Below are 288,358 nucleotides of genomic sequence, written 5' to 3' on the forward strand. Positions count from 1 at the left end.
ATTCCTCTGGGTCCCCTCTCTGCCATTTTATTTGTCCAATTTTTGATTAATAATTCTTTATATTAAATTCTGTCTGTTAAAATAATTGATGTGGCCTTTGTCCTCTGACTAGCCCCTGACTGATGAACCAGGGTTGAAAAAATATCCACTAAAGAAGATAATAACCATTCCAGGTAACCAAGGCAAATCACTACCAGAAATTTCCTTTGGGTGTGAGACCCAGAGCTGCAGACATTGAGTGGCTTCTTTCCCCCCCACCTAAGAAAACTATATCCCTTCCAGTAATTTTGGTGGTTGCTTCTCAGCATTCTTGAGTTTATAGGTGGAGCATACTTGATTCTTGTGTGAGTCCCCAAGAGACACTGGGTCCTATTTGTGGTTGCTTAGTCAATGACTTCATAGCTTAAAAGAAGTGACCTCGGAGCCCTTGTTCCTGTATCGTACAACTGCCTAGTTCTTCAGTTACCTTCAGCAGTATTCATTTCTCACTAAGTCACTCATTAGATTGGCTTTTCATTTCCTTGGTGATTCTAGCCTAGGTCTAATGACTTTTGAGAGAAATCCTAAGCCATGTAAATACCTTGAACCAAATAGACTTCTGAATTCTTTTATATTCTCAGGACTGCATAACTCTTAACTCTTAACAAGTGCTCAAATTTCAGTCTGATATCAGTCAAATATCTCAGATAGCTTTGTTTGTGGTCCAACTAATGAGGTCATTTCATTCTCTGTAGGCTGAAGTAAGGATTAAGTCATTTGCCTGCCAACAGAAACTTTTGCTGCCTAGTCTAGAGCCGTTTTGAGAAGGGTTCAATAAGTGGAAATCGCATTAGGCTTCTGGTTCTGGCCATATGGGAATGGCTTGTATCAGATTAATTGTCCTTATAAAATAATTAGGAAAGCAGGGCAAAATATATAAAGGAACTGTTCAAAGGAACTGGAGAACATCCAGTGCAGGCAGGACCTGAGAGACTGTGATCCCCAAGAGAAAGGAAACATGAGGAAAGCTCCACATTCTTCCTGGCTTTTCCCCTGAGAGGATTTCCCTGAGTCCCTGCAGTGGGTGAGGGTACAAGGGAGTAAACAGCAGAAAGCAGCAGTCTAACTAGGCTAAGAGGAGAGTTTAAAGCTTGCAGAGCTGCTGGAGTTTGAAGGTAAAATGATAGGAAGGGCTGAATGAGAAATATGCACACAAGTTCCCCTCAAGTTGTTGGCTGACTCCTAAGATGCGCAGGTACAGTGAGAACTAGAGGAAATCAGCAGAAAGGAAAACAACTGGGATGCTAAATACGTGAACCAAGTTCAGCTGCCACACGATGCTGAGGAGCTAGAGGTTCAAGTCCCACTGAGGTGGAAGGGCTTTGGCAAACATCCTGGGCTTTGGTTGAGACCCCCAAAGGGCCACAGTCTAGGAGTAAGGGTCATGCCCCAAAGCAAGCTAGCAGACTTAAACACAACTATATCAGTAATTATGTACGGAGTAAACACTCTGATGAAAAGACAAAGTTAGTAAAACAAGATAAAAAATAATATGTCGTTTATAAGAGACACACGTTGAATATAAGGACACAGAAAGATTGAAAATAAAAGAATGGAAAATGATATACCATGTAAACACTAGCAAAAGAAACAGTGTTACCAATTTAGAATCATGGAAATTTCATAATGATAAAAGGTCAATTCAAAGAGAAGATATGAATTGTAATACAGGTTGAGTATCCCTTACCCAAAATGCTTGGAACCAGAAGTGCTTCAGATTTCAGGGTTTTTTCAGATTTTAGAATGTTTGCATTATACCTACCTACTAATTGAGCATCGCAAATCAGAAAATCCAAAATCCAAAATGCTTCAATGAGAACTTCCTTTGAGCATTATGTTGATGCTCAAAAAGTTTTGGATTTGGGGGCATTTCAGATTTTCAATTTTTGGATTTGGGATGCTTAACCTGTACATAAATTATCATTTACTGGTCATTGACTATATACCAAGCACCATCCTAAGTGTTTCATATTCTTTTGTTTTGTGTAGTCCTCTGAGCAATTTTATGAAGTAAATATTATCATCCCCATTTTACTAGATGAGGAAATTAAAGCTCAGAGAGGTTGAGCAACTTGAACAACTTGCCTAAGGTCACACAACCAGAAAATGGTAGAGAGAGCATTCAAACCTAGTTTTGTCTGATCTCTTGCCAGAGAGCTTTTAATCGCTGCTCTGCTCTAAGCACCATACTGCCTGTGGTATGCTTGCCTGAACTAGCTGGAGAGGTCCTGTGCACACAGGAGTATTATTTAACCCAAGGGGAGGACATTCTGCAGGGACTCTTGGAACTCTGGACTGAAAAAGATACTCTGAAAAAGGTAGTCTGCCTGTCTCTCTCTCTCTCTCTCTCTCTCTCTCTCTCTCACACACACACACACACACACACACACACACACACACTTCTTTGTAAATACTCTGTCCTTGGGCACACATGATCCCCAAAAGGCTATCCCAATCTGAGTCTAAGGAACCTTCCAATTCATGGACCACAGCCTAACTTCTTTGAATTTCTTGTGCCAAATTCTCAAGAATCTGATTGGTCTGATTCAAGAATCATGAATCCATCCCTGATCCAATCAGCTGCTTCTAAGGAGCACCATCTCACATGGTTTTAGACTTCACCTCTGTTAAGTCTTTCCTTTGGAGTTGAAGGGGAAGGGTTCAGCAGTACTTGGGGATAAAGAGAGACTTGTCTGACCCGGGCTGAATCCACGCATGCATATGTGGGTGGCCACAGCAGAAAAATTCAGATAATCTTTCCCAAGCAACCTCTAACCATGGTCTTTCCCCCAAATGTAAATATGGCTGAAAGAGGGGACAGGCAGCAGGCTTATGTAGAAGGGGCCTGGGAGCCCTGAGAGTGAGAAACAAATGGGCCCATCTTCAGGGTGGGAGGCAGAACATGGAGGAAACCATGAAATAAAGCACTTCCTAAAGTGGGTAGTCTGGGGATGGAGCCTTATATCTACCCTTGAGCTACCAGAGGGGCACTTTCTCTCAGAATATTGCCATCAACTGCCGCTCCTCTTACTATCTGGGCAGGTGCAACTGGAAAAGCCTCCAGAGAAAATGGGCTAAGGTTGTGGCATCTGCTGTGGTGATGGACAACTAGAAGTATGCAGGGGGAGTCCAAAAAACCTATGTGTTTTCCAAGCTTCTGAGATCTCCAAAGATATTTCTGTGGCAAATAATTGTAATAATAACATTTAATACTTATTTAGGGTTTACTGAAGCCGGTTGCTAGCATAATCCTTGCTTTCTCTATATTATCTCCTTTAACCCTCGTATCAACCCAGTGAGGTAGATGCTATTATTATTAAATATTTTACACATGAAGAAACTGAGGCACAGAGATGGTAAGTTAACTTGTCCAAGGCCATGGAGTAATTAATAAGTGGCAGCCCCAGAATGTGGACCAAGACATAGTTCAGCTCCAGAGACTTTGCTTTTAACTCCAATGTAAACTCCTCCACTCTTTGGAAAATGTAGTTATCCACTGCCAAGCAGAATTACAGTCACTGAGAAAGGCAAGAGCTGGCTGGGCAGCCCCTCAGAGCCCCTAGTTTCCCACAGGGAAGTTGCTCCACTCAAGAGAAATCCCTTCTGTGGGTTCCCCCAACACAATGTGTGAGAGCCATGAGGCTCAGCCCCGAAACCTGCCACCAGAAAGCCAGTGGGAATAAGGTAGGGAACCAACTCACAGAGAAATCAGGGGTCACTAGGGTTTAAACCCCACCTTCTTTTTTCTCTGTTGCTCTGCTGCCACTGCCGTCAGTCAGATTCTTTCTCATGCCCAGCTAAACTAGCTGTGTGGCCTTTGGCAAGTCCTTTTCTCTTCTGCAAGCTATAGTTAATCATGTCTGCCTACCTTGCAGGATTAGAAGGTATACACACACACACGTATTCATACACATATACATACATATGGCAGAGAAAAGGTTTAGGCTGTCTCTGAGTAGGTAAGATCATGAGTGTTGAGTGTTATATTGCTCTTTTTAGTTGTCTATATGTTCCTAATTTCTGTAATTGGCATGTGATGTCTTTACTATGAATAGAGTTAAAAAACAAACTTCAAAATTCCAACACGATACATGATAAAAAACAAAACAATTTAACAAACTTGGAATAGAGGGAATTTCCTCAACCTGATGAACGACATCTGCAAAAACCTACAGCAAACATCATATGTGATGGTGAGGGACTGAATACTTTCTCCCAAAGATCAGGAGCAAGGAAAGGATGCCCGTTCTTGCCTCTTCCATTCAACATAGTCCTGCAGATCTTTAGCCAGGGCAGTCAGGCAAAAAGGAAAAACAAAGGCATCTAGTTTGAAAAGGAAAAAGCAAAGCTGTCTTTATTTCAGATGACATGATCCTTTATGCGGAAAATCTTGAGGCATACACACATCTACAAGCCCCTCTTAGAAGGAAAAGACAACTATAATAAAACAAGGTCAAAGGATACAAGATTGATGTATTTCTATATGTGAACAATAAATAGTCCAAAAATGAAATTAAGAATAACCTTCCACTTACAATAGCATCAAAAGGAATAAAATATTCCAGAATAAATTCGATGAAAGAAGTGTAAATCTTTGTTGAGGGAAATTAAGGAAGATGTAAATAGTGGGAGAGACATTTCATGTTTATGAATTGGAAGACTCAGTGTTGCAAAGATGGCAATTGTACCCAAGCTGATCTACAAATTCAATGCAATTCTGATCACAATTTCAGCAGGCTTTTTGGGTAGAAATTGAGAAGCAGATCCTAAAATTTAGGTTGAAATACAAAATATTTATAATAGCTAAAACAATTTTGAAGGGGAAGAGCAAACTTGGTGGACTTTCACTTCTAAATTTCAAAACTTATCATAGCTACAGTAATAAAGACAAAATGCTACTACCACAAAGATAGACAGATCAATGGAACAAAACTGAGAGTCCAGAAATAAATCCTTACATTTACAGTCAATTTTTTTTTTTACAAAGATGCAAGGCAATTGATTGGAGAACTGTTCTATGTTGTTCAACAACTAGTGGTGGGACAATTAGATACTCACCTCACGCCATACAGAAAAATCAATAATAGATTGCAGGCTTAATGTAAGAGCTAAAACAATAAAAATTTTAGAAGAAAACAGAGAAGACAATTGTTGAGATACTGAGTTAGTGAAATATTTCTTAGATATGCTATCAGAAGCATGGTCCATAAAAGAAAACCATTAATTAGACTTCATCAAAATTCAACTTTTGCAGTTTTAAAACCACCACTGAAAACCGGAAAAGATAAGCAACAGTTTGGGAGAAAGTATTTGTAAAACACGTATCTGTTCAAGGATTGCACTCAGAATTAACAAAGATCTCTTAGAAATCATTAAAAAGATGACAAACATCCCAATCAAAAACAGGCAAAAGAACCGAACAGACATTTTATCAAATAAAATATACAAATGGCTGAAAAGCACATGAAATGATGCTCAACATCATTAGTCATCAGCAAAATGCAAATCCAAGTGTGAGATACCATTTCACATTTACTAGAATGGACATGATAGGACAGACAATAACAAATGTTGGCAAGGATATGGAGAAATGAGAACCCTTGTATATTGTTGGTTGGAATGTAAAATAGTGGAGCCACTTGGAAAAACAGTTTGGCACTTTCTCAAAACCTAAACCTAAAACTGCCATATGAGTTGGCAATTCCATTCCTAGGTATCTATCTAAGAGAAATGAAAACATGTCTACACAAAAACTTGCATGACAGTATTCATAGTAGCATTATGTATGATAGCCAAAACTGTAAACAATCTAAATGCCCATCAGTTGAGACATGCATGGATAGACAAAACAAAGCATATCTATACAGTGGAATTCTAATCAGCAATCAAAAGGAAACAAACTGCTGACACATGCTACATCATGAACAGACCTCAAAAACGTGCTAAATGAAAGAAGTGATACACAAGAGACCACCTATTGCATGACTCCATTTATATGAAATGTCCAGGGGAGCTGAATATAATTTATAGAGACAGAAGTAGATTACTAATTGTTTGGGGCTGTGGATGGCAATGGGGATTAAATGTAAATGGGCATGAGGGATCTTACTGCAGGGATGAAAATGTTCTAAAACTAATTGATGTTGATGGTTGCACCATTTGGTAAAGTTACTAAAAATTATTGTACACCTGATATTGCGTATTTTTTAAATTGCAGTAGAATATGCATAGCATAACTTTGCCATTTTAACAGTTTTGGGTGTACAGTTCAGTAGCATGAAGTACATTTACATTACTACATGATCCACCTCCAGAACTTTCTCCATCTTTCCAAACAGAATCTCTACCCATTACACAGTAACTCTACATACCCTCCTTCCCCCAGCTCCTGCCAACCACTATTCTGCTTTCTCTGAATGACTGCCCTAGGTACTTCATTTAAGTGAAATCACGCACCATATGTTCTTTTGTGCCTGGCTTATTTCACTTAGCGTAATGTCTTCAAGATTCATCCAAGTTGTAGCATGTATCAGAATTTCATTCTGTATGTGTGTTTTATTGTGGTAAAATATTCACATAAGCTAAAATTTAACATTTTAACCGTATTTTAGTGTAGTTTTGTGGCATTAAGTACATTCATGTTGTTGTACAACCATCAACACCACCCATCTCCATAATGTTTTCATCTTCCCCAACAGAAATTCTGTACCTATTAAACACTAACTCCCCGATCCCCTCTTCCCCTAGCCCTTGGCAGCCACCATTCTATTTTCTGTCTCTTATGAATTTTGCTACTCTTAGTGCCTCATATAAATGGAATCGTGCAAAATATGTCCTTTCGTATCTGGCTTATTTCACTTGGCTTAATATCCTCAAGGTTCATCCATGTTGTACCATTTGTCAAAATTTCCTTCCTTTTTAAGGCTGAAATATTTCATTGCATATATATAACACATTTTGTTTACCCATTCATCCACTGATGGATATTTGAGTTGTTTCCATGTTTTAGCTATTGTGAATAATGCTGCTATGAATATTGGTGTACAAATATCTTGATATTGGTGAATTCTACGATATGTAAAATGTACCTCAATATAGTTATTTTAAAATAAAACATCAATTTTATAATAAGTGATAGATGTTGATATTATCAATAACTTTAAGAATGGTAAATCTGATCAATGAAGGTTTTAAAAAATCAAGTTAATTTATTAACTTAAGCTAATTAAATTAAGTTAGCTAAAAAATTAAGTTAGTTTTTGGGTTAAAAAATACAGGAAAGTAAAGAAAAATACAGAGAAGTACAAAGAAGTAATCCTACTTAGAGATAACCATCAAGATTACTTTACAAAAAATTACTGTATTTTAATTTTACTTGAAATTAATAGAAGGAATTAAAATGAAATGAAGTTGGTGAACTTTAGATGTTTATTTACAACAGAGATACTCATTCCTAATCTCTCTCTCTAAAGGCAAAAGAAGTTATAAGAAAACATTGAGGTTGGCTTGGAACACATGGTTTTTCTATTTAGATTCATGTTTCTTGATGGTCACAGTTTAATCCCCCAGGTTGGTAACTGTTTCATAAAAATCAGAGGACATTTCTGATGTTTAAACAAACACAGCACCCAAATTTTTAGATTAAAAACAAAGGAACAAAGTTCAAAAATTTAGTGAACTTTTAGGAGAAACTTCTAAGAGAAATCATTAGGGAATGGCTAGCTTATAAACAAAACACTACGAAGAGGACAAATCACTTGTTAAAAAAGGAGGAGGAAATGATTGTAGTTAAGTGTCTAAAATAAATCCAAGAGGTTATCTATCAACTCTCTATATTAGTCAGTTTTCTTCTCCCTCTGAATTGGTTCTTGCTTTTGAATATATCTGCTCCAGCCTGAACTGCCTAAATTGTCTTACCCAGAGTTGTAGAGTCCACCCATTTATGTTCTGCTGTATTCATTCACTGTATAGAAGAGTTATTTAAAACCTGAACGTAAGGCAAAAAGTTGAGTGGCATGCTCTTTCAATGTCACACTGGAGAAGTATTTAACAAGTCCACCCAAGGATCATTTAATTTTCTAGAAAAATGTATCTGTGTTTGACTTTGCTATTTAGATACTGTGAAGTTACATGTTAATTGTATTTTCATTTCTGGTAAGAGAGATAACTCCAAAGGTTATGATTTTATTAGCCTGCAGGACATTAACCAGTTTCATCCGTAACCTAGCAATCTAATTTTAACTTTTTCATTTTGAAAATATTTTTTCCTGGTGGATTATACAAAGCCCTTTTCCTCGAGTGCTCTTGCAAGAATCAGCTTTCCCAGCTAATGGCTCCATCATAAGCTAACGAGCTGAATAAAACCTTTGACATGTGTCTATATTTGAATGAGTCATGATTTTAATGTTTTATCAATTATACTTTGATATAGCTGATATACCTCAACTCATACTTTCTCCTCCTATCTACTGTGCTTACTCTTTAGGTGCAGAAGAGCTACCTGAGAGCCTGTTTGAATGTAGATTCTTCCCCCTTCCAGCTCCCACCATCAGAGTCTAATTCAGGGAGGTTGACGTAGACCTTGGTGGTTGCATTTTAATAAGCTCCTCAGGAGATTCTGAAGCTGATGGTACTCAGACTAGACACCTTGAGAACATCGCCTGGTAAACTAGGTGCTGGTGATGATCTAAGGCCATATGGATTCACACTGTTCAGAGTAGATGGAGTTAGCTGAAGTTTAACATTGAGGCCTGGGATGGGCTGGAATCCAACAATCCATTTTTGTAAACTTCAATTTGGATGTGGTAGGTGATCTCAGGTGTTCATCCATTTATTGGCTGTATCAGAAAGCAGGTGGGGCTGGGAACCACCAGGAATCTGTATAAATAGGTTGAATCACATGACATGGCTGATATTTGACTTTTTAATTGACCTTAAAAAATATCATTTTCATATGCCTTGACGTAATAACTCCTCAGCTGTTTCTAACTCGAAGCTGATTTGGCGGCTAACTCATTAATATGACAGTTGGGACAGAAGATTTCCAATATTTGCTGAAAGTGCTTTGTAATTTTCACCAGACTTAGAGCAAAAATTTAATAATCCTTTCCTAGAAAAATGCACCAAGTGTAACCTTTTGCATACAATCTCAGGGGGATTTATGGACTCCTTAAAGGTCCAAGGACTCGAGGTTAATCCTATTTTATAATTTTTTTTTTGAAGGCTGCATTTCCTGAAGGCTGCATTCTTTAGAAAGAGTTTTGCTGCCACCTACTGCCACATGGTTCTTGAGCTGGGTTTGCTCTATTCTTGCCTTGTCAATGTCCTCCAGTTCGGAGTTTTGTAGGAGCTATAAGCAGCTATCATCTCACATCAACTGACAAGAGAAGTCCAATTCTAGGCTGAAATGGGCACCAAAAACCTATTTATTTATAATTCAGACACTGAATTATTGCAAATGTGGTGAAAAATTTGTGCACACTATGCATTGTCTAGTCTATGCACACTCCAGCTTATAGCTGATTCTAAGAAGGATTAAAATAAGAGTTGGAATAGAATAACAGGGCTATCTGGTTTTGAGTCTAAAGGAGCTTATTTTACAACTCTGTCCTGTACATAACTGATAATAATGCAAAATAATTGTTCTAGAAATGCAAATTATGTCTTATCCAGGAGGTTCTCTTGACTTTCTCCCTGCAGTGTGGAAGAAGCAAGTTTTGGCTCCATTTGCATATTTATTTCAATATTCCTGGTCCATAAGAGTATCTTTTCTTTGGATTCTCCTTTGGGTCAGTTATAACATGTGCCTTATTTCCTCAGAGGGAAATAAAACTTTCACATGAGCTCATTTGGTATCCGTTTTGAGAGTCATTATACTTTTTTGAAAATTATTCTTTAACAAGGGCCAAAAATAGGTATCTTTGATTCCCATCTACGAGAGGTCTAGCCCTTTCTTGAAAGTGCACATTCTAATTAAGGAGATGTTCAATGTTGAAAGTAATTTTTTTGAGATGTCCCAACCCTCTTTTCCCTTTTGCTCTCATTCAAACAGTTAAGACCCTATCTCATTGCCTCAGGGGAGGCAGGGGCAAAACTAACAAAATACAACAAAGGAGTTTGTAAATCTTTCTGGACTTTGTTTTCCTAAAGCTCAAGTTCTTCTAAGAGTTTAGAGAAGTGGAGTGGGAGAGGACCCGAATATTGGGGGAAAAGAGAGGAGATGGGGTTTTCCTTCCAGAAAACGAGATTACCTCAGACTGGGGGAAGGAGGGAGAGGCAGACGCAACAGGACCAGGCCCTGAGAGGCGAGGCTGCAGGGGCTGGATGGACTGGAGCCCAGACCACATGGAATTAGAGCAAGGCTGTGCTGGGAGGGCCCTGAAAATAGGGTCCTGGGAGGTCAGGCTGACCCCTGTGGACTAAAGATCCTTGACAGTGTTCGTGTATGTGTGTGTGTGAACAAATTTGGCCTCTAACCTTCCGGGCAGTCTTGACTCAAGAGGCAAGCTGCAGTCTTATAAACTCATTTGTGTCCTGGACTACATTTTAAAAGTGAAAAAAAGGGCAGAAAATACCAGAAAGCATAGAACGTGGTAAAAAGGAGGTGTTTCATAAACCTTTTGTTTCAGCTGAGTCAGTATGCATATTAATTTTCTTTCTATGATCAATCTATATAATTTTACTGTGGGTTCTGAGCCAAAGGAAAAAAACATTGCAAAAAACTGACGCTAAAGACATTTTAAAAAGTCAAATTTAACTCTATTAGCCCAGCTGTATTCAGAAAACCTGAGCTTTCCTTTTCTTCTTTCACAATGGCTCCAAAGGAATACCACATTAGGGCTGAAATAAATTTTACTTTCAGGTTCCTACCTATTACAAAGGCAATGACTAGCTACTTAATTTTTTTTGTTTTTTCCTGTAGAGGTGGGGTCTCACTATATTGGGGTCTCAAACTCCTGGCCTCAAGTGATCCTCATGCCTGGGCCTCCCAAAGTACTGAGCCACCACTATTACTTTAAACACTTTTGCTGGGGCTTTGTCTTACTTTACCTATTTAGCTTCAGGTTAAGTGACCTGGGGGGAAATGAAGCTAGGATCAAGACAGGCCAGACCTCCCTGGACAAGTGTCCCCCACCCCCAATACTCACATTAAAAACAAAATTCAGTCTCTGCCAATCATATTAGAACAAGTGGGAAAGTGGGAAGGACAGGAACAATTATTTTTCAGAATTTGGGAATCTATTTTTCAGTGTGGTTTTATAATTTACCTTTCAGGAATATAAGTTCTGTGACAGTCAGACTTGCTTTTCTATGGAAATATGCAAAACCCTACCCAGGTGAAGCAAAAATTATTGTGATTATGCATCATTCCCTGACAAGGTTACAAGTGTCATGGTAAAGTATTCTTGCCACTGCTGGCCCTGGTAGAATAGTTAATTTTAAAAATGTGACAACAGAGTAACAGACATGTACAGAATAGACTAGATGATAGAAGGGTTGAGAAGTTAGCCAAAAATAAGAAGTGGAATATTTTTAAAAAATTTATTGCTTACTCTGGGATTAACAACATTGGAATTTTAATTTAAAAATTAAGGTGGCATTTATAAAGTAATTACATATCTTACCAGCTTTTGTACTCCACTTAGGGAAGTTGAGTCTACTTTAGAAGAGAAAGGGGTTGACCCATAGAGTTTCCTAAAAATGCTGTTAATAGCTCCACAACAGAGGCAGCTTTGCTTAAAAACCCAATCAGGGAGTTTGGTAACTAGGGAGAAGGCAGAGACAGCCACAGCCCTTTCTGCCTCTATTTGTTGGGAATAAATTCATGGTATCTGGCTTCACACTTTCAATTTATCTGTTTTTCTCACTGGACCTAAAGTAGTTACGGAAGTTCCTCTCTCTTTAGGCCTAATTTTGTTTCGTAAAATGCAGTCTTTTTTTTTTTTAATTATACTTTAAGTTTTAGGGTACATGTGCACATTGTGCAGGTTAGTTACACATGTATACATGTGCCATGCTGGTGTGCTGCACCCACTAACTTGTCATCTAGCATTAGGTATATCTCCCCCTGCTATCTCTCCCCCCTCCCCCGACCCCACAACAGTCCCCAGAGTGTGATATTCCCCTTCCTGTGTCCATGTGATCTCATTGTTCAATTCCCACCTATGAGTGAGAATATGTGGTGTTTGGTTTTTTGTTCTTGTGATAGTTTACTGAGAATGATGATTTCCAATTTCATCCATGTCCCTACAAAGGACATGAACTCATCATTTTTTATGGCTGCATAGTATTCCATGCTGTATATGTGCCACATTTTCTTAATCCAGTCTATCATTGTTGGACATTTGGGTTGGTTCCAAGTCTTTGCTATTGTGAATAATGCCGCAAGAAACATACATGTGCATGTGTCTTTATAGCAGCATGATTTATAGTCCTTTGGGTATATACCCAGTAATGGGATGGCTGGGTCAAATGGTATTTCTAGTTCTAGATCCCTGAGGAATCGCCACACTGACTTCCACAATGGTTGAACTAGTTTACAGTCCCACCAACAGTGTAAAAGTGTTCCTATTTCTCCACATCCTCTCCAGCACCTGCTGTTTCCTGACTTTTTAATGATTGCCATTCTAACTGGTGTGAGATGGTATCTCGTTGTGGTTTTGATTTGCATTTCTCTGATGGCCAGTGATGATGAGCATTTTTTCATGTGTTTTTTTGCTCATGGGTAGGAAGGATCAATATCATGAAAATGGCCATACAGCCCAAGGTAATTTACAGATTCAATGCCATCCCCATCAAGCTACCAATGCCTTTCTTCACAGAATTGGAAAAAACTACTTTAAAGTTCATATGGAACCAAAAAAGAGCCCGCATTGCCAAGTCAATCCTAAGCCAAAAGAACAAAGCTGGAGGCATCACACTACCTGACTTCAAACTATACTACAAGGCTACAGTAACCAAAACAGCATGGTACTGGTACCAAAACAGAGATATAGATCAATGGAACAGAACAGAGCCCTCAGAAATAACGCCGCATATCTACAACGATCTGATCTTTGACAAACCTGAGAAAAACAAGCAATGGGGAAAGGATTCCTTATTTAATAAATGGTGCTGGGGAAACTGGCTAGCCATATGTAGAAAGCTGAAACTGGATCCCTTCCTTACACCTTATACAAAAATCAGTTCAAGATGGATTAAAGACTTAAACGTTAGACCTAAAACCATAAAAACCCTAGAAGAAAACCTAGGCATTACCATTCAGGACACAGGCATGGGCAAGGACTTCATGTCTAAAACACCAAAAGCAATGGCAACAAAAGACAAAATTGACAAATGGGATCTAATTAAACTAAACAGCTTCTGCACAGCAAAAGAAACTACCATCAGAGTGAACAGGCAACCTACAAAATGGGAGAAAATTTTCACAACCTACTCATCTGACAAAGGGCTAATATCCAGAATCTACAATGAACTCAAACAAATTTACAAGAAAAAAACAAACAACCCCATCAAGAAGTGGGCGAAGGACATGAACCGACACTTCTCAAAAGAAGACATTTATGCAGCCAAAATGCAGTCTTAAAGGCCCCCGGGCAGAAACCACAGCCCACACCAAGGAGTAAAATGAAACCTCACTTACCATTTCCTGAAGGAGCAAGTATTAGTTATTTCAAGTGAAAACTAGTGCCTGAAACTGTTCTCTTCCAATATAGTTAGTTACATAGTCCCCCAAATAGAACAACTATGAAGCAAAAATCAAAGTAGTTATTACATTAAAAACCACCTGGGCCAGAAGCGGTGGCTCACGCCTGTAATCCATGCACTTTGGGAGGCTGAGGCAGGTGGATCACGAGGTCAGGAGATCGAGACCATCCTGGCTAACACGGTGAAACCCTGTCTCTACTAAAAATACAAAATTAAAAAAAAATAAACTAGCCAGGCGTGGTCACGGGCGCCTGTAGTTTCAGCTACTTGGGAGGCTGAGGCAGGAGAGTGACGTGAACCCGGGAGGTGAAGCTTGCAGTGAGCTGAGATCCCACCACTGCACTCCAGCCTGGGTGACAGAGCGAGACTCCGTCTCAAACAAAAACAAAAACAAACTAACAAAAACCACTTGGACTATCATATTTTAATATATATATTTCATTTTAATGAAGAGTGCTTTCTTGTAGACATCGATGCAGTACATAGGGCTGGTAAGGAAGTAGTAACAGTGCGGAGGGGGTAAGTATGTCAGTCTGGCATGTTTTCTTCTAAATTAATATTCAAAAAGGTGCCATTCAAGGAACACTTTTGGTCATACCTCGCAACCAGTACTGAGACATGACATAAAGTTAAAACTCCAGGTGCCTTTTTGAGATAAGTGTGAATCCACATTCACAACCTGGGTTGAGAAAGGTCACACTTCTCTACTTACTAAAATGGAGTCCTTCAATCTTAAGTCAGCCCGGCAATTCAGTTGTATTGACCTGATGGAGGCCATCCGAGGTTTCACTGCCATTAGGAGCAGGGCTTGTTTTATGCGCTCCGTGCATGCTGATGGTGCGGGCAGTGGTGGAAGATGTGCCACCTCAAATCTGGATAATTCCTTTAATCCCTTCCTTCAATACAACCTGCTCTTAAAACTGAACACTGATTTTCATTCTTTTCATGATTAGTGTTTCCCCACCCTTATCTTTGCATTCACTCCCTCTCATAAAGGATGTATTTTCAGAGTCCAGATGGATTAGGATAACTGCTTACAAATTCCATGGCAATAGTTAAGTTCTGAGGAAGAGCAGGCTTTGTGATAAGACCACTGGATGTGTTTCCATTTTCAAAAGTCAGATTTCATTCCACAGCTTGTCATACAGTTTATAGAATTATGAGAATCCTCCCTGGATTCAGTGTCTTTCTTAATAGAGTCATACATTAATGAATGTTACCCATTATTTAATATTTAAATTTCAAATTCTAGTTTCTACTTTACAGGGAAAAGGACATGAAGACAAAACTGATTGACCCATGGTCAGTCAGGAGAAAATCTGTCTTAGCTCCTAATTTAGTGACCTATATGCTAAATTACACCTTTTCATCCCTCTGAGAACATAATTCTGGAAGCTTGTATAAACAAAATAGGCCCCAAATTACATTCTCACCTCAGAAATTAGATAATTTATCAAGTGCAAAAAGAACACGAGAATATTCTGCACAATTTATCAAGGACCTTCAAATAAATCCATTATAAAAAATACCCCTTCAGGCAAAATAAATAAGACTGAAATTCAGCATAACAAATTTACAAAGTTTAAAATTAGCTTAATGTGAGGGCTGCAATTCCAGTGACGAAGCAAATGTCCCAAGTTCCCCCAAAGAACTTAAGACAAATTGATTAAAGTTGTTCAGTTATTTTAGAATATTTTGTTTAGAGAAACCAAACTTGAAGTCTCATTAAAAGTAACATCTATCAAGTGATAAAGCAAATGTAACATAATATTACTGCAGATTCTAGGTCGTAGATGTTCACTATACAAGTCTTTCAACATTTCTGCATGTTTGGGAAATTTCATCAAGTGCTGAAGAAAAAAAGCAAAAAAAGTAACATCTGCGCCTTACCATCTAAAATTTACATGACAATTAAGGTACCAGAAATTGGTCAGCTTCAACTGCTGCTTTCAATAAATGTTTATTATTACGTATTTGAGTGTGTGCAATGTGCCAGGCACTGTGGTAAGAAGAGGGGATTCAGCAGCAACCAGAACACATCCCCATTCCACACAGTTTACCTTCTCCTGGGGACTTGCATAGAAGAGAACTATGGTCACTGCTGCTTGGGCGATTGTCCGAGTGGGACAGCACCTACCTTCAGAGCTGCAGACAGTAAGAGCAGAGGCACATGCCCCAACTTCCCCATCTTAAAGGCAGGGCTAGTGTCCTGCTGAGAAAGCACTCTGAGAGAGGAAAAGCAGCACCACATCTCTCATTTCCTAAAATGCTTTTCCCACCTTGAATTAATTTTGGGATTTTATGACCTGAATTTCCTGTGGGGAAAAAGCTTTAAAATATTACAGACACAAGTGACATTTAGTGAAACAACCAGGCACCTCCTTGCAAGTGTCCGTTTTTGACTGAAAGTGAAGGCTGTAATTGAGTGTCACAGTCTGCCAAGATCCATCCAATTTGATTTCATCAGATCATCTTTCTGGATACTGGGAATTTGTAAGTGCCAAGTACACTCTACAGGCACAAGGACAGAAACAGAGAAACTAACTTACAGTCCATCATGTCAATCTGGGAGTTTAGAAAAAGCACACTTCAAAATAAAAATATAAATGACTACTTATGGCTCCTTTTCATTTCCTTAAGGCATTGCACTGTTTAGGTTGTAAGCAACTAGGCATCACAAACAGAATCTGATGTTTTTGTTTTGTTTTGTGAGACAGTGTTGCACTCTGTCACCCAGGCTGGGGTGCAGTGGCATGATCTCAGCTCACTGCAACCTGTGCTTCCCGGGTTCAAGCGATTCCCGTGCCTCAGCCTCCCAAGAAGCTGGGATTACAGGCATGTATCATGACACCTGGCTAATTTTTGTATTTTTATAGAGATGGGGTTTCACCATTTTGGCCAGGCTGGTCTCGAACTCCTGGCTTCAAGTGATCCGCCAGCCTCCACCTCCCAAAGTGCTGGGATTATAGGCGTGAGCCACCGTGCCCAGCCTAATAGTATTTTATATAAAATAATGAGTAGAACTTGAGGCAAGCCAAGAGAACAGTGTTAGTACATACAAGCAATTGTTCCTCTGTAAAAATAATGCATTCTAACTGTATACATAATTCATAAGCATGCTTAGTTTATCTAAGACTTACTGGTGTAAAAACGGTAATAGAGAATTATACTGTGACCTGTATAATTTTATATGGGTCACAAAATTAACTGCTAGAGATCGTCCAGTATCTCTGTATTATTCCATCATTAGGATAAAAAACACCTGCCTTCATTCTGTTTCACTTTTTTCTACTATTTATCCCCAAAATAAAAGTTAAATCATATTGTAGTATACCAATAAACAGTCTTTGCTGCCAATAGATAGTAATAAACTACCAAACTTCAAATCAACATTCAGACTTGTTTGCCAACAGCAAAATGTATGACATGCAGCAAGTTTCATCCAACACTGGGTTGGACGCTGGGCGTGGTGGCTCATGCCTGTAATCCCAGCACTTTGGGAGGCTGAGGCGGGCGGATCATCTGAGGTCAGGAGTTCCAGACGAGACTGGCCAATATGGTGAAACCCGGTCTCTACTCAAAATACAAAAAAATTAGCTGGGCGTGGTGGCGGGTGCCTGTAATCCCAGCTGCTTGGGAGGCTGAGGCAGGAGAATGGCTTGAGCCCAGGAGGTGGAGGTTGCAGTGAGCCGAGGTTGCACCACTGCACTCCAGCCTGAGCGTCAGGGCGAGACTGTCTCAAAACAAAAAACAAAACAAAACAAAAACCTTTGGTTGAACATCTCCGGAAAAAAGTGGAAACAATTTCTTTTTTAATTTAGCAATGTCCCAGAATGATGCCAAAAGATAAATATGGTAAAAGGTGGTTAGTAACACAACATAAAGCCCAAAGGCTTGTATACCCAACTGAGTGAAACTAGCATGTTTAAGAATAGAGTAGGAGATTGGGAAAATGTAAGGAAGAAACCAACTTTCCAGGTTAAGGCTTAATTCTGATTGAAGTCAAAAGTTTTCTATTTGGAATGACAGCTTGACTATTCTACTCTGTAGTCACGATGAATGAACAGCATAAAATAACTGGCTGGTTTATGACAAAATGCCAAATGTTGGGGGTTAAAATTGCTCATTTTACTTAAGATGTGACCCAGCTGATAGACACTAAATTAGAGGAAAGTATCAGTGTCAGCAAAGAGTAAGTTAAAGACATTTTATACTGGCAAAATACTTTCGTAAGTATTGTCAGTGTTCTGCTGGTTGGAACTTAATTTGAGACAGAATGTTATGGCTGGAGGGGACTGTAGAAATATCTGGTCCAAATCATTTTACACATGGGAAGCTTGCTAAAAGCTGAAATTAGGCAAAACAACTTTTTTTTTTTTTATAAAGACTCTTGAGTTAGTAGAAAAAAATAGTATCACCAAGGCAGGAAATGACTCCTCTTTGTACCTAATGCACAGCCAATGCTTTTAATAGAAATCTGACCAGGAAGCTTTTAAATATCATTTCCTTTTTTGAGCTGGGGGCGTGGAGATTGAATGTTTTGTGGCAACATTTAATTTTTTTCTCCGATAAAAGTACATATTTATTGTAGAAAATGTAAAAAATATAAGCAAGCGCAAAGGAAAATAAGCCAACAAAAAGTTTAGTATATTTCCTTCAGGCTTTTTCTACGCAAATACAAAAATACTACTGTTCAGTTTTTAAATGGAACTTGACAATTATTTATTCATTGTAAAACAATCACAGGAACAGCAGCAGTGTAGGTTTCCCTACCTAGAGGGTGGTATGCAGAGATTCTCAGGCGCTGGTTGGAAGGCACAGCTGAGGGACACAAACTGCCAGGAAATAATGTGGTAACTAGCCATGAGCTTGTGGTACTAATGGTGGCACGGGAAACAAGGTCTCTGCTTGACTTTTATTTTCACTCCATAACAAACTCACCAGATCAGGAGCCTAAGGGTGGGTGGGGAGGGAGAAGAGAGAAAAAAGCAAAGGGAAAGTTCAAAGTGACACTCGCTGGGGCTGAAAATCACACTCCCCGGCAGATGAGGTCCTTGGCTTTCTCTTGAAATTAAGGCTGATCTAGAACCCTGGCTGGCGACTCTGATTTGGCCTCTCTGGGGGATACAATGTCATCTCTCATTACCAGACAACTTTAAATGGTGGATGGATCTTTAGATCCTTTTATAAGCTTATACTAGTTGCGGGTCTCCCTGAGAACTAGATTCCACGATATTTTATATCTATATATAGGCCTTTAACAAATACATGATGGCACACAAAAAAATCATCTCTCCCTATTAGGAAAATCTGGTTACTTCCAGGATTCCACAGGATCCTTCTCAGAACCTGCAGTTGTTAGGCTACAGCAACATACTCAAGCTAAGTTGTGATACAACCACTGTGACTTCTAATCCTAGTTTGGTGACCTCCTAGGTATCTCCAATCATCTCCCCAGTTTTAAAAAATTCTGATTTTAGGAAATCAATTTTGTTCTTTTTAATCGAACTAAACCAGAGGGTATTCAAAAGAGCTGAAAACTTCTGGCTCACATAGCTTTTGTCACCACCAATGAGATGCCACATGCGCTGACTACTTGGGTCACTTTTAATTTTTATGTTGCTGATTGTATGTGTGCATCTCCTGTCCTGTAAGCATTAAACAAATGAAGACATATGCAGAGCTGTGAAATTCACTCTGCACTGAATAGACAAAAAGGGTTACATAGCATAACAATGAGCAGTTGGTATCCACATGGTTCTCAGCATTATAAACTCTGGGGAAGATGCTACTTCGTAACCTCAAGGAAATAAGTAAGCAAGGCAGAAGGAACACTTAAACAAGTATTATTCAACAGACATGTTTACACTAAATAATTAAGGTTATATTTAGGGTTTAAACTCATCCCTGAATATCCTTAGTAACAACCTGGAGGAAAAACTGGGGTGAATGAGAACTTAAGTTTTCCAAGGATTACGGTTCAAATCCTCTGAAATCTATAACAGGTTAAAAAAATGAGAACTCAACTTTCTAGAGCAATAACTCTTCTCGAGGGCACTAGCACAAGGCGGTAGTGACTTTCACTTTTAATATATTACATATAATACTACAAAAAGACTGAAGTTTTAAGGAAAATCCATTATTATTAAAAGTTTAGTACTCTTGAGTCTGGACTTTCTGACAATAAAATACACCAGAGCAAAAGCCCAAGAAAGTACAACAAAGAGGTATACTAACTGGCAAAATAGCTGCTGCAACATGCCACAGGCACTTCAGGCCTAACATTTCTGAAAAAGCATGGAACGTGTGGATTCCCAGGAAAAAACTGCCTCAGATCATTTGTAACAGGAAGAAATAGTAAGTGACCTCTCTAACAACACTCACTAGTAGATATTACATATTTCCCGCGGCTTGTTTGTTTGCATGTTATTGAGAACAGGGCAAGGAAAGGCACTGTTTTCTCCAGGTAGTTGTTTTTGAGCAAGTGAGGGCAAGCTATACCCCTGCATCAGTACTTCGTGGCTGAAAACCCTCCCTCCGAAGGCTACCCATGTCAAAGCGGGTGGAGACCTCACAACGCACTAATAATGTGTCATCCTTAATGAAAGTTCTTTGTCTTAGGGCTTCCAGATGCATAAAAGTTACATAGCCAAAACCTTTTGGGTTCCGTGGGATTGTGGGTCGCTGGAAAGCAAGCAGCTCTGGTTTGGCATCCATTATCTCTTCGTGGTTTTGCCTTACAGGTGCTTCAGACTGATCAAGAATTGTAAGGCGTATTGTACCCTGGAAGGGCCAAGGGAGGTGGCTGTCATATTCTCCTTGCATTGTGTGGACAAAAAGGGATATATAGTTTGCACAGCGCTGAGCAGTCGGTAACTGAAGGTGCAAGCGCATGCACAGTTTGTACCCGGGTTTGCCAGTGTAGAATCCAGGGCTATGAATCACAACAGGTTTCTCCTCTTCTTGACATTTCAAATGCATTCCAAAGTTGCCAATCTTCCAAATATAAATTCCATTGCACTGCTGTGCTTCAATTTCAGCAACTTTGTCCTCAAGGGTTCGAATGGTTCGTTTGAGCTCACTTACATACATACTCTGAGTTTCCATTTTAGCAGTCAGCTCCCGGATTTGATGGTCTTGTCTTACAAGGCGACCCTCTAACTGGTGAATAGTTTCCTGGAAATTCCGGACCTCTGAGATATACCCAGAGTCGGGTATAAGGCTCAAACTATGAACAGCCTGGGCCAACATTCTCATGTGTGACTGGGTGTTCTCTTGTAGGTGGCGTGCCAAGTGATTCCTCTGCATCTAAAAATCAAGCACAAGCCTTATGCTGGGAATAGATACCGTGAGGAGTAGGAAAAGGACCTGGCCAGGTCAAATAAGAAGTTTTCAAGTAGTCACACCACTTCCCTCAATTCTCTACAATTTTCCTTTGCCTTCAACAGATTCTTGATCCAACAAGGCGACTCTGCCTCTTAGTTCACTGAAAAACAGACTATCTGATGACTACTCTCCCAGCTTTCACTCATATAAATCTCCCTCCCACCTACAAAAAATGTATTTACACACATCCTTCTTTTCTGAGATGCCTGTCCTCTCCAAGATTAACATTCTACCTGTGCTCTAAATGTTACCTGACCTGTTGCAACACCCCAGAGATTTTACTCAGTGATTTTTCTTCATCTTCAAACATCTCTTCCTCTAACACTTTCCTTTAGAATACAATTATTAAAGTCTTTCCCATCAAAAAAGGACAAACTTCTCTGAAGAGCTTTTGTCTCTCTCTAGTTAATATTAATACCATTTTTTTTAAGTCAAGAATATAGTCTACCTGTATTGTCTGCAATTCCCAGTATACAAATCTATTGCAAATTGGAATTTTTCCTGGCACCATGCCATTCTAAGGTCATTAAGAACACCCTATTATACAAAAAACATTCATAATACAACAATTTTTATTATAAAAGGTCATATAGTCTTTAAAAAACCTAGAAAATATAGATGACCAAAAAGGATGTTACCTAATATCTCACCTAACTTCCATTAACATTTTATTTCTTTCTTTTTCTCTAAGCACAATACAGAATTTTTCCACAAAATACAACCATACCATTTTGCTCATTTTATTTTTTAAATTATTAAATGTATGTTTGTTATACATAAGTCAGGAAAAAAAAGTATAATGGAAAACCAAAAGTGTAACTGCACTCTCCAAAAAGAAAGACATATCATAAACAATGATCAATCTCAGACATTTGCCACTACTGATCATGAATCTTGAAACTAATTTTGGAGACCATAATACTACTTTCTCTTTGCCTGGTTCATCTGTTTCTTATACTGTTTGTTCATGGCTCTTTTCCTTGGCGTACTTCTCTTTCCTGTACATACGCCATATGATCTCAATCACAACTTCCATTATTACCACAAATCACTTTCCCAAAGCAATACTCTGAGTCCTAATTTCTCTTTGGGGCTTAAGACAGCACATAATGCATGTCAGTCATCCCACCTGTTCCCTAGCTGAGTGAAGTCATTATCTGCAACTCAATACATTAAAACAGATTTTTTTTTAAACTCTACCTCCAATCAGTTCTTCCCGTGTTCACTCTTTTTTGCCGAATGGCCCTTCCATCTACCCAGTGACAAAGGCCAGAAACCAAGAGTCATTCTAGATGCCTCCCTCTCCTTCACTCATCACATTTATTTAGTCACACAGGCAGTAGATCTTCTCTCCTAAATATGTACTGGCTCCTAGGTCTATCTTCACGGTCATCGCCATAATTCAAGCTGTCTTCACTTAGGTATTCCAACAGCTCAGGTACTAGTACCCCCACCTCCACCTCAAATCATATACATTGCTATTGGGTTGAACTAGCATAACACAAACTACTTGTAGTTCCTCAAATCACCATGCTCACTCTTTCTCACTGGTCTTCTCTCCTTTGTCTTCTTGGAAAACTATTTCACCTGTCAAGATTCAGCCCAAAGCATCATGTTTTGTCAAGTCTGTCTGAATGCTTTAGGCATTGCTAAGTATGCCTTTGCTTCTGCTCACAGCATCCATGAATAACTCTATTATATCACTTATTACACTGCTTTACAACTACATCTACATTCTTGTTGTTATTCTCCACTACATGATGTAACTGAGTATTTTTTTTTACTTATATTCAAGAATTAAAAGAAAAAAAAACCTTACCTTTTCATGGCAACCAAAAGTACTGAATGTGCATGGAATTGGGGCTGTAGGGCAGTCTAGATCATAATGATTAGGCATCTGAAATCCAAAACAAAGGCTGAAAAATCTCTTCCTTGCATATCATTTTCTAGTTTGATGCGATCACATTTAAACTGTATTGTCAATGGCTGCTTTGTACCACATTGGCAGTTGAATAGGTGCAGCATAAACCATCACCCACAAAAATTAAAAGAACATCTACTTTCAAAAGTTATAGAGACAGGAAATATCAACATCTCATAATATCCCCTCCAATTATTCAAAATTCATTTCAAGAAAATGAATTTGTTCCTCTTGCTGGGAACTGGCACCCTCTAGTGGCACTTTACAGAAAAAACACCTAACAACAGCTGCAAGTGCAAACTGGATTAAGACTCCCACTATGGTCTGGGCCATTTAATAGGAACCAGTCAACTGCATGCACTGAAGCCACTGACTACACCCATACTTGCCTCATGACCACCTTTCAAAAATCATCTTTGACCACCTTTCAACAATCTTCTTAACTTTTGTTAAGCTGGGCATATTTTAGCTACAATGGGGAGACTCAGATGTTAGAAGGTACTTTAAACACATTAATAGAAGCTCTAAAAAAAGTCTCAGTCCTGGATTTTGGGACTCTAAGACACATTCTCTAAGGTAAGATCCTTTATACTCAATCATATTTTTTCAAAGAGGTGCCAAATTCCCTTTAGAAATTTAATGTAGCTATAGTTGTAGATATTTCAAACAGGAAGTACCTGAGAGACCATTTATTATAACTCAATCCTTCATTTCTCAAGAGGGAACAGTGTAGAACAGGGGCCAATAAAATTTTTTGTAAAGGATCAGATAGTAAATATGGGCTGTACTGCCTCTGTCCCAAGTATTAAACTCTACTATTGTCATACAAAAGTAGCCATACACAAGACGTACACACATGGGTATGACTGTCTTTCAATAAAACTTTATTTACAAAAACAGGTAGTGAGACAGATCTAGCTGGCAGGCCAGTTTGCTGATCCCAGATCTATTTAGAATGTCAACTTGTTAAAGACGAGAGGGCACAGTTAAAATCACAGTTAATACAGTTTAAACCTAGGACTAAAACCCAGGTTTTCTGACTCTTAGCCTAGGGTTTTTTCTTGTATTTTCTTTTGCTGGGTTTTAATTTGTTGCATGGTTTCCTTTAAATGTTAAAAGACAGCAAAAAGGAAAACGAGTTAGGACTTCATAAGCAAAAGAAGTTTAACACCTTCAAATTAAGGCTTTGTTGGAAAAATTAAGAGACTGTTAACAAACCAATGAAAAAGTTTTAAGGTTAACAAACTTGTCCAGTGACAGGTTTTGCTTGCTGCTTCTCAGTAAGGTATATCAATAATGATCTCTGGGTTTACAGATTTCATGGGTATATAAATATTTAATGGTTAATATTCACATTTTGTGGGTAAACTCCCCAAATGTCAGAAGATAGCAATCAGATGGAATTTTCCTTTCTCTACTAATAGTCAAAACAATCTTTGGGCTGGGCTTGGTGGCTCACACCTATAATTGTAGCACTGTGGGAGGCTAAAGTGGGTAGATTGCTTGAGCTCAGGAGTTCGAGACCAGTCTAGGCAATATAACAAGACCCCGTTTCTACAAAAAATCTAAAAAAATACAAAATTAGCCGGGCATGGTGGTGCACGCCCGTAGTCCCAGCTCTTTGGGAGGCTGAGGTAGGAGGATCGCCTGAGCCAGGAATTTGAGGCTGCAGTGAGCCATGATTGTGTCAATGCACTCCAGCTTAGGCAACAGAGTGAGACTCTTATCTCAAGAAACAAAAAAACCCCACCATATAATTTTCTATTACAATTACTACTTCTAATGATGCCCGGTCAGTGGCCTACAGGACAACTGAACAGAAGGGCTACAGGTCCTGAAAATCTGAAAACTTCCCTGTACGCCTCAGGGATTACAGCTACAAATAATATTCTCCTACTGAACAGAACTGCTTTCCTTTATTTCGCTGTTCCCTCTTATTCTTTCAGCCAATCTCTGGACACTTGAGATCCTCATTTCACAGTGTGTAAATATATATATATCTTAGTTTTTTCTTTCTTTAAATGGGGACCCTTACTTTTGATTATTTTTATCTTAAAATTGGTTTTGTTGGGAATTTTTATGAATATACAAAAGCACAGGTATTATGTTAATGACTTAGGAATTTTAAGTACTTAAAAAGGGCTGGATGTTTTGTTCTCCCTGAAAGTATTTATTACTTATATTAATTTATATAAAAAATTTTCACACAGCTCTAATACTTCTTCAATCTGTATTTCTTTGCCTTATTGATTTAAATTTTCAATTAAAAAACCTAACTCACTTCTTTAAGCTGTTTATGAAAATAATAATTTATGAAAATGAATAATACCTGTTCTCTGATGAGTATAGTATTGCAGTATTCACAGATGACATTTGCCAAAGGACAGTTCTGGTCATGGATCTGCATTTTATTAGAGAAATATAATTAAAGCATGAGAATATCTGAAAAAGTGAAAACAACTAATTTTGATAAAAAGCAATTTTTCACTATAAACAAATAAGGACATCAATTTGTACAAAGCAAAAGTGAGTGAAAGTGAGAGTAATATATAAAGGCTATTTTCTTTCTCTTTCCCAGTGTAATAATGAGATTCATTCAACTTTCCAGCTCTTTAAAAGAGCAGGGTAGTATATAAAAAATAATTTTTCAAATCCCTTCCTTTTATCCTGAGGTGGTACACCTGTATCTACTTTGGACATCATCTGCCGAGGCTGTAATTCTCCAAAGGTAATCTTACAAAAATTTTCAGCAGCAGCATGACGATTTAATTAAAATTTCTTGTCAGTAGAGTTAAAGAACAAATCTTTTATTAGGACATGAGGATTTGGTGCTCAGTTTCTCATATGCCCCAGAAGGGTAAGCCTTATTTTCTAGAATATAATGACTTTAGTTGATGTGCTGAGAAATAATTAGCCTTCCAGGTTAAGTCAATCTAATTTACTAAAGTTTAGAAAGGAGTTGTCGGGCCGGGCGTGGTGGCTCATGTCTGTAATCCCAGCATTTTGGGAGGCAAAGAGGGCAGATCACCTGAGGTCAGGAGTTCGAGACCAGCCTGACCAATATGGAGAAACCCCGTCTCTACTAAAAATACAAAATTAGCCGGGCATGGTGGTGCATGCCTGTAATCCCAGCTACTTGGGAGGCTGAGGCAGGAGAATCGCTTGAACCCAGGAGGCAGAGGTTGTGGTGAGCCGAGATTGCGCCATTGCATTCCAGCCTGGGCAACAGGAGTGAAACTCCATCTCCAAAAAAATAAAGAAAAAAAGGAGTTGTCATTTTACTCTAATTATGACTGAGACTTCTCTACATTTATACCAAGTTAGCTAACTTTTTTTGAATATTTTATCAATGTAATGGATATAATATGCTTGATCTCAAAGTGGGGAAAAACTGCCAACGTGAATTTATAAAAACTATAGTTTAAGGAAGTATCTAAGTAACAGAATAAAAACATAAATTATATGTAGGTTATTTTATAAAAGTATACATAGGATAGGGATCAAGGGCTTAGATTTCAGGGTTAGCTTTTTTTATTGGCAATATTAATACAAGTCTACTTAATCTATCTCAGTTTCTGAATATAAAAACTGTCCTATAATCATGATGCTGTTAGGCACTACCAAGTTTCTTTTTAAAAGATAAACTTTTGGCCTGGCATGATGGCTCGTGCCTGTAATCCCAGCACTTTGGGAGGCCAAGGCGGGCGGATCACCTGAGGTCGGGAGTTCGAGACCAGCCTGACCAACATGGAGAAACCTCGTCTCTACTAAAAATACAAAAATATTAGCCGGGCATGGTGGCACGTGCCTGTAATCCCAGCTACTCAGGAGGCTGAGGCAGGAGAATCGCTTGAACCCAGGAGGCTGAGGTTGTGGTGAGCTGAGATCATGCCATTGCACTCCAGCCTGGGCAACAAGAGTGAAACTCCGTCTCAAAAAAAGAAAAAAAAAAGGATAAACTTTTAAATTTAACATACAAAATGAGAAGTAAATACATTGTATACACCGCACGATAAAGTATCATCAAGGAAACATACTTTGTGGGTTTGATTTATTCTTCATAATAGTTATAACAACCTATTCTGTTTCTCAGAATAATTTTGTGTAGATCTTATCTTAATCTACTTGTTTGTCTCCAATCCAAAATTGGTTATTAAAATATCACACAGGAAAGCCGATCGGCATATGCCTTTCTTAGAAGTTCTGTTACTTGCATATCTACAATAGTGATAACTAGTATAAATTTTTTTTAAGAAAGACATGCAAATACAAATTCTACACTTATGTACTAAGATGGCTTATTGAACCTTCTTTTTCTTAAAAATCATTTTTCCCAAAATTGATAATGTAGACTCAGAGTTGGAGTCACATCCTTATCTACTGCTAACCCCCTCAAGTACACATTTAAGAACAATGTTTTAAGAAGTAGTGAATTTAACAAATCCAAGTTAGTACATGCCTCTTTATCTTCAAATGCCATTGATGCAGCACAGTTGTCACAAGAAACCTGTCTCCTTGGACAATCCTTCAGAATGTGAATATTAATATGGAATTTTTGGAAGGGACGCTGGCATTGGGGACAATCCATAAGAGCAAACTCACAATGTGCTTGATGATCCTATAATTAAAAAAATAATGGATTAGCATTAGCCAACTCTGAAGTCTTCTACATATAAGCTCTCCTAATCATATACTGTTCTCTTCCAGCAGGCTACTGAACCTACTTTGTCTAGTGCACACCACAGAACCATTCACAATATGAACGTCTTTAGCGAATTTTTTAAAATGGTCATGGATTGCAAATTTATACAAAGGATGTGAATTCTCAAGTTCATGCATCCAATTAGCAAAGAGTGTTGGAAGGAAGTCAGATTTCCTATTTATCAATTTATTACTGTGTCAAAAAGGCCACTCTCTTTTAAGAGCTAATAAGTAAAAGGAGCAAGTAGTATATCTGTCTTAAACATTTAATTTCAAATATAACACTAAATTTAATTTCTGGTAAAAAATCACCAAGCTAATAATTGATCTATTTACTATAAAAGCAAATTATTTTATAATCTGATTGTTTCCGTTAATCTGAACTATAGGCGTATTCCATTTAGTTCATAATAAAATGCACAATTTAGAAAAACAGAGAGAAAAAAGTATAATGAGGATACTGAGATGATTACTTGGGAATTACTGCTTATTTCAAAATGACAAAAATGAAATTGCAAGATTAAAATGTGACACTTGCATTTTTTTTTTTTTTTTTTTTTTTTTTTGAGGCAGAGTCTCGCTCTGTCGCCCAGGCTGGAGTGCAGTGGCGTGATCTCGGCTCACTGCAACCTCTACCTCCTGGTTTCCAGTGATTCTCCTGCTTTGGCCTCCTGAGTAGCTGGGATTACAGGTGCACGCCACCATGCCTGGCTAATTTTTGTATTTTTAGTAAGAGACGGGGTTTCACTATATTGGTCAGGCTGGTCTTCAACTCCTGACCTCGTGATCCGCCCGCCTCAGCCTCCCAAAGTGCTGGGATTACAGGCGTGAGCCACTGTGCCTGGCCGACACCTGTATTTAAAATGCTCCTCAGGTTTACTGCAGATAAAGCTCACCAAAAGCTTATGAAACAATACTGATTTTTTAAAAAAATTACTGCTGGGCAAAACCAGAGTAAATAAAACAGTATATTTCTGGTTTCTACTTACATTTATATTCAATAATTAAAGGGCTGGCATTAATTCAGCAAGAATTTATTAACCAATCATCATATGCTAGGTACTGGCAATACACAGATGGACACAGCAAAGTCCCTATTCTGTAGGAACTTCCTTTTATACATGTGCTAACAGCTAGAAAAGAACTTTAATACCTCAAGATGTCTCAGTTCCATCTTGTGCAAACAACCTTCATTTGGACATTTCACCATCAGAGAAAGAATCTCACGTTTTGCAAAATTGTCTGGAAATAGTTGATTTTCCAGCAGTATTTCATTGTCAACTGGACATTTGTGACCTGCATCCCTAACAGAAACAAAATACACACAATTAGATTTAAATACTCACATTAGAAAATCCAAACAACTTTAATTCACCATATATAAATTCTCCATTTACTGTTTCATAAGGAAAAACAATTTAACATATTATATTGCAGGTCACCAAAACAAACTGTCCTTTTATGGAGAGCTTACAAACTGTTCTTTTATGAAATGAGTACAACTAGCATACTGATAACCTATCAAAAGCTAAGGGATTTTTATATGGTGGGATAGATTCCAGCTTTTTGAGAAAAATTAGCTGAATAAGGTATTTTGATTGGTACAAAATGAAGTGAAAGAATGGGAATTTTGGCAGTCTGGCCTCTGTGTTGTCACACCTATACAATACACTAGAAAGATGGAATATGCTGCTCACAGTACTAATAACATGTCTATAATGCAATTGCTCAGTCATAAGTAAAAATTTAAGCACTTAGCAGTACCTCCGTGAGGTCACATTTTAAAGTTTACTCTGAAATAGTCACTATAACACTCCAGCTAACAGGCAACAAAAGTTTCCTTTATTTGTATGTCTAGGGTCCAATGTTACAGAAAGTTAAAGGACCTCTATGTCCTGCTTCTCAGTGGTTTATTCTTTCTTATGATGGAAAAAACTATCCTCAGAAAAAGAAAATGGGATTGTATTGAGATGCACTTTGATTCCTTGAGTGAACATACTCAATGAGAAATTTCAGAGCAGTTCCTTTAAGAACACTGGGGCTAAGTCTTCATTTTTAAAAAGCTTATAGGGAGATAGAAAAAAAAAGCCTCAGACTTCTTTTTGTGGGTTGTATTTCCTTTTCAGACCACTGTCCCACTACTTTCATGAACATCTTGCTATTAAAAAGCTGCTGAAGATTAGCTACCTTCCTGGGCATGGCAGTGAGCCGAGATCGCGCCACTGCACTTCAGCCTGGGAGACAGAGCAAGACTCCATCTCAAAAATAAAATAATGTAGAGGTTGAGAAAAATCTACCCAAAATAGATCTTGTTAAGTCAGCACTGTCTAATACATCTTTCCCCAAAATTGAAACAGCAGACATTATCTTTTGTGATTTAAATTAAGCCAAGTCCCGAGTATGGATGTAGTTACTCTTAAATTCAAGTTTTATAGAAAAGTTAATGTAAAAGTTGGCAGATAAAAACTTTGGAGACTAACAAATTGCCAGGACAGAACTTATAATGAATTCACTAATATAACTAGATGGCTATTTATTGAAGAACATAAAATCTGCCCCCCTTCATCCAATTTTTTGTCCTGTATAGGACTCCTTAGTTACCTACAAAATTCCCATGTACTTTTGAATTATAGTAAAATGTATCTATTTCCATGGAAATTGCAAGTACTTTCATTCAGTTAAAGCAACCATGATTTACTGATCATCTACTATGGGTCAGGCACTATTTCCAGAACTTGGGAAAAATCAAGAAATAAAACAGATCTAATACTTTGCTCTCAATGAGCTTATCATCCAGTGGGGCAGACAATAAACACATAAATTATTTGGTGCTTTAGAAGGCAGAAAGTGCTAAGGGAAAAAAGAAAAGTAGGGCCAGGTGGAGAGATTGGGATTGTTCGGCAAGAAAGGTGGAACCACACTGTGGTATAAATACGGTGGTGAGGGGACCTATGAGAAGGTGAGATGTGAGCCAAAGTGGAAGAGTTAAGGGGTTAGCTGTGGCAAGAGTGTTATCAACAGAAGAGCTAAAGCCACTCACCAAGGCAGGAGCATGCCTGACATGTTCAAGGGATAGCAAAGAGGGAATGAATGGGTAGAAGGACAAAGAGTGCAGCAGAAAAGAGGTCAGGAAATGAACCATGGGCCTATCACACAGGGTCTTATAAGGATTTTAGCTTTTACTCCCAGATACCCTGCAACAATGGTCTGAGCAGAGATGACATCATCTTACTTATTTTACTAGGTTCACTCCTGCTGCTGTATTGAGAACAGCCTGGAAGAAGACAAGAATAGAAAGCAGGAGGCCTGTGAGAGAGCTGGTGGTGAGTCACAACAGGGTGGTAGCAGAGGGAGGAAGTGAGAAGGGACTGGATTTTGGATATATTATGAAGGTAGAGCCTTCAGTTAATACTTTCTTTAAAAATACTGGTAATTTTACAGTTGACCATACACTTTAGGTAATAAACAAGATTTAACATGCCTAAAATCACAATAACTGATCACTTACAGAGTCAGTATTCTTTGTGTGGTTGAGATTATCTTTATCTAGTAGCATCATAATTTAAGGTACATTTAAAAAATACTATTTTCTTTAAAGCATAGAGTCACTCCCCAGTCTGCATTAGAATTGCTTTAAGTAAAAGTAGCAAATTATTTACTCATTTATCCAAGGGTCAAGAGAGGAGGAGATTCAAGTCACTTTTCACACAACAGTGGAAACTGGGATAAGAATCTAACTTTCTCAATTTTCTGTCCATTGTTCTTTTTTCCTAAGTAGCTTTTTATGTGTAAGACTACTTTTGGGATGTTCCATGTTCTATGTAACAATGTTCTCTGCATCTGGTTCTGTTATAGGACACCATTTTTTCTTATGCTCACGTACCTTATTGATTTTATGATGCAGGCTTTGCAGAACCTATGGCCGCATGGCGTTTGCACTGCTTCTCGTAATGCCATCAAGCAGATGGGGCATTCATACTTGCTTTCCAGGGGTGGGTCAAACTCTACATCATATCCCTGGATCTCCTCCATAAATGAGCTGGACAGGTTCCCCGTGCTGGCAGTTCCACCCACACTATCATCTTTTGTTGCAGCGCTACAGGAGCTGGCCATGGCCACACAGCAGTCACTTTCAGACTGGCTGGATCCACAGCTGTTTTCACAGTTTAGCAGACTCATAGTAACTTGATTATCACTTGCTCTGTGGAAATAGCAAGAAAAAAATGCCTTTATAAGTCACACACACACTCACACCCCACACATATATATCATAGCTTATCTATACAAGTCACTTTTTAATTCATGTACATCAGCTGTATTGTTATTTACAGAAAACTTTTAAAAGTGTTTTGAGCTTTTTCATAACTATTATAAGTTACCTGATTCTCTCCTTCAATAAATATATATATTATTATTTGTGCAAATCACTTGGAGCACACAAAGAAAGCTGGGTCCCTTCAGAAGTTCATGATCTAGTAGAATGACAGCATATAAAGTTAAAAAAGGAGAAGCACCTCAGTTGTAGTACTCTCCTATATCACAATTATCTGTTTACATGTTTGTTTCCTGTGATTGAGCTAAATATTTTAATTTCCATTTCCTCAGTACTTAGCACACGATTTTTCATACAGTAAGTGTTCACTAAGCATCGCTAAAGAACTTATCCATGTTGTTGAAGTTCCTTCAAGTATCCTGAGCTGAAGGGAATAGTATGGCTAGCAGCTCAGTGCCAGGAAAAGCAGTACACAAGGAATCAGGTGATCATGTGCCACTATTAGATGTGTGATTTAGTGCAAGTTACTTAACCATTTAGATCTTGGTTTTTTCTTCTAGGTCTAAAATTCTATAAGGACTTCCAAATGCTCAGTGTGGAGATTTCTATTAGGTATTAAAAATAGAATTGAAAAAGTGTATTTTTATGTCCTTCTGCCTTCAGTCAGGTCAAGTGACTATGTTTCATTATTAATGACTGGAAAAACAAGTGATGTTTTGTTTGCCTATGGAAAACTATTGGTTTCATGAGCAGATGAGATACCCTCAAATTCTAAACCATTATGGTATTTACAAGCGAGAAGCTAATATTTAAAAGCAATTCACACCCCATGTAACCACAACTGTATTTTAAATAATTACTTTTGAAAAAAATTTCTAGTATGTGTCAGATATCATTCAAGAAACAGAATGTAGGCCTCCAGTCATATTCTCCTGCTTGTCTCACTTTTATATAAAATTCCTGGCTGCCACTTCACCAAATCGAGGATTAAGACAGTAGTACTCAATCCTTTTACCACTACAAATACCTTTTCATTCTTTTCAAAGATTCTGAGTAGCACTTGATGACCGCCTACAATGAGGCACTATTCTGGCTGGAAAGGCAGTGCTAATAAGTGGTGATGAGCTCAGGTGCTGGAATTGAATGATACGAATTTAACTCTTTTCTTCCATTTATGAGCTGGATAAATTATATAACCTTTCTGTGCTTCAATTTTCTCATCTGTAAAATGGTTCTAACAATAAAATCCACTTGAGTTACTGAGAAGATTAAATGTGTTAATATGTGCAAAGCACTTAGAACAGTGCCAGGCAGTAAGAATGAATTATTACAACAACTTTATGTAGTATTTAAGTTTTGTCGTCACCACTTATCAAAGTGGTAACTATGGAGCTTAAAAGGTTAAGTAACTTACCTAAGATTACCCAACTAATAAGTAACAGAGTTGGGATCAGAACCCAAGTCTACCTGACCTTGGAGCTTTGCACTTTGTACTACACTACTTTTATCCATGTTTTGACCAATTTGTCCATGAAGCTGCATTTAAAATTTATTTGCCTTTATTTTATTACACTAAAGTGCTGGCCACAGCTACTATTAAACATGGTCTGTCCAGCACTACTACACTACATTGACAGAATTCCAAAGAATCTGCAAAGAAACTTGGCGTGTGGTTTACTTGTTTAAGTTTTTTTTTTTTTTTTTTTGAGACAGAGTCTCACTCTGTCGCTCAGGCTGGAGTGCAATGGCACGATCTCGACTCACTGCAACCCCCGCCTCTGGGTTCTCCCGCCTCAGCCTCCCCAATAGCTGGGATTACAGGCGCCCGCCACCACGCCCAACTAATTTTTGTGTTTAGTAGAGACGGGGTTTTGCCATGTTGGCCAGGCTGGTCTGGAACTCCTCACCTCAAACGATCCACCTGCCCTGGCCTCCCAAAGTGTTGAGATTAAGGCATGAACCCCCGAGCCCGGCTGTGGTTTATTTAGTTTTGATACAGTATTCCCGAAGTTAAAAATAGCTCCCATGGCCTTCCTATATCTGATGTGGACTCCTAGGGAAGGTTCATACAGATTGAAAGGAAGCAAACAATGGCAAGACAGCAGAAAATAGCAGAACTAGTCACTACAGCTGGGTCATAAAATACGGTATAGGGCCCCCTTTATACCTTCCAAATCTGAGGACAAATGATGCTGTTATGCTACACTAGGGTATATACCCTTTGTTATTTTTATTCCCATATACAGGCATACTCAGACATTTTGGATTCAGTTCCAAACCACCGCAATAATCCAAATACCATAATAAAGCAAGTAATACAATTTTTTTGTTTCCCATACAAAGTTATGTTTACACTATACAGTAGTCTATTAAGTGTGCAATAGCATTATGTCTAAAAAGACAATGTATATATCTTAATTTAAAAACACCTTATTGCTAAAAAATGCTAGCGATCATCTGAGCCTTCAGCGAGCTGTAATATTTTTTGCTGGTAGACGGTCCTGCCTCAATGTTGATGGCTGTTGACTGATGAGGTTGGTGGTTGCTGATGGTTGAGGTGGCTGTGAAAATTTCTTAAAATAATACAACAATGAAGTTTGCTACCATGAAGTATTTCTCTGTAGCATGTGATGCTGTTTGATAGCATTTTACCCCACGAGAACTTCTTTCAAAAGTAGCATTAATCCTCTCAAATTCTGCCACTACTTTATCAACTAAGTTTGTAGAATATTCTAAATCCTTTGTTGTTATTTCAACAATGTTCACAGCATCTTCACCAGGAGTTGATTCCATCTCAAAAAACCACTGTTTGCTCATCCATAAGAAGCAACTCCTCATCTGTTCAAGTTTTTTACCATGAGACTGCAGAAATTCAGTCATATCTTCAGATTCCACTTCTAATTCTAGTTCTCTTACTATTTCTACCATCTTCAGTGACTTCTAATGAAGTCCTGAACTCCTCAAAATCATCCATGAGGGCTTCTTTCAAGTTCAACTTCTTTCAAACTCCTGTTAAAGCTGATATTTTGACTTCCCATGAGCCACAAATGTTCTTAATGGCATCTAGAAAGGTGAATCCTTTCCAGAAAGTTTTCAATTTACTTTGCCCAGATCCATCAGGGGGCTCATTCTCTATGGCAGCTATAGCCTTATGAAATGCATGTTTTAAATAATAAGACTTGGAAGTCTAAATGACTCCTTGATCCATGGGCTACAAAATGAATGTTATATTAGCAGGCATGAAAACAACATTAATCTTCTTGAACATCTCCATCAGAGCTCTTGGGTGATTAGGTGCATTGTTAATGAGCAGTAGTATTTTGAAAGGCATCTCTCTTTCCTGAACAGTTCTTGACAGTGGGCTTAAAATATTCAGTAAACTACGCTGTAAACAGATATGCTGTCATCCAGCCTTTGTTGTTACCTTTATAAAGCACAGGCAGAGTAGATTTAGTATAATTATTAAGGGCTCTAGGATTTTCAAAAGTGTAAATGAGCACTGGTGTCAACTCAACATTCACCAGCTGCATTAGCCCCTAACAAAAAAGTCATCAGCCTGTCCTTTAAAATTTTGAAGCCAGGAATAGACTTGTCTGTAGCTATGAACATCCTAGGTGGCATCTTTTTCCAATAAAAGGCTGTTAAGTATACACTGAAAATTTGTTGTCTGGTGTAGCCACCTTCATCAACGATCATAGCTAGATCTTCTAGATAATGTACTGTAGTTTTACATCAACACTTGCTCTTTCATCTTGCACTTTTATGTTACGGAGATGCGTTTCTTTCCTTAAACCTCATAAACCAATCTCTGTTAGCTTCCAACTTTTCTTTTGCAGCTTCCTCACCTCTCTCAAACTTTACAGAATTGAAGAGAATTAGGACCTTGCTCTGGATTAGGTTCTGGATTAAGGAAATGTTGTGGTTAGTTTGATCTTCCATCCAGACCATTACAACTTTCTCCATATCAGCAATAAGGCTGTTTCACTTTCTTATTAGTGAGTTCACTGGAGTACCACTTTTAATTTCCTTCAAAAACTTTTCCTTTGTATTCACAATTTGGCTAAATGGCCCATTTTGACTTCTGATGTGCCTTCTTCAGTAAGCATAATTATTTCTAGCTTTTGATTTAAAGTGACAGACATGTGGCTCTTTGGTTTACTTGAACACTTAGAGGACATTGTAGGATTACTAATTGGTCTAATTTCAATATTGCTGTGTCTCAGGGGAGTAGGGAGGCCCGAGGAGAGGGACAGTAAGGGTACCAGCTGGTCAGTGGAGCAGTCAGAGCTCTCACATTTATTAAAGTTCATCATCTCATACGGGTGTGGTGCATGTACTCCAAAACAACAATTACAATAGTAACATCAAAGATCGCTGATCACAGATCACTATAACAGACATAATAAAGTTTTAAATATTCCAAGAATTACAAAAATGTGACAGACAAATACAAAGTGAGCACATGCTGTTGGAAAAATGGCGTGGAAAGACTTGCACAACACAGGGTTGACGTAAATCTTCAATATGTTAAAAAAAAACAAAAAAGTATCCGTGAAGTGCAAAAAACCAGTGCTATAAAATGAGGTATATCTGTACATTTCTGTGTCCAATTACTTCCTTAGGTAAATTTCCTAGAGGTAGAATTGTTGGATCAGAGGGTATGTAACTTTTTAAGCTTTCTGATAGATAATGCTGGTTATCCAATATGTATCAAAGACATTCTAATTTCCACTCACACAAGCACAGTATATATGCAAGAGTCCATTTTCTCTACGCTTGACAACATCAGGTATATTTCAGTCTTGAACCATTTTTTTTTTAAGTAAAATCACTTTTGAGAAATTAGTATTTGTTATTTGGTGTATGACATATATCCAAGTGCTGGCCAGAAGACAAAGGCAGAAATTATGAAGCTAGGTGTATCTTTTCTTTTCTGCCCAAATGTCCAGTTTAAAATGTAGTTTATTGGATAGTCTATACACTGCCTGCTTCCAGTCCAGTTCAAAAGGCTTGAAGGTCTTTAGGTCTGAAGAGACCTTTTATAGCTAATGTGTTCCTAAGAAAATCTGTCTAATCAGTTATAATTCCTTAAAAGGAACTCCACTGTGGGAATGCAGTGTGACACATAAAAGTGAGCATGTTCAAAATCTATTTGCCTTCAAGTTTCACATTACTTCCCATGCTTTAAGATGCAATCCAGAAGCTTTCTATTTTCCAAATAAACTTTTTCATATAGTCATCCTTTAAGTCCATAGTATTTAGTTCCATGTAACTAGACATAAAGGGAAAATTAAGTTAAAAACAATTCTTGACTGCCACTTCGCATTTTTGTTTCCTCTTTCTTTGGTAAAACATTTTGTCCCTTTAGTTTTAAGAACTGCAATGACTTAAGGAAAAATCACCTTTCTAACTTAATTATAACGATAACTAACACTAAGAGAAGAACAAAAAGTGCTTTGTATATATACGTATATACACATATATAAATGTATATATGTATATATGTATATATACATGTATTATACATACATATATAAATGTATATATACACATATACATGTATTATACATATAAACATATATAAAATATATGTATATATTATATATGTGTATATATACATATATATACATGTATTTTATATATGTGTGTATATATACATATATACATACACACTTTTTTTTTTTTTTTGTCAGGGTCCTGCTCTATTCCCCAGGCTGGAGTGCAGTGGCACGATCATGGCTCATTGCAGCCTCCACCTCTTGGGCTCAAGTGATCCTCCCACCTCAGTCTCCCAAGTAGCTGGGACTACAGGTGTGTGCCACCAAGCCTGGTTAATTTTTGTATTTTTTTGTAGAGACAGGGTTTTGCCATATTGCCCAGGCTGGTCTCAAGCTATCCTCCCACCTCAGCCTCCCGAAGTGCTGGGATTACAGGCATGAGCCATTATGCCAGGCCTAAAATAAAAATTTCTTACAGCCTCTATTCTAGTATACTTACCTGGCTTTCTACAGGAATTAATGAAGGGATGGAACAAAGTATAAATTGTTCCTTAACTTGTATGTTAAGAGTGTCCTGATTGTAATTCCCTTTTGCAGTTGCAAAATCTAGTATGATAAGCACTACCTTAAAGATTGTGGAATGTAACTACTGCTAACTTATTTCAGCCGTAAAATGAGTAGTATTGAAAACAGCCTTGTCATAAATCAAGATTTAAATTCACAAATTAGTAACTGGGTGTACATTATAATCAAAAGAGAATACTGTAACATGTCTTGGGGGAGGGGGAAGTAGGATAATCTACAAAAAGTTTGTCCTCCAAGGCAGATGCTAAGGAGGTATGTGCCAAGTTAAAAGAAGTCAACAAGTTATGTCTTAAATGAGTCAATTTTAAGTCAACTGAAATTCATACATGAGTAAACATGTAACTTATTAAAGTAAAACCATGTAAAGAAAATATGAGAAATTATCTTTAATGTGCTACTAGCTTTAGAAACAGAAACTGTTTACCAGCTTCTTAAATTTCTAAAGTGTGAAGACCTACAAATGTACTCCAATGGCCAAGAGATGCTGCAAAATACTCAACTGTTGTGCCTTAACTTTGAATCCAAATTCAAGGGGCATTCCCCTTCCTGGGCACTATTTACTCTGCTCCAGGAGGCAAGGATTTGAACTTCTCTCCAAATCTAAGTGACCAAAAGTTTATCGGCATCACATGCGCAAATTTACCACAGAGAAGAGCTCATGTTACAATTCTGAAATATTGTGGTGCATGCAGGCTGAAACTCTGATGTGATCCTGTACCCACCACATGCCGGACTCCTTCCTAGAGTCACAAAAGAGGCCACATTGTTCCTGCCTATACACTCAACTCAACCTCAAAATTTGAAAAGCCCCTCTCCCTTCCCTAGTAATCAAAGGAGAATGAATGAAATGATAGCGGCCAAGTTCACAAGGCCAACACAGAATTTCTTTACCAGTTTTTCTCGTTTCTACATGGAACCTATGTAACAAGACATTCAGTAATAGTAATCTGCTCTCAGAGAAAGAAACAATTAAATACCATACAGCGAAGCTGCTAATACTTTATTTAGGTGCTTTCTGTTCACATTCAAGACAGTCCTAACTCAGCTGGAGTTCCCCTTAAGCCAAATACTAGGAACAGCTTTATCAACCCGGCGTCTGGAACAATCGCTCGAACTACCGAGTGTAGGGGCGGGGGAGAAAATATTCGTGTCATCTGAGCCTTTTTTTTTTTTTTTTAAACTCGCTGCCTGAGACTTCTATCGAGTTCAACAGGGAATCCAAAAATAGCTTTCCCATGACAGTGACAGACGGAGTCGCCAGGAACGTAAAGGATTTTTTAAAAATTTAAGCAGGTGTTTGCTCCAAGGAGCGGACAACTGCAGGAGGCAATTTCCTTATCTGGGAAGGGGAAAAAGCGGAGTTGAGAGGAGCGAGGTTGAGGAAGGCGACGCGGGGTTTTTTAGGGGGTGGAGTGAGCGAGGAAGAGGAGGCCTGGGGAGCAGAGGTCAGGGGACAGGGAACGGTGTCCCCGACCTGTGGGAAGCGTGGGGACAGAGGCTGCGTCCCGACCTCGGGGAAGCGAGGGGCAGGGAACGGTGTCCTCGACCAGCGGGAAGCGAGAGGACAGGGGCGGCGTCCCCGACCTGTGGGAAGCAAGGGGGTAGGGGGCGGCGTCCCTGACCTGTGAAAAGCGAAGGGAAAGGGGAGGCGTCCCCGACTGGTGGGAAGCGAGGGGACAGGGACTGCGTCCCCGACCTGCCGAGAGCGAAGGGGCGGGGGGCGGCGTCCCTGACCGCTGGGAAGCGAGGCCGCGGCCGCCAGGAGGAGGCGCCTGAAGGAGACTCACCGCTCTAGTGCGCTGGGAGGCCGAACCAGGAGGGCAGGGCTCCCCGCCCAACCGCACGACTCCTCTCAGCCAAGGCGCTGGTAGAGGACGGACACAGACACTGCGCGCCGAGACGAGGCTGCTTGGACGGCAAACTCTGGATCCGGTGGGAGCCTTCGCCACCTTCGCTGGCAGCCCGCAGGCCAAGCCCCAGCTGCGGACGCCACTGCTTCCGCCTTCTCTGCTGGCTGCGGGGAGCGAAGGGCAGGGAGCGCGCCGGGGAGGAGACAGAGCGGCCGAGTTCGGAGAGAGTGCCCCCTGGCGGTGATCCTCCAGGCGGACTGCGGCGCGGGCCGGGCGGCGACCCCAGCCCCGCCGCCTGGCTTTCTTCCTGCTCGGGTGTCCCACCTGGGAATTCGTTGCACCGCACAGCCGAACCCGAGTGTGTCAATGGGTGTGTGTTGGAATGAGGATGGCGACGAGAAGATCCCTCCCGGAATAACTTAATTTGGTGAGCAGTGGCGACAGTAGTAATCCCAAAATGCGCTTTTATAGCACCCCTCTCCAAGCAGGAGAAAACCCCAGCTGGGCTAGATCGCTTGACCTTCAGGAATTCTTAAACCCCTCCCCAGCTCCACCCTCCTTGCCCAGGAAGTTTCCGCGATCCATAGAACCCTCTATTATTACCTGCTCTTCCCCTTCATCCGGTCCAAGGGAGTCAGCCCTTGCCTTAAATATTTCTTTGAATTTCCTGCCAAGAACACCAGCGCTTTGTCTTTCTCTGTCATGGGAAAACTATTTTAAATTCCCTGTTTAACTGGTCATAAACGTCTAGAGAATGTACCACGCGTTTTGCTGGAGAAGCACAAAAGAGTTTCATCCACCTCTGCATATTTGGTACATCGTCCACCTGTTAGGGGAGGTTTTCCAGGATAGTAGTCATGCGTATGTATCCTGAAGCCAGAATGCTTGGTTCCAATCCAGTTTTTCCTATAATAAATGTGTGATTTAGGTAAAATACTTAATCTGTACTTGTTTCAGTTTTCTCATCTCGTATTAACATGGGGATAATAATAGTATCTACCTCACAGGGTTGTTGGAAGGATGAGATAAAATATGTAAAGAAATTATTTAAAACTATCTGGCCAGGCACAAATAGGCTCATGCCTATAATCCCAGTACTTTGGGAGGCTAAGGCAGGAGGATCACTTGAGGCCAGGAATTTGAGACCAGCCTGGGCAACATAGTGAGACCCCATCTTTACACAAAATTTAAAAATTACCTGGGTGTGGTGGTGCACATCTGTAGTCTCGGCTACTCTGGAGGCTGAGGTGGGAGGATGGCTTGAGCCCTGGCAGTCAAGGCTACAGTAAGCCATGATTGCACCACTGCATTCCAGCCTGGGTGACAGAGTGAGACCCTGTCTCAAGGAACAAACGAACAAACAAACAAACCCAAAACTAGGACATAGTATGGGCTCAATAAATGTTACCAATACTGTATGTCCTACTTTCTGGCTGCCAATATTCATTAAAATGCTTCTCTTTTTAAGAAGAATTTATCACTGGTTCTCAGGTTCTGTCAACCCCCTTTTAAAAGATTGTATTTTGAAATACTTAAGACATAAAAAGAACACAAACATCTGTGTGCTCACCACCCAGCTTTAAAAAATAAAACATTGCCAGCCTTTGTGTATCCCTCCCTAGAAGCTCCTCTTAAAAATTAAATCTCTTATGGGATGGAAGAAAAGATCATTATATGAAATTGAGAGCTGGAGAAAAGGAAGAGCAAGAGAATCAGAGTTCCCTCCACTTCTTAGTGTGAGCTCTGGGGCAGGTTACATAACCTCCATGAACTACAATGACCAAAAAGTATAAAAAAGGGGATAATGTCTACCTTACCAGGCTTTTGTCAGGATAAAATAATAAAAATCTATTGTGAGAGACTCCAGCACCAGGCTTTCAAAAAGATTAGGTGTTCTGTGTATGTTTCTTTACATTGTTTTCATAAGTGCCCTCAAGGGGCCTTTTCCTACTTCTTCAAATCCAATTTATTCAATATAGGAGAGAGTTTTAGTGCTCATCCATGCCTTGGGCACACAGGAAACTTACAAATACCATTTCCCTTTGCAATCAGGCAGGGCCACGTGACTAGTTCTGGCCTGTGAGCTATGACGAGAAGGATGCATATCATTCCTAGGTCAAAGCATTTTATTTTCATTGCAAGACTCTTTCCCCTGTGTGCAATCAAGGAGCAAAGGGCAACTACAAGAGGGAAGAGATGTATCACTCGGTTGATGTATGAAGGGCAGTTGCCTTGGAAAGTCAATCCACCTGCATTGGACTTACGAGAGCAGGAAACAAACACCTGTTATTTTAAGCCATTGAGATATTGGGATTGTCTTTTCTGCTGCATAGCTAAGCCTGCTTTATTCACAGTTCTTTCTTGAATTATTTCCTGATACTCGAAATAAGAAAGCCAAAGTTCTACTCCTGCTTCTGACTCTCATTGAAATTGGGACCTGGTCAGATGTCCTTATCTATAGAGTTGTAATGAAATCTATCCTGTCTTCTTTTCAGAGCTGTTATGAGTTCAAATGAGGTCATATGGAAAGATACCTTGCAAACTAGGAAGTCCTACGCAGATGGAAATAATTGAATATTCCTATTAGTAAAGTTACCTATATGTAGCAACCACAATGATCAGGTTTCCTGAAAAGCTGCTATTAGATTGGTGCAAAAATAATTGTGGTCTTTGCCTTTACTTTTAATGGAAAAAATGCCAGTTACTTTTGTACCAACCTAATAATTTAAAATATTTTGTCCAGTTGTCCTTATAAGTAAATCAAACGTGAATAAAGATATAGTCTCCATATCTTCTATAGTTTCAATGCGTCCCCTAAATTTCATGCGTTGGAAACTTGATCCCCAATGTGATGGTTTTGGGAGGTGGGACCTAATGAGAGGTATTTGGGTCGTGGGAGGACGCTCTTCATGAATGGATCAATGCCATTATCATGCGAGTGAATTCGTTATTCTGGGAGTAGGTTCCTTATAAAGGGACAAGTTTGGTCCGGCCCCGTCTTTCTCTCCATCTCTTTCTTTCTCTCTTGCCTTCACTTTGCCCTCCAACATAGGATGACACAGCAAGAAGGCTCTTGCAAGATACCAGCCCCTTGAGTTTGGACTTCCCAGCCTCCAGAACTAAGCCAGTAAATTTCTGTTCATTATAAATTACCCAGTCAGTGTTATGCTGTTATAGCAGCACAGATTGAACTAAGACAATATCATTCCTGGGTTGCTGTTTCTCACATCCTATTTGAAAAATGAAATAGGATATAGTTTTACACAGCTGAAGGTAGAGTTGGGAAGGTAAAACTTCCCCAAACATTTGGAAATAAGATGGCTCTCTACAAGTTGAATTATAAAATTATGACACAATTCATTAGCTCAAAATACACTTATTGAACAACCATTATAAGTGTGTGTGGCAGCCTGCCTTGAAGATGGTATTTATGCCCATGTGTAGTTTGCTTCCACAATACATAGGGCTGCCTCATGTAACAGTATATTAGTCTGTTCTTACACAGCTGATAAAGACATACCTGAGACTGGGTAGTTTATAAAGTAAAAGAGGTTTAATGGACTCACAGTTCCACATGACTGGAGAAGCCTCACAATCATGGTGGAAGGCAAAAGGCATGTCTTACATGGCAGCAGACAAGAGAGAGAATGAGATCTAAGTGAAGGGGGTTTCCCTTTATAAAACCATCAGATCTTGTGAGACTTATTCACTACTACAAGAACAGTATGGGGGAAACTGCCCCCGTGATTCAGTTATCTCCCACTGGGTCCCTCCCACAACACGTGGAAATTAGGGGAGCTACAATTCAAGATGAGATTTGGGTGGGGACACAGCCAAAACATATCAAACAGGATATTGTGGAAATGACGGAATGTGCCTTCCTAGACTGGGCTGTAGAAGACATTGTAGCTTCTGTCTTGCTCTCTCTTATTTGCTATGAGGGAAAACCCCTGCCCTGTCCTGAGGACACCCAAGTAGCCCTTTAGAAAGGCTGCTGAGCAACTGAGCCCTCTTGCCAATAGCCAGACGATTGCTGAGGCTTTCTGCCAAAGCCTTGTGAGTGAGTCATCCTGGAAGTGGATCTTCCAGCCCCAGTCAAGCCATCAGATGACATCTTGACTGCAATCTCACGAGAGACCCTAAGCTGGAACCTACAAAAACTGTGATATAATAAATGTTGTCTTAAGCTCTAAAGTTTGGGTAATTTGGTACACAGCAATAGATAATTAATAGAATGTGTTAGGCACTGTTCTTAGCCCAGGAGATATGGCAGTGCAGCAGTCCCCAAACATTTTGGAACCAGGGAGTGGATTTATGGAAGACAGTTTTTCTACAGAGCAGAGTGGGGCAGAGGGATGGTTTTGGGTTGATTCAAGTGCATTACATTTATTGCGCACTTTATTTCTATTATCATTACATTGCACTATATAATGAAATAATTATACAACTCACCATAATGTAGAATCAGTGGGATTTCTGAGCTTGTTTTGCTGCAACTAGACAGTCCCATCTGGGGGTGATGAGAGACAGTGACAGATCGTCAGGCATTAAATTCTCATAAGGAGTGTGCAACCTAGATCCCTCACATGTGCAGTTCACAAAAGGGTTTGTGCTCTTGTGAGAATCTAATGCCACAGCTGATCTGGCAGGAGGTGGAGCTCAGGCAGTAATGTGAGGATGGGGAATGGCTGTAAATACAGATGCAGCTTCGTTCCCTCACTCACCACTCATCTGTGAAGGAGAGATTTAAACTAAATACCTGAGTGATGGTTTCTGCATGCGAAGATCTTTAAGCAGAGTGGTCCGTGCAAGAGGGAACACCTATTGCAAAGGCCCTAAAGCTGAAATAAGCTACATTTATAATCCAGAGCCTTAAAGTCAGTGTGGTTGAGGCAGGGAGAAGGAACTAAAGCAGCGGGCTTCAGATCAGAGTGGGCATACTCCTGAGGGGACACAAAACTTTCCAGAAGGTGTCTGTGCCCAGCTGTTTTAAGGAGGTGACACAACCTGGGGAGACTGTGTGTTCAGAGAAGAAACGCAACCTGGTACATGCAATCTGGACAAAAACACCTGAGAGTCAGAATCTTTCTTGTGCCAGAAGCAAGAATAAGAATGTAGATACGCTAACTTTTTATGAAAGTATAGACCAAGAAAGAATGAGGTATTTAAAAGGGGAAAGAGGAATTCGATATGATGGGACCTAGGCAAGGTCAGAGATCTAGTGTGGTAGCTGTTTGGAGGAGGAGGTGCCTTGGATCAAAATCTCCGCCTGGTTGCCCATTTTCAAAGGCAGGCATTTTGGAGATGGCCTGATGTCATAATCTTTGAGTTGTTAAATGTTACAATTGCTACCAGCAGTTAATGAAGCCAAAGAAGCACATGAAAGGATATTTCTGAATACAGGATTCTGGCCTTAAAATACACTGCAAGTGTCCTAAGTTTCTCGGCAGCCCCCACCATTCCACCCTCTTCTCCATCCTCCCCACTACCGTACTCCATCAACATGAGGGAAAGTGCTCAGAGCAGCGGAGGGGCAGGGCAGTGGGAGGGGGTGACAAAGAGGGAAGGAAAGGTGTGTGGACATGTGGATTTGTGCAGGGAGGCTCCCGGGGAGACTGTACACAGTAATGGCAGGCTTTGGAGATGCACCTTTGGTTGTCGACTGTCCAGGCTAGAAGCAGAGTCTGAGCCACCAGGAGGCAGAAGTTTAGTTTTAGAAATCACATTGAAATCTACAAAAGTTCTCCAAAATTTCCAAGACAACGAGTTTTCCTTGGTAAAGCCCATCTACTAGCAAGGAATACAAATATGTGCCCTCCTTCTCCGTTGTCTTCCCCAAATCCAATAAAAAACCTAGGCTTTTTTTGTGGTCACGCTCATTTTTCCTGCTCTTGGATAAAGGAATGAGTCTATTTTTTTCTTAACTTTGAAGAAAGGGGAAGGTGGGCACATATCCACTGCATTGGAGCCAGTTTTGTTCTTAATTTTGCCACTGTTCATCAAGCAATGTTGAGATGATAAATTCACCCAATTAACTGCTTTCCTTGAGGGAAAAAATGTACCAGCCAGAGGATGTAAGTTATCTGATCTACTTGTGAATTATAGTTTTAATGCAAATGAATTGCTTTTGTCTGATTTGCCTATATGTTTCTTGTGAGCCGAGTTAGTGCCCAGACACATGGTGTGGTAAAAATCAGTGTTGTGTTTTTTGTTTGTTGGTTTGTTTGCTTTTTTTGAGACGGAGTCTCGCTCTGTCGCCCAGGCTGGAGTGCAGTGGCGCGATCTCCGCTCGCTGCAAGCTCCGCCTCCCGGGCTCACGCCATTCTCCTGCCTCAGCCTCCCGAGTAGCTGGGATTACAGGCGACCGCCACCACGCCCGGAGAATTTTTTGTATTTTTAGTAGAGACGGAGTTTCACCGTGTTAGCCAGGATGGTCTCGATCTCCTGACCTCGTGATCCACCTGCCTCGGCCTCCCAAAGTGCTGGGATTACTGGCGTGAGCCACCGCGCCCGGCCGCAGAATCAGTTTTTGAACTGAGCTAAAAGTCAGATTAATTCACCGAAGTAAGTACTACCTTATGAATTCTCTTTGTACCTTCCCTTCTGGACACATTTTTAAAAATTACTAAAATCACCCCAAACCTGAAATAAAGCAAAAGGATGCCTACATGTCATTTCAGTATTATTGCTTAACATGTTCACCTAATAAATATTTATCTACGTTGGAGCATGTGCCTTTGTTTGACTTTGCTACTTACTGCTGGAATTACAGGTGTGAACCACTGAACCCGGCCCAAAAACATATATTTAAGCTTTTGGTTTATCTGTATTTTGAAACAATTGGAGGTTTATCGTTAAGGAAGTGTCTGAATTTAAAAGCCTGGTTTGTGTATATTGCTGATGGTTGCTAGGTGTGGAGGCTCTCGCAGCAGCAGCGAAAGGAGAGAATCTGAGGCAGGACAGAAGGAAGTGTCCCAAACTGAGGTTTGAACTTGGTGGGAAAAACAGGATACTTGTTTCCAGTGTTCCTGATTCGAATTTGTGATATGATTTCCCAAAAAGGACACTAAATCACGATTAGTTTTCTTGAATTGCCCACAATGTAGTTGAAATAATGTCTTTTCTGCAACAGCATTATTTTCAATAATTGCATATTTTCATTGCAAACATATTTTAGTTACAGTATGAACCAAATTGTCTCTTGTGAGGCTGACTGGAAAACTAATCCCAATTTATAACATTGTTTCTATAGAAGAATGTGTATTTTGTTCCAAACAACTAAATGCAAATGTTTTGGGGTGGGGGGAATATACAATTTTTTTAGAGCAGAGTCAGCCTACAATGAGGTTTATTAGAATAACAAAATTAGGTAAATTACAAATGGCTTTACTATCAAAGGAAATGGAAGGTTTGTGTAAGTGTGTGTGTGTGTTTCAGTGTGTTTTGTTAACGCTATCGTACCTTTTCGTTTTCTGTCACATATAGTAGGACACATATTCCAGACTCCTGCAGTCTTTACCCACATTTGCCTCTCTCATATGGTGTGGTCGTTAATACCTTGTGATTATTAAGAACAAAATAACTTTCGATTTCAAATTGAACTTGCAGAATGCATCCACCAAAAAGTCACTTTCATCCCAATTCCTGCCAGAACACAACAGATTTCTTTGTGGATTTACTAAGTAGAACATTGCTTTAACAAACAACATGAGAGTGTTCACTTTTTTTTTTAATTTTATTATTATTATACTTTAAGTTTTAGGGTACATGTGCACAACGTGCAGGTTTGTTACATATGTATACATGTGCCATGTTGGTGTGCTGCACCCATTAACTCGTCATTTAGCATTAGGTATATCTCCTAATGCTATCCCTCCCACCTCCCCCCACCCCACAACAGTCCCCAGTGTGTGATGTTCCCCTTCCTGTGTTCATATGTTCTCATTGTTCAGTTCCCACCTATGAGTGAGAACATGCAGTGTTTGGTTTTTTTGTCCTTGCGATAGTTTGCTGAGAATGATGGTTTCCAGCTTCATCCATTTCCCTACAAAGGATATGAAACTCATCATTTTTTATGGCTGCATAGTATTCCATGCTGTATATGTGCCACATTTTCTTAATCTAGTCTATCATTGTTGGACATTTGGGTTGGTTCCAAGTCTTTGCTATTGTGAATAGTGCCACAATAAACATACGTGTGCATGTGTCTTTATAGCAGCATGATTTATAATCCTTTGGGTATATACCCAGTAATGGGATGGATGGGTCAAATGATATTTCTAGTTCTAGTCCCTGAGGAATCGCCACACTGACTTCCACTATAGTTGAACTAGTTTACAGTCCCACCAACAGTGTAAAAGTGTTCCTATTTCTCCACATCCTCTCCAGCACCTGTTGTTTCCTGAGTTTTTAATGATTGCCATTCTAACTGGTGTGAGATCGTATCTCATTGTGGTTTTGATTTGCATTTCTCTGATGACCAGTGATGATGAGCATTTTTTCATGTGTCTTTTGGCTGCATAAATGTCTTCTTTTGAGAAGTGTCTGTTCATATCCTTAGCCCACTTTTTGATGGGGTTATTTGTTTTTTTCTTGTAAATTTGTTGGAGTTCATTGTAGATTCTGGATATTAGCCCTTTGTCAGATGAGTAGATTGCAAAAATTTTCTCCCATTCTGTAGGTTGCCTGTTCACTCTGATGGTAGTTTCTTTTGCTCTGCAGAAGCTCTTTAGTTTAATTAGATCCCACTTGTCAATTTTGGCTTTTGTTGCCATTGCTTTTGGTGTTTTAGACATGAAGTCCTTGCCCATGCCTATGTCCTAAATGATATGAGTGTTTGCTTTCTTATAACCAAGTAATGTTCATGTTCTGAATGAGCTAATGATATTACTTTCCTGAAGAAGATTCTGTAGGGGATATAAATTATGTTAAATAAATAATGTCCTTTGAAGATTTGATATATGCCCATTGGAAGATTTCTAAAATGGTTATTTGAGGGTGGTAATGGTGGTAATTTTTTCTTAAGGCATTTATTAAGGACCATTTACATTTTTTTTGTTGTTTTCTGCATCAGTAAGGTAGGGATATAAAGGGTCAATATTACAAATCAATGGGCAACAAAGAATTTTAGCCATGACCAGACAGGTGTGTTTTCTAATGGGAAATCCCTCAAAACTAAGGTAGGGAAGTGCCAAAAATCATATTCCAGACAGGAAATAAAATATTAGACATTGGAACACAGTTGGAAACTGAAATTCAACAGCTTTAGTTGCATTGCTCTTAAAGTCACTTATATTTACTTCAAACACATCAAGCATTTTTATTTGTGATCAAATGTTTCAGGATAATATTAAAGAATGTACGGTTTCCTATCTATACAACTGCACTTATAATAAATTAACTATTCCTCTAAGGTTGAACATTAGGTTATTTCTTCTACCTTTGCATTTATAATGTGCCAATGAACTTTTTTTGCGTGAATCTTTGTCAGCATTTTAAATTATGACTTTAAGAAGGATTCCTTCAAGGGAAATTGGTAGGCCAAAGGCTGTGAATATTTATGACTCCTGTTACAAATGACTTCCCAGAAAGGTATCAGTTTGTGTTCCATCTGGCTCTTGGTATCATCCTATTTGTTCTTTCCAGGATTCTAAGATTGAGTATTGTCTTAAAAACCAAATGAACATAACCCCTCCACGCCCTCCCACCAACCCACACCCACAACTTTAAAAAGAAATTCAAATTCACAGACAAGAGAAAATAGTCATGTTACAGAAGATTATAAAATAAAAAGTAAAAATGTCCTCCTTAACATTTTGAAACTCAGCTCTACTTTCTGAAATAGCCACCGTGATTGGAATTTAAATTTAAATTGACTACCAGTTTAAAAATTTAAAACATAGTCTTGCTGTTTATGTAAGAACTACATTGGGAAAGGAAGGAAGAGCTTACCCACCAGGGCTTGAGGACCACTATCCCACAGTTCCTAAATTCATCAACATCACAAGCTTTCTTTTGACAGGAGTGCAATCTGAAGCCACTTCAAAGAATCACCTTGTTGTCTTGCTGACATTGCAGTGGGGAAGATGAGACCCAAGGACATTCAGCCAAGAGGGAAATGTGAGTCATATGTTCACAAACTGGATAAAGGCTATTTATTTTTTAATTTTTTTTTTTTTTTTAGACAAAGTCTTGCTCTGTTGCCCAGGCTGGAGTGCAGTGGTGTGATCTTGGCTCACTGCAACCTCCATCTCCTAGGTTCAAGTGATTCTCCCGTCTCAGCCTCCCGAGTAGCTGGGACTACAGGCGCGTGTCACCACGCCCAGCTAATTTTTTGTATTTTTGTATTTTTGTATTTTTGGAAGAGACGGGGTTTCCCCATGTTGGCCAGCTGGTTGCAAACTCCTGACCTCAGGTGTTCCACCCGCCTCGACCTCCTGAAGTGCTGGGATTACAGGCATGAGCCATGCCGCCTGGCTGAAAAAGTCTATTCAAATGTAGTGATAACATATATTTGAAAAAGGTTACAGTATCTATCCAGTAAAACATATCAGATATATAAAAGGGTTACAAACTTTATCTAAGAAAGTGAAACGTTAGTGTTGTGAAAAGGAATTGCTGTGTTTGTCCAGGCCAGTGAGACATTAACGATTACTTTGTTAGTTGAGATCTTAACTCTTAAAATATGGGACAAAGTTTATAGCTATTGGTTATGGAGGCTGCTTTCCTTTCCTTCTTTCATCCCACTTCCCTTTCTCCAGTTTATAATTTCTCAATGGTTTGAGAGTAAGGGGCATTGTTACATGTTATCCTTAAATATTTCATTACACTAATTATATGGTTTGGCCTGTGTCCCCACCCAAATCTCATCTTTTTTTTTTTCTTTGAGTTGGAGTTTTGCTCTTTTTGCCCAGGCTAGAGTGCCATGGCATGATCTTGGCTCACTGCAACCTCCGCCTCCTGGGTTCAAGTGATTCCCCTGCCTCAGCCTCCTGAGTAGCTGGGACTACAGGCACGCACCACCACACTCGGCTAATTTTGCATTTTTGGTAGAGACGGGGTTTCTCCATGTTGGTCAGGCTGGTCTCGAACTCCTGACCTCACATGATCCGTCCTCCTCAGCCTCCCAAAGTGCTGGGATTACAGGGTTGAGCCACTGCGCCTGGCCCAAATCTCATCTTTCAGCTCCCACAATTTCCATGTGTTGTGGGAGGGACCCGGTGAAAGATGATTGAGTCATGGGGGCAAGTCTTTCCTGTGCTGTTCTCATGATAGTGAATGAGTCTCACTAAATCTGATGATTTTAAAAATGGGAGTCTCCCTGCCCAAACTCTCTTCTCTTGTCTGCTACCATGTGAGATGTGCCTTTCATCTACCATGATTGTGAGGCCTCCCCAGCTAAGTGGAACTGTGAGTCCAATAAACCTCCTTCTTTTGTAAATTGCTCAGTCTTGGGTATGCCTTTATCAGCATACCCAATTAGTGAAAATGGACTAATACAGTAAATTGGTACCAGCAGAGTGGGTGCTGCTGAAAAGATATCTGAAAATGGGGAAGCAACTTTGGCACTAGATAACAGGGAGAGGTTGGAACAGCTTGGAGGGCTCAGAAGAAGACAGGAAAATGTGGGAAAGTTTGGAACTTCCTAGACGCTTATTCAATGGCTTTGACCAAAATGCTGATAATGATATGGATAATGTAATCTAGGCTGAGGTGGTATCAGATGGAGATGAGGAACTTGTTGGGAACTGGAGAAAAGGTGCCTCTTGTTATGTTTTAGCAAAGAAACTGGATGCATTTTGCCCCTGCCCTAGAGATTTGTAGAACTTTGAACTTAAGAGAGATGATTTAGGGTATCTGGTGGAAGAAATTTCTAAGCAGGAAAGCATTCAAGAGGTGACTTGGGTGCTGTTAAAGACATTCAGTTTTATAAGGGAAGCAGAGCATAAAAGTTTGGAAAATTTGCTGCCTGACAATGAAATAGAAAAAAAATCCCATTTTCTGAGGAGAAATTTAAGCCAGCTGCAGAAATTTGCATAAGTAATGAAGAGCCGAATGTTAATCCCCAAGACAATGGAAAAAATATCTCCAGGGTATGTCAGAGGCCTTCACAGCAGCCCCTCCCATCACAGGCCCAGAGGCCTAGGAGGAAAAAGTGGTTTTGTGGGCCCGGCCCAGGGCTCCTGTGCTGTGTGCTGTCTTGGGACTTGGTGCCCTGTGTCCCAACTGCTCCAGCCATGACTAAAAGGTCCAAGGTATGGCTCGGGCTGTGGCTTCAGAGGGTGCAAGCCACAAGCCTTGGCAACTTCCATGTGGTGTAGAGCCTGCGAGTGCCCAGAAGTCAAGAATTGAGGTTGGGGAACCTCTGCCTAGATTTCACAAAGATGTATGGAAACGCCTGGATGCCCAGGCAGAAGTCTGCTGCAGGAGTGGGGCCCTCATGGAGAACTTCTGCTAGGGAAGTGTGGAAAGGCAATGTAGGGTCAGAGCCCCCACATAGAGTTCCTACTGGGGCTCTGCCTAGTGGAGCTGTGAGAAGAGGGCCACCATCCTCCCGACCCCAGAATGGTAGATCTACTGACAGCTTGCACTGTTTGCCTGGAAAAGCTACAGACATTCAACACCAGCCTGTGAAAGCAGCTGGGAGGGGCTGTACCCTGCAAAGCCACAGGGGCAGAGCTGCCTAAGACCATAAGTACCCACCTCTTGCATCAGCGTGACCTGAATTTGAGACATGGAGACAAAGGAGATCATTTTGAAGCTTTAAGATTTAACTGCCCTGCTGGATTTTGGATTTGCTTGAGCCCTTTAGCTCTTTTGTTTTGGCCAATTTCTCCCATTTGGAACAGGTGTACCCAATGACTGTACCCCCATTGTACCTAGGAAGTAACTAACTTGCTTTTGATTTTATAGGCTCATAGGTGAAGGGACTTGCCTTGTCTCAGATGAGACTTTGGACTGTGGACTTTTGAGTTAATGCTGAAATGAGCTGAGACTTAGGGGGACTATTGGGAAGGCATGATTCATTTTGAAATATGAAGATATTTGGGAGAGGCCAGGGGTAGAATGATATGATTTGGCTCTGTGTCCTCACCCAAACCTCATCTTGTAGCTCCCATAATTCCCACGTGTTATGGGAAGGACCTGGTGGGAGATGATTGAATCATGGGGGCGGGTCGTTCTTGTGCTTTTCTCATAATAGTGAATAGGTCTCATAAGATCTGACGGTTTTAAAAATGGGAGTTTCCCTGCACAAGCTCTCTCTTTGCCTGCTGCCATCCATGTAAGATGTGACTTGCTCCTCCTTGCTTTCCACCATGATCGTGAGGCATCCCCAGCCATGTGGAACTGTAAGTCCAATAAACCTCTTTCTTTCATAAATTGCCCAGTCTTGGGTATGTCTTTATTAGCAGTGTGAAATGGGCTAATACAACTAAGAACAAGGAGAGTTTTCTACATAAATATAATTATCACACTTGAAAACTTAACTTACATAATAAACATTATCCAATACACACCCATATTTAAATTTCTCCAAATGTACTTCAAATATTTGTTAGAGATGGATGTTTAGCTTGGGCTTCCATCCAGGATCCAGTCCAAGTTCACAATTGCATTTGCTGGCCATTGCATAATTTTTTTTAAAAAATTACACTTTCAAATCTGAGATCATTGTAAATTTACATGCAATTATAAGATATAAGAAATTCCATTTATGCTTTACTAGGTTTCTACCAATGGTAACACCGTGCAAAACTGTAGGCTAATATGACAATATCTTGACATTCATACAGTCAAGATATAGAATATTTCTGCTATCACCAGGATCCATCCGTCATGTTGCCCTTTTATACCACACCCACTCTCTTCTCCTCTATCCACCTTTAAACTCCCCAAACAACTAATCTGTTCTCTATTTCTATACTTTTATCATTTCAAGAATTTTATATGAATGGAATAATATAGTGTGTAGATTTTTGGACTGGGGTTGGCTATGAACATTCCTGTGGCAGGTTTCTGTCTGAACATAAATTTTCATTTTTCTGGGTTAAATCCAGGAGTGTAATTACTGAGTCATGGTAATTGCATTTTAGCTTTGGAGGAGGGGGTAGGGATAGCATTAGGAAATATACCTAATGTAAATGATGAGTTAATGGGTGCAGCACACCAACATGGCACATGTATATATATGTAACAAACCTGCATGTTGTGCACATGTACCCTAGAACTTAAAGTATAATTTAAAAAAAAACGAAAAGAAAAGAAATGGCAAAGTAGTTATTTAGAGTGTCTCTACCAAGGCACATTCCCACCAGCAAAGTGTAAGTGATTTAGCTTTATTTTAGGCATCTGATAAATATGTAGTTATATCTCAATGTGGTGTGTGCTATTTTTTTTTTTTTTTTCAGACAAGGTCTCACTCTCTTACCCAGGCTGGGATGCAGTGATGCAATCAGTGCACACTGCAGGCTCCACCTTCCCTCGCTCAGGTGATCCTTCCACCTAAGCCTCCCAAGCAGCTGGGAATACACGCACACACCACCACATCTGGCTATTTTTTGTAATTTTTGTAGAGACACGGGGTCTCACTATGTTGCCAGAGTTGGCCTCAAACTCCTGGATTCAAGCGATCCACCCACCTCGGCCTTCCAAAGTGCTGAGGATTACAGGCATGACCCACCACACCTGGCCTCAATGTAGTTTTAATTTGGATTTTCCTAATGGCTAAAAATGTATAACATCTTTTCATGTACTTATTTGCCATCCATATATTCTATTTGGCAAAAATGTCTTTTCATATCATTTGCCCATTTTCTAATTGGATTGTTAGTCTTTTTTACTGTGATTCATTTTGAGTTTTTGTATTAAGAGATGAGACTTACGTCAAGTCTTTTTCTTCCTTCCTTCTTTCTTTTCTTCCTTCCTTCCCTCTCTTTCCTTCCTTGTTCTTTTTTCCCTTTCTTTCCTTTCTCCCTACATCCCTTCCCCTCTTTCTGTCTCTTTTTCCTTCTTTTCTATGTGATATCCAATTGCTCTAGTACCGTTTGTTTAAAAGGCTATTTTTTCTCTATTGAATTGTTTTTGCACCATTGTCAAAAAAAATTGGCTGTACTTATGTGGGTCTATTTCTGGTTTCTCAATTTTTTTCATTGATTTTTATGTCTATCCCTCCACCAATGCTACAAAGTTGTGATTACTGTAGCTATATAATAAGTCTTGAAGTCAAGTAGATAAATTCTTCATACTTTAGATTTTTAAAATTCCCTAAGCTCTTTTAGTTCGTTTACCTTCCATATAAATTTTAGAATAATATTGTCAATCTTAAACAATTCTTGCCGGTATTTTGATAAGAATTGTGTTAGATTTGTGTATTAATTTGTTGGAGAATTCATACTTTTACTATATATGAATATTTCAGTCAATGAACATGGTATGTCTCAATTTATTTAGATCTTCTATGACTTCTTTCATCATCATTTTGTTTTCAGAATGCAAATCCTTTACATGTTTCATACGTGTTTTGTCAGATTTATAGCTAAGCTTTTTTTGAGCAATTTAAATCATATTACAAAAATAAATAAATCATTTTCCAGTGTGCACATTTTCATTGCTAGTATATTGAAATACAATTTATATTTTTAGTGGTTATCTTATGTTGCTTTGCTAAACTCACTTTTTAAATTCTAGGAGGGTTTTTTTTTGTGAATTCTATGAGATTGTCTATATAGACAATCATGTCATCTGCAAATAGAAACGGTTTCATTTCTTTGTGTTTTGTATACTTTTCATTTCCTTTTCTCACCTATTGAACTGGCTAGAACTTCTAACACTATGTTATATAAGAACACTGTAATTGTGACTTTTCTTGTCAGAGTTGTTAGAATGGTCGATTACATTAACTGGGTTTTGAATATTGAACTAGTCTTGCATCCTTGAGATAAATATTGCGAAATTCTTTTCATATATTGTTGAATTCTGTTTGCAAGTATTTTGTTAAGAATTTTTTTAAGTTCTGGGGTACATGTGCACAACGTGCAGGTTTGTTACATAGGTATACATGTGCCATGTTTGTTTGCTGCACCCATCAACTCATCAATTACACTAGGTATTTCTCCTAATGCTATCCTTCCCCCCTCCCCCCACCCCCGATAAGCCCCAGTGTGTGATATTCCCCTCCGTGTGTCCATGTGTTCTCATTATCCAACTGCCAATTATGAGTGAGAACATGTGGTGTTTGGTTTTCTGTCCTTGTGATAGTTTGCTGAGAATGATGGTTTCCAGCTTCATCCATGTCCCTGCAAAGGACATGAACTCATCCTTTTTTATGGCTGCATAGTATTCCATGGTATATGTGCCACATTTTCTTTATCCAGTCTATCATTGATGGACATTTGGGTTGGTTACAAGTCCTTGCTATTGTGAATAGTGCCACAATAAACATATGTGTGCATGTGTCTTCATAGTAGCATGATTTATAATCCTTTGGGTATATATCCAGTAATGGGATTGCTAGGTCAAATGGTATTTCTAGTTCTAGATCCTCGAGGAATTGCCACACTGTCTTCCACAATGGTTGAACTAATTTACACTCCCACCAACAGTGTAAAAGCATTCCTATTTCTCCAAATCCTCTCCAGCATCTGTTGTTTCCTGACTTTTTAATGATTGCCATTCTAACTGGTGTGAGATGGTATCTCATTGTGGTTTTGATTTGCATTTCTCTAATGACCAGTGATGATGAGCATTTTTTCATATGTCTGTTGACTGCATAGATATCTTCTTTTGAGAACTGTCTGTTCATATCCTTTGCTCACTTTTTGATGGGGTTGTTTCTCTTTTTTCTTGTAAATTTGTTTGAGTTCTTTGTGGATTCTGGATATTAGCCCTTTGTCAGATGGATAGATTGCAAACATTTTCTCCTATTCTGTAGGTTGCCTGTTCACTCCAATGATAGTTTCTTTTGGTGTGCAGAATCTCTTTAGTTTAATTAGATCCCATTTGTTAATTTTGGCTTTTGTTACCATTGCTTTTGGTGTTTTAGTCATGAAGTCTTTGCCCATGCCTATGTCCTGAATGATATTGCCTAGGTTTCCTTCTAGGGTTTTTAACGTTTTAGGCCTTATATTTAAGTCTTTAATCCATCTTGAGTTAATTTTTGTATAAGGTGTAAGGAAGTGATCCAGTTTCAGCTTTCTGCATATGGCTAGCCAGTTTTCCCAGCACTATTTATTAAATAGGGAATCCCTTCTCCATTGCTTGTTTTTGTCAGGTCTGTCAAAGATCAGATTGTTGTAGATATGTGGTGTTATTTCTGAGGCCTCTGTTCTGTTCCATTGGTCTATATCTCTGTTTTGGTACTAGTACCATGCTGTTTTGGTTACTGTAGCCTTGTAGTATAGTTTGAAGTCAGGTAGCGTGATGCCTCCAGCTTTGTTCTTTTTGCTGAGGATTCTATTGGCTATGCGGGCTCTTTTTTGGTTCCATATGAACTTTAAAGTAGTTTTTTCCAACTCTTCGAAGAAAATCAGTGGTAGGTTGGTGGGGATAGCATTGAATCTATAAGTTTCTTTGGGCAGTATGGCCATTTTCACGATATTGATTCTTCCTATCCATGAGCATGGAATGTTTTTCCATTTGTTTGCATCCTCTTTTATTTCCTTCAAGTTCTCCTTAAAGAGGTCCTTCACATCCTTTGTAAGCTGGATTCCTAGCTATTTTATTCTCTTTGTGGCAATTGTGAATGGGAGTTCACTCATGATTTGTCTCTCTGTTTGTCCGTTATTGGTGTATAGGGATGCTCGTAATTTTTGCACATTGATTTTGTATGCTGAGACTTTGCTGAAGTTGCTTATCAGCTTAAGGAGATTTTGGACTGAGACAATGGGGTTTTCTAAATATACAATCATGTCATTTACAAAGAGACTTAGACTCCCACACAATAATAGTGGGAGATTTTAACACCCCACTGTCAATATTAGACAGATCAATGAGACAAAAAATTAATGATATTCAGGACTTGAACTCAGCTCTGCACCAAGTGGACCTCATAGACATCTACAGAACTCTCCACCCCAAATCAACGGAATATACATTCTTCTCAGAACCACATCACACTTATTCTAAAATTGACCACATGGTTGGAAGTAAAACACTCCTCAGCAAATGTAAAAGAAAAGAAATCATAACAAACTGTCTCTCAGACCACAATGCAATCAAATTAGAACTCAGAATTAAGAAACTCACTCAAAACCACTCAACTACATGGAAACTGAACCACCTGCTCCTGAATGACTACTGGGTACATAACGAAATGAAGGCAGAGATAAAGATGTTCTTTGAAACCAATGAGAACAAAGACACAACGTACCAGAATCTCTGGGATTCGTTTAAAGAAGTGTGTAGAGGGAAATTTATAGCATTAAGTGGCCACTGGAGAAAGCAGGAATGATCTAAAATCAACACCCTAACATAATCACAGTTAAAAGAACTAGAGAAGCAAGAGCAAACCAACTCAAAACCTAGCAGAAGACAAGAAATAACTAAGATCAGAACAGAACTCAAGGAAATAGAGACACAAAAAACCGTTCAAAAAAATCAATGAATTCAGGAGATGTTTTTTTTGAAAAGATCAACAAAATAGACCACTAGCAAGACTAATAAAGAAGAAAAGAGAGAAGAATCAAATAGACACAATAAAAAATGATAAAGGGGATATGGGATATCACCACCGATCCCACAGAAATACAAACTGCCATCAGAGAATACTATAACCACCTCTGTGCAAGTAAACTAGAAAATCTAGAAGAAATGGATAAATTCCCAGACACATATACCCTCCCAAGACTGAACCAAGAGACGTCGAATCTCTGTATAGACCAATAACAGGTTCTGAAATCGGGGCAATAATTAATACCTATCAACCAAAAAAGTCCAGGACCGGATGGATTCACAGCCAAATTCTACCAGAGGTACATAGAGGAGCTGGTACCATTCCTTGTGAAACTATTCCAATCAATAGAAAAAGAGAGAATCCTCCCTGACTCGTTTTATGAGGTCAGCATCATCCTGATACCAAAACCTGGCAGAGAGACAATAAAAAAAGAAAATTTTAGGCCAATATTCCTGAAGAACATCGACGCGAAAATCCTCAATAAAATACTGGCAAACCACATCCAGCAGCGTATCAAAAAGCTTTATCCACCATGATCAAGTCAGCTTCATCCCTGGGATGCAAGGCTGGTTCAACATGCGCAAATCAATAAACGTAATCCCTCACATAAACAGAACCAATGACAAAAACCACATGATTATCTCAATAGGTACAGAAAAGGTCTTCGACAAAATTCAACAGCACTTCATGCTAAAAATTCTCAATAAACTAGGTATTGATGGAACGTATCTCAAAATAGTAAGAGCTACTTATGACAAACCCACAGCCAATATCATACTGAATGGGCAAAAACTGGAAGCATTCCCTTTGAAAACCGGCACAAGACAAGGATGCCCTCTCTCGTCACTTCTATTCAACATAGTATTGGAAGTTCTGGCCATGGCAATCAGGCAAGAGAAAGAAATAAAGGGCATTCAATTAGGAAAAGAGGAAGTCAAATTGTCTTTGTTTGCAGATGACATGATTGTATATTTAAGAATTTTTTATCTGTATTCAGGAAGGATATTGATTTAGAATTTTCTTTACGTAATATCTTCATTTAATTTTGGTATAAGGTTAATATTGGCTTTACAGAATGAATTGGGAATGGTTTTTTTTTCTCTTATTTTCCGGAAAGATTGTGTACAATTGATGTCGATTCCTTATGAACTATTTGGTTGAATTCTTCAGTGAAACCATTAGTTCTGGAGATTACCTTTCTTAAAGTTCTTTAAAATTGCAAATTCAGTTTCCTTAATAACTATGCAACTACTTAAATTATTTCATTTTGGGTTAACGGTGGCTGTTTATGTTTTTTGAGGAATTAGTCCATTTTCGTCTTAATTGTTAAATTTATATGTGCAGAGTTGTTTGTTTTTATTCCCTTATTTTGCTTTTTAAATCTGCAGGGTCTATATTGATATCCCTGTTTCATTCCTGACATTGGTAACTTATTACTTCTGTTTTTCCTTTGTTCATCTTGCAAGAAGTTTTGCAAATTGTGTCCATTTTATTGACATTTTCAAATAATGAGTCTTTGTTTTATTGATTTTCTATATAGGTATGCCTTTTCAATTTCATTGATTTCTGCTCCTCCTTTTATTACTTCTTTCCTTCTGCTTGCTTTGACTTTATTTTTCTCTTCTAGCTGTAGGTTCTTGAAGTAAGAGCTTACATTTTTGATTTGAGACTTTTTCTCTCTTCTAATATATGCATTTAGAGCTACAGATTTCCCTCTCATCACTGCTTTAGTTGTGTCCTATGAGTTATAAGTTGTATTCTCATTTTCATTCAGTCTAATGTATTTTTAAAATTTCTTTGAAATTTTTTCTTTGACCCACTGGTTACTTAGGAGTATGTTGTTTACTTTCAAAGTGTTTGGATATTTTTTTTCTAACTTTTTATTATTGATTTCTAGTTTAACTTCATTTTAGTCAGAGAACGCACTTGATATGCTCTGATTCTTTGAAATTTGTTGAGTTTCTTTATGGTTTTTCTTGATATATTTTCCTTAGGGCCTTCAAAACAATGTGTATTCTGCTGTTGTTGGATGGAGTGCTCTGTAAATGTTGTTTAGCTCCTACTTGTTGATGGTGTTGTTGAGTTCTTATATCCTTGCCAATTTTCTGTCTAGGTATTACATCAACTGCTCAGAGAAGGATGTTAAAGTCTTCAACCATAACCGTGGATTTGTCTATTTCTCCTTTCAGTTTTTTCAGTTTTTGTTTCACTTATTTTTCAACACATTGTTTGATGCATACACATTTGTTTGGTGCATACACATTTAGAATTGTTACATCTTCTTGATAGATTAAGGGTTTTTTTTGCATTATATAAGCTCCCTCTTTGTGTTTGGTAATTTTCTTTACTTTGCATCTATTTTATCTGCTATTAATATAGCTACTTACTCTTGCTTTCTTTTGGTTAATGTTTACATGAAAAATTTCCCATTATTTTACTTTCAACCTGTCCTTATTATTATATTTGAAATGGGTTTCATATGGACAACATATAGTTGAATGTTTTTTAATCCACTTTGTCAATCTCTATCTTGTAATTGGTATATTAAGGCCATTTGCTTAATGTAATTATTGGTATGTTATGGCTTAAGTCTGCTATTTTATTAGTTGTTTTATCTCTGTGTTTCATTTCTCTGTTTTCTTTTTTCTGTGAATTGCTTAAACATTCGTTAAAATTCCATTTTGATTTTTTATATAGTGGTATGTCTTTTTGTATAGATTTTTAACGTTTTTGCTCTAGGCATTACATTATATATATGTATACATATGATTTATATAAACAGTCTATACAGTCTACTGGTATCATTTTACTAATTTGAGCGTAATGTAGAAAACGTAACTCCTTTACATATCACCATCAAACATAATTTTGGTGATGCTTTCGCCATCAAACATAATTTAGAAAACGCAAGAGGAGAAGGGAAGTCTATTGTATTTACTGATATTTTAGTTACCATGTGTTTTTTTCTGATGGTACAAGATACTTTGCCATTTCCTTTCTGTTTAAAGAACTTCCTGTGGCCATTCAATAACCTTTTTTCTTATCAAATGATGTGAGCTAGAAACTTTCAAAATATTTTATACTTTATTGCAATGCAAATGGAAGTCTTCCTTCTTCCTTCTGATTTTAATGGAATGCTTCTAATTTTTTTTTCCCATTTAGCATGATGTTGCGTTTTAGATTGAGGAATGCTTATATATTTTTATCCACAAAATACCTTTTCATTTCTTAATTCTCCATTTATCTCTCAGGAAAGTAATGTGATTTCTAGGGCAGTTATATATATATTTCTTTTTAAGATTATTTCTAGATATTTCATGTTTTTATTGCATCTATTACTGAGATATACTCCCCAAATATATCTCCTTTTGAATTTCCTTTCAATATATTATTTTGAATAGAAAATCACTAGAAATATTGGAAAAAAGAAAGATATGGAGAAAAAACTGAAAGTTATTTTTAATATTCTAAACTAGAGATACTGTGTGTTAATATTTTATGTCTGTCATTCCAGTCTGTCTGGAATATTTTTATGTGTTTTGTGGGAAGTATTATATGTGTTAATTTTATGTTGATCATTTTTAAATATCTATATTTATATTTTACAAAAATGGTACCACATTAGTATATGATATACTCTTTCCATCTAGCAATATATTATGAACACTTTTCTATTTCATTCAATAGCATAATTTTAATAACTTCATCTATGACAGTGCTTTCCAGAAATTTGTCTCTAGTACAGAAATCCACCTTATCTGTGGTTTTGCTTTCTGTGGTTTCAGTTATCCATGATTAACCGTGGCCCAAAAATATTAAATAGAAAATTCCAGAAATAAACAATTTATAAATTTTAAATTGCACACTGTTCTGAGAAGTGTGATGAAATCTTACCTGGTCCCTTTGCTCAGCTTATTTGCTGCTGTATATGCTGCCTGCCCTTTAGTCACTTAGCCAGCCACCTGTGTTATGAGTTTAAAAGATCTCAAGAAGAAAATTAGATACAGTACAATAAGATATTTTGAGAGAGAGAGAGAAAGAGAGACAGACAGCACATTTACATTAACTTTTATTACAGTACATTGTTATAGTTCTATTTTATTATTAGTTTATTGTTAATATCTTACTATGCCTAATGTATAAACTTTATCATAGGTATAAATGTACAGGGTAAAACTGCTGTATATATTCTGTTGCATATGCAAGAAGCTATTATAGTTGCAGAACAGTTTTCTGGGAGGTTGGACCAGCCCAATTGTTCCCTTTTTTTCACTTGTAGTTCTCAAGAATAGCTGCAGAATGTGCTAGGAATGCAACATCCTGAGATAAGAGGGAACTAGCCAGAACAACCTCGGTTCTGTTCTGGTTCCCCATAGAAACAGGATGTCCTTCAACACGTAGGCCCAGCATGTGATGTGACCCCATGGTATAAAACCCGAGGAGGGGGTGCTACTTTCTGGGGTCCCTCAGCTGCTGTGCTAGTTGAGTACTCGTAAATAAGATTCCATTTGCCCTGGGCAACTTTCCTGAGCCCTGCGAGATCAGCTTACAATGAATCCTCAGCTTATGTTGCCCTTGTTGCCCATCTGTAAGTAATAAACCCAATTCATGTAACGGGTGTGTGCCTGTGTTCTGTCGAATTGAACTGAGGCATATTGGTAAGCAGTGCACAGTGCACCTACTTAACATTCAGGGGCATTAATTTTATATGCCCTTTACTAAACTTTTATGAACTCAAAGACTTTTCAGTTTATTCATAAAATGTCTTAAATAGGCAACCAAATGGAAGAATAATGATAATTTTGTCTCTTCCTTTTCATGGATTATTTTTTAGTTCTGTTTCATGTCATCATCTCAGCTAAAATGTTTAGACAATGTTGAATAATGGTGAATGTGTTTTGTTTCCCTTATCTCCCTCTGTTTTTTAAATGGGGATGCCTCTATTCTTTCCTTGTTAAGTAGTATTCTGGCTGATGTTTGATTTGCGATAGTAATCATTATTATTGATATTGAGATAAGCATCCTTCACTTTTGATTAAGGTGATCATATGTATGATATTAATTATATTTAATTATTTATTAGTTACTAACCGATGTCCTAATATCCATCCAAGCATCCAGATAAAATTTCCACTTTTGAAAGTAATATTACTTTTTTCAGGTTTTGGTAAAGGCTTACACTTGATTCCTGAAGGTATTTTTAGCTCTTTAAATAACCTAAATCAAATGAATGTAGCATTATAATTAGCTTTTCCTAAGAATTTTGAAAAACTCATTGGTTAAAAAAAATATTGATCCCTGAAGACTTTTTGGAGGTAATTTTTAAATATTTATATCTATTTCATATTTATAATTATTCCATAATTGCTCTCTTCAGATAGGCTACTTCTTAAGCAATTTAAATTATAAGCAATTCAAATTATAGTCTTAGAAATTTTTCTACATTAATAAAATTTTCAGATTCATTACCAAATAATTTTGTATGATACAGCGGGAACAAGCAAGATCCTTGCTTTCATGAAAAGTACGCTCTAGTGGAGAAAGAGAAAAAGAAAGCAACAAGAAACAAACAAAGATTATTCATACAATAATAAACACTGTTTTGCTCACCCAATATTTCTAGTTTTCCTTCTGGCCATGGGAAGGCTGTACTGTCCTGCCCCCTTGGAGTTAGGTGTGGTCGCATGACTTGTTTTCCCAGTGAAACGTGAGCAGAAGTCACATGTGTCACTTTAGGATGTACAATTTGCCATACTGGATATTTTCCACTGCCATGGGAATCCTCACTTCTGCCACATTTTATTGACCAAAGCATGTCAGAAGGCCAATCTAGAATCAAGGAGTGGGGAAATAGATTCTACTTCTTGTTGAGAGGACGTGCAAAGTTACATTGCGAAAGATGTAGGGAAGGGTGAAGAATTGTGACTGTTTTGCAATCAATGTGTCTACCACAATTATTTTCTCCTTTCATTTTTCTTTCCTTTTTAAAATTTATTTAATTTTTAAGCCTTTAAAAATTTTCAGTTGTATGCCTATTTCATTTATATTTTAAAAACTTATACATTTAGGTCTATCAATGTACATTTTAGTAAGGCTTTTGGGGTATCCTACCAGTTCTAATGTGGTAGTGTTGCCCTGTAAATGGACTAAAATTGTAATTTTACTTCTTTCTTTGATCTAATAGCCATTTAGGGTTATGTTTTAAAACATTTAGGTCATCACAATTTTCTCTTTACTTTTGACTACATTATATTACATTTTGACTGGAGGATTGTTCCATAAAGTTGTGTCATTTTGGAATGTATCAAGGTCTATCATGTGATCAATTTTTGTAAATATTCCATGGATTCTTGAAAGAAGTTGTTGGCATTTTTTAAAAATAGGGTGTAAAGTCTGAAATATATCTATTTCAAGTTCAACAATTCCATGGATTCTGTGTCATTTTGGAACGCATCAAGGTCTATCATGTGATCAATTTTTGTAAATATTCCATGGATTCCTGAAAGAAGTTGTTGGCATTTTTTAAAAATAGGATGTAAAGTCTGAAATATATCTATTTCAAGTTCAACAATTCCATGGATTCCTGAAAGAAGTTGTCAGCATTTTTTAAAAATAGGATGTAAAGTCTGAGATATATCTATTTCAAGTTCAACATGTTAATTATAATATATGCATTGTTTAAATATATACTCACATATAGGCCAGATGTGATAATCCCAGCATTTTGGGTGGCCAAGGTGGGCAAATCACCTGAGCTCAGGAGTTCGAGACCAGCCTGGCCAACATGGTGAAACCTTGTCTTTACTAAAAATTCAAAAATTAGCCAGGCATGGTGGCGTGTGCCTGTAATCCCAGCTACTCAGGAGGCTGAGGCAGAAGAATTCACTTGAACCTGGGAGGCGGATGTTGCAGTGAGCCAAGATAGAGCCACTGTACTCCAGCCTGGGCAACAGAGCAAGACTCCCTCTCAAATAAATAAATAAATAAATAAATAAATAAATAAATAAATAAATAAAATTAATAGATACACAGATATAATTTATTACATAGTAGTGTGTTTTCTTATTACAAGTGAATTTCTGTCCATTTATAGTCTTTTTTTGTTTTAAATATTTCAATGCTATATCATTAACCCATGAAAAATAATTATTGTTAGCTCATCATTGTGGATTATGTATAATTTAATTTCTGGTCTCTATCAGGCATTCATCTCTTTCAGATCTGCTAGACCAGGTGGATATCTATCAAGTTCTCTTTCTTTCCTACAGAGTTAACTAGGTGAGTCTTTCACTTCTTAGGGAAGCTAAAGTAATAAAAAATAGAAACAAGTGAATCATTTGTCGTAAGAAATATAAATGGGTGGAAGTCACCTATTACAAGGGAAGGATAGGATTAAAACATCAAATCCAATTGTAAACAACTTTAAAAAATCTAATGAAATGAAGTACTATTAGTTAAAACTGGAAACAATTCAAATGGCTACCCACTGTAAAATGCTTAAGTAAATTTTGATATATTATACAATACAATATGGCAATGAAACCAACTAAAATAGACCTATACACAACAAATGGGCTGGATCTTAACCATCATGTTGAATGAAAGAAGCCAGAAAAAAAATTTATTGCTCTTTTATTTATACAAACTTCAAAAATCTTGCTCTTAGGGAGGTATTTATAGGTATTAAAAGTCTAAAATAAAACCAAGAAGCATTCACTCTTAAGATGTGAGTAAAAAGGAGCATCTAAGATGCTGGTAAGATACTATTTCTTCATTTGTGTGGTAGTTCTATGGGTATTTGCTTTATAAACATTAATCGTACTGTGCATAAAAACATTTTGTATGTGTAATATATTTCAAAGTTTTTTAAAAGACAAATAAATTAAGAAGAAAAATAGCATAGGTAGGTGAAAGGATGAGGATATATAAAGTAAATAAAATATTTACATTTTATAAAGTAAATAAAAATTTTATATTTATACTACATATATAAAGTAAATTTACTTATGTATTTTTTTATTTTTTGAGACGGAGTCTTGCTCAGTTGCCCAGGCTGGAGTGCAGTGGCACGATCTCAGCTCACTGCAAGCTCTGCCTCCCGGGTTCAGCCCATTCTCCTGCCTCAGCCTCCCGAGTAGCTGGGACTACAGGCGCCCGCCACCACGCCCGGCTAATTTTTTGGATTTTTAGTACAGACGGGGTTTCACCGTGTTAGCCAGGATGGTCTCGATCTCCTGACCTTGTGATCCACCTGCCTCGGCCTCCCAAAGTGCTGGGATTACAGGAGTGAGCCACCGTGCCCAGCCAATATATTTACTTTAAATACAAAACAAACAACAACAATAAAACAATTCAGAGGCAGAAATCATTTTCCTAACTTTAGTAGAAATAAAAAGTCTTTATACCTATTGAACCTCAGTTATGTAAGATGAGTAAGTTCTAGAGATCTGTTGTACAACTTAGTATCTATAGTTAACAATATGGTATTGTGCACTTTAAAATATGTTTAAATAAATATGTTTCAGCCTCGTGTTAAGTGTTCTTCACACAAAAGCAAAACAAAACAAAATGTAATAGAACATAAGAAAATTTTCGGAGGTGATAAACATATTTAGGGTCTTGATTGTGGTGATGGTATCATGGGTGTATATACATGTCAAAACTCATCAAATGTGTACATTTTTGTGCATCAATTTATATATTTTTAATCTATCAGTTATACCTCAGTAAAGCTTAAACAGAAGAAATCAAATAAAATATCAAATAGCATAGAAAAGTCATTTTATATTATCATACTTCCTTATCTTTGTGCTTCAAAGGTAAGTATTTTTCTTTGAAAAAGATTTTTTCAAGATCCTTTGTTATTCTTTAAATTTTAAAATTTTAATAACTTATGCCTTGAGGAGATTTCTGTTCATTATCTTTATGAGAGTTTGGTGATAAGCCCTAAAAAGCTAAAGCTTTGTTTTAGCTCTGGAAAACTGACTTTAATTACATCTTGAATAATGATTGCATTCCATTTCATTTGATTTGATTCAGTTATCTTTGGGGGAACACCCACCATTTCTTGGATGTCTTTTCACCATTTCACTTATCCTATAGTATCTATCTCCATTTTTTTCCCTGATTATTTTCATCTCTTTATTCATTTCTTATGCGATCCTAGATCGTTCCTCCAGTTTGTCTTCTGCATTATGCTGTAAAATTGTCTTTTAAAGCATAAATTTATTTTATCCCTTCTGCTTGGGTGTTAGTTTCATTGTACTTTCTTCTTGGCTGATCTTCTTACCAAGGCCCTTACTTGTTCAATGGAGGCAAGTCCTTATAGGAACAAAAGTAAAAATGTTGCAATTTTTCTTCTGTCTTAGAAAAAGCCTTTTCTACTAAAGTATTTGGTCATTAAAAATGTTTTTCCTTGTACTGTAGAATTTCTTCATAGATATCACATTGATTTTGTTCTATTATTGATCCTTGAAAGAGGAGAATTCTATGTAGAGCTAGTAGTGTTAAAGAACAGTATGCTGCCTATTTCTCCTATCACCATTCAGGTTGCCGTCCAGGGGCCAGCTGCAGTCCCAAATGCTAGCTGCAGCTCCTGCTTGGGTGTAAAGCCCGAATCTACCACATATAGAAAAGGCAATGCTAGCTTTCTTTCCAAATGCAAAAGCAAACAAACTCACATTGAAATTGTTCTTGCTCTATTCAATAGGTTATTATTTGGAAGAATAAGAGCAAATGGGGTAGGTTTTTGGTTTGTTGTACATTTTGCAGGTTCCTTTTAGTTTCATGCATTTTCTTTTAGATGGTAAAACAAATACATGTTCATTGAACTCAGCATAAATCTTACATGCGTCTAAAGCTGCAGTTGCGAAAAGGCACAGTGAAGTTTTAGAGCGGTTTTTTGAGGAGTCTTTAACCTTTTTTCCTCTGGCTGATTTCTTGGTTAGTGCAGTGATGCGTGGCTGAAATAAATTTTTATTCTTGCCTTTGAAGTCTGCTTCTCAAATACTTGTGACAGCTTCTTATCTGAGGCGGATTTTCAATTCAGCTTCATGCTCCAAAGCCTTTTTGCTCTGGGCTGCCCAGTTCATCAGGGTCACCTCCCTTCCCACCCATCTCCAAGCTGGAACCTGTCCATGGGGCTGTCCTGTCGCTCAGGAAGAGGCCTCAATTCAATCATTAATGCACTTTCTCTTTTCTCCCTCCCCATACTTCTCAGTCTTTTTCTTCTGTTTTTCTTCCAGGCAATTTTCTCTGCAAAAATTGATGAATGGATTGAGACTCTTGTGGATTGAATTGTGTACCCCTCACATTTGTAGGTTGAAGCCCAACCCCAGTGTTATTGTATTTAGAGATCAGGCTTTTAGAAGGTAATTAAGATTAAAGGTGGTCATAAGGGTGGGGTCTTAACCCAATAAGACTGGTATCCTTATAAGGAAAGAGAAACACCACCAGGGATGCATGCACAGAGGAAGGGCTATGGAAGAATGCAGTGGGAAGGCAGTCATCTGCAACCCAAAGGGAGAGGCCTCAAGAGAAACCAGGCCTGCTGACACTTTGGTCTTTGTCTTCCAGCCTCTGGAAGTGTCAGAAATAAATGCTTGTTTAAGCCAACCAGTCTGTGGTGTTTTGTTATGGCAGCCGTAGGTGACTAATATAGACTCTGTCTACCCATCATCTGCTAATCTTTAGAGACTTCTTCTGGGGATCTTGCATATGTCCAGTTTTTTTTGTTTTTATTTTTTTCGAGACAGAGTCTTGCTCTGTTGCCCAGGCTGGAATACAGTGGCACCATCTCAGCTCACTGAAACCTCTGTCTCCCAGGTTCAAGCGATTCTCCTGCCTCAGCCTCCAGAGTGGCTGGGACTACAGGTACCTGCCACCACGCCTGGCGATATTTTTAGTAGAGACAGGGTTTCACTACATTGGCCAGGCTGGCCTTGAACTCCTAACCTCAGGTGATCTGCCCACCTTGGCCTCCCAAAATATTGAGGTTACAGGCATAAGCCATTGCACCCAGCCCCAGTTTTTATTACTAATATCAAGTACTGCTGAAATTTTCTCTCCTTTTGAATGTAAATCACAGGTATTTTAAAGGGACATTTGGGAAAGAAGAATTCATTTGGTCTTCTATGAATTTCCTCTGAAACATTTCTTTTAGTTTCTGTCATGTCACTTAGCAGTTATGTTCTATTTTGTTCCATCCATTAATAGCAATAGCTTTAATATCATCTGCCCAATTAACCTGTAGCTTGCAAGCAGCAGGTTATTGTGTTCTATAATTCCTGTCTAGCACAATGTTTATGCTTAAAAGTGCTGGAGGGCTGGTCGTGTGAACATTGATCCTACAAACTGAGTCATTCTTGTTATACCTAACTAAAACAGAGTCGAGAAGCCAGGGGGAAAAGTAGTCAGAACACATAACATTGCTCCAAGAATGTAATTCTCTGCAAACCTGCCTACTGAAATTGCCTGCTGTAATCTTCAACCAGTTTTGTCTAATGGTTTCTGAGACAACCTGCTACAGCTCTTAAGATTAATTTTACTCACCGATGTCACTTGCCAATTGAAGCTTGCCAGACCCCCAGAGCCTTACTAGTGCCAGTGAACTTTTCAAAGAGCAATACTTAACATTTCTTTTCTTTATTTTATTTATTTATTTATTTTTGCGACGGAGCCTCGCTCTGTCGTCCAGGCTGGAGTGCAGTGGCGTGATCTCGGCTCACTGCAAGCTCCGCCTCCCGGGTTCACGCCATTCTCCTGCCTCAGCCTCCCGAGTAGCTGGGACTACAGGCGCCCACCACCACGCATGGCTAATTTTTTTTGGATTTTTAGTAGAGACGGGGTTTCACCGTGTTAGCCAGGATGGTCTCGATCTCCTGACCTCGTGATCTGCCCTCCTTGGTCTCCCAAAGTGCTGGGATTACAGGCGTGAGCCAACGCGTATGGCCTCTTTTCTTCATTTTTTAAAATGAAACCTCCGATCTTCTCTTTGTTCTTTGGACATACCAAAGACTGCCCAGTCTCCGTGTATGGTCCGAACTGCGGTTCTTTCTTCCCAAATAAAATCTTACATTTCAGAGATTCGTCTCTCCATTTTTTATTTTGACTTCAACAGTTCATTGGTTTAAATCCTCAGATTGGACTCGGGCACAGTGATCTTGATCCTTTCTGTTTCCTACCTAGGTTTAAACGTGAATTCAGATTCCACAAGGTGTGAGGGAAGAGGGGTTGGGGCCCTCTCCCAACAAACATGAGTATTTAGGAGTCCCCAGTTCCGGTTTCCACATGACATGATATGCTGGTCTGTTGTTTTCCTCAGGGACCTAGAGGCAGATGTAGACAAATAGCAGGTGAAGAGGAAGGGTGGTGCTGAGCTGTAAACAACAGCTGCGGGCTGTAAACAATGGAGCTATATTAAGAAAGTCCTGCATCTGCAGCATTCGGTTCAATCCTGCCACCCACTGGGCGTACTCCTGAATTGACTTTCCATTGTCAGCTGATCAGTGACAGATGTGAAATGACTCGTTATACACACAGGTCACATTGGGAGGATTCTTAGACGTCATATTCTTTGGTGCTTCACAAAGTCTTATTGTGGCACATGAAATGATTTCAGATGGTGCACAAGATGATTTTACATGGACACATATTAATGTTGAACACACATTAACACTGAATTGCATTTCCAATATTCTTTCCATCTTTTTGGTTTTGGGATGGAGAAAGTATCTGTTTAGTGCTGGTAGGCCTTTTGACACTTCTGTTTATATTCACTAAAGGAAATAATGTATACAGTGGTCCATATCCAAGACAAAGTGCCTTGAATTGGCTTAGGTCAGCAAACGACATAAGAAACAGGAAATACTAGGCCCTTGCTTGGATAGCCGATGCCTGCTTGTTGGTCTCTCCCTTCTCCCTGTTGCTCCCCACTCTTAGTTGCCCTCACCTGAACCAAAAGTTTAGTCTAATATAAAAGCATACTAGCCTGCAAAGGAGCTCATTCCGTCTGTTCTTAATCAGCCTTCCCAGCTACTTAGGTTATAAGTCAAATACTTGAAGAGCTTCTGAGCTAACTAGGATTGCAATACATTGTCGGCTGCAACAAAATGCAGCAAGACAACCCTAAAAAAAACCACCTGCCACCCCTACCCAACAATCAATAGGCAACATCTGGGAAGATTGTGACCCCATAGTACTCAGCCTACGAGGAGCAGTGGGAGGGACCTGCGCACTAGGGGATAAATTGCTTGTTGAAACTGTGCTGGGTGTGCCTGCCTATCAGACACCCGATCTTGCAAGACTGTCATTAAAAGTCTCACTTTCACTGTTCTTGAGGCCTCTGAGTTCATTGTTTGGGTTTGGACGGATGAGTTTGTTTCTCACATTCACTATCTTCCCTCTCTTTATTAGAGAGCATTCTCTCTCCTACATTGTATTTCTTCTACTACCACTTGATATCATATAAAAGTCCTTCTTTATATAAATTAATTTAGCTGAACAAAGTGAGTCTCTTTAAAGACAAATATTAAACACATAACGCTGCAGGTGATGTCTGGATAAGGGAATGATTGTGAAGGTGGTACACAGGGTAACATAGAGATGCTTGCATAGTTTATTATCGACCTCTATCTCCTCCCCTTTCCTTCTACACATAAAGAAACTGAGGCCTCTTTTGGAATGTTTTGCTGAGAGGCTGAGTTGGGAAAGTTGGGATAGACAGTGAACTAGTGGCATCTGTTATGAACAAGATGCCCAAGAGGAAGAGGGGCTGCCCCAGAAGTAACCAGAGCTTGGCACCTCTATGGATCTGGATCATGCCTGCTGTACAGAAAAGGTCTCTGACCAGCCACTCCTTTGCTTGTTCCCAGAAGACAGGGAGAAGAACAGTGAGAGGAGAATTGGGAGTGTGGCCTCTGTGGCATTGAATGGTACAGAAAACAGGGGACTTTCAGTCATATGAACTAGCCGTGCCACATGCAGGCAATAAAGCTTGGTGTCAATGGTTGTTGAGCTTGGGGCCATAAACCATGTTTTGAATTTTTTCATTTTAATCAATCACATAATTATTGCTCTATATGTTATATACCTCCAGTGTAAAAAAAAATAGAGAAAAACCTTATGTATAAAATTCACATGCAAAATATTTACAGATCTCAGTTGTGCAAATAAGTCCATTTCTTTATTTTCCTAAGCCAGCTGAATCTCCATTAGGAATCCCCAACAACTCAAAGGCAGGAAAAATTAATCTAATCAATGCCTCGTTTTCTCTGTCACTTCAGATTTGAACTAGTCACTACTGGATCTTTCTTCTTCCCCCATCTCCTTCTTCCTTGGTGACTCCTACATTTCTGACATTATGGCTCAGGGATGGCAGATAGGGAACTGGCTAACATCCTCTCAGGGTCTCAGACGCTGGCTGACCCTCTCAGGGTCTTAGGTATAGCCTTGATTAGACCCCAGTCTCTGTGGACATCACCCTGGTCATCTGACTGTACCTCTGCCTCCTCCTTCTCTTTGGAAGTGTGAGGTTGCCTCTCAACTACTCTGTGTCCTTGTCACCAGTCCAGCATCAGAGAACCCACGGTATGCTTGCCTCATCCCTCTGATGCCCTGTACCCCACACGGCTTTACTGCCTCTGCTGCTGCCAGGCCACATGCCGGCATGCCATAGCAGAACTGTGGGGTTTGCTCACTTTTCCAGGCTCTACCCAAAAAATCAGACCCTCCCCGCCCTCAGATCCCAAAGCTTATTGGGAGGTGGTTCTGTTGTGGCACTTATGCTGCTCTTGACTGAGTTAGAAGTGCAGCTTGGGCACAGGGACCCTTCTTGGAGGCGCTTACCAGCCTCTCTCTTGTTTGGCCTCTCTCTTCCATCTCTCCTTCTAACCTCCTTCTCTAGCTCAAGAAATATTGATAACATGCGGGAATAAAACGACTTACCTCTTAGTCCAGATTTATTATTTATGGAATACACTAAATTCAGAAGGCCTAGGTTAAGGCAAATCAACCTTTTTGGGGGGAACTTCTTTTCTGTGTAATGAGTGTCAACAGACTAATTAGAAGATGCTATAAAGATTTGTGGACAAGTTTTTATGTGGACATAGTATTCATTTCTCTGGGATAAATGGCCAGAAGTGCAATTCCTTGGTTTTATGGTAGTTGCATGTTTGATGTTTTCCAATTTAATAGACATTAAAAAAGAGTTTCAAAGATACAGAGAAATTGAGAAGATAGTACAGAGAATTCTCTCATAGCCCTACCTGGTTTCCTTTATTAACAAATTATATTCATATGGAACATTTTCCACAATTCATGAACCAGTAAACTTCCTTTAGCCACTTTTTTAGGGTAGGTACAATTGGCTGAATAATGGCCCTCAGAGATATCAGGGCTTAATCCCTGGGACCTATAAACGTGGCAGAGACTGCAGATGTGATCAAGTTAAAGATTTTAAGTTAAGGAGGTTGTCCTGCATCATCCAGATGGACCCCAAATACAATCCTAAGTTCTTATCAGAGAAGAAGGGGGATTATTAACATAGAAGGGTCGACAAGGAGACCACTGAGGCAGAGATTGGAGTGATGTAGCCACTCTGATAGAACACAAAGAAAGCAGCTCTAGGGGCTGGAGATAAGGAACGAATTCCACCCTAGAACCTTTCAAAATTGAAATGGTACCAGAGGAATCTAAGAATTTCTCTCTAGTCTAGTTCCCCTTTCTGAAGACCGCCAGTGTTAACAGGTCCTTGTGCATCTTTCCAGAGATATCTGATGCATATATAAGCAAAATATATGTTTCTATGTTTTCCCTCTCTTTTCACCCAAATGATGCCATGTACATTGTTCTGTATCCTGCTTTTTCCCACTGACAATAACTCTTGAAGACCGTTGCATTTAAGTAGTTTTCTTTTTCTTTTTAATGGTTTATGTGGTCTGGCTACATGTCCTCACCCAAATCTCATCTAGAATTGTAATCCTCATGTGTCAAGGGAGGGACCCTGTGGGAGGTGATTGGATCATGGCGGGGCTTCCTCCATTCTGTTCTCATGATTGTGAATGAGTTCTCACGAGATCTGATGGTTTAAAAGTGTGTGGCGGATCCCCCCTCATTCTCTTTTCTGCAACCATGCTTCCTCTTTCCCTTCTGCCATGATTGTAAGTTTCCTGAGGCCTCTTCAGCCATGTGGAACTGTGAGTCAATTAAACCTCTTCTCTTTGTAAATTACCCAGTCTCAGGTAGTTCTTTATAGCAGTGTGAGAATGGACTAATACAATGGTTGCATTACCTTCCGTTGAAAAGATAGGTTAGAATTTATTTATCCAGTGACAACTTTAGCTGTTCTCAGTATTTTATTATTACAAACAGAACTTCAATAAATAATTTTTTACACATATCTTTTTTTGCGTTAAAGTATATCTGAATATTCTTGGAATAAATTAAATAGATGTGGAATTTGTAGATCAAACAGCGAGTGCATGGGCTGAATTGTGTCCCCCCAAAATTCACATGTTAAAGCTCTAACCTCCAATGTGCCTGTGTTTCAAGATAGGATCTATGAAGAGGGAGTTAAGATTAAGGGAGGTTATAAGGGTGGGCTTGAATTCAATGTGACTGGTGTCACATTGTAAGAAGAGAAAGAGACACCAAGAAAGTGGGTCATAGAGAAAAGACCATATGAGGGCACAGCAAGATGGTCATCAGCAAGCCAAGGAGAGAGGTCTCACCAGAAACCAATTCTCCTGACACCGCGACCTCCAGAACTGTGAGAAAATAAATTTCTGTTATTTAGGCCACCCAGACTTGATATTTTGTCACAAAAGCCCTAGAAGACAAACAGTGAATATGTAATTTTGACAATTATTGCCAAATTGCTGTCCATACAAGTTGGATCACTTTGTACTTTTTCCAGCTTCTGTTCTTCTATTGGCAGACATTTAGGCCATTTTCAACAGATTATAACAAACCATGCTGCAATTAACATTATAAACTTAAAAAAATAAAGTTTAAGCTGTGTCTTAGAGATGCTGGTACGTTGTATCTTTGTTCTCACTGGTTTCAAAGAACTTATGTCTTAATTTCATTATTTATCCAGCAGTCATTCAGATGCAGGTTGTTCAGTTTCCGTGTAGTTGTGCAGTTTTGAATGAGTTTCTTAATCCTGAGTTCTAATTTGATTGCACTGTGGTCTCAGAGACTGTTTGTTGTGATTTCCATTCTTTTGCATTTGCTGAGGACTGTTTTACTACCAATTATGTGGTCAATTTTAGAATAGGTGCTAAGAAGAATGTATATTCTGTTGATTTGGGGTGGAGAGTTCTGTAGATGTCTATTAGGTCCACTTGGTCCAGAGCTGAGTTCAAATCGGGAATATCCTTGTTAATTTTCTGTCTTGTTGATATAATATTGACAGTGGGGTGTTAAAGTCTCCCACTATTATTGTGTGGGATTCTAAGCCTCTTTGTAGGTATCTAAGAACTTGCTTATGAATCTGGGTGCTCCTGTATTGGCTGCATATATATTTAGGATAGTTAGCTCTTCTTGTTGCATTGATCCCCTTACCATAATGTAATGCTCTTCTTTGTATTTTTTGATCTTTGTCGGTTTAAAGTCTGTTTTATTAGAGACTAGGATTGCAACCCCTGCTTTCTTTTTGCTTTCCATTTGCTTGGTAAATCTTCCTCCATCCCTTTATTTTGAGTCTATGTGTGTCTTTGCACATGAGATGGGTCTCCTGAATATGGCACATCGATGGGTGTTTACTCTTTATCCAATTTGCCAGTCTGTGTCTTTTAATTGGGGGCATTTAGCCTGTTTATATTTAAGGTTAATATTGTTATGTGTGAATTTGATCCTGTCATTTTGATGCTAGCTGGTTAGTTTGCCCATTTGTTGATGCAGTTTCTTCATAGTGTCAATGGACTTTACAATTTGGTATGTTTTTGCAGTGGCTGGTACCGGTTTTTCCTTTCCATATTTAGTGCTTCCTTCAGGAGTTCTTGTAAGGCAGGCCTGGTGGTGACAAAATCTCTCAGCATTTGCTTGACTGTAAAGGATTTTATTTCTCTTTCACCTATGAAGCTTAGTTTGGCCAATTTGAAAATTCTTTTCTTTAAGAATGTTGAATATTGGCCCCCACTCTCTTCGGGCTTGCAGGGTTTCTGTAGAGACATCCACTCTTAGTCTGATGGCCTTCCCTTTTGTGGGTAATCCGACCTTTGTCTCTGGCTGCCCTTAACATTTTTTCCTTCATTTCAACCTTGGTGAATCTGACAATTATGTGTCTTGGGGTTGCTCTTCTCAAGGGGTATCTTTGTGGTGTTCTCCGTAGTCCCTGAATTTGAGTGTTGGCCTGTCATGCTAGGTTGGAGCTAAAGCAGTGTTTAGAGAGAAATTTATAACACTAAATGCCCACAGGAGAAAGCGGGGAAGATCTAAAGTCGACACCCTAGCATCACAATAAAAAGAACTAGAGAAGCAAGAACAAACAAATTCAAAAGTTAGCAGAAGACAAGAAATAACTAAGATCAGAGCAGAACTGATGGAGATAGAAACACACAAACTATTTAAAAACATCAATGAATCCAGAAGCTGGGTTTTTGAAAAGATCAACAAAATAGATAGACTGCTAGCCAGACTAATAAAGAAGAAAAGAGAGAAGAATCAAATAGACACATCAAAAAATGATAAAGTGGATATCACCCCTGATCCCACAGAAATACAACTACCATCAGAGAATACTATAAACACCTCTATGCAAATAAACTAGAAAATCTAGAAGAAATGGATAAATTCATGGACACATATACCCTCCCAAGACTAAACCAGGAAGAAGCCAAATCCCTGAGTAGACCAATAACAAATTCTGAAATTGAGGCAGTAATTTATAGCCTACCAACCAAAAAAAGTCCAGGACCAGATGGATTCACAGCCAAATTCTACCAGAGGTACAAAGAGGAGCTGGTGTCATTCCTTCTGAAACTATTCCAAACAATAGAAAAAGAGGGAATCCCCCTAACTCATTTTATGAGGCTAGCATCATTCTGATACCAAAACCTGACAGAGACTCAACAAAAAAAGAAAATTTCAGGCCAATACCCCTGATGAACATCGATGTGAAAATCCTCAATAAAATACTGGCAAACCTAATACAGCAGCACATCAAAAAGCTTATTCACCATGATCAAGTCAGCTTCATCCCTGGGATGCAATGCTGGTTCAACATACGCAAATCAATAAACGTAATCCATCACATAAACAGAACCAATGACAAAAACTACGTGATTACATCAATAGATGCAGAAAAGGCCTTTCATAAAATTCAACACCCCTTCATGCTAAAAACTCTCAATAAACTAGGTATTGATGGAATGTATCTCAAAATAATAAGAGCTATTTATGTCAAACTCACAGCCAATATCATACTGAGTGGACAAAAGCTAGAAGCATTTCCTTTGAAAACTGGCACAAGACAAGGATGCCCTCCCTCACCACTCCTATTCAACATAGTATTGGAAGTTCTGGCCAAGGCAATCAGGCAAGAGAAAGAAATAAAGCATATTCAGATGGGAAGAGAGGAAGTCAAATTGTCTCTGTTTGCAGATGACATGATTGTACATTTAGAAAACTCCGTCTCAGCCCAAATCTCCTTAAGCTGATAAGCAACTTCAGCAAAGTCTCAGGATACAAAATCAATGTGCAAAAACCACAAGCATTCCTATACAGCAATAATAGACAAACAGAGAGCCAAATCATGAGTGAACTCCCATTCACAATTGCTACAAAAAAAATAAAATACCTAGGAATCCAACTTACAAGAGACGTGAAGGACCTCTTCAAGGAGAACTACCAACCACTGCTCAAGGAAATAAAAGAGGACACAAACAAACGGCAAAACATTCCATGCTCATGGATAGGAAGAATCAATATTGTGAAAATGGCCATACAGCCCAAAATAATTTATAGATTCAATGCTATCCCCATCAAGCTACCAATGACTTTCTTCACAGAATTGGAAAAAACTACTTTAAATTTCATATGGAACCAAAAAAGAGCCCATATGGTCAAGACAATTCTAAGCAAAAAGAACAAAGCTGGAGGCATCACCCTACCTGACTTCAAACTATACTACAAGGCTACAGGAACCAAAACAGCATGGTACTGGTACCAAAACAGGTATATAGACCCATGGAACCAAACAGAAGCATTAGAAATAATGCCACAGATCTGCAGCCATCTGATCTTTGACAAACCTGACAAAAACAAGCAATGGGGAAAGGATTCCCTATTTAATAAATGATGTCAGAAAAACTGGCTAGCCATATCAGAAAACTGAAACTGGACCCCTTCCTTACACCTTATACAAAAATTAACTCAAGATGGATTAAAGGCTTAAATGTAAGATATAAAACCATAAAAACCCTAGAAGAAAACCTAGGCAATACCATTCAGGATATAGGCATGGGCAAAGACTTCATGACTAAAACACCAAAAGCAATGGCAACAAAAGCCAAAATTGACAAATGGGATCTAATTAAACTAGAGAGCTTCTGCACAGCAAAAGAAACTGTCATCAGAGTAAACAGGCAACCTACGGAATGGGAGAAAATGTTTGCAATCTATCTATCTGACAAAGGGCAAATATCCAGAAGCTACAAAGAACTTAAACAACTTTAAAAGAAAAATACAAACAACCCTATCAAAAAGTGGGCGAAGGATATGAACAGACATTTCTCAAAAGAAGACATTTATGCGGCCAACAAACAAAAGCCCATCATCACCGTCATTAGAGAAATGCAAATGAAAATCACAATAAGATACCATCTCACACCAGTTAGAATGGCGATCATTAAAACGTCAGGAAACAACAGATGCTGGAGAGGATGTGGAGAATAGGAACTCTTTTACACGGTTGGTGGGAGTGTAAATTAGTTCAACCATTGTGGAAGACAGTGTGGTGATTCCTCAAGGATCTAGAACCAGAAATACCATTTGACCCAGCAATCTCATTACTGAGTATATGCCCAAAGGATTTATAAATCATGCTACTGTAAAGACACATGCACATGTATGTTTATTGCAGCACTGTACACAATAGCAAAGACTTGGAACCAACCCAAAAGCCCATCAATGATAGACTGGATAAAGAAAATGTGGCACATATACACCATGGAATACTATGCAGCCACAGAAAAGGATGAGTTCATGTCATTTGCAGAGATATAGATAAAGCTGGAAACCATCATTCTCAGCAAACTAACACAGGAATGCAAACCAAACACTACATGTTCTCATTCATAAGTGGGAGTTGAACAATGAGAACACATGGACACAGGGAGGGGAACATCACATAATGGAGCTTGCTGGGGACTGGGGAGCTGGGGAGGGATAGCATTAGGAGAAATACCTAATGCAGATGATGGCTTGATGGGTGCAGCAAACCACCATGACAAGTGTATACCTATGTAACAAACTTGGATGTCCTGCACATGTATCCCAGAACTTAAAAGTATAATAATAATAAAAAAAGGTTTTTGGTTTTCCAGTTAAGAATTGTATACCAAATCAAAAGATGGTCAGGTAATTGCTTTAATCAGGAATCCAAATTTGACTTACCCTAAGAGAAAAAAAGAGACTTATTTAGAACATCAAAGAGGCTCTAAAATTCCAAACATACCATGGATTGACCTGAACTTTTCCTTATGAGGTGACCCCACATTTTTAGAAAGGCATAGCTTCTAAGGAGTATTCACAATGGCAGAAGAAAAGATCTTCACATATATTAGTTAGGACTTATGGGTTTGAGGGTTAGATGACCCAAATTCAACTTGGGTTAAACAGGAAATGGAATTGCTTGACTCTTATTACAGAGAAGCCTGTGAAGTTGGAGTTTATTTCAGGCATAGCTGCATCCAAGAGTTTAAATGATGTCATCAGTCTTTTCTCAGTGCCTTTTTCCTTCTCTTGCCTAGTTGGACTTAATTCTCATGTAGGTTTTTCTCATAAGATAGCATGATGGACTTTGGCAGCTCCAAGCATGAGATCCTTTGGTATCACAGACTAAGAGAGAAAAAAGTATCCTTTCTCTCTATTGTTCATATCAATCCCACAGAAGTACTCTGCCTACTTGGGTCATGTGACTAACCCTGGATCCATCACTTTATCTAAGGAATTGGGAACTTTTGATTGGCTGGCCTTGGTTCAGTGAAGGAGGCAGGGCCAGATGACTGATAGCAACGTCAGATTTACTATGAAAGAAGAGGTTGTTCTCAGTTGGCAAAAGTATTGGACAGATAGGAAAGTAACTGATAGCAACTCTCCTACAGAATATCAAATTGTAGTCACAATGTTGCTTAGTGAGAATGCAGTCAAAGCAAAAGGATTTAGTTGGATGATTAAAAAGTGCAGTAAATTCAGACAATGATAATTTTAGGTATTCTTCTAGCTGTATGTGCCTCAATGATAAGAAAGTGGCAGTTTTTGGGTTTATGACTCCCTTCCTTTGGCATGTGTATGTGTGTATCATAGGTCTTTCTGATTATAATTTTCTAAGTTTCCACTAATGGCTATATTAGTTTTCTAGGGCTACCATAACAAAGTATCATAGAGTAGGTAGCTTAAACAACCAACGTTTATTTTCTCACAATTTTGGAGGCTAGAAGTTTGAGATTAAGGTGTTAGTGGAATTGGTTTCTCTGAGGTCTCTCCTTGGCTTGTAGATGGTCATATTTTCTCTTTGTTTTCACATTGTCTTCTCTCTGTGTGTGTCTGTGTTCTAATCTCTTTTTCTAAGATCACCAGTCATATTGAATTAGGGCTCACCTAATGACCTCATTTTAACTTAATTACTTCTTTAAAGAGTTCAAATGCAGTCACATTCTGAGGTACTGGTGGTTAGAAATTCAACATATGAATTTACATGAAGGGGATACAATTCAACCCATAACAATAATGAACCCTCTCACTTTGGTTAATATCTTTGTTTCATATTTTAATATGTATCCTCAAGTTTTGTTCAAGTTGGAAACCACTGCATTTTGTCTTTTTAATATGACCTTTCACGTGTCTGTTCTGATCTGTTATGGATCAAACTTTATAGTATATTGATCTTATAGTGTAAGTCTCAGGAGGTGAACTTAATTCCAATATTTTTAGGGGAAGGGTACCTTTTCATTACTCCCATGTAACACTTAATGTTTATTAAATACCTACAAAGCCCAGAGGCTTTGGTATATTGTGTTTCTATTTTCATTTCTTTCAATAACATTTTAAATTTTTAGTTTCCAAATTTCTCTTATTACTAATTTCCAGTTTTATTCCATTGTGGTCAGAAAAGATACTTGATATGATTTCAGTTTTAAAAAATTTGTTGAGACTTGTTTTGTGGCATAACATATAATCTATCCTGGAGAATGTTTCATGTGCTGATGAGAAGGTTGTGTATTCTGGAGGTATTGGATAAAACATTCTGTAAGTGTCTGTTAGGTCCATTTGGTCTATATTACGGTTTAAATCCATTTTTGGTTGATTTTCTATTTTGATAATCTGTTAAATGCTAATACAGTAGGCTGCTGGTGTTTCCAACTATTACTGTATTGGAGTCTGTCTCTCCCTTTAGATCTAATACTTGCTTTACATATCTGAGTTCTCTGGTGTTGGGTGCATGTAAATTCACAATTGTTGTATCCTCTTACTGAATTGATTCATTTGTCATTATATAATGGTGCCATCTCTTTTTACAGTTTTGGATTTAAAAGTCTATTTTATCTAATATAAGCGTAGTTACTCCTGCTTACTTTTGGTTTCCATTTGCATGGAGTATCTTTTTCCATCCCTTCACTTTTCATCTATGTGTGTCTTTGTAGTTGAAATGAGTTTCTTGTAGATAGCATATGGTTATGTCCTGTTTGTTTTTGTCCATTCAACAGTCTATATCTCTTAATTGAGGAACTTAATTCATTCACTTTCAATGTTATTATTGATAGGTGAGGACTTACTTCTGTCATTTTATTGTTTTCTGGTTGTTTTGCGTTTCTCTTCCTCGTTTCTTTATCTCTTACTGTTTATCTTTGTGTGGTTTGCTTGGTGACAAATTTTAGTTACTTTCTCTTTCTCTTCTGTGTATCTGCTCTACTAGTGGGTTCTATACTTTTGTTTGTTCTCCTGATGGTAGTTATTGCTCTTTGGCTTTCAGATATAGGGCTCCCTTAATCATTTCTTGTAAGACCAGTCTAGTGGTGATAAATTTCCTCAGTTTTTGCTTCTCTGGGAAACACTTTGTTTCTCCTTCATTTCTGAGGGATAGTTTTGTTGGGTGTAGTATTCTTCATTGACAGTCTTTTTTATTTTCTTTTAGCACTTTGACTATATTATCACATTGTTTCCTTGCCCACAAGATTTCTGCTGATAAATATGCTGTTAGTATAATGAAGATTCCCTTATATTTGAGTTGACACTCTTCTCTTGCTGTTTTTACACTTCTCTCTTGCTGTTTTTACACTTCTCTCTTGCTGTTTTTACACTTCTCTTTGTCCTTGAATTTTGACAGTTTGACTATAAAGTGCTTCAGAGAGAATCTTTTGAAGTTGAATCTATTTACGGGCATTTGAGATTCTTGAATTCATGTGTGTACATATTTCCTAAGACTTGAAAAGTTTCCAGCTAATATTTTATTAGAGTTTCTCTGCCTTTTCCCTCTCTTCTTCTCGAACTCCCATAATTAAACATTAGTTCACATAATGGTATTTTATAAAGTCCATAGGTTTTCTTCATTCTTTTTTATTTTTCTAATTCTCTCTCTCTCTCTTTGTCTGATTGGGTTATTTCAAGACTTGTTTTCAAGTTCAGAAGTTCTTTCTTTTGCTTGATCTAGTCTGTTGTTGAAGCTGTTGATTATATTTTTTATTCAATTTATATAATTCTTCACCTCCAAGATTTCTGTTTTTTAATGGTATCTATCTCTTTGTTGAATTTCTCACTAAGATCATGAATTGTTTTTCTGATTTTGTTAAATTGTCTATCTGTATTTGCTTGTATCTTGCTGAGTTTTCTTATACTCATTGTTTTGAATTCCTTTTCAGGCATTTCATAGAGTTTCTTCTTTAGGGTCTGTTACAGGAGAATTCCTTTGGAGGTGTTATGTTTCCCTGCTTTTTCATGTTTCTTGTGTTCCTTTATTAGCATCTGTGCATCTGCTGGAGCAGTTGCCTCTTCCAATTTTACAGACTAGCTTTTGTAGAGAAAGACTTTTTCCTGTGAGTCTGTCCTATAGTGTCGATTGGGTAAAGTGGTTTGGATTTGGTTACCGGTGGCTGCAGTAGTGTAGTATCAATGTGATTTCTTTGGCTGTAATCAATATCAATGGTGTTTGTAGAGACAGTGATGTGGCTTTGCTGGGGTTGGGGAATGATAGGTGGACTGGTTCTCAGGCCCTGGTAGGGTATGTGTTGGGCATGGTAGCTCTGCTGGTCATCAGTACAGTATTGCCAGTTGTGGCAAGCATTGGGTGATCAGTCCTTGGGCAATGGGGGCATGCATGGCAGTGCCCCTGGTCTTGGGGAAGGTTTATTTCCTATTCTAAACTCCTGTTTCTTGGGGTGCAGGGCACTGTGTGGGCTTAGGTTCAGGGTTTGCAGCTGAACCACTGAATCTAGATGGAGTCTTGGATTCCTGGCTTCGTAGTCTTTTGTCTGGTGGAATGATGGCAGGGCTCCAGGTATGTGGATATGCCAGGGCACTGGCTTCCAGAACAGAATTCACTTTATTGGTGGCTCTGCTGTCAGCATGATGCAGTTCCATAGTAGCTTGGGTCCTGGGGAGGGAAGAACCCAGCATGATTTCCTACTCTGGAGCAATGGAGCTGTGTGGACTCCAGGCAGCTTTTGTATACTGGGCTTAGGGACTGTGAGGACTGTGGGGACTGTGGGGGTCTTTTGTACCTAGGATTTCAGGCATCTGCAGTGGTAATGAGGACTGCTAGGGATCTCCTGACTACCTTTCCCCCTTTTCCCCACTATAGGGAATCCCTCTTGGCTCTGAGCTGATCTTGACTGGGTGCTTCATTTCCTTCTCTATACTGCCATCTTGAATCTCCATGATTCAGAGGGTTTCATCACTTCCTTGCTGAATTCTAGTGTTCTGCGTTAGATGCTGTACTCAAAGTGTAGTTATCTGTTTGTTGTTTTGTCCTTCTTTGTGGCAGAGGTGAGCTTTGACACTTCTAGGCAGCCATCTTGTTGACAACATCTTCCATGTACCTTCCTTAGGCACAATTATACTGTCTCCCTCCTGCCATACTCAGGTACTTATGGTGTTGCCCAATGTCTGGATTAAACTGGAAGCTGGAGGTTGAGGGCACTCTGGTGATGCAGTCCAAATGGCTCATTCACTTGGAGCACAATGTGGGGCTGAGGAAGGAAAAGATGGATTTTCTTGGGGCTTCTTTACACCTTCCTTTCCACACTGTACAAGGTGCCTGGTTCTCCAGGCCTTGTAGGCAGATGGGTGAGCACGGTCTCCTATAGCTTCCTTTTCCCTGGAATTCCACAGAGGGAACTGAGGATGAGGTGAGGTCTTTGGATGACCTACTCCTCAGCCTTTGATGCAAATTTCATCACTCTTGATTCACAATCTCGTTAGCTCTTTCTGCCCTACCAATTACTCCAGATTTGTTTATTCATTTTTTTGTGTCAATATGGCTGGATCACAGAGTGCTGAGATATTTGGCTAAACATTATTCCTCGGTGTGTCTGTTAGTGTTTTTCTGAATGATATTAACATTTAAACTATTCGACTGAGTAAAGCCCTCCCCTATGAGGTGGGCATCATGCAATTCATGGAAGAACCAAATAGAACAAAAAGGAGGAGGGATGGTAAATTTTTTTCTCTTTCTACCTGATTGCTGAAGCTGGAGCTGGGAAATTATTATTTTCCTAGCCTTGGACTAAGACTTGTTCCTGCTCTTCAGACTTTTGGATTGGTACTGAAACTATAACACTGACTTTCCTTAGTCTCTAGCTTGTGGATGGCAGAGTGTGATAGCCTCCATAATTGTGTGAGCCAATTCCTCATCTCTCTCTATTTTATTGGCTCCGTTTTTCTGAAGACCCCGACTATACAGCAGTGTCTAATGTGTCTAAGGTAATATTTTAAGCAGAGAGAATGGCCAATGTCAGCATATCCGGACATTTTGAGGACCAGCAAGGAGGCTACTGTGGCTGCGGGTAAGTGGGAGAAAAGATGGAAAAGGCAGGGAAAGTCATGTTCCCTGTTGGCCCTTGAGAGGCCTTTGGCTTTTATTCTAACCATGATGGGGAACCATAGGAACCATAGGAGGGTTTTGATTAGAGAAGTAAAGTGATTTGACTTATAGTTTTAACAAGATTAGAATTTGTTGACTGATTGGGCATGAGGATTTAGAAGAAGAGATAAATGAAAGATAATTCTAAGAGTTTGCCTTGAAGTGTAGAGTTGCCATTAAGCAAGCTGAGAAAGACTGTAAGAGGAGTGGGTTTTGGAGGAGGATTGTGAGTTCTTGACATAACATTGTATTTAATGGTGTGCGAAGCATCTCAAATGTTTTAACTCACTTAATTCTGCCAAGAACATTACCAGCTTCATATTATTATTCTCATCTTCAAATGAGAAAGTGGAGTCAGAGAAGTTATGAAATGTGCCCCAAATCACACAGGTTGCAAGAGGTGGGGCTAGAATTTAAAGCAATGTTACGGCACTCCAACACCTGGGTTTTTAACCAGTACCCCACACCACAGCTCAACATTAGATGGATAATAATGGCCATGATAATCATACTCGCTCATTAAGAATGAAGCCCAATGAGTATCTTCCAATTTGACCTCTTCTTCTTCCTCCTTGGGTGGGTGGATGAAGGAAATGCCCAAGATAAGGGACCTGATCTCCACTGTGCTAGTTGGCTTGAGCTACCATAACAAAATGCCGTGGACTGGGTAGCTTAAACATCAGAAAATATATATTTTCATGGTATGGAGGCTTGAAGTAGAAGATCAAAGTTTGATTTATTGATTTATACCAGTGGTTTTCCTGGTTCTCCAACCTGAAGCCAGCAGATTGTGGGACTTCTCAATCTCCATAATTGTGTGATCCAATTCCCATAAGGCAGGTGTGATTTCTCGGGAGGCTTCTGTCCTTGGCTTCCAGACAACTGCCTTCTTACTGTGTCTTCACCTGGTCATTCCTTTGTACACACACACTTCTGGTGTCTCTGTGTGTATGTCCAAATCTCCTTTTCTTGTAAGGATACCAGTAAGATTGGATTAGAACCCACTCTAATGACCCCATCTTAACTTAATCAACCCATTTAAGGCTTGTGATGGTTAATCTTATGTGTCAGTTTGACTGGGCGATGGGATACCCATATAGCTACTAAAACGATTCTGGGTATGTCTGTGTTCATACTTCTGGAAGAGATTAGCATTTAAGTCAGTAGACTGAGTAAAGAAGATCCACCCTCACCAATGTGGATGGGCATCACCTAATGTGTTTAAGGCCCAGATAGAACAAAAAAGTGGAGGAAGGGCTAATTTGCTCTCTCTAAGCTGGGATGTCCATCTTCTCCTGCCCTCAGACATCCGTGCTCCTGGATCTCAGGACTTCGGGCTTGGACTGAATTACACTACTGATTTTCCTGGTTCTCCAGCTTGAAGACAGCAGACTGTGGGACTTCTTGACCTCCACAATTGTGTGAGCCAATTCCTGTAATAATCTCTCTCTCTCATAGCAGATTTTTGTACAAAAATAATCAGAAAATGATGCTCCTTTTCCATCTCTCTCCAGAAGCACTAACTGTTCATAAGTTGAAAGTGAATATAGTTTTTAATTAAAATTTATGAAAAATTTAGCAATTGTTCTCATTATATATAAAACAAAGCCACATAGTTATTATAGTTTAAACATAATTAAATTAAATTAAAGCTAAAGCTCCTTTGTCTTAAAAACTAACCCTTTCTTATCCTTAAAAAAATATTGTGAAATTTGAGAGCCCTCACTGAGGCAAACTGGGCAGTTGCCTAGTTTGGCTTTTTGTAAAGACATTTATTGGTATCCTGCAATTAGGCATTCAGGCCATTATGTTTACTGTAGAGTTGAGAAAGCTTATTCCCCAAACCTGTATACTAGCTCTGAGAAATTTAGGTCATGTTCCTCCTATGTCAATGTTTGAACTCAATCTGCGATCTTATGGAGGTAAGTAGGATGAGGAGGCAAAACAATGCCTCACTATTTTGTAAGGTTTGGAAATGGAACAGATGTCTCCTGATTAGAAAACATATTTAGCAATCTTATACACCGGCCTTTACTCTCAGCTCTTCAAATTTTCTCATGAAGACATGGTCCTCATGTCTTCTCTTGTTTGAGGAATAAGGAGAAGGCATTTATTACACATTTTCTGGGACTGGTCAGGATTAGCAAGACAATGAGAATGGAGTTCTGTGTTGTCTCTTGACCTTTGGGAAGACTGGAGTTAAGGAAGTGTGGGGTCTTGTGCAAATTACTTTGACCTTTTAAGCTTTTGGCTCTGTTTCCTAGTCTATAGGAATTATGGGGGATTTCTACAAAGGTAAGTGATGGTGGAAGAGGGGGTAGGGAGAATAGAGATTGGGATAAGGGGAAGAGGGAAGGGAAGAGAAGAAAAGCAAATACATGATTTCTTCTTAACCAGTTCATGGATTCAACAACTTCTGAGACTTTTTCTCATGGCTTTTTCTGATAGTCAAGAATATAGACTTTTCTTTGCCCACACGATGGCACTAGCTGCTTAGAAAACAGTGTAGCTAAAATCAGAAAGCCCGCAGCAGATCTCCTGAAAGCATGGAGAGTGAGCTGCAGCCGACGTTTAGAGCAATTAATAACACATTAGAAATTTTACTAACAGGGGTAATTCACATTGAGTTAATTAGAAAACAATTTTAAGACAGAGAAAGTGGGGGAGAAATGAGCGTGTGCAGACGCTGTCTCTCCGCCGCCAGTGCAGGGTGGCGAGTTTGCATGCTCACCCAGGGCTCCAATCTAGCGACGACCTGTTAAGGTTCTGCTCCATTGCCAGCTTGAGTTTCTTTACCGTCTAAGATGCATCTTGGATGGGTTAGGGAGGGATGTTCCCTTTTCAGTGTAGTGGAAAGAACGTTGTCCTGGGAGCTGGGAGATCGGATTTGTAATGCTATTTCTGCTACTAATTCTCTTCTGTGACATTGAACAGGAACACTTTGCCCTTCAGGAATAAATAAAACACATGCGTTGGGACAAGTAACCTCTAAGTTCCCTTCTAGTTCTGGCTTTCAAATTGGTGATATTAGAAGACAAGAGTTTTGCTAGTTAGAGATGTATAGATACATGCTTATGTATGTAATCTCAATGTCCGTAAACAGCATCTGCTGAATTATGATAAGAGCTGAAAATGCAGCGTTCACACACTCAGACCATGGCTGCAGGAGTAGATTTTGATTGTTATCAGCAATTGGAACTCATTGCTGTCTGGGAAGAGATTGAATTTGAAAAGGTCTCTTAAAAGGGCCTTTGGGAGCCAAGGGGAATAAGTGTAGGCAACCTGCTAAGGGGGGTTGGGGCTTGGATGGAGAGGCAGGTGAAAGCAGGGATGCAGGGAGCACATTGCCTGGAGGAGCAGGGCCAGTGAAGGGCTTGTCGGCACTTCCAGGACTAACCACAGCTAATCACTAGTCTGGGAGGTCTGCGCTCAAGGCTGGAGCTTGGCATCAAATTGTCCAGGCTCTAGTTCACCCTTTTCATTCTTTGTCTCTTGCAACAATTGGCCAATACATGTCGGCAGTGTTTTATTTTTAATTTGCTTGAAACAACATGGATCCTAGGCAGCTCTGTCTTTGCTATTTTAGGATGCAAGTTAAGGTTTGCTTGTCATGTGGAAAAGATTTGAAATAAAGACAGTGGATAAAATGTTAGTGTCCAGAGGGACAATGGGCCATTATTTAACTTCTTTTTTCCAGGTGATCCAAGGGAGGTCTTACTTCTCAATAGGAGACCAGTGACTTGATTTCAACACGGATGGGAGAAATTGGGAGGTGAAATTGAGAGAAACATGGAAATACTGGTGATGTATACAAATCCAGAACTTTTGTCAAACAGAGCAATTAGAAAACTGTATCTTCATATGCACCCAATATTTTGTTATGTCTCGTTTAAAATTCGTTGAGTACTTTATTTGTAAATATTGTGATTTTTCCTAATTATAAAAGTATACATGACTGATGGAAAATTGAGCAATACAGAAATCTATGTTAAATATGATTTGAAAAGAGAGAGAGAGAGAGAGAGAGAGAAAGCTCCTCCATTATCTGGTCTGAACCTCACACCCCCACCATTCTTTGATGAGTCCATTTGACCAGCTTACTTTTCCAAGAAAAATTGAAAAGGATTCCATTTATAAATTTTTGAGCTCAGAGAAATTTTCTAACTCTGCTTTGGAGGTTATGGGCAACCAACCAACTCTGTTCACCTTAGACTGTCGGTGCTAAACCAAGGAAAGTCCAAAACAAACCAGTGCATTTTGTCACTTTAGTTTCACGTAGCTTCCAAGTGAACCTACAGAACTGAAGCCTGATCCTTGAACTTGCTGCTTTGTTCTAATACTGTGGGATATTATTATTTTGCTCTTTCCTTCAAGGGGAAGCATGAACATCTGGCCTTTTCTTTTTCTTTCTGTAAGTCCATTGGAGATGCGAGATTTTAAGGAGCAGGAGGATGGGGGGGAAGGACACCTTCTTGCATGTAAGTCATGCTATGACTCCTCTCTACTTGACCTCATTGTGTAAGGAGGGCCCAGGGCCACAAAGCTTGCTTCCTGAGGGTCCTGTTGAACATGAACACTGTCTTCAGGAAATTATTAGCTCTCACCTGCCTTTCTCACCATGTTGCCTCAAATATGACCCTCAGGTAAAGGCTGCATCTCCTTGGGGAAAAACACACTGAAGCTCCTAGAAGCCACAGACCAGTTTCTCCTCTCCCCTAGTGTTACTGCAGTGGCTTCTGCCTTGTCTTTAGTGAGCAGCTGTGGCCCCAGGGCTGTTGTGTGGTTAAATAGGTCCAAATGTGAAAGAGTGGGAAATGTAAGAGGAGCGTCAAATGAGGGCAGCACAAAACAGTGAAATCCTTGCACCTGCCTCCTTGACAGTTTTTGCTGAGAATCAGACAAGCAAGGAATCTCTCACTTGTTAGCTGAACACAGAAAGACTTTGGGGATAAAGCTGGTCTGAGAATTATAAAGGGGTTTTGAAACAGAGACAGAGGTGTGTATACACCTATTCATTCTTGAATTATCTTTAGACTATTACTACAAAGTGGCTTTCATTATTCTCCTTTCATGGTATAATGGAGTGATTAAGAACATGAGCTTTGGAATTCCACCCCACCTTCACCAAGTAGTGGCTGTGTGACCATGGGCAAGTCACTCCATTGCTCTGAACTTCTGTCGCTTCTTTTTAGACATAATACTATCAAATGCGTATGATTGTTGTGAAAATTAAATGACACATAAAACACTTACAAGCCTAGCCCATTGCTCTCAGTAATGGGGACTAATATTATTAATCTTAGGTTGCAGGTGATGAGATTGAAGTTCATAAAGTTTAAGCAATGAATCAAAGGCCTGAGTCAAGATTTAAATCCAGGTCTGTTGACGTCCATACTCGAGTAATGTTTAAACTTACAGTAGCTACAAGGAGCATCAACCTTCCTCAGCAAGATTTGACCAGGTTGAAAGGTTCTGAGATTGTTTGGATAACATTTCAAGATAATAATAAAAAAATTCCATAGTGTTGTTAATATCTGATGAACATCTACAAAGAGGCAGACATCGTTTCAAGTATTTTCCTATAATAACTCTCATTGTATAACATTATTGACTCTTTGAGGTATATACTACTAGCCTTTCCTTTTTACAGATGTGGAACTGAGGCACAGAGATATAGAACCCTGGCAAAAGCTGGGGCTTATACTGACTGACAAGACCATTTCCAACCCAAACATTCTCAGGGAGGGAACTGGTAGCCAGTGCCCCAGCAAACTCTCACACATGGTTCTACACTCAGGCCCCCCTGAGCTAAGCTTCCTAAAGAGCCAGGTGGCAGCTGGAGCTGGGGTCTCCTGGCCCATGATTGGCTGCCATCATTTGTGGTTAGCCCTCCATGGTGGGGGAGGCTGGGAAGGACAGTGGAAGCTGATAAACAGCTCAGCAGCATGTTCTGAGAAACAAGAGAGCAAGGAGAGAGCAGAGAACACACTTTGCCTTCTCTTTGGTATTGAGTAATATCAACCAAATTGCAGACATCTCAACACTTTGGCCAGGCAGCCTGCTGAGCAAGGTAACACTCATACTTTTCATGCCTTGAGCCAAAATATTTATTACATTTTTATGTTTCTAACTAGAAGTGCTTGAGCTTTTTTTCCTTCCAGGTGATGAGGGGATGGAATGAGCAAAGCTACATCAATTTTTTTTTAATGTATGAAAATAAAAAAGGTACAAGAGGCCAAGTTTAGGGCCACTGAAGGTTCATAGAAAGATGCAAAACATCTGAATTACTATAAATGAATGCTATTGTCAGAGGAAAGGTTTAAGGAGTGCTTCTTGAATGAATGTGTACAAATCAGCAGAAGATAAGGTGTGAGACTCTTGGAAATAAATACTGGTAGTTCAGGCGAGAAAAATAATCAGGAACATAAATTCTAGGGTGGGAGGAAATGTATGGTTTCCCAGGTATTAACAAGTATTGCCAGGCATTTCCTGAACTAGATTGGCCTAAGTAGGAGACCAGTGTTTCTCAAAATATTCACTCATTTTAGAATCACTGAATGTTTAAAAATGCAATTTCTGGATTCGTTCCCAAACAGCCAGACTCTTTGGGACCTGATGATCTGCATTTCTTTTTAAAAAAAAATTCGCTCATGATTCTGATTTGTATTAATTTTGAGAATTGCCATGGTAGAGACCCTGCTTTGAGGTCATGTTCTTGAGTCAGGATTCCTGGCCAGGGATTGTGATGATATATTTCTCTTTCTGAAGTGGTTCATGCAAGAGGTTGTCTGAAGGAAGAGCAAGAATTGTAGTGTTATTTTGTGGATACTTGAGACTTATAAAAAGGCTTTTTATTTTTGTCACATTTTTGATACATGATGTTTGGCAAAAAACAGACAATAGTATTTGCAGAGTGAATGAATAAGTGGAACAGGTGTGATAATGAGAGGTCACACTTGAGCACACAGTTATTACTTGGAAATTGTGTACAGACTAAGTTGAAGATGTTAGGAGGGAAGATTGTGGGCCAAGTAACGGGGTGTATGTGTGTGTGTGTAGGGTGGGCAGCTGGGATGGAAATGGGGGGCTGCTGCTGCTGCTGTGCCCTGGCCTCCTGAACTAATGATATCACTCACCAGAAACTACTGTTCCTGCACTGTCCAAGCCACCCCAAACTAGTTTGTCAAAATGAATCTGTGCTGTGTGGAGGGAGGCACCCCTGTAGCTCTGATGTCAGATGGCAATGTCGAGATGGCAGTGGCCGTTGGGGACAGGGCTGAGCCAGCACCAACCACTCAGCCTTTGAGATCCCGAGGCTGGTCTACTGCTGAGATCTTTTGTTAGAAAAGAGGAGATCAAGCATTTGCAAGGTTTCTGAGTGTCAAAATATGAATCCAAGATAACTCTTTCACAATCCTAACTTCATGCTGTCTACAGGTCCATATTTTAGCCTGCTTTCTCCATGTTCATCCGAAAAGAAAGAAAAGCTAAGCGTGGTGGTCATATTTGAAATTAGCCAGATCTTAAGTTTTTCTGGGGGAAATTTAGAAGAAAATATGGAAAAGTGACTATGAGCACATATACATCTAGTCTTTAAAACAGTTTTATCCAAAATAAATGTATCACAAAATTAATAAAAATAGCTACTTGCTTGTTTTGAATAATTCAAATGATACAAAAATCAATAAAATAAAAAGTGCAAAAGGCCCTCTTATCAATGCCAATTCTATTTTTTTCAGAAATTAAACGCTGTTAAGATTTTAGTGTATATCCTTTCAGAATTCCTGTGATTTCATATATGTACAAATACAAACATATCTACATAAAGAGAATCCTACTATACTTGCTATTGTCATTCTATTCTCTGCTTTTTCATGTGAGCATCTTTCCATGTCACTGATGCATACAGAAATTGCACATATGCATCAGTGCATACAGAAAATTAAATTTTCTGCATGGTTTTCCACTGTATGTCTGGACCATAGTTTATTTAATAATAATGCCCTTTGGGTAATTATTTATATTGTTTCCTGCTTTTTCAAAGTAACAGTTTTGGAAACAAATCTCTCTCTCTCTGTCTTTATATAAATATTGTTGCATTCCTGTGGAAATGTTTCTATTGGATAACTTCCCAAAAGGAGATTTATTGCATCAAAGATAATATATTCAAAAATTTTAAAGACATTGCTAAATTGTCTAGTAGGCATTTTATACCAATTTATACTCCTCCCAAGAATGTATGGAGATATCTTAATTTCTCCATGCCTTCATTAATGCTGAACCATATAAGTAGTTTTAATCTTTGCTAATTGAATAGATAAAAATATCTAATCTAAGTCTAGTTCTTAAAAGTTCTATCTTCTACCAAAAGTAATACACGTCTATTTTAGGGAGTAAAAATCACAAGTAAGGATAAAAAATAGTGCAGCAATAAACACAGGAGTGTAGATGTCTCTGAACATACTGATTTGACTTCCTTTGGATAAATACCCAGTAGTAGGACTGCTGGATCATATAATAATTCTATCTTTAGTTTTTTTGAGGACCTCCACACTATTCTTCATAGTGGCTGTACTAATTTACATTCCTACCAACTGTGTATGAAGGTTCCCTTTTCTCTACATCCTTGCCAGCATTCATTACTGGTTGTCATTTGGATACAATCTATTTTAACTGGGGTGAGATGACATCTCATTGTAGTTTTGATTTGCATTTCTCTGATGATCAGTGGTGTTGAGCACCTTTTCATATACCTGTTTGCCATTTGTATGTCTTCCTTTGAGAAATGTCTATTCAGATATTTTGCCTATTTTAAAATTGGATTATGAGATTGTTTCCTGTAGAGTTGTTTGAGCTCCTTGTATATTCTGGTTATTAATCTCTTGTCAGATGCATAGCTTACAAGTATTTTCTCCCATCATGTGGATTGTGTCTTCACTTTGTGGATTGTTTACTTTGCTGTGCAGAAGCTTTTAACTTGATGCAATCCCATTTGTCCACTTTTGCTTTGGTTGCCTTCCACAGGAGTATTTAAATAAATGTAGTTTGGTAGATTTTGGTATAGTAATGCAGGCCAGTAGGAGGCAGGGGAGAAATGTGTAGGGAAGTGAGATAGTTTTAAGGACCATACAAACATGCCTTATGATTGACTTACTCAATGTGAAAGTCAATATTAAACTTGATGAGCTCTAGAGATGGTCATGCATTTTAAAAAGAATTACTCAAAATATTGTCTTGGAATACCAGAGAGCAAGTGCTTTAAGTATAGGCTGGGAAGTAAAATGCTAAAAGAATGAGAAGGCATTTGGGGTTGAGTTCAACCTAAGAGGCAGGGGAGCCACAGGGAAAGACCTAGCACCTGCCACAGAAGAGAATTAGGAAGCAGAATTGAACTATAAGCAATTTTGAGGTGTTCGTTGGGCTGCAGTTGAAATATTTTTTGAGGTTAATGAGACATTCGAAATGGCCGTGTATTGTTTAACTCTTGCATAGTCCTGCATAGGGAACAATCTAATAGGATTTCTCTGTGAATCAAGTCTTAGAAATTTGCTTTTAATTTTTATGAAAAACACCCATTTCTTTGTTTTTGAGACAGAGTCCTGCTCTGTCATCCAGGCTGGGTTGCAGTGGCGTGATCTTGGCCCACTGCAATCTCTGCCTCCTGGGTTCAGGCAATTTTCCTGTCTCAGCCTCCCGAGTAGCTGGGATTTCAAGTGCCTGCCACCATGCCCGGCTAAATTTTTTTGTATTTTTGGTACAGATGGAGTTTCACCATGTTGGCCAGGCTGGTCTCGAACTCCTGACCTCAAGTGATTCACCCGCCTTGGCCTCCCAAAGTGTTGGGATTACAGGCATGAGCCACTGTACCTGTGCCCCAAAACACCAATTTCTGATGTGTAATGCATATAAGATGGAACAAACTTCAGTAAAGCAGGGACTTGAAAAGAGGCTTTGGTAGCAACTGTCAGCATTAACCCTTGCCCCTCCATACCTCCTAATCCCACCCCTGCTCAAAGTATGTTCATCTAAGAATTTGTCTCCATAACTATGTGACCATAAAAATTCTCATCGATTTTGTTAGTTGATCAATTGAGGGAAAAACATATGTTACTTGATATAACTGGTGGGTCAAAAGAATTAACCCAGGCAAATTTGAGATAGGTGGATGGGATGATGGACTGAAAATACAGTTGCTCTTTTTCCAATTATGTATTAAGTAATTTGGGAAAGATTGATCTAATTGGGTCTAGAGAGTACACTTCACATGGCATTGTTAGACTTTTTTTCTGCATCGCTAGCGATCTGTGCATTACAACTCAAATCAGTCGGGTTTCCTGGCATATGTAATTGCCAATGTTTTTTACCAGAAGAGAAACATTACTCCCACCTCTTCTTATTATGTTACAAACTATAGTGCTAATGACCATCGACCAACAATGACTTTCAGGATGACCTGTGTGAGTTTTATCTGAAACCATGTGAATTTTTCATCTTAAAAGTCCCTTAGAATCTCAGTCTATGTACACTCAGGTTTGTTGCAGGTTTAGAGTTCCGTGTTTTTTGTTTCTCATGTAGACGCAGCCTTATAATTTACAACAGCATTCACTAATTAAAATTGTAAGCATAATTACTTTCCATGATACTTATTATTAGTTTGCATTCATAAAGCTCAAAATTCACTTCATCCTTTCAAGTAGTGAATAATTAGTTTCTTTGGGTTTGCAGCTTTATCATCCTTTTATGACCCATTTGGAAGAAATAAACAACCAACCTCCTGGAAGACTGCTTTAAAAAGCTGGAAATACATTGTCCAGCTAGTACAATGAGGCTAATACAATGTGGAAAATATTACTTTTCTTTGATTTTAGTAGCCTGTTTATCTTTCCATTTACTGAACAAATAACTATTGAGCACCTAATGTATACTGGGACCCTTGGGGAGGCAAAGATGAATCAAAGATTCTGTCCTTAAAGACCTTAAGGTTTTTGTGGAAGGAAATAAAACTTTACATGTATATATTTAAACACTTATATGTGTGTAACAGGTATAAGTAACCATAAACACTGTCAGAAGAGGAAATAACTCTATGATCAGCACCTAACATGATATATTAAGGTAGAAGATTTAATACATATCTTTTGGAATACATGAATAAATAATTGAATGTATTTATTTTTATTATTTATAAGATGCATCAGTGGGATATTGATATTGGTCTTAATATGACTTGTTTTCATTGTTCTCAGGTACCTCAGCCAGCATGGCAGCCTCTTTCCCACCCATCTTGGGACTCAGTTCTACCCCAGGTGAAATTCAGCACCCACATATTAAATTTTCAGAATGGAAATTTAAGCTGTTCCGGGTGAGATCCTTTGAAAAGACACCTGAAGAAGCTCAAAAGGAAAAGAAGGATTCCTTTGAGGGGAAACCCTCTCTGGAGCAATCTCCAGCAGTCCTGGACAAGGCTGATGGTCAGAAGCCAGTCCCAACTCAGCCATTGTTAAAAGCCCACCCTAAGTTTTCAAAGAAATTTCACGACAACGGGAAAGCAAGAGGCAAAGCGATCCATCAAGCCAACCTTCGACATCTCTGCCGCATCTGTGGGAATTCTTTTAGAACTGATGAGCACAACAGGAGATATCCAGTCCATGGTCCTGTGGATGGTAAAACCCTAGGCCTTTTACGAAAGAAGGAAAAGAGAGCTACTTCCTGGCCGGACCTCATTGCCAAGGTTTTCCGGATCGATGTGAAGGCAGATGTTGACTCGATCCACCCCACTGAGTTCTGCCATAACTGCTGGAGCATCATGCACAGGAAGTTTAGCAGTGCCCCATGTGAGGTTTACTTCCCGAGGAACGTGACCATGGAGTGGCACCCCCACACACCATCCTGTGACATCTGCAACACTGCCTGTCGGGGACTCAAGAGGAAGAGTCTTCAGCCAAACTTGCAGCTCAGCAAAAAACTCAAAACTGTGCTTGACCAAGCAAGACGAGCCCGTCAGCGCAAGAGAAGAGCTCAGGCAAGGATCAGCAGCAAGGATGTCATGAAGAAGATCGCCAACTGCAGTAAGATACATCTTAGTACCAAGCTCCTTGCAGTGGACTTCCCGGAGCACTTTGTGAAATCCATCTCCTGCCAGATCTGTGAACACATTCTGGCAGACCCTGTGGAGACCAACTGTAAGCATGTCTTTTGCCGGGTCTGCATTCTCAGATGCCTCAAAGTCATGGGCAGCTATTGTCCCTCTTGCCGATATCCATGCTTCCCTACTGACCTGGAGAGTCCAGTGAAGTCCTTTCTGAGCATCTTGAATTCCCTGATGGTGAAATGTCCAGCAAAAGAGTGCAATGAGGAGGTCAGTTTGGAAAAATATAATCACCACATCTCAAGTCACAAGGAATCAAAAGAGACTTTTGTGCACATTAATAAAGGGGGCCGGCCCCGCCAACATCTTCTGTCGCTGACTCGGAGAGCTCAGAAGCACCGGCTGAGGGAGCTCAAGCTGCAAGTCAAAGCCTTTGCTGACAAAGAAGAAGGTGGAGATGTGAAGTCCGTGTGCATGACCTTGTTCCTGCTGGCTCTGAGGGCGAGGAATGAGCACAGGCAAGCTGATGAGCTGGAGGCCATCATGCAGGGAAAGGGCTCTGGCCTGCAGCCAGCTGTTTGCTTGGCCATCCGTGTCAACACCTTCCTCAGCTGCAGTCAGTACCACAAGATGTACAGGACTGTGAAAGCCATCACAGGGAGACAGATTTTTCAGCCTTTGCATGCCCTTCGGAATGCTGAGAAGGTACTTCTGCCAGGCTACCACCACTTTGAGTGGCAGCCACCTCTGAAGAATGTGTCTTCCAGCACTGATGTTGGCATTATTGATGGGCTGTCTGGACTATCATCCTCTGTGGATGATTACCCAGTGGACACCATTGCAAAGAGGTTCCGCTATGATTCAGCTTTGGTGTCTGCTTTGATGGACATGGAAGAAGACATCTTGGAAGGCATGAGATCCCAAGACCTTGATGATTACCTGAATGGCCCCTTCACTGTGGTGGTGAAGGAGTCTTGTGATGGAATGGGAGACGTGAGTGAGAAGCATGGGAGTGGGCCTGTAGTTCCAGAAAAGGCAGTCCGTTTTTCATTCACAATCATGAAAATTACTATTGCCCACAGCTCTCAGAATGTGAAAGTATTTGAAGAAGCCAAACCTAACTCTGAACTGTGTTGCAAGCCATTGTGCCTTATGCTGGCAGATGAGTCTGACCACGAGACGCTGACTGCCATCCTGAGTCCTCTCATTGCTGAGAGGGAGGCCATGAAGAGCAGTGAATTAATGCTTGAGCTGGGAGGCATTCTCCGGACTTTCAGGTTCATCTTCAGGGGCACCGGCTATGATGAAAAACTTGTGCGGGAAGTGGAAGGCCTTGAGGCTTCTGGCTCAGTCTACATTTGTACTCTTTGTGATGCCACCCGTCTGGAAGCCTCTCAAAATCTTGTCTTCCACTCTATAACCAGAAGCCACGCTGAGAACCTGGAACGTTATGAGGTCTGGCGTTCCAACCCTTACCATGAGTCTGTGGAAGAACTGCGGGATCGGGTGAAAGGGGTCTCAGCTAAACCTTTCATTGAGACAGTCCCTTCCATAGATGCACTCCACTGTGACATTGGCAATGCAGCTGAGTTCTACAAGATCTTCCAGCTAGAGATAGGGGAAGTGTATAAGAATCCCAATGCTTCCAAAGAGGAAAGGAAAAGGTGGCAGGCCACACTGGACAAGCATCTCCGGAAGAAGATGAACCTCAAACCAATCATGAGGATGAATGGCAACTTTGCCAGGAAGCTCATGACCAAAGAGACTGTGGATGCAGTTTGTGAGTTGATTCCTTCTGAGGAGAGGCACGAGGCTCTGAGGGAGCTGATGGATCTTTACCTGAAGATGAAACCAGTATGGCGGTCATCATGCCCTGCTAAAGAGTGCCCAGAATCCCTCTGCCAGTACAGTTTCAATTCACAGCGTTTTGCTGAGCTCCTTTCTACGAAGTTCAAGTATAGGTATGAGGGAAAAATCACCAATTATTTTCACAAAACCCTGGCACATGTTCCTGAAATTATTGAGAGGGATGGCTCCATTGGGGCATGGGCAAGTGAGGGAAATGAGTCTGGTAACAAACTGTTTAGGCGCTTCCGGAAAATGAATGCCAGGCAGTCCAAATGCTATGAGATGGAAGATGTCCTGAAACACCACTGGTTGTACACCTCCAAATACCTCCAGAAGTTTATGAATGCTCATAATGCATTAAAAACCTCTGGGTTTACCATGAACCCTCAGGCAAGCTTAGGGGACCCATTAGGCATAGAGGACTCTCTGGAAAGCCAAGATTCAATGGAATTTTAAGTAGGGCAACCACTTATGAGTTGGTTTTTGCAATTGAGTTTCCCTCTGGGTTGCATTGAGGGCTTCTCCTAGCACCCTTTACTGCTGTGTATGGGGCTTCACCATCCAAGAGGTGGTAGGTTGGAGTAAGATGCTACAGATGCTCTCAAGTCAGGAATGGAAACTGATGAGCTGATTGCTTGAGCCTTTTAGTGAGTTCTGAAAAGCAACAGGAAAAATCAGTTATCCAAAAGCTCAATAACTCAGAACAGGAGTAACTGCAGGGGACCAGAGATGAGCAAAGATCTGTGTGTGTTGGGGAGCTGTCATGAAAATCAAAGCCAAGGTTGTCAAAGAACAGCCAGTGAGGCCAGGAAAGAAATTGGTCTTGTGGTTTTCATTTTTTTCCCCCTTGATTTATTATATTTTGTATTGAGATATGATAAGTGCCTTCTATTTCATTTTTGAATAATTCTTCATTTTTATAATTTTACATACCTTGGCTTGCTATATAAGATTCAAAAGAGCTTTTTAAATTTTTCTAATAATATCTTACATTTGTACAGCATGATGACCTTTACAAAGTGCTCTCAATGCATTTACCCTTTCGTTATATAAATATCTTACATCAGGACAACTTTGAGAAAATCAGTCCTTTTTTATGTTTAAATTATGTATCTATTGTAACCTTCAGAGTTTAGGAGGTCATCTGCTGTCATGGATTTTTCAACAATGAATTTAGAATACACCTGTTAGCTACAGTTAGTTATTAAATCTTCTGATAATATATGTTTACTTAGCTATCAGAAGCCAAGTATGATTCTTTATTTTTACTTTTTCATTTCAAGTAATTTAGAGTTTCCAAATTTAGAGCTTCTGCATACAATCTTAAAGCCACAGAGGCTTGTAAAAATATAGGTTAGCTTGATGTCTAAAAATATATTTCATGTCTTACTAAAACATTTTGCCAGACTTTCTCCAAATGAAACCTGAATCAATTTTTCTAAATCTAGGTTTCATAGAGTCCTCTCCTCTGCAATGTGTTATTCTTTCTATAATGATCAGTTTACTTTCAGTGGATTCAGAATTGTGTAGCAGGATAACCTTGTATTTTTCCATCCGCTAAGTTTAAATGGAGTCCAAACGCAGTACAGCAGAAGAGTTAACATTTACACAGTGCTTTTTACCACTGTGGAATGTTTTCACACTCATTTTTCCTTACAACAATTCTGAGGAGTAGGTGTTGTTATTATCTCCATTTGATGGGGGTTTAAATGATTTGCTCAAAGTCATTTAGGGGTAATAAATACTTGGCTTGGAAATTTAACACAGTCCTTTTGTCTCCAAAGCCCCTCTTCTTTCCACCACAAATTAATCACTATGTTTATAAGGTAGTATCAGAATTTGTTTAGGATTCACAACTAATCACTATAGCACATGACCTTGGGATTACATTTTTATGGGGCAGGGGTAAGCAAGTTTTTTAATCATTTGTGTGCTCTGGCTCTTTTGATAGAAGAAAGCAACACAAAAGCTCCAAAGGGCCCCCTAACCCTCTTGTGGCTCCAGTTATTTGGAAACTATTATCTGCATCCTTAGGAATTTGGGATTTGCCAGTTGCTGGCAATGTAGAGCAGGCATGGAATTTTATATGCTAGTGAGTCATAATGATATGTTAGTGTTAATTAGTTTTTTCTTCCTTTGATTTTATTGGCCATAATTGCTACTCTTCATACACAGTATATCAAAGAGCTTGATAATTTAGTTGTCAGAAGTGCATCAGTGACATTATCTTTAATTGTATGTATTTGGTGCTTCTTCAGGGATTGAACTCAGTATCTTTCATTAAAAAATACAGCAGTTTTCCTTGCTTTTTATATGCAGAATATCAAAGTCATTTCTAATTTAGTTGTCAAAAACATATACATATTTTAACATTAGTTTTTTTGAAAACTCTTGGTTTTGTTGTTTTGGAAATGAATGGGCCACTAAGCCACCCTTTCCCTTCATCCTGCTTAATCCTTCCAGCATGTCTCTGCACTAATAAACAGCTAAATTCACATAATCATCCTATTTACTGAAGCATGGTCATGCTGGTTTATAGATTTTTTTACCCATTTCTACTCTTTTACTCTATTGGTGGCACTGTAAATACTTTCCAGTATGAAATTATCCTTTTCTAACACTGTAGGAACTATTTTGAATGCATGTGACTAAGAGCATGATTTATAGCGCAACCTTTCCAATAATCCCTTAATCAGATCACATTTTGATAAACCCTGGGAACATCCGGCTGCAGGAATTTCAATATGTAGAAACGGTGCCTATGGTTTTTTGCCCTTACTGTTGAGATTGCAATATCCTAGACCCTAGTTTTATACTAGAGTTTTATTTTTAGAAATGCCTATTGCAAGTGCAATTACATACTCCAGGGAAATTCACCACACTGAATCGAGCATTTGTGTGTGTATGTGTGAAGTATATACTGGGACTTCAGAAGTGCAATGTATTTTTCTCCTGTGAAACCTGATTCTACAAGTTTTCCTGCCAAGCCACTCAGGTGCATTGCAGGGACCAGTGATAATGGCTGATGAAAATTGCTGATTGGTGGGTGAGGTCAAAAGGAACCTTGGGATTAATAAACATGAACTGAGAAGCAAGAGGAGGAGAAAAAGATGTCTTTTTCTCCCAGGTGAAATGGAATTTAGTTTTGCCTCAGATTTTTTTCCCACAAGATATAGAAGAAGATAAAGATTTTTTTGGTTGAGAGTGTGGGTCTTGCATTACATCAAACGGAGTTCAAATTCCACACAGATAAGGGGCAGGATATATAAGCGCCAGTGGTAGTTGGGAGGAATAAACCATTATTTGGATGCAGGTGGTTTTTGATTGCAGATATGTGTGTGTCTTCAGTGATTGTATGACAGATGATGTATTCTTTTGATGTTAAAAGATTTTAAGTAAGAGTAGATACATTGTACCCATTTTACATTTTCTTATTTTAACTACAGTAATCTACATAAATATACCTCAGAAATCATTTTTGGTGATTATTTTTTGTTTTGTAGAATTGCACTTCAGTTTATTTTCTTACAAATAACCTTACATTTTGTTTAATGGCTTCCAAGAGTCTTTTATTTTCTATTTCAGAGAAAATTCAGGTACCAGGATGCAATGGATTTATTTGATGCAGGGGACCTGTATTTCCATGTCAAATGTTTTCAAATAAAATGAAATATGAGTTTCAATACTTTTTATATTTTAATATTTCCATTCATTAATATTATGGTTATTGTCAGCAATTTTATGTTTGAATATTTGAAATAAAAGTTTAAGATTTGAAAATGGTATGTATTATAATTTCTATTCAAATATTAATAATAATATTGAGTGCAGCATTTAAAAATTAACGTCTTTTACTTTGAGAGAAATACAGAATAAATTTGGTGGTCTTTGGATTAAAGGACAATAGAATAATGATTATGTGTAAAATTTATCCTAATGTAGGATGAAACAATTTTTTCCCCCAGATACATAGGATAAATAGTAAATCTTTTTGTTTGTTTATTAACTTTTTTGAGACTGGTGAAAATACAGACTTATTCTCCAGAAAATTCACATACTTATTGTATTAGGCCATTCTTTTTTCTTTGTTTTTTTTTTTTTTTCTTTTTTGAGACAGAGTCTCACTTTGTCGCCCAGGCTGGAGTGCAGTGGTGGGATCTCGGCTCATTGCAAACTCCACCTCCTGGGTTCAGGCCATTCTCCTGCCTCAGCCTCCTGAGTAGCTGGGACTACAGGTGCCCACCACCATGCCTGGCTAATTTTTTGTAATTTTTAGTAGAGACGGGGTTTCACCATGTTAGCCAGGATGGTCTCAATCTCCTGACCTCGTGATCCAACCGCCTCAGCCTTCCAAAGTGCTGGGATTACAGGCATGAGCCACCACACCTGGCTTATGTTAGGCCATTCTTGCATTACTATAAATAAATACATCAGACTGGGTAATTTATAAAGAAAAGAGGTTTAATTGGTTTACAGTTCTGCAGTAAGTATGGCGCTAGCATCTAATTCACCTTCTGGTGAGGCCTCAGAAAGCTACAATCATGGCATAAAGGGAAAGGAAAGCAGGAGCATCACACGGCGAGAATGGGAACATGGGTGAGGAGGTGCCACACAATTTTACACAACCACATCTCATGTAAAACTTGCTGAGCAAGAACTTGCTCATTATCATGAGAATAGTACCAAGCCATCCATAAGGGATCTGCCCCCACAATCCAATCACCTCCCATCAGTCCTGACCTCCAACATTGGGGTTACATTTCAACATGGGTATTGGAGAGGACAAATATCCAAAGCATAGCATTCTGCCCCTGGCCTTCCAAATCTCATGTTCTCCTCATATTGCAAAATACAATCATCCCTTCCCAACAGTCCCCCAAAGTCTTTACTCATTCCAAGTATCAACTTAAAAGTCCTGAAGTCCTAAGTCTAGATTCTCATCATTGGAGACTCAAGGCAAATTTCTTCCTGACCCTGTAAAATAAAAAACAATTATTGACTTCCAAGATACAATGGTGGTACAGGCACTGGATTGATATTCTCATTCCAAAAGGTAGAATTGGCCAAAAGAAAGGAGTAATAGGCCCCACACAAAACCCAGAAGGGCATACATTAAACCTTAAAGCTCCAAAATAGTGTCTGTTGACACCATGTCCCACATCCAAGGCATGTTTCTGCAAGCGGTGGACTTCCAATGCCTTGGGCAGCTCCACCCCTATGGCTGCGCAAGGTGCAGCCCCCACAGCTGCTCTCAAGGGTTGGAGTTGAGTGACTGCAGCTTTTCCCTGTGGAGGTTGCAAGTTGCAGGTAGCCATACCACTCTTGGGGCTAGAGGATGGTGGTCCCATCCCACAGCTCCACTAGGCAATAACCTGGTAGGGACTTTGTATAGGGCCTCCAACCCCACATTTCCCCTCTGCATTTTCCTAGCAGAGGCTCTCTGCAAGTGCTCACCCATAGAGTAGGCTTTTGCTTTAGCACCCAGGTTTTCTTGTACATCCTCTGAAATCTAGGGTGAAGCTGCCAAGCCTTCTTCTCTTCTGCATTCTGAGCACCTGCAGGCTTAAAACCATGTGGAAGCTGCCAAGGCTTATGGCTGTGCCCTCTGGAGCTGCAGCCTGAACTGTATCTGGGGCCCTTTGAGCCAAAGCTGGAGCTGAATGGCCTGAATGCAGAGAGCAGTGTCCAAAGGCTGTGCAAGTTAGCAGGGCCCTGGGGCTGGCCCCTGAAACCATTCTTTCCTCCTAGGCCTCTGGGCCTGTGATGGGAGGGGTTGCCTCAAAGATCTCTGAAATGCCTTCAAGACCTTCCCATTGTCTTGGATAGTAGCACTTCGCTCCCTTTTAGTCATGCTAATCTCTTTAGCCACTGGTTGCTCTGTAGCTGCTTGAATTCCTCCTCTATCACAAAGCCAAGCTGCAAATTTTTCAAACTTTTACATTCTGCTATCATTTTAAATATAAATTCCAAATTTAAGTCATTCCTTTGCTCCTGTATTTGATCTTAGGCTGTTATAAGCAGTCAGGCTACATCTTAAATACTTTGCTGCATAGAAATTTCTTCTACTAGATACCCTAAGTCATCACTCTTAAGTTCAACCTTCACAGATCCCTAGGATGTGGACACAATGCAGCCAAGCTCTTTGCTAAGGAATAACACAGGTGACCTTTACTCCAGTTCCTAGTAACTTCCTCATTTCCATCTGAGACCTCATTAGCCCTGGCCTTCACTGTCCATATCTCTATCAGCATTTTGATCATAACCATTTAACCAGTCTCTAATAAGTTACAAACTTTTCCTCATCTTACTATCTTCTTCTGAGCCCTCCAGGCTCTTCCAATTTTAACCTTTGCCTGTTACCCAGTTCCAAAGCCACTTCCACATTTTTCAGGTATCTTTATAGCAATGTCCCACTGCTTGGTACCAATTTTCTGTATGTGGCCATTCTTGCATTGCTATAAAGAAATATCTGAGACTTGATAATTTATACAGAAAAGAGGTTTATTTGGCTCACAGTTCTACAGGTTGTAAAGAAAGCATGACACTGGTGTCACATACTGAAAGTGGGAGCAAGGGGTGAGAGTAAGGTGCTCCACACTTTAAACAACCAGATCTTGCATGAACTTTTAGAGCAAGAACTTGCTCATTATCATGAGGACAGCACCAAGCCATTCGTGAGGGATCTGTCCCTGTGATCTAATCACCTTTCACCAGGTTCCACTTCCAACACTGGAGATTACATTTCAAGGTGAGATTTGGAGGAACAAACATCCTAACAATATCACTTATACACTCAAAATTTTGGTCAGAGTTGTTGACTTTTCAGGGTCACTCAGAAAATGGCAGAACTGGCTACAGTCCAAGTGCTTTTAGTCAGTGCTTTTAATAATAGTAATAATAGCTACCATTTTCCAAACTTTTTTTTGCTAACCACTTTGCATACATTTTCTTATTTGATCCTTTTGAAGTGGATACTCCTATTATCTCCATGTTACACTTGAAATAACTGAAGCTTATCTCAGCTAGAAAATGGCAGAGCCACATCCACACATTTTTAAGTGCCATAGACCCACCTTAACTGGAGGCTTCCCAGCTCCCTTCCAGTCAAGGCTGAGATTCAGTCTGGCTGTCTCTCTACAGCTATACCATTTTTAAAAAAATATTGAAACATGTTTGTATTTGTAGGTAAATAGCCCTGTGGCCCAAGACCCAAGTGCCCTTATGCTACTCTCACAGCCCTTCTCCATCTTTCAGGAACTGTGGATCACTCCACAATCCAGCAAGTAACTTGCAGCACTGCTGGAGGCCTCTGGACCTGGGTTTTTAAATATTTGAATATTTGAGTGCTATCTCTACCTTTCAGAATGTAGCACCTTTTTACCTTTTAAGACCCAGGTAAGGTCTGCATCCTTCTCACCCTTTCTAGTTACTTCAGCCTATATATTAAATACATATTTGTAAGATGCCTTCTATGGGCAATGTGGGCTTGGCACAGGAGATACAGTGGTGAAGAGCATAGACAGTTTCTGCTCACGAACAGCTAGGGAGAGATAGACTTCAAATCAACAATAGGACTCTAAATGCATAGCCACACACTAGTAGGTGTTATGAAGGAAAAACACTAAACGTGATCAGAGCACAATAGGTGCATTATGAAGTATGATAGGACAATAGAATTTAACCTGCGGTATCAGAGAAAGCATCTAGGAAGAAGGAACTTTTCAGTGGAGACTGGGAGAATGAGTGGGTGAGGTCAGGTAGGTTACCTGGAGTGAGAGACCTGGAGTAAACTTAGTCTGTGGGAAGACTCTGTGAGGAGAGAGCAATTGTCAGTGTTTAGGACCTGAAGGAAGGTAAGTGCACAGGAGCAGCCTGAGGGAGGCGCTGCTCTGGAGAATCAGGCAGAGGTTTTATCATGCAGGACCCAATGGACTTGAGTCCCACCAGAAGTGCAAATGGAAAAACTACTGAAGAGTTTGAGGCAGGCCATGAGTCGATCCACACCACACCAGCAGTGGGGCACAAGTGAAATGCTTTCGGAAACTATAAAGTGTGAGGGAATTGATCCAAGTTTAAGAAGTGTTATGCATATAAATCTAAATGACGGAGTAGCAATTTCAAGCATTTTTTTTCTCTTCAATGATACACTGCCTCCTAATTCACATGTCTCACTTTAGATGACTGTGCCTAACTCGAGGCAGGAGGAGATGAAGGAAGGTTCTGCAGTCCTTGATAGCCTCATTTTTAAAAATGAAGTCAGTGTTTCTTTCTCTGGCTTTTTTCCTTGTTTCTTTGGAAATTTTCTTTTTTCCCCCTTTTGGCCTTTATATAATCTTTTTCTTCTTTTTGATGATGACAACATATTTGTGCCATTGCAAAATACATACCAACTTACTTGGAGGCCAAGACCTGCAAATTATTTTTATACTAAGGTCTGATCAATGTCTAAATAAATACCTAATCTCACATAGATTTTTTCATCTTTTTCCTCAAGAAACTAATACATTTTCATAATAGAAAATTGATGATTATCCATCTTTTGCACACACACAAACCCTACCTCTTTTGCGTTATCACTATACATTTTGCATAGCATTTCAAATAGTCTTTTCTACATTTCCAGTTATCTTGGTCACAACATCTCTTCAGCAGGGCAAAAGAAAACAAAGGTAACTTAGAAATATTTTAGCCCAATTTCTTAATTTTCCCAGTATATCCCAAGTTAAAGGAAAAATGAACTGTTATTGCATGGACAGCCTGGACTACACAGTTTCAAATTTGTCACCCATTGCTATGAGTTTATTATTTTATTGTCCACAACTCTCTTGTCCTGCCCCTTTTCCCCATTCTATAGTGAGAGTATTGATTCACTAAAGGTGAGTCTGATGTTTTATATTTCTTTGGCAGTTCTCATAATATTTAATGTGAATCTTGGATTTTCAATAAATGCTTACTGATGGATACCCTGAATGAGCCTACTGGTAGAGGAATTGAGCCGTGGATTCAGGGGATTTTTATTCTTAACCAGCCTCTTAAAAGGACTGGTATTGATAACTTTTCTATTCTCACAAATTGTGATTTAAGTGAATACACACATTTTTTTGGATTGATATCTGGAGACAGGATGAAGAATTGCTTTTCTTAGAAGTAAGTGTGCAATGTTAGATGTTTCTTGACAGAATTAGGTTTGAAAAATGTGCTATCATCTATGGTAACGTCCAAGTCAAAAAGCAGTATTCTATGCTAGAGTGGAGTTTTGTGGCATGTAAGTAATTTGGAATTCTTGTCACTGTGTATTACAATGGCTGTCTATTCTATTAAAATTTACCATGATATCTATTTTAATCCTGTGTGATCTCTTTTCACCAGAAAGGAGAATAAATATAACCTAAGAGCTCATCTCCTTCTGTGAATTTTGCTGTACTTTTGATTTCCAAGTTCTGTGAGATATTTTAATTGATCAAGATATTTGGAACATATAGTTTATTTCCACAGCTCCCCCTTCATGTATTAAAGAATCAGAAAGATAGTAAGACAATAGCTGCAGAAGTGAATAAATTTCAGTCCCTATAGAGTGAACTTAATTTAATTCAATGAACATTCATTGAGCAACTATAATGTATGAGAAGCTATGCCTTCTGTTAAGAACATGCAACTGAGAAAGAAACTTTTCTTTCTTTTAAGGAGCCCATTATCAAATAGCTTCTCTATTTGAAGATCAGGCATATACATAAATGTTTATAAGTTGACAGGTGCTATAAAAAGAGATGGTTTGGATAGAGAGGTGAGTATTCCACACTTTTTAAACAAAAGGCTTTACAGAGAAGAACTAAATCTTGAAAGATGATAGTTATTAACCAAGGAGAAGGACTTTTCAGGTGGAGGATTTCCAGCATTGATAGAGAATGAGTACTAGCAGTGTGTGTGTAGAGGGAAGGATGGGCCTACAGAATCATATTTTGCCTTAGTGAGACATTTGGATTTTTTTTCCTCATGGAAGATGGGAAAGCACTGAAGAGTTTTCATCAGTGAAACAACAGATTTTTATTTTTGAATGTTCATTGTGGTCTCAGTACAGTTAGAGGATTGGAAGGAGACAAGGTGAAGGCAGGGAGACCAGTTAGGAGATTGTTTAAATCGTAAAGGCAAAAGGTAATAAAAGGTAATAAAAGCAGTGGCAATGAATATACACAGTGTGTATATTAGTCCATTTTGACACTGCTGATAAAGACATACCTGAGACTGGATAATTTATACAGGAAAAAGAATTTAATGGACTTACAGTTCCATGAGACTGGGGAGGCCTCACAATCGAGGCGAAAGGCAAGCAGGAGCAATTCTTGTCTTACATGGAAGGCAGCAGCAAAAAGAGAGCTTGTACAGGGAAACTCCACCTTATAGAGCCATCAGATCTCATGAGACTTATTCACTATCATGAGAAAAGCAAGGGAAAGACCTGCTCCTGTGATTCAGTTACTTCCCACCAGTTCCTCCTATAACACATGGGGATTCAAGATGAGATTTGGGTGCAGACACAGCCAAACCATATCACACAGCATGTACTTTTGTTTTAGCTTACAAGAGCTATTCTGGTACCTTTCATTACTATTTCAGGGTAAATGGGGCTATTGCAGTTGGGATGTTTAAAATATATACTGTGTCAGATGCTGGCTAAATGCTTGTCACTTACAGTTCCCTTTTATAGACACATAGTTAAACTACATTTCCCAGCCTCCTTGCATCTAGGTGGGGCCATGTGACTAGCTTTTGCCAATGAAAGTCAGAGAAAATGATTTTATCATTTGCAGGCTGAAACATTTACAAGTGAGTGTGCCTTCCCCACATTTTCTCTTTCTCTTTCTTTCTTTTTTTCTTTTTGTATCTGAAGTCTTGGGGGACACATGATGGAGATAAAGATGGTAGAGTTGCCAAACAGAAAAAGCCTGGATCCCTGAGACAAATCTTGGAGGAGAGTCACTCAGGTGAATAACCTGATAAGAACACCTGCATTGGATTTTCCATGAGCAAGAAATAAACTTTAAACGACTTCCTGAAGGGTTTCAGAGTTTTTGTTACAGCAGCTAGTGTTAATTATCCTAATACATATTTTCCTGTTCTTACCTTTGCCGTCAGCCAGAAGTTTGTTGGTTTCATTTAAGCTCATATCCCTTGCTTCTTTAGTTGCTTTAAGCTTTTACTCTCTCTCTCTCTCTCTGTGTATATATATATATATATATATGTGTGTGTGTGTGTGTGTGTGTGTGTATACATATCTATGCAATATCTATATAAACACATGTATATTTAGCACTAGGCACTCTGCTGGATACTGGAGATTGAATAATAATAAACAATTAAGATATCTGTCATGATGGAATTAAGAGATAAGAGGAGGAAAAGAGAAGTTATAAGTAATTATAACAAATGTAACAAAGTATAATTAGTGTTCTGCTAGATAAAGGATACGTCACTTTGGTTACTCACAATAAAAGGCAGATGCAACTCAGTAATGTATTTAATTCAATTCAGCTTAACAACACTTTGCCTAAGGTATACCAGGCATTATATTAAGTACTTGACATAAAAATTATAAAAAACATTGTTCTAGTCCTCATGAAATGCATAGTTGGTTAGAAGAGTCAGACACTTAGAATACTTACCAAGTAGTACTTTTTTACTCATTTAGGTGTAACAACAGAAATAATTACAAGGTGTTGAAGCAGTACCAGGGAGGATGTGATGGACCCTGTGTTGTATAATACTGTGAGATAGTACTTGACTAGTTTTCCTCCTAGATCTTTCTTTTATTCAAGATTTGAGTGTGAAAAGTCTATGCTTTGGGAGCTGGTGCATTGGCTTATTCCCATAACCCTAGTACTTTGGGAGTCTGAGACAGGAGGATTGCTTGAGGCCACAAGTTCAAGATTAGCCTAGGGAAGATATGGAGACCCCATCTCTGCAAAAAATAAAACTATTAGCTGGGTATGGTGGTATGCACCTGAAGCTCTAGCTACTCGGGAGCTGAGGTAGGAGGATTTCTTGAGCCCAGGAGTTAGAGGTTGCAGAAAGCCATGATGGTGCCACTGAACTCTAGCCTTGTGTGACAGAGTGATACTCCCTCTCTAAAAAAAAAAGAAATCTAAAAAGAAGAAAGCAAAAGAAAAAAAAGAAAAAGAAAAAATAGTCTATGCTTCATGGGGAAATGGAAAATATTAGCATTATGTTTTGAAGAGTATCTGATGAGTAATAGCTATTCTGTCATGCCCTCAGTCATTCAGTATTCATTCTTTCATGCAATAAATATGCATTTGGTAAGCATGATGACAAGAAACTGTTTCCATACCTAGATAAAGATTTTTGAGAAGTGAATTTGGGACAAAGATGGAGTGAGTAGACAATGTGGGTCCCAGGGAAAAGAACTCTTTGTACAATATACCTTGGGCTGAGCTGTGGAGTTGGGGAGAGCAATAGGAATCCCAGATTAGTTTCTGGGAGTCAGGAGCAGTGAGGATGTGCATCTTACTTCCGTGATAGGGCCCGGGAAAGCAGTAACATCCAGAGGTGAAATGGTAGTGATGTGTGTTTAGCCAGTGATAGTTCGGACGAGAATCTGTGGTCCAGAAAGCTGCAAGAGTAGTAAGATGAGCCCAAGAAAGGTACAGAAATAGACAATTTCCTAGATGGTCCCAAAGAGACCATTTGGCCATGCTGGGAAAGGAAGAGGCTAAATGATCTCCTTGTCATCATGTGAGCCCACCAGAGACCCAGAAAGCAGCATAGAGAGGGCTAGACATAAGGGCGACTTGCAGTGAAGACTGGGCTGCAATTCAGGATCATCCTCCAAGTCTGATAATGGCAATGGATGTTGTAGCTGAAGTTAATGAGGAGGAATGATGACCCTAAGGACCAGATACTTCACCCTTCCTCACCGCTTTCCTGACAACTCAGCATTATATTTCTCCCTGGAACTTGGATGAAAGGTTGGGTGAAAATAGGTAGAACTCTAAAATTGTTGAAATTGTATTTCCAGCATACAGTCAAAGAGATGCATAATACAATGTAAGCTGAGTTAGAGAAAAATACAGCCAGGTTTATTTCTTGCACCCTGAGTATGTAAGCTGTAAAAGATAGTGGGTTCAGAGAAGGCTTCTAGAGGGAGGAGGTATCTAAACTAGGATGTAAAGAGTGAATAGAACTGGGCCAGATGGACCAGGGCATTAGCAGGAGCTGCAAAGTGCAAGACGGAAAGTATTCTCTGTAGAAGGAACAGCTTGCTCAAAGGCCCTGGGGTTTAAAACAACCAGGGGTACTCACTAGGAGTGTTATCATTTTGGCATTTTGGAAATTGAGCATAAAGTGTGAAGTGAGTAGTGGGGCTAAGAAATAAGCCAGGAGGGAACAGGTCAATGGACCATTCATACTATGCTAAATGAGTGATTTATCTCTTTACCAAACTTCATGTTCTTCGTTTTATCAATTTATGGTCTACCAAAAAGAGTATTATTTCTGACAAATCTGATCTTATAATTCGACTTTCAATGCAAGATGAGATCACATACCATCAATTATATCTTCTAATCTAGATTGTTTTATTAATCCTCTTATTAACCATAATTCAAGACCATTAGTCTTCTTCCCTTCAGGCTACCTAAAATATTTTTGTGTAGTCCTTGATGATGTGTCGTCTAGATTTTGTATTTGTCAGTTGGAATGTGTATTATGTATGTTTATTATGGTAAAATCTCTGGCAAATACCCTCTTAAATAATTTTTACTCAGAGTGTCTGGATTTATTTCACAATGATAGAGAATAATGAAACTATGTTTTTGAACACAAATATAACAAGAGTATACATTATTTTTCAGTTTATAATAATGTGCTTGGCCCTTATAACTGCTTACTATATGGGCAGAGCAGAATATGATTTTATTTTGCTGATGAAAAATTGGATCCCTGGCCCCTGCCTGCCTCTCTGGGCTCATGCCATTCCACCCCTACTTGTTTACTGTGTTTTAACAAGGCTGACCTTTCAGTTCTTCAAATGTAACAAGCTTCATCTCTCCCCAGAGCCTTTGGAATAACAATTTCTTTTTCTTTACACTTTCCCTTTCCCCTAACACATTGAACTCACCTGTACTTACAGATGTGTATAGTCCCCTAAAATGATTACCCTTGGAAGCCATATACTTATTTCTTGATACTACTCCTGTAGTCTTGTGCAAACAATTTTGAGACTTTCCTTTAAAACCCATTCATAAGCCATATCAGAAAATCCATTTTGTTAGCTTGTATTCACACTTTGTTTTTGACCTAAAGTGGTAGTGTAATACTGAAAATCTCACTCTGCTAGATTTCAAATGACACTTGTCTGTTTCCAGAAATTAAATCCATCTTTAATGAAGAAAGAGGTACAGCTGTTGAACATCTTCAAGGGAATGAATCATGGATTCTGAAGGTGATTGATCGAAATGTGAGTCCCTGAAACATTTTAGGCAAAGGCAATATTGTTGAAATAGGTGTCTGCTCTTCTAACATGGCTCATTTGAATGTTTGCATTAGCTTATTAGAAAAGCAGTGACCATTATCTTAAAGTCACATCAAATAAACTGATTGCTGAGATGACATAAAAAAGACTTAATTGTACTCAAATATATAATCTGTATAACCAATCTGCATGCTCTTGAAACACACACACACACACACACACACACACACACACACACACACCCTCCCCCAAAAGCAGCTATACTGGTGAGATCTGAGTTTGACTATGAAACTCAGTGAGTTCACAACTGAATCACTTAGATTACCATATCTGGATCTCATTGGCTACAAAATAAATATGTGGTAATAATTCTTTAGCCACCAAATCACTGCAGACAAATCAAGAAGAGAGAATATACCTACTCCTTGGGGAAATTTCACTTTTGGACTCAAGGATATTTTCGCTCCAACTTGTGCCATTTTCTACTAACAAATAGAAAAAAAAATCAAAGTGGAGTGATCCTGAAAAAATTAGTTTAATTTTGCCGTTATTTAGGTAACATATCTTAATAATTAGAGTAAATCAATATAAACAGAAGATTTTTATATTTTATTATTTTTATATAGGTGATGGAAACAACAAAAGATCAAATCAATGTGCAACAATTGTTCAACAGGAATATTCAGTGAGCAACATTATTGAAACAGAGTGAATATGATTCAGTTTATCAAAGTTAATTTCAGTATCTGGGGACATGGAACTTTCAGCAGAAGAACATGTGCTCCAGCGTTTCATCTCTTGCATAATTCATGTTTCCCGTAAATTTGTTAGTTTTACCTTACACACTGTAGACTTTCAGTGAAGAGTAAGAGTCTTCACTGTAACTGTGGCTGAAGCTCTTAAGATAAGGTTTTTCCAGAAAATTTTTTTTTTCCGGAAAATATTTCAGGAGGAAAGACATTTGTTTCTAAGGTCATCTAGTTATCAACTGATGTCTTGAACCCTTAAAATTAACAGTCATTTTAACTAGTTTCATCCTAGCGAGTGTCTAATTAAACCTTGGCAAGATCACTGATTTTATAATATTCACTGGCAGCAATCTCCACATGTTAACTACACACACACACACACACACACGCACGCACTCACACAAATACATTTCTTTTCCTCCATTTAAATCTTCTGCCTGTAAATGTCATGAAATTCTTTAAACTTACATTATTTTGGGAAATAATATTATTCTTCTCCATGAGATTTACTTGGTGGCCCTTTCTTATTGTATTCTTACTCACTTCCTTTTTCCAGAGTACTAAGTAGCAATGGGCTCCAGTTTTCCATGAAAATTCTCACAAATAATTAGTTCAAATGACTGACTTTGGCACATCATTCATGCATCATATAATGGGGAGGGGAAATCCTTAAAGAAAATGCGTACAAATAATTCAGGAAAACATGTCAAACTTGATGTAGATTATTTATTTCTTCTTTCGTGTCAGTGGAGAACATTATCTATCTATATGTATACATATATTTATATTTATATCTACATCTGTAAAGCTATGAGAAACTAACTTGTTCATGGGCATAATCCAAGGGGTTGCTTGAAGGTATATAAAGAACACTAATGTGGGATGTAGTAGATCTTGCTTTTAAGTTTTGGCCAACTGCCAAATTGTTATGTTGCACAAAATAATCAATTTAATTCTTTTGGGTGTTAATTTCTTTATTGGCTAAATTTGTCATAACCACTCTATAGGTTATTTGTTACCAAGACTCATATAATAAATATAAACATACCTCGATGATTATTATTGCTTCTGAGTGTTTAAGGTTTGTTGAATAAAAAATCAGATCAGAAATCCTCAGTGAAGAATAAATTAGTAAATTGAGTATTTGGGTAAAATATTTTCAAAATGTATAGGTTCTAGAATGACTTTATTTATTATTGCATTATAAACACGTTTTTCTGGCCCTTAATTCATGTAACTAAAAGAAAACATAGACATTTTAAATAAACAAAAATGTATTTTTAAAATCAATGTTATGATTTTAAAAATAGATTCAAAAATTCCATACACCTGAATCTGAAAGGCTTTTGCAAAACTAATCAAACAACCTTCTAAGAAAGGATTTCTTGGCAGGAGTCAAGATTTTTCCAGAACCTTTTTTACGGAGGGATTTCATTGGAGGCTTTTTTAAGGGTAGGACTCTTTGGGGAGTGTGTAGAGCTCTTGCTATCTCCACATGCTCATTGCAGTAATACTTGTTGCTTCCTGCTGACAGATGGATGAGTGTGCGTTCTGCCAGATCCATGCACTGAGCATGGACCCAGTGCCCATCCCCATGAGAGCAGTAGATCATGGCAGGTTTGTTGAGCTCAGTTGAATAGAATGGTACCCAAGTGTTGATATCCACATCACAAGTAGGGCAGCATGTAATCCAGTAGCCTGTCTCAGACTCATCTTCTTCATCGTCTTCATTATAGGTGTCAAATTCGTCATCACCATCAAAACTATTTGCTTCTGCACTGAAACAAAATTCTTCGGAGTCTTCAAAGGGAGTGGAATCCCCTGGATCTTCCGTTGATGTTTGACTGTTTGTGAATGTTGTCTGCTCTTCATTAGTATCATCTTCAGCACATTTCAACATATAGAAATAGAATCCTTCTGAAACAACTTGTTTATTGTCTCCTGGTATGCCAAGAAAAACAGTTCCATTTCCCATGTTGCTTCCAAACCATATCTTGCTGTGCTTAATGTCTGGGGTCCAATCTGGGGTCTCCATCTCACGAATTTCTATCTTGTTGTCCTCTAAAGAGATGAAGTTGCAGATCATTCTTTTTTGATTTTCAAGCTGATAGCCACCAACAATAACAAATTCATCATTGTTAGTTTGAGTCAGGATTGCACTGGAGACAGAGATTCCTCCTGGCAAGACTGTGCAATTCACAGCTGGGCTACCCAGGGGAAGATCAACCCTTATTCTGTACAGGTTGGCAGGCCGGATATTATTGGCAAGTGAATGTCCTCCTAAAATATAGATAGTGTCATTTTTGGCAATAGAGACATGAAAAGATAGCCCATCCTGAAGTTCTGGAAGAATGTATGATGTAGCACACCCAAATTCAAAATCCACCAGGAAAACACGGGGCAGGCAGTCAGCTACACTATTCCATTTTTCTGTGGTTCTGTGGGTAGAAGGCATGTATGAGCGTCCTCCAAAGAGAACACCCATACTTTTCCCTCGGCTGTACACCACATTAATGGAATGACCATATCTGGCTTCAGGAACATCTCCTACCAAGTCTTTCTCTGTGCAGCGAAAAGTAACCTTTTTGTTGTTCTTGCAAACAATAGACATGACATAAATCTTATCTGAAACCTCATTGTTTGGTGTTTTCCCTCCATGGATGATGTATTGATGTTTTTCAGATTCCAAGCTGCTTTTGAATGTGCAAGTGGCTGGGTAGCGAAGAGGAGGGAGGTAGCAGGAATCCTTAGAGAAAATTGTAGGTTTCAGTTTGACATGGTTATGCTTTACATCCAGATGGAAAACTCCAGTGGGGCAGGATCTTTTGGGCCAGCCTTTTTGTCCAAAGAAGAAAACTTGTCCATCAAAATTCATCAGCGAGAAGCCTGGCTGAATTAGGGCTATGTTATTACTGACTGTTACCATCTGCAGAGACATAGTTTCTGATGGCACGTAGATATTTGTCTGAAAGAATTATAAAATAAAATGACTTAGAAATCGCTTCATATAATCATCGTATTTAGATTCCTTCACATGTGAATAGCATTTTTTTAAGTCCTCCCACACGCTTGCAGTGGGACTGAATGAGGAAAATCCAAGGAGTTAGGTCAGTAAAGAGTCACAGAACCTTTATTGCCATTCCATCCAAGGAGCTGGGACATGTTTTAGCCACGGACTATGCTCCCTAGGATTTCTGGGAATTGTAGTCCTTTTCCGTAAAGAGTCACCATGCGTCAGCTGAAAGAACCACATTTCCCAAGAATCCGTTCTCTCTGGGATGTGTAGCTTTGGAAATCTGTCTTTGTTGCTCTGGGAGAGGGGACTCCTGGAGTGTGTCTGTGAATAAAGACTAGCCGAAGGTGCGAAGTGACTAGATGGGAGCAAAGGAGGAAAACTAGGGAATGGGAGGTGAGAGTGGCTGACACCGACCCAACGTCCGGGTTGCCGGAAGGCTGCAGCGCCCGGAGCGGTGTCGGGCAAACCGCTACCCTGGTATTGCTGGAGCCTCTCCTGGGGACTTTTGAACAGGTGACCCGATAGGAAGCACAACTGCTTCTGTTGGAGTGCGGTTACCTGGAGACCGCAGTCTGAAGGGACTCCCGGCAGAGATGTCGTTACGGTGTCCTGCCTGTCTGGATGCTTAGGAGCGCGACTCAAAACTACACCCCTGACGACCCTGGAGGTGCTTGGGGCGGGAGGTTGAAGGGGGCACCGAGGTTACAAAAGCCGTGACTGTCTTACAGAACCGAAAGATGGATCTTTGAATCCCTAGAGTGCAGGGGAGACATTGCCTGTTAAAGATTTTTACCACTTCTACATTTAGTAATAGAAATACAGTTATTAGGTTTTAACGAGTGCACGTTAAAGGTCCTTTGTTTTCTTCACTGTTTTTACTACTGTTTTTAGGGTTCTTTTAGGGAAGCAGAGAAGGTTCCTAAACACATCTCCTTTTCATGTTCATTCTAGGAAAATAGAGTTAGTGGCTTTTTCACATCTTTCCAGTCCAAGAACTTTTGGGTAATTCTTTAATAATTCTGTAGTAAGTAAGCAGGGACTAAGCATAGAAGTGTTTGAATTATTCAGGATTTCATACTTGTGTTACAACAAAAAGAATATTTACTAGATGAAGGAAGCTTGATAAATTTCTATTTTATTATTGTTTACCTTAGAGAGTTGTGGAATACACTCTGTGTTTGCAGTGTGAAGTCCTGTGCACCAAATGTTAAAGGAAACAAAACATAGCACAGATTTCTTGACTTTTAAGAGTTAATTCTTAATATGCTTCAAAAGCAGTGTAAACAATGGCTGAGTGTGGACTCTGAATGCTTACTGGCTGGATTCAAATCCTGGCTCTGCCACTAACTACATGACTTTGGACAAGTTATGTAACCTCTGTGTGCCTCAGTTTCCTCATCCGAAAACTGAGATAATAATTTTACCAACCTCATATATTGATGTCAGTTATGATTAATAGTTGAATATACGTAAAGTACTTAGAACAGGGATTTGCATATAGTAGACGATAGTTATGATTATTTTAAAATTTACCAGAAATAAGGTCTAGTGCATACGCACCTGCCAGTAATGGCAGTTGATAAGGTTGGAGAGGATGAGAAGGGGCTTTAGGATATGGGAATCAGGTCAGTGGGTATAGACAGATAAACATTTGAACTAAAAGAATTGGATAAACATATATGATGAGGGTGCTGGTAGTAGTTAATTTATTAACAGATGATAGTTAATATTTTATTCTTCTTGTCACCCTTTGTCTAACTGGGGATAATCTTGGTATCTATTCACTGGGCTGTTTTGAGAAATAAATGGGATAGCACGTGTAAATCACATAGAACAGTGCCTGGCACATAAACACTCAATAAATGTTAATTGATACTATAATTTATCTAATTTATCTTTATTCCTCCTGCAAAGATTCCTTGGACTGTTTAGAATCTCTGGTCACTCTAATGAGATGGTAGTTTTTTTTGTTTTGTTTTCTTTTGCTTTAAAGAACTTCTGTAGATCAGCTGTAATTTACTGCTAAATAATCTCTTGTAGTTATTATTTTCAGTCTACTTGGGAGACTCGTAAGGGGGTGATCTTTCAACAATTATCTGGTGGGTTATTAAAGCAGGTAAGGAAATGGTGTCTCAGAAGGATTATTATCAAAGTTATGAAAACAAGCCTGTCTCCCTCAGTTGTACATTCAGCAAACTGCCCTGCTTATAAAATAATCTGGGCAGTGTTTTATTTATATCATGGCCTACCCAAGCCTACATGAGAGAAGGCATCTGAGCAACTATGAAAAATGCTATTCATAGAAACTAAAAGGAGACATTATTGACCCTCACTTCAGAAAACTGTAGGTGATTACACTCAGCCTGAGTGATTATGATCAGAGAGTTGTCCCATTTTGGGTGGGGGGAACACCAAAGCCAAGGCCTGCTTGTTTCAAACACCTGTGATGACTGTTATTGAGATACAAGGCAAGCCATACAGTGGTAATGGATTCCAGATCCAAAGGGATTTTTCAAGAACACTTGTTTTAAAGCAATGTTTTCATTGTCGCCCCTTGGTTTCATTTTAAGGTTGCTGTAGGAATTTTGGCTTCTCGTAAGTGAAAACATGATTATTGTAGATTACACAGAAACATTTTCTTGGGCAAGACGTAAGGAGGATTGTCCATTTTTGTAGCTTAGTCTAGGCCCCTAAAGATTTTTGAAACAGGGCTTTTGACCTGTTTTCCCTTTGATGCTCTGCTTTTGGCTCATTTCATAATTTCAAGGCCCTAAAAACAGTGGTAAAGTTTCTTATTGCTAAGATGAATTACCTCCTCTTGTAACATGGTTCAAGTGTGAGTAATTAATTTTTAGATTACTCACTTTAAGCAGATGATGTATGCATTGAAAGAATAAACAGGAACATTGAAAGTGTTTTCACATTATTTTGCCACATTTAGTTTTCTAAATTTTGCTTTATCAATTTGAATATATTTTTCACAGGAGTAGACTGTTGTATCTCTTCCATAGTTTCAATATGACTGTATTAGTCACACCTCGGTTTTTAAAAAGAGTTTTTAAATGATTATACTATATCTAAAATAACCTACTGAAGTCTTTTCCTTTTAATAGGCTACATAAAAACAGGCAGATTTAAAAGAATAAGATCCTGTTCTTCAGCTGAGGGAGGCTTCAAGGTCAACACATTAAAGATTCTTTGTAAAGGACAGAAATATAGGACCAATAAATATATACAATTTTCCCAACCCCATGCTAACATTCTTCAGCAGGGAGATTTTCATTTATTCTCTCTGATGCTAGGGCATAGTTGAGTATAATGAAAGGACTCATAGTATGAGGTCTGGGTTTATAGTTCCCAATACCTGAACTGACTTTTTCTTTTCCAAAGAAAGATACTGTACTGTGAAACATTAAATCTTGCTGATCCATGCTGGCCATGTTTTCTTGATTGCTCCAGAGTAGCAAGTAACCTCATGTAAGTAACTTCAGGCATTTAATGTGTGAATAACAGTATCTTGCACTGTTAATCAGGTTTGAGGCATATATTATTTTATTTCTGCTGGCCGTAAAACCAGGATTAGGTCTTCCTTCCTATCTTAGGCCAGAGAACGATTTATGTACGAAGATTAATAATAGTGCTCTAAAGGCCTAATAATTAAATCCCTGAAGCAGCCAGAGAACAGAAAGCCCCACATTTTCCAAATTCTACTCATCCCTTCCCTATCTAGACACCAAATCCACTTGTGACTAACACACTGCCAAAGTGTGGCATCTTCATTCCCTTAAAGTTTACTAACATAGGCTCCCATTTTTTAGCTTTGGTAGAAATGAAGGTATCAGACCTACCTGAAGGCCAGAGGGGCTGCTCACGCCTCTCTGAATCTTTGCCGCTAAACCAGGTATTAATTGTCAGCACTTGGGGAAGATTCACTGACTGCCCACTATGACTGTGGCAAGCAGAAGGCTGACTATAAAGAGAGTGTGTATGTGTGCCTACAGATGTTCTTATGAACACTGATCTAATGGGAGTAACTGACTGTGACCTTTTTTTTTCTTTCTTTCTTTAGATGGTTGAGGGAGATACCCGACAGGGTGTACCCTCAGGATTTAACTCTTTCACTACTAGCAACAATGGCAACACAATTCACTATTTGTACAGATAAAAAGAAATCTGGTCAAAACTTGATTTTTAAAAATTAAGAACATTTTAGAAAAACACAGAAGAAATACATATAGTTTCTATGGTTTAAATAAACACTATTTTGAATCAAATGAGAAAGTATTTGTCCTAAAGCAGAGCCCACTAATACCAGTGCTATTCATTTTAACTTTGAGGTACTCTTTTGTGGTCTCATTTTCTTTAATGCAAGACTCAGAAGGAAGGAGTTGTAATTATTCGAGGCCCTCTACCAACTTTATATCAGGCAGCTACTGAGTAATAATACAGTGTAATGATTAAGAAAATGGGCTTTTGGGGTCAAGCTCACCTGATTTTCTTTGCCAGCTCTGATATTTTTCAGGTAGTAGAGTCATCTTAATCCTTAAGCCTCTGTTTTTCAGGTAGAGTCATCTTAATCCTTAAGCCTCTGTTTCTCTGTCTCTGAAATGAGGATAATAGAAATATTTACTTCAAAAAGTTGTCGGGAAAAGATTAAATGAGATAATGTATGCAAAGTGTTCAGCCAAGGAAGAGTTTAATATTCCATAGTGATCTTGATAGCAAAAACTACCTTTATAATTTCTTTTATTTTCTTTTGTTTGAGATGGAGTCCCGCTCTGTCTCCCAGGCTGGAGTGCAGTGGTACGATCTTGGCTCACTGCAACCTCTGCTACCCAGGTTCAAGCGATTCTCCTACCTCAGCCTCCCGAATAGCTGGGATTACAGGCACACGCCACCACACCCAGCTAATTTTTGTATTTTTAGTTGAGATGGGGTTTTGCCATGTTGGCCAGGCTGGTCTCAAACTCCTGACCTTGGGTGACCCACCTGCCTTGGCCTCCCAAAGTGCTGGGATTACAGGAGTGAGCCACCTCGCCCAGCCTATAATTTCTAATAGTAGCATAATTTCTAAATGCAACCTAATTTACCTAACCTTCCACTATTGTTGGTCATTTGATCAGTTTCCATATGGCTTAGATGATAAAATGTAATGATCAGAGCTAGGCAAATCTGGGTTTGAGTTTCAGTTCTGTGACCTTTTTGAGTGTCAGTTTTCTTATCTCTAAAATGGCAATAATAACTACCTTATTGTAAGGATTAATGGATTAAAATGTCTATAGAATGTACATAGTAAATCTTACCTAATGATGAAGATGCAAATATATTACCTAAATATATTTGCATAAGTGACTAATTTTTTGCAAAATTTTAGTGTATATTTTCAGGGTCGATTTTTTTTTAAACAGATGTATGTAGCTCAGTTGATTGGTTGATTCTCATCATTTGAAATGTCGATCCATCCTTAAAAAAGCATCGTCATCTCTTCTAGTTCCTTCTGTGATGATTTTTTTAATCTGCAAAAGGATTTTGGGTTATTTCCCTAACCTATTTATGTGTTATATAAAGTGTTGTATAATGATTAAGATACTTGAAATTACAGCAACCATAAGGACAACTGTCATAAAATTGATATATTGGATGTCTTCACTGTAAATACAAAATAAGAAATGCAAAAATAGAAACCATGGATAGATTTAGATGTGTTTTAGCCTTTGGATTTTACTAACATCAAAAAACAGGCAATTTTTAGCATAACAATTAGTTGCTGAATGGGTTAGTTGTCTCTTGACAAGACTAGAAATTAGTAGCACATTTGAAAATGGGTTTTAAGACTCCAAGTCCTTGCTATACCATTAGGAGAGCATTAGACTTACAGTGATCTCATACAAGGTTCCTGATCTCCAAAAGTCCTCAGCATTTAAACTAAATATAAAATAGTAAACTATATTTATTGAGCATCTACTATGTACAAAGCCATGTGGAGAATTAGAAAAAAAATCAGACACAGGTCTTGCCCTTAAAGCAGGGGTTGCCAATCCCTGGGCCACGGACAGGTACGGTCAGCAGTCTGTTAGGAACAGGGCTTCACAGCAGGAGGTGAGCCGCAGGCCGGCAAGCCTTACTGCCTGAGCTCTGCCTCCTGTCAGATCTGCTATGTGGCATTAGATTCTCATTGGAGTGTGAACCCTGTTGTAAGCTGTGCATGTGAGGGAGCTAGGTTGTGCGTTCCTTATGATAATCGAATGCCTGATGATCTGAGGTGGAATAGTTTCATCCTGAAACTGTCCCCCTCACTCTGGTCCATGGAAAAATTGTCCTCCATGAAACTAGTCTCTGGTGCGTAAAAGGTTGGGGAACTACTGCCTTAAAGAACATATATGATAGTAGAATGAAGCAACTTTTGGTTGCAGATGAACATGCCTTACATTCTTCCCACATTCAGCTTTTCTTAAAAGTTCTTAGAAGTTCATTAAGAAATCACAATTATAAGTTGCTCAGCCCATTTTTAAGCCTTGAGGCAGAGTAAAACAGAGTAAACAACCTTTATCTTATGGGAAAAATAAAAACTTAGTAATGGGATATCCTGGCCTAGTAATTGGACAAAAAAGGAAACATAATTGGAAAAAAAAGATGGAAGCCAACCTCAAGCCCCATCCCTTTATTTTTACATTCAAACTACTCAGGATCAGAAAAGTTTACATAAATTGACAAGGGTAACACAGCTGCAGTGGTCTGTGGATATGATGGGTTGGAGGGAGGCAGAGGAGAAAGACTGTTCTGTGAACTCATGACAGTGCATTTCAAGAAATGTAGTGCATCTCTCAAGTGTTTCCATCCCCATTTTATAAATGGAGAAACAGCTTAAACTTCATTGTCTCTCAGTGAGTTAACAAGTGTTTGCAATAAGGTCAGTGGCAACTTTTCATAGCATTAGGATAAGCATAGACAATGATTAGTGTTTTACTAAGTGGCAGATTTTTGAGGAAATAAGATAAATTGTATTGGAAAGGTAGATGTTTGGCTCGTTGAATGAATTCCACAATAGGAGCCACAACTGAAACTGACAAAGAAAAGAGGAAGGAAGAGGAAATGTATAGAAGGAAGCAATTTACAGTTAGTATGATGTATTGTCAAGAGAAGAACATGACAAGTGACTTGACATTTTTTATTTAAAGCAATTAGTTAGATATGGCCACCTGACCAGAATGACTGGTATCATCCTAAAAAATTTCATGATCTCTGATTTAAGGTGGATTCTTTTCTTGAAAACAAAATAGAGAAAACATTTCAGAGGAGTTTTGCTAGAAAAATGTTCTTGCTAGAAAAAATTTACTGAAATACTTTATTTTTAGAGAAGGAAAGGAGTTAGGAGTTTGTGATTCTTTTTATTTTTTATTTTATTTATTTATTGATTTTTTTGGAGACAGGGTCTTGCTCTGTTGCCCAGGCTGGAGTGCAGTGGCATAATCTTGGCTCAACTCAGCCACCACCTTCTGGGCTCAAGTGATCCTCCCACCTCAGTCTCTCAAGTAGCTGGGACCACAGGTGGACACCATCATGCTCAGCTAATGATTTAATTTTTTTGTAGAGATGAGGTCTCACTATACTGGCCAGGTGGTCCTGAACTACTGGGCTAAAGTGATCCCCCATGTTGTCCTTCCCAAGTGCTGGGGTTACAGGCACGTACTGTGCACCTGGCCTGATTCTTAATTTCTATCTTTGAGTATAGAAACCATATTGGCAAAAAGAAATTATATATATATGTGCATGTGTGTGTTATGTTTTGTACATTGAGGCAGAATTGCAAATAAAGTATTGAGTGAAATTGGAAACTGGGGAAGCATTGTATTACCTCTTATAGCCCATTTATTATTCCACAGTCTTAGGAATTTATAATTCTAAATAGCTGGGAAACAAATCTAAAATCTTACTTCTTTTAAGAGAATGCCAAGTGAAATAGAGGTTGATTTTATTTGCAAGATCTGGTATTTTGAAACACTTAGAAATGAACTCCTAGGTGATTTAGTTCAGTTGGTCTACACCTGCTCCTAACCAGCTGTGTTGGTTTTGCTTTAGGGTAGGCTTCTTGGTATTGTTTAAAGTCCTGTGCATTGTGCAGGTGGCTAACAGGCTCAGGAAGTTGGAGAGAAGGGGACAACTTTAATTAAGAGTGGATGCCTTTGTGTCATAGTATGCAATATAAAGTAACCGTTAGTGGGACATTGTATCTTATGTGAGGGTGGGATTAGGTTTGAGCTAATAAATGTTTTATGATTGAAATATTGTGTGATTATAGAGCTATAAAGTTGACTCAGAAACCTTACTGCTTTATGGATTCACAGTTTTATCAGGAGTCTTGAAAAAAGTGTTCATTGAATTACTCGCCGTTACTACCCATAACTCATTGATACAGTTGATAGCATTTCTGAGGCTAGGAGATCAGTTTTGGACATGGTTGAAATATGGGTATGGCAAATTTTTCTTGATAAATGTCTAGAGGTCAGTTAGTGTGCTTGTTTTGTTAGGGGGTGAAGATAAGGTGTTTACTTGTAATTCCACACAACTCTAAATGATTTTAAAAAAACAAGCAAAAATGGTAGTGAAAAGGCATTCTTTTTGATTTCAAAAACAATGGATTTCCTGAGATTTGTCTTATGAGTATATCCTACAGATTCCATGTACACAGTTAATCTGTTTTTAAAAAATGATAGGGAGTGAGTGGGGAGAGTTCAAATGCTTAATTGGTTTGCGTTTTTCTTTGTTTAATAGAATTAATAACTGCGTAATTGAAAACAATCTAATACTTAGGTGACCTGCCTCAATGAGTCAATGCAGACATTTCTGGATTGACTTAAACAGCTAGGAGGAAGAGTATACTTGGGGAAATAAAATGGGTATTATACAATCTGCTGGTGAACAGAAGGGCTTAATGAATGATAGCCTCAAGAAACCTCATTAAAGTAGCTTGGGTGAATGAACAGGAAAGGGAAGCAAATTTTTCAAGAGGAAAGTTTCTGTTTATGCATGTAATTTTATAGATTAGTATTAGTCTCTCTCCCAGAGCTTTCTGTGGGGGGAAAACAACACACCTGGTTCCAACATTCTTGGTAAACTTTTAGTGATAATTTTCTTTTCCTAAATATCTTTTGTTTTAATTGAGTTATCCTTCTTTTCTGTTTCCATCCCCCATTTTTAAGCTAAAAAAAATTATAGATTCACAAGATGAATTCACAGGAGGTTCCAAAGAGGTATATAGGGTGGGCCCATGCAGCCTTGGTCCAGGCTTCTGCAATGTTAACATCATGCATAAGTTTAGTATAACATAAAAATCTGAGTTATTGCTATTACAGAAACAGAGTATTGTATAGAATATGTAAATTACAGCCAGGCACAGTGGCTTATGCCTGTAATCCCAGCACTTTGGGAGGCCAAGGTGGGCGGATCACTTGAGGTTAGGTGTTTGAGACCAGCCTGGCCAACATGGTGAAACCCTGTCTCTACTCAGAATACAAAAATTAGTCAGGTGAGGTGGTGTGCACCTGTAATCCTGGCTACTCAGGAGTCTGAGGTAGGAGAATCACTTGAACCCAGGAGGTAGAGGCTGCAGTGAGTAGAGATTGCTCCACTGCACTCGAGCCTGGGTGACAAGAGCAAAACTCAGTCTCAAAAAAAAAAAAAAGTCAATATGTAAATTATAAGTCTCTTTAGGGAAGGACCTAGATCTGTTTTTGTTAAGGCATCCTTTGTGCTATCTTTGTTTATAATCTGAACCCACATTTTAAAAATTATATGCAGTTTTTAGGATGGATGTGCTCCCTTTTCCTTTAGGTGAGAATTTGTCAAGGGGAAATGTATAGCTATTAAGACATACTTCTATTACTGCTGCATGGAATGCAATTCATCTCTCTCTTAAAGCTTTGTAGTCAACAGTAATCCCCAAACCTTTCCTACCTCCTTCCAAATACTTCCTTTAATATTCACAGCAAAGGGCTATACCTAGGGCAATTTAATAATATATGGAAGTCTAGATGCTTATACTATCAACTTTTTTGGTGATAGTGAAGAGGTCTATGCCTTTTACATGTTAGAAAAGGCTGTTGATAAAAGCTCATAACTTGAAGTGCAGCGTATACCTTGATGCTAGAATTGTATGTTTTTTTATTTCATCCTGATGAAAAACAATAAAGGAGTGTAGGTTCTTTTCTGTTTTGTAAGAGATGTTTTGTTTTATATTCTGCTTTCCCTTTATTCCTTTTGTTTCTTCTTTTGTTTTCTCATTTGTATTGGTAGGTCTCTAATATATAATGATGTAATATGTGCTCAGCCTGTGGCCTTTTGAATGTTATTGGGGTATGGAACATAAATGGAGGCATGAATATACCTGCCAGGGTAAGATTGCTGCTTTGTGCTTAATTTCCTGATGGCTTCAGATACACTTTAAAGTTCATAATCATGAGCATCTCATGACTATTTATGAGGAGAGAACCACCCATTACTGCTCATCAATAGAGTCATTAGTTGACAGAAACCCCACATGAAGTTTCTTTCCCATACTCATTTATTCTCTATGATTGGACTAGATAACCTTCAGGTTTCTCTCAAGTCACAGAATCTGAATTTCTCACTGGATGTTTTTCTTTCTTCTTGATATTATCTGAAAGACAAAAAAATTAGAGGATGCAAAATTGTTGTAGTTCAGTCAAGGAGGAAGAAATCAGTTCATACTAGATCTGTTCTAATCACATCTGTGCAGCCTTATTAAATCTCTGCAGTTAGAGTGCAGTTTGGTCTTTTGGAGATTTGACCATTTACACAAATATAAAAGGACACACACCTTGTGCAATTGTTGAAGTACAAATGTTGATGGTTTTATTTCCTTAGGCAAAGTGATGATATTTTGATAATATCCCATCTTACCTTTCCGTATAGCAGTAGATGCTTACTGAGCAGAAGAATACCGTTTTGAGTAAGTGGGCTTTGATAGACCTGCACAACTCTCAGAGTTTTTAACCACCTCCCCCCCGCCCCCCCCCCCCCTTTTTTTGCAGACATATAACCCTAGTGCTGTTAAAAAGTACACTGTGCACTTTCAGAGAAGCAAGCTTGTGGTGATTTGCTTTTTTAGGTCTACCACTCTTGTGTCTGAAAGTTGCATTTTGTTTGAGTAAGTTCATTAAGCAGGGATCTGAAGGTAAACACCAAAGGTGTGCTGAATCAGTGGTGACAATTTCATGTATCATATTTCATAATAATGTTCTTTCAGAGAGCACATAACATTAACTAGCTTAGGTGGTTGTTAGCTTCATTATTTGATAGCAGAAAACAAGACTTTAGGGAGGTTATATGATTTTTCTATCTCTCAGTGACTTGGCAAAAAGTGAACCCTGTTCCTAACCAGGCCTGTGGTCTTCAAGTGAAGTGTAGTAGTCCATGGAGCAGTGCGTGCTCCCTGTATTTCCTTCTGGGTGCCATGATTGTGAAAGTGTTGCTTGTGATTTACCAGCAGATATTTATACACATTTACTTATCACAAGACGTTTTGAGTCTTTCATGTGGAGCTCAAAGCCTTAAAACATAAAAACCAAACCAAAACAAAGAATTCTGTTATCTAGGCAAGTGTCTCTCTCTCTCCCCCTCTTTTTCTTTTAGAAAAATACTTCATGATAAAAACACAAAAGTATGTGAATGGTAATTGAAAATGCATTGCTTCCTTTTAGAAACCCACTAGGATTTGCATAAACCACTTGGCTGTCTGATAAGTCATTATCTGTTCTGTCAGTCCCTGGGGACTTTTAATATTAGGTTTATATTTTTATAGAAAAGGCAAGTTCTAAATTTGAAGATGGGTATTGTTAAACTCTTCAATAATGACAGTTTGTGAAACTGCATGTTCCAAAAGTCCTTTAAAAAGTCAATAAGGCCAGGCGCAGTGGCGCACGCCTGTAATCCCAGCACTTTGGGAGGCCAAGGCAGGCGGATCACCTGAGGTCAGGAGTTCGAGACCAGTCTGCCCAACATGGCGAAACCCCGTCTCTACTAAAAATACAAAAAAAAATTAGCCAGCCATAGTGGCAGGCGCATGTAATCCCAGCTACTCGGGAGGCTGAGGCAGGAGAATTGCTTAAACCCGGGAGGCAGAGGTTGCAGTGAGCCGAGATCGCATCAAGAGCGATACTCTGTCTCTAAATAAATAAATAAATAAATAGTCAATAAAAACATGTCATCTCTATATTGGGATAACCACACAAATAAAATTAAAGGCCTAGAAGGATTTTGAATTGTGCTGGCACAATCTGTTAATTGTTTGCTTTCAGTACTACTGAGATGTGTTGGATAATGCTCAAAATATGCCAGTTTAAGAAGTGGAAAAGAAGGTTAAAGGAATTTCTATTAACACTCTTAAAGCATTATGAGAAGACATTTACAGGAATGGAAACCACAACCTGGCTGCATCTGTTTGGTATTTGTTTGCTGAAGTAACTTACAAAGATGATTTTAAAGAAGAGATTGATAAAATAAAATGTTGAAATTTTTCTAGGCTCCAATTCTGGAAAAGCAGATTGACGTTGAAATTCTTGTAATAAAGTATACATCCTACTGTAGTGAAATAATAGCCACCTTTGAGTTTACTTATCATTATTTACTGTCTAGCTACTGCAAACACAGTTTATTCAGCTTTGCATTGCTAAAGCCTGGTGGTGTTACAAGTAAATGTGCATAAGCCATAACCGATGCTTTTTCATGTATCGAATTTTTTCAGGTACAAATAGCTTGAAACAGTTTCTTTTGTTTTAAGTTGGTACCCAGCTACACTTTTAATTTTCACTCAATCCTCTACAACTCTATGCTTTATCTGGGGTTGTAATACATGAGGAATTATCTTGATTTATCTTTAGGTAACATCGCTGCCTTCAAAGTTGAGTGGGCACAGTTATAACAGGTCTTTGTGTAGGCAAAGGACAGAATAGTAAGACTGATCCATCATCATCATCATCATCATGGCTAACATTTTTTGAGATGCCATGCGTACTCGTTTAATTTTCATAGTAATCTTGTGAGGCATGTGTAGTTTCACGATTCTTTATTTAAACCCTCAGGGTCAGATGTGCTTCAGAATTCAGAACTTTTTGGAGTTTAGAAAGGTAATCAGTGTGTGTGCCATATATTATACAAAATCTCTAGGCTGGTTCTGGGAAAGCACCTTATATGCAAGCATATTGGTATTTCTACAGGGAAATATATGAATAGTAACACTGAGTAGAATAAAAGGCATAAGTATTCTCATGTTAATTCAATCAGGTCTTGTCCCCAAATGCATTTGGGCATTATCTTATGAATTTTTTTTTTTCCTGAGCTTTTTGGTATTTTGGAATTGAGGTTAAGGAAATACAGACCTGTACAGTTGTAATCCCCCCCTTTTCTTTTTATTTTTTTTGAGACAGAGTTTCGCTCTTGTTGCCTAGGACGGAGTGCAATGGTGTGATCCGGGCTCATCGCAACCTCTGCCTCCCAGGTTCAAGCGATTCTCCTGTCTCAGCCTCCGGACTAGCTGGGATTACAGGCATGTGCCACCATGCCTGGCTAATTTTGTATTTTTAGTGGAGACAGGGTTTCTCCATGTTGTTCAGGCTGGTCTCAAACTTCCAGCCTCAGGTGATCCACCTGCCTTGGCCTCCCAAAGTTCTGGGATGTAATCCGTTTTTATAGATACGGGGAAACAGAGACCCAGAGAGGTCAAGTAACTTGCCCAGTGCTACACAGTGAGTGGCAGAGCTGGGCTGTGACTATACAGCTATTTGACAGAATAGGCTAGATCTGCATATACTAAAGTGGTGATATGTCTATGATAACTTATTAAATTAAAGCTGTAAAGAATAACATATAATATGGTTCCATTTTTAGAAAAAATCTATTATTCTCTATAAACATTATAGGGAAAGATTTAGAAATACATTCTTTAGACTCTTGACAGCATTTAGCTCTGATGGTTGGGAACTGGCAGAGTCAGGAGATACTTAAAGGTTTTTAGAATTTTATATCATACACGTGCTATTTGTATTTTTAAAATGATAAATGTATGAAGGAAAAGTGGGAGAAAAAGTTAACAGATATTTACTCTTGTTTCAGATAGAAGGAAGCTTGGTGCTCTCCCTTCCTTCCATTATTGGAGAAACCCCTACTTTTTATGGTCCCCCATGTAGTATACTGGCTGCTTAGGCAGTAATTACATGTCTGCTTTCTGTAGATAATTTTCTCAAAGCTATGTAAGAAGCATACTTTATACAGAATGAATGGAGTTTAACAAGGTGAAATATCATAAGTGAAAATGAAGTCCAAACTGTGCTTGGATTGAGGCATTGTGTCTTAGCTGACAGGTGTTCAGTTAGCACTGTGCTAAATGAATGACAATGTGGAATGGCCACTACCAGTGTGAATGGGAGCTCTAGCTGTATAGCATGAGTGGAATATTGAGAATGTGAGTTAGTCTAATCTCATCGTATCTGGAGTCTTGTGTTCAGTTGTGGATGGTATATATAAAGGGATGCAGTCAATGTGAAATTTTTTCCAGATAGATTGATCAAGAAGATTTAAGGACTTGAAACCATGTCATATAGGGCACAGGTGAAATAATTGAACAAGTATAGTTTAGTGTTTTGCCAGCTTCTAGCAATGCTTGACTGTTGTACTTGCTCAAATGAGTAATGTTAGCTTAATATTGATTGACTGCCAGCTCTATGCCACATCCTGAGCTATCAAGCATTTGGGATACAAAGATGAAGAGATGTGGACTCTGCCTTTTATGTCTCTGAGTCTAGTAGAGAACACAGAAATGTACACAACTGTTTCCAATACAGCATGATAAATTTAACAGTAGACCCTAGTACAGGAGCAGCACAGATAAATTAAGATTAACTCTTCCTGCAGTAGTGGGAGATGGGGGATAAAGTCTTCAGAGACAAATGGAATTCTGAGCTGGGTTTTGAAAAATAAATTTGTTTCAGTGAATGAAATGAGAAGATTGACAAAGGATGGTATAACCTTGTTCAAATATTTGAAAAGATGTCATGTATAAGAAAGACTGAAATTTTTCAGTACAACCTCAGGGGCTCAGAAACCAGTTGGGGTAGAGTACAGGGAGAAAGATTTAGGCTTAATTTTAAAAGTTTTTAACAGAGCTGTCCAAAGGCTTTTTTGGAATGCTCAGAGTTACCAGTCCCTGGATGTGTTGATGCAAAGGCAAGTCAACTGTTTGTCAGTGATAGTAGGAAAGGGGGGGAGTGGAGTCACCCGATGAATAGAGTGACAGTGAAGTGCTTAAAGGCATGGTTTCTAGGATCAGACTTCTTGAGCTGGCACTTCTCCATACTGACTCTGTGACCTTATCTAGGACTGTTAAGATAACTAACAAAAAAATTGCTCAGAACAGCACCTGGTACACAGTAACTGCTAAATAAGTCACTAAGCTATTGCCATTGGATGGGTGGTTAGTTGAGTACTCTTTAAAGTTCCTCCTACCTCGAAAGACTTTGAGTTTCTAATTGTGTAATTGGGTGACAATAGTCATATGAATATATGACAATATTCTTATGAATTAAGAAGATAGTAATGAGCAGACTGAAGCAAAAAATAAAATTGTGATAGTTAACAATTCAGCAGCAAAGATATGAATAAAACTCTGGTCTCTTGAACTAGAGGTCACTGCTCTAGTAACTATCTTGATCTTTGTTTTGGAGCCTTGGAATTTTTCAACCTACCCATCCAGAATATTTTAAAAGGGGCTGGTATTGCCTGATTCTCTCTAGCTGGTATTTTTCTGTCTTGCAGATACTGTGGCCTCATGAATAGGAATGTCTGCCCATATGTCAGGATTGGAAATAATGGATGAAGATCAATTAATCAAAGACGTCTTGGATAAATTCCTTAATTGTCATGAGCAAACATATGATGAAGAATTTCTGAACACTTTTACTCATCTTTCACAAGGTAAAATGGAGAAGTAAACTTTCTGCAGCAATGGAGATAAATAATTTTATTATAAGTGTATGTTTTTGCTGCCTCTTAAGAAAGACTATTTAGTGAACATTCATTCCATTCGTTTATCAGGTAATTCTTACTAGGGCACTCGTGACTGATGCCCTAATGTTACTGATGATATAAATACCAGTCTTCATACATCCAAGAGTTGTGTGATGGTGTCAGAACCACAGAATTTGATAACTAAAAATGACTTGAGAAATCATTTAATATAATCCTTTTATTTTTTAAGAAAGCCAAATGCAAAGAGTGGAGGTTGTTAAAAGCCTACTTTAAAAAATTTCAAAGAGAAATAGTGTAGTATAGACTACGGGATTACACTGCACACTTCTGGATCCTGGGATCACCACTTACTGGCCATGTGATCATGGGTGGGGGTAGTTTTTGAGTAAAAGAGGAATAATAATAGTACTTTCTCTCAAAGGTTGAGAAACGTTAATTGAGATAATCCATGTGAAATTCTTAGTGTAGTGACTAATACATAATAAGTACTTACTGAATGTTAGGTATTTGTATTGCTGTTGTGATGCTGCTGCTGCTGCTGCTGTTGTGGTTTCTGCAGAATGGAAACAACCCTTTAGAATGGATGTGATGAGGCCAAACCCATGTTGTGTTTTTCATTATTTGTTTTGTTTCCCTCATCCAGTGTTATTGCTTATTAATAGAGCCAACATTTGAAAGTTGGGTAATTTTACACGAAAATCTTGATTTGTGTTTTTTTGGGGGGGATCAAGTGAGAAGATCTGTTACTTCCTCATGGCAATATCAGCTAGAGCTCAGGAGCCCTTGCCCAGTGAGCTCCTCAGTTTGTCACGCTCTCTGGCACTCACACAGTCTAAAAACGTGAGCTTACATTGTCTGCTTCATTCATTCAAGTGGCCCCCTAGGCATTTGAGTTGTTATCTTCCTTCTGGGTTCTGCTTCAGATTGCCATCAGCTTGCTCTCAACCTTGATCCTTTCTGGGTCATTGATCCACATTTTTGAGACCATTGGTTCTCTACCTAGCTACACATTAGACTCACCTGACTCGCTTTTAGAATGTATTGACATCAGAGCCCACTCTAAAGCTCAGCTAGGATCAAGGGATTCGTATTTTATTAAAAAAACCTCCTCTGGTGCTTCTAATATGTACTCAAGGGTAAGAACAGGGAGTTCCATAATCTCTGAGGTCATGACACTCTTAAGATACCTGACTTCATGATTTGAGTAACGATTCATGTGTCCCAAAGAAATGTAAAACAAAAGTAGTAGTTATAAGGAAATTATAGTTATAATGTATAAATGTAAAAGAAGAGTAGTAGTTATAACGAAAAGAAAATATGATTCTAACCTGTTTATCAGGCAAGATATAATATAATTGATATCTGTTTTGTTTACACTTAAGCAAAAAACATAGATGTGGTGGTTTTTGTTTATACTTAATGGAAATGAAAAATTTAGGAACTAGCTAGTTAACTTTGGCGCTGACTGTGAATGATCTGTTTGGACATAACATGTAGATCAAATTAATCTTGATAATGACCAAATTATCTTTTAGTCTGTGCACCTGGGTTTAGGAAGATACCTGCTTTGTTCGAGGCTAATGATTTAGTTTGTGTTTTCTGGACCCAAACAGCAATATGAATGGCTGTGGTGGGGTGGTGGAAACAAGGGTAAAATTGGCAGAATTAATGAATTTTGGTATGCTAATGACATTTTGATAATTCACATTATTTTGGAAATCATTTGTAAGGCTGACTTTACAAATTTTTGTACCCTAGAATAAAAACTTTTTGCAAGGACTTTGATATATTTTGGGGGTTATAATACATTTACTTTTATGAAAAGGGGTCTTATTCTGTTTTCAAATTCCAGTATGATCATTGCATGCTGAGAAAGAAACTGTTGCAGATGTGATAACTTCATTTTGGGTTCAGTTTTGGACCCCAAATTGATCTGAAATAAATGATGATGCAAGTCACATAAACTGCATCTCCAAGCACACTAGTTGTTTTTTTTTTTCTTTCAAAATATCCCTAGGCACCAGTGCACATTATAAACTAATGACCTGAAAAAATTCCTCTTAAAGCACAGAGTTATGAGTGTAAAAATGTGTCTTAAATCAGTAAGTGTCCTTTTTTCCCTTTAAACATTTAAATACCTTCTGAGAAACCGGGACTTAGGGACAGGTCTGAGAGTTGAGTGATAGCCAGCAGAATTGATCAAGGTAAATGTGGTTAGTTCTGTTTAAGAAAGGCATTAAAGCTGTATTTCCAAAATTCCTATTTTCCCTGCTTCTTTCCAGGCCCTTCATTTGTCTCAATGTGTTTAGTTGTTTTGTTGATACACACTGAGCCTTTTCTCTGTTAAAGTGGTAATCACCATGCATACTTATGTACGTTTCTTTAGTAAGTTTAGTTTCTGAAGTCCATTACCATTTCCACTGATTGACTGTTCTATTTATTTTTATAATAGTTATACACCAGAATGCTTATGGGATTCATTTTCTTTCTAAGAGTGTTAAAAGGGTCAGTAATCCTATTAAAAATATTTCTCTGGAAAAAATTAAATTATAGCCTTGTTGAAAGAAATTCTCATTACTGCCTCAGACTCTTGGAAAACATTTGGAAACTGTTAATATTATAGCATAATTCTCACTACAGTACATTTATGTTGATTACGTTTTGTGGTTTTTTCTTTTTTAGAGCAACTAGGTTTTTAAACCGTGGTACATGTTTGATAGTAAAGACAATGTTCTATCAAAATGTTTAAAGAGACATATTAATTATTAGTTTTAAACGGCCAATTATAAGTGAATTCTCAATAGCATCTTCAGTTCAGGAGGGTAAATCAAATTCTAAGATATGTATTAGAAAATTAGCATGCAGATTTTTAAAATAATTGGTAAAGACATCGTTATGTTGTTGACATTGTGGACAAAGATAAGCAGCTAAGTTTCAGTCTTTTGTATCTCAGTTTCTCTGTGAATGTAACTAATTTATAGGACTTTCTAGAATATCTGTTTAAAAGGAAAAAAAGGCTTCTTTCTTCTTGCCTGTCATATTGCTATCATGTTTTCTAGGTTATAGAAACACTGATGTGAATACTTATATTTGATTTTTTATTTAATTAATTCATTAATTAATTCTGTGAGTGTCTTGTTATGGTCCAGATATCATTTTAGGTGCTGAAGATTAAAAAGTAAATAAAATATAGTTTGTGTTCTCAAGCACTCATAATCCAGTGGTAGAGTTAAATAAGCAAGCAGGAAATTAGACTAATGCATGATAAGTATCACAGTGGAGACTGAGAGCTTATAGGAGGGGCACCCAGCCTGTGTTTGGAGGGAGGGCAATAAAGTCTAGTCATCAGAGGGGCTGCTTGAGATGAGTCTAGGATAACTACTGAACCCAAACTTGCCTTGGGCTTCAAGACATTAAGTAGAACCAGGAAAGTTTGACAGAAAAGAGCTGAAACTGAAAGATGTTAAAATGCCTCCATTGGTGATGGTTCTTTGGGTCACGGTTGCATTGATTTTAGTACTGATATATCTCTATCTCCTTTAAACAATACGTCTTCAAGACGAATATGTAGCCTTGTTTTAGTAAAGTTTAGAGTTACTTCTTTTGTTGTTGTTGTTGTTGAGTTTTCTTTTTTTTTTATTATACTTTAAGTTTTAGGGTACATGTGCACATTGTGCAGGTTAGTTACATATGTATACATGTGCCATGCTGGTGCACTGCACCCACTAACTCGTCATCTAGCATTAGGTATATCTCCCAATGCTATCCCTCCACCCTCCCCCACCCCATCACAGTCTCCAGAGTGTGATATTCCCCTTCCTGTGTCCATGTGATCTCATTGTTCAATTCCCACCTATGAGTGAGAATATGCGGTGTTTGGTTTTTTGTTCTTGCGATAGTTTACTGAGAATGATGATTTCCAATTTCATCCATGTCCCTACAAAGGACATGAACTCATCATTTTTTATGGCTGCATAGTATTCCGTGGTGTATATGTGCCACATTTTCTTAATCCAGTCTGTCATTGTTGGACATTTGGGTTGGTTCCAAGTCTTTGCTATTGTGAATAATGCCGCAAGAAACATACGTGTGCATGTGTCTTTGTCTTTATGGCAGCATGATTTATAGTCCTTTGGGTATATACCCAGTAATGGGATGGCTGGGTCAAATGGTATTTCTAGTTCTAGATCCCTGAGGAATCGCCACACTGACTTCCACAATGGTTGAACTAGTTTACAGTCCCACCAACAGTGTAAAAGTGTTCCTGTTTCTCCACATCCTCTCCAGCACCTGTTGTTTCCTGACTTTTTAATGATCGCCATTCTAACTGGTGTGAGATGGTATCTCATTGTGGTTTTGATTTGCATTTCTCTGATAGCCAGTGATGATGAGCATTTTTTCATGTGTTTTTTGGCTGCATAAATGTCTTCTTTTGAGAACTGTCTGTTCATGTCCTTTGCCCACTTTTTGATGGGGTTGTTTGTTTTTTTCTTGTAAATTTGTTTGAGTTCATTGTAGATTCTGGATATTAGCCCTTTGTCAGATGAGTAGGTTGCAAAAATTTTCTTCCATTTTGTAGGTTGCCTGTTCACTCTGATGGTAGTTTCTTTTGCTGTGCAGAAGCTCTTTAGTTTAATTAGATCCCATTTGTCAATTTTGTCTTTTGTTGCCATTGCTTTTGGTGTTTTGGACATGAAGTCCTTGCCCATGCCTATGTCCTGAATGGTAATGCCTAGGTTTTCTTCTAGGGTTTTTATGGTTTTAGGTCTAACGTTTAAGTCTTTAATCCATCTTGAATTGATTTTTGTATAAGGTGTAAGGAAGGGATCCAGTTTCAGCTTTCTACATATGGCTAGCCAGTTTTCCCAGCACCATTTATTAAATAGGGAATCCTTTCCCCATTGCTTGTTTTTCTCAGGTTTGTCAAAGATCAGATAGTTGTAGATATGTGGCGTTATTTCTGAGGGCTCTGTTCTGTTCCATTGATCTATATCTCTGTTTTGGTACCAGTACCATGCTGTTTTGGTTACTGTAGCCTTGTAGTATAGTTTGAAGTCAGGTAGCATGATGCCTCCAGCTTTGTTCTTTTGGCTTAGGATTGCCTTGGCAATGCAGGCTCTTTTTTGGTTCCATATGAACTTTAAAGTAGTTTTTTCCAATTCTGTGAAGAAAGTCATTGGTAGCTTGATGGGGATGGCATTGAATCTATAAGTTACCTTGGGCAGTATGGTGATTTTCACGATATTGATTCTTCCTATCCATGAGCATGGAATGTTCTTCCATTTGTTTGTATCCTCTTTTATTTCCTTGAGCAGTGGTTTGTAGTTCTCCTTGAAGAGGTCCTTCACATCCCTTGTAAGTTGGATTCCTAGGTATTTTATTCTCTTTGAAGCAATTGTGAATGGGAGTTCACTCATGATTTGGCTCTCTGTTTGTCTGTTGTTGGTGTATAAGAATGCTTGTGATTTTTGCACATTGATTTTGTATCCTGAGACTTTGCTGAAGTTGCTTATCAGCTTAAGGAGATTTTGGGCTGAGACAATGGGGTTTTCTAGATATACAATCATGTTGTCTGCAAACAGGAACAATTTGACTTCCTCTTTTCCTAATAGAGTTACTTCTAAACTGCTGAAAGAAAAAGGCAATTTCTTTTAATTGCCTTCCACACCAGGATTACCACATGATCCCATTTGGGAAGCATTTGCTCCCACCTTTTAGAGTGGTAATTACTTCTCATGTTGCTGTCACACAGAGATTGTATAATTAAGAAGCCAATGACTTAGAAATTGACATTAAATCTTTTCAACTCCATTTTATTACATACGGTAACTGTCGGGAGTTACAGTAGTTATTTCCAAATCTCTCTTTCTCTCTCTCACATGCCTAGGATCCAGCTTTCCAAGTGATTCTAGAGTTTTTATATTGCCACATAATAACAGCTTTCTATTCACTGCCATAGTTGTCTACTTTAACCTGTTTTCTTCTGTGTAGATCAAAGATTTTATTTCAGATTTTGATGTGTAATTTCATTCTTAGTTTTCTTTATGCTATTCTCATTTCACTTGCAATACTTTGTGCTTTTAGCATTTTATTGTTCTTTTAACATATCTTTGAAAAAAATTCCTGTCAACTCAACCTCCCTTTTTCTCTTCATACTTGTTAATATTTGAATTGACTTTCCTATTAGGTAGAACATTGTGTGTCTGAATGTTCAGGACAAATGGCTATGCCTGTGGCTTTATAAATTGGTGGAGGACTGGCCTTTGATAGTTCCAAACTCTCGGGAGTTTCAACACCGTTGAATAGGTTTCAGTTTTTCTCAGATTTTAATAATATTGTATAATCATGAGATTGATCTATATATACTTAATTCACATTGAGTTATTTAAGGAGCGATGCCAGTGCTTTTCCAGCATTACAGATTTCATGAATGGTGTAGTAACCGTATGATTACAGCGCAGGACAGGCCTGCACTGTCCAACACAGTAGCTACTAGCAACATGCAGCTATTGAGTATTGGAAACATGGCTAGTGCTACCCAGGAACAGAGTTTTAAATTTTAATTACTTTAAATTAATTTAAATTTAAATAAAAAACTGATATTCAATTCATTTATTAGAAAACTTTAAAAGGTGTTTGGGACAACTTGGGTAGGTGAATCCGTTTTTTTAAAATGAAATCTGTATGAAATCTAAATACAGATCAAGTATATCTGATGAAAATTTACTATCTGAATTGAGACATGCCATAAGCATAAAACATACACTGGATTTTGGAGACTTGTATAAAAATAGAATGTAAAATATCTCAATATTTTTATATTGACTATATTTGAAATGATAATATTTTAGAAAATTGATTTAAATAAAATATATTATTAAAAATGACATTACTTTTTATTTGTATATTTATTTATTTGTATATATATTTATTTATTTGTATATTTTTTGTATATTTATTTATTTGTATATTTATTTTTAACATGTCTACTTGAAAACTTAAAACCACATATGTAAGCAGCTCTACTATTGACAAGTAGTTCTCAAACTTGGCTGAATATCAGGAGACTTTTGTGATGCAGACTTTTATGAAAGTATAGATTTCCAGGCTTTTGGCTTATTAAATGAAACTATAAACTTTTATATAAACTTTATATATAAACTTTTGGCTTATTAAATGAAACTATAGCAAGGGGTCTAAAATTTTTATATTCTCAAGGCTCTGTAGGTGATTCTGATGTACCACTAGTTTTGAGAACCACTGATTTAGGCTACAGATTCTCATAAGGCAGTCTGTTAAAAAGCAGGACTGTCTGTACTGCTTTAAAATACCAGATAATTGCTTAAAGTGTGTTTCTGTTTCAATTGTAGAGTTGGCAGAGACTGTCTAGTGCTCTTTATTTTAGATTCATTTATGGATATATTACTAAGTATTTGTCTCGAGTAACTTATTTAATTGCCACCATGATGCAAAGAATTAGCTATTATTCTTCCTTTTTATAGCTCAGAGAACTGAAAGTCATTGTAGATTAAATAATTTGCCTGAGGTCAGATCAAGGATTCAAACTCCAGACATCTGACCCTCCTCTGTACAATTATACCTCTCTCACAGAAACATCTGGGAGTGAGAGATTATTAAAAAACAAGTCTAATATTACTACTGATAGCAGCTAACATTTATTAAGTTCTAGGGATTAATGCTTAGCTCTTCACATGGATCATCTCGATTAATCATTATAATGACCTAGTGAGTTCTTTCTTACATTTTAACTTTTATCATTTTATTATTTTTAACTTACAGATGAGGAAACCAAGGCATAAAGTTAGGTAACTTGCTATTATGGACTGAATTGTGTGCCTCCCAAATTTACATGTTGGTGCCCTAACCCCCAACGTGGACTGTATTTGGAGATAAGGCCTTTAAAGAGATAATTAGGGTTAAATGAGGTCATAAGGGTGGGCCCTAACCCTATATGACTGGTGTCCTTATAAGAAGAGATGGAGTTAGACTATGGTCCTAATCAGATTTCAAAGCCCACACCCTGAACCACTTTGTTCTCTGCCTTCCGTAGGGCATCGGGCAGTTCTTCTCAAGACCTGGGGTCACTGGTGTGTAGATAATATATGCCAACAGGAATGGATGTGCTACCTCAAAACACACTTACCCTGTCTTCTCTAGAGTATCAGCTCCATGCAGCTGGTGCCTTGTGGGTTTTCACCACTATTACACTAGTGTCTAAAGCAGTGCCTGGTGGGGCAGAATGTGTAGATGCTTAAATATTGGTTGAATAAATGCAGTGAAAAGAAAAGAAGAGAATACAGAATGACAGGCTGGCAGACAGGAGGGCCTTAGGTACAAGCCTGAGGAACACCCACATTTAGTGGATGGCACGGAAGGGAGAGCCTGAGAAGGAGGCTGTGTAATGATGCTCAAGTTTGGATTTTGATATACTATGTAATTGGGAACCATAGTAGAATTTTAAAACAAACAAACAAAATCCATTAATACACATTGCTCGTGATTTTGAAAGGTAGAGCAAAGAAGAAGTAGAGAAACATCTGGAGTCAGGGAGACTAGCTGAGGGCTAAGCAGAAGTACATTGCTGGAGGTCTGGACTAGGGTAGTGGGGGAGAAAATGGAAAGCAAAAGGGCCTAGGAGACGCTGCCAGTGAAGGAATGACTGACAGCACTTAGTAACAGGGTACTGGCAGAGGATTAAGGAGAAGAAAGAGTCAAGGAAGAGTCACAAGTATTTTGCCTGGGAGATACTGAGGCCCACAGAGGCCAAGTGACTTCTTCAAAGTTACACAGTTCTCATTTCAGGAGTCTTTTAATTTTTTTTTTTTCTTTATTGAGCGCTCATTCTGTCAAGAGCTTAGAATCTTGGGTTGGGATTTGGTTTACATTTCTGGACTGATAAATTTTGAGTTGTCATTTCAGCCAAAAGAATATCGCTACTCATACTTGACAGCTTCTAAAAAATATAATTAAAAATGAAACCGGTGACAGCACATAAAACAACACATTTCCGAAGTTGACGTATCATCTTGGTCCCCAAAGCTGTTTTGAATTTGAATATTAGTAATGCATCTTTAAATTTCCATGAGGGTGCAAAGAGAGGCTTTTCCCAATCTGAAGAATGAATTTAAAATCTGCTGTAGAAAAATACCACAGAGAAAAATATAGAAAGCAGCTCTCCCTCTTACCAATTTCAGAGCAGGAAAGGAATTTCGGTAGAGCATAAAAACAGCTTTCTCTCATAAAAGAAAACACAACAAGAAAAATAATCCTTGCTGTGTAGCCTTTTGCAGTTATTTTCTGTCGTGTGTTAGATAGAGACCAGAGGGCTTAACATTGTTTTGATACCCTTGCATCTGGCAGATTGCCTGTCAGAGGAAGTTGGAAACGAACTGACCAGCTTTATGCTTCCAGGTGGCACTGAAGCCACATTTTCAGTGCCGTTGTTATCAGTCATTTAATTCCCTACTGAATATTGGGTGGTGTTTTTAGTTCACAGGCCATTTGCAGTGCCTTTCTGTTTCCTTTTTAACGTTAGCCACATTAAGAAAAAAAAAGGCAACTCGGGAAGCGCTTTTGCAAATGTGAATTTAACAGTAAAGAGAAGATAATTGAAACTATCATGGCAAATAGCAATAAACTTACTTTAACTGAAGACATAGGCCATGGGACATAGGCCATGGGGATAATATTACCTTGAGAGAAATTTGCAGAAGACGTCATATAAGGACTTGCTAATAAAAGTAACTAGGCAGTTAAAAAAATTAATTAATCTTGCATCCCAAGGGAGCGAGTAAGGAAGCTGTGTTATTTTAAAGCTTTTTATTGATGTGTTTTTTAGTATTGCCAAAAAGAATAAAAGTGTAAGAAAAAATGTTGATAGTTTTATATTGATCATAAATTCAGTAACTATGTGTATGTAATCTCTTTATCACAACATAACATCAAACATCACATAGAACACTGAAGGAAAAAAATATTGAATGAAGTGAACTAATTTATAGCAGAGTCCTGTGGAGGAAACAGCATCAGCAGCATTAACCTGTTTTTTCTCTTTGGGGGAACATCTGCAAGCTGTAATTAAGCAATTTTCATTTGTTTCCCTATTTCTTTTGTCATCACTAAATCACTACACTTAGGGAACAAATTGACAAATTATGAAACACACAAAAATTGCTGGTTCAATTGCAGAAGGAAATTTCCCCTTTCAAATTATGACAGATTTTGAGCTGATCAAGCCATTTTGTTTTAGATATATTAGCATAAACCTTCAGCTGAAGTTGTTATAATTCACATTCATTTCAACATGAATATTTGGTTCATAGATAATCATTTGTTTTTTGTGACTGCTGTAGTTTACATGTAATTGGATAAGGAAAGAAAATGTATTTAAATGTGCATGACATTTTGAATTATAATCATTAAATTTATTTTTGGCAGTGTTTTTAATGCAGAGTATTTTGTTCCAATAATTACCTTTTCTAATATGCGTTCTCAGTGAAGACATGGGAATTAAAAATATGTATTTTTCATACATATAAAAGAATCATTTTCTTTGATTCTTTGAAAAGAATGAAATTGATTTACTTGAAAAGATACACATCTTTTCAATTTATTTATATTTGATATATTTTATGTATACATATAAATTACAGAGTTGAACTTTTGTAGACAAATGGGATTTTAAACTTTTACAGAATGAAAGAGAACTACTAATAGCTAAATAAACTTTTAAGGTGGTCATTATCAATCTTTAAATAGCCAATTTAAACAATATTAAGTGGGTGCATATTTGTTTTATATGCATTTCTCTTTAACTTGAGACATTATTTTTATTCGTTGTTGCTAAGTGTATCATTACTTGAAGGGAAAGGGTAAATTGTTCCACTCGAAACTGAGGTGGTCATAAGACAGTGTCCTTTGATTCAATTGAATGGGCATGTTTCAGATCTGAATGGTTTTAGCAAAATGTTCTTTTAGCCGTGAAACAATAATATTTTCTTTGAAATGGTCAGCTAAACCCAAAGGGATACAAACAGGAAACTTTATTTTAACCAAACTCTTATATGAAAATCAAACCACAATCTGTGTAGTATATGATTTTTAGTGTCTTTTTTTTTTCCTTAATTTGGATTCGTTCCAGAGGAGGTACATTTAAGTGACGCCCATCAGCTTACTCTTCTTGCAGTTCATTGCATCCTTAGCACAGAGAGGAATCATTATACCATTTTCATGTGTTTTCCAGACTTAATTTGCCTTTTGCATTCAATTTTGTTGTATATGAACTACTGTTTAGAAGACTGGGGTTGTAGTGAGTCATCTGTGTGTTGAGTTTAGTCCCTAATTATAGTGTCAATCCAGGTCTTCTTGCTAATGTTGAGGTCATTTTAGTATTGACGATTCCTTCTGTGTTTTAAGCATTGAGCTAGAATCTGGGAATACTCAGATGAACAAAACAGGGTCCCTACCCTAGAAGAATTCATCAGCTGATATGTCATTCCTATTGCAATCTGCTTATAAAGGATGGTGTGATTCCCAAATGCTCTAAATGTGTGAAGGCAGAATAGCAATCTATATGTTTACAGATTGTATAGTTAGAGGTTGATTTGGTAAGGCAATATTAACTATTTGCAAAGTATTGATGAACATCATATCCAGAATATTGCCATTGGTTTTGGGGTCTCAGTTTTAGATTGAATAAACAGCCTATGAGTTAATAAAATAACAATAAGAATGATTAGAACAGTGGATTTTCAGACTTTTTCCTTCTTATTTTACTTTAAGCTCTTGTTCTATTTTTTTTTTTTTTTTTGTGAAGGCTCTCCTGGAGTTTCCTGATAAAATGAGAGAATGTGAAAGACATATATAATTTAAGTCTCCTCTTGAACTGCTCTAATCCAACATGCCAGTGTTTGAGTCCTATATTCTTACAAATGTGTTCAGCAGATGTTATTCTACTTTAGAAAGTTTGAAAACTTCTTCTAAGAAGTATTTACTTTTTAAAAAAGAGGGAAAAATTACTCCTCCTAACTTTCTCCAGTGTAGGTGAGTTAAAGAGGTTGCCTTAAGTAAATGCAACTTTTTGCGGTAGGCAATAGGACATGATCTTAGGGTGAAGGAAAATCTTTTAGGTTGCAGATATTTAGTTTTATACATAATTTACTATATTGCTTTTATAGTTCTCATTTTGTTATGGGCAGGGCCAGTGTAATGGGAAGGGACACTTCTATCCTTGGATTCAGAAGACCTGGGTACTAGTCCAGGCATATACGAATTTCTTAAGACCACAGGCCTGTCACTTACTCTCTGAATCTGTAAATCAGGGCTAATTCTGCCTGTTTGGTATGTCTCAAATAGTTGTGGTGAGAATCAGATGAAATACACATGAAAGTATTTGGTAAATTTTAAAGACTTACTCATGTGTAAAGTTTTATGATTGGGGTTCTATTTCTCTGATACGAAAGAGAAAAACATCAAGGTTAAATATGAAAGGAATCTTGAATGTAAATATAAAAAATGTAAAATATTGTCTACAGTGTTAGTTGTTTATACCCCATTTCTTGAAGTAGTTAAAACCAACTATGTATAGTACATATTGTATTGTGTACATGTACGTGGTATATTGTATGGTGTAAGAGTACAATTCAGGGAATGATCCTACACTGGCCTCTGGTGGATGGATGCAATACTATGTCTCCACACAATCATCAGTCAAATGTATTTACATGCTTTGACCAAAGATGAAGTATCAGATTCTTCTTTTTAATTATCATTGTTAGATTTTACTTCATGGAATCTTTACTTGGGAATTTTACCTTATGTACAAATCACCTGGAAGGTACTTATTAAAAAGCAGATTCCTAGGGATCTTGCCCCAAGATTCAGTAGTTCTACTAGTGTGCAGATCAGAAACTTTGACTTTCAGACCAGCTTTGAGAAAATACTCTAAATGAAATCTGGGAGGAGTTTAGGGAGATAAATGAATTTTTCAACACTTTTTGTCCATTTTTGTATATATTATATTTTTTCTATGAATAAGGTCTGTAGCTTTCATGAAATTGTGACACTCCCCCCCCCACTCAAAGCATAAGAACAATTATTTTACTTTAAATATGACATTTTTGTTGAATGTCACCATTGTATATTATTTAAAAGGCATTTTGACAGTGAAAAAGGATGATGGGTTATAGGAATAATTTTACTGTGATCTTGCTGATCGCTAATACAGAGGCTAGGATATTACAGCTTACAGAATTTTAGGGTGGGCTTTAGTTTGGCACATGTTCTGTCCCAAGTCTGAAGGATTGTAGTGCATGTGTCATAGGTCAAAGCTACTCCATCACAGGGAAATGTCCTTGCTACTTCTGTCTATTGCTGCCAGAACTGTGTTCTTTGTGAGTGTTTTGCCATTAGCAAGTGCACAGACAAGAGACTAGGGAGACCACACAGGCTGTGGAGGCATCTCATTGCCTGTACTTTCAGGAAATGCCCCTCCAATCATTTCGCTGTTTCTGGTAACTTTTCTGTTGTATATTTCGTACACGAAGGTACTTGGTAGTTTTAAAGACTTACACAAGAGTAGAATTTTATGATTAGGGTAATTATTTGTGATTTAAAAGAGGGACATCAAAGTTAAATATTAAGAGAATCTTGACCTACAATAGAAAAAAATGTAAAATTATATATATGTGTGTATATATATATATTTTTCCTCCTTCTTCATTATTTCCAGGAAAACCGTTTTAAAAAGGAAGAAGATGCATGTAGGTATTCTCCCTAGATTGAGGATTAGAAACTTCGTTGGAAGAAATGCTTTTTTGCCTCTTCAAATAAAAGTATAGTTTTTAGTTTTTTTGTTCATAGTACAAAAATTAGAAAATACTCAGAGGTACCAGCACCCACACACCCATGCACACACTCGCACCCACACACCCATGCACACACTCACACCCACACACCCACAGTAAAACAATAACATACTCTTTCTATAGCAGTAGAATTTTTATCTACTCTATGGCCAGCCAAAATAAAGATTACATCCTAGTCTTCCTTGAAGCTGGGTATAGTCATTTGACTAAGTTTGTGTCAATGAGATGTGAGGGGCACTGGTATGTGCAACTTCTGGGTCATATCCTTAAGACACGTGCACTATTTCTTTTTATCCTTTTCCTCCTGGCTGGAAATTGGGAATCATTACAACAACTCCTTTAGACCCAGACATGGAGGCCATGTGCTTACGATGACAGAAAACTCCAGCAGCCTGAATCCCTGGGTCATTTCATGGAACAAAGCCTACCCACCTTTCCTAAACTGTTACATGAGAGAGAAATCAAATTCTTGTTTGAGCTGCTCCATTTTTTGTGCTTCCTTGATATGGTAGCTGAAATCAGCCTTAGCTAATTACAGAGAAGTGAGGTGTGTGCTTTCTTTTTCCTTTTCTTCATCCAATTGCTTGGAACAAGGGTGTGGGGGGGGGTGTCATCTTGGACCATGTGGAGAAGGTTGGTGCTGTAGTCATGGCAGAGTAGAAAGATAGAAGCCTGGGTCAGATGACTTTGTGGAGCAGAACAATCATATTATCCTTGGATTATCTATATCTCTTACTGTTGCATGAGCGAGAAATAAACTTCCACTTTGTTTAAGCTGTTGTTACTTTAGGTGTCTTTTTATGTAGGCAAACTTATATGCAGTTAACTAATAAAGTCAGAGTCTATTGTCCTATAGATAAACCATGGTTGTATGCATCCTTTCTGAAATTTTTTATGTTTATTAATATGTATATATGTATTCAGTTATTAGTTAAGAACATGGAAGTTGGAGACAACCAAGATTTGAATCTAAACTCTGTTACTTTCTAACTAGGTGGTCTTGGGAAACTTGCTTAACATTTCTGAGCTTCAGTTTTATTATGTGTAAAATAGATATAATAACTTCTACTTCATTAAGTTGTTATTAGGATTAAATAAAAAATATATACAATGCACATAAATATGTTTATTTATATTTATATTACCTGAATTATTGTAAAGGCTCAACCTAATATTTTCATTCATTTATATATTCAGCAAATTTATTATAATTATTTTATGAAAGTGGGCTTATGCTACACAGTTTTTGTAACTCGCTTTTTTCCCCTCACCACTCTACAGATAAGAAGTAACTTGCTTTTTCATGTAACATTGTATTATGAACACCTCATAGCAATAAATATTATTTACCAGTGTTTTGATGACTTCCTGGTATTCAGTTGTATTGATATTTGTTTAGCCATTCTCTTTTTTTGGACATTTGAATTATTTCTAATTTTTGGCTATTACAAATGATGCTACATTGTATGCCCTCATTCATTTGGTAAATGTTTGTTGAATATCTACTATGTGCTAAATGTTACTCACAGAAGTGAACGAAAGACACAAAGATCATTGCCTTCAGAGAAATTGTATTCTAGAAGGGGGAAACTGAAATTTGTATTCTAGAAAGGGGGAAAACAACCAGAGCACAGTATAGGGAATCATGAGTGCTGGCAGGAGGATTTAGGGTTGCAATTTTATATAGTATGATCTGGGAAGGTAAAATTTGCATAAAGTTGGAATGAGGTGAGTCTGCAGATATTTGAGGCCCAGGGAACAGCGAGTGCAAAGGCCAGGTCATAGCAGCACCTGCCCAGCTGAGGACCAGCAAGGAGGCCAGTGCGGCTGGAGTTGCATGAGCAAAGGTGAAAGGAGTATGGAAGCTGAGGTTAGAGGGCATGGAGGTAGGGAAAGATCGGGCATGGATAGCTTTGTGGGTCCTTGCAAGGGTTCTGGCCTTTGTTTATTTGTTGATTGATTTTAGTACCAGCGTCTTTGCACCCTTCTTACTTATGGCCTTTGGATACATTTCCACCCATGGAAATGCGGTTCAAAGATCTGCAAAAATATATGTCTTCAATTAAATAAAAATGTTCAAGGGAATAGATCAGACATTTTTGGCTTTGCAGTGAAATCTTCACCCACGTACTTAATCATTTCTTTTGGATACATTCTTAAACATGGAAATGTGAACTGAAAGATATGTAAAGTGTTATGTCTTTGAGTGAGTAAAAATTTTAAGGGACTAGATTATATGTTTCTTATAAGCAGAGGCCATGTCATATAATTTTCTTAACTCTTCTTCCAGCCTAGCAGTGTTAAGGACATAGTGAACTCTCAGTGTAGAACTTCCTGGTTGAAGGGCTGAATATAAATCTACGTTTCAATCTTAATTGTTACCCATCTTTTAGAGTGGAGAATGAATATTTTACTTTACAGGAACTGTGAGTAAGTTCCTGACAGTGAGATCCCTGCTCTCCTTAGGGATACATTTTAGTGGGAATAGACAAGCAATGAACAATTTAGGAAGGTAATTTCAGATTATTTCATATAAATTTGAAGAAAACAGGCCATGTGATAGAGAGTGACCTGATCCTAGGACTCTGATGGTATGGTGGAGATAAGGTGATTAGAGAATTATAGCCTCAAATGAGCATCAGCATTTCTACCATTGGGTGTGGAGGGAAGTTAAACTGCATAGTTACCCTGTGGTTTTATTTCGTCATGTGGGGCAGCATGGAATTGGATTAGTGATGACAGACCTTAGGTCAAACTCAGTATCATAATTAAGGGGGTACAGAATGTGGAAACACTCCAAATGTTTATCAACTGGTGAGTGGAAAAATAAAATGTGGTACTATTCGTACAACGGACTATTATTTGACAATAAGAAGGGAAGCGCATACTCCAACAAACAAACTTCAATAAGGTTATGCTAAGAGAAAGAAGTCAGGCTCAAAAGACCACATATCATATGATTCCACTGGTATGGAATATCTAGAAGAGATAAATACATAGCAACAAAAAATAGATTAATGGTTGCCTGTGGTTGGGAGTAGGAACAGGGAGTGACTGCAGATGGGCTCCAGGCACCTTTTTGGGGTGATGGAATGACCTAAAAATGGAATCGTGGTGATGGTGGTACAACTTTGTATACTTCCTAAAAATCATTGAATTGTACACTTAAAATGAGTGCGCTTTGTGGTGTGTAAATTACACCTCAGTAAAGCTGTGGGGAAGTGGAGGTATTGTTCATGGATACTTAGATACTTAGATCCTCCCTGGGTTCTTCACCAGATAAGCATGTGTCCTTGTGATCCTGGGTTTGGCTCAAGAACTAGGAGGATCCTGCTTGTCTGTAAATATTACCTATTAAGAAAATAAATCAATTGTGCATAGACTTGTAAGTTTAACGTAGAAAAGGGCTGTGGTGCAAAAAAGAAACAAACTTGGACGTAACATATTCTACCTTGTGTTGACATTGTCACCAGCAGCTGTTGCTCTGTTAGGAATTCTGGAGCCGTAGGAGGCTATGCTCAAATATGCTGCATCTGTTCCCAGTGTGGGCCACCTCTTTTGTGGTCTTGACTAAGTCAGTTGGGAAGGTAAGCTCATTTTATGGGATGGGTATGTGTGGGCCCTTGGCACCAAACTGTTATCTACTTGACAGGTTGCTGTCATGCTGTATTTGCACCCACCATCACAGAGATTGTTTAAAAAAAAGTTATCTAGGGCATGCCAAATTATATGTAAAAGTATAGTACAGATTGCAGTGGAAAGATAACGTGATGATTCTGTGATATCTGGAGAGGAAACGTAACCAGTTGGAGATAGTGCCTTCATTTTTATTTTAAAAACAAAAGAGAACTCACTTGCGAACTCTTTTTTTTTTTTTTTCTTTCTAAATCTCTTCAGGCCACCATAGCTGAAGCTCCCCTTACTTCTCACCTGGGTTACTATGGTAGCTCCACACTTTCTTGTCTCTAGTAACTGAACCACTTTGATCCATTCTATCCATTTGTCTTCTTAGAGCACAGCTCTAGTTGTGACTCCCCAGGATGTAGGTCAAGTACAGAGTTTTTGTCAGGCCCTCCAGATATACCCCGTCCATGTGTCCCCAAATCTTCCTGGAATAATCGGCGATTCTTACTCAGGCCTTGTGTGTTCCCACCTTGAGGGCTTTGCTTATGGAATTTTCCCTTTGTAAAATGACCTCTTCACAGTGCTCACCTGTTGAAATTGTAGCTATCTTTCAAAGCCCAGCTCAGATGCCTTAGTCCTATATGAAGCCTTTTGTGATTCTGCCAAACCAATTATGATTTTACCATTCTTTGTTTTTGTATCTCTCTTATATCATCTGCCATCGGTGCCTTCTCTTTTGGTGGTTTGCATATATGTCTTAACTTCCTAGTTTGTAAACTCTGTGAGGACAACAAGGACTGAGTCTTAACCGTCTTTGTCACCTTGCATATAGTTGATGACCAGAATATAACTTTTGGATTGAATGAGCTCCATAACTCAGCCACCACACAGAATTTTTTTTCTGTCTGAAAATAAGCTTTCAGAAACATTACACTTTCTTCATATTTTTCTCTCTGTAAGTGCCTAACACTGGACATTTCAAAAGTTTCAACTTACTGCTATTGTATCCCTCATCTGGCATTTTTCACACACATTTTTCCAGGCCAGGGTTGTGCATTTGTGCCTTGGCAGGTTGATGGCTATGACTGTGAATAATGAGTCAATTATCATCCAGCCTCAGGGAAAGCACAGTTATTCCTGACTGGCCAGACTGAGGTAATCCTCTCCTCCCTGTGCCCTTTCAAATGAGGAACATAAAACAGTTGGAATTCAGAGCACTGCAAAGGGAATTTAGACAAAGCATTTGTCTACTGAATTTAGCTTCTTTGGATTTATTCTGATTTATGATTGATTGGTTTTTAAATTGCTTATTTAGTTCGAATGACTATCGCTCCAGGGGAGGCCAGATACCAAGGAGCATGTGATCAAGAAGCAGTGGAGTGAAGTAGTTTGGCTGGACAAATCAAGAGCAAATATTATTGTCCAGAGAAACATTGCTCTAGGCAAGGAGTGTAATGCAAAAATCACGCCCTGACTTTCAGAGTACCCAACCTTGTTATAAGCATGATTGCTTATCCCCTATTCTTTTTGCAGAAGGATTTTTGCAATTGCCTAGTGTTGCACAGAATTGTCCCCCTATGAATTTTTCTTTCCTTCTAGCAATATATTCAATATCTCCTCTCAACTGAGAACATGCTCTTGATTTATATTGCTGTTGACCAGAGTGTGGAAGAACAGACACTCTGAGGTTGCTGGCAGATTTGGTTGTGAATTCTAATGTTGGTTGTGCTGATCTGTGAAAATTCTCCTGCAAGTGTGATAATGCTTCTCATTGCATGGGCACTAGTCTGGCTTTTGTACAGATTAATTTGAATTTTTAAAAAAGTTTCTTTCAAAATTGAGTTCTTTAAAAATAATCACTTTTATCTGAAAGATGTATAATCAATATGTGGTTAGTGTTTAATTTATCAAGACATCAAAAGTTTCAACCTTTTCAAGGTGTGTAACCTTTTTCTTTGGTCTGAAATTAGACCCTATAGGTGTGGTGGGGGCCTTGTAAGGGAGATCTGTTGGAAGCTTGTCTGTTTAGTATCAAAAGGAAATTGAAATTTCATTGCTTCAGAATAGTGAAACCTCGAAAAACCTTTAGAAAAAACTTTCGTCTCATCTGTATTGAAGTTTTGACTCAGAAATGCCCAAAGAAACGCTTTTTCAGGTCTCAATAACCTACTTGTTCTCTGAAATATTGCTGTTAGATTTCTAAACCGTATTATGTCTGACACTTATTTCAAAGCAAGAAACATTAGGGATAAGATGAAAGGGTGGAAGAGGACCCTGATGAAAAACAGAAACAGAAGAAGATGAGACGAACCCTTGGGTGGCACATTTGGATTTCACCAGGATTACTATAGGAAGCAGCATCTGGCTCTCTAATCAGACTTTCAGCCACTTCAGATTCTGGGCTGTGCCAGCATCTGCCATTTTGACATTATCATATTGAAAAATAACTTTTTTCCCTATCGCATTGTGCCAAGATATTTATTATTTGCTGGATTTTAAAAACAACGATAAAAGCCTTTAGAAGGAGCACTTCTGGGTCTTAGGAGGGATATAGCATATATTCTTGTGAAACCAATTCTGAAGTTTAGAAAGGAGCCTTAAACTGTAGCTTTTGTCAAGAATGAACAAGTTCTTTTCTACATCATCCAGTCTGTCTTTTAAAAATGAAAACTTTCTGTTTATAAAAGGAGAATTTTAAAAAGAGTGGATGAGAATTTTTGTTAGACCTGAGATCCCAACAATAGTTCAACATCAGGATCAGAAGCTGGGACTTCATTATATTTTGCTCTTTATTTCAAAGGAGTTTCATCTGGTTACCTGTCACATAACCTGGGTGTTTTATTGGAAATAGTAGAGAGTACACTGAGTGATCGTGAGAACAAATAGAACTCGTCCTTGTAGAACATCTTTGATTTTCAGACATTGCTGTGCTTTTCAAGTATTTAAGTCAATAGATTATTACAATAGTGTTGTGCTGGGTACATAGTATTTTCTTAGTAATTACTAGATTTAGGTTATACTTGATTTAAAGGATGAGCAGGGAAAACTGTTTCACCTTTTATTAGAATAGAGCACTAAGGCATGGCAGTAGCCACAGGAAGTCTGCTTTCCTTTGAACATTGATGAAGTTTGAGGAACCCTTTCATCCTTCAGTTAACTCCTATTTCCAAGTGTCTCCATGCCTATCTTGCTCTACTCTGCTACCAATGCTGTTTGCCCTAGGACTGATTCAGGACATCTCTGTGGCTGTAAAAGTGGAAGAAGTCAGGGAGACTAAGTCCTAAGACCATTTCTTCCTCATTTATCTCATCTTGTATAGGGCTGGTTACTCCAGCATATTCTTAGCAACCCTCCTCACACTTTGCTCAGCAACCCCCAGCCCTCCACCCACAGAAGCCAAGGTTGGGTGCTTCGCACCAGAATTTCCAAGGATTTATTGAGGCAAAAGGCAAGGGCCACCTCTCCCACTAGTAGCTAGTTAGAAGTCACTGGTGCTGGTGCAGTAGGCAGTAGTAGAGAGCTGGCCTGAGCTGGTGTTATTTATGGATGTGACCTTTTTAAAGAGAACGTGATGCATTTCATATTTGTGTTTTCCCTCTCTGGCTTATTAATGATGTATTATAGATTAGGTCACCTTATCTCTGTTTCCCATCAGTATATCTGTGTTATGTCCTAAAGATACCCTCGCAAGTCTTAATTCTACCAATGATAGGGTATTCAGAAGCAAACAAATGATGTTAACTGGATTTGTACCAGGCTGTGATCATTACAACAACATGAATCTCACTGATTTTGATGCCATGCACTGACAGGTCAAGAGAAACAAACCTGGGCACTGTGCTGGGTTAGGCTATCTGTAACCCCTTCAGTTATGGATGTTCCTAAGGAACTCACAGATAAAACAATTGCTGAGTCTCTGGAACATTTTTATAGTAGATGCTAGTAAGGGGATGGAGTAGGATTCTCCAAGCCAACAATGGCTTGATTTCTGCCACTTGACTTTTTTTGAATTCCTTTGTCACTCTTTTAGTGATCATTGACGTAGGTTCCTGTACTTGCTGTTGTCAGAAGAAGCAAGTTTCAGTTTTGGAATGTACCCTGCACGCTTAGTTCTTCTTTGACTGTTGTAAGCCATTCTTCTTTGTCTCCTTTCTGGCTCCCCGCCCCCACCTTTCTGCTTCTTTTTTCTTCTATTCTCTAAAGACCTTTTCTTTTCATTTACTGCATTAATGCAGGAAGCAAGGCACAGTGGTTAGGAGGATAGGTTCTAGAGTCAGAAGGCAGTGTTCAGATCCCACTCTAGTACTTAACCATCTGTATAGCCTTGAGCAACTTACTTTCTGTCTCTGTAGGCCTTGGTTCTTTAATCTGTAAAGTAAGGATAGTAACAGTGTCTACTTTTAGTGGTATTCTGAGGATTAAATGAAATGATTCATGAGATGCTCACAAAAGAGTGCCACTCAATGAACGTTAACCCTGATTATTAATTTTAATATTACTACTAATATTAAAAATAATGTTATGGCTTAAACTATTACCTCAGTGTAATTGATGAACAGATATTTACCTCCTGTGAAATCTCTCCCAGATTTTAACCTACATTTGCAGCTGCCTTTGGGTCATTTCCACTACGATTTCAACTGGCACTTCAAATGCAATATGGCCAAGGCTGGATTCATTCATTATCTTTTATCAAAATTATTTCATTTTATTTCCCCCACATTTCTTTTAATAGCATCATGATATAATTGTCTTAGTCTCTTAATTTAGGATTACTCTTAGATGCTTTCCTCAGCCTAAGTAGATAATCATGAATGTACATGGATTTAGTACAAAGATATTCATTGTTTATAATTTTAAACAGTCAAGAATAAGGAATTGGTTAAATAAACTATCTTACATTTATATAAAGGAGTTATTGATAACTATTAAAATTACATGGAATATTCAATAACCTAAAAAGAGATACTGCTGGCAAGTTGAGTTATGTACAGTATGATTCCTTTTGGATTTTTAGAAGTGCATGGATACATAAAAAATATTAGATAGCCACTGAAAAAACTGTTGTGGCCTTTCTGGCTTGTAGGATTATGAGTGATTTTCATATTTTACTTTTTTCCCTCATAAGTTTTCTAAAATCATCCATACATTGCTTTCATATAAAGAAAAAATCCCTCAAATTTAGAAAAAGATGGGATAGGTCATGTCTAAGAGTCTCACAAATACTGTATTTTATTAACTTTTTAACAGCGACCAAGAACAGTGCTGGATATGTAATAGGCACTCAATAAATATATGTTGAGTGACATAATGTTATCTTTCTATCCAGTTTTAGAAATCACTTTTAACAGTTCAGAGTGCTTAATGCCTCAAGGGTTCGGTTTGTAGAGTTCTTTGAAAAGTATTCTTTTTCGTCGGAAGAAACTTTCTCAATATACACAAAATAAACCAGACTTGGTATTGTGGATGTTTTCTAATAGTGCATAACTTCTTATTTCAGAGGATCATGTGTCCAAAAGGGGAGTGTTTGGAACTGATTCTTCAGAAAACATTTTTACCTCAGCAAAAGTTACTCATAAAAATGAAGCAGATGACTACCATCTTAGAAATAAAACCATCTTTCTTCGTACTTCATCACAATGTTTGGAAGAACAGGTAATACCAACATAGTACATGTATAGAAACAATCTCAGAAGAAAAGAATTCTTCATGAATCAAAAAAAAAGAGACCCTACTAAACACTAGACAGTTATTAGATCTGTAATTCCTAATTCTAGAAGGAGTGCCATTGGGGCACTTTATTGAAAGTCATCATTACATATATTTCATAATGTTGACAGCTATTGTTTATGATGATAACTGGTTATCCCCAATTTTTGTTCAAAAGTTCTTAAGGATCTGCCATCTATAAATTATTGAAATTATTTCTTTTAGCTTGTCTTCTATTTGAGACAAAAGAGTTCCTTTCTATAATTCTCTGTGTAAAATGGGACTTTCTTTCACCTGTCCTAGATTCGTCTCTTTCAAACTCAAGATGGAATCGATTATCTTGTTTTTCTGCAAGATTTGCTCAATAAATGTTAGATACTCTTTTTCTAATCTTGAAGACTTTATAGACTCTTCACATTCTCCTCAGCTATGGTTTTTAATTATCAAGGAATTATAGTGGAAACTGTTCTGCTTTTTAAGCCATTTAAGTTTCTAATTTCTGCTTCATCATGTATTCCTTGCAATATTGTGGACAGAATTGTATATTGTGTTTTTTTTCTAACAAGGGAACAAAAATCTCTGTGTTAGAAATATGTTTATATACAGCAGATGCCTATAATTCTTTATTTCCTGAACTTGCTTCCAGAGAGATAATTGTGGGATATGAACTTTTTTCACTCTTTACTGGCAATGACTGACCATTGGGATTATATTATATACAGAGTCTTTAACCAGCATTTGAGAAACAAAGAATGGTTGAATGACATTGTTTTCTAATAACTTGAAAATGTTGTGTTAGCATTCTCTGATTTGTTCATCAGAGGTTCATTGGGATGGGATAGGAGTGGGGAGTATTCCTATTTTACTCATGAGAAGACTGAGATTAAGTAGTCTATTATAGGTTACACTGTGGATGAGTCTACAGGACAGAAGTAGAATCAGAGCTCCTGAAACCTATTCCCTGACCTCCGCTGTGGCTTACTGAATTTGGTCTGTTATGCTAAGCTAATTAACAAAAACGGGAAGGGGAGTTTTATCATCTGAAGGGCTACAAGATCAGCTTCTTTATTTTCAGTTGTTTCATTTTTCCGTCAATATGTGATGGATGAAGGCCAAAAAGTATTTTTTCAGATAGTGATGGATGAAGGCCAAAAAATTGGCAGTTCTTTTCAAGGTGATCTGAATTGGGCAGAAAAGATGAAGGTAAGCCATATTTCAATTTTCTTGGCAAAAACCGAAAACACAACAAACAAACTAAAAACACAGGACTCATTTACTGTCCCTTATACAAAGTTGGAGAATTCAGCAGATTTTGTCCTTACAATTTTTTTTTATTAATTGATGTTTGAATATCTTAAACTATTCTTGGTCAGCTGGGTTCTGGATCTTTTTTCCTTAGAGCTTAATAAATGAAAGGGGTGCTTTGATAGAGAAACATGACTCCGGTCCCCCTTAGCATATACCACTAAGTAAATAACAATATAATATGACAGAATTTCAAAATTTAGTAGTGAAACCATTATGTGGAAGATAAATTTTTGCCTTCACTTGGATGCCAGATAATAACTGCAGGTATGTACTTGAAAGCAATGGCAGTACCATTTAAAATTCCTATGTAATAGCTATGGTCTCGCAAGTAGAGCTGGGGGAAGAAAGACCCAGCCTGTCTTTTGAATTCCAATTATGAAATGTAAATTTGTGATTTTATGGTATTTCGTTATGCACATGTTTAGGTCATGAGCATGAAAGGCATTGCAACCTTATTCCTTTACTAGGTCTCATTCATGCCAGTGGTGAGATCATTTTCTTATTTACACTCTTTGATATTCACTTGAGATGAATTAGTTCATGTCTAAATGTTACCATTTTGTTAATCTAAAATGTCTCATTGTCAGCTTGCAGTGGAAAGCAGTATTCCATGTGGAATAGTTTTTCATTGAAATGCTGCTATTGTGTCTGTAAAGGTCATTTGCCCTGCTTTTTACCTTTGAAGTAATTTTCAGTTTTATTTGCTCAAAAGAGAGAACACTTGAGTTTTTGCCCTGCTCACATCTCTTGTGATTTTGTTTTGAATGAACTTTTCTCTCCTGCTTTCTTTAGTTTCTTCTCTCTGGCTCCTCAGAGTGCTATAAGAAAGCACGGTGTTATGACAGTAGACAGAGCCACCGCTACCATTTGCTTGACAGGCAAAAGCAATAAAATGAAAACAAAATCAAGAAACACTGTTTTCAACTGTCATGGTGGTGGTATATATTCTGGGATAGAATCTGGAACAAAGTCCCTTTTAAAAAACTCTCAGACTGCTTTTTTCCCTTTCAGTGCAGAGGCCTGACTATGGTGCCTACAAAATCCAGGCCAGCTTTCAAATTTACTGCTTCTTTCAGATGTCTCTTGGGAAAGCACAGTGAACAAAAAAGCCTTGAGCTGGGACTCAAGAGTTAATGAGAAAAGTGGATTCAGCTGCTCAGTTAGGTGTTGTGGAAGTGGATTCGTTGACTTTTCACTGCAGTTTTTCTTTAGGTCTATTCTGCTTAAAAATTATGTTAATTCTTTTTTTCTAGGTAGATAATTTCCTAGATTTAGAAGATTTGGACATGGATGAAGAGATTAAACCCCAAATGAGTGAGGGTATGCTTTCTATTTCCTTTCTATACTACCTGACCTCTTTCTAGAAACTACAAATAAGGCTTTAGACAGCTTTCCTGTTTTTGGCAATTCTTACCTCCACCTCTCCTAAGACAGGAAAAACTAAAGTTGTGAGCTATTTTTTTCAGTAACAAAAATTTCACCTGAAAGGTCAAAGCTTTTTGAAGATTGTGAAACCTTTGGTCTTAAATGAAATAAAGATGTGCTCTCCCCCTTAACAATTCATCACAGGATTGATTCTTAGGTAACTGTCTCAAGTGGAGCCATTGTAAGTCAACTCTTTGTTTCCTAGAGGTACAGTCTTGTAAACTGAGATTATTTTTGAGGGACACATAAAATACCTATTAATCATAAAAATCATAAAAATATCAGAATTGATCACAAAAATAAGGCTGTCTTGCCTGGTATTAAAGGTTACTGAGGCTGAACCAAGTTTCAGTGGACTTGAGTGAACTAATGTCAAGACCTTCCCACATGTAGAATAAGATGCAAAGCCTAGGCTGAAAATCTATGCAGGCTTCAGTGAACTATTCTAAAGAAAATAAAAGAAAATCCTATTTTTTGCTTTTAAAAATATTTATTATGTAAATTAAACCTTTAATACTAAAGATATATTGTAAATGTTTCTTCTGAGGCATTTTTCCACATGGGCTGGATTGAAAAAGGCTTCATGCTAGTCTGTTGATGTTTATTTAGAGGAAAACTTTTTTCTTTCTAGTTAACATTTCTGGATAGGCATAGGTATTCTTTGTTTCTCGAAGGATGTTTGAAATATGTTCAAAATCAGGAGGTTTTTTTTTTTTTAAACACTCATTCCTGATTTAACATGCAAGAATATATCAAAGTCAATGCCTAATTTTACAGAAGGGGCAGTTTCCACGGAGGTTTGGTTGTTGATGTTTAACTATTGTTTACTGTCTTTAGGTAGTCATAAACATGTTTTATGGTCATTAGTGTTGGGGGAGGATGGCTTATTTATAATCAGGCAGAAGTTAAAGTGACTAGGTAAAGTTGGTTTAGGGATGGTGACTATCTGTACATTGGTTGTATAAACCTCTACTCTAGCTTCTTCAGCTGCTTGAATTTGAGAGGTTTTGGTAATTGGAAGAAATGAACATTTTTATTCTGCTTTCAAACATCACACTACTCCATGAAGGGATTGCTTCTCAAGCACACTATTAACCAGTAGATGTTGCAGATTCTTTAATTACTTATTTGGTTTAAGTGAGATCAGAGGTCTAGAGGGATCACATCCTCCAGGGAGAGGTTCTCTAACTTTAATACCCTGAGTGGCTCTGAATTTCTATAATGAGAGCAGCAAAGGGACTCCAGTTGGATTAGAAGGGAGAGCTAAGGACTTGTCAGGAAGCTATATTTGTAGAGGAAGCACACTGTTTTGGGTTTTGGGTGATTTGGGGGAGGGAACCTTGTTAAAAATGCAGATTTCTGGATCTCCCTCCCAATAGAGAATCTAATTCAGAAGGTCTTTGGTGGCATCTGGTGATCTGCATTTTAACCGACACCCCTGATGATTCTAATATAATTAATTCGAGGATAACATGTGGAGACAAATGGTTCTAGTCTGCATGTAATACATATGCAATATAAAATAAATTTCATAAGGGCACAAAAGTACATGTTTTGGGTGCTTTTGTGATGGTTTAAATTTTTCACTTCTTGCCAGTATGAGAACTCTGTATATTGACATAAACCAACATAGCCAACAGATATGATTTTTGTTATGTCAATCTTTTTTTTTTTTTGAGATGGAGTCTCACTCTGTCGCCCAGGCTGGAGTGCAATGGCATGATCTCAGCTCACTGCAACCTCTGCCTCTCAGGTTCAAGCAATTCTCCTGCCTCAGCCTCCCAAGTAGCTGGGATTACAGGTGCATGCTGCCACGCCTGGCTAATTTTTATGTATTTTAGTAGAGATAGGGTTTCACTGTGTTGCCCAGGCTGGTCTTGAACTCCTGAGCTCAGGCAATCCATCTGCCTCAGCCACACCCCGCCCCACCCCCCACCCGAGTGCTAGGATTACAGGTGTGAGCCCCCTCACCCGGCCCGTCAGTCTTTTAAATTGCCTTTTTACCTTCTTCAGTATTTTCACATTGTTTTCTTTAAATATTTTTTTCAAGTTACATTTTTCAATTACCAGATTTATTTTAAAATATTGATAAAAACATCTTACTAGTATGATTTTTCCAGAAATCAGATAACAAGCCTTCTTGTATTTGTGTATAAAAGATTACTGAGGCTGAACCAAGACTTGAATGAACTAGTCAAGACCTTCCCACACATAGAATGATGTGTGAAGCCTATGCTGAAAATCAACCTAGGCTTCAGCAATCTATTCTAATTACTGAAAAGGCCACCAGGGCTTTACAATTTTCATAATGCACAATCTGGGTCATTTAAAGGGAAAAGAAATTAAATAGTTTGTGCCAAGGTGTATTTTAGTTTGGGCCTAATTTGTTTTACACTTCAGGAATGTGAGCAGAAGGCAAATATTTATATCAGATGGGAAATGTGACATTTTAAATAGTAAAGTTGCTTGTATAATTTTGGCAGCTGGGAGGTTTACTGATTAGATTCTGTTGTTATTGTTTAAGCAACAGATTTGCTTGGGGCAACAAGGAAGTGGCTTGCATATTGTTTTTCTACCATTGACTTTATTTGTTCACCCCATTCACTCTCATAAATATTCTCCAAGATTTAGGAGCATGATTCTTTTCTAATATTTGTTTTATCACTTGGCAGCCCAGGTGGAAAGATTGGACATGGTTTTTCAGTGGAGCCAACTCTGTTAAGCAATGGTATTAAGCAGTTTTCTGAGGGTAGCGTCTGCCACAGAATTTGGTGCACTGTGTTTATTTGACATCAGGTTAACCTATTCTTCCTTTTTTGAATTTGAGATAAGGTAGTTAACCTGGTGACTGTCATGCCTCAGACAAACTGGCCCATACTTTTACTCAGCACAATTATTGTTTGGATCAGTTATTAGTTATTGTGCTGAGGACATTAGAATAGGAAGATTTTCTGTTCATCTTTATTTTTATGCTTCCTCAGTGGGCCCAGCCCAACCTTTTTTCTGGTCAAGTGCAAGTAGCTCAAGAGACTTTTTTTTTTTTTTTTTAATCTACTTCAGAGATTCATACTGTCTTACACACATCTCTTGGTCAGCGGGTGTACTTATGGTGTGGCTGATTGTATTGACTGAGAATGGGCACTGATTCCTGCTCAAAGGTTGGCAGCCTTGTTTGATTTTCATTTTCAGGTTCTCCAGTACTGTACTTCTGCCTTAGTCCATTTGTGTTGCTGTAAAAGAATACCTGAGGCTGGGTAAAGAAAAGAGGTTTATTTGGCTCGTGGTTCTGCAGGCTGTGCAAGAAGCATGGAGCCAGCGTGTGCTTCTGGGGAAGCCAAAGGGGAACCACATGTGCAGAAACTGCATGACGAGAGAGGAACCGAGACAGAGGGAAAGAGGTGCCAGGCTCTTTTCAACAATCAGTTCTTTTGGGAACTAAGAGTGAGAACTCAGCGAAAACTCACTCACTCTGGAGAGAATGGCACCAAGCCATTCCTGAGGGATCCACTCTCAAACCAAGCACCTCCCTCCAGTCCCTACCTCCAACATTGGGGATCAAATTTCAACATAAGACTTGCTGAGGCCAAACAAACCATATCCTAACCATAGCAATGTCTAGTCATTTTTAGTCCATTAATGAGCAAGTGCATACAAATGATCACGTCGGTTACCTCTTTTTTGAAAAAAAGTTCATTCCTAATTTGCAACTTTAAGCAGCTTTAGGCCACCCCTGAACGACTAGGGACTCTTATTCAACAAATATTTAAGAACTGTGGCTGAAATCCTGGTTCCTCAAGTCCTAGGCTACCCTGGTAGTTCTCCAACACCTTTAAATAGTTGATTTTTGTAATTTATCTAGCTTTTCTAGTTGTTGATGGTGGGAGGGTTGGACTGACATTAGCTAGACCAGCAGACTCCTGAAGATGTGGTCTAGGAACCCCTTAGAAACCCTGAGGTTGACAGGCCATGTGTTGATGTTTGCATTGAAGTTGGAAAAGCAATGCTGGGTGAAGATGCTGGCACCTTAGTGTGAATCAAGTTTGTGGCACCAAATTATACTAGCAGTTGTCATCTTCACTGTCATAAATTTATAATCAAAAACAAATGCCAGTTTCCACTGAAAATTTCTTGAAGTAGTAAAAATTATTAATTTTATTACGTCTTGATTCTTAAGTATACCTCTTTTTAATGATTTTTGTGTCAAAATAGTAAGTGTTCATAAGGCACTTCTGTTACATACTGAAATACAGTGGTTGTGGAAAAACACTTGGGTGATTGAGTGGTGTGCTGAACTGGTTTATTTTTCTCTTTCATGAATCACCATTTTTATTGGAAAGAGTGACTGACAAACTATATTTCTCAAAAATGAATAAAGTGAGCCTGTCTCTTCAAGGCTAATAACTAATAGTATTCGTTGCCAATAATAAAATTGGCAATGGATCAAGCGAAAATTAGATTTTTAGAGAACTCGTATCTAGTACTGTGAGCCTGACAGCTTCTCAATATTTAAAGGCTTTTCTGGCAAAATTGGTGATATTAACTAATGTGATTTTTATACTGTGTAATGAAATATATCAACATTTGGAAGATCTACATAACACAGTGAACCAATATTTTCCAAACGACCAATTATACAAAATTATACATAGGGGAAAGATCCATTCAGTGTGCAAGATAGACCAATGGATTTTAATGTAGCAGTACAAAAAGTTCACTGACAAGTTTTCAGAATGCTCATGGAAAATAACCTTTGAAAAACTCTATGATTTTTCAGATGGTGGTGTAGTATCAAAGAAAAATATCCACAACTATATAAAAAGACTATTAAAATACTCCTCCCCTTTCCAACTACCTATCTGTATGAGTCTGGATTTTCTTTACTTCAACTAAAACAGCGTATTTCAAAAATTGAATGCAGAAACAAATAGGGAATCCAACTTTCTTCCATTCAGCCAGATATTATAACAGATTCGAAAAAATGTAAAATAATGCTTCTCAGTAATTTCTATTTTTAGAAAATAGATTTTTAATAAAAATACTTATTTTAATATGTAATTTGATTATTTGTAATGATTCCAATATACAAATATTGGAACACTTGTCAGTTTTAATTCCTGATATGGTGAGTGTTGATAGACATAACCCATATAAACAAAAGCTCTTTGAGATCTTCAATCATTTTTAAGAATAAGAACTACTGACAAGACTATCATAGCTGGAAGCTCTATTTAGAACTTGCCTGTTCTCATTGGTTTCAAAGAACATCTTTATTTCTGCCTTCATTTCATTATGTACCCAGTAGGCATTCAGGAGCAGGTTGTTCAGTTTCCGTGTAGTTGAGCGGTTTTGAGTGAGTTTCTTAATCCTGAGTTCTAGTTTGATTGCACTGTGGTCAGAGAGACAGTTTGTTATAATTTCTGTTCTTTTACATTTGCTGAGGAGTGCTTTACTTCCAACTATGTGATCAGTTTTGGAATAGGTGTGGTGTGGTGCTGAGAAGAATGTATATTCTGTTGATTTGGGGTGGAGAGTTCTGTAGATGTCTATTAGGTCCTCTTGGTGCAGAGCTGAGTTCAATTCCTGGATATCTTTTTTAACTTCCTGTCTTGTTGATCTGTCTATTGTTGACAGTGGGGTGTTAAAGTCTCCCATTATTATTGTGTGGGAGTCTAAGTCTCTTTGTAGGTCTCTAAGGACTTGCTTTATGAATCTGGATGCTCCCGTATTGGGTGCATATATATTTAAGATAGTTAGCTCTTCTTGTTGAATTGATCCCTTTACCATTATGTAATGGCCTTCTTTGTCTCTTTTGATCTTGTTGGTTTAAAGTCTGTTTTATCAGAGACTAGGATAAAATTGATAGACCGCTAGCAAGACTAATAAAGAAGAAAAGAGAGAAGAATCAAATAGACGCAATAAAAAATGATAAAGGGGATATCACCACCGATCCCACAGAAATACAAACTACCATCAGAGAATACTATAAACGCCTCTACGCAAATAAACTAGAAAATCTAGAAGAAATGAATATATTCCTGGACACATACACCCTTCCAAGACTAAACCAGGAAGAAGTCGAATCCCTGAATAGACCAATAACAGGCTCTGAAATTGAGGCAATAATTAATAGCCTACCAACCAAAGAAAGCCCAGGAACAGACAGATTCACAGCCAAATTCTACCAGAGGTATGAGGAGGAGCTGGTACCATTCCTTCTGAAACTATCCCAATCAATAGAAAAAGAGGGAATCCTCCCTAAGTCATTTTATGAGGCCAGCATCATCCTGATACCAAAGCCTGGCAGAGACACAACAAAGAAAAGAGAATTTTAGACCAATATCCCTGATGAACATCGATGCAAAAATCCTCAATAAAATACTGGCAAACCAAATCCAGCAGCACATCAAAAAGCTTATCCACCATGATCAAGTGGGCTTCATCCCTGGGATGCAAGGCTGGTTCAACATACGCAAATCAATAAATGTAATCCAGCATATGAACAGAACCAAAGACAAAAACCACATGGTTATCTCAATAGATGCAGAAAAGGCCTTTGACAAAATTCAACAGCCCTTCATGCTAAAAACTCTCAATAAATTAGGTATTGATGGGACATATCTCAAAATAATAAGAGCTATTTATGACAAACCCACAGCCAATGTCATACTGAATGGGCAAAAACTGGAAGCATTCCCTTTGAAAACTGGCACAAGATAGGGATGCCCTCTTTCACCACTCCTATTCAACATAGTGTTGGAAGTTCTGGCCAGGGCAATCAGGCAGGAGAAAGAAATAAAGGGTATTCAATTAGGAAGAGAGGAAGTCAAATTGTCTCTGTTTGCAGATGATATGATTGTATATTTAGAAAACCCCATCGTCTCAGCCCAAAATCTCCTTAAGCTGATAAGTAACTTCAGCAAAGTCTCAGGATACAAAATCAATGTGCAAAAATCACAAGCATTCTTATACACCAATAACTGACAGCCAAATCAAGAGTGAACTCCCATTAACAATTGCTTCAAAGAGAATAAAATACCTAGGAATCCAACTTACAAGGGATGTGAAGGACCTCTTCAAGGAGAACTACAATGAAATAAAAGAGGACACAAACAAATGGACGAACATTCCATGCTCACGGATAGGAAGAATCAATATCATGAAAATGGCCATACTGCTCAAGGTAATTTATAGATTCAATGCCATCCCCATCAAGCTATCAATAACTTTCTTCATATAATTGGAAAAAGTACTTTAAAGTTCATATGGAACCAAAAAAGAGCCTGCATTGCCAAGACAATCCTAAGCCAAAAGAACAAAGCTGGAGGCATCATGCTACCTGACTTCAAACTATACTACAAGGCTACAGTAACCAAAACAGCATGGTACTGGTACCAAAACAGAGATATAGACCAATGGAAAAGAACAGAGCCCTCAGAAATAATACCATGCATCTACAACCATCTGATCTTTGACAAACTTAACTAAAACAAGAGATGGGGAAAAGATTCGCTATTTAATAAATGGTGCTGGGAAAACTGGCTAGCCATATGTAGAAAGCTGAAACTGGATCCCTTCCTTACACCTTATTCAAAAATTAATTCAAGATGGATTAAAGACTTAAATATTAGACCTAAAACCATAAAAACCCTAGAAGAAAGCCTAGGCAATACCATTGAGGACACAGGCATGGGCAAGGACTTCATGACTAAAACACCAAAAACAATGGCAACAAAAGCCAAAATTGACAAGTGGAATCTAATTAAACTAAAGAGCTTCTGCACAGCCAAAGAAACTACCATCAGAGTGAACAGGCAACCTACAGAATGAGAGAAGATTTTTGCAATCTACTCATCTGACAAAGGGCTAATATCCAGAATCTATAAATAACTCAAACAAGTTTACAAGAAAAAAACAAACAACCCCATCAAAAAGTGAGCAAAGGATATGAACAGACACAAAGAAGACATTTATGCAGCCAATGGGCACATGAAAAAATGCTCATCATCACTGGCTATCAGAGAAATGCAAATCAAAACCACAATGAGATACCATCTCACACCACTTAGAATGGTGATCATTAAAAAGTCAGGAAACAACAGGTGCTGGAGAGGATGTGGAGAAATAGGAACACTTTTACACTGTTGGTGGGACTGTAAACTAGTTCAACTATTGCGGAAGACAGTGTGGCGACTCCTCAGCAATCTAGAACTAGAAATACCATTTGACCCAGCTATCCCATTACTGGGTATATACCCAAAGGATTATAAATCATGCTGCTATAAAGACACATGCACACGTATGTTCATTGTGGCACTATTCACAGTAGCAAAGAGTTGGAACCAACCCAAATGTCCAACAATGATAGACTGGATTAAGAAAATGTGGCACATATACACCATGGAATACTATGCAGCCATAAAAAAGGATGAGTTCATGTCCTTTGCAGGGACAGGGATGAAGCTGGAAACCATCATTCTCAGCAAACTATCGTAAGGACAAAAAAACCAAACACTGCATGTTCTCACTCATAGGTGGGAATTGAACAATGAGAACACTTGGACACAGGAAGGGGAACATCACACACTGGAGTCTGTCGTGGGGTGGGGGGAGGGGGAGGGATAGCATTAGGAGATATACCTAATGTAAATGATAGGTTAATGGGTGCAGCACACCAACATGGCACATGTATACATATGTAACAAACCTGCACGTTGTGCACATGTACCCTAGAATTTAAAGTATAATAATAATAATAATAAAAAGAAGTGGCCTGGACGGCTAAAGTGTTTTTTATCTATATCCTTTTTTATTAGGATGCCCAAACTTTCAGGAAATGTTGGCCATTTTATGTGGTAACAAATGAACAGACTGGTTAATTTTATAAATGTGCCAGGCAGATTAAATATTATTGTATATAAATTTTCAGATGTCAAGTAGATTGCTCACTTTGTACCAGTGTGTTAGATTACATGGCTGTAGTCTTTGACTTGCTGATCATTGACAAAATACAGAGACAAATGGCATGAATAGCTACTTTTTAAATAGTAGAATTTCTAAACATGTGGTTGAGAAAGAAGAGGTTAAAATACTTCAACCAGTCTTGCCGTCCAAGCTCAAGATTCATTTTTGAAAGTGGCCCTGATTCTATGATGCCAAGATGGTTGCATTTCATTAAGATGAAAACAAAGCCTTTGATTGTTTTAGAAACAACACCTATATGATCAGATTAAGTCTCTTAAAGCATTTCTGTTTCAGAAAGTTATAACAGAATTTCTGTTTCAGAAATTTCATTTCCTACCATGAGTGAATACAGTATTTTTTTCTCCTGAGAGAATATGAGTATATATATATAACCCACCCACGATTGTAAAAGGCTAAATGATTGCAGTAGTTTTCTTTATAACATATGCCTTGCCAGGCTCTTTTCATTCATATGGTTTTTGCCCTTTTATAAATCTGTCATCTTTAGAGTTAGAGCCATTCAATTTTTTCTTGATTATTCTTTGATTGATTTTATATATGAAAGTCTTATTCCTGTAACGTTTAGTTTTTGAGGGTAAGGGCTATAGTCATTTTACATCATCCACAGCATCTTATTGGCAGGCAGACTCGATACTTGCTGTTGAGTTTAAAAGTTGAGGTGTACAAAATTCATTTTCTATCTCCAAGTATTTGTTGGGAATTCACTATGTATAAGGTGCTATGTTAGGCACTAATAGATATGCATTGGTGCATTTCGCTTTTACTCTGAAGAAACAAATGACAAGAATTTAAGACGTGGAGAAAACTGAGTCTTGTTATTTTGAAAGAATTGTTCCCATGGCAGTAGAATTATTATGAAAGAAACCATTTTTGTTGAAAATCCTACCTTCTTGGCAAATAGATTAGAGAAGTGAAGTTTCAGTAAAGAAACTGCAGAGTTGTCCTCCTCACTGCACAATACTGTCAGCCAGAACGATGATTTTAAATAGCCCTGAAAGCAGAATTGATTTTGATTTCACATTTGAACTGACGTTTGCGCTGTCAGCCAATGGGTCAGGTAGATAATGGTTTTCATGTCGAGAGGCCCAAGCCTGTCTCTTGCTGCTTTCCTTGTTGGTGGGTCCCTCACCAGATTTGTACCAGTCCTAGGCTGTTACACGAGGACGCTCAGTGAGGGAGTTTGGCTTTGAACCCATAAATAGGTGCATTAGAAAACCAGTCTTCCCACCAACCTCACTGAATTTTAAAATGTCTCTCTGGGTGTGAAATGTTTGGGAAATGTACTTAATGTTGCCTAACCATGCTAATGTGTTATAGTAGTGACATTTGTTGGTTCTAAGTTTGAGTGTTTAATTTGATCCAGTAAAATAAAATATGTAACGAAAATGCTTATTTAAAGAAAGTTCGTAATGTGACATTGTAGGATAAGAGCATGGGCTCTGTAGATAGACTGCCCAGCTCTGCCCTTTTTAGCTGTGGGATATTGAGTGAGGCTACTGTCTGTTAGCTCATTGTCTGTAAAACGGGAAATAATAGAGCTTTGGGAGTATTAGCTGAGCTAAAGCATATAAAATGATGAGTATGTAAGTGTTGGCTATTATTATTGTTTTTATTTCTGCTAATTAATGAAATCATAGTCTAAGATTTCAGTAATTAGCCATAGCAGAATTACCTACTTTGCCATTTGCTCTCCACAATTCTGTTTCCAGGCTGTCTGTGTTCTCTGTTGCTGGAGTCATAAGAATTTTGTAATTATATTTTTTTGTGAAGGGGATATCTATAGTGCTGAGGGATTCATTTCAAATAAGTTTCAGTTTTTGAATATCAATACCTGCTCAATTATCTCCCTATACATGCTGCCATTTGCAGCAGTCAAGTCATGCCTGTTATTAATTAATCACTTCCACTGAGAAGTCAATTAGTGCCTTAATTAGGATCATCTTTGAGAAGTAGGCAGCATCATCCAGTCAGCTCCAAGTTATTGGCTAGCTCCAGCAAGCCCTTCTGGTCCTATGAAAACAGGCTGAGGAGGAAACCTGTTCTGCTTCTATTTGTTTTTTTGTCCTCCTTAAAGAAAGCTGTGGAAGATCATCAGTTGTCTGTGATGCATCCATGTACTATCATACATGCAAAAATCAGGAGACATATCTGCTTATAATGGATCAATCAGAAAACCAAGATGGGTTATTGAATTCTTGAGATTGTGCTTAACAAGCAGGAAACACGTTGCTGTTGTTCTTTGCAAGTGTTGAAAATTAGACCATGCATTCTGAATATGACAGAGTATTTCATTTTTCTGCTGAAAGTTAAAGTACTTTCCTTCTGGCATTACTGTTTTTTAATATATATTTTTGAAATATTGCCATATTGTTACAGGATGAAATCAGTACTCCATTTTCTTTCTCTTTATCCCTCCAGGAAAATATGGGAAAATGAAGCAAAAGTAACATCTTATCACCTTATTTTCGTATAAAAGTAGAAATTGAGTTGAGAATAAAAGGGACAGTCAGGTTACTCCAAAAACAGTACTCCTCCAGACATTTTGGGGGGACTCTTACGTTTGCAAGGATAAAATAAAAATAAATGCACTAATGTCTTCTATTATGAGGAAAGGGCAATCCCTTCAGTCCAGTTCCCAAAGGAGGACAGGCATTGTGAAATGGATCTACTTTACATGAGCATATTTGCTTCATTTTCTTCGACTTCTGGGCATTTAAATGATTTAGGTAAATTGTGAACTTTGCGAAAGGCTCAATTGAAATGTTTTGTATCCAACAGATTTGCTGCTGCTTCCAGGAGAAGTAGAGCAGGATGTAAGCACCAGCATTCCTTCCTGTATCCCTTTTGTGGCCCAGCCTCCTACCTGTGAAGTGAAGCCAACGCCCACTGTAAAAAGAATGGACAAACAGACGGAAGAGGTACTCCACAGGGAATTCAGTCGTTCTCCACACTGCCTTGATTTTGTAATTCATCCCTTCAAAGAAATGCTGTATGCTTCTGTATTTTTCTAAGATTTGGGAAAATATAAAATTCAAGTTGCTTAATTGGTCCCTCTCACAGCCATCTATCTCAAATGCATACGTTTCTTTTTAAACACATAGAGCAATTATGTTTTTATGTGGAAACCATTTTTGTTTTACAATGTATGCCATGCTACAGATCAGTGCTACCCAAGGACTACACAATAGAAAGGACGGACAGTTTTCTTGCCCTTTTTAGTTTGAACTGGCCATTTTTATTATTATTGATAAGGTTCTATAAACTTTTGAATTAGTTGAGGTAAGGCCAGGCTGCTATAACAGAGAATCCTAATAATAATTCAATGGCTGAAAAGAGATAGATGTTTATTTCTCTTATTTACAGCCTATATAGAGCCCTTAAAATGAGCAGGTGGCTCCTTTTTGGGGGGTCATCAGGGACCCAGGTTCCTTCTTTCTGGATGTCCATTATATTTTAGGACATTGTCCTCACCTGCGTGTTCCAGGTCAGGTCATCATCGTACCTGGAGGGGAGGCAAGAACATGGCGGCAGCATGTTTCCCCAAGGCTTAGGACTCAGGGTCCTTAATTTTGGCTCACATTCCATTGGTGACCACTTAGTCACGTGTTCATACTGGCCACAGGGGAGGCTGAGAAATGTCACCTAGAGATGAAAATGGAATCTATGCCATATATTTACTCTTGCAAATGTGCAACTTGAAAGTCATCTTTAGCTATCATTTTGCAGCTCTTCTACGTATGCTTAATAAACATGTATCAATAGAGGCTGTTGCTAGTGCTGGTAGTGACCTTTCTCACCCTCCTTACTGGAACACAAAGCAGGATCAGGCACAAGAAGTTGTTAAGGGCTCTTTATTATTGCTTTCTAACAAAATCCTTAGGGTCTTTTTGGATTATTTAATCATGAGGTACTAGTCTTGTTACTAAAAGATATTCTGTTATAGAATTAGCCATTCAGTTAGAAATAATCCACACATTTCAGTTTTAAATTGCCACTTTCTAATAAGTACTTTTGTTCACTGACATCATGAAAGTATATCCAGGATGCGTGCAGTCTTATATTAAACTCCCAAATTGATTACTGGCTAAACTGGTAGGGACAGCCACTTTTCAATATGCTTTTTGAATTATAGATTGCTTTCTCTGAGTTGTAAAAAGCTAAAATTATAAGGCTATTTCTAGAAGGACTCAATTTCTTTTTTAAGATTTGTTCATGCTGTTGACTTCACTTGTGGCCATAAAAGTTATTGGACCAGCCAGTAGACATGGCACCTAGTACTTTTATAGAAATACAATTTTATTTCAGTACAATTTGAGAATATATATAATCTAGTACAATTATAGAAATTGTTACAAAGTGGTTTTAATTAATGGGTTAAAAAAACTGAATGATTTCTGGAATCTATCAAATAGCAGTATAAATCAAGTTGAGACCCCATATATGGTGGTATATTTAAGAGGAATATAAATTTCCTACCAGACATGTGGACATTTTAAAATGTTGGAATCAAAATGATACAAGCCACGGATGAACAACTTCTGCTGTTTTTTGAATATCTGAAGTAACATCTTGGTTGGGAATTTTTATTTCTAATTACTATTTTTTAGAGTAACTTTTCACAACCGTCTAGAATCACGATACAGGTTGAACATTCCTAATGGGAAAATCCAAAATGCTCCAAAATTGGAAACTTTTTGAGGGCTGACATGATGCTCAAAGGCAATGCTCATTGGAGCATTATGGATTTCAGATTTGGGGATTAGGGATGCTCAACTCGTATATATTCTGCAACCCTTCCAAAATCTGAAATCCAAAACACTTCATCCCAAGCATTTTGGAGAAGAGATATTCAACCTGTACTGTACCAACACTGCCTTGGTTTGATAACATTCATCTTACTTTAAAGCACCCAGTGCTAGTAAAAGAACATAATCATTAGTTTATAGCAAATGGGTCCTGAAGGGCTTACTGAAAGGCCATTTTGGGATTAGAGATGATGGTTTCTTTCTGTGATTTCAATCTGAAAAGCTGAAAACGTATTCTGGATGTCCTTCCTAACTTTCTCTTAATTGCCTATTAAGATTCCATCAACTTTCTGATATGAATTGGACCAACTCAATGTTTTACCTAATTTTGTTTTTTTATTTTTAAATTAACATATAATAATTGTATGTATTTATGGGGTATAGTGTGATATTTCAGTACATATATATGTGTATGATCAAATCAGGGTAATTAGCATATCCATCACTTCAAACATTTAACATTTATTTGGTTCAGATTTTTTCCCTAATTTTACCACTGGTTCTTTTTTTTTTTTTAAATGTATATTTTTATTATACTTTAAGTTCTAGGGTACATGTGCACAATGTGCAGGTTTGTTACATATGTATACATGTGCCATGTTGGTGTGCTGCACCCATTAACTTGTCATTTACATTAGGCATATCTCCTAATACTATCCCTCTCCCCTTCCCCCACCCCACAACAGGCCCTGGTGTGTGATGTTCCCCTTCCTGTGTCCAAGTGTTCTCATTGTTCAATTCCCACGTATGAGTGAGAACATGCGGTGTTTGGTTTTTTGTCCTTGCGATAGTTTGCTGAGAATGATGGTTTCCAGCTTCATCCATGTCCCTACAAAGAACATGAACTCATCCTTTTTTATGGCTGCATAGTATTCCATGGTGTATATGTGCCACATTTTCTTAATCCAGTCTATCATTGATGGACATTTTGGCTGGTTCCAACAATTTGCTATTGTGAATAATGCCACAATAAACATACATGTGCATGTGTCTTTATAGCAGCATGATTTATAATCCTTTGGGTATATACCCAGTAATGGGATTGCTGGGTCAAATGGTATTTCTAGTTCTAGATTGCTGAGGAGTCGCCACACTGTCTTCCACAATGGTTGAACTAGTTTACAGTCCCACCAACAGTGTAAAAGTGTTCCTGTTTCTCCACATCCTCTCCAGCATCTGTTGTTTCCTGACTTTTTAATGATCGCCATTCTAACTGGTGTGAGATGGTATCTCATTGTGGTTTTGATTTGCATTTCTCTGATGGCCAGTGATAGTGAGCATTTTTTCATGTGTCTGTTGGCTGCATAAATGTCTTCTTTTGAGAAGTGTCTGTTCATATCCTTCACCCACTTGTTGATGGGGCTGTTTTTTTCTTGTAAATTTGTTTAAGTTCTTTGCAGATTCTAGATATTAGCCCTTTGTCAGATGAGTAGATTGCAAAAATTTTCTCCCATTCTGTAGGTTGCCTGTTCACTCTGAGGGTAGTTTCTTTTGCTGTACAGAAGCTCTTTAGTTTAATTAGATCCCATTTGTCAATTTTCGCTTTTGTTGCCATTTCTTTTGGTGTTTTAGACATGAAGTCCTTGCCCATGCCTATGTCCTGAATGGTAGTGCCTAGGTTTTCTTCTAGGGTTTTTATGGTTTTAGGTCTAACATTTAAATCTTTAATGCATCTTGAATTAATTTTTGAATAAGGTGTAAGGAAGGGATCCAGTTTCAGCTTTCTACATATGGCTAGCCAGTTTTCCCAGCACCATTTATTAAATAGGGAATCCTTTCCCCATCTCTTGTTTTTGTCAGGTTTGTCAAAGATGAGATGATTGTAGATGTGTGGTATTATTTCTGAGGGCTCTGTTCTGTTCCATTGGTCTATATCTCTGTTTTGGTACCAGTACCATGCTGTTTTGGTTACTGTAGCCTTGTAGTATAGTTTGAAGTCAGGTAGCGTGATGCCTCCAGCTTTGTTCTTTGGCTTAGGATTGTCTTGGCAATGCAGGCTCTTTTTCGGTTCCATATGAACTTTAAAGTAGTTTTTTCCAATTCTGTGAAGAAAGTCGTTGGTAACTTGATGGGGATGGCATTGAATCTATAAATTACCTTGAGCAGTATGGCCATTTTCATGATATTGATTCTTCCTATCCATGAACATGGAATGTTCTTCCATTTGTTTGTGTTCTCTTTTATTTCGTTGAGCAGTGGTTTGTAGTTCTCCTTGAAGAGGTCCTTCACGTCCCTTGTACGTTGGATTCCTAGGTATTTTATTCTCTTTGAAGCAATTGTGAATGGGAGTTCACACATGATTTGGCTCTCTGTTTGTCTGTTATTGGTGTATAAGAATGCTTCTGATTTTTGCACATTGATTTTGTATCCTGAGACTTTGCTGCAGTTGCTTATCAGCTTAAGGAGATTTTGGGCTGAGATGATGGGGTTTTTTAGATAGACAATCATATCATCTGCAAACAGGGACAATTTGACTTCCTCTTTTCCTAATTGAATACCCTTTATTTCTTTCTCCTGCCTGATTGCCCTGGCCAGAACTTCCAACACTATGTTGAATAGGAGTGGTGAAAGAGGGCATCCCTATCTTGTGCCAGTTTTCAAAGGGAATGCTTCCAGTTTTTGCCCATTCAGTATGATATTGGCTGTGGGTTTGTCATAAGTAGCTCTTATTATTTTGAGATACATCCCATCAATACTTAATTTATTGAGAGTTTTTAGTATGAAGGGCTGTTGAATTTTGTCACAGGCCTTTTCTGCATCTATTGAGATAATCATGATTTTACCACTGGTTCTACACACATACATAATTGTATATAGAATTATGTGTATAGAATTACCTTGCCTTAGTTACTTTATTTTGATGAACTTTGGAAGTTTGAAGCTGCTTCAAGCTGCTTTGTTCTGTAGACAGAACAAAGAAAGTTGTTATTAGGAGGATGAAAATTTGTGATACCCACCCTCTCCCCGTGAAAACTGTAGAAGAGGTCATAGAAGAAACTTGTGTGGTATTTTAATAGGAGCTCTCCTGTTTTTCCAATTCATAATAGGACTCTAAAAATTTTCACCTATAAAGACAGTTTATTTACCATATTACTTTGTATAGTAGCCTACAGCTAAATGCCGCCATTATTGATGTAAGCATTAGTTCTATTTTCTTTAATTTGCCTATGTGGTACTATGAATGAAAACAATCTCTCCATCAACAGTGTCTGTGTTAGAATAAGTCACATGAGCAATTTTAAGGGGACTCAAAGTTTTCCAATAGTGTACAAATTTTATTCCCTGAGAGGCTACAAAAAGGTTTCAATTAGATTTGAAATTAGACACCTGAAATCCACATATTTCTTTCAGCTCCTTAGGCAAAAATAACAAGTTAATAACTTAATTCATGGTTGTTTTTGTTTAGCAGCAGGGGACTTGGTGTTCCATTGCACAAAGTCTTTACTGAAATAAATCATAATTTCAGTTTGTAATCTAAAAACCTTGGCATCTTATAGCTTTGAACTCTAACACGAACTGAACTTGAAAGAAGAGAATTTCCAAAGTATGCCACAATAGCCAATAACTGAAATATATACATAGAAATGCAACCTTTCTGTATTTGAAAAGCTGTCATTTAGAAGACCGCAGTGATATCTTCTGAATTGCGGTGTGCCCCTACCTGGGCTCACTTTGAATTACTTATGTGTCTCCTGTCTTGGAAGACTAAATTCACTCATGCATGTCATCAGAAGCTTACGTAATTAACATGCAAAGTCAGAACTAGTGCCGAGCTCAGTGCCATGAATATAGTAGGCATACAGTAAACATTTATTAAATGAACACATAAATAAACAATAAACCTCACCACTAAATGGGAGTGATTTTCTGGTATACAGTAATAACGTGGTTGGGGTCATTCTGTCTTTTCTATTTGTTCATTCCCGTCAACATGTAAACGTGTTTAAGTCTTTCCTATCCTTAACAAAATGAAACAAAACAAGGAAAACAAGCTTCCCTTCATCTTGGACGCCTCTTTGGTTACTGTCTGTTCTTATGTCTCTCTTTTCATCCAGAATTGAAAAGCTATTAGACTTTTCAATATATTGTAAAATATCCTTGGCTCCAATTGCCTGCCTGGATGTTTTCAGAATGAAGGCATCAATTGCTTTATGATTGCCAAATCCAGTGGACACTTTCCAGTCTTCCTTTTAATGGATCTCTCTACCGTGTTTGACAGCATTGACCTTCCTCTGGCACTCTTGCTTCATTGGTTCTCACTTCTCTTTTCTCCTGTGATTCTTTATTTTATTTTATTTTTTTATTTTTTATTATACTTTAAGTTCTAGGGTACATGTGCACAACGTGCAGGTTTGTTACATATATATACATGTGCCATGTTGGTGTGCTGCACAGGAGCCCAAATGTCCATCAGTGATCTCCTGTGATTCTTTATGTATTTCTCAAATTGTGTTTTCCCCGACTCCTTTGGGTTTTCTCTCCATCCATCCCTTATGAGTTGGTGTTCCTTTGCATTCTGTGCTTAACCTATAGTTCTTCCCAGCCTACATACTTGAATCCATCTTCATCTCCAAATTGGTATCTCTAGCTTCACACCTTTTTTTTCAGTTTCAAGTTTGTATATTCAATTCATCTAGATTCCTTCAGGTACATTCAAATTGAACTGTGCTTATCTTTACCTGCTTCCCTTTCTGCATTCTTCTTTTTTTTTACATTTCCATATCCAGTCACTTATCGAGTGCTGCCAATTTCACTTTCTACGGATTTTTCAAATCTCTGCTACCAGTCCCCTGTTCTCATGATCTCTTACTGAACTGCTTTAGCAGGTTCCTGAGTACTCTTCTGGCTCCAGGCTTATCCCACTCAAATCTACCTTCTGTTTAACCTTCATAGTGATCTGTCTCATATAATTTCCAACAGGGCAGGGCATTTTTTTTTTCTTTTTTTTTACTCCAGCACCTGTCTCATTGTAGGTACTTAATAAAAATTTAATGGATGAAGGAATTTATCTGAAATGCATAGATGACCAAATGTTTTCCCTGCCTTCAAAAAATTCTTCAGTGACTTTTCATCATCTCTAGGATGATTTGGCACCATATTTGTCTCTTGCTACTCTCCGACTTACACTTTGTGCTCTGACAGTGCTCACCTACTTTCAGACCCACAAACATGAAATTCTGCATCTTATTTCCATGGTCTGCTCATGGAAACTCCCCCTGTCAGCAAAGCTCTCCTTTGTCAACTTGTAAACTAATGTTTACCCTTTAAGAGTCAGCTCAGATATCACCTGTTCCAAGACGCCTTCTCTGATTCCTTCCCAATCCCCTCCAACTTAGTCTGGGTCAGGTATTCCTTCTGTGTTCCCATCACCCTGTTCTTACCACATTTTACTGTAATGATTTGTTTATGTGTTTATCTCATTGTTTGTGATTTCATATAGGTCTTCATCTTTGTATCCCCAGCACCTAACACAGTGACTAGAATTTAATAGGAATATAGAGTTTGTGGAAAGAATGTAAAATATCTCAATGATTGCAGGAGGCTATTCCTCTGACATTTCGACTCAGAGATGTACTGGCCACATTACAGTATATCCCCAAAATGGTTTAGAGTGTCCTGAATGTCATGTTTTGGCATTGCAAATGTGACATTATTACTATTCTTTATTTCTTGCTTTAGTATCTCAGTATCTAACTGATTGCCTAGAAAATCTAATAGCTGCTGTTGATAACCCTTAATTTCTTAGTGAAGAAATTTATATTTTTAATTATATTTTTATACATTGAAGGATATTATAAATGAATAATCTTTGTGTTAACATTATCTTTACTGACTTGCTGAAAACTTTATTCCATGTTATTGTTATGGTTAGTACCAAGTGACTGATGAAGAAAATCATCCTCCATGACAGAGAAGAATGTAAATGTATTAAAAAAAAAAACTTAAAGGAAAACAAGATGTTTCTATTTAAGAATAAATTTCTACATCTCTAGTACCATAAGTTTGGATATTATAGCCACAAGGTAGTTTGAGACCTCAGGGAAGGGAGAATCTTAAGAAGGCAATGGGTTGGGCTGTATCTAGAACCAACTTGGCCGTGGGAGCCCTGATCAGAGTTTAGAAGTAAGTCCGAAATACAGGCCTTACTTTATCTGGGTTGCTAGGATGAGGTAGGTAATAAGTGAAGTGATGTGTGGGGAGGCTAGTAGGATTTTCTGGAGAGTGGCAAAACTCAATCAAGAGTAAGAGTCCAGGTGCAGTGGCTCATGCCTGTAATCCCAGCACTCTGGGAGGCTGCAGTGGGTGGATCACTCGAGGCCAGGAGTTTGAAACCAGCCTGGCCGACATGGCGAAACCCTATCTCTACTAAAAATACAAAAATTAGCCAGGCCTGGTGGTATGCACCAGTTGTCCCAGCTACTCAGGAGGCTGAGGCAGGAGAATTGCTTGAACCTGGGAGGCGGAGGTTGCAGTGAGCTGAGATCATGCCACTGCACTCCTGCCTGGGTGACAGAGGGAGTCTCTGTCTCAAAAAAAAAAAAAAAAAAATAGAAGAGTAAGTGAAGCTTCTGCACTTTCCTCTCTATGCTTCTGTTTCCCTTTTTTGCATTCCTCTATTGGAAAGCAAAGCACGTGATACTGAAATCATTCCTATACTTCTGTCTTCTCCTTGAAGTTATGAAACCTTGTAGACACAGATTTTGCTATAATCACTTTATGTTCCCAGAATCTGCTATATAATAAATGTTTATTGAGTGAACAGGTAAAGGGAAGGGAGGTGGGGATTGAGGTTATTTGTGTTCTGTAGAGGGAGTTGGGGGCATGGTATGGTGTCACTGAGATTTTAACACGGCAAACGGATTTGTCTAATTTGAAATTGTATTCTAACCCCTAAGTGAGAGGTGGGTGAAGACAAAGTGACTGCATCTAGTGAGGATGGCTAGTAAGGTGTAGGCAGGTTTTAGAGGCTTGAAGGTAGAATTTAAAGACCTAGTATAGGGGACACACGCAGGTATAGGCAGCTTGAAGCTTAATAGACATGTGATGAAAGGCCTTTACCCAGGCATGAAAGGGCAGCAAAATTCCCATCAGACTGAATATATTGGTGGAAACAGGGTCTCCTCCTTATGTTTTGCCAGGATCAGCTACAATCGGCTCCAGATGGGGTTGTGGCCAAGCCTGCAGGCCTCAGTACTTACTGCTGAGTAGAGCTGGAGACAGCAAGAACACTTAACATTCAGGAAATGAACATCTTGTGTCATTATGCGTGTGTGTTTCTGCATTTGAGCCATCTAAGCAAGATTGTCCCACTGTCACTTTGGCTGTGTTGATGATAAATTTGATCTCAGACAGTGATCAAAATGGACTGATCAGCCTTGCAGGCGGATTTGCTTTTTGTGTACAGCTGGGTTTTAAGATAGTCATGGTATTACATGTAGCCTTGAGTACAGTTTTCTAGTGGTAGGCTGTGAGAATGGATCATCTTATTTAGAAAAGGTCTTCTCTCCAAAGAGCTGTGACTTGGCTTAGTGAAAACTTCAAGGTTGATTCTTGCTGGTGTTTCTGTTGAGCAGGTGAGGCTTTATTTGAAGCAGATTACCCTGGATCCAAATATTGCTTCTCTCCCTTACTAACTGTGTATTTTGGGCAAGTTACTTAACCTTTCAGAGCTTTATAAGGTAGGGGTAACAGTGACTACCAGCAGGGTTGCTTGAATATCACTGCTGATGTCACGTGGTTCCTAGTATCAGGGCTGACACATGGTGGAAACTCACCATGGCAAACTCACCATGGAAACTCAGTGGCAGTTTTGTCAGGAAAGTACTAAGGTCCTTTCTGATAAACAGGAAATGAGCGCATCTCCAGAAGTTGTTCTCCTGCTGATTTTACTAAGAAAGGATGATAAATGGCTGAGCGTTTGCTATTAGCACTGCACACCTAACTTCAAAACATAACTTGTGGAACAGATAGGAGATAACTACTCATTATTTTTTCTTTCACCTTTAGTAACAGCGGATAGTTTCTGAGCTACATGCTACATTTTTACCAACATTGCATAAGCCACTCAATGAGATCATCTTCCATGCAAGAATATTTAAAGCTGATTATAGCTTCGGGACATTTTTTCATTCTTGCATAAACCATAGTTTTCAATTATTTCAGCATCACTATGCATATTGTGGAGCTACATAGAAGTACTGGATGATTTCATTGTATCACACACCATTTGTTTTTGGAGAGGCTTTTTAGGGGGCGATACAAGAGATTTAAGGCATACTCTTGGTTTATTGGAAAATATGCTTTTTTAGCTGCCTTCCTTTAGGAAGTCTTTAAAACTCCCAAATTATGAATAGATTCAAAATTATTACATCTCTTTGTAACTACTTTACTTACAGATAAACTGTAATATTTTTAACTTCTTGGTAGAAAAAAAGAGATCCTGGACTTTTAAATTTAAAATATGTTTCAAGTTTTACTGTTATTAGCCAAGAGTTATAGGTATTATCTGAAGAAGTATATTCAATGTAGGGTATTTTTATCGTTAAAAAGTAAGTTTTATTAATATAGATCTTTTTTAGCAAATGGTGAAAATCTATTTAAGGTTGATAAAAAAATCTTAGTGTATATTTTTCTCACATTTTAATATAACTGTTGGTTTTTCTGTATGCTTCTGTAATCCTGACACTACAAGTGGTAAAATGTATAATGAGTATATGCAAGGGAGAATTTCTGATTCTTGCCTTGGGCAGCATTAATGATATTCATTCAGATACAGCATGGTACAAATGGAGCATATCAAGAGGCTTAAATTAGGTCAAATTGAATAATTAAATTTATTCCTTTACTTAAAAACAGCTTAATCAGCTGAGAGTGCTGAAGTCTGAAAAAAGGTTTAATTAAATATTAATAGGGAGTTAATTTTTCAACGTTATCTTCATTTACAATGATTGTGTATGTTTTTTCCTCCTTTGTTACCTTTTATAGATACTTGGAGATGAAGTTCAACCTTTTTCACTTGATGAAGAATTTGATTATGACAATGTGACGCTAACCTCCAAGTTTAGTCCTGCAGAGATAGAGAACATCAAAGAGCTATGCAAGCAGCAGAAGAGAAAGGACACCAGCCCAGACTTAGAGAAATCCTGTGACTGATTCACAGAGGCATTTTGTGTGTGTGTGCTTATTTTAATTTTGTTCTTATTCTAGCAACATTAGAATAAAAGATAAACCTACTATAATTCCCTTTGTGGAAATTTACATGTGTGCACTCATTTATCAGAGTTACCTGTTATTAGGGATATAGAGCAACAAGGCCAAGGAGATTGCTGCCCTTACAGAATTCTCTCTCGCCATGTCATTGTTGCATCTTGTGGCTGGTTGGAGGAGATGGGAATGGGAAATGGGAACAGGAATCAGCATCTATGGAAGGATCCATTTTGATGAAAGCATTGCACTAAGTGATGTGGGGTGCTGTATTAAAGGTCAGAAACATGATCCCACTTTCTTGAGAGTAAAGAACAATTGCAGATGAAAACACATTGTAGCATATTAGAGAAAAATTGCCAATATGAGTAGGTCTGGGTCCTAGCTGTCCAGAGATAGTGCTATCAATGTGAGTGTTGTTGAGAGATTAGGCTTCTGGAATTGATTGGGAAAGGCTTTACTTAAAAAAGTCATCTGAGAATTGATGATATGTCACATATTAAATTCTTGCATTTCATTATTACCATTAAACCATGTGTGATAACGGTTACAAAATACAAGGAAGATCTCTATCTCCAGAAGCTTAAAATACAACTTGAGAAGGCAAAACAACTAGAGAATATAAAAACACATGATGAAGTGCTAATTATGTAGCATACCCATACATGCATTAAGGCAAGGAGAAAAGAGGGATGAAGGCCCAGAGGAAGGGGGAGTAATATGTTTCAATTAATTTTTATTATTGAAGGAATTAGTAACAAATTGAATGTACTTAACTGATTTTCTTTTCTCTTTCTTTTAAGTACACTTTGTTTTTCAGAGCAGTTTTATGTTCACAGAAAAATTGAGGAAGACAGCATCGTTTTCATGCACCCCCTGCGTCTCCCCAACTTAGACTCCCTTACTATCAATATCCCACACCAGAGTTGTTTTTTTTGTTGTTTTATTTTTCGCGATTAGTTTTCTTTTTTTGTGTGTGTGCATGGTAAGAACTTCACATAAGCTCTACTCTCTTAAATGTTTAAGTGTACAATACAGTCTTGTTACCTATATGCACAGTGTTGTGCAGCAGATCTCTGGAATGTATTCATGTATAACTGAAACTATACCCACTGAACAGCAACTCTCCATTTCCCCCTTCCCCTAAACCCTGGCAACCTCCATCCTACTTTCTGCCTCTATGAGTTTGACTTTATAGATAGCTCATATAAGTGGACATGGGGTATTTGTCCTTCTGTGATTGACTTATTTCACTTAGCATAATGCCCTTCAGGTTTGCCCATGTTGTCGCATATAGCAGGATTTCCTTCTTTTTTTTAAGGCTGAGTAGTATTCCATTTTATGTATACACTACATTTTCTTTATCCATCCATCAATGAACATTTAGGTTGTTTCCATATCTTGGCTATTGTGAATAATGCTGCAGGCCTGTGCTTGTATGCACGTACTTGTGCGTGTATGAGGAATTGTGTGTGTTTTGAGTGTGTATATGTATTCATAAAAACACCATTTATATTTTTTGCAAAAGAATGCTCTTGATTTCATGTTGCCTTAGAGTCAAGTGTCTGCCACATTTATTTTTACTTATTCAACAAACTTTCATAAAGCTCCATTTGTGTGTTCAAGCTTTATGCTAGGCAGTGGGGAGGATACAGGCAAGTTAGACATGGTCCAGTTAAGTAGGGAAGAGAGATGTATACACAAATAATTACAAGCTATATTGTCCAATATAATAGCCACTAGCTGCATTCTAGTACACTAGAGTACTTGAAATATAGTGACTGAGAAAGTTTCAGCTGTTATTTAATTTTTATTTCAATTTAAAATAGAAAACTGATATTTGATTTAGTTATTAGAAAACTTTCAAGTACATTTAGAACAATTTGGGTATGTGAATCTACTTTTTCAATTATACATTTTATGAAATGTAAATGCAGATCAGTTATTTTGGAATACAGCTTAGTGTATTAGGGTTCTCTAGAGGGACAGAACTAATAAGATGCATATATATATATATATATATGAAGGCAAGCTTATTAGGAGAATTGACTCTTACAATCACAAGGTGAAGTCTCACAATAGACCGTCTGCAAGCTGAGGAGCAAGGAAGCCAGTCAGAGTCCCAGTACCTCAAAAGTAGGGAAGCCGGCAGTACAGCCTTCAGTCTGTGGCTGAAGGCCTGAGAGCCCTTGGCAAATCACTAGTGTAAGTCCAAGAGTCCAAAAGCTGAAGAACTTGGAGTCCAGTGTTTGAGGGCAGGAAGCACCCAGCACAGGAGAAAGATGAAGCCCAGATGACTCAGCAAGTCTGCTCTTCCATCTCCTGCCTGCTTTATTCTAGCCACGCTGGCAGCTGATTAGATGGTGCCCATCTAGATTGAGGATGGGGCTGTCTCTCCCAGTTCACTGACTCAAATGTGAATCTCCTTTGGCAACACCCTCACAGACACACCCAGGAATGATACTTTGCATCCTTCAATCAAGTTGACAATATTAACCATCACAGCTTAGTGTCTGAATTTAAAATATGCTGCAAGTATAAAATATGTATTGGATTTCAAAGAATTAGTAGTGAAAAAATGTGACTTTCTTGTTATTGTTTTTGTATTAGTATATGTTGAAATGGTACTATTTTTGATTAAATAGTTAAAATATGTTATTAAAATCCACCAATTTCTCTTTACCTTTTTCGTGAGGCTACTAGGAAATTTGAAATTACACATGTGGCATACATATTTATATTTGACAGCACTTTAGTCGAGGATAATCTTAGTTGTGAGACTGGTGTATACCAAGAGCTACTGGGACAAAACATTCTGGAGTTTTAAAATTATGCTTTGGAGAACTAGGGACTCCTCACAGAGAAACTGATGTTTAAGCTTGACTGTAAAGAATTAGTAGGAGTTTTTGAGGCAGAAAAGGGGGAAAAATATTACAGTCCAAGGGAATAATGCACAGAGGTGTAATGGAGTGTGACAAACTATTGCTTGGTTAAAGTAAAACCATAGTTTTCTAGTGTATGGGATAAACGGGATAACTGCAGGAGAGGAAGTTGGAAATGTAGGTTGGGGGCAGATTCCGCAGGCCTTGTGTGCTGTAGACTTTATTCTCTAGTTGATAGGGAGCTATTTAATGTTTTCATGCAGAGGAATAACACGATCAAAAATGTATTTCAGAAAGGTAACTTCAGCGTGAATGTGAGAGGTAAAATGAATATAGGTCAATCAGGGAGACAAGTTCGAAGGATAGTCTGTGTGGGTAAAAGTGGAGGGCATAGATTGGATGAGGTTTGGGAGCAGAAGCAGCGCGGATTTTTGACTAGTGCATTGTGGAAATGAGAGAGCAATTGTGGGGTTAAGACAAGATTTTAGTGTGCAATCTATGTACTCTTTGACTTGAGATAACCTTGTTATATAATTGTTCACAGGAGTGGATACTCTTTTGGCTCTCTTTATATAGCCTTTTGGTAGTTTCAATAAAAAAGACTTTACTTTTTTTAAAGAGACAGAAGTTCTGTCACTCAGGCTGGTGTGCCGTGGCACAATCATAGCAGCCTCGAACTCCTGACCCCAAGCAATCTTCCCACCTCAGCCTGCTGAATAGCTAGGACTACAGGTGTGAGCCACCATGTCTGGCTATTTTTTAAAACATTTTTTTTTTCATAGAGACAGGGTCTCACTGTGTTTCCCAGGCTGGTCTCTAACTCCTGGCCTCAAGTGATCCTCCTGTTTTGGCCTCCCAAAGTGCTGGGATTACAAGCGTGAACGACTGCACCCGGCCAAGACTTCATCATTTTTACAACATCTCCATTTTATGGACTTAAATAGTTTTATAATAGAAGAAACAAAACCACATTTTTAAGTGTTTACAAAGAACTACATTGCAGTGAAGTGTTTCATTACTCAACTAGGCAGAGACGGCAGGTGGAACATTTCTGTCTGTAGGGTTGGTATACTATGTCTTGGCTTCATTCCTCTTGACAATTTTTGATCCCTGAATTATTTGAGGGGAAACTGTGTATTATGGCAAAAGTGACAGTGGAAAATGAGTCCCTTAAAGCTTTCGAATGAAATTGTTTTGTCTCCATCGTACCATTACCCTTGCCCTAACTAGCAAATACTTCTTCATGACCGCCTTTCAGTCTTAGCAATCCCTTAAATTGATGGAAATGGTATGTTTTACACTGGTTGGCAAACCCTAACCAAGTAATCCTGCACTTGTAAGGATGGAAAATGTTTACCTGGATTAGGCTGTGGCAACAAAAATAAGATTAATAAAGAGTAGAATATAAGGAGAAGCATCTGGGTGTATACACCAAAATGGGAGGGAAGAACACGAAAATTTTAAAAGTACCTTTAAATAATGTGACCATTGCAACACGAACTAAATCGAAGTAGAGTAAATATCACTTCCAGCCTGTGGCACCAGTCCTGGCTTGTTCAGCATGGTGACACACTGAGAGATCTTACTACTTTCAGGATCCATCTTGTGTGGCATAGCACAAGAAGAAGAAGAAAAATTCTGCTCCAATATTGAATTTCCTTGACTCCCTTTGTCAAGAATTCTCTTTTATATTCCTCCAAACACATACAACTATATTCTCATTTTGTTTATTTATTTATTTAGACACAAATCTCCCTCTGTCACCCAGATTAGAGTGCAGTGGCATGATTATAACTCACTGTAGCCTCGAACTTCTGGCCTCAAGCGATCCTCCCACTTCAGGATCCTGAGTAGGTGGTACCACAGGTTCATGCCACCATATCGAGCTAATTTTTAATTTTTTATAGAGACGGGGTCTCACTATGTTGCCCAGACTGGTCTTGAACTCCTGGGCTCAAGTGATCCTCCCACCTTGGCCCCCCCAGAGCACTGGGATTATAGGTGTGAGCTACTGCTCCTGGACAGTATCCTCTTTTTTTAAAAGTTCTTTTACAAAAGAACTTTTCCCTGTGTGTTAAGTGACTGCGGTTGAATTAACATATGAAAAAGTTAAGGGAAAACATTTTCATTTCACTTGCTTGCTTCTTGGAAGTTGATGGTAAGTGAACACAGTAGCATGTGAAATGACGTGAAAGAGACCATCTTACTGAGAATTTTCTAGAAAGATATTTCTCCATATGTAAAAGGGCAATCCATCCTCCTCACCATGGCTTACCCAGCTTTATGTAATATGGCCCTTACATGACTCTCCAATCTCATCTAGCACCATCTTCCTCATTTTTTACTGTGTTCTGGCCAGTTCGTATTATTTTTTGTTTGTTTTTCAAACACTCTGCCTTTTTTCCACCTTAGGGCTTTCATTCTTGTTTTTCCTTCTCATTGGTCTTCCCTGGTATTCATTTGGCTGGATCCTTGTTATTATTCAGGCCTTAGGTGAAATATATCTTCCCAGAATCTCTCTCTGACAGCCCTATTTAATCTTTTTCCCACAAGCCTCCATCCCTATCACTGTGCACCCTTGTTTTGTTTATTATCTGACTCTCCCTTTAGAACATGAGCTACAAGAAGGCATGAACCCAGTCTGCCTTTACATTGCAGCTGCCCCAACCCCTGAAAAGGCCCTGCAGTAAAGTAGGGGTTCAATAAATATTTACTAAATGAATCAAACCTAAAAATAAAAGCTTAGCAGCTTGAAGAACTTGGAGGTCCATTTCATCAGTTCAATTTGGTTAGATGTATATTGAGCACTTTTTGTATTCAAGGCATACCTAAGTGTTTTACTTCCTAGACTGATAAAAATCTGATGGCCAATGCAAATTTGGGAAGCCTGGCCTGTTCTACAGAACTGTTCCATGTTCAACAAGTTTCTTTCTTTTATTCATCAGAATCCCGTAGAGAATTGAGAGAAAGTTCGTTCTCATGGGAACTTTACCCACTCCTCAATTGCTCTTTTGAAACTTTATTATGACGTCTTAAACTGAAAATCCTATTCAAGAGCAATTCATGTGATGTAATACTGATATTAATGCAGGCATTATTAAGAAATTATTTTTAGGCAGCTAGAAAGGGTGAAAGTTCTCAGTGGAATTTTTTTTTTTTTTAATAAAAAGCGACCCCCAAAACATTTCTTTTCTAACAAAAAGTGTCTTGAAAAACCAGACCTACAAGCATTGATATGCCAATGCCAGCAGCTAAAAGCCAGGTCCACCCAATATGGCATCTCCCACCCTCTTTTCCTTGTTACCATGTGTGCCAGGTGTCATGGCAGCCTCCAGATAAAGCCACGTGTACTGGCATCATGGCCGCCACCAGATGGAGGCCGCATTTGTATAATAAAAGATAGGGTAGGAGGGCCAGTCTTTTCACGGGCTAAGTAAATGGCACACCTGGTCAACCCAATCCCCTGAGGCCTATGTAAATCAGTCACCGCCCCCTCAACTTTCTGTACAAACCAATTGCAGTCCGCCACAAACGAGGCCCTCTTCCACCTGCTTTCTCAACAAGAGGAAGCATTTTCTCTCTCTTTTCTTTTTCTATTAAACTTGCTGCTCCTGAACCCAATCCTCATGTGTGTCTGTGTCCTGAATTCTTTCTTGACTGAGACCAAGAGCCAGGGTATATACCCCAGACAATGAAGCCGTTTCATTTTGTGTTCTCGCCCAGAATCTGGATCAGAACAGAAGATAGACACATTGGAGTGGTGAGTATGGAATGAACCTCAAATCCATCCTTTAATCTCAAGGCTTTCTTCCAGCTATCCTATTGTTAAATTTTCCTTTCTTTTCTATCCGCGGTTGCTACGTCTATTCTCTGTGTATGTGATGTGTGGAAATTTTTACAGTTCAGGGAAACAGGTCTGTTAAGAAAGATCGGCAAACGTGGCAGGCAGTAACTTAGTAAGCATCTCTCTCTACCATTTATCTGGTGAGCACATGGTATTTCTAAGCCCAAAAGCGCCTCCTAGTGGAAATAGAAATCCTCTTCATGAGGCATGTTGCGGGTCCTTCCTTTCCCTTACAGTACACCTTCCTTTTGCGCCACCAGAAATCAGGCTCTAAGCCCCCTCTGTGAACAGGAAAGTTCTGCCTTCAGCAGTTAGGAGTAAAATGTCCTCCATAGCCAAATTTTAGTTCTGATGCTGTCCCAACAGCAGGAAAACGGCCATTCAGTCCCTACATTCTTTTAAGAAACCTAGTCTGTTTCCAATTAGAACAGTACTTAACTAATAAGAGGATTTTAGTTTCAGAGGTTAACGGGAACCGTTTTTCGAAGAGTAAATGCTTTAGCATGGGCCATAATAGCAGAATATAGGGTTCAATCTAGCATACCCCCCATTAAAGGGGCCTTGCCCAATTACTTAGTTTTTCTTGAGATTCATTTTTTTTAGGGAGGCACACAGGTCACACAGGTCTAGGAAGTCAAAGGGAAATCATAGGCAGAGGACTACAGCTGCTTGGAGGAGCACAACTAGGCCCAAATCTTAGTTCCTCTGGTGCTGTGGCTTGGAGGGTCATGCCTGCAATCATGGGTGGCACATTTAACATGGTGCCAGAACTTGGGAACCAAAAAGAGAAAACAGTCGTGGGGATGCTCCCACTGTCTTCCCCTCCATCCTGGGTCACAAAGAAAGGAAGGAGACTAAAAGGACGCTTTTATTCTTGCTTCTCTTTCTAGATGGGTACTATCTTCAGCCTGCACTCCCCTGAAGTGCATTCTGAGGTGCTGGGGGCATCTTTCACCCTGAGACTTTAAAGAAAAAGCAGCTCATTTTCTTTTGCATAAGGGCATGGCCTTTTTACTAGACCTTTGCAAGCATTGCAAAATCAACCCAGCTCTTTTAGCAATCATATCAGGCAGGCCCAAAGAGAATAATTCCCTGAAATTAGAGAAGCAAGTTCCAGGGGAACCATCTGAGGATCCGCCTTATTTGGGACCCCTTCAAGTTCCCTTCTCATTATAGGACCTTAGACAAATAAAAGGAAACTTAGGCCAGTTTTCTGACGACCCTGTTAAGTATATAGAAACCTTCCACAATTTAACTCAGGTCTATGGTGTTTTTCCTTCTTTCACAGTTTAAAATGGATCTTTTATAATGTTCTTCCAACCTGGGAAATGTTAATTTTCCAAACCTTAAAATGTTTGGCTTAGAGTTGAGCTGGGGGGAAGGGAATCCAGAAGCCTGACATTCTGGAAAAAGAGTAAAAATTTACCGGTCGAGGCTGAGCGCAGTGGCTCACGCCTGTAATCCCAGCACTTTGGGAGGCCGAGTTGGGTGGATCACAAGGTCAGGAGTTTGAGACCAGCCTGACTAACATGGTGAAACCCCGTCTGTACTAAAAATACAAAAATTAGCTGGGTGTGGTGGCAGGCACCTGTAATCCCAGCTACTCAGGAGGCTGAGGCAGGAGTATCGCTTTAACCTGGGAGGCAGACGTTGCAGTGAGCCGAGATCGCACCATTGCACTCCAGCCTCGGCAACGGAGTGAGACTCTGTCTCCAAAAAAAAAAAAAAAAAAAATTTACCAGTCGAGCTTTTGGCTTCCCTCTCCCTGTGCAAACTGGTAAAAAAGATCATAAAAATAAAGACAAAGGATTTGTGAGGTTGATCTTAAGCTGTAGCCAATCTGGTGTGCTTTGTGTGTCTTTCTGTATGGTTCTGTCAAAAGAAAGACTATCTTAGGTTAGGATGCAGGCCCAGGACCCCATAAGGCTGCTGTTCATGCCAGCTCAACAAAATAGTAACAAACTTGGCTACAGGCCTCCATCTTGTTTCAAGTCCTTTGGAACATGACCTGTAACCACGTAGGAATTCTTTGTTTTAGCCTCTGCCATTTTAAATGGTGGCTGTCTTCTTGTGCTAAGTCAGTTCCTGGGTGAAGGCCACAAAAATCCGATAAGCCACTTTATTGATTTGGGTGGTGCCAGCTCAAGGGTAGGGCTTACAAAATATCTTAAGCACTGATCTTGAGAGCGGCTGACGGAGGATTGGAGTTTTGTAGCCTCCAGCTGCTTGGCTCCTGGGCCATGGTTTTTAATCTTGTGGCTAGTTTCTTGGTCTGGTCCCCAGGCAAGAAAGAAGTATATATGATGAAGTGGCTGTTATCATCTTTGTTTTAGATTATAAACTGTAAATCAGGCTCCTCCCAAAATTGGTTCGGCCCACGCCCAGGGATGGGCAAGGACGACTTAGGGGCTGGAAACAAAATGGAGTTGGTTGGGTTGAATCTCTTTCACTGTCTCAGTGACAATTTTGCAATGATGGTTTCAAAAATTGCCTATCACCCCCTTTGAAAATATCTTGTACACCTGTGGTTAATCATAACCTAATTAAGGTTTGTTGGTTTCACCTGTGAGGTTACTTTTTGTAAAGTTCAAAAGCTGAAAAATCTTAACTGCTTGGCGTGGCTAAAGTAGAGTAACAAGGGATTTAAAAGGATTTTCTTAAAGAGCACTCAGCTTAATTAAAAGTGGATATTCAAGTTATAGGTATATTTAAAAGGCCTTTATGGTTTTCGCTTCTTGCATCTTGTTTTTCTGGAAAAAGGTTTTTTTCTTCTCAGTCTACTGAATTATTTTTCTCCATTTTTTGTCTTGCCACTCTTAATGCATACATGAGAGGCCCTAAGATAACTTCTGGTAGCATGGGACTCCGTGGGAAAACAGAGGAGGTGCCACAGACATTGTTTTGGGAAAAAAACCTCTGTTTTCCTCATGAAACCCCAGGAATTAAAAGCAGATAGTTCCCTCTCAAAATCAAAGGCTCTGTTCTGTTTTGCCTTGTGTTATCTGGCCATTTCGAGTTTTGGGGGTATCAAATTACTTCACATTAGGAGAGAGCTTTGGTGTGTAATAATTAAGTAAGAAATACACTCTTTAAAAGATGGCTCTCCCTCCTTTTGGGGATCCAAAATCCAGCATAAAAAGGCATCCTTAATTTTCCAGATCTGTCTTTACCTGTAGCTGTGCTTGCTTATTAGTCCCTAAAGATGCATGCCATCCCGGCCCTATTCCTCCAAGGGCTCCACCCTGAAGCCAGTAATCCAGTTATGAAAGCGTCAAATAAAAATCTTACAAGTGCTGAATCTTCTGTCTGTGTCGCTGTGTATGTGTTTTGTGTGATGTCTATAAAAAGAACTCCAATTAATTGGCTTAAAGAAAAAATAAGCACTTATTTTTTAGTTCGTGTGTCTTTAATATTTAAGCTGGTACATAACTAAAATCATTTACTGGCTGGGCGCGGTGGCTCATGCCTGTAATTCCAGCACTTGGGAGGCCTAGGTAGGTGGATTGCTTGAGGTCAGGAGTTCGAGACCAGCCTGGCCAACATGGTGAAACCATGTCTCTACTAAAATACAAAAATTAGCTGGGCATGGTGGCGGGTGCTTGTGATCCCAGCTACTAGGGAGGCTGAAGCAGGAGAATTGCTTGAACCCAGGAGGTGGAGGTTGCAGCGAGTTGAGATCGTGCCACTGCGCTCCAGCCTGGGCGACAGAGCAAGACTCTGTCTCAAGAAACACAACAACAATTAAAAACACTTACTAACCAGGCTTTTCACCAAAAATAAAAGTTGCTAAGAGTTAAGAGTGCAACATGTATTTGAGATCATTAAACAGTTTTACATTCAAGGCATATAAAAACAGTGAAATGTGTTTTTTAGTAAAAGATTATAAGAAAGCATGGAAATGCAAATTTTGCCCAGGAATAAGGGATTATCTTACATTTAATAAGATAAAGCTAAATGTTTAAGTAAGTTGTGGAAAGATCGTAAAAATTAATCTTGCAAAAATGTGTAAACCTAACTAAATTCAAAAGCATATTACATGGTCTTTTCATAAATTGAGCATTGAAATAAAAGCACAACAAGGGTGTCTTAAGACACTAATCTGCCCTTTAGTAAAAGAGGTTATAAAGGGCTTGTAAAGATTTCACCTCATGGTCAAATTGGTTAAGATTAGATGGAATCATCTATAAGCTTCCATTTAAACAAATTGGGATTGATATCAGTAAATTAATGCGAGGGTAAAATTTTGCTTGAACAGGATTTTCACGTAATAATAAAGGATAATAAAAATTTTTGCTTTTTGAGTCATCGTTTTGGCAAAATAAATAATTTATGGCAATTTGGAATTCTATTTCATAACATCAAGTGTTTTAAACTTCTAACATTTAACAGGCACCCAAAAATCAAACTTTAAGTTTCAAAATTGTCTTTCCTGATGCCTGGCTTTCTGGATGGTTCAGAGGGCCCCTGAAACATTCAGAAAAGAGGTGAACAGGATTATTTGACATGTTTTGTCACATGAAATTGCCAAAACGATGTCCAATCTTCTTTAAGTTATATTTTGATGAATAATACTAATATATGTTCCAAAATTGTATGGGATTTCTAAAATTTTAATGTCTAAATATATGCTATCAATAGTAATTAAGGGTAAAGTTATAAGCCATGGAGATAACTAAATTTCTTTGTCAGTCATTTTTTTTTTTTTTTTTTTTTTTTTGAGATGGAGTCTTACACTGTTGCCTAGGCTGGAGTGCAGTGTCGTGATCTCGGCTCACTGCAAGCTCCGCCTCCCGTGTTCATGCCATTCTCCTGTCTCAGCCTCCTGAGTAGCTGAGACTACCGGCACCCACCACCATGCCTGGCTAATTTTTTGTATTTTTAGCAGAGACGGGGTTTCACCATGTTAGCCAGGATGGTCTCGATCTCCTGACCTCGTGATCAGCCTGCCTTGGCCTCCCAAAGTGCTGGGATTACAGGCATAAGCCACCATGCCCAGCCTGTCAGTCATGTTTTTAACTGTAACTATCCTGGAAATTTTGTCATTCAAAGACCATTTTGTCTTGCTTTGTTCCTTCTTAAAAGATAGGTTATAATCAAGCTATAAAACTTGAACAGGTGTTCTCAAATGTGAGTTTTTAATAGACTTGAAGACTGTAACATTGGAATAGAGAAAGAATGTGTGGGACTCATGAAGAACTGAAATGTTCACGAATGTCAAGCAATACAAGAGTTAACTAAATGGACTGCACTCAGAAAGTTAAAGCAACCTTTTTGACTTTTACTTGGAATGTTGCTGATCCTTGTTTTGTTTTTCAGAGTTAAGAAAACTTATTTTAAACTATTTATGGCCTTTAATGATTGAGTAAGGTATACTCCTGCAAACAAAATTTGGAGCATGTTTGTTTCTGTCTGCCTGGTTCCTCTAGAAGTTGGAAACTGCCTGTGAGTACTCTTAACTTATGGAAATATAGTTGTTTGCATCAGTGCAATAAGAATCCATTTTTCTTTTTCAACAGGACACAACTGGAAAAGCTAGTTATTTTACCAAGGCTTTGACTGAAAGGGTATGCTTCCCTTTAAGAGTCTATCTTTACTTCCAGTGCCGATAAAAGCCTCTTGGGGAGAACTGGCCTCATCCCTTGTCTACACCGTCCCCACACAGGGTTCCTAACCTGTGGTCAGTAAAGAATGTCACTTTCTAACAGGTCCAGGAGCTCCAAGTTTATCTTGGGACTCACAGGATACAAACTCATGGCTGGGCTTGGCTTAAAGAGGTCTTATCTGAGATTCCTTTTGAAACAGAGTGCCATCAAAGCCCATCCAAAAGGCTTATATAGAAATAATTATTCTTACTGTACTTTATGCAAATAATCAGGCCAAATATAAAACTAAAGTTTATTCTACAAACAACACAATACTATCATAATTTTCTTTTACCAAAAATGAGGACTAGAGAGAGAAACTGTGCTCTAAAGCTTATCATTATGCTCCAAAGCTTATCATACATTTGTCATTAAATCATAGTCTCATTAATTGTTTTTCAGCTTTTTGCCTACATTTTAGACTAACCCTGCTTATTCCTGTGAATCAAGTGGTGATCTCCTGCAGCTTGGAAGAAGCAAAAAGGCATAGGTAATGTGAAAATCTAGATCAATATGCTAGTTCTGGGCAACTATCCTGTAAATTCTGCCAGGTAATGAGAGTGAATAGGGTGCCCATAACCCAGAGGTTTCTTTGTTTAGGGAAATAGAACCAAGGAACTTTATAGATCCACAAAGGGAAATTCTATATCTTAGCAAGTAAAATTTTAGATGGAAATTATCTACTTACACCACACTTGCAGGAATTGCTCTACTCACTTTACTATTTGTAGTAGAGCTATACACGGTAGCACTGTTTTTTGTTTTGTTTTGTTTTGTTTTTTTGAGGCTCAGTTTCACTCTTGTTGCCCAGGCTGGAGTGCAATGGCGTGATCTCGGCTCACTGCAACCTCCATCTCCCGGGTTGAAGCGATTCTCTCCTGCCACAGCCTCCCTGGTAGCTGGGATTACAGGCATGCGCCATCACACCCAGCTACTTTTTTATTTTTAGTAGAGACGGGGTCTTCCCATGTTGGTCAGGCTGGTCTCGAACTCCCAACCTCAGGTGATCCACCCACCTCGGCCTCCTAAAGTGCTGGGATTACAGGCATGAGCCACCGCGCCCGGCCGGTAGCACCTTTTAATTGAAATATTGGATGGAGAGTTTCCACTGCTGCAATATTTTTTGCTTAATTATTATCCTTATAGCAGGGATAATAGCTGCCAACAAAAGGGAAGCATGAAAGTTTTACTATCACTGAGTTTGCTGGAACTTCTTATTGGGTTTGGTAATATGTCGCATCCTGGTTATGCAAAGGTTATAAAGGAAAGAGATTTTCTGTGGAAGTCATGAAAGGATTGATAATTGCAGGAAAAATGTAGCCAAGGTTAACACTAAAGTTATTCTAGCCACCCAATCCAATGCCACTTTTCCTAAAAGGAATGTTACTTTTATATGAATGTTTCTGATTACGTACAGCGACATCTAGTGGAGGCAAACTGGTATTACAATCCATTGGTGTAACTAACAGGTATCAAACTCTACTCTCATAGTTATGGTCTATAGGACCTCCATTAAGAGTGGTAATCTCAATACTCATATTCTAATCCTATATTTTAAACCTCCTTGTAAAATTTATCTCTTTTCACCTAGAAGCAATCAAACCCCAAATGGTGCTGCAGACAGAAACACACATGGACACACCATTCTTCCGAGAACACTTAGATTGACCTCAAGAGGAGGCCCAACCACTGTCCCCCAACAAGATGCCCCTTTTTAGCAGGAAGTAGCCAGAAAGAATCATCATCCAACACCCCCTAACAGCAGTTAAGTTTATGTCTGTAGAGGGGGGAAATAATACAGGAGTTACTAAGAAATTATTTTTAGAGGTTCCAAGATGGCTGAATAGGAACAGCTCCAGTCTACAGCTCCCAATGTGAGCGACACAGAAAATGGGTGCTTTCTGCATTTCCAACTGAGGTATTGGGTTCATCTCACTGGGGCTTGTCGGACAGCGGGTGCAGCCCACGGAGTGTGAGCTGAAGCAGGGTGGGACATTGCCTCACCCAGGAAGTGCAAAGGGTTGGGGAATTCCCTTTCCTAGCCAAGGGAAGCCATGACAGACAGTACCTGGAAAATTGGGACACTTCCACCCTAATACTGGGCTTTTCCAATGGTCTTAGCAGATGGCACACCAGGAGATTATATCCCATGCGTGGCTCGGAGGGTCCCACGTCCATGGAGCCTCCCCCACTGCAAGCACAGCTAACAGAGATCGAACTGCAAGGTGGAAACGAGGTGGGGGGAGGGGTATCCACCATTGCTGAGGCTTGAGTAAGTAAACAAAGCCGCTGGGAAGCTTGAACTGGGTGGAGCCCACTGCAGCTCAAGGAGGCCTGGTGTGCCTCTGTAGACTCCACCTCTAGGGGCAGGGCATAGCTGAACAAAAGGCAGCAGAAACTTCTGCAGACTTAAACGTCCCTGTCTGACAGCTTTGAAGAGAGTAGTGGTTCTCCCAGCATGGAGTTTGATATCTGAGAATGGACAGACCGCCTCCTCAAGTGGGTCCCTGACCCCTGAGTAGCCTAACTGGGAAACACCTCCCAGTAGGGGGCCGACTGACACCTCATACAGCTGGGTGCCCTTCTGAGATGAAGCTTCCAGAGGAATGATCAGGCAGCAACATTTGCCGTTCTGCAATATTTACTGTTCTGTAGTCTCCACTGGTGATACCCAGGCAAAACTGGACCTCCAGCAAATTCCAACAGACATACAGCTGAGGGTTCTGACTGTTAGAAGGAAAACTAATAAACAGAAAGGACATCCACACCAAAACCCCATCTGTACGTCACCATCGTCAAAGACCAAAGGTAGATAAAAACACAAAGATGGGGAGAAACCAGAGCAGAGAAGCGGAAAATTCTAAAAATCAGAGAGTCTCTCTCTCCTCCTCCAAAGGAATGCAGCTCCTCGCCAGCAACAGAACAAAGTTGGATAGAGAATGACTTTGATGAGTTAAGAGAAGAAGGCTTCAGATAATCGGTAATAACAAACTTCTCCAAGCTAAAGGAGGGTGTTCAAACCCATCGTAAAGAAGCTAAAAACCTTGAAAAAAGATTAGACGAATGGCTAACTAGAATAAACAGTGTAGAGAAGACCTTAAATGACCTGATGGAGATAAAAACCATGGCATGAGGACTAACATGACACATGCACAAGCTTCAGTAGCTGATTCAATCAAGTGGAAGAAAGGGTATCAGTGACTGAAGATCAAATGAATGAAATGAAGTGAGAAGAGAAGTTTAGAGAAAAAAGAGTAAAAAGAAATGAACAAAGCCTCAAAGAAATATGGGACTATGTCAAAAGACCAAATCTACGTCTGATTGGTGTACCTGAAAATGACGGGGAGAATGGAACCAAGCTGGAAAACACTCTTCAGGATATTATCCAGGAGAACTTCCCCAGCCTAGCAAGGCAGGCCAACATTCAAATTCAGGAAATACAGAAAACGCCACAAAGATACTCCTCAAGAAGAGCAACTCCAAGACACATAATTGTCAGATTCACCAAAGTTGAAATGAAGGAAAAAATGTTAAGGGCAGCCAGAGAGAAAGGTCGGGTTACCCACAAAGGGAAGCCCATCAGACTAACAGCGGATCTTTCAGCAGAAACTGTACAAGCCAGAAGAGAGTGGGGGCCAATATTCAACATTCTTAAAGAAAAGAATTTTCAACCCAGAATTTCATATCCAGCCAAACTAAGCTTCATAAGTCAAGGAGAAATACAATCCTTTACAGACAAGCAAATGCTGACAGATTTTGTCACCAACAGGCCTGCCTTACAAGAGCTCATGAAGGAAGCACTCAACATGGAAAGGAACAACTGGTACCAGCCACTGCAAAAACATGCCAAATTGTAAAGACCATTGATTCTAGGAAGAAACTGCATCAACTAATGAGCAAAATAACCAGCTAACATCATAATGACAGGATCAAATTCACATATAACAATATTAACCTTAAATGTAAATGGGTTAAATGCTCCAATTAAAAGACACAGACTGGCAAATTGGATAAAGAATCAAGACCCATCAGTGTGCTGTATTCAGGAGACCCATCTCACGTGAAGAGACACACATAGGCTTAAACTAAAGGGATGGAGGAAGATCTACCAAGCAAATGGAAAACAAAAAAGAGCAGGGGTTGCAATCCTAGTCTCTGATAAAACAGACTTTAAACCAACAAAGATCAAAAGAGACAAAGAAGGCCATTACATAATGGTAAAGGGATCAATTCAACAAGAAGAGCTAACTATCCTAAATATATATGCACCCATTACAGGAGCACCCAGATTCATAAAGCAAGTCCTTAGAGACCTACAAAGAGACTTAGACTCCCACACAATAATAATGGGAGACTTTAACACCCCCACTGTCAACATGAGACAGATCAATGAGACAGAAAGTTAACAAGGATATCCAGGACTTGAACTCAGCTCTACACCAAGCGGACCTAATGGACATCTACAGAACTCTCCACCCCAAATCAACAGAATATACATTCTTTTCAGCACCACATCGCACTTTTTCCAAAATTGACCACATAGTTGGAAGTAAAGCACTCCTAAGCAAATGTGAAAGAACAGAAATTATAAAAAACTGTCTCTCAGACCACAGTGCAATCAAAGTAGAACTCAGGATTAAGAAACTCACTCAAAACCACTCAACTATATGGAAACTGAACAACCTGCTCCTGAATGACTACAGGGTACATAACGAAATGAAGGCAGAAATAAAGATGTTCTTTGAAACCAATGAGAACAAACACACAACATACCAGAATCGCTGGGACACATTTAAAGCAGTGTGTAGAGGGAAATTTATAGCACTAAATGCCCACAAGAAAAAGCAGGAAAGATCTAAAACTGACACCCTAACATCACAATTAAAAGAACTAGAGAAGCAAGAGCAAACACATTCAAAAGCTAGCGGAAGGCAAGAAATAACTAAGATCAGAGCAGAACTGAAGGAGATAGAGACACAAAAAACCCTTCAAAAAATCAATGAAACCAGGAGCTGATTTTTTGAAAAGATCAACAAAATTGATAGACTGCTAGCAAGACTAATAAAGAAGAAAAGAGAGAAGAATCAAATAGATGCGATAAAAAAATGATAAAGGGGATATAACCACCAATCCCACAGAAATACAAACTACCATCAGAGAATACTATAAACACCTCTACACAAATAAACTAGAAAATCTAGAAGAAATGGATAAATTCCTGGACACACACACCCTCCCAAGACTAAACCAGGAAGAAGTTGAATCCTTGAATAGACCAATAACAGGCTCTGAAATTGAGGAAATAATTAATAGCTTACCAACCACAAGAAGTCCAGGACCAGATGGATTCACAGCCGAATTCTACCAGAGGTACAAGGAGGAACAGGTACCATTCCTTCTGAAACTATCCCAATCAATAGAAAAAGAGGGAATCCTCCCTAACTCATTTTATGAGGCCAACATCATCCTGATACCAAAGCCTCACAGAGTCACAATAAAAAAAAGAGAATTTTAGACCAACATCCCTGATGAACATCGATGCAAAAATCCTCAATAAAATACTGGCAAACCAAATCCAGCAGCACATCAAAACGTTTATCCACCATGATCAAGTGGGCTTCATCCCTGGGATGCAAGGCTGGTTCGACATATGCAAATCAATAAACATAATCCATCATATAAACAGAACCAATGAGAAAAACCACATGATTTTCTCAATAGATGCATAAAAGGCCTTTGACAAAATTCAGCAGCCCTTCATGCTAAAAACTCTCAATAAATTAGGTATTAATGGGACGTATCTCAAAATAATAAGAGCTATTTATGACAAACCCACAGCCAATATCATACTGAATGGGCAAAAACTGGAAGCATTCCCTTTGAAAACTGGCACAAGACAGGGATGCCCTCTCTCACCACTTCTATTCAACATAGTGTTGGAAGTTCTGGCCAGGGCAATCAGGCAGGAGAAAGAAATAAATGGTATTAAATTATGAAAAGAGGTTTAGTCTTGGGAGGGTGTATGTGTCCAGGAATTTATCCATTTCTTCTAGATTTTCTAGTTTATTTGCATAGAGGTGTTTATAGTATTCTTTGATGGTAGTTTGTATTTCTGTGGGATTGGTGGTTATATCCCCTTTGTCATTTTTTATTGCATCTATTTGATTCTTCTCTCTTTTCTTCTTTATTAGTCTTGCTAATAAATATTTGTTGGCAGATGACATGATTATATATTTAGAAAACCCCATCATCTCAGCCCAAAATCTCCTTAAGCTGATAAGCAACTTCAGCAAAGTCTCAGGATGCAAAATCAATGTGCAAAAATCACAAGCATTCTTATACACCAATAACAGACAAACAGAACCAAATCATGAGTGAACTCCCATTCACAATTGCTTCAAAGAGAATCAAATACCTAGGAATCCAACTTACAAGGGATGTGAAGGACCTCTTCAAGGAGAACTACAAACCACTGCTCAATGAAATAAAAGAGGACACAAACAAATGGAAGAACATTCCATGCTCATGGATAGGAAGAATCAATATCTTGAAAATGGCCATACTGCACAAGGTAATTTATAGATTCAATGCCATCCCCATCAAGCTACCAATGACTTTCTTCACAGAATTGGAAAAAACTACTTTAAAGTTCATATGGAACCGAAAAAGAGCCTGCATTGCCAAGTCAATCCTAAGCCAAAAGAACAAAGCTGGAGGCATCATGCTACCTGACTTCAAACTATACTACAAGGCTACAGTAACCAAAACAGCATGGTACTGGTACCAAAACAGAGATATAGACCAATGGAAGAAAACAGAGCCCTCAGAAATAATATCACACATCTACAACCATCTGATCTTTGACAAACCTGACAAAAACAAGAAATGGGAAAAGGATTCCCTATTTAACAAATGGTGCTGGGAAAACTGGCTAGCCATATGTAGAAAGCTGAAACTGGATCCCTTCCTTACACCTTATACAAAAATTCATTCAAGATGGATTAAAGACTTAAATATTAGACCAAAAACCATAAAAACCCTAGAAGAAAACCTAGGCAATACCATTCAGGACATAGGCATGGGCAAGGACTTCATGACTAAAACACCAAAAGCAATGGCAACAAAAGCCAAAATTGACAAATGGGATCTAATTAAAGCGGTTCTGCACAGCAAAAGAAACTACCCTCAGAGTGAACAGGCAACCTACAGAGTGGGAGAAAATTTTTACAATCTACCAATCTGACAAAGGACTAATATCCAGAATCTACAAAGAACTTAAACAAACTTACAAGAAAAAATCAAACAACCCCATCAAAAAGTGGGCAAAGGATATGAACAGACAGTTCTCAAAAGAAGATATTTATGCAGCCAACAGACACATGAAAAAATGCTTATCATCACTGGCCATCAGAGAAATGCAAATCAAAACCACAATGAGATACCATCTCACACCAGTTAGAATGGCAATCATTAAAAAGTCAGGAAACAACAGATGCTGGAGAGGATGTGGAGAAATAGGAACACTTGTGCACTGTTGGTGGGACTGTAAACTAGTTCAATCATTGTGGAAGACAGTGTGGTGATTCCTCAAGGATCTAGAACTAGAAATACCATTTGATCCAGCCATCCCATTATTGGGTATATGCCCAAAGGATTATAAATCATGCTGCTATAAAGACAGAGGCACACGTATGTTTATTGCAGCACTATTCACAATAGCAAAGACTTGGAACCAGCCCAAATGTCCATCAATGATAGACTGGATTAAGAAAACGTGGCACATATACACCATGGAATACTATGCAGCCATAAAAAAGGATGAGTTCATGTCCTTCGTGGGGACATGGATGGATTGGGAAACCATCATTCTCAGCAAACTATCGCAAGGACAGAAAACCAAACACCACATGTTCTCACTCATAGGTGGGAATTGAACAATGATCACACTTGGACACAGGGTGGAGAACATCACACACTGGGCCTGTCATGGGGTGGAGGGAGGGGGGAGGGATAGGATTAGAAGATATACCTAATGTAAATGACGAGTTAATGGGTGCAGCACACCAACATGGCACATGTATACATGTGTAACAAACCTGCACGTTGTGCACATGTACCCTAGAACTTAAAGTATAATAAAAATAAAATTAAAAAAAATTGTTTTTAGGTGGCTAGAAAGGGTGAAAGTTCTTGGAATTTTCCTTTAATAAAAAGCAACCCCTAAAACATTTTTTTCTAACAAAAAGTGTCTTGAAAAGCCAGACCTGCAAGCATTGATATGCCAATGCCTGTGGCTAAAAGCCAGGTCCACCCAATATGGCATCTCCCACCCTCTTTTCCCTGTCACCACGTGTGCCAGGTGTCATGGCAGCCTTCAGATAAAGCCACGTGTACAAGCATCATGGCTGCCACCAGATGGAGATCTCATTTGCATAATAAAAGACTAGGGTGGGAGGGCCAGTCTTTTCCTCAGCTAAGTAAATGGCACACCTGGTCAACCCAATACCTTGAGCCTTTGTAAATCAGTCACCACCTCTTCAGCCCTCTGTACAAAACTGGGTTCCGCCACCAAAGAGACCCTCTTCAACCCGCTTTCTCAACATGAGGAAGCATTTTCTCTCTCTTTTCTTTTTCTGTTAAATTTTCCGCTCCTGAACCCACTCCTCATGTGTGTCCGTGTCCTGAATTCTTTTTCAACTGAGACCAAGAGCCAGGGTATATACCCCAGACAATAGAGCCATTTCAATATTGCCAACATTGTGCACTAAAACTTGTGGACTTAGGACCAAAGGGGAACTAGGAAGGGAAAGTGAAGTAGGTAGGAAGAACAATTTCATTTTTGTAGCTGTCTGTAAAGCAGAATCCTTTATCCATTCATTAAGAATGTTAATGCTCGTAAGAGTTATCAAACTTTAGAGGCTGACCTAAAGCCTAATTCCCCTGTTTTCTTTGTATTTTATGTATTCTGACTGCAGTGTAAGCCATGAGAGGGTTTTAAACAGAAGAGATGTGTGATTTTTACTTATATTTGAGGGAAGATGGGTGGAAAGGGAGCTGGGCTTAGGAGTAGGTGATTGAGAAGAGGTGAACCTAGAGGGGTGTGCAGGGCCAGATTGCACAGGGCTTTTTGGCTTTTTCTCTCTGGAATTTTATATGATCTCAATTTTATATTCTTAATATTCTGATTATGGTGATATGTGTTGGCATAGGTCTATTTTCATCCTTTGTGCAAAGTACTCAGTAGCCTCTTAGCCTGGAAATTTAGATCTTCAGTTTTGGGAAATTTTCTTGAAATTTTTTCTTCCTTCCATTTCCTCTTTATTATCTTTCCAGAATGTCCACTTTTCAGATGTTGAACTTCTTATATTGCTACTGTAATGTTTTCCTATTTTGATTTGCTTGCTCCATTTTCTGAGATTGCATCAACTTTATCTTGCGTATTTTTATTGCAATGTGTGTAATATTTTCTTTTTTAAATTTCATCTTATTTTAACTTCGCAGAAAAAGTCATTTCCTTTTTTTAAAAAGAGGTAAACACCAAGAAAACACATCCTTCTCTGCCAGAGTTGCAATAGGACTAGACTATCAGAACATGGAGATGAAGACAGTGTCTTATCCTCCTTATAAGGTTGAGTATAGTGCATATTGATGGGAAGCACATGAGTTTGTGATGTTGAATAAATGAGCAATAGAGACTGGATGTATTGAAAGAGGGTCTTGGGTATTCTTATCATGCTGGAGAAAACCTCAGGTGTGACCCAGTTGTAGCTAGGTAAGTTCTAGGATCTCTGACACTGAGAAAGGGAAGAAATGCATGAGTGTCTTGGGTCTTCTCTGGAGAGGGCTTCCTTGTGCATGCACAAGTCATTCATATGTTCAGAACATTGTACTCTAAAGCAGCACCTCTTTCTCACCCAGATATTCCTCCATCCTGTTTATAGCACCATATTGGTGGCCAGAGCCTCTGCAAAAATAACCTTTTGATTTCAATCTCTCCTCTGTATTCCGCCTGCCATGATTCAGGCCTTTATTTTTACTTACCTCTTTTGGAAGCCTTCTTATTTTCTAATTCGTTTCTAAATGCCTCTATTCTCTCAATTCTAGTGTTTTTGTTTGCTTGTTTGTTTTTTGTTTTTGTTTTTGTTTTTGTTTCGGATGGAGTCTTGCTCTGTTGCCCAGGCTGGAGTGCAGTGGCACAATCTCGGCTCACTGCAGCCTCCACCTCCCGGGTTCAAGCGATTCTTCAGCCTCCTGAGTGGCTGGGATTACAGGTGCACACCACCATGCCCGGCTAATTTTTGTATTTTTAGTAGAGATGGGGTTTCACCATGTTGGTCAGGATGGTTTCAAACTCCTGACATCATGATCTGCCTGCCTTGGACTCCCGAGTGCTGAGATTACAGGCGTGAACCTCTGCGCCCAGCCTATTTTTACTTATCTCCTTTGGAAGCCTTCTGATTTTCTAATTAGTCTCTAACGGCCTCTATTTTCTCAATTCTAGCATATTTTATATGAATCTTTGTGTTGCTATCCTTTTTTCAATAAAAAAACTACCACTAGCTGCTCATTCTCTATTGAATTATTAAAAATGTATCAATTTAGCATTCAAGGACTCATTCTCATGCACCCCAAGATACCAACAAAACCGACTACCAGTGTCTCCTGAGTGTTTCCTTCCACCTAATGCCTTTCTTCTTATTGTTCTCTCTTTCTGGATGGTCACCCCTCATTTCTGCCCAGGAAATTTCTGCTCATCCTTTAAGATGCATCCCAGGGGTCACTTCCTTCATGAACCTTTCAGAGTCTCCCAACCAGGTGTCGTTTCATCCTCTGCAGAGCCTTGGAATGATTGTGTAACACTCTTGGCACTCATCACATTCCACTTTGTATTGTAGTTATTTGTGTACATGTTTTCTCTCAACCTCAAGGGCAAAGGCCAAATCTCATTCACTCTTGCTCCTTAGTAAAGCTCTGGATCTTGCACATTATGGTTTTCATCATTGACTTCATTTACTTAGAAAACCCAGGTTGTGTACCGCAGAAATGGATCACATTAAAATTTATATTCTTTCAACTAATATTTATCTGGTGTCTAGTTTCTTTGTTAACATTTCGTTATAGAATCAGATAATTAATGTCATGATTTATTAATCCATTGAATTTACAGTAAAGAAACTAATAAAAAATGTCTGCACAGGCTGCACCAGAATGTTGATTTATAGGGATAACAATCAGAAAGTTATTCTCTCTAGTACAAAAGTGGGGAAAAAAGATCAAACAATATAATTCTAATGTAAATAAATTTTGCATGAAGGAATATAGGAAGACATTTTAGTGTCAAAATAATGTCAAGTCAGTAATGAAGGTTATGGTACATGATATATAATTATAGTACTTTTATGTCTGCAAAAATGTATAGTCTTTCTTTTTTTTTTTTTTTTTTTTGAGATGGAGTCTTGTTCTGTCGCACAGGCTGGAGTGCAGTGGCACAATCTCGGCTCACTGCAACCTCCACCTCCCGGGGTTCAAGTGATTCTCCTGCCTCAGCCTTCCTAGTAGCTGGGATTACAGGCGCCCACCACCATGCCTGGCTAATTTTTGTACTTTTAGTAGAGACGGGGTTTCATCATGTTGGCCAGGCTGGTCTTGAACTCCTGACCTCAGGTGATCTGCTGCTTCGGCCTCCCAAAGTGTTGGGATTACAGGCATGACCCACCATACCTGGCCGTGAAGCCAGCTATTTCCAAGTGTCAATAAGTTCCACAGATTAGTCTGGGTTGCCTTTTTGTTTTTCTGAAGTTGAGTTTGCTGACCTTTCTCAGGGGAAAAACATACAGAATTTGTCTTTTTTTTATTATTATACTTTAAGTTCTAGGGTACATGTGCACAATGTGCAGGTTTGTTACATATGTATACATGTGCCATGTTATGGCAAGGACAGAAACCAGAATTTGTCTTAACTCCATTCTTTATTCCTTTTTGTTGTTCTGGCCTGTGGGCTTTGCCTACAGCACCTGCTTCTGCTTTCCGCATTTACTGATCCACTAAGTTTAAGTGTGACATATAGAGGTCTGTGTTGGTTGTTGTTTTGTGTTCAAACAGCTGAACATCTGGCCTCTCATGTGCAGGTGCACAGAACTCAGGAGAAGGGGTTTTAATTTAAGATAAAAAAAAATAAGGATATGTGCTAGTTGCAGATGAGGGTTTGGGTGCTGGACTTAAGATGCTTCTGTGTTCAAAAACAAGGGCGTATGAGTCCCTTATATGTCAGGGACAATGTACAGTGCCGGTCATAATATTCATTTTCTGAAAATGTCTTCACTGACATAATGGCTTCTTATTTGTCATCCTGAACAAGTCTATTATATTTTATTTAGTTATTGTCCTCAATTTGCAAGGTTCATAAAGAGTTTCACACAGATGGCACCCAAAGTGCTTATTTCTCATTGTGCTGAAATTAAGCTTGAATATGCTATATATCAAATAAATAATCCATTCGATGCCATTAAAAGAGTTTAGAATGAGAGATGAAATAAATTTTGCAAAAAGTGTGCCCACATGTTCATTTTCTCCAAATAGCATAGTCATTACATTTAAAAACAATCATTGGTCAAAATAGAAAGTATTAAGAAAACACTAAGTATCAATTGAGGTCTACCACATGTTCAGCAACAACTTAGGTGAGATGCGGGAGTAGGAAAAAGGAATACTTTATAACATCACAGAGAGGCAGATTTTGGCACAGGGAAGAGAAGTCAATGCAATACCTCAAGGAACCCAGTGGTGATCTAAGAAAACACTAGTTTGACCCATTGCCTCAATTAAGTATTTACCTTTCATAGCTAAGAAGAGAAGTAAATAGCCTTTCTTTATACTTTCTAGAAGTTGAGCTCAATGTTCTTTCGGAGAGAGCAGGCTCATCTCCATTATGTAGCGCCAATGACAAATACCTGTATATGTCTGTATTTCCTTGGTCTGTCTCGCTCACCTGTTAAGACACCTTGCTGCACAACAGGTGGCACATGCTTATCTTGTGGCAGTGAAGAGTTGACATCAAAGGCCAAGAAAACCTTGAAACTCATCCCTTTCAGCCCACAAGAGCAGCTTCTCTCTACCACAGACGATGAAAGCTGGAGATAACAGGGGCATTCCCACCGCTGCACTCTCTCTTGTGGCCAGCTGACAGTTAACACAGGTGGGCGTGAGGTGCTGCCTACCTTTTGAAGGTTGTCTGTTGATGGGGAACACCACCTCTCTGAGCTCAGACCTCTGCTTTGGCCCATGGAGCTGCTGCTTCTGAGAAGTAACCAGGTGGTGAATACCTGCCTGCTTTTCAGAAAATCTGAGGTGGCTGTCAAAACACCCACTATCATTCAAAGGCTGTCAGGCAAGGTGGCCGTTTGAGGGGTCACTTTAGTTCTTGGTGTTTTTCAGAAGTTGAACTGGATTGCCAAACAGCTTGCTCGACTGCCTCTTCCCATAAGCTAGATGGGAGGAAGGCTGGGTCTGTGTAACTTGGGGTGTGCACAACTAAAGTGCATAAAAAGAGAAGCAAGTGTTAAATGAGTCTGCCATTCCCCAAGCAAACATCATTTCATTGAAATTACACTGTGCTATTTTATCTTGACCCACAACCAAATGGAACTTGTAATACATTATCACATACAAGATAGTTAGCTCATTAATAAAACCCCAGGCAGGAGATGTAAACAATGAAAACTCCCACACACTACCACTATAATGCACTACAATATTTTTCCTTCTTTTCATCAAAATTCTCCATGTAATTAAATCCCAAGTAAGTCAGCAAAAAAATCCTCATCTTTATTTATTGCACTTTTTTTGAAGTGAATTAGTTATTTTTCATACTGCTAAGTAGAAAATAAGCACAAACTCTGGGTCAGTGCTGAAAGTTTTCCTTATACACAATAAATATTTATTGAATGCTTTTGCTCTGCCACTGGCACTCAATAATTATCAGTGAATGAGACTGAACACATATTAGTAATCAATGCTACAATGAACATCAATCTGATTGAAGTGAGAGTGAGCATTTAGGTGCTCAGAGAAAGCCTCACTAAGGAAGTTACCAGTAAACTGAGTCTAGGATGCAAGATGGCGCTGAGCCTGCCACGACCTGGGGAAAGAGAGCTACTGGTTGAGTCAATAGCTGGATTAAAGACCAAGTTCGGTGTTCAGAGGAACATGAGGAAGGCCTATGTGGCTGAAGTGCAGTGAGGAAAGGCAAAGGTTGCTAGAGATGAGATCAGACAGGTGAGGGCTCTGGAGACTGTGATGTTGCTGGCTATGATAGTGTATTGAATTCTAATCTCAGTGCCATGAGGAGCCATTAAGTTGTTTAAGCATTTACTGTGCTTTATACTTTAAGAGATCAACTCCACTTGATGGGTTGAGATGGAGTCAAGAGAATAAGCAGGGTGACCAGCTCACAGGTAGCCTTGCAGCAATCCAGGTGTGGGGTGATGGTGGCTTGGCTTGGATGTTATTGGTGGAGGTGCGGAGGAGTGGATGGATTGAGGACTTGTTCTGGTGGTAGAGTTGATCAACATATAGTATGGGATTATATGGAAAGAGTGAGTAAATGAGAGGAGTTGAGGCTGAATCCTAGGTTTTTGCTTCATAGGCTTCTCTTCCATCTCCAAGGGTTAAAGCCAGGGATAAAGAAAAAGGTGTTGATTAGGGGTTGAGATTTGTCCAGAACTTTAAAAAATAACACTGTATGATATTGTATGAGGTTTCGTTCTCTATTATACCTCATGTTCTCTGACTTGGGTATAATACCTCTCTGACTTGGATAGCCAGGTGCTATCTTCCCTCTTTTCAAGTTAAAACCTATGCATTATTTAATAATACAATCACTTTGCAATATCCCAGCCTCATTCTCATTTATCTCAGCATCTAAAAGAGGTTTTAGGCCAGTCATATAAATATCATCTGTGCCTACAGCACCTAATGTAGTCATAGAAATTGACTAATAAATGCCTGAAATAAAATTGAATAGGGATTTAGGGCAATAGTACTCAATGTGGTCTGCAGTCCTGGGTGGTTCTGTGAACTGTTTGTTATGAACCATTTGTTACTGCTCGATGGGAAGATAAGTTTAGAAATGAAGAGACAACATTTAGAAACTTTTATAACAATTTGGAATTACTGTGACATCTAAGCAGCATTTACTTGTATTATATTTAATAAAATATCACTCTGAGATGGATTGGGAATTTAAAATAAGACAACACAAAACTGACCTTTCACCCCAGATAGTTTGAGAAGCACTGGTTGAGGGAATACACAATGTCATTGCCTTTCCAATTGAGAAAGATATATGTGATGGCATCCCATGACAGATCAATGGCATTTAGGGGAAACAGAGATAGTTCCTGCTTTCTTTCTTTTTTTTTTTATTATTATACTTTAAGTTTTAGGGTACATGTGCACAATGTGCATGTTAGTTACATATGTATACATGTGACATGCTGGTACTCTGTACCCACTAATTCATCATCTAGCATTAGGTATATCTCCCAATGCTATCCCTCCCCCCTCCCCCCACCCCACAACAGTCCCCAGAGTGTGATGTTCCCGTTCCTGTGTCCATGTGATCTCATTGTTCAATTCCCACCTATGAGTGAGAATATGCGGTGTTTGGTTTTTTGTTCTTGCGTTTTTTTCCAATCACAATTGAGTCCAGGACTCTCCTGATGTAATATCTGTGAGTTTCTGAAAAGTGGAAAAAGGGAAGGAATTCCAGGAGTCCACATTGTGGGAAAGAATACAACTGAACTTGAATAGGCAATAAAAAACTTATGTGTGGAGAGGGCCAATCTTATCCTTGTTTCCTTCTAAGGAATGTTCTGTAAGCTGCTCCCAACAGGCAGTTTGAAATTGCTTTGCCATTTCAGAAAGCCACAAAATTTGGAGTTAGAAGCCACTTTTGAGAATGTTTACTTCAATTCCCTCATCCTACAGATGAAGGGACTGATGTCCTAAGGATACCTTTTGAGAAGAACAATTCCCTTTGGGTCCAGAATCCCGGGATAGAGGGCACCTGCTGATCTTTTCCCCCATAAACCAAGCTGAGGTTGTGGGTCTGTTTTTCACACTGCTCATTTTTCAGGGTTGTGATTTTGATCAGTTTCACAAATCTACATCCCTGTGGAGCTCATGAACCCATTTTAGTATCTTGTTTTGACATAAACTGAAGTCCTGTTCAGTTGTAAATTTGGGCTGGGAAAAATACAATCTCATGCTACAGCAGCCTTCCTCGGTTTGTACATCTGTCATTGGAAATATTCGCCAAGAAAACTTCATGCAGCGTTTTTCATGAGGAAACCAAGCAACAAGTGTGATTGGTCTATACCCCCTCTCCCTCCTCTTCCAGTAGGATTTTATGGGCATTTAATTGCTTTATTGAGGGTTTTCAGTTAGTGAATGAGAGGACAGGTTCTGGGGTCAGAAAAAGTAGGGTTTGAGTTCAGCATATTTTAGTTGGGTGATTGTACAGATAATGTATCTGCTATGGGCTTGCTTTACTCATCTTCAAAGTGGAGGTAATATTACTTACTTTGCAGTGTTGTGACAGTTAAAAGGAATGATACGTGCATACACCTAGCATGCTGCCTGCCGTAAAATCAGTACTACTTAATAGTAGGTTGTTGTAAGCAGATGTATCTGTCAAGGGGAAGTGAATAATGAAAGCAGGGGACCAAGTGACCAGGTCGGCTGCCCAGTCAAGTCCGGTGTGAGGAGCATCTGTTGCTGAGATGTGGCAAGAGGCAACAGACTTTACTAGGTACCGAATGGGGTAAAGGGAGCCCCCAGGTGGGAGCTGCTAGTCTCTCTCCATGCCTTTATTTTCTGGATGGGTTGTTTCCCAAGCAGGGAATTAGAAGTGGTGATAATACAACCTATCTGGGCAATCTGAGAGTGAGCCCAAGTCCTACAGCTGTGAGTCCCCATCCCAGCAGTTCATTTGTAAAAAGAAGGTGGAAGTCCCTGTGAAAGTTGGCCATAGCAGAGGACACTGTGCAAAGTAGAAATGTTAAAGGCAAGCAAATGAGGATAGAGATGTGGGTTGGAAATCAAGACAGGGGCCAGGTGGTTTACTAGCACAGAGGAGATCAGGTCTCAGGGAGAGCAGATGTCTATAGCCAGGATTGGGATCTAGTGTGAGGCTCTCAGTTTCATACCCCTGTGCCACAGAAGGCAATGTTACAGCAAATGGAGCTGGGTTGATTGAGCACATCAAGCGTCACTGAGATGCGTGGTTTTAAGCAAATTTCTCATCCCCTCCATGTCTCATTTTTCTAAGATGCAAATAGGGTTAATCCCTACCTTGCAGGACTATAATAAGGACAAGAGAAAATGCATATTAAATGTCTATCGCAGTGTCAGGTATGTCCCAGATGGTAAAAACATTAGCAGCTATTCTTACTTATTAGTGCCTTTTCTGGTTCCTAAGGGATATAAAGTCCCTTGAGGTTGAAGAGTCCAGAAAGATGTATGTATGACAGTCCTTTCAAACTCCAGTAAATAGAATGGTTTACTCAGACTAACATTTCCAAAGGCGAGTTTAGAATATTAAGGCCTTGAGATGCTGAAGAATAAAAAGCTTTTATGGCCAAATATTTGAAATCTCTCCTTTTGGAATTTCAAGGTTGTACTCTAGAACAGTAAAGGCTCTGAGAAGTCCTGTAGTAAAGATGTTTTTGCTTAACCTGGTATGGAGCATTTCCCAAAGTCACTGTCTCTTTTCTTTTTTTCTTCATTCCTTCTTTCCTTTCTCCCTTCCTGTCTCCTAGAACACTCTTAAGATTTTGCTAGCTTTGAATAAGGAACACTAAGGCCTACTTTGAATGTCTGAATAATCCATCCCCGAGTCTCAGCTAATGAAATCCCCACAGTTCTCCAACATAAGTAAAAAGTATTGCCTGGAGAATATTCAGTCTTATTCTTTGTCAATACTTCTGAAAAACAGCTTTCTGTTCTGTGGGTTAGCTCGAAGCTGATTGGATTTTCTAGAATAACACTTCTCAAATCTTAATGTGCATGTAAGTCCTCTAGGGAACTTGTTAAAATACAGATTCTGGTCCTGCAGGTCTAGGGTGGGGCCTGAGATATTCTAACAAGCTCCCTGGTGATGTTTGTTAGAGAAGCAGACTCTCAGGTCTTACCCTGGATCTACTGAGTCAAAATATGCACCTTAACGCGACCCCCCCAGGTGATTTTTATGCACATAAAAGCTTGAGAAGCACTGGTCAGATCAGGGTTCCTCAGTCTCAGCTCTATTGACACTTTGGGCCTGATAATTCTTTGTAGTGGGAGCCATCCTCTGGCTTTTGCTCCACATGTCAGCAGCAACCTTCTTCCAGTTGTGGCAACCAAAAATTTCTCCAGGAATTGACAAGTGTGTCTCAGGGAGCAAAACTGCCCCAGTTGAGAACCACCAGTCTAGATCCATCGAACTGTCTCCTCTTTCTGTTCCTGAGCCATTCAGAGAGATTTTAAATGAGATAATCAAGTGACTATTGCCCATCCATGGTTCTCAGAGCTGCTGCATATCACAGTCATCCGGGGAGATTTGCAGATTCTGGCTCACTAGATTTGAGGAAAATCTTAGAAACTTGTATTTAAAAAAAAAAAAAAGAGTAACATTTAATTTGTATCAGGTACTGTTCTAGAACCTTTACACACATTAACTCATTTAATTATCATAAAACTCCCTAAGTAGGTATCAGTATTATTTCCATTTTTCAGGTTAGGAAATTGAGCCACAGAGTAACTTCTTAAGCTTGCAGAGCCAGTACTAGAAGCTGGCTTGGGAGGGGAGGTGTCTGTCTTTTTTTTTGTGTAGCTGCAATTAGCTTTCTCAAAAGATGATTGTAGCAGTAAAAAAGGTTGAAGGTTGTCTGTCTGGAGTCAGTCAGCACTTGGGAATAGTGTCACAGTTCTGGTGGCCCCGATGGTGGCTGGTATGAGGACTATACAGCCTGACTCTCTCACCCTCTTGGTAGTTATCTATTTCAGCACTTGGAAACACTGGGCTACTGCCATTTTCAGAGTAGTGTCCTTATGCCAAGATTATTGCGTTGTTTATTTCATATGGACATAGTAATATAGTTCACCATTCAGGGCATTTTGACCCATTTCCCCCAGAAATTTGACAGAATTAATGGACTTTTCTTGATCCATTATTATCCCCCACTCCCCAAAATGTTTGGCTTACATCAGATAAAAGCTTATATCTTGAGCTTCCAAATTAAATCAGGGAAATGGAAATGATATACACTTCCTAGTGACACTTTATGAATGAAGAAATAGTCACTTTAAAAAATCTAGGGTTTATGTAATCAACACTAGTGTTACTGACATCTTTAGTCTATTATGAATGATTATCATTTATTTTCACCTCACTTGATACAGAATGATGATGTTAAAGCTATAATTAATTACACTGGTGACAGCTGAATTGTGAGCCACATGAGAACAAGATAAAACTTTTAAAAGGCCTTAATGCAAGGTTCTTCACTTAGGTCCAAACATCCAGGCACACAAGTTACTAGGAATATTTCCTGGAATTACTTCTAGGATTAAAGCTGTTAAAAAATAATAAGAGCTAGAATGAATAAATATTTACTCTATTTCAGACATTGTTATAAGTTCTTTAAGTATATATTAACTCATTTAGTCTCTTTAACAGCGCTTTAGGGTAGGTGTTATTATTACTGGCATCTTACAAATGAGAACATTAAGGAACAGAAAGGTTGTCTACCTTGCTCAAAGTCACACAGCTGGCAAATGGCTGAACTGGTATTCCAACCCAGGTGCTCTGCTTCTAGAAACGGGGCTCTGCATCACTCTTACTGGCTTTTGATTGAGATTATATCAATTCTCTGTGGTGATGCTGGTGGCCCTGTGCTGAATTGGACACTTCCTATGTCCTACATTAATTTTTAAAATGAGGATCAAAGGAGTGTTTGTTATAATTTCATTTGTTTTACTGGCAAAATCTTTCAAAACATAAATTCCATGGAAGTGTGGGGAAGCATATGATAAAAGGGACCCTTAACCGTTGAAGATAGTGGGCCAACATGGGTGATGACTATTCATGGTACTGTAATGTGACTCCCCTGCAATATTTCCATGTCAGAGAAGAATTCCCTGGAGTTACTCAGGAGGAAGTTTAAGGGGTCACAGAAATGCTGGAGTAGAGATCTGGGACCAGGGAAACCTATTAAGGGTTCCCATTTGTCATGGAGGCTGCCATGTCTGTTGTCTAAATAAGGCACTTCTTTGGCTTTCAGCAGAGGTTACCAGTCCTCTTTATGGTGATGAATATTGCAAGTGAACACTTTTTTCAAGAGAACAGAGATGAACAAACAAGACTAGAAGTTCTTTCTCTCCACTGCTCTCCCATTCTAAGAACTACTAATGATCTTGTCCCTATCTGGACTATTAAAATACGTAGCTCTGAGCTTTTACTGAAAGAAAGAACATGTTTCCATCATTCTTTTTGCCCTCTTCTGAGTATTCTGAAGGAGCTCTGGTCAAGGGTTCCAGGAGCTCTGAATGTAGCTACTGGCAGTCCCATAATAAATTTACTACCTGAGTGTCCCATAGTTCCCCATAGCCTGGGAGCTATTTCAGTGGAAATTGTTATTTTCACTGAAGAAGTATTGCAGAACTCTGCTGAGTTGAGATATTTTGGAAAATCCATTCTTTTAGAATTCTCATTTAAAACCTAAAAAAAAGATATGAAAATCAATTAACTTCACACATGAAAAAATTCCTCATACGTTTAATCTTCCTTTATATAATTTCTTGATTATGTTTGGAAGTAAATTGCCTTGATTATACCTTGGATGGAAAGGAATGTCTTTTAATTAATTTGAAACATGCTGTAGAGATGCTGATTTGTAACATAGAATGATAAATTGGGTTGAAAGCAATAAGTCTCTCTGATAGGAATGAGCTAGAGTTGGAGTTTTATGTTATTTTTGGCTGACTGGTGGACTCAGAGCTCTGCTTTCTTAAAGAGACAAACCAAAGAATTTGTGCCTTATGTGAAGGTCAGGCTGGATTTTATTGGCTTTTGGTTGCCTGATAATTTGTGAAATTATTTTGCCAACCTCACCTGTTTTTTTTGTTGTTGTTGTTTTGTTTTTTGTTTTTAATAGACATGGTTTGACTAGGCTGGAGTGTAGTGATGTGATCATAGCTCAGTGCAGCCTCAAACTCCTGGGTTCAAGTGATCCTCTCACATCAGTGTTTTGAGTAACTGGGACTAAAAACGCACATCACCATGCCTGGCTAAATTTTGTTTCCTTTTTGTAGAGATGGGGTATCACTATGTTGCCCAGCAGGCTGGTCTCAAACTCCTGACCTCAAGAGATGCTTCCACAGTCCTGTGGTTACAGGCATGAGCCACCACTCCTAGCCCTCTTCTTCCTTTTTTGTTTTAAAGACAAATTACCAAAGTCATAAACTGAGACACTGGCATATACAAAGCTAAGAACTCTAATATATATTTGAATGACAGAGCTGGATAAAACAATTCTAGAACAATATCTAGTGGCTGTGAGGATATTATCTCATCTAATTTTTTAACTCACTTTTCAGCTGAGGAAACTTTGCAGCGAGATTAAAGAACCTGAACAAAGTCACAAGGTTAGTTGGTGGTTTTGCCTGGTTTCAAAGTCAGATCTATTTGATTCCAAACCTATGCTCTTAACTGTTCAGCTATGCTGCCTCTTCTGTGGCTCTTAGGAATTTGGGGACTTCTTGTGTGATTAGTGGCAAAATCCAAGTTAGTAAAGATGCTTAGTCTAACATTTTTGGTGCAAAAGTAACTGTAGTTTTTGCTATTAAAAGTAATGCCAAAACCCACAATAACTTTTGCACCAACCTAATAGGTGGCTTGTGAGTTTTAATGTAGGGATTTAGGTACCAGAGAGCCTCCTGTGTCTTTTATTCTTTAGTTATCTTACACGACCCTATTTAAATTTAGGGTTGATAAAAGATTTAATGCAATAAAAAGCATTATTAGTCTTTGTTATGAGGCCATTGTTTATTTCCAAGTGTAGGGTAAATGCATCTGATAGCAATAATGTAAGCATACCCTTAAAATGACCTGGTATGGCAGACACACCTGAGTGTGTGTTCTGAGACAGGGAATCTGGGAGCGGCTGAACTGAAGTTTTCATTCCTTGTCTATGAGGAACATCTGAGCCCCTGGCCCATCCCATGGAACATGGGCCATACAGGGGATGGGGCCCTGAGTTTTGGGTTAAATGAACCCACCCAGTTAGAGGCCATTAAGGGGAGGGTGTTAAGTGAAAATGCTATATAAACTGCATGCTGTTTGTAAGCTGTTGCAGTGTTCCTGCCCAGCTTGCTGCCACTGGGCTGCATGCAAGGTGGGTCTTCGGGCCAGGCGGTGCCACTGGCCCATGCAGTTATCCTGTCCAGTCCAGCCACCACCAGACTCTCTCCCTTGTATGTAAGACCCTGATAAAACCCTATGTCTCTTGGGCTGGACGCGGTGGCTCACGCCTGTAATCCCAGCACTCTGGGAGGCTGAGGCGGGTGGATCACGAGGTCAGGAGATCGAGACCATCCTGGCTAACACGGAGAAAACCCATCTCTACTAAAAATACAAAAAATTAGCCGGGCATGGTGGCACGCGCCTGTAGTCCCAGCTACTCAGGAGGCTGAGGCAGGAGAATGGTGTGAACCCGGGAGGTGAAGCTTGCAGTGAGCCGAGATCACGCCACTGCACTCCAGCCTGGGGCCTGGGTGACAGAGAGAGACTCCGTTTCAAAAAAACAAACAACAAACAAACAAACAAAAACAAACCCTATGTCTCATTTGCTGGCTCCAGGTCACTTCTTTGGCCTCTTGAAACTAGTACCATCCCCATTGGAGTTGATAGGGGTTTGCCATGACACCAAGAAATTCTTCAAGTGTAAGTAAATGTATGGAAACTGTTTATTTCTAGGGTTTAAAGTATGTTGTGCCATTAAAACAATGAAAAACACTTTCAATGAGGAAATCTCTGAATATTTTGCGACAGAATTTTTTATAATAGATCATCGGGGTGAGGTAGGGTGGTAGATTTATACTAATCTCAAAGAGACCCCTTTCTTTACTTTTTGTATCCTGACTTCTTGAAAATCACTGAACTTGTTGGTTTCTCCCTTTCTTAACAGAAGGGTCATGGTTTCAAAAGAAGTCTCTCTTCATCAGAGAAAGCTTTATGAAAGTCAGGAGGGCCTGGAGAACTGTGCTTAAGCCAGATGCTTACTGTACTTTGAGATACATTGAGAAGATGTTAAACAGCTTCCAAAAGCCTGTAATTGATTAATATGAGTTATGTAATCCTCATTTCTCAGATGGAGAAATCAGGCCTATAATAATTAATGTTAGAGGTTATTCAGGATATTGTAGAATTATTCTTCCTGATATTTAATTTCTATTTGGTTTTATTTTAACCTAAGGCAACTAAACATTCAGATACATTTAATTATTTTAATTCTATGGCATAATGTAAAATATCTTAAAATCACGTATGTAATAAGCATGCAATATGGAAAATCTGGAACACACTCGCAAAGCACAAAGGAAGAAAAACCTCTTGCCAATCGAGTAAACTTCTCTAACAAACATAGGAGAAAAAAGTGTAATTATTGAATAAGCATTGAACCAGAATGGGATACACATCCCAGGCAATCCATTAAGTGTTTTTGGCAAAGACAGAAAGAAGTCTCATGCTTTTACACAGCCAGGCAGATGCAACCCATTACATACATGTTTTCAAGATAAACAAGAACTGATCCTCAAGAGGACTTGCCGGCACCATTTGTTATAGGCAGTTCGTTCTAAAATCACCTGGAATTTGGGGGTGACCATCCGCATTTGATAATAGCCTTTATCCAAGGGAAAAAGGAAATTCCCACCTCTTTATGATAGGAGGGAGACTTGCAATTTGGATCCAGGCATCAATTGAAGTTAGGTTCCTACCCTGCCCAGGAAACTGAGAGATAGGAGCCTTAACTTCCTTAATGATTATATTTCAAAGAGATGGTTCCCAGGTCCTTGTGGAAACATTCCTGGGTTGTAAATTTGGTAAGAGCCTTCTTTAGCTTTTAAAAATATTTATATACATTTCAAAGTAGCAGAGAAAGAGCTTACACTTACTAGTTTTCTAAGGTAAATGCCCAAAGAAGAGGGCAAGGGGGAAGGTCTCTTTCCTTTTTCTTTGCAACAAAAAGAATTGGCTTTTTTTTTTTTTGTCTGATTTGTATTTGCCCTTCCATGCATAGTGTCAGCATCTCCGTGATCCCAGCAGGGCCCAGAGCCTGCCACGGGCCTCAAAGAGGAGAGCTGCAGAGATCGAGCAGATATTCTAGGCACAGGGAATAAGGTAAATTATTTGTAGTAGTTTGCAACTTTTCTGTTGAAGAAGTCTGTCCTGAGAAAAGAGTTTTTCTCCCTTAAATTTGACCCTTTCCTAGAAGACAGCCCTAAGAAACTGAGTCCTATGGCTAATGAGACTAACAACATTTGTGATGCACACAGCCTTGCTCTGGAAGTCTGTCTAAAGCAAAGCCAGTGGAATTTGATGTCTTAGCCCTAATTGTTCCTGTGGGGGACCATTCCTGACCTGTTGAGGGCCATGAGCTCATCTCTGCTCATTGTGATGCCCCGACGAGGACAAGTCTGCAGGACACCCAGGAGGACCCGATGCTGTGGTTAAAGCCTCGTAAAGGGAGAGCCTGGAATAGAAAAGCAAGTAGGAGGGGCTCCCAGCGAAATGTCTGGAGATGGGGAAAATCACGGTTGGGTTTGAAGTGATCATAATCCAGATGACTGGGGAGGCTCAGGAACAGAAGGAGCTTGATAGAGCTGAGGCCGGCAATACCTGGAGGGCCTTTTGAAAGAAAAATATCAACTTGGTACAGACTTGCACTCCATGGACAAATCCGTCTCTGATCTTTTCAAGAAATTTGAGAAACAGAAGGTGACTAAAGGCCGTGGAGAGCTTGAAGAATCACTGAGGCTGTGTGTTGAGGATTACAGAGCGAGAATCAGAAAGGCAGGCTGGAGATGCTGTTGGAAACCAGACTATGCCGCCCCCAGATACACTTCTTTGGCATATTTTGAGCCGGTTATTCAGAAAAACTGCAGACACAGAAATAGCGCTGAAAAGCTATCATCTTATAGAGGAAATTTGCATCTATCCACATTGGTAAAGCAAACAGGGGATGCTGGCAGAGGTTTTCTCTGAGGTCCCCTATTCTAGGTCTAGGAAAGATGATCTCACAGGCAAAGGAGACTGAAGGTCAGTCGCTTTTGAAGGTCTGGCAGAGGAACTTAATCACAACTCCCATCTCTTCTTTCTGAGGGCTGCTCCCTGAGACAATTCAGCATAATAAGACAGGTTGTGCTTATCCATGGCTTCCTCCCCTTATCCCCCCAGAATCTGTCACCACCTTCCCCCAGGAGCCCCAGCCTCTAGTTTTTTGTACAGTTATAAAAATTTCAGTCGTCAGTCCTTCTTCGGGTCTTCTATTTCGTGTGGCTTCTATGTGCATGCACACATAATAAATTTGCATACCTTTTCTCCTATTAATCTACTATCATTTTGTTTTATAGCCTCGAATAATCCAACCTTTGAGGAGAAAGAGAATTATCTTTGTCTCTATGGTATTAAGTACTGAAGGTTTGTACAGGAGAGAAATACGATTTAGCATGTGAGTTAATCGTGCAGGTCTAGAGGGAAGGCCCACATGGAGGCCATGGCTTTTCAGGCCAGTCTGATGGAGCACATGTAGATCCACTCACTGAGGAAGGCCGTGGAGCAGGAGACTAAAGAAAACAATGAGAATCTGTGATCTGATTTCAGAGGCGGAAAAACGTGTCAGTGACAGGTGACTTTCTCTCTTTCCTCCTGTCTGTCCATCTGTCTGCCTGACCCTTTCCACAAGCAGTTCTCCTGGACTCTCTTCTTGTGTTTTCCCTTTGGCAGAAATCTAAGTGATTCTCAAATGAGATACCTACAGAAAACTAAGTATAAGAAATTTTGACTTCTGGATGTTACACTTCGTGCTCTATTTGGCTTATTAAATGTTGATGCTAATCTTTTTTTAAAAGCAAAGAAAAACACACAATCCAGAATAACATTGGAAACATTTAGTTCTACATCCTCTAAGTCTCTATGTAAATGGACTCTTTCTTTTTTTAAATTATTTTTTTTTTTTTATTTTACTTTAAATTCTGGGATACATGTGTAGAACATGCAGGTTTGTTACATGGGTATACATGTGCCATGGTGGTTTGCTGCACCCATCAACCCACCTAGGTTTTAAGCATCGCATGCATTAGGTATTTGTCCTAATGCTCTCCCTCCCCTTGCGCCCCACCCCCCGACAGGCCCTGGTGTGTGATGTTCCCCTCCCTGTGTCCATGTGTTCTCATTGTTCAACTCCCACTTATGAGTGAGAACATGCGGTGTTTGGTTTTCTGCTCCTGTTTTAGTTATGGTGGCTTCCAGCTTCATCCATGCCCCTGCAAAGGACATGAACTCATTCTTTTTTATGGCTACAAAGACTTGGAACCAACCCAATGCCCATGAGTGATAGACTGGATAAAGAAAATGTGGCACACATACAAAATGGACTTTCTTTTTTTTTTTTTTTTTTTGAGATGGAGTCTCGCTCTTTCACCCAGGCCGGACTGCAGTGGTGCTATCTCGGTTCACTGCAAGCTGCACCTCCTGGGTTCACGCCATTCTCCTGCCTCAGCCTCCCGAGTAGCTGGGACTACGGGCGCCCGCCACTGCGCCCGGCTAATTTTTTTTGTATTTTTAGTAGAGACGGGGTTTCACCGTGTTAGCCAGGATGGTCTCGATCTCCTGACCTCGTGATCCACCCACTTCGGCCTCAAAATAGACTTTCTTAAATTACATCTACCACTCTCTTAAAGGGTCTTAATGAAACCAATGCAGACGTGTTTGATTTGATATAAGATTTTTTGGTATCATGTACTTCACATATAGAAGCCTGCACAGAACAAGACATTTTGCATAATAATATTTAATTAGTGGATGTTTGCTTCGAAAAGCCTTATGTGACCCGTGAAGCAATCAAAATAATTATGGGCACAAATTGCATATGCAAAATTGAGACCCTGTAGGTGTCCTCATCCACTCTGCTTATACCTCAGGGAATTGTTGGATCCTGGCAAAAGGGTTGTCTGCAGCCATGGGCGTGCAGTGGTGGCTTGCTTTCTCTTTGCTTCAGTGCTTTCCCTTTAAGCAGCAGGGAGATTAAAAAAAATAATAATAAATAAAGAGCTTCACAACAGCAGAGGAGGAAGAGGAATGAGAACTCTGCAGAGTGCCTTTTGAACTACCAGCTCTAGCATTTATTGCCTTCGCCGCTCATTTGTGCAAGTCTGATCTTGCCCTTTATTATCCAAGAGTAGAGTCCTTCTTCCTGTTAGATTGAGGTTCCTCGAAGCCACAAACCATGTCGTATCCTCTGTGCTGCCTGTAGTACTCTAATGGTGAAGATGTAGTGGATACTTAGTAAGGATCTGGAGAATTGAACTGACGAGCCATGATAGAGTACAATAAGATGGTATTTTTGAGATTTCTTTTTCTTTTGCACTTCCCTACACATAATGTCTGTAGTTTACTGGAGCGTCCTCCTACCTCTTAGAATGGTTGCAAGAGGGATACAAAAAGTTAGTATTCCAATTTTGATATTTAAAGTAGTATTTTTTGGTTCTGCAGTAAAACAAAATTTTAGATGTTTTAAACTCCTTTTACTCCTTCCCCTGGCTTTTTGTTTGTTTGTTTTTACCAGATCAAGAAGTAGGCTGCAGGTGATGAAAGCGTTAAGATTTTCCAACTGTAGAGGCTACTCCCCTTGCCTGACAGCAGGCAGGGCACAGGATTTAATGCCCCAAAGGAGAACAACTGTTAGAAGAAGCAAAAACTCAAGTCTACCTATTCTTACATGGCATTGTGAAAAGAGGGGCTGCAGGGAATGAGGAAGGGGTGAACACACAGGTTTTGATTTTTTTTTTTCCTGGGCCTGAACCCAGAAGATGGGAAGTGCATGCATGTGTGTGTGTGTACCACCAGCGTGCTTGTTATTCTAGGAGTGGATTTGTTTCACAGGTTGCCCCTGTAGCATTCTGTGGGCAGCTTCATTAAAGGACACTTGTCAGCATAGCCTGGTTAGGCTGAGGAGAACCTGGGTTTGGCTTTCCTGAATCTCTCTTAACTTTCAAATGACTGAATGTTCCTCATGCCCTAGGGCTAGCTGCTGAATTTTGTAGACCCTGACTGGGGAATATGGCAGGAAGGGGTTGCTTTCATGGACAAAGGAGCCACATTGCTGAGGACAGCAGGGCAGGGCTTCCTGGCCAGGCCTTGGGTGTGTCCACCATGCAAGCAAGAGCTGAGTCCGGCATCCTGAGGTATAACAGCCATAGACTTTACAGAGAGGCCCCAGCAGAATGCCCAGGGCACAAGGTCATGCCTCGGTAGTCTCCAGGGGCCAGCCCAGCCTAGGCCCTCTGCAGCAGATACCAACCTACCTCTCTAGGACTCCAGCCGGCTCCCTCCCTTCTGCCTCCTCAAGGTTGCATGAGCCACATCCTTTCTCCCATATCCAAGATGCATCGTAGGAGGAGCAAGGGAAGGGAGCTCAGTCTCTAAAACCCTGAGCATTTACCCAGGTCATTCAAGCAGAGATGTGATGATGCCCAGGAAGTCTAAATTACTAGGTCAGACAAATATCTATTTCTGTTGCCGTCAACTGGGTGAAAGCCTGTGAAGAAGACCAGATCAATTACAGAATAAAAAGGCTATTTATTTTTGTACTTTGGAGTGCAGTATAAGTGAATATTGATCCTGCTACAGTGTGTAGGTTTTTTCATGTTTCTTAAAATTCTTTTAGAAATGAACATTTCCTAGCCTTCTCTGTAAACTCCAAAGTTAGACTCCAGTTTATAAAGGCATCAGCAGGAAGCAGTGCCTCCCAAAGTGGAGGAAATATGGAAAAAAAGATCTTTCCTGGCCGATTCAGAAGAGCTGAGAGTGAGCATGAGAGAATTAGCATGAGTTTGACCAGAGCTGCTAGCAAGCAGATTCGAGCAAACAGATATACATATTCTTTTAAATCTCCTACTGTGCCTTCAAATGGTCATCCCAAATGTTTCATTTTACATTAAGTGCCAGCTTGCCTCTAGGGATGAGGATAAAAGACATTTTGAATTTAACTTCTTAATTAGGAAACACCAAAGCTGTCATTCATACTAGGAGAAAGAAGGAGACTTCATCTCCCACTGCAGATAATGAGACTTTCCAGATATTAATTGTATGTGTGTTTAGCTTTGAAATGTAGTATTTAAAGTTTCGAGAATTAGAAATAGCATAGATATAGAGGACCTGGCCAGGCCCTGTCATGCAGTAGGGTCATTAATAAATGGGGATAACCCTAAAAAAATAGAGTAACCAGATTTTTGGGGGGGGGTTGATAATAAATTCACTCTTCAGTCTTTAAGTACCGCAACATCAGCTCTAAGGCGAAGTTGTGAAGAAGTTACTAAGTGACTTATCAGAAGCATCCTGGTTGAAATGAGAGGGAAAGTTGCTACCATTTATTCTGTGCCAGGAACTTGAACATCTTTTCATGCAATACCACATTTAATCCTCTTGCTATTCTCATGAAGTAGAGAAATATGTATTGATTCTGGTTATAAGAAAACTGAGGCTCCAAGAGTTAAACTGACCTGTCCACATTACCAGCAGATGAGTGTGAGGGTTGGAATACAAACCTAGATCTGAGACCCATGCTCTTTGTGTAATACCACCCTGCTGTCTCATGGGAAAGGTGAGAAGATCTCACAAAGGGATTCCACAATTGTACTTTGTACTTCTCCTCCTTGGTAAAACTGATATCCATGATAGATTTTTAAAAATGAAATATGTCCTCCCTCTTAGATGGCCAGCAACATGTTTGCTGGGGCCAGGTCTGTTTTATTATCTTATCCAAAACAATGTACATGGTACATTGTACGTGGTCAAGTTTTTCACTGGCTGATTATAAGTGAGCATATGCTATTGGAATCTAGAAAGTAAACTAATGCAAATTTGGGGGAGATTGTTTTTTGCAGATACATAAGTTTACTGATATGTCTTTGATTCATTTTGAAAATTCTTTCCCTAAAGGTATCGATGGATTGTCAGACTCCTTGATATTTACACTAATCATAACTCCTACATGATTAATAAAGAAGTAAAAAATGTTGAAGATCAGGCAGGTGAACTGCTGGAGTGATCACTGTTAGAGTTTCTGAGTTTCTGTTCTTTTCCAGGATAAGACTTGGTTCCTAGTGGTTGGGCGTGGGCTCTGAAACCTGGAGAATCAGAAAGGGAATAGAACCTGTGATTTAGATTGCTGAGCCACACTTAAATGGCTGTCAGCTGAGATTCAGGAATGGCAGAGGCTGATTCAGCTGGAGTCATACAGCAGCTACTATTAATAACAAGACGAGCAGAGTGGGGAGAGAACTCAATGAATCGAACAAGAGGAGACAATGGGAGCTCAGGAGGGTAAACCCGATTACCCAGTTACTACTGTGTCTTGTGTCCATCTGGAAATAGGCCTTGTCTCTTCCCTACCAGCTGAATTCTCCGCTGAAAATGCAAAGGTCAAACACTTAGAGAAGCCTGTTTTAATGGGGGTGGATATTATTTCTGCCTCAGCCATTTTCAGCTGGAAACCACAAGATGGCAATGTTGCATCATTCCTTGCAAGACCTTTACTCATGGCTGTCCTGACTCCAGGTGAATTCAATCGCTAAGCAATAAATTGGGAGATGCAGGATCTTGTTGGTTTAACCAGCTAACATTATACTTGTATTTGGTACTACTGATTGTGTTTTCCTTGATAAAATGTAGCATACTCCAGGAAAAGTAATACATTTTCACCCCTTGTTAGAACACTCATGTAATTCAAGCAAATAACACAAACATAGTCTGAATTTCAGTCTTCTAGACCCGGTTTTCCCCAACATCAGACTAATTAGTTTTATTCCATCTAGCCAACACCTGCTTGAGAAGAACATTTAGTGTCATAAAACAAACCACCCACCAAGAAATAAGGAAACTGAGAAAAGCCCACACACCAACGTCATGTTGCCAAGCTCAGCTCTAAAACAAAGCCTTACAACACACCCTGGTGGATTCTCTTGGAGGAAACTCCATTTTCTAATGTAAGTTTCTGCATGAAAAAACTCTGTTCAGAGTCGTGAAATGCTCTTATGCAAATGATATTGTTGGAATCTTTTTCGTTTCTTTAGAAGTCAATTTCTGAGGACATGTTCAGGTTTAATTCTTTCAGCAGACCCTTGAGTCCTCTGTTTTTTAATTGTGTTTGAGAAAGAGACTAAAATGAAATTTGGTGGTGTGATCAAACACCAAGGGATTTGGTGCCTTCCCGAGTATTACGGGCATGGATCAAATACTGAGTACCTTTCGATGGTTATTAAGGTGAGGTTACAAGTGTTATAATTGTTTGCCCTAGAAAAGGTTCAGGTGTGAATGAGTTGCTTTCATGGAGGAGATTAAGGGAAAGGATGCTGCTAGATCAGTGGTTCTCAAATTTTAGCAGGCATCAGGATCACTTGGATGACTTATCAAATTACAGATCACTGGACTTCACCTCTAGAGTTTCCGATTCTATAGGTCTAGGGTAGGGCCCGGGGATTTGTGTTTCTGACAAGTTCACAGGTAATGGGGATGCAGCTGGTCTAGAAGTCATGCTTTTAGAACCCTGATGCTGGACCTGTTTTCTCTAAAGGACGAGTAACTGGGTGATTTTCATTTAGGTGCTTTGCAGAGAATGTTGAGAAATACTGACTCAATAGAATGAATGCTTGCTTAAGGATCTAGAGATGTGAATTCAAATATAGGCCCTATAACTTTGTTGCTAGATATGTGAGGCCAATGACTTAACTTCCCATAATCTCCATCTGTTGTCTAGAAAATAGGATTGTACTCAGATATCAGGATTTGAGTCCTGGCTTTGCTAATTACTATGTGACTTTGTTCAAATGACTTAGCCACTCTGAGTCTGATTCCTTATGGGTAAGAATAGTACTTCTGAGTTGTTTTAGAAGTGAAATATTTGATATAAGGGCACCACTCATAGGATTTGTTGCTTCTTTCCTTTTCTTTGCTAGATTGATATATGCATGCATCTGAAATCACTTCATAAAATACAGAACACCATAGAAATGTTGGTTAATGTTTCACAGAGAAATTGCTTTACGAAAAAACCTTCCTAGATCCTTTAGATTGTCTGTTTTCCTTAACCAGCTTAATCTGTTTGGATAAATTGGCTATTTTTAGCCAGTTGTGAGTTTCTTCTTATAATTGTTTGAAATCACTGGACAAACCTGAAGTTTGCCTAATATATTCCAGGCTGCAGGAGGAAGCACTGATAACACCCGGAATTTTTTCCAGATTGGGTTGGTCAATTTTGCTTTCCCACTTTTAAAGACAAAAATAAAGAGCCAAGAGTTGAATGGCAAAATGCAGTTTGGCTTAGAGAATGGGGGTCAGCTGGGTGATGAGATCCTTCTGGATCCCTTTTCATGTCCCAGGGGAGGCTGGTACCCAAGCAGAATTGACCAACTGGCTTTCACATTATGGGAAGTGTCTACTTGATGTCAGTATGATTTGTTATATAGTGAAAAAGTGATTGGTCATATAACTTGGTTTGGAGATGTTAAAGGCCTAATTCTCTTTCTGCTATTGAAAGGTATTTGATATTTCACCTAAACCCATTGTTCTTGGGAAGGTATCAAACCCGAGTTGTGCAACCTTGGGTTAGTCATTTCGCTTCACTGAGCCTCAGTTTCCCCATTACAACATCAGGGATTTGCATAAGATTGGACTGCTTATATAGCAGTCTGCAGATGGGATCCATGGACCATTCAAAATGACAAATCTTTTGATTGTGCAATTTTATGTCGAGAGGATCTATAGCTTTCATCAGATTCTGAAAGGGGTCTGTTGCACTAAAAATATTTAACCTCAGGTGTTATTAAAGATCACAGTCAAGTCTAAGCTTGCATCTCTGCCAGTGATGCTAAATAATTTCAACTGAGTTTTCACTGACCAGGTAAAATAGATCCTGTAGCTCATTTGGTATTGTATAGATACTGCTTTTTAAGTAAAACCATTAAAGGAAATCAAATTTTAAACAGTGGTGAAAAGTTTGGGGAAAGTTCAATGTCCAAGGAAAGGATAAAGCCATAGAACAGCTTACTGGTATCACACAGCAGCAGTTTTGTGAATGTACCACTGTTCATGTGGTACAGATATTGGGCATTATCAGCATACTCACAATTGATCAGGTTTAAGGTGATGGATACTCACTAAAGCAGTCCACATGAGACTGATGAATAAACTGGAATGCCAATGTGATTATTTACAGTGAGGGATGACTTCTCTCTGTGCCTGGATGGCTCCTTTTGCAGGACTTGAGCTACATTATTAATCAGTAGATTGTTAAGGATTTAGAGCAAAAGGATGCAAATAGTTTGGAAAAATGTTCCTTTTGGGTCAGGGTGAGTTCCCCAAATCACTGATTATGTTTCAGTAAAGAATCCAGTAGGCTGTTTCCTTCTGTTCAGTGTTGACTTATCTGTCAGTGGGGCTCCTTGTTTCCATGTTCTTTGGGGATATGATTCACTTGGTCCCCAGACACCACCTAAAAAAGCCATGTTTTTTTTTCAGAGAAAATATTCTTAACCATCATTGTGTGCAAGCCAAGTTAAGTTGATGAGATACAAGACATAGTTTTCTAGTCACAACACCCATTAGATTGTTAATCCATGTTGAAAGCAACTTGAGTGGCTAACTTCATATAACACAATGATCATACCATCATTATTCTTAACTTTCTTTTAACAATATTGGTGAAACTGAGGCTTTTGTTCAAATATATTTTTATCAGTTGTTCTCACTCTAAAAGCCAAGTCTCTTTTCTAGTTCCTGGGGTCTCTTCTATTTTCCATGAAAGGAGATTGATTTCTTGTTCCTTTACTAACTTATCAGACAAACAAATCCCTTACCAGTCTGGGGATGATAATGTTTACCCTGTGTATCTCATGTAGGCTTAATGATATCATCAGGATGTTCCTGCAGAATCTTGCTCACCTGAGCAGGCATTTTCTAAATTAAATCAGTAATGTTATAGAGTTCTAAACGTTCAGCGAAAGAGAGAGAAAGAGAAAGAAACAGAGAACATACAATGTAGGTGTGCCTCTTGGCAAGCAAGCCTGATTTATAATAGCATGCATTTATACAAAAGAGTCAAGACATTTTTACTATTCAAGAGGATCTCCTCACCAATTCTCACTTGGCAAACCTGTATTATGATTTGATTTATAAAAATTATTTACCCCTAACTTCTCAGAAATATGCACACTGTATAAAGTGAAACGCTGAGTTGGAATTCATGCTGCCTCATTCTTGGGATGCTAGTGATGCAGAGGAAGAAAATTTCAGTAACTCAATCCTGCAAAATAGGATGCTAGATAAAGACTCCTCGACCTCTTAGTTCCATGCAATTGTCCGCAATTTTATCAAAGTCAAGCAGGAAGTACAGACATAAAACAGGTGAGGTTTCCTTTCTCAGACCCTCTTTCCTCTTTTGCTCCTTTTATTTCTACCCTTGACAGTGCACTTGCCTCAACCACTAAGGTTATTGCCTCCAGTAGTCTTTCAATTCCCTGTAAATAATCAGGGCCCTGGAAAAATGGCTGAATTTGCCAAATGTAAGGCATACTCATTGACCGTGGTTTAATATATGATCCATCCTATATGTTATTTGCATTTTAACAGAAAAAAAGATCAAAGGAGTACAATTCTGGTTCTAGAATTTCAGACCATGGTAAAATGGTAGGTCAAATTTTGAGGGAGAGGTACTGGGGGTGGATGGAAGGATATGCTGTTTCTGTCCTATTAAATCAGATGTTATCTCACATTAAGAGGCCTGAAATCTCTGCATTTGATTCTAACTATGCAATTGATATAAATAACAAAATGGTTACTGCCACTACTTTGAGATTAAAGCATGCATTAACCTGTGGGGTTATTTCATAGTAATTAAGTGACAAAATCTCTCTGACTTTGGTGTGTATATTGGAGGCTTTTGTAGTTGATTAGCAGAGGAGTGATGCTGAGGAGCTTAATCAACCACTCAAGTTGTTAGTTTCAACTTTATTCCATCACCATGTTTGCTTTGCTGTATTAGAGGAAGGCAGGAAGGAAAACTTCATCCATTGACATGTTGCACACGTGCTCTCAGTCTCACTGAAGGTTGAAGAAGATTGCTCTGACGTTTCTCAGTCCCAGGCTATGCCAAGCCATGCTGCACGCTGACCTTACGGTAAGGCCAAGGATCAGCTGGGGAGTGATACTGATGAGGAGGTCAAGGTCAGGATTTCCATTTGGGTACAGCCAGTTGGTTTTGTCCCTGCACAGAGTCTGTTTAATGCCTTCAGCCGTGCTGGAGTCATTGATTCCAGGGTAAAAAGGATGATGGAATGGGAATGTATCCATGTAAACCCTCCCAGTGTTGGAAAACATATCCAAAGGTATAATCTATTGATGGGATAGTAGTGGTATCACCTTTGTATACAAAGAATAGCACCTTCTCCCTCCCTCCCTCCCTCGCTCACTCATCAGATATTTATTACAACTCATACTCTATTCTGGATACCGGGTTTCATGCTGAAGAAATGCTAAGATTCATAAGAAATGTCCCCTGACCTCAAGGATATTACAGTAAAGTGAGAAATAGACTGGCAAATATTTAGAGTACTTTGTCATGTATATTGTGTTAAGTGAATAGAGAAGGTGTAATTGATCATTTCAGAAGGGAATCATAGAAGGTTTCTGAAGGAATTGTCTTTTGAGTTGGGTCTTGAAAAATGGGTAGAAGTTAACCAGGTTAACTGGTTAAGGGGTGGATGATGGAGATGTTTCGCTTACAAGAAACGACTCACTACACAGAAACCCTGGACCAGTATACCAATGGCCTGTGGTTTTCTGTGGCTAGAGTGCAGGCTGATGGGTAAGTGGAGTGGTAGGAGATGAGACCGTAAAGGAGGTAGAGGCCAAAGGGGGCTCCTGGGACATGTGAGAATTTAAAAAATATACCTGTTGGGCAATAGGGATCCTTCGAATATTTTATCTGGAAGAGAGTGTGGTTTGTGATCTAATTAAATTTTTAGAGCCGGCCGTGGTGGCTCACACCTGTAATCCCAGCACTTTGAGAGGCTGAGGCGGGTAGATCACAGGGTCAGGAATTTGAGATCAGCCTGGCCAACATGGTGAAACCCCGTCTCTACTGAAAATACAAAAATTAGCTGGGCGTGGTAGCAGGCGCCTGTAATCTCAGCTACTCGGGAGGCTGAGGCAAGATAATCACTTAAGCCTGGGAGGTGGAGGTTGCAGTGAGCCAACATCACACCACTGTGCTCCAGCCTGGGTGACAGAGCAAGACTCTGTCTTGGAAAAAAAACATTTTTTTTAGAAAGAGTTGGGTTAGTGGATTGGAGAAAGAATTTGTCATGTGACCAAAAAGGGAGGCTGATGTCAATGTCCAGGTGAGAGTAAGGGGACCCAAACTGAGATAATTGTAGTGAGTCTAGAAGGTAAAGGACAGCTTTAGGAGATACTTAGTATAATTGGCATGACCAATTGTATAGATGGCTGTAGACAGGGATGGGTGGGAGTTATGGCACAAAAAGTAGAAAAAACTTGTAAGACAGTGAACAGAAGATATTGAGGGTATTTTTCTCAGAGAGAAATTCATGTAAATATAGGACTTGTATTAAGTGTTCTAGATTGTTTTCTCATCTCTGAACTCCTATGATATTTTGATAATTTGATTTGGAACCATGCCACTTACCATTGAACTATAATTTCTATTCTCCTGGTTAGTGGGAATACAAAGATGAATAGACAGAATCCTTCATCTCCAGAAGCTCATAATCTATTGGGGGGGGATGGCAGTGATAAGTAAATAAATAAGTGCAAATGAGTATGGTGTGTTTTCACCCAGGTATGTGTGAAGGACAGGGACGGCAGTATGCATTTAGGACATCGCATTAAGGGTCTGGTGTAGAAGAGTGACATGATTAGATTTTGAGTTTTAGAAAGATTATGGAAGTCTCAAAGGTGGATTAAAGTGAGGCCAATCAAGAGCTGGAAGACCAATGAGGAGGCAGATGCTCAGTTGAAAAAGCAGCTACAAGCAATTTTGAGCTACAAGGCTGGCCCCATGGCACTGTGGAAAGGAACGGTGCCTTCTGAGTTCTGGAGCTCTCGATAAGTTCTAGCATTGCCTCAGGGATCAATCTCATTATTTAACCTTGGTTTTGCCTTTGGTCATTTAGGGATCCTGAGGAGTTCTGTCTTCTTTTTTACTCCTACTGGTGATGACAGTGTGCACTGGTGATAAGGACTGGACATTGACCTTGTGATGAGAAGACAGAATGGGGAATGAGGGTAAGAGAAGGGTAAAAGACAAGATCTAGAGAGTGCTGTTACCATAGGAGTGAGATCTGGGTGCGTGCTGGTAGGGGAAATTTGCATGAGGCTCCCAAATGCTTGAATGGTAGGAGAATGCAATAAAAGGAAGCAGGATGGCCCTGAATAGTAAGAGGAGAGGAACTTCCCTACATTTTGCCATAGTCCAACCCTTAGTGGTTCTTCAGGTAAGATTTTATATTATAGCTGTAGCGATAAAAATAACAATAAATTGGGCGCAGTGGCTCATGCCTGTAATCCCAGCACTTTGGGAGGCTGAGGCGGGCAGATCACTTGAGGTCAGGGGTTTGAGATTGGCCTGGCCAACATGGTGAAACCCTGTCTCTACTAAAAATACCAAAATTGGCCGAGGGTAGTGGTGCACACCTGTAATGCCAGTTACTCAGGAGGCTGAGACATGAGAATTGCTTGAACCTGGGAGGCAGAGGTTGCAGTGAGCTGGGATCATGCTGCTGCACTCCAGCTTGGGCAACAGGGTGAGACTCTGTCTCAAAAATAAAATGAAGTTAAAAAAATACCCAAATAACAATAAATTACATAGTTCTAAGCGTTTTACGTATATTATCTCATTAAATCATTTTAGCCACTCTGAGAAAACTGAAGAAGCACAGAGAGGTTAATAACATGCTGAAGGTAGAGCTAGAAAGTGACAGAGCTGGACTTTCAGCCTAGGTAGCCTAGCTCCTGGATCCATGTGCTTAATCACTGAGCTGTCTCCCGAACTCTTTTGTCAAGGGAAGACATGAGCCCACAAGTCCCTGGATGATGTCTGTTTCTCTATCTTAGCCATTCTAAAGTAAGTCACTCCAATGCTATGTTTGGTTTAAAATAGGGGATGAGAGGAAAGGATATTTTCCTTGTGTCTGTGAATTCCAGGTGACAGTGAATAGACAAGGAGGAAATCAACAGGAACTGAAGGATTCCAGGATGCCTATGATGCTGGCTGGATCTTTGAGGATGAGCTAACTGCATTTGAGGGAATACTGTCTTATTAGATCTAAAGGTGATGTTACTGAACCTGTGTCTTTCCTCATTAGCCTGCCCCTGGAAATGCTGGACAGCTGAAGCCACGATGACAAAGGAGAAGATTAGAGGCAACTGAGACCTAACCAAGTCACGGACCTGGAAGATGAAAAGGTGAGTCTTGTTTGAAATTGCACCTCCTGGGCCCACTTCAATGCCCGAGCTTTCAGGCAGAATTGTGGTGCACACACTTTTCTTTATTTTTAAAGGTAAAACATTGATTGTTCTGGAGACAAGAAACTCACCTTAGCTGTGAACTAATGCCTCAGTCGAATGTAGGGATCAGTGTCTCCATGGCTTTCTAACCCCTGGGCAATGGTTTATAGCAATTACCTGTACAACCAGTTGCTATAGTTACCTATTGTCTATGCTTCAAGAAGAGAAATATCCAGCTAAGCTAGTTAGCAGAAGAAATAGGTGCTGAAGTCTAACAAGAAAGAATGGGACATGCAGAAAAAAAATATTGTTACCCACATAGTGACAAGTTTACAGCATCTAGCCTACTTACAGTCCAGTGATCATGGATCTGTATCTCCTTTTCCAAGTGAATCAACCCAATTCACAAAGATGAGCCCAAAGCAGCCATGTTTAAAATAGGTGGCCACAGTGCCACCTAGTTGTAACTGATTGGATCAGGGTGAACACCTAACCCAGGCTGGGGCAATCCGATTCTGTCGCCTGGAAATCAGGACTGAAGTCTTTCCAGTCTGTCTGGATAAATGGCAGGGCCTGTTCTATGTAAGCTTGAAAGAGTGGGGACCGTTTTCTATCTTATGGAATGAGGAAAAAAGAAAGCATACTTGTGGAGGGAGAATAAACCTATTTGCAGAGGAAGCAGTGAGAGGAAATGTAGCTTAGGAGTTTTCTTTAGTTCCTGTCCGTTTCTGAAGCAGGATTGCATTGCTGCCTTAGAGCATTTTCTTTCTTTCTTGTATTCATTATTATTATTACTCATTTTTTGTTCTTACTGGCATGAATTAGTTTCCATCACTTCTCACTAAAACTTACATGGTGCTCCAGTGTAAGTTATGCTCAAGGTACCTGTGATGGGTTGAATTGTGTCCTCTTATATGTTGAAGTCCTAACTCCCAGTGCCCCAGAATGTTACTGTATCTAAGGCCAGGGTCTTTAAAGGGGTAACTAAAGTGAGGTTATTAGGGTGGGCCTTAATCTACAATGACTGTTGAATTTATAAGAAGAGATTAGGACACAGGCATGCATGGAGGAAGACCTTGTGAACATACTCATCTGCAAGCCAAGGACAGAGGCCTCAGAAGAAATCAACCCAGCCCACACCTTAATCTCAGACTTCTAGCCTCCAGCATTATGAGAAAATAAGCTTCTGTTATTCAAGCTATCCAGTCTGCGGGACTTTGTTAGGTCAGCCCAAGCAAACGAATGCAACTGCTATGTACGACATGAGACTATAACTCCTCCTCCCTCTGCCCGCACCAAAGGAAACTTGATAATCAACTAACTGCCATTCTTTTCTTAATAGTGATCCATAAAAACAATAGCAGAAAGATCTTTTACTTTGGCTAAAAAGCCAATAACTGGCATTCAAGGCCCCTGATGGAGTATAGCTCTAAAGGAATACATCTTCTTAATGCTCTTGTTTGGCTTAAATTAAAAGTGTTCAGCTTCATGCCTTCGCAAGGAAAGGTGACTGCTAAAGCTTTAATTTTACATGGGAAAATGATTGCTTTTTCACTAATTGGAATGAATGGGAACCCTTTCTTCAATTCATTTAAACTCAGGTGAAAACAAAGCGAGTCACTTTGCAGAAAGAAGTACAGGAACTTGCAGATTCCTCCCTACTGCCCTTGAGTTCTGAGATCAGTGTACAAAAAGTCATTTTCATCAGTTATCCTCACATTAGAGAATTAGGCAAAGAAAAGCATCCAGGTTTCTCTCACTTTTAATCAGGACAAGGTATAGGAAAATGCTGTTGACATTTCAAAAAAAGTTGAGAGAAGTGAAGGCCAAGAGTGAATAGAAAAAGATGTTGATTTAACTGAACTACAGTGGCACTTCAGTAGTCGCTGAGCAGAGACAAGGTGCAAAGGAGATAGGAATAGCTTAAAGACTGATAACACAATATGTGCCAATAGAAGCAGCCACCAAAAGGATTCTGTCATTTGTGTGTGTGCCCCAAGGCAGTTTTGGTTTTTTTGAAAGGAGGAAAGGAGGATTTTATTTGGAACATGTGGTGTTCACATGTTCCTGCAAAGGAGAATAGACATGGCAAATAAGTTTCAACTCATATGCAGCTCTGAATATGTGGATTATTATCTCCCTGGAGAATTGTGTTGGGATGCATTCTGAGGAAGGAGCATCAGTTAAGGAGAATTAATGAATGAATATGAATGTGAATGTTGTGCACGTGCATTGGTGGGACCAAAAGTCAATCACTGATGGCCCTGGGTCCAAGCGGGCTCTGTGAGAGGTTTTTAAAAAATTTTGGCCGGGCGCGGTGGCTCACGCCTGTAATCCCCAGTGCTTTGGGAGGCTGAGGCAGGCGGATCACAAGGTCAGGAGATTGAGACCATCCTGACTAACATGGTGAAACCCCGTCTCTACTAAAAATACAAAAAATTAGCTGGGCATGGTGGCGGGCACATGTAGCCCCAGCTACTTGGGAGGCTGAGGCAGGAGAATGGCGTGAACCCGGGAGGTGGAGCTTGCAGTGAGCCGAGATCATGCCACTGCACTTCAGCCTGGGAGGCAGCGAGACTCCGTCTAAAAAAAAAAAAAAAAAAATTATTTCAATAGTTTTTGGGGAACAGGCGGTTTTTGGTTACATGGATCAGTTATTTAGTGGTGATTTGAAATTTTGGTGCATCTGTCACCTGAGCAGTGTACATTGTACCCAATATATAGTTTTGTTTGGCACTGCTGGTCTTTTAAAAAGATTTGAACTAAACATTTAAGAGTAGAGAGATTTCATTTTTTTTTATTTTTTTGCCCCCTACCCCTACCCTTCCACATTTTCAGTTTCTCTTATAAACTCCAGCAATACTGGGTATTTCTGCATGACAACGGCAGGATGGAGCTAGGTAGTGGCTCAGTTTAAGCATGGCCCCTGTGGACACTGGGCTGTGTGATCCCAGGCCCCAGGCTAATTATACCTTCTGGGCTCAGGGTTCATGTGGCTGTGGATTGAGGATGTGGCTAGCAGATGGCCTCAAAAGTCAGGAAGTGCTGAAATTTTAAGACTATCCCAGCCTAAAAAGCAGAATAAAGGGTTGGCAAGTATGGCCAAAGCAGATGTCTTTTAGTAGTGTGAACAAGACCAAGACCACAGACCGTAGTGTTCCCAAAATACATGCTGACTGCAGTCTTTTCTGGAGGGGATGGGCAGTCCGAAGTTCTGTAAGGAGAAAGCTGTGACCTATACAATCTAGATTCTGGAGAAGTCCTCTTTGCTCTATTTATGTTACCTCTGGGCATCACCTTTAATGGGTGCAAAAGTGACACATCCCATCAATCTACCTTTTTTGTTCTACCATAAAAAAATGGAATTAGTAGTATAGACTAAGCCACTTCTTCGAACTCTAGATCCACATGTCCAACTGTCTATTTCCTATCCTTGCTGTTTTTGTCATATAATTCAAACATTAAGTGTCCAAAATGAAACTCATTCTTCCCTTCCTTCCCCACGAGATCTGGTTCTTTCTGGTGTTTTTATCTCAAGGAATAGGACTTCCTCCATTCAGCTATAAAAACCAGGAAGCTCTTGCTCTTTATCTGCTATCCCCTCACCCTTTATCCAAACATGAATCCCAGTCAATTTTGCCCTAAGTATCTGTCGAATCTTCCCATTCCTCTCTGGCTTTCCTGCTATCAGTCCTCTGGCCTCACTCCAAAAGTTTTTTCACATGGCAGTCACAGGCACCTTTATGAAACCCCAAACTGGTCATGTCTTTTTCCTGCCTCAACACGGTTCAATAGCTTTCTGTTGCTCTCAAGATCCAAGCCCCACATTCTTTGCCCACACTTGCATCCTCACAAAGGCTTGGCATTTGCCCTTTACACACCTTGCAAAGCTTGCCACCTTCCCTCGTATCTTAATAAATCCATTTTCATAGGAAAGCAAATCACTCCAGTTCCCAGCCCAAAGCATGATTAAATGAGGTGTTTCTGTAAGAGAAAAAAAGAGACAAATTATTTTGCTTTTCTTTGGGTGATACTTGATTTTTAATTTATTCTTTCAGTACTTGCTGTGATTGCAGCAGTTAATTCCAATTTTTTTTTCCTGCTGCTTAAATGTCAGCAGCCCATCTTTACTTAGAACTAATAGAAGTAATTGTTTCAGGTACTTGAACTGAATAGTGATTAAGTGGCCTAGGACCAATTTGAGGGTTAGCCTTCTAGTCTTTTCAGAAGCAAATTTTAGACACATCTGGTTTGGGACTATAGTTCTATAGATCATCTTGCCTTCAGAGGGCCAGCATCCTTTGAGTTTACTTTCTTTTTTTTTTTTTTGAGACTGCGTCTCGCTCTGTCGCCAGGCTGGAAGTTCAGTGGCGTGATCCGAGCTCACTGCAAACTCCGCCTCCCGGGTTCAAGCGGTTCTCCTGCCAGCCTTCTGAGTAGCTGGGACTACAAGTGCGCACCACCACACCTGGCTAATTTTTTGTATTTTTAGTAGAGACGGGGTTTCACCATATTGGCCAGGCTGGTCTTGGACTCCTGACCTCGTGATCCGCCCGCCTCGGCCTCCCAAAGTCCTGGGATTACAGGTATGAGCCACCGTGCCCGGCCGAGTTTACTTTCTTGGTTGTTTTGGGAGGTCAAGTCTTAAACTCTGAGTGACCATTTTGTGCCAATTATTAATAAAAGAAGGAGATGATAGTCTATAGAGTTGTGCTGTCCAATAAGGTAGTCAGTAGCTATATATGGCTATTTAAATTTGTTAAAGTTAAATAAAATTAAAAACGTACTTTCTCAGTTTGAGTAAGTATATTTCAAAAGCTCAATATGCACATGGCTAGTGGCTACCATATTGGACAGTAAAGATGTAGAATACCATCACAGAAAGTTCTGTTGGATGGCTTCCCTCAGCAGAGATCTTTGCTTGACATATAATATATCTATAGTAACACATATTCATTAAGTTAGTAATCAATCTCTTATTGTCCATGATAGTTGCTGTTATTTGTTTTTAGTAAAATCATAAGAAAGGTAAATCCATGTGGTTTGGAGGGAAGGAAATAGGCCAAATGATAAAACATGGAAGGTAGTGGAATCTGAAGAGGGAGTCCCTTCTAAGGGTCCTTGGGGTATAGAGTGGAGTAGGCTGGGTTTGGGTGGTTTTGTCCTGTACCATGCTGGCTCCCATGTGGACACAGACAGGATTATCATGTGATTTATGTCTATAGAAAATCCCAATCTAGGGCCCTTTTCACTTTTCCATAGGATTGGGTCAATTATTAATGTGAAAAATGAGCCACCCTCACATGGGGAGTTGGACAACTACATGCAAGTGATGTGCACCTTCCAAAAAATTCCTGCCTTCTGCCACAACACTGTTGCCCGTTATCTGAAGCATCTGCTACTTGTAAAGTGCCTGCATAGCTACACTCTCAGTTTACTGCCACTTGATTTTCTCTTTGTTTGCTTTCTGAGGCTGTAGAAAAGTGGACAATTCTATTTTGGTACCTGGTGTAGGTAGGTGATTTGATTTTATTATAGTTCAGCTGAGTGATTGCCATTGTTCTCCTATATAATAATAATGAGAACAATAACAGCCAGTGTTTATTAAAGACTGACTCTGTTTCAGCCTTTATGCTGAAGACTGCATGTTCTTGATCTCATTTAATACTTATAAAAATCTCTGAGGTGGTTTATATAGTGGTTAGGAGTACAGGGCCCCATCCTGGCCCTACCATTTGCTAGTTGTGCCTCTGTCTCCTCGTTAAAGGCAGTTCATGGTACTTTCTTTACTTTTTGTTAGGATTAAATGAATTACATGGAAACTACTTAGAATAGTATTTGCATGTAAGAAACTTTCAATAATTATTCTTACTATTGTTATTCCTTTTTTTTTTTTTTTCGAGACTGAGTTTCACTCTTGTTGCACAGGCTGGAGTGCAATGGCATGAACTCGGCTCACCGCAACCTCTGCCTCCTAGGTTCAAGCGATTCTCCTGCCTCAGCCTCCCGAGTAGCTGGGGTTACAGGCATGCACTACCACGCCCGGGTAATTTTTGTATTTTTTTGATAGAGACGGGGTTTCTCCATGTTTGTCAGGCTGGTCTCAAACTCCCAACCTCAGGTGATCCTCCTGCCTTGGCCTACCAAAGTGCTGGGATTACAGGTGTGAGCCACTGCACCCGGCCTGTTATTCCTATTTTTACTAGTGTGAAAACGTGGGTTTAAGGAGGCTTAAGGAGGTTGAGTAATGTTCCCAAGGCCATATTTTCATATATGGAGGAGCTAGGGCAGGAACCCTCACCATTCTGATGCCAGTCAGATCCTTAACTCCAACCGACTCCTTCTAAGACATGACTATATCCAGCTATGTCGATGTGTTAACAAGTAAGATAATGTATATGGGAGTGGTTTAGAAATTATGTCAAGGTAGGATTATCATTGTCATCAACAAGAAGGACTATGTTAATTGAATTTTTCTCTGATTTATAACACCAGCAGTTTTTTCCCCCAAAGAATTAAATTTGCTTTCTCTAGTTCCTTAAAAAGGGAGGTTTTCATGCCTATGACTTTGATCAGAGCTGCTGGAGAGTTTCCAAATTAGACTAAAATAACATATTCAGGGGTTAGTCCTGAGGAACAGAAACCTAACCTTCATGGAAGTGAAGGTGCCAATTAGCATTTCAGAATACTAAACATCCTAGGTACTGGTTGGCAATTATTCTCGACAAAGATTTATGGATGTTGATATGTCAGAAACTGAATTGGGTAACAGGTGTATAAAAATAATTTAGACATGGTTCCTACCTTAAGGGGCACAGAATTTGGTGGAGGAGGAGAATATATAAGCAATGTTTTCTAAGTTGTCTGGGGAATTTGTGTTCATAGAAGCAATGACATTTAATCTAGATCTTGATGGATGGTCTGAGAAAAGTAGAAAATTTCTAAATGGAAAGAGAAAGAACAAATCACAGGGACCTACTGAGTTAAGTTATTTCTTGATTAAATAAAGTTGTTTGAGAGGGTTAGAGCTTAGAACACACAGGGACAGGTTTAAAGATAAACTTGGGCAGTTGGAGATAAACTTGGGCAGTTAGGCTGTGCTGAGAATCACACTAAGAAATTTGGACCCTATTCCAGACATTAGGGAGCTATGGAATGTTTTAGACGAAAGGGTAACTGTTTAGAAAGATAACTTGGCACCTTTATGGAGGATTAATATGCAGGAGGGTTGATTCTGGAGGCAGAACAGTTGATTGAATATTCCAGATAGTCCAAGTGAGGTCGGAATGTTGAGGGAGAGGATGGGTTCAAGAGACATTTTAGATAAAAAATTGTCAGTGCTTGGTGACTCAAAATAAAGAGGTAGGATAAAGGAAGAAGTTCAAATCCTGTTATTTAGTGCTTACAATGTGCCCGTGCTGTGCTAAGCACTAGAAATACAAAAATAATTAAGGAATGTCTCCTGTGTTTAAGTAGCTGGAAAGAAATAAAAGTATAATAAATACATACAATATAATATTATGCTTGCAAAGATAGATAATGTGTAAAGAATCAACACACAGGAGGCTGCCAAGAATGATTCTACATTTTCTAGCTCCAGGGACTGGTTGGTTGTTGGTGTCTTTGAATAAGATAGAGAGAGAGAGAGAGAGAGAGAGAGAGAGAGAGAGAGAGAGAGAGAGAAAAGGAATAGGAGTAGGTTTCTGGAGGTTTCTAAAGCATTGGTTTTGGTGTACACAAGGCAGTTGGAACTTAAGATACTCTTGCCGTGTAGTCAGACACAATCCAGCTCATTCTGGATTTGCAAGAGTTACAGACAAAGGAAAACAGTAATTGTCTTTTTAAAAAAACCCTGCTGGCATAATGTTTTTCCTTTTAAATGGCTTTGTTATGAATATAAAGAGAGAGAAAGACTATTAAATGCCTCTTTACCTCCCACAGTCCTGGTTTGGGTTCTAAAAATTCTTCCTACACTAATTATGAGGGTTCTGCCTATTCACCCTGAAAACTTCTGGTTCAATTATTATTATTATTTTTGTAGAATTAGCGCTGAATGCTAAGCTTGTTTTTATTTTGCAGGCAAGAGATATCCTAAGATATTTAGAGGGTCTCAATCGGCATTGCTTTCTAAAGTTCAGGTAACCTGTACCTTTTCAGCGACCTGTACTTTATATGGATTAGACAGTAATTTATGGGTAAGTGAAGATTTTTGCAAACGATTTCATAGTCTGCAAAGATTAATAAAAGAGCCATGTGCAAATATGTGAACTTAAACAACTATCTGGAAAGCAAGTTTAACAAAAGCCAAAAATGAGTACAGTATCAAAATCAGCTAAGAAATTATTCTAAACTCTGTAAAATTTTTCTTTTGTAAATAGAAAATTTCTTCTAGGGAGGTCAAGGAACTTGGATAATACTGCCCCACTTTCAGTGCTCATTTGGAGCCTCAAATATGTGAGTTCACTAGAGAATAATTATAACCCTGATGTTAGGAATCATGGATGACATATGATTATAGGTTTTCCATATAATAATGGGAGGGAAGCTTTATGCCTCACTGTGTTCAGAAGAAAAGAGATTATAACTTGGAAATGAGCATAAACAGATCTGGGCCATCACTTATATGAGCACAAAGAAGGCATCTGAGGCCAGCTGTATTAGGATGGAATGTTCTCAGCCTTTTGGTTTTCATGGACCCACTGAGAGGTGAGGTTTCGGTGGGGGAAAGTAACCTTTTATTTTGCCAACACAAAACCTCACCATCTACTATCACTGTGCTTTAGGAATGGACAGTTTACCACCCAAGTACAGGAAGGACATTGTGTGGCAGTGATTGCTGCATGTTCAGCAGAAGCCACAGCCAGACTACATTTTCCAGCCTCCCTCGTAGTGAGATGAGCCATCGGGATGTGGCACAAACGAGGTTCATCACTTGCTGTCCCAGCCTATAAAAACCTCCCACACAATTCTCCTCTCTTTAGCTTCCCATCTATAGGACAGACACTAAGCATCCTGCATAGGACCCAAGGGCCTAGTGGTGACCGAATTACAGGGAGCCCAAGTACCCAAACAACCCTTCCACCAAATGGGTGGAAGGCCACCTGTTGACCCAGAACATTCTTACTGGATTACAAGTGAGTAATGCAGAGTTGACTCATACCTCTGAGGAGGGGACATTGAACAGCAGTGCTGATATCTCTGGGAGCTCCATGACGCTTATTCTGGGATTAGGGAAAAAACTGGAAACTGGAACCAACTGCTTTTAGAACCAGTGATTGTCACCAGTTAAAGAAGTAGTGCCCAAGTGACATTTACAGGTATAGCAAAACAAAACAACCTCCCCCGGAACCATTAACAAGCAACAAACCAAAACTAAAAACCAGCCCAGGAAGCAGCATGTCCCTTATCTCTCCTCCATTCTTGCAGTCTCCTTCCAGAACCTGCTACTGGCAGAACCTTCAGGAAGAAGTTGGCAAAGTCGAATATGCTTTGCAGAATTCCAGGCCCACTGTCACAAAACTGAATATAGAAAAATGGCTTTCCAGTAAAGAGGCAATAACTTAATTACCAGCATAAGAAGACATATACTTTCATTGTGTTAAACCACTAAGATATTTGGTATTCGCTACAGCAGCTAATAAAAACAGATATTTAAATGGGATACATTTAGTTTTATGAAAACTCACTAGAGTTTCCTTGTTCTTTTTTCTTATTTCATTAAGGAATTGGTGAAAATTCACCTCCTGGCACTGTTCATGGGGAGGGGTGTGGAAACTATTGGTGTAGATAGCTCCACTCTCTTTTCCAAGTGTGTGTGTGTATTCTCAGATGTTCATAGAATCCTGTGTGTGGGTGAGTGTATAAAAGGAAGAAAAAAATGTGTTTGGGGGCAGGAGCCAGGGGAGATTGGAAGATGAAGCAGATGAGAGAAACTTTGGATTCAAGAGCTGCTTTGGGGCCCAGGTGACACGATGTGGCATATAGATGGGAAAGAGTTTATATTCTCTATACATTTTTTTCCCTGTTTTTTAGAAATAGGGTCTTGCCATGTTTCCCAGGCTAGAGTGCAGTGGTTCAGTCACAGCTCACTGCAACCTCCAACTCCTCGGCTCAAACAATCCTGCCTCAGCCTCCTGAGTAGCTGGGACTACGGGAGTGCCCCACCACACCTGGCTAATTTTGTATTTGTCTCACTATGTTTCCCAGGCTAGTCTCAAACTCCTGGGCTTAAGTGATCCTCTCACCTCAGTCTCCCAAAGTGTTGGGATTACAGGCATGAGCCACCATGCCCAGCCTCTATACTTCTTTTTCTTCTTTTTAAAAATTAATTTTGTTGCTCAAGGTATTCCAGAAACAGCCATTGTATTTGGCTCCATGCCTCTTTGACACAATGCCTCCATCATTGTGGGTCTTCTTCTTCTTCTTTTTTTTTCTTTAGTACTTTTTAAATTTCTGACATTCTAACATGTTCCAGGCTCACTTGTGTATTTTCTGCCCTGTTCCTAGCATTTCTACATTTCTTTATGGGCCTTGATAATTCTGGCCGCCCAAGAACTGAGGGCTTTGAATGCATTCCAAGAAGGCAACTGAGCTGGCCTTCCTAGCCTCAGCTCTTCCCCTTATCCCCCTTCTCTCACTGCTCTCACTGTACTGGTATCCTAGCTATTCCTGGACAGGCTTACTCCTACCCCAGGACCTTTGCACTTGCTACTCCCTCAGCCTAGGATGCTCTGTTCTCAGATTCCACTAGCTCATTGCTCACTTCCTTTGGGTCTCTGTTCAAATGTCACTTTATTAGCAAGGCCTTCTTTTGTCACTCTGCGTCATCCCCCATCCCCTGCCTACCCACGCTCATTCTGGACTCAAATTGCCATCTGAACACATTATATACAATATTTTTTTTCTTGATTACGATCTGTATCCCAATGATAGAAGATACGTTTTATGAAAATAGGTTTTTTTTGGTCTGTTTTGTTTACTTCTATATTCCTGGTACCTAGTAGACCTCCTGGTCCACAATAGACACTTATTACATATTTGTTGAATTATTATAATATTGTTTTTGCTGATTCCTGACATGGGCATGCCACTCATATCCTATGACCTTTCTTTATAACGTACCTCCTATTTTGTCAGTCCTATATTTAAAACTCTTCAGATGTTTTCTCTTTGCTGTCAAAATAAATTCCAGACTCCTTCATATGGCGTGCAAGGCCTTCTCAATCTGTCCCTGTCGAGACTCCAGCCACACCGCTTGTCACTCATCTCTTTCCACTCTACTCTCCTGCCACATTGAAATACATGGATCCAGTATCCAGTGGATCCATGGTCCCTTTTACTCTCTGGGTTTTGTGCATGGCCTCTCCTCCTTTGAAGATACTTTCCACCCCTTTTATCCTTTATGGTTCAACTTTAGACGTCATCTCTTCTGGGAAGACATTTTGCCCTCAAGACAGGGTTAGTCCAACAGTACTAGATATTTACCTCCAGCGTAGCACCTACCATGGTATATTTTGATGGCCTAGTTTATTGTAATTTAGAACAAGTCTGCCTTAGTCTGCTCAGGCTGTCATAATAAAATACCCTAGACTGAGTGGCTTAAACAACAGAAATTTGTTTTCTCACAGTTCTGGAGGCTGGAAGTCTGAAATAAGGGGCCAGCATGGTCAGGTTCTGGTGAGGCCTCTCTTCCTGCCTTGTGTCCTCATATGACCATTCCTCAGTATATATGTGTGGAGAAAGAAAGACTGCAAGCTCTTCTTCTTCTTACAAGGCCACCAATCTTATCAGATAAGGACCCTATCCTTATGACCCCACCCTTATGACCTTAACCTTATTTCCTTCCTAAAAGCCCTATTTCTCAACGCAGTCCCGTTGCAGTTTAGGGCTTCAATATATGAAATTCAGGGACAGAATTCAGTCCATAGCAGAAATCCTACTGTGAATTTTATTAGTTAAAACATTAAACACCCATCAAACTAAGACTCACGTAACTATTTCCAACAGAAGACGTATAAGAATGAAATGGGAAAGAAAGAAGGACGAAGCTGAGCTATGAGAAACCCAGCAGGGAATGAGGATGTTGTGGCTGGCGTATCTGCTACTGAAATGCTGGAATCTTACAGGAACTGTCTACCAAGGTCACACTGAGTGAGGATAATGCTCCGTGTGTGAAGACTGTGTCCCTCTTTGGCGTGTTTCAGACAGTGTCTGATGTTGGAAAGATGAATCTAGGAAAATGGTGTTGTAGGATGCCTTCAATTAAAAAACAAATGAACAAGACCAGGGTCAATCAGCATTGGAGATCTGTAAGGAGGGGCAAGCTCCCACTTGCAGAAACTGGAGCCAGGTGGGGTTCAGGACTGTGTAACAAACCTTGTACTAAGGATGTTTGGCAGAGTAACAGGGAATAATTTGGGGTTCTCATACTAAGTCCTTTGTTTCAGGGGTACTGGAATGGTAATGGGAAATCTGAGGAGCAGCTCAGTCAGGAAGGGCCCAGGGAATACTGCATGTCTGGGTGATGGGCACACCCCGAGAATTCAGCAGTGCAGAGCCTCCCATGGCTTCATAGGAGCCTTGCTATGACTGGATCACTGGATCTCAGGATTGGAAACCTTCTTAACCCCTGTGATTATTCCTCTAGTCCCACGAGACTTTTTCCTCACAGTTATGCCCTCCTGGAGTTTTCAGAGTAACCTACAAAATACAAAAAAAAAAAAGCCATTTCATTGTAACTGGTAACTTTATGTTATTATCAGGATGTCAAGGGCCTCCAGCGGAGAGAGGAGTATAAAGTTTTAAGCTTTGGACCCAGGTTTATAGAGATCACAGAAGTCTCTTCTCCCCAGGAGGAACCCTCTCCTCTATTAGGAGGGGAGACTTCTGATGTTAAAACTTATGACAGCCAAGGCAAGTAGTGCCTCCAGACTCCTACTGCCCCAGGCTTTTTACAGTCAAGACCTTCATCAGGCTTCTGAATATCCAAATTGCCTACCTTTTACATACCAGAGGGGAACAGGGAGGATTATCAGGATGTCTTAACAGAGTTATATGTATTAACAGAAAGAATAGAGCATTTATTTGCAGATTTATAGAGCAATGAAATAATTCTGCTTCATAACTACCAAATCCCAGGCCATGGGAAGGATGTGGATAAGATTTCAGAATGGTTTCAAAATCACTTTATGATTTAAATGGTTCCTGCTCTGTGGTTTCTACTTCTCTGATGTACTTTTCAGCCCTCACATCCAAGGTGCCGATACACCATGAACAACTTGCACTATTTTGCAGACAGTGGGATGACAGAGAGAGGAGTCCAAGGTGACATTTGGGCTCATATTCTTTAAGCTCAATTTTTTACCTGGAAAATGAGTATAATAAGATGCTGCTTTCTGTAGGGTTGTTAGTGAAACAATGCATGTAAACTGCTATGTAGTAAGCATCTAATAAACAGGAGCTGTAATTATCACATTCACATCTCCCATACTAGAGTATCCATGCCACAGGAGGACAAGAGATGAGCTTATTCACCTCCAGATGATCACATAGTCTGTAGCACATAACAATTGGTCGGTGATTGCTCAGTGAATAAGGAAATGGACTGAACTACTCTTTTCAATGCTATCAAAAGTTTTTAAATCTTAGTAATAATATACTTGTTTTAACTTGTATGCGCACCAGTCACCTGACATGCCAGTTAAAATGCAGAATCCTGGGTCCCATCCCTAGAGATTTTGATTCAGTAGGTCTGAAGTAGAGCTCAGCAATATGAATGCAAGAGAGGTTCCTCAGATATTTCTGATAGAGGAGGGTCTTGGTCTAAACTTTGAGAAATACTTTTAGGTTCACTGGTTTACAAGTTGAATTGTGCATGGGGAAGGTGATTTCTGTATATCAGTTGGGGTTCAGGGAGGACAAAAGAGCCACTATAAGTATTGTGGGAATAAGGGATTGACCATAGAAATTTGAACTTACGCAACATGGTTGGGAGGAACTGGGGAAGGGAAAGTCTGGAAAGGACAGTAGGAGAGCCAAACAGTCACTAAACATGATTAATAGGAGACCTGGTACAGGTGGGTAGGTCACAGTGTGCAGGAAACCCCCATATCCTGTGTGTGTGTCTGACTGCTGGTGTGGAACTGCAAAGAAGGTTGACAGAGAAGTCTGGAGAGCCTGTGCCCCTGAAGTTTGCCTTGGGGCTGCTTTTGTTTAGTGGGGCCACTTTTGTTTGGTGGGGCCAGCGTTAGAAAGAAGAGATGGAAACTGGACCCCAGTAGCTGCATTTGTATCTGTCTGTCACCACGTCTGCCCACTGTGACCTTCTGAGAATAATGACTTCTTCATTTCTTCTGCAAGTTCCTCTTTTGGGTAACTCCAACTCAGATCCATATAGGACAGAAGCTTCTGGACCATGTAATTTCCAGCTTTCATCAAGTGGACATAGCACACTCTGACACATCTTAATGCACTAAAAATTACACGTTTGACACCCTCTCCATCCTGCTGCTTTTGGTCTCTGAGTGCTGGGTGTTCACTCTTCTTGAGTTTTTGTGTATTTCAAGAGCACTTTTGAGAGAATTCCAATGTTTTTATGAGTAAGAAGTTTGTAACTTTTTGCAAACCCAAGTTTATTTGGCATGTTGGGAAAACACGCACAGTGAGCTGCATCCTTGAGCCAGCCTGTCATCAGTAAATAAAAGACAATAGATATATATGTGACATGAGTGGAATAAGTTTAGAGTCATATTATTAGGGAAATTGGCATTTTAGTATTCAGCCAATTACAAACAGAGAGATACAGGTATATCCTTAAGATGGGCATCCCTGAGCAGCTTCAAAGATGATCTTTGTGAATGAACAGCTCTGGAGATGGTGGGATCCTGTCTGCCAAGCAAAAGTGGAAGATGACTGTAGTAGGTTGAATAATGGCCTGTGTATTAATTCATTTTCATACTGTTATGAAGAAATACCAGAGACTGTATTTTATAAGTAAAAAGAGGTTTAGTGGACTCACAGTTCCACATGTCTGGGGAGGCCTCACAATCATGGTGGAAGGCAAAGTAGGAGCAAAGGCGCGTCTTACATGGTGGCAGACAAGACAGCATGTGCAGGGGAACTGCCCTTTATAAAACCATCAGATCTTATGAGTCTTATTCACTATCATGAGACTTATTCACTATTATGAGAATTATTGACTATCATGAGAACAGCATGGGAAAGACCCACCGGGTCCCTCCCATGACACATGGGAATTGTGGGAACTACAGTTCAAGATGAGATTTGAGTGGGGACATAGCCAAACCATATCAGCCCCCTAAGTATCAGGTCCTAATCCTTGGAACCTATAAATGTTGCAAATGAAATGTGTTATAACATTTTATAATTTTTAATAATTGTAAAATATGTTACAAATGGTAAAAGAGTCTTTGCAGATAAGATAAAGTTAAGGAGGCTGATATGGGGATATTAGTGTGGATTACTGGGTAGGCTAAATGCCAACATAAGTGTCGTTATAAAAGAGACAGAAGATTAGGCACAGAGACAGAGGGAGGGAGGAGGTGACCACAGAGGCAGAGGTTGGAATGATCTGGTGGGGCCGGCCTCTAGAGGGGGCATTGCCTTGCTGACACCCTGATTTCAGCCCAGTGGTACTGATTTTGGACTTCCAGCCTCCAGAACTGTGTGAAAGTAAATTTCTGTTGTTTTAAGCCATGAAGTATTTGGTAATTTGTTACAGCAGCCACCGAAAACTAATGTAATATACCTTTTATTTATTTATTTCGTCATCTGCTTCCTCACCTCCCCTTTGGAGTAGAACTCTCTGCTTGCTGCAACAGAAGGGCTGGTAGTGGCTGGGGGAGAGGGAGACTCCCTGAGCTGTAGCAGGGGGCAGCTGGCTTTCTGGCACTTTCCAGTCCTGGGGGAACTTTGAACGTCTTTCCTTTGTAGAAGCAAGTGTTACTGGCAGAGCTCCACCTATATTGAAAATACCTTTTTTGTTCCAAATGGAGCCCAGTGTCTTCAAGCCCTCCAATCCTGGGATCACTGTTTCTTTTGCAGACGTATAAAATAATTCGAGTCCTAGTCATCCGTAATTATGGGACTTGGTGCCCTCTGACATTCTGAGGAGTGGTTCCTTATCTTGGTTGTTTCTTATCTACTCTAGAAGTTAGTCTAGATGTCTCTGTTAGTCTCCTTTGGCATCTAGTATCGGGTTCTGCGGCTGCTGTCTTCTCCTGTGCTTCTAGGTAAGAACCATAACCCTCTCTTCATCCCCAAGGCATGTGATGGAGAATTAGGCGGGGTTCTGTGCTGCTTAAGGATTTGCTCTCTGTCTCCTGGGACGTTGTGTTAGTTAGCTAGGGCTGCCATCACCAAGTCCCACAAACTGGGTGGCTTAAACAATAGATATTTATTTTCTCACAACTCCTGAGGCTAGCAGTTTGAGATCGAGGTGTCTGCAGGGTTGGTTTCTTCTTGAGGCCTCTTTCTTTGGCTTGTAGGTGGCTGTCTTCTCCTTGTGTCTTAACATGGTCTTCCCTCTGTGTCTGTCTGTGTGCTAACTTTCTCTTATAAGGACACTAGTCATATTGGATTAGGGCCTGTGCTAACGGCTTCACTTTAACTTAATACTCTATCTCCAAATATAATCACATTCTGATCTACTGGGGCTTAGGACTACAACATATGAATTTTTTTTGAGGGGTTGAGGAGCACAATTCATCCCATAAGAGATCTGAATTTCTTGTACTGAGGCAATTGTCATGATGGGCTTACATGGTAAGCACTACGTAAGTAATGAGTTATTCAATTGTAGCATTATGATTTCTGTTCTCTCATACAGCTATAAAACTACCACATTTGTGTATATATAATGTATCTACTATAAATGTATACATATATACACATTTCTGTGGCACCTCTCTTAGTAAATCATTTTAGCGATTTAATTTAGGTAATATATCTGGGTGACTTGTTTCCGTTTCCCAGAAACCTTGGGGGTTTATAAAATAGAAGGCAAACCTTCTTAATTTTCATTCATTTACCCATTGAACAAATACTCATCAATCGTGCTGTGCTGGCTCTGGAGGTCACAATGTTGACTAAGACTGGGCAGTTTACAATTCAGTTTAAATGTCACGAGGAGGCAAGTACAGTGTGCCAGTGGAGGCTTTTGGAAGGGCCCCGTGGTGGAATAAGCTTGTCCACAATTTCTTTGACATTCCTCTCCAGTGAGAGGAGGCATATGTATTCCCTTTCTTTGGAACTGGGCTGATTGTGACTGTGTTGACCAGTAGAATACGGCAGAATTGGTGCTTTTCTGAGGCTTTAAAGAAGCAGCAGCATCCTCACGTAGAATGCCTGTTTTAGGGGAAGCCAGTGCCGTGTCACACGTCTGACTATCCTGAGAGCCATCTCTAAGCATTCAAGCCATCTCATAACCATCTGAGCTCTGGTGTGATGTCCTAACATGCCAAATTATGAGCTCCATAAAATGGTAGTTTTTTTAATACTACTAAGTTTTGGAGTTATTTGTTACCTAGCAATAGGTAAATGAAGCAAGACCCTAATGCAGACATGGAAGATAATTAAGAAATCCTATCTATCACGTATCCAACATTAAAGCACTGAGTGCATGTAGACACAGAATTCTTGGACAATGCCTGTCTGCAAAATCCACTCCCTGCTTTCACGTGTGAAGGCAAAAGGCAAGTGCCTCTTCAGACATTAGTTCTTACGGTTCTTGCTCTGTTGATGAACTCCATGGAAAGTGCTGATTTTGAACATTATATAAACTACTATCTGTGGAGCCCCCATCGGTCTCCTGGGGGCTGGTGCTGCAATTTGCTACAGCGGCCCCTCTCCAATGGCTCTACGGGTCATTGCTACAGGCTGCTTATTCAGCCTTTCCTCTACCCATGGTTGCATGCCACAGAATCTACCTAATTCTGCTACTTAATGTGCTTTGCCAAGGGTCCCGCCCTTTCTCTTCTTGCTAATTATTTTTCTTTGTCCAAAATGGCTTTTTTCATATCACTGGGTCCAAACATCCCTGGAAACATTATCCCTGCAGCTTTCATGATACATTGCAGAAAAGCAGCATCAGACAGAGTTTCAGGGTGTGGACCCTAGAGGTAGACTGCCTGAGTTTGAAGCCTGATTCTGCCCCTTACACCCAGCATGGCTTTGGGGCCTCTGGGCTTCAGTTTCCACAATGACAAAGTGAGAAAAATGGTAGGGCCTGCAGTGTAGGGTCTATGTGATGATAAAAAAGAGATCATTCATGTAAAATGCGCAGAATAATTCAAGTATCCAATAAATATCAATTTGTGTAATTCAAAACATGCATCGTCTAGTATTATTTGTAGGAATTATCTGCTTATTTATGTGTCTAAATTCCTTGAGTATAGTGTCTTGAGCATTATCACCTCCCTAACGCTCTGCACAATGGGCAACATACCTTAGGCACTCAATAACTACTTTTGGAATGAGTGAAGGCTGCAAAAACCACTTAAAAACTGTGTCTGTCAGTGGAAGGTCAATAATATCTTCATAAAAGAAAGGTAGCAAAATTGTATAGAAGCTTGATTTTGTAGAATACGCTCTATATCATTCCAAGAATCAAAAACAAATTTAATTAAGGGGTTCAGTAAAACAACTGCATTCATAAATATGGTTCTTACACATGATTTTTTGTTATTAATGTGTGCTTAAGGTGCTTGATAATGTAAAGCTGTAATGATCAGGTTCCTAAAGAAATTGGGGTGTAGGAATCCAGAACCTGAAACCCCTTGATTATTCATGGAGGGGCTGCATAAATAAAGAACTATTTATTTATACATAGGATCCACCTGTTTAAGAAAGAATTTAAAGTGGCATACAGCTACTCATATAATAATTTATTATGAGAAGATACATTAAAATGAAGTAATGTAGTTGAGTTCTAAGAATAAGATAAGTTAAAAAGTTAGATGAAGCTGGAAATGAAATTTGTTCCCAAAATGCTTGCTATGCAATCCTATACATTTTCCAGAGGCAGGTCACAAATTTGAACTTTCTACTAGTTTTTATGTGAAAATCATAAAAAAACCAATTACATGAGTCGTGCTTCGGAATAATAATGCTAAGAGCTAGCATTTATCACATGTTTACCCAGTGTCAGCTGAGGCTCTTAGTGCTTTGCTTGCATTAACTCTTAATCCTTATAGTGATCATAGGAGATAGGTACTTGGCCCAGGCCTTGAAGCTGATACACAGTTTTTAAACCAGGCAGACCAACATTTGAAAGCAGGCACCTTGGCTCCATGCCTACCACTGTTTAAAACAAGAACAGCTAGATTTCATGTTAAGAACTTGGAAGAAATTTTCTTTTGTTGGTTCTTGAATTTTTCTGGGAATCTTTTTGTAAAATATAGGAGACCCTCCAGTCAGAAACAGAAATTGGGTGCATGCTCATCTAAGGCAGTTCTCAAAGTGGACCCCAGACCAGCAGCATCAGCCTTACCTGGGCATTTGTTAGAAATGCAAATTCTTGATCTTCTTCCCAGGTCTACTGCATCAGAAGCTTTGGGGCTGTGGTCCAACAGTAAGCACTTTAACAAGTCCTCCAGGTGATTCTAATGTGGGCTCAGGTTTGAGAACTGTTCTAAAGGGAAAGGAGCTTTTGGGGCAGAAGTTGTCTGGCTTCTCATGACTTTGGTAGGGACTTCAGAAGGCAGAACAGCTCATGAAATTATGGTGCCAGTATCAGAGACCAGAGGGACGGGGCTCATATACTTAATACCCTAGAAAACCAGGAGATGCTATAAAAAACAGTGACTATGTTCCTGACCAATTTGTCAAGTAACAGGTGAATGCAATAATAGAACTTGCAGCTCCCACTTGGATGGACAGAGCAGCATGTGGGAGACTCACATCATGAACTTTTGCTCCAAGAACTACCACAGGAACATATCAGGAAGGCTGAGAAAATCCATCTGAAGGAGGTGGACTGCCACCGCAGGCTCCCTGGGACAGCTGAGGAATTGTGAGTCTGCTTGCTTTCTCAGGTGGGAGGCTTGTAGCCTGGGGGAAATTCTCAGCGCTGCTCACTGGCTGCCTGGAAATAAACTTGGTGCTGTTGTGGGGCCATGGTGGGAGTGAGACCAGGCTGCAGGCTGCATGGGAGCTGGGTGAGGCCTGTGACTGCCAGCTTCCCACCACTTCCCTGGTGACTTGTGTGATGCAGCAGAGACAGCCATAATCCACCTGAGAACATAACTTTTTTGGCCTGGGAACCACCCCGCCACCCACCACAGATCTGCTGCAAAGCCCGCCCAAGGAGCGACTGAGCTCAGACATGCCTAACCCTGCCTCCACCTGATGGTCTTTCTCTACCCACCCTGGTAGCCAAAGACAAATGACGTAATCTCTTGGGAGCTCTATTACCCTGTCCACCACCTGATCCTCCCTATACAACCACAGCTGATGGGCTCTTGAAAGTGCCATCTCCTGGCTGGAGGCCATCCAACATAAAACCAGTGCATTTAACAAAAATGCAACCAAGGACCCTCACGGAGTCCACTTCACTCCCTACTACCTCTACTGGAATAGGTGCTGGTATCCATGACTGAAAGACCCGAAGACAGATCACATCATAGTCTCTTTGCAGACACTCCTCGCTACCAGCCTGGAGCCTGGCAGCTCCCCTGGGTGGTTAGATCCAGAAGAGAAGTAACAATCACTGCAGTTTGGCTCTCAGGAAGCCCCATCCCTAGGGGTAAGGGGAGAGCACCACATCAAGGGATCACCCTGTGGGACAAAAGAATCTGAACAACATCCCTTGGGTCCCAGATCTTCCCTCTGACATAGTCTACTCAAATGAGAAGAAACCAGAAAAACAACTCTGTTAATATGACGAAACAAGCTCCTTTATCACCTGCAAAAGATCACACTAGCTTGCCAGCAATGGATCCAACCAAGACAAAAATCTCTGAATTGCCAGAAAAAGAATTCAAAAGGTTGATTATTAATCCAATTAAGGAGACACCAGAAACGGTGGAGTCCAACTGAAAGAAATTTAAAAAAATTGATATAGGATATAAATGGAAAAATCTTCAGTGAAATAGATAGCATAAATAAAAAAACAATCACAACTTCTGGAAATCAAGGGCACACTTAAAGAAATGCAAATTGCACTGGAGAGTCTCAGCAATAGAATCGAACAAGTAGAAGAAAGAACTTCAGAATTCTAAGATAAGACTTTCAAATTAACCCAAATCTGACAAAGATGAAGAAAAAAGAATTTAAAAAATGAACAAAGCCTCAATAAGTTTGGGATTATGTTAAATGACCAAACCTAAGAATAATTGGTTTTCCCCAGGAAGAAGATAAATCTAAAAGTTTGGAAAACATATTTGAGGGAATAATCAAGGAAAACCTCCCCAGCCTTGTTAGAGATCTAGACATTCAGATGTAAGAAGCTCAGAGAACACCTGGGAAATTCATCATTGCCCAGACACATAGTTATCAGGTTATCGAAAGTCAAGATGAAGGAAAAAATCTGAAGAGATGTGAGACAAAAGCATCAGATAACCTATAAAGGAAAACCTATCAGATTAACAGAGCATATTTCTCAGCAGAAACTCTACAAGCTAGAAAGGATTGGGGTCCTATCTTTAGCCTCCTTAAACAACACAATTATCAGCCAAGAATCTTGTATCCAGTGAAACTAAGCTTCATAAATGAAGGAAAGATAAAGTCTTTTTCAGACAAATGCCAAGAGAATATGCCACTACGAAGCCAGCACTATAAGAACTGCTAAAAGGAGCTTTAAATCTTGAAACAAATCCTGGAAATACACCAAAATAGAATCTCCTTAAAGCATAACTCTCTCAAGTCCTATAAAACAATAACAGTAAAAAACCACAAGGTATTCAGGCAACAAACAACATGATATATAGGATAGTACCTTACATCTCAATACTAACGTTGAATGTAAATGGCATAAGTGTTCCACTTAAAAGATACAGAATGGCAGAATGGATAGGAATGCACCAACCAAGTATCTGTTGTCTTTGAGGGACTCACCTGACACAGAAGGACTCATATAAACTTAAACGGGTGGAAAAAGATATTTCATGCAAATGGACACCAAAAGCGAGCAGGAGTAGCTATTCTTATATCAGACAAAACAAACTTTAAAGCAATGGCAGTTAAAACAGACAAAGACGGACACTATATAACGATTGAAGGACTGGTCCTCCAGGAAAATATCACAATCCTAAATATATATGTACCTAACACTGGAGCTCCCAAATTTACAAAAGAATTACTACTTGACCTAAGAAATGAGATAGCTAGCGACACAATAATAGTGGGGGACTATACTCCACTGACAGCACTAGACAGATCATCAAGACAGAAAGTCAATAAATAAACAGTGGACTTTGGCCAGGTGTGGTGGCTCACACCTGTAATCCCAGCACTTTGGGAGGCCGAGGCAGGTGGATCACTTGAGGTCAGGAGTTTGAGACCAGCCTGGTCAACATGGTGAAACCCCATCTCTACTAAAAATACCAAAAATTAGCTGGGAGTGGTGGTGGGTGCCTGTAATCCCAGGTACTTGGGAGGCTGAGGTAGGAGAATCTCTTGACTCTGGGAGGCAGATGTTGCAGTGAGCCAAGATAGTACTCCAGCCTGGGTAACAGAGTGAGGCTCCAACTAAAAAAAAAAAAAGAGAGAAAAAAAAGAAACAATGAGCTTAAACTATACCCTAGAATAGATGGAATTAATGGATATTTACAGAACATTCTACCCAGCAACTGCAGAATATACATTCTGTTCATCAGCACATGGAACATTCTCCAAGATAGACCATGCGATAGGGCACAAAACAAGTCTTGGTAAATTTAAGAAAATTGAAATTATATCAAGTACTCCCTCAGACCGCAGTGGAATAAAATTGGAAATCAAAAGGAACCCTCAAGACCAGGTTCAGTGGCTCATGCCTATAATCCCAGCACTTTGGGAGACTGAGGCAGGTGGATCACCTGAGGTCGGGCGTTCAAGACCAACCTGGCCAGCTGGGTGCGGTGGCTCACGCCTGTAACCCCAGCACTTTGGGAGGCCAAGGCAGGTGGATCGCCTGAGCTCAGGAGTTTGATACCAGCCTGGGCAACATGGCGAAACCCCGTTTCTAAAAAAATTTGCCTGGCATGATGGCGGGTGCCTCTAATCACAGTTACTTGGGAGGCTGAGGTGGGAGAATCCCTTGAATCCAGAAGGCAGAGGTTGCAGTGAGCTGAGATCATGCCATTGCACTCCAGCATGGGTGACAGAGCGAGACTCCGTCTAAGAAAAAAAAAAAAAAGGAACCCTCAAAACCAGCAAATACAGGGAAATTAATTAACCTGCTCCTGAATTATCGTTGGGTCAACAATGAAATCAAGATGGAAATTAAAAAATTCTTTGTACTAAATGGTAACAGTGACACAACCTATCCAAAACCTCTGGGATACAGTAAAGGCAGTGCTAAGAAGAAAGTTCATAGCATTAAATGCCTACATCAAAAAGCCTGAAAGAGTACAAATACACAATTTAAGGTCATACCTCATGGAACTGGAGGAACAAGAACAATTCAAACCCAAACCCAGTGGGAGAAAATAAATAACAAAGATCAGAACAGAAATATTAATAAATGAAATTGAAGCAAACAAAAATACAAAAGATAAATGAACCCAAACCTGGTTCTTTAAAAAGATAAATAAAATTGATAGACCATTAACAAGATTAACCAAGAAAAGAGAGATGATCCAAAGAAACTCAATTAGAAATGAAACAGAAGATATTACAACCAATGCCACAGAAATACAAAAGCTCATTCAAGGCTATTATGAACACCTTTATGCATACAAACTAGAAAACCTAGAGGAGACGGATACATTTCTGGAAATAAACAACCCTCCTAAATTAAGCCAGGACAGACCAATAAAAAGCAGTGAGATTGAAATAATAATTAAAAAGTTACCAACCAAAAAATGTCCAGGACCAGATGGATTCACAAATGAATTCTATCAGACATTCAAAGAAGAATTGGTGGAAATCATACTGACACTATTCTTAAAGATAAAGAGGGAATCCTCCCTAAATCATTCTATGAAGCCAGTGTAACCCTAATACCAAAACCAGGAAAGGACATAACAAAAAAAGAAAACTACAGACCAATATCCCTGATGAACATAGAAGCAAAAATCCTCAACAAAATGCTAGCTAACAGAATCCAACAGTATATTAAAAAGATAATCCACCATGTTCAAGTGGGTTTCATACTAGGGATACAGGGATGGTTTAACATCCACAAGTCAACAAATGTGATATGCTACATAAACAGAATTTTAAAAAACCCACATGATTATCTCAATAGATGAAGATAAAGCATTTGACAAAATCCAGCATTCCTTTATGATTAAAACCCTCAGCAAAATCGACATAGAAGGGACATGCCTTAAGGTAATAAGAGCCATCTATGACAAACCAACAGACAACATTACAGTGAATGCAGAAAAGTTGAAAGCATTCCCCCTGCGAACTGGAACAAGAAAGACAAGGATGCCCACTTTCACCACTTCTATTCAACATAGTGCTGGAAGTCCTAGCCAGAGCAATCAGACAAGAGAAAGAAATAAAGGGCATCTGAACCAGGAAGGAGGAAATCAAACTGTTGCTGTTTGCTGATAACATGATTGTTTACCTAGAAAACTCTAAAGACTCCTCCAAAAAGCTCCTAGAACTAGTAAATGAATTCAACAAAGTTTCCGGATACAAAATTAATGTACACAAATCAGTAGCTCTGCTATACACCAACAGTGACCAAGCTGAGAATCAAATCAAGAACTCAACCCCTTTTATAATAGCTGCCAAAAAATAGAGTATTTAACAAAGCTACGGAGCTGGCATCACAAAGCTGGCATAGCTGCAACAGGGATCCTCTTATGATTTTAATATAGATCATACTGCTTTTATATTCAAAATTGTTGAGAGCTTTCCATTGTAATTAGGACACAATTTACATGCCTTAGCATGGCTGACAAGGCCTTGCCTGATCTGGTCCCTGTTTTTCTCACCAATCTAATTTTTGCCTCTCCCGCTTACTCTACGTGCTCCAGCCATATTAGTTGACTCTCACCTCCTTGATAGTGGTGAATTCTCTCAGCTTTTGTTTGTTTGGGAACAACTTTCTTTCTCCTTCTTATTGAAGGATAATTTTTCTGGGTACAGTATTCTCATATGGCAGTTTTTTTTTCTTTGCGCACTTTGAAAATGTTGTTCTACTCTCTCCTAGCCTGCGTGGTTTCTGTTGAGCAACCTGCTGCCAGATGAATTAGAGCTCCATTATATGCCAGTTTACTTCCTTTCTTTTGCTGCTTTTAGGATCCTTTCTTTGTCTGTAACCATTGAGAGTCTGATTCTTAAATGCCTTGGGAAAGTCTTATTTGGGTTCAATCTGTTTCATGTTTTCAGACCTTCTTATACTCGGATATTTATATCTTTTTCAGGTTTTGGAAACTTTTCTATTATTCTTTGAATAAGCTTTCTACCCATTGCTCTTGCTCAGCTTTCTTTTGAACACCAATAATTCTTAGATTTGGTCTTTTCATGTAATTTTCTATTTTTTGTGGGAGGCCTTCATCCCTTTTCATTATTTCTTCTTTTGTCTCGTCTGTGTATTTTCAAATAGCCGGTCTTCAAGCTCACTGATTTTTTTTCCCTCTGCTTTGTCCATTCTGCTGTTAAGAGCTTCCAATGAATTTTTCAGTTCAGAAAATGTATTTCTCAGTTCCAAGATTTCCATTTGATTTTTTAAAAATTTCAATCTCTTTGTTAAGTTTTCCCGATACATTTCTGAATTGCTTTTCTGTGTTATCTTGGAGATCACCAAGTTTCCTCAAGACTGCTATTATGAATTCTTGGTCAGAGAGCTCACGAATCACTGTCTTGTTAGGGTCAGTGACTGAATTTTTATTTTGTCCTTTTAGGGGAGGTCATAGTTCCCAGTTTGCTGTTGTTTCTTGTGGATGTATGACAATGTCTTTGCAATAAAGGATTAATTATTTATTCTAGTTTTCTCTGGTTTGTTTTGTTTCTTTGGATATATTTGCTCAGCAAATACTATTAGATCACTGCTTCCTTTTTTGGTTCTAAGCCTTGTGCCTTAAGCCCAGGTTTGCTTTGACTCTAGTTAGTGAGTGGAGCACTGCCTGTCCTGGATGGGGTTAAATTTCAAAGGAATTATCCCAGCAGTGTGGGAAGGCTGGCTAGGGGTTCATGCCAAATGGACCTATGAAATGTACCTCCTACAGGGTACTGCTGCTTAACAGCTACCTGATTTGGCATCTCCTTTGGCCAAGTTACAGAGCAGACTTTCCAGGGCTCAGGATGCTAGTCTCTCCTCCTCCCTTTGTCTGTGCCTGTCCTTAGGGATATTTCTTCCTTCAGGCAATCACTTCCCATGGGTTAAGGCAAGGACAGGTCTCCTGCCAGGCAACCTAAGATAGTGGGAAAGCTGGATGATCACCTCAATCTCACTTTTTCCAGTGTAGGAACTGTGAATTGGGTAAAATTACCTGCACACTTGTTGCCAGGAAGAATGTGGGTTGTGGGGAAGGGCATCCTCATAGCCTAGATGGTAGGTAAATTCTCCCATCCTCTGCTCAGAGGTTTTTCACTTCTCCATGACCTCAAGATCTATCTCATCTTCACATTTGAGTCCTGGGTTGTTGCTGGCAAAAACTTTGGTACTGTATATATTTTTTTGGTTTTCTGTGGGGGATGATGATAATGAAGCCAGCTCACCTCTATACCACCATTTTAAAACCTACTCTCAGTTCCTTGAACACTCCAGGAACTTCGCCAACTCTGGATCTTTGTATAATCCCACTCCGCTGCCTGGAATAATCCTCCACTTGGTCCTTGTATATCAAAATCACTCTCATCCTTTGAGTCTCAGACTAAATGCTATCCATGGAGGCCTTTCAATCCAACATAAAATATCCAAGATAGCTGTTTTACTCAGATGTTGGCACCTGGCTGGAATGACTGGAATAGCTAAAGCTTGCTTGGCCTCTCTTTCCCCATATCCTTTTCTAAGCTAGCTTGAGGTTCCTCACAACATGGTACTCTCAGGATGTATCTATTCACATGGGAGCTAGCTTCCCCTAGAACAAGTATTCTAAGAGAGAATATTGCTACTTCTTTACAGTCTGGGTGAAGCATCACTTCCGTCATATTTTACTGGTAAGCACAGTGTCAGAACCAGCCTAGATTCAAGGGGAGGGGACATAGACATTTCCCCTCAATGGACAGGAGTATCAGATAATTTGTGGACAAGTTATGCTATCACAGGGCCCTTCCTACAGCCTCCACTGGCACACAGTACTTGCCTTCCCATGACATTTAAACTGAATTGTAACTGCCTTGTCTTAGTGAACATTGTGACCTCCAGAGGCCAGCACAGCACCATTGATAAATACGTGTTCAATGAGTAAATGAATGAATGAAAATTAAGAAGGTTTGCTTTACATTTTAGATATCCTTAAAGGTTCTGACAAACAGGAAACCCTTGAAGCCACGAAGCTTCATGAGGAATCAAATCTTTCTTGTTGACTGTTACTTCCTCTGTATTGGCACAGTACCTGGCAGGTATATTACATCCTCAATAGCTGTTTGTTGAATGAATAAGTGAAAGAATGCATGTCTATCAAAGCTAGTTCCACTGCCCTTTCAAAGGCACCAATGTCGATTGTTTGTAAGTAAACCTCAAGCCATTTTTGCTGTACTAGCTGCAGAGCCAGCTCCATTTCTGTACTTCCTATTCTTCTTATATCTCTAGCCCCAGATAACTCTGGGGAGCCACATCCCCAAGGACTTGACATTATACTTCACACATGTATTCTCAGACACTTGAAGCAGGGGTAGAAGTGGAATACTGTTTTGAAATTCATTGAGCTCAGAAAAAAAATGCCTTCAGAGCTAAGAGGTCTGTCAGTTGTAATGTACAGACTTCTGGAGCTTATTTAGCCTTTTCTTTTAGGGGCACATTGGAAAATAGGAAATTGGAGGACTTGTAGAAGGATGTGGTGAATGTGATAAGCATATGAAGCTCTTTTCTGTGTGCTCAAAGAGGATGCAAACAAGGACTATATGAACATTGCTAGGGGTCCTGAGGGGCTCAGAATTATAGTCAATTCTTGCAATGGTATTTTCAGCTCTATATGGTGGTTTCTTCTTGGGGCTTTTTACTCTAGTGAGTTTACTTTTGAGTACTTTGGATTCAGAGTTTGCTCACAAGGGACCAGGACAATTGCTTGTAAAGGAAGGGATTCCTCTGAATCTTGAGCTTTGGTTTAAACTTCCCTTTTGAGCTTTAGACCCTTATATCAGACTACATACCACAGATCTCACCTGGATATCCCACAGCTATTTCAAACTGCACTTGCCCAAAATAGAATTCATTCTGTGTTCCCACAATTGAGTCCTTATTTCTGTAGTTTATACTGAGATCAAAGGCAGCAGCACCTTCCACACAGTCATCTGAGCAGAAGCACAGATATCATCCTTCAAGTTTCCCTAAATGTTGATGGTAATAGATAATATTTATTGATAACATCCTATGTGCCAGGTCCTGTGCTAAGTACTTTATGTACATCAACCCCCTTAGTCATCACTGCAGTCTGTGACTAAGATTGTGTTATTATCTGCATTTTAAAGCTGAAGAAACAGGTGACTGCAAAAGTATCCCAACTGGCCTTTTTGCCTGAAGCTCTTCTCAGATTTATCTACTGCATGGCAAGCTGATTTCTCTTTTAAATAAGCAGACCTGCATGTACCATGCCTTTCCTTACAAGCTTCACTGGCTCCCCATTGTCCTCAGAATGTAGCCCAAACTCTTAGCCAGGAGTACAGCACCGTTTATGACTTGGTCACTGAGCACCCATCCAACCTCGTTTCCAGTGGCTCTTACCTTGGCCCCCTATCCCCTCACTCCCGTGTTGTAGCCATGTTGGATACTTGCCAGCACTTGAAATATGCATCTTTTCCAGCCTCATTTAATTCTTCATTCTAAAAATACTTTGGGGGAGCCCACCATATGCTAGGTACTGTCTTAGGCACTAGTGCTATAGCTGTGAACAAAACAGATCAAGGTCTGCCCTCATGGCACTTGCATTCTAGTGGGGAAGTCAGACAATGCACAGGCAAATAGCTACATAGACCATGTACTGTCAGAGTCCTGAGTGTTGTGCAGGGAGATAAAGCAGAGAAAGGGGGCAGAAAGTGACAGCAGAGTTCTATTTTATTTGAGATGGCCGGAGAAGGCACTTTGCAATGGCCCTGAGATGAGAACTTGCCTGGAATGTTTGAAGGACATCAAGGAGGCCAGTGTGGCTGGGAGGATGTGGAACCAAGGGAGGTCTCTAATATACCAAGGAGCCCATCACGTAAGGCCTTGAAGCCATGGCCAAGACTTTGGATTTTATTGCAGGTGGGAGAGGAAATTATTGCAAGTTTGAGATGAGGGAGTGATGGAATCTGATTGGTATTTCACAAGGATCATGCTGATAGCTGTGTGACTGTTGAACAGACTGTAGTGGGGTCAGAGTGGAAGGAGGGAGACCAGGTAGGAGAAACCTGTGCAGCTCTTGTTCCCATTTCAGGAATATTCATTCCCCACGCCCCTCCTCACCTTTGCCTGGTGACTGCTACCCAGCTTTCTACACCCATCTCAGGAGTATCTCCATTCAAAAATCTTCCTCAGTTCTCTTCCTCTCTATCCTCCTGATGCAGAATTTTATGTATTTTTAATAGTATGTAATCACACTATTTTGTGGTTATGTATATATCTGACTTTCATAATTAACAATGAGGTCAATGAATCCTAAAGGGTGGGATCTATTTCTGTTTCTTGCTTTTCTTTGTGTTTCTAGCTCCCTGGCATGGCACCTGATAGTGTTGATAGGACTCAATGAGGATTTGAGAAATACATGAGTGAATGAACAAAGGAACAGCTCATCTGGCTGATACTAAACGTTCAAATGCTTATTTGATTGAACAAATGAGGGTTCAAATGATTCCATTCAGTCAAAATTGTCTATGTATTTATAGGCCAACTTTAAAATGTAACTTGCATATATAAAGGCATCAAATTTCAGAAATTGTTGTGGAAACTAGATTTGTGGAGTCGTGGAGAAGTCCTTTTGAATACAGTGCTATCTGTTGAAAAGAGCTCCAGGCTGTCAGCTTATTGACTAACCTGTTTTGTTGTTGTCATTTTTTTTGTTGATACATAAGGATTGTACATATTTCTGGAGTACATGTGATATTTTGATATGTGCATACCATGTGTAGTGGTCAATAGAATATTACTGAGCCATAAAAAGGAAGAAATCCTGTCATTTGCAGCAATGTGAATGGAACCAGAAGATACTATGTTAAGTGAAATAAGCCAAACTTTGGTCATGATTTCCATCACTCACAGCAGCCCTGGAGTACCAGCACACTTAAACAGTGCAACCAGGATCAGTCAAACAGAACCAGAACCATTTTGTTTTACGTTGTTAAGGATTTTTGCAAAACTCCCTTTAGATTCCCATGGGTGGAGTGTGACTTATGGCTTCTCAGATTATTCATTTGTTGAATGGACTTCAGTGGGTTTTCTGTAAGCCCCTGCCTTGCTTAAAATAAATCTGATATAAGCAAATCTTTTTTTCTTTTTGAAATAACAAAACAAAACAAATGACTGAAAGGTGATTTATTTGATGAATGAGTTAAGAGATTATAGGATTCCTTTAACAAGCCTCTTGAATGCATTTAAAATGATGTAATTTGTTAAAGAAAAACATTTACATGGAAATTCTAAGGGCCCAGAAGTTAGCAATTAGATTTGAGCAATTCTAACTTGGACAGTTTCCATCAGCTATACTCTGTGGCTGTCTGTACTACACAGTGCTCTGCTGGTATTGAGGGGAGTCTCAAAGGAGTAGAAGAGGCCAGATTCTGGGTCTCCATCTAGACCTGCTGTGTCCAAAATGTAGCCCCTAGTCGTATGTGGCTACTGTGCCCCTGAAATGTGGCTAAGGCTACCAAGGAACTAAATTTTTAACTTAATTATAATTCATTTTAATTTAAAACTGATATTTGATTCCATTATTAGAAAACTTTTAAGTATGTTTAGAACAACTTTAGGTCTGTGGGTCTTTTTTAGTTATAAATTTTGTATACTTTAAATATAGATCAACTATTTCTGATTTTTCTGATGAACATTTAGTGTTCTGTAATTAAGATGTACTGTACAATTAAGATGTACTGTAAGTATAAAATGCACACTGATTTTGAAGACTTTAGCACAAAAGGTTGTAAAATATCTCACCAATGCTTTTTATACTGATTACACATTGAATTAACATTTTGGATATGTTGGGTTAAAACATTTTAACAGAATTAATTTCATTTGTTTATTTTTACATTTTAAATGTGATTATTAAAATTTTAAAATTACATACATGCTTATTACATTTCTACTAAAAAGTGCTGGGAGTCTGTGCTAGGTATGCCTATTACCTCTGCACTATCCATATCCTGTTCTAGGTGAAACCACACAGCACAATGCACTCAGAACCCTGGCTTGGTGATCCCATCTAATTAGACCAGCATTGGGCAACCAGGATTGAGAACCAGTGTTATGATATTTGCTTACTCACTTGGTCCCTGATGCAGGCTTTGTCTCTATGGGTATAAATAAGACAGCAGAAGAGCTCTACCATCCCTCCCAAGAACTTCTTAAGTAGAGCCAACCAAATTTTCTCACCTAAGGTTTTGGAATCAAGACACAAGTCTTGCTGGTAAGAAGCTGTTGGACATGGGACTCCAAGGCGATGAATTAGAGATAGCTTCCCGGGAACCCAAAGCCTTGCTTGGGGAGTAAGAGCCTTAGAGGATGCCAATATGCAGTGTGGAGAGGGGGCCCACATGCAGAGTCCTGAAGCTTAGGGAGAAACACAGTGGAGACTTGGCTACACCTCCCACTTGGGGTTTTGTGAGATTCTCTTGTATCTTTCCCATAAATCCCCCTTTGTTTAACCTAGCTTGAGTGGATTTCTGTTTCTTAATGCTAATGATTTTCACACAGACAAACATGATTAGGGAAACAAGTCAACTATCAGGAACAATAAAAAAGCATCAACATTTACAAACACTGAAGTTAGAGGAATGAGTATGTAAGTGCTGGCAAAGATAATGTGGTATGAGGAATAGTCTGGAACAGTGGTCCTCCAAGTGTGGTCTGGGGGACCCTGAAACCCTTTCAATGGGATCTCCATAAAGTCAAAATTGTTTTCTAATTATACCGAGCCTTTATTTGCATGTCTTGCTCTCATTCTCTCATGAGTGAATAGGGGAATTCTCCAGAAACAACATGATGAGTGATATAGCGAAAGCTTAGATGCAAAAGTATCTACGAGAACCCAGCTGTCTTCTATTAAACCATACATTAGAGAGATTTATAAAAATCAGATACAATGCCATTCTTCTCACTATTTTTTTGATTCTTCAAAATAGTTAATTTTATAAAACTATGTTAAGATGTAAATGGTTTATTAAATATGTTAAAGTTTCTCCGTTTTAATCACTAATGTGGTAAACATTGATGGATAGAACCCACATAAACAACAGCTCTTTGGGGTTCTCTATAATTTTTAAGAGTGTAAATGGTCCTGAGTTGAAAATAGTAAGATAAATCAGTGAAGAGTTAATGGAGGGAGAACTGGTTTAGAGTTGCCCTGAGGTCTTATTTTCTGTTTATAATGCCTGTGTCTAAATAGGGGCCAAGCAAGGGTGTGATTACAGTGATTCTCAACCGTGACATCAAAATCACCATGGAGGACTAGAAAAATACAGATCTTCAGGCTTCTGTCCCCAGATATTCATATCATAAGGTCTGAGAGGAGATCTAGGAATCTGTATTCTTAAAAAGTGCCTCAGCAGTTTCTTTGCACAACACGCAAAAAGGAACAAAGAAAAGACATCATTTAATTTCAGAGAGATGGGCTGTGGATGATGAAAAGCAAATGAGGGTGCCTGCTCCCACCTGGCTGCTGGCCTTTTTCTGGCAGCTCTGTGGGTGAACTGGGAGGCATGAGGCCGGCTGTTGAGGTCAGAGGGGACTGCATGCACCAGGTGGCCCAGCCTCACCTAGCTGCCTCTCTGATGGCCTCCCTGAACTGATGCTGTGGATTCATTCGCAGGTGCTCAAGGGCACACCCTGAAATCCATGAACCCACCAGAGTTGAGAATGGGAAAAGATGAGATACTGCAAACATAAGGCAGTCCCTGTGCCTTGTTTCTAAGCTTTAGCTCTTTTAAAAATGTTCTCGAGACTGGAAGTGGATTCTGAAGCAGAGGCTAGCTATAGTTCAGGAGGCAGGCTGGAATTTGTCATTTGTACAGTAAGGTAGTAGAAAGTTTTCTTGCGAAAGATTTGAGAGAGAGAGAGAAGTTCTTGCTTCCTTAAAAGAAAGGAGACCCCCCCACCCCTTCCCTGCCTCAATATCTTGCAGACACGTACTGATTTCTTCTGAGGGCTTAAAAGGTGCTGTATTTACCTCCCCTCTGCTCTTACGTCCATTCACAGGAAGTCAACGGGAGGGTTGGTGTGGAATTTTCTCCTCACTGTGCAGTGATACATTGAGATGGATTATGGGCTTATTTTTGGCTCCCTGGAATGTTTTCCTTTCATTTTGTTTCTTCTGGAAGCAAATCCTGCTTTCCTGGGCACAGGGATACTATATGATTCAGGACTGTCCATTCATAACATCCTATCCTTGGGAACAGGGGCACCACGTGGCACAACTCTAGTAACACCAAATGATTTCACTGACATGCACGTCAATGTGAATGGCGCCCCCTGGTGTGGCATGATAGGACAGCCCTGCCTTGGAAATGGAGCGGTGGGAGTACGTCGCAGGAAAAGAAGCAGAACAAGCAGACTCTATTTCTAGAATTAACTTAGGAAGGTTGGGAGACAAAAATCTCTTTCCACTAGGGTTGCTAAACAGGGATGCAGAGAAATGAGTTTGGCTGTCACCTTCCTGAGTGCATGCCGGAAGATTGTTGTGGGAGAGAATTATGCCATCATACCCAGCAGGAAACAGACACTGAAGACCGTGAGAGAAAAAGCTCTGATGACATAGGTTGAGCCCCTGGATCCACTGAGCCTGAAGTGAGAGCCATTTTTGGATTTTTAAATTCTATAAGTCTATTAAGCTTACGATTTTCCTTAAGCAATTTCAAGTTAAAGTACTGACTAATGTCTTTTGTTTTTGTTTTTTATTTTTTTGAGACGGAGTCTTGTTCTTGTCGCCCAGGCTGGAGTGCAGTGGCGCGATCTCAACTCACTGCAGCCTCCGCCTCCCAGGTTCCAGCGATTCTCCTGCCTCAGCCTAGCTGGGATTACAGGCGTGCGCAACAACGCCTGGCTAATTTTTTGTATTTTTTTAGTAGAGACGGGGTTTCACCATGTTGGCCAGGCTGGTCTCAAACTCCTGACCTCAGGTGATCCACCCGCCTCGGCCTCCCAAAGTGCTGGGATTACAGGCGTGAGCCACCGCGCCCGCCCAGCCTAATAGACAAGTGGATATTTGTATGCAACTTGGTGGGATGCAGACATTCAGGGAATTTAAAAAACCTCAACAACTCAACAGCACATTCATACATGCCAACTATCCCACAGATAAGACACTTCTCATTTCATCATTTTGAGGAGACTGTTCATTTAGATTTTGTTGTCTGCAGAGAAGAGGTTTAATATAGGCATGATATTCATCATAAACAGAGTAAAGTGAAATGTTAGCACTATTTGAAAGTATGATGTCAATTAATAATAACAATATAAGAAAATCTGTATCATATTTTACGTCTTTGTTTTCAGAAAAAGATTTCCATTTCTAAATTTATCTCACATTTTACATGCATGATCATGTATAAATATGTATTATTTGGTGAAAATGTCATTACCTGATTAAACAGGTTCTGTAATTTTCTGGCTCCATTTAATTTATCTCATGGCTTTTATTTTTTTTAATGATTGATGTGTTGAGAATCACTTCAAGCATTTTGTTGTCATTTTAATTTCTTTTCCTTGAATTATCTGTCATGCTTTGTCCACCACTCTTAGATTAACTTATAAAGCATATGAACAATTTTCCCCTAGTCTACTTTGTAAATATTTTCTTCTAAAATTTCACTTACCTTCATGTAAACTTCTTTGTTTTGCCATCAAGAATGCCATTCTTATTTTCCACTGATTCTTCTAATTGCAACATGGTATAGCTCATTATAAAGCAATCGAATGATGTAGTGGCACATTCTCCATTTCCGATGGTCTAGACCAGTGCTACAATAGAACATGGAAGCGTCCCATATCTGTGCTGTTCTTTTTTTTTGTCTTGTTTTGAGATGGAGTCTTGCTCTGTCGCCCAGGCTGGAGTGCAGTGGCGCGATCTCGGCTCACCGGTACCTCTGCCTCCCTGGTTCAAGCGATTCTCCTGCCTCAGCCTCCTGAGTAGCTGGGATTACAGGTGCATGCAACCATGCCTGGCTAATATTTTGTATTTTTATAGAGACAGGGTTTCACCATGTTGGTCAGGCTGGTCTTGAACTCCTGACCTCGTGATCTGGCTGCCTCGGCCTCTCAAAGTGCTGGGATTACAGGTGTGAGCCACCATGCCCGGCCTCTGTTCTGTTCAATAATTAACCACAGGTCACTATTGAGCTAGTGCAACTGAGAAAGTAAATGTTTAATTTTATTTGATTTAAATTAGATTTGAGTAGCTTCTTGGGGTTAGCGGCCACTGCATTTTTCTGTTACTCTATTTTGCCCTCAGCTTAACGCTGGAAAACAGTTTCATATTAAGCTTGGGAGAGAGAGGAGATAAGACAGAGGAAAAAAGTCGAATGGCTGATCTGCTTGTCTGGACGTGGAATGAGAGTCAGGAAACTCTGATCTCAGGACCAGACTCCTTACTGACTATGGGATTTGGTAAATCATCATACCCTTCATCCTGGAAACAGAACTGACATCCTAGCGCAGAGGCTGGGGTATGCATTTGGTGTTAGAAGGGCTGAGCTTGAGATATGGTTTCACTGCCAAGTGACACCATGAGGTCACAAATTTCCCTTCTATGGCTCCACTGTCCAGTGACTTTTACTTGTTGCTCTTTTACTTTTCTGTGGTTTAATATTCTACTTCCCAATTCAGATATTGAAAGAAAGTGTTAAATGGCTTTTGCTTGGTCTAGTCCTTTCCCTTTGATGCTATAATGCAAACAGCTTTATGGGCTCTCTGCTGGGTGCTGGGGAATGCTCTGGGCTGCCATCTGGAGGGCAACTGTTGAGGTGCACCTGGTCCCTCTGACTTGGGTGAAGAGGTGGAAGGTGACATACTGCCACCTAGTGTCCAAGTGTTCATAATGCCTAGGGACATTACAAGTCTTGATTAGTAACGTACTATCTTGTAGTCTCCGAATAACTATGTGAGCTAGGCAGTGGTTACTATGATATGAATTTTGTGATTCTCATTTTACAGATGAGCGAATGGGTCCTAAAAGCCACATAGTCAGTGGAAGAGCTGATCCTGGAAACTGGCCCCACTGACTTCATCGTATCATGGTTTAGGTCCTGCCGTATGTGGCTGCCTGCTGTGCAAATGCATCAGATGCATACCCAGCTACGTATCTAATTGTTGAGGTGCCTCAAGTTGTGTGTGTGTGTGGAGGAGGGGGATAATGGGAAACAGTGGATGACTGAAGGCTGAATCTGCAGTTATAAAATGAAAGAAAATAATGAATATAATAAACGAAATTGGGATTATGGTATTTAAACATCTCATCAATCAGTCATCAAATGATCAGCCTAGATCAGTAGAATTCCTGGATGCTTCAGTGAGATAGGTATTCAAGACCACTTCAGTGTGAATAGTCTAAACAATAATGCCAATGGCTTCCAAACGTCTACAGTGGTAGTTGCTGCTTTTGGGGTCTCATTTCCCCATTAGCACTGGACTGTGAAACAATGGCTTACATCTGTAAAGGGATCAATGCCTCTATTCAGAAATCACAGGAGCTCAATGCAGGAATAAAAAGTGATCTTTATTCCCAAGTGTCAACTCTGATTGATTGGCAGTGGCTTTTTGGAGAACTGGACTGCACTGGAAAGGACTTGAAGGGGTTTGGAGTAGGGAAATATGCCATTAACTGGTTAGTGATATTTGCCAGAAGGACTAGATTATGGAGTTTATTAGGGCAGGGACTGGCTTATGCCTGTTGTATTTCCTGGTCTGTTCCAGTACCTAGAATGGTGCCCAGCACATGGCACATAAATATTTGTGAAAGGAATGAGCATTGGAGGAGAGGAAATGATGCTATGAAAGCTAAGCGTTTGCCATCCCTGGTAGAGATCAGGGAAGAATGAGAAATCCTAGGAAGCCCTGCAGAATAGTCTTTTTAGGTGTTGGGTCTACTTCTTGTCTCCAGCAAGTTGCTCCTAGATCCCTACCTTGTCCTTCCAAGCCAAGGGAGGAGCAGCAGCTGGAGGTGATATTACAAAGTGCCTTAATGTACTCCTCACGTAAATCTGGTGCTTTGAATATTGATGCTGCAATTGTTTTGCTACTCCTTGCTTGCAAGCTCCCTGGTTCCTTGTTCTCTCTTTGCATTTTGGATTCCTCCAATCTCTCTGGCTCTTTAATATGACACTCCCTTTACTCTTACCTGATTACCCTGTTCCAGCCCACAGTGAGGCCTGACCACACTGCTAGAAATAATAACAGCCATTTATTTAACAAATGTTTACTATGATCCAGGCGTTATACTTTATATATCATATGTCATTTAATCCTCACAAGTGCCTAACGGGATAATGACTTATTATTTGCTGATGAAGAAGCTGAAGCACTTAGACACCAACTTGCTTAAGGCCACACAGTGAGTAAACGGCAAAATTCAGGACTTTCTGATTTCAGAGCTCATATGCTTGACCATTATATGATACTGTTTATGAGCTCACACTGAGCTGTTTGGTCTTGATCCATGGCTAGACTCCGATCTCTGAGAAAGTTATGAATGACCCTCCAAACCATGATACAGTCCCCCTTGTGCTGGTAAGTAATGCGTCTACTCAGAGCTGACACATCTCCTTTTGTCTGCATGCGGAAGCCACTCTGGACAGCTCCCAAACTGTAACCCCCTAGACTCTGTGCCTGTGCTAGAAATGCATCTGCTCAAACAACAGGCATCCCTGGCTTTCCAGCCCTCCTAAACAGAAATTCAGTACTTACAGCCTCTTCTAATCATACAGTGTGTCCAAGGACATCCTAAGTCATTATTATTGTGCTTTCCAGCAAATCTAATTAAATTCTTGTCTAATTGTTGCCTGTCAGTGTTCTCCTTCAGGAAGCCAGTCAAGGGACTTTTGCACAATCACCTTTGGAAGTGAATTTCAGTTCTTACCAACTTTGGTAGCAAATTCCTCCTTATATCTAGTTCAGATTACTCTGGACTTTTAGGCCCAATTTTTCCTCATGTTACTTTGCTGCAAAAAGGAATGCTACTGATCTTCGCCTCCTTTTCATCCTTTATGGAGATAAAGATCTCAGCTTGCTTTCCTTTGCCAAATTTGTAAAATAAGAAATCTTTTTTTTTTTTTTGCTTAATCTTTTATTTTAGAGTTGTGTATTGATTTTCTATGACTGCCATAACAAATTATTACAAACTCAGTGGATCAAAATTTAGGTCAGGCATGGTTTCTTATGCCTGTAATACTAGTACTTTGGGAGGCTAAGGTGGGAGGATGGCTTGAGCCCAGGAGTTCGAGGCCAGTTTGGGTATCAAAGTGAGACCCCATCTCTTAAAAAAAAAATAGCCAGGCACAGGGGTATAGTTTCAGCTACTTGGTAGGCTGAGGTGGGAGGATCGCTTGAGCCCAAGAGTTTGAGGTTGCAGTGAGCTATGATCGCATCACTGCACTCCAGCCTAGGTGACAAAGCGAGACCATTTCAATTGCGGTTTGAGGTAATGATTCGAAATCTACTCCTGAAATAATAAAAGGTTGCATTTTATAAAATGTTCTCATTTTCAAGGTATTTCCAGTTTTCCCTACCTATAGTAGCAAAATATAGTGCTTAAGAAGCTTGGGTTTTTAACCCAGTTGGACCTGGTTTCAAATGATGTTTCCACTACAAACTTACTGTGTAACTTAGGGCAAGTGGATTAGCTCCACTGAGTCTCAGTTTCCTAATCTATAAAATGGTATTGATAATAACACTTGCCTACATTGATAAGGCATGTTTTGGTTTTGCACAAAACCAAAAAATCGAAATCAAATTATTTGAGCAATGAAGTCCAGGAGCCATGGTAGCTTAAGGCAGTGCTTGGTCTAGGATCTTGAGCCCGTTTTCTCATTCTTTACTTCTGTGCTCTGTGTCCTCATTAATGGCTCTCAACTTGGAAGGATATGTTCTGATGTGCCCAAAGTGTCTGCTGGCACATAATGGGGCCATGTGCTCCATGTTCAAGCTCTGCAGGAATGAAAGAGATGATCTCAACATTCATGGTGAATTACTGAGGTTTCTTCTGACTGTACTGCTGAGGTCTTGTCGGCCCAATCAGAGAACCAACCAATCACTGTGGTGAGGAACAGAGGGTGTGTAAATTGATTAAGCCAATCAAGATCCACCCCTGGAACTGCGGTTGAGGTCATTGCCACAAAACCACATGAGGGCAAATGGCAATGAGGGGTTGCTTTTCATAGGGAAATTTAGAGCATTATCAGGAGAGAGGGGGAATGGATGCTGGGTAGCAAATAGCAGCAGGTGTGTCCAATTGGCTCCTTCTCATGAGATAATGAATATAAAGTATTTATCCCAGTCCTTGGCATGTAAGAAATGCCCAGTAAATATTAGCTTATTTACTTATTATTTTTCTACCTCTTAAGTTCGTGTGTACTCTTAGAGTTGTGTTTTGGTTTTCTATGACTTCCATAACAAATGACTACAAACACACACTATATATATATGTGTGTGTGTGTGTGTGTGTGTGTATACACATACACTTAAGAGGTAGAAAAATAATAAGTAAATAAGCTAATTTTCTTCTACCTAAGTGTGTGTAGAAATAAATACAATAAATAAATTATTAAATAAAATAAGCTAATATTAGTGTTTTACCTCTTAAGTGTGTGTGCACACACACACACATATATACATATACACACACTTAAGAGGTAGAAAATACACATTCCCACAAATGATATGTGTATATGTAGAAAAAGTAGAAAGTACAGATAAATAGAGCAAGCACCTTTTATTGCTTTTATTGACAGCATTCCTCTTGTGGGAAGAACGGCTCAGGACAGCCTTTTTGCTGATAGGAAACTGAGACCCTTAGTGGAAGGAAGACTTGCCAAAGTTCACTTAGTGGAAGGATGGGAGCCAGACCCTAGGCCCCTTGGCCCCCAGCCCAGCTGTCTTTTTCTCTTGATTGCCTTGCTTTCATTAGCTGTGCTGCCTTTTCCAGGTGCCTCTCTGGAGCTGGACTTGGCAGCTAAACTGACAATGATATATGTCCCTAGGAGTCCCCAGGAAGGGGACTTTGGAGCCACTATAAACACGCGGGGTAAGGACAGCAGCTACATCTGGAAGCCTGCAGAAGCTTCCATTCCAGGAAGTGCTGTCTGCTACACTGTCCCTGTGTGTACCCCTTTTGCTGTCATAGTCTGCTTCAAACCTGTCATAACACGAAAAACTGCCAATTAGGAGGCCACTTCCAGCTGTTCTGTTCTATGCTCACTTTATAGCAATTTCCTCCCACTTTCTCCAAATGTTTCCATTAGGGAGGGAAGGGTCCCCAATGTAACATTGCTCCCTGATGTTAGCAGGACACAAAATAGCCAAATGTATGTCAGAAAGCTGAAATCAGTTATTGCTGACAACAGTAATAGTCGTGTCTGGAATATGACCTAGTTTGTTGCTCAGCACCTGGTCTTAGTTGATAAATTTTTTTTGAGAGACTGACTGGTCATGTAGGCATCCAAAGCAAAAAGTAGCAGTGTGGTTATGGTAGGTACAAGTTGAGAGAGAGAGATAGAGAGAGAGAGAGGGAGAAGGTGACAGGAGAGAGCACAGATATGCTGATTTATTACCAGTAACAATTGCTACCATTCATTAAGTGTCAGGCACTGGGATATGTGTTTTAAACACATGTTCTCGAACCTTTACAACAACCATACAAAATAAATATCTTTATCCCCGTTCCAGTGATTAGAAAACTAGGGCCCAGAGAGGCTAAGCAACTCACCCAAGGTCACACAGCTACTAAATGAAGAAGCCCAATTCGGACCCAATTCTGTCTGATTCTAGAGCTCTTTATACATTATGCTACTTCTTGTTTATCATATTCAGCTGGTGTCTTCTGGGTCACTTTCCCATGAAAGTACTACTAAAATGATTTCACACACACACTAACCAGTCATAGGCCTTGCTTCTCATTTGGATTAGTTTTGAGTAATGGAGGGTTCCTGTAATGGGAGTCTGGAGATGCTGAGGGGAAGGGCACGCATGCATGCTTGTGTGTGAATATTAATCGTGTCTTTCGTAGTTGCAGCCTAGATCTGTAAAAATGTTTTATTAACTGTGGTCCTATGTCTCTGCTGGCAACCCACTGTAATCCTGAGGCAACAGGCTAGAAAGTGACTAATGAGAATAATTTCTTGATTGATGGGGCTGTTCTTTCTGGATTTAAAAGGACCTTGTTAAAATGACAGAGGCTCATTTTCACACTGTATCTTCAATGTCTAGATAGAAAAACCCTAAAAAAATGAAACGTTCAAAATCCTTGGAGGATGGCCTCTAGAGCCAGTTTCTTTTCTGCCCCAGCACTCTAAGCCAGGCTGAGCCAGCAAAGCTCAAATCCTCAGCCGCTCACAAAATCCACTGGTGCCCGATGTAGTTCTGGGCAGTTGTTCTGAAATGCCTCACCTGCCCTTTCCTTTTGCTGTCACGCATTGCTTGCAAATGTCTCCATCTCTGCTAAATAACCATTTAATGTTTAAACTCCTGGCATGTGCCTAGCATTGTCTCTCTCTCCTTTTGCTAATAGCTGCACTCAGCGTTGGGCCCTCTAGGGAAGTGGACAATGTAGCAATGTGCATGGAAGTGAGGACCCATCTTTGAAATTAATTTGAGGCACTGATCAAGACTTTATGCCTTAACATTTGTTTTTCTTTTCATCAGGCATCATGCCCAAATTTTTATTCTTAGCCATTTATTTATTTTAACTTTGAACAGCTTTAATATTTGGAGAACCTTACAATATTTACATAATCCTGAGAGGGCTGACACCTAAGAGACTCAGCCATGATGCTTTTGAGAACTCCCTAAGCACACAGCTTCTTGGGAATTGGATTTATTTTATCTTTTTTTTTTTAATTTTATTATTATTATACTTTAAGTTTTAGGGTAAATGGGCACAATGTGCAGGTTAGTTACATATGTATACATGTGCCATGCTGGTGTGCTGCACCCATTAACTCATCATTTACATTAGGTATATCTCCCAATGCTATCCCTCCCCCCTCCCCCCACCCCACAACAGACCCCAGAGTGTGATGTTCCCCTTCCTGTGTCCATGTGTTCTCATTGTTCAGTTCCCACCTATGAGTGAGAACATGCGGTGTTTGGTTTTTTGTCCTTAGGATAGTTTACTGAGAATGATGATCAGGTGTCTGGGACTGGGAAAAGGCACAAACAGGCATCAGGAGAGGAAGTAGAGGAAAAAGACAGCAAAAGAGACAAATATCCATTTCTCAGTTTTGCAGCGAGGTAACCCTTTCCCCAGCCAACAGTTAGAGGAAAGTTCCTGAAAGGGCTAAGGATCCTGTGACACAGACCCTGAGCGACTATATGGCAAATGCTGCTTTTGACAGGCAAGGCCAATGCTTCTTCACAAAGAGGTTGCACAGTTCCATCCCTGTCAGACTAGCATCTGGAAAATGTCAACGACAGCATCCTATACATCCCCTTCCTTCTAGCTGGATGGATCCCAGAGCTAGGTGCTCACACAGGCTGGACTAGCAACTTGGTGCAACAGGAAGGAAATAATCTTTTTGACGGAGTATGAGACGATCAAATGAAGTGAAGGATGAGACACGTTGCTCAGTCCAGGTAGAGTGGGCTCCTTTGTGAGTAACTAAGGCTCCTTACTGCCGCAAGAAGTCAGACTCTGGGCAGCCCACCAAACCCTCGTAAGGACTTTGATCTTTATCCTAAGGAAAACAGGAAGCCATGTAAGTGTTTGGATTAGAAGATTTTGGGGAGAGTGACATACATTCAAATCCACTCAGAATGTCTTACAGGGATGGTGAGGCCTCAGTGCTGCCCGCGTTTTCTATACCCCATTGGTTAGTTTTGGTTGATGCGGGTATTTGTTCTGATAGAAAAGAAGAACAGATGCAGTTTTTAGGAGGCAGGAATCAGAGACAGAGAAGTAATGCTTTATATCGGTGATTCCCAACACTTTTAACATCATTTAACATAGCACACATAATGAAGATTACATTCCTATAGCATATTGGGGAAATGAAGAAGATTGCTCAGAGCCTGAGTAAGGGGCTCAACATCTGGGACACCTGGAAGCCCTTTGTAGCACAAAAGGTGCCCTGATACTCTGGTTTAGAGGGCAGCAGGTAGATTTTAACCCTTTCACTGCTGCTCCCTTCTTTGGACTGCACCTCTCTTACCTGCCTTCATGGTCTCAATCCATCTCTCCACAGTCTCCTTGCTGCCTCCCCGAGTGTGTCCATTCTAAACACAACGTGCTGCTTTTGATTTGCCAAGTGTCTGATGGGCTGTTGATGGAAGAGACAGGCTGAAGCCAGCCTTTCATCAATGTTGGTTGTAGAAGCTGAATTATGTCTCTGCCACATCTTTGACACCTCTCTGTTCTGCAACTCCTATTGGTGGGGAATTCCCTGTTTATGAGAGACCCATGGTTCAGCCATCTTTCAATTAAACTTATTAAGAAAACAGGCCTTTGCATTCCACTTGAGGGAAAGGGCATCTGAATCTGGAGAGGCATTCGAGGCACGAGGAAACAGTTGGTTTGAATAAGGTCACAGATTAATTAGAATTGGGCTTAATTAAAGCTGCATGAGCATCTGGACAACTGTGCCAACACAGGGAATCATCTGGGTATCTTTGAACAGTCCCTTTCTCTTCTGGGCACTTGTTCTCTGGTTTGGGCCTTGATTCCAGCTGCTGTGAGAGACTCCTGTGCCTGAACATGTTTCCAAGTCAATTATGCAGGCTTCTCTGAGGCTGCTTAGTTTGGTTAGAGTGCTATTCTAATGAAGTCAAGGTCTGAAGTTTGCTCTCTGCATGGGCCTTAGTTTCAGTCTGCTCTGCAGGCCTGATTATGTGTTTCCTAATATGAGGAGAGAACACACTGCTTGGGGATGGAGTGGGTATAGGAATTGGGAGCATCTTGTTCCAGCCTTCTCACATTTCCTCCTGTTGAGGCAGGCATGGCTCCAGGTACCACTTAAATTACAGAGGTGTTCAGCTAGTGCATCCCTGCAGGGTCCTGGGGGCTAGAACCTTGTGAATGAATTTGACTCTGATGAGAGCGCCAACAGGGCATGCCATGAAGTGGCCAAGCTCTTCTTTCTCTTCATCAAATCCCCTTTTCCACCTGCCTCTACTTGGAAAGTTAGTTGATAAACTAATTTATACTAATCTGCAATAACCAATAGTAACTAAACATGTGCCCTGTATTGATGAGGCAATGCATTGTTTCTAAATCAGTGATTTTCAAACCATTATGGAAGTGTGTTTAGGGTTGTGTGGGAGACTGACCATCCCAGTGTACATGGAACTGGGGTTTTCCAGAGTATAGAGCACACAGTGCTAAATCCTGGAAAGCCCTGGGCAAACCAGCATGAGGAGGTTAATCTAGGGATTTCAGGAGGGATGACTGCGTGTGTGTGTGTGTGTGTGTGTGTGTGTGTGTGTGTGTGTGTGTGTGGCAGGGTGAATAAGTTGAGGATGGCAGTACCCAGTGGTGGCTGAGAATGGGGTGCCTGCCTCTACTTCAGCCACAGAGGCAACACGTTTTATATATTTTATATTTTAAAGTTGGATGAGATTTTCATTGAAAAGCATTGGCAAAGCTGTTCTCTCAAAGAATTAAAGTCAAAAGGAATCTATCAGGAACCAGAGCAAGGGAGATGTCCAGGTGTACAGAATTCCTGAAGTCCACTTTTCACCAAGAAGACACCTGCTACTCTGCCAACATGAAAAGCAGGGTTTAGCTGTTGTCACAGCAGAGAAAGGAAGGATTATCCTTGTATGGAGACTAAGAGGGAAGGGACTGTTTTGAGAGCACAATAATATTTGACATTATAATTTGTGCTTTTCCCTGTATTTTCTTCTTTCATTTCCCCATTGAAGCAAGAGTCCAGGCACTAAGTTTCCTTCCCTCAGGAGAGTTTGCATCAAGGTGGAAGCAGAGGTTGCCTACAAAACACTTTTCTTCCTGGCTTAGGGAAGTGTCATCTAATCAGAGCTCAATGGTAGGAAGTAGAGGGAAGGTTTTTGTTAATTTTAGGGGATGAAAGACTGAAGTTGTTATGACAGCAAGAGCCTAAAGAGATGGCAGGACCTCAGAAGACAATAGTATTTGTGCACATGGGAATTTGTCCAAATCACATTTCTATTATCTATCTGTCTGTCTGTCTGTCTGTCTGTCTGTCTGTCTGTCTATCATCTGTCGGTCTGTCTGTCTTCTATCTATCTAATCATATATCTAATCTATTGTTATCTCAAATGTAGTATGAAAGAATGAACTTGCCTTCCTCTGGAGGCTACTGGGACATGTGGCTGTTTTACTCATTCACTACAAAAGCCCAGTCTCCGAGGTCACCCATTGTTTTCATGGCCCTTAATGACTATGTAGTTCTGAGCTAGCCTGCATACTTCCATGCCTTTTCAAACCTTTCCTTCTGTTATGCTTTTGAAACTCTCAGGTTACCATGAGCTAATGCTCCTGTAATCCTCAACATTTTTGAGTGTTGTATTTTTACTCTAAAGGAAACAAGCTGTCCCCTGATTATATCACTGGCTCTGCAGACTTCTTATGTGATGCTTACATCTCCCATAAATCAGAGCCTGGAAGTAGAGAAAGAATGTGTCTTTCATATTTCCATTTGCAGTTTCCAAACTATTTCTTCTCTATTCTTAAAAAAACCCAAACCCTCCTTCCAGTCTTAAAATAGTAGAATAAGGAAGTGTTTCTGCTATTTACTTTAAGATTTAAGTAAAAAGAAGAAAAAAATAGAAAATGCAAGTTCCATCTTAAAAGAACATTAGGAGACATATGTAACTTGGAACCATAATATTTGAGGAAGGGATGTCAAAAACAATAAAAGTCAAATCATGGTTCTGCTATCAAGAGAATGTGTCAATGGCTGCTAATCTCAGACAAGACTTACAGAACACTTCTTCAAAGTTCGGAACATACCCTTAGGGGTGAAGCTTTGTTGTTTTAGCTGGAATTAAGTTCAAATGCATCTAACAGAACATCTAAAATAACAGAAGTTTGTCAGAAGACTAGAGGTCTGTAGTCCATAGCTGGTTAGTGGCTCCACTGTTATCAAGAGATCAAGTTTTTTGCTTTTTGGCCTCATTGTTTCTGCTCTTTGGCTCCACCAAGAGATCAGATTTTCTGCTTTTTGGCCTCACCATTCTGGTGTGTGGCTTCCGTCTTTAGAGTAACCTCCTGATCTAAGGGTTTGCTGGAGCAACAACCACCAAATCCATATTCTAGGCAGTAGAATGGGAAACAAGATCTTTCTCTGGCTTTCTGTCCTCTTTTAATAGAGATGTTCCAGAATTCCCCCACAATGTTATCCACTAAGAACCTTACTACGTGGTCATATAGAGCTGCAAAATAGTACAAGAAAAGCGATTTTTAAAGCTATTTATATTGCTACATCCAATAATATAACAGTTCTGATAGAAGAAGAAAAGATAATGAATGTTAGTGGCAATTAGTGATCTTGGTCTTATTCTTGTTTGGAACAGGGGGAATATGTGAGGACTAGTTACAGAAACTTTGTTAGGCCTCACTGGTAAAGAGGATGGCAGGCAGGCTTGAATGAGAAATTACACATATTGTCAGGAAGCAAACTGCGGATGAGGCAGGGTGGAAGAGAGAATCTATATTGTGAAAAGACCAGATGGCTACTGGTTACTGTTGACTGTCAGGAAGAAAAGTATAAAAAATTTAATTCGACTTACAGTTTTACTCAAAAAAGAGAACTCTTTCTAGTTTGACACATGGTTCTTGATGCACACCCTAGGTATTTCCTACAAATATTTAGTTTAAAGACTCACCTCACTCAAGAATAACAGTGAAAATGGAATGACCACAGGATTTGTACAAAGATGCTAGAAGAAAAAATGGAAAAAAGGGAATTAAAAAAAATCCAGTGGCAGCTAAAGAATACTCATCAGAAAAATGTTGCCATGGAGAAATAAAAATTATGATTAAACATATTACCTGTAGTGAAAAATAACGTAATAAAGTAATTGCCACTGGAAAACAAAAACCAAAAGGTGAAATATCAGAAGGAGGAGCTGCAGGAGCAGTCAGAGCTCAGAGCACACTTGGGGAAGAAAAATTAGTTCAACAAAGGAATGAACGCAAAACTGAAAATGATAGACACGGTTGAAAATAAGATAAGGGCAAGCAAAATGTAAATTCACTTGAGCATTTTTAAAAAGACCAGAACAAAAATAACATACCAAAGACAGACACAGGAAGTCCAAAATACCCATAATTGTTGTTAATGACGAAGGTAACCTAAATAAGAAAACGGAATCAATATATAAAGATATGATTTAAGAAAGTTTTCAGAAATAAAATTGCATCTATAGATAGAAAGGTCATATTATATCCCAGGAAAAATTGCCTCGTTAAGTAAAAAGAAAGCAAGGCATGGATTAGTATGAATGATAGATAGGCTATAATAAATACAAAATATTTATTTTTGCATGTATTAAATATCTCTGAAATAATCTCCAAAAACTGGCTACAGTGCTTGCCTCTAGGGAGGAGTATTTTTTTTCTTAATTGAGACTGCTACTTGCTTACCAAATATCCATTCTCTTGTACATCAAAATACAGAATTCTCACTTTGCTGTGTGATATCACCATCCTGATATTTACCACGTCTCTTCTAGCTTAAGTCAGTGGTTCCCAACTAGCAGATATCCCTCCCTTACCCTTTGGCACATCTGGCAATGTCTGGACATAGTTTAAGGTGTCACAACTAGTGGTGGGGTGTTTTGTTCTACTGGCGTTGGAAGGGATGCTGGCAGGGATTATGCTAAACATCCTATGGTTCAAAGGCCAGCTCATCACAGCATAGAATTATCCCATCTAAAATGTCCATAATACTAACATTGAGAAACCCTGGCTTATGTTTGGATGTAAACAGATATAATGTGTGGAACTTTTGGGAATCTCTTTAGAAAAAAGAGGGCATGCCTTCTTCCTACTTCTTCAATCCTGCTGCTTAGGAAGTGGGTGTAATGTCTAGGTTTGAGCAGCCATTTTGGACCCTGAGGACAAGGGTCTTACCTGAAGGATGGTGCAGTAGGGAGCTGGAAGAGCCTAGGTCTTTGATGTATTACTTTCTTCTTTGCTTTATTCACTACTTTACCAAATATTTATTGCATATGACAAATGGCATAGGCCTTTGCAGGCAATTGTAGGACTTTGGCTTTTACTCTTTGTGAGATGGGAAACCAGTGGAAAATTTTAAGCAGAAGAGAGACACAATCTGACTTAGCGTTTTATAGGATCTCTCTGGCTGCTGGAAGGAACTAAATTGGGGGCTGAGGAAAAAAGGAAAAAGGAAGCACATGGACAGAATTACTGCAAAAAGTCTTACAATCAATGATGGTGGCTTAGACTGAGGTAATAACATGAAGGTGGTGAGAAGTTGTCTTATTCTGGATATATTTAGCAGGTTGGCCAGACAGGATTGATTTGTTAATGGATTAGACGTATAATCTAAAAGAGAAAGGAGTCAATGATTACTCTAAGGTTTTTTGTCTAGAGTGAAGGAAGGATGGGATTGCCAGGTATTGAGATGCGAAGACACAATAGAACCAATTTGGTTTTGGATAAGTTATATTAGAGATGCTCATTAGAAATATCAACTAGGCAATTGACTTATGAGTTGAACTATATGAAGTCACTCACTTTTGACCTATGAAAATGGCAATTTTGGATAGTTCAACCTATATAAGTCTGAAGTGTAGGAGAGAGTTCTGAGCTGGGTTTATAAATTTTGGAGTCATTGGCATTTAGATGTCCCTTGAAACCAGGACACTGGATGATGTCACCAAGGGCAGGCATGTAGATAGGCCTTGCTAAACCAAAGCCAGCATGTTAATAGAATTGGCATCTCTACCAGACTGGGAAAACGTTTTCCTGCGTTTCCTCAAACCCTGAGAGAGAATGATGAAAAAACCCGGAGAGAATGAAACCCTGAGAGAGAATGATGACCAACATTGAACTTGTTTCAATTCATTTGTTTTCTGAGCATTTGCAAACATTTCTCTCTTTTTGTTTGATATGGTTTGGACCTGTGTCCCCACCCAAATCTCATGTTCAATAGTAATCCCCAATGTTGGAGGTGGGGCATTGTGGGAGATGTTTGGATCATGGGAGCACATTTCTCATGAATGGCTTAGCACCATCCTCATTTGTACTGTCCTCACAATAGTGAGTGAGTTCTCATGAGATCTGGTCATTTAAAAGTGTGTAGCTCCTCCTCCTCTCTCTCTCTCTCTCTCTCTCTCAATCCTGCTCTGGCCATGTGACATGCCTGTTCGCCCTTCACCTTCCACTGTGATTGTAAGTTTCCTGAGGACTCCTCGGAAGCTGAGTGGATGCCAGCATCATGCTTCCTGTACAGCCTGCAGAACCATCATCCAATTAAACCAGCTATAATTCAAGCTTCATGATTTTTTATTTACGGATACTCGATTGATCCAGCATCATTTATTGAAAATACCACTCTTTCCCTATGGCACTGTGATGTCATCTTTGCCAAAAATTGTGTGAGTGTAGATATGGAATCTATTTCTATATTGTTTCATTGTTCTATTTTTTCTATCCTTGCACATGTATTACACTGTTAATGATTATAGTCTTAGAATGTCTTGGTATGATGTCTCAGTGTCTTGTAGTATAAAGTCTTCCAGTTTTGTTCTTCTTTTTCATCATTCTAATGGCAATTCTTGGCCCTTTTTCAAGTAAATTAAAAAAATTAGATTGTACTTAAAAAAAGCTTCTGGGATTTAGATTTTGATATACATTGTATTGAATCTACAGATTGATTTGTGGATAAATTGCCATATTTACATTTTTGAGTCATGCAATTCATGAGACTGGTATATTCTTCAGTTTATTTAGGTTTTATTAATTTTTTTCAATATTTGGTAGTTTTCTTTGTAAAAGTCTTACATATATTTTGTTGCATATGGTTTTTGGCATTTGATTCCTTTTATACTATTATAAAGTGTCTATTTGAGAATTTTAAACTCCTTGGCTTAATCTCTAGTACAGATTCTAAAATCTCAGACGGTAGGGATCTATTCATTCTTCTTTTTTTTTTTGATAGTGGCAGGAAGAACAGGTGAGGGAGGGGGGAGAGAGAGAGAGAGAGGAGAAACAGAAAGCAATTTACCCAGCAGGATAAAATCTAGAGTCATTTGGAAAATGGACTGAAATAATGCAGGCTCATGTGAAGGCACTTGAAACATCTCCATGGTGACCAGGCTGCAAAGTTCCACTCAATGGGTGTCTGTGATATTGCCATTGTGTCATTTAATGTGGAGCTAGTTAGTTCTGCTAAGAGGGACAATGCAACTTCTCAGAACAACCTTCTAAGTGATAACCAGCTTTGAATGGTTTTTTTGGTTGTTGTTTGAGTTTTACTGCTTTTGGTTTCCCTTTCTGTTTGAGTTTTCCCACAAAACTCCCCATGATCAGGCTTTCTCCCTGTTGGTAAAATCATTCCAGCTTCAGAGGCAAATGCTTTTAACCCTCAGCAGAAGCCAGGGCCCTTCTCTGCTTCACACTGAAAACCTTTAAGAAGCAGGAAGGTTTCATAGTTTCTTCTCATTGTCTTCTTCACCCAGTTAATTATTCTTAATCTGTCAGGTAAAAATGGCAATATATATACTAGTCTGATTCTCTGAATACAAACATAACCTCAAACTTTAGAATTTGTGCCTTATTGTTCCTTGGCCAGATTCCCTGTGCAATGTTGCACAACAGGGAAAAATCAAGATGGATAATACAGTTTCCTAAAGGACCTGAGAAAAGAAGATGCTATTAATATTTAGGTGGTGATACAATAGATAGTTTCTCATGATGCTGAATAAGTTCTTGCTTTTGCTCATGAGTGTGGTAGATATATTAATTTTTGACTCCCAGCATCTAATCACCCTTTTCCTTAAACATCCTTCTCTGTTTCTCTTGTAGGAAACCACTTGCTCCTCACTCTTAATCTATTTGCTTTGAATGCAGTTAACTGCAACCCTGGCTCCATAGGTAGGCATTTAACTGACTTGGCTGACCAGAGATCTATATTCTCTTCATAGTGATTCCTTGAGGGATGGGTGTCAGTCCATTTTTCACTGCTATAACAAAATACCTGAGACTAAGTAATTTACAGTGAACAGAAATTTATTTGGCGCATAGTTCTGGAGGCTGGAAAGTCCAATATCAAGGTGCTGACATCTTTCGAGGGCCTTCTTACTGCATCATCCCATGGAGGAAGGTGAGAAAGTGAGAGAAGGTGTGAGAATGCAGGAGAGACTGAACTCATCCTTTCATAAGGAATCTATTCCTTCAATAAAAATCTCACTTCTGTAATAACAAACCCACTCCTGCAATAATGACATTAATTCATTGATGAGGACAAAGCCCTCATGGCCCAACCACCTCTAACTAGGTCCCACTTCCTAACACTGTTGCCCCAGGGATTCAGTTTCCAACACATAACTTTGGAGGACCCATTCAAACTGTAGTATTGGGCATGTTGCCCTGTCAGAGACTGTGGGACACAGTGAGGCATTTCTGGGAGTAGTGGTAGAGAAGCACATTCTCCTTTGTGTTAAACTTAAGACTCAGAAGTTTTATTCTGGAAATGAAGGCAGCTGCCATGTCACCAAGTAGAACCTTAGAATGAAGCTCATGTGTAGGAGGGCAGATGAAGAAATACCAGTAACTGATGTCCTTTTTTGAGCCCTTGAAGTTGAGATACCTCTAGACTTTTACACTTTGTGAACAAATGCATTTTTTTAGCTTAAATCAGTTCAGGGTTTATTTTGTGTCTGTTTATGTATGTTTATGTGTGACTATATTTACAATAAAAATGATTCTAACCTGTATAGTGGCAGTGGATGAAAAGAGACTTAGTTGTAAAACAACTTTGTGTAGGATTCCTTTGCATGAGAAAAGGAGCTAAATTAATTATTGACCATATCATTTGGGGATCTTAAGGTTGCTAAAAATGTAACACAATGATTTTCAATTCAAATGTACCTGCAGTTTTAAAAAACAATGCCCAACCCCATTGCCCATTGCCATGTTGAGGCCCGAAGTTACATATAGGCCAGAAGTTACATATAGGCCCTTGTGCTGGTAGAAAAATATGCATAAAAATTTTCCACTCCATGCAGCAAGAAGGTGTGACAAAAGGAAATAGATTCTTGTTCTATTTTCCGATGTAATTGAATGTGATCTTGGACAGTTCTCTTTATCAAGGTGGGTCTCAATTTCCTTGTCAGAAAAATGAGGCTAATAATACCTGTCCTTTCTTTAGGTTATTGTGAAACACAAATGAGATGAATATAAAAATGTTTTAAGTTAAGAATGTATTCAAATTTAATGTGTCATCATCATTATTATTTTTCATAAAAGAAAGATTCAAGAATGACTTTAAACATGTTGATGTTTCAAAGTCTCAGAAAAAAAAAGTAAAACCCGTGTATATAAAACTATTGAAGTGTTTACCTATATTTCTAATCCAGGTGTATGTTACCAAAGGAGATGTAAGTCATCAGGTTATGCAAACAAAATACAGTGGTTTTACAATCTTTTAGACACATTAAGGGCAGATTTCTCATCAAATTAATGGCCCACTTGAATAAGAAATTAAGTAACCAATAATATATTTTAGTAGGTCTTGTTGCCTACCTAAAATTCATCAACTCTTTTTAAATCTCATTTTTGTTTAGATTTGCATCCCATCCTTAGCTCCAGGAGGAACCCTGATTTCTAAACTGATAAGCACATGCCATTCTCATAACGAGAGTTACTAGTCCACGGATGCAGTCACGCTTTGAGCTGGCTCAATCAGACTGGAGGGAGAAGCTTCTGTTCTCTCCTACTGAATGTGGTCAGGGAAGTGTGCAGCTCTGGTTGTCACTTGGAGCCATGCTTGCTGTGACAAAGGGAAGCAGCTCTCAGAGGAAGCTGCCACTGAGGAGTGCAGAAGGGAGTAGTAGAGACAACCTAGGATTTCATGGCTTCATTATCTTTCTGGGCTTCCAGTTACAGGTGTTCCTGCATTTCCTTATTATTTAAGCCAGTTTGAATCTACATTTTCTGTTACTTGCAGCCAAAGTTATTCTCAATGACCCTATATATTTTTGGAGGCTTTCTAGAAATCCCTGAGATGAAATTACTGTAAAAACTATGTATTGCAGTACTGTTTTCTCATCTTCGTTAATCTGGTTTCCATCCTCCTTTTCTTTCTTAGGAAGACTAGAAAGAAGATGTTATTGATTATTTGAACTCAATTGAGCAGAGGTCAATCATCAGCATATTACTATGCAAATCTATCATTGCCATTTAAAAACATAATGCATGGCCGGGTGTGGTGGCTCA

General features: G+C 39.1%; 4 protein-coding genes across 10 annotated transcripts; 2 read left to right on the forward strand and 2 right to left on the reverse strand.

Annotated features, from left to right (window-relative positions):
• Nucleotides 1–18,302: 18,302 nt before the first annotated feature.
• TRAF6 (TNF receptor associated factor 6) lies at nucleotides 18,303–40,620 on the reverse strand. The gene is made up of 7 exons (XM_019037628.4): nucleotides 39,898–40,620; nucleotides 31,638–31,955; nucleotides 28,908–29,058; nucleotides 27,513–27,671; nucleotides 25,383–25,454; nucleotides 22,952–23,029; nucleotides 18,303–21,054 (listed from the first exon to the last, which is right to left on the reverse strand). Exons 2-7 carry the CDS (start codon nucleotides 31,931–31,933, stop codon nucleotides 20,242–20,244), a joined length of 1,569 nt encoding a protein of 522 aa, XP_018893173.1. The 5' UTR covers nucleotides 31,934–31,955; nucleotides 39,898–40,620; the 3' UTR covers nucleotides 18,303–20,241.
• On the forward strand, nucleotides 40,182–103,644 carry RAG1 (recombination activating 1). The gene is made up of 2 exons (XM_055355540.2): nucleotides 40,182–40,387; nucleotides 97,175–103,644. Exon 2 carries the CDS (start codon nucleotides 97,189–97,191, stop codon nucleotides 100,318–100,320), a length of 3,132 nt encoding a protein of 1,043 aa, XP_055211515.2. The 5' UTR covers nucleotides 40,182–40,387; nucleotides 97,175–97,188; the 3' UTR covers nucleotides 100,321–103,644.
• Nucleotides 103,645–116,322: 12,678 nt separating this feature from the next.
• Nucleotides 116,323–118,329, reverse strand: RAG2 (recombination activating 2). The gene has a single exon (XM_004050960.5). The coding sequence runs from the start codon at nucleotides 118,034–118,036 to the stop codon at nucleotides 116,453–116,455; it is 1,584 nt and encodes a 527-aa protein (XP_004051008.3). The 5' UTR covers nucleotides 118,037–118,329; the 3' UTR covers nucleotides 116,323–116,452.
• IFTAP (intraflagellar transport associated protein) lies at nucleotides 118,314–183,133 on the forward strand. 7 transcript variants are annotated; one of them, XM_004050963.4, is made up of 6 exons: nucleotides 118,314–118,458; nucleotides 133,943–134,101; nucleotides 157,166–157,320; nucleotides 159,936–160,002; nucleotides 171,868–172,007; nucleotides 182,880–183,133. In XM_004050963.4, exons 2-6 carry the CDS (start codon nucleotides 133,966–133,968, stop codon nucleotides 183,045–183,047), a joined length of 666 nt encoding a protein of 221 aa, XP_004051011.1. In that variant the 5' UTR covers nucleotides 118,314–118,458; nucleotides 133,943–133,965; the 3' UTR covers nucleotides 183,048–183,133. The 7 variants fall into 7 exon arrangements, with proteins under 7 accessions (XP_004051011.1, XP_018893232.1, XP_018893228.1 ...); XM_019037683.3 differs by having other exon boundaries at nucleotides 118,322–118,507; XM_019037684.3 differs by having other exon boundaries at nucleotides 118,328–118,781.
• The last annotated feature ends 105,225 nt before the right edge of the window (nucleotides 183,134–288,358 follow it).

Source organism: Gorilla gorilla, chromosome 9 (assembly GCF_029281585.2).
Source record: "Gorilla gorilla gorilla isolate KB3781 chromosome 9, NHGRI_mGorGor1-v2.1_pri, whole genome shotgun sequence".
In the NCBI taxonomy this organism is placed as follows: Eukaryota; Metazoa; Chordata; class Mammalia; order Primates; family Hominidae; genus Gorilla; species Gorilla gorilla.

What these genes read in the sequence shown, in the direction of transcription:
- IFTAP (XM_004050963.4), top strand. Translation starts at nt 133,966, where the DNA reads ATGTCTGCCCATATGTCAGGATTGGAAATAATGGATGAAGATCAATTA. An exon ending in TTTTACTCATCTTTCACAAG is followed by an intron (nt 134,102 to 157,165) that starts GTAAAATGGAGA and finishes TTCTTATTTCAG; the next exon opens with AGGATCATGTGTCCAAAAGG. An exon ending in TGGACAAACAGACGGAAGAG is followed by an intron (nt 172,008 to 182,879) that starts GTACTCCACAGG and finishes TACCTTTTATAG; the next exon opens with ATACTTGGAGATGAAGTTCA.
- RAG1 (XM_055355540.2), top strand. Translation starts at nt 97,189, where the DNA reads ATGGCAGCCTCTTTCCCACCCATCTTGGGACTCAGTTCTACCCCAGGT.
- RAG2 (XM_004050960.5), bottom strand. Translation starts at nt 118,036, where the DNA reads ATGTCTCTGCAGATGGTAACAGTCAGTAATAACATAGCCCTAATTCAG.
- TRAF6 (XM_019037628.4), bottom strand. Translation starts at nt 31,933, where the DNA reads ATGAGTCTGCTAAACTGTGAAAACAGCTGTGGATCCAGCCAGTCTGAA. An exon ending in TGCATCATAAAATCAATAAG is followed by an intron (nt 29,059 to 31,637) that starts GTACGTGAGCAT and finishes TGTTTCTGTTAG; the next exon opens with GGATGCAGGTCACAAATGTC. An exon ending in TGGAACTGAGACATCTTGAG is followed by an intron (nt 27,672 to 28,907) that starts GTATTAAAGTTC and finishes TTTTAATTATAG; the next exon opens with GATCATCAAGCACATTGTGA.